This window comes from Neoarius graeffei, chromosome 24, assembly GCF_027579695.1.
Source record: "Neoarius graeffei isolate fNeoGra1 chromosome 24, fNeoGra1.pri, whole genome shotgun sequence".
Taxonomy (NCBI): Eukaryota; Metazoa; Chordata; class Actinopteri; order Siluriformes; family Ariidae; genus Neoarius; species Neoarius graeffei.
This window is the reverse complement of record NC_083592.1, coordinates 39,835,441-40,074,011: the sequence shown is the minus strand read 5'-3', so window position 1 is coordinate 40,074,011 and position 238,571 is coordinate 39,835,441. Positions and strand designations below refer to the sequence as shown.

Sequence of the window (238,571 nt, the reverse complement as noted above, 5' to 3'; positions counted from 1 at the left end):
ATTTTCAACAATAATTAACAAATCTAACAACAATGTTATTGATTATAAAGCCAAAGTTTATTATATATTTTTTCAAAATGCTATAAATCCATTCACGGGGCAGCACAGTGGTGTAGTGGTTAGCGCTGTTGCCTCACAGCAAGAAGGTCCTGGGTTCGAGCCCCGTGGCCGGCGAGGGTCTTTCTGTGCGGAGTTTGCATGTTCTCCCCGTGTCCGCGTGGGTTTCCCCCACAGTCCAAAGACATGCAGGTTAGGTTAACTGGTGACTCTAAGGCGGTGTTTACATTAGACCGTATCCGTCTCGTTTTCATCGCGGATGCACTGTCCGTGCACATTAAAACACCGGGAAACGACTCCACAGGCGGAACAACTTGAATCCGCCAGGGCCCACGTATTCAACCCAGTTCGTATCTGATCCGGTGCTGTGTAAACATTGAGGAATGAGGAAACGCAGTGCTGAGCTCTAGCTGACGTCGTCATTGGACAACGTCACTGTGACATCCACCTTCCTGATTCGCTGGCGTTGGGATCACACACACAGCAGCTCAGTCCCGAATCACTGCTCGTGCGCTTCACTCGCGTGCTCTGTGAGCTGCGCAGGGCCGGAGTGCGCACCCTCCAGAGGGCACTCGCTGTTCAGGGCGGAGTGATTTGGAGCGCAGGAGGAAGAGCTGAGCCGCACTGAGGTTTATTTACACATTTCAACTTATTTACCTCCTTCAGGCGCTTAAACTCAGCGAGAACATGAACATCACAGCCAGGTGTGTTTATCTGCTGGAGAAGGTGTTCGCTTGCCATCCTTCCACTTGCAAGTGCTGAGTGACTTGCGCATGCCCGATATGCACTGGGATCATGTGACGTGCCGTCTAATTAGTCATGTGATTAGCATATCCATGTATTGGCGTTGCTGTGTGCACGCGAATCGTGTATTGGCGTTGCTGTGTGCACGCGAATCGTTTTAAAAACGTTAATCTGATGATCCGCTGATACAGTCTAATGTAAACACCACCTAAATTGACCGTAGGTGTGAATGTGAGTGTGAATGGTTGTCTGTGTCTATGTGTCAGCCCTGTGATGACCTGGCGACTTGTCCAGGGTGTACCCCGCCTTTCGCCCGTAGTCAGCTGGGATAGGCTCCAGCTTGCCTGCGACCCTGTAGAACAGGATAAAGCGGCTAGAGCTCATGAGAGATGAGATGAGTTGATGTAATGAAATAGAGATAAATCCATTCATTTTTTCTGTCTTTAAAACGAGAACATGCTGTAGATATATAATATCAGGAACTTTGATCATACAATTTATAATAAAATCAAATAAATTATATAAACATTTAAATAACATTCATTCATTTATGTTTGTTCATGGTTATCTTTGTTTAAACGATGTCTTCTACCACCTGGTGTAGGTCTCACAGGTTCTTCAGAACCATCAAAAGTATTCACAACCACCATTTGCAAAAGTTATTTGTGCTCAAGAAGCTACACAAGCAAACAAAACTCCTCGCTTCAGGGCACCGCCATGTGGGATAGTATAGAACGCTGACCGAACTCTGATTGGTCTAGAGGAAATGTCGCACTCGGCCAAAAAACAGGTGTAGCACCTATCGCATTTTGGAGAGAAACTACAATTTGCAGCACATATAAACAAGGAGGGCGGCACGGTGGTGTAGTGGTTAGCGCTGTCACCTCACAGCAAGAAGGTCCGGGTTCGAGCCCCGTGGCCGGCGAGGGCCTTTCTGTGCAGAGTTTGCATGTTCTCCCCATGTCCGTGTGGGTTTCCTCCGGGTGCTCCGGTTTCCCCCACAGTCCAAAGACATGCAGGTTAGGTTAACTGGTGACTCTAAATTGACCGTAGGTGTGAATGTGAGCATGAATGGTTGTCTGTGTCTATGTGTCAGCCCTGTGATGACCTGGTGACTTGTCCAGGGTGTACCCCGCCTTTCGCCCGTAGTCAGCTGGGATAGGCTCCAGCTTGCCTGCAACCCTGTAGAACAGGATAAAGCGGCTAGAGATAATGAGATGAAATGAGATATAAACAAGGAAATCTAGCGATTTGGCATGAAACATTAATGGAGCAGTGAATAGGCTCAGTACACAGTAGAACAGCGCGACAAACTCATTTTTTTTATTTGCCGTTTATCGCGTTTTGGAAAAGAGCTCTTCATATAGTGTGTGTGTGTTATTTACCAGCTGGGAGGTCCGTATGGTGAAATACTGTGACCGAGGTCTTGAAAGTACTGAGCGAGGCCCTCTGGGCCAAGATCAGCATTCAAGGCCGAGGTCATGGTATTTCACCATACGGACCGACCTTAAGCTGGTAAATAATATATTTGTTTTTTCCTTTACCAAATTCTAACAGAAAACGAGAGCGCCCAAAAGGGAAAACCGAGCCGAGCCGCCATTTTGAATCCTCATTCACGGCTGTAATGCAAATGGCTTCTTCCTCGGTATACAAGTGCACTTCCATGGCAGGAAAAAAAACTACATTTTGCCGCCTATGTAGTCCCCTATTTATACAAAATTGAGTCATTCAGGATTCAGTCTTGTTTTTGCTCGGCGTTAGCAAGTTAGAGGTTTTTAGCTTTCTCCTGAAATGTTTTATTTTTTCTTCCTCAGGGGAGTAAAACTCACTCTCGCTGTGAAGACTGTTGTTATCACTATCCATGCTGTAAAATTAATGCTATTCTCCTGAGAAATGCTGGCAAAAATGTATAAGATTTTTGATAATCTTATAAATAAATCTTATAAAAAAAGATAAATGTTGACAAAAAATGCTACTATGTTTGTTGTTGTTGTGAACGAGCGAGTCGCCAGAGGTCCGTAACCGGGGTCCGCAACCGGGGTCCCGCTCGCCAGCCAGTCAGAGTGCAGGATTTGATGGAAACTGCATCGCGAAAAAAATAATGAATTTTATTCCTGAAGGAACAGTAACAAAAACACATCAGTCCTGAGCGTCTGTGCTGCTCTGCATTACACGGACTGTCTGACATCTCACTCTAATAGTGACTGGCATATTTCAAAACAGGCGGCACGGTGGTGTAGTGGTTAGCGCTGTCGCCTCACAGCAAGAAGGTCCGGGTTCGAGCCCCGGGGCCGGCGAGGGCCTTTCTGTGCGGAGTTTGCATGTTCTCCCCGTGTCCGCGTGGGTTTCCTCCGGGTGCTCCGGTTTCCCCCACAGTCCAAAGACATGCAGGTTAGGTTAACTGGTGACTCTAAATTGACCGTAGGTGTGAATGTGAGTGTGAATGGTTGTCTGTGTCTATGTGTCAGCCCTGTGATGACCTGGCGACTTGTCCAGGGTGTACCCCGCCTTTCGCCCGTAGTCAGCTGGGATAGGCTCCAGCTTGCCTGCGACCCTGTAGAACAGGATAAAGCGGCTAGAGATAATGAGATGAGATGAGATATTTCAAAACACACATTACAAATTAAACAAATCAAAACATTCAAATTACGGTCATGTAATCATGTAACGAACACCTTTTTATCTTCTTAACTTACGGTTCTTAAATCATCAGTATTTATTATTGCCTTTGTCCTACTCAATGTTCACCAAAAAACAAGAATAAACTTTAAAACTGAAACATGTCTGTGAAGATTCTCAGTCATCCAGGTCATAGTAAACTGTGGGTGGTAAAAGAGAGCAACTGGACTTGCTTGAAGATTCTTGAAGATGTTTCACCTCTCATCCGAAAGGCTTCTTCCATTCTGTCTGACTAATAGGGAGTATCAGGTATTTATCCTCTCATGGATGAAAAGCAATCCTAAGGTGTTGTTGAGTCATCCTGTTGGTGTGGGTCACTGGGGGCTGGGTGTGAACGGCCTCGGGAGTTGTTGGGGTGATCAATGGATTGTTGGTTCTCTCTGTCCTCCTGTGAGTCACTGAAAACAGCTGGGTTTTGGTGTGCATTCAGTTGTCTGGGAAGTGTGCCAAGGACTGCATTGTAGGTGGCTGATAAATGATGTCTTAGACCACCACCTCTGTTCAGTGATGGTCGTTCCAGGTTGACAAAAATGGCTTCTTTAACTCCTCGCTCATACCAACGATTCAAGAGCAGAAAAAATAACACAACGGACAAGGAAGATAATAGGAACAAACGCAAGAACATTGTCATTCCCTACATTTCTGGTCTATCTGAGAAACTCAGGAGGATCTTCTACAAACACAACATTCCAGTACATTTCAGACCCAGTAACACCCTCAAGCAGAAACTGGTCCACCCTAAGGACAGAATAGCCAGACACAAACAGGACAACATAGTGTATACAATTCAGTGCAGTGAGGAATGCATGGACTCCTATATTGGGGAAACAAAACAACCACTTCACAGGCGCATGGCTCAACACAGAAGAGCCAGTTCCTCAGGCCAGGACTCTGCTGTCTATCTTCATCTTCACAACAAAGGACACTCATTTCAGGATTGCAACGTACGCATTTTAGCCAGGGAGGATCGTTGGTATGAGTGAGGAGTTAAAGAAGCCATTTTTGTCAACCTGGAACGGCCATCACTGAACAGAGGTGGTGGTCTAAGACATCATTCATCAGCCACCTACAATGCAGTCCTTGGCACACTTCCCAGACAACTGAATGCACACCAAAACCCAGCTGTTTTCAGTGACTCACAGGAGGACAGAGAGAACCAACAATCCATTGATCACCCCAATGACTCTCTAGGCTGTTCACACCCAGCCCCCTGTGACCCACACCAACAGGATGACTCAACAACACCTTAGGATTGCTTTTCATCCATGAGAGGATAAATACCTGATACTCCCTATTAGTCAGATAGAACTGAAGAAGCCTTTCAGATGAGAGGTGAAACATCTTCAAGAATCTTCAAGCAAGTCCCGTTGCTCGCTTTTACCACCCACAGTCTCATCTCATCTCATTATCTCTAGCCGCTTTATCCTGTTCTACAGGGTCACTTGCAAGCTGGAGCCTATTCCAGCTGACTACGGGTGAAAGGTGGGGTACACCCTGGACAAGTCGCCAGGTCATCACAGGGCTGACACATAGACACAGACAACCATTCACATTCACACCTACGGTCAATTTAGAGTCAGCAGTTAACCTAACCTGCATGTCTTTGGACTGTGGGGGAAACCGGAGCACCCGGAGGAAACCCACGCGGACATGGGGAGAACATGCAAACTCCACACAGAAAGGCCCTCGCTGGCCACGGGGCTCGAACCCAGACCTTTTTGCTGTGAGGCGACAGCGCTAACCACTACACCAATTACTGTATTATTATTAATAATAATAATAATAATAATCCATCCATCCATTATCTGTAGCCGCTTATCCTGTTCTACAGGGTTGCAGGCAAGCTGGAGCCTATCCCAGCTGACTATGGGCGAGAGGCGAGGTACACCCTGGACAAGTCGCCAGGTTATCGCAGGGCTGACACATAGACGCAGACAACCATTCACATTCACACCTACAGTCAATTTAGAGTCACCAGTTAACCTAACCTGCATGTCTTTGGACTGCGGGGGAAACTGGAGCACCCGGGGGAAACTGGAGCACCCGGAGGAAACCCACGCGGACACGGGGAGAACATGCAAACTCCACACAGAAAGGCCCTCGCCAGCCACGGGGCTCAAACCCAGAACCTTCTTGCTGTGAGGCGACAGTACTAACCACTACACCACCGTGCCGCCTAATAATAATAATAAAAAGAAAAAACTCCTTATATTCTTTTAGCTAATTCAGAATCTTTCAGAAATTTGATAACATCATAACACATCTGACTTGATGCTCTCCCTAATAAACCAGGTAAAGTGAAATTGTGATGATTAACCATTCTGAGAGATTTATAAAGCTCATTTCCTTCATGTTCATATTTCTTACAGTGAAGCATTACATGCTCTACTGATTCCGGATGGCTACAGTATTCACAATTTCCGGCTGGGTGTTTGCCTCTTTTGTTAGAACTCTCTTGTCTAGAAGTTGAGCACTTCTTGTACCCAACTTTTGAACTTACTGTACATCGCTCTGGATAAGAGCGTCTGCTAAATGCCTATAATGTAATGTAACTACGACAATGATGATGATGACAACTACTACTACTACTACTTTATTATTATTATTATTATTATTATTATTATAACATCAGCAACAATAACAATTGATAAATAATAGGAGTAACAGAAAAAATTAATACACAGCAAAAATACAAAAAACAGGGCAGCACAGTAGTGAGCACTGTTGCCTCACAGCAAGAATGTCCTGGGGCTGACGAGGGCCTTTCTGTGTGGAGTTTGCATGTTCTCTCCGTGTCTGCATGGGTTTCCTCTGGGTGCTCCGGTTTCCCCAACAGTCCAAAGACATGCAGGTTAGGCTAATTGTTGGCTCCAAATTGACTGTAAGTGTGAATGTGAGTGTGAATGGTTGTTTGTCTCTATGTGTCAGCCCTGTGATGATTTGGCGACTTGTTCAGGGTGTACCCCACCTCTCGCCCATAGTCAGCTGGGATAGGCTCCAGCTTGGCCGTGACCCTGCACAGGATAAGTGGTTATGGATAATGGACGGAATACAAAAAACATCCAGTGAGCAGCAGTTGATGCGAGAGATCTCAGGAGAATGTCCAGACTTGTTCAAGCTAACAGGAATACTATGATAACTCAATAACCACTCTTTCCATCTGTCATGAGCAGAAAAGCATCTCAGAATGAACAACACAGAATCTTGAGGGAGATGGGCTACAAGAGTAGAAGACCACATCGGATTCAATAAACATCAACCAAGAACAGGAATAAGAGACTGCAGTACGTATAGGCTGACAGAAATTGGATAGTTGAAGATTGGAAAAAGGCTGGTTGATGTTTTTCCAATTAGTTTCATTAAACATGTGCCTCATATTGTATGGATTAGAGACCGTACCCTTAATGAAGAGACAGGAGGCAAAGTTGGAGGTGGCGAAGTTGAGGTTGTTAAGGTTTGCGATGGGAGTGACAAAGTTGGACAGGATAAGGAATGAGTACATCAGAGGGACAGACCATGTGGAGAGCTTGGGAATTAAGCTAAGAGAGATGAGACTGGGGTGGCACGGTGGTGTAGTGGTTAGTGCTGTCGCCTCACAGCAAGAAGATCCGGGTTCGAGCCCTGTGGCCGACGAGGGCCTTTCTGTGTGGAGTTTGCATGTTCTCCCCGTGTCCGCGTGGGTTTCCTCCAGGTGCTCCGGTTTCCCCCACAGTCCAAAGACATGCAGGTTAGGTTAACTGGTGACTCTAAATTGACCGTGAATGTGAGTGTGAATGGTTGTCTGTGTCTATGTGTCAGCCCTGTGATGACCTGGCGACTTGTCCAGGGTGTACCCCGCCTTTCACCCGTAGTCAGCTGGGATAGGCTCCAGCTTGCCTGCGACCCTGTAGAACAGGATAAAGCGGCTAGAGAGAATGAGATGAGATGAGCCTTAATAATCAGACATACCATCATTACTTTCATGAGCCAAACTTTTATTGTGGAGGGGGAAAAAAAAGCGAGAGAGATTCGGTCTGGATGTAATCGTTTCCCTTTTCATCTTTTGTTTTTGGTTTCAACTACATTTGTCGAAAAAGTTTCTCCATCTCGCTTTTCTGGTGTATTTAACACTTTGTTTAATTCTTCTTATTGTGTATTGACATCTTTTACACAAGTCGCATCTTTAATACGTCATTCAATCCGTCTTGATGGAAATAAGCGAGCGCGTGCTGAGATGCTGCAAATCACATTGCTGTATTCTCGCGAGACTACAGCACCGACGAGACTTTGAGTAGAGAGAAGTTTTGTTGCACAGTAGAGCGAACAGTCGGTCGGTCGGGTGTGTGTGTTTGTTTTTGGCACTCGGAATTTTATCTTTTACCGATCCGTTTGCGATTATCTCAACAGTTATAATAGCGTTTTAATAACTGGATATCTTCGGTGATAGATATGAGCTTTCTATTGTGAGTATAAAATGTTAAATTATGGATTTTATCCATGTATGTTATGATGATGGTTGCTGTGGCGCTAAGCTAGCTAGCAACATTAGTTTTAGGAAGCTTTGGAGATGCGAATGTGTTTAATTGAGCTACGTTAGGAGCTTTTACGGTACTAAATCACACAGTTACATAATATATGAACTAGTCGGTGATGTAAAAACAAAACAACAACGAATAATCCCTTGGTCAGTCAAGTTTGCTAAAGCTAGTCACCGGGCTAGTTTGGTTTTGCTATTTTCCCCCTCATGGTGAAGTCGTCATGGTAATTTGGTAATTTATCGTTTTATATAACGTTTAAAAAGTATAAAAACGTGTTAAAGATTGTAGGAGATATATATATACCGTCTAACGTTTTGTTCTGTGGTAATATTTCATAAAGGAATCAATTTTCTTTCCTTAACCAACAACAGTTTCATTTTGGCTCAATCCCAAATGCCTCTCTGCTCCCTACCCTGCACGTGCACTCCAAATACCGCCTCATATAGTGATTTCTACACCCTATGTAGTGCACTACATATCGAAACATAAAGGTATTTGAGATTCATATCCACTGTCTGGATTTGTTGTCCTTCTAGCTTGCTGTCTGGTTTAGTGGTAAAGGGAAGAAGTGTTTTATGTTGCTGTGACTGCAGTTCAAATAACAAACATGTCTACTGGTTATTTTCAGTTTCTGCTTTTCAGTAAAGCTAAAAGACTGCTGCATGAAACAGGGCTGGGGTTAGAAATGGAGAAAAAAATAGAGACGAGTCCATTGAAGGAGAGCAGAATTAAATCATGTGTTTTGTGTAATTGAATCTGCCAGTTAGAGGACAAACCAGGGGTCATGTTCTGTTTTTTTTAAATATGTATTTAGTGTTTATTGTAGTACCTGGTAATGTACTTAACATAAAGCAGTACCTAGAATAGATGTGAGTTCTGTTCTAAACATTTTCAGTTAAACCTAACCTAATATTTCTGGTAAAACTAGCTTTATAGTGTTGATTTTCAGACTGATTTTGTTGTCGTGGATAAAAATCGTCTGTCGTCAAAGAATCCTTCGGGCAGTCTTGGATTGCATAATGTGACCCGGCTGATTTAGTGCTGCGATGACCGAAGACAATCGACTACAAAATGCTGACCGTGTTGGTAAATTTTTGTAAAAATCTCAGGGATTTTATGACATGCTATGTTTGTTTGAAGAAAGCTGATTTTACAATGTATGACATTTTGGTCTGATTTTGCTGTCGCAGGCATGGTCTTTTACATCGTAAAGGATGGTGCTTGGTCACAATTTGAGGTTGATGGTCTTGGAACATATAATGCGACACGCTTAGTGGTTGCCAGTTTAGTGCCACTGCGACCAGAGACAGCAAAGGACAAAGTTCTGGCGGTGTCAAAATTTTGATTGAAATCTATGATGCTTGTCTAAAGTCAACCAATAGGAGGAGAACACAGGATTGCCAAAAAAACCTTATGGGACAGTTTTAAATACATTATTGGCAGTGGCAAAACAACCAAAACCTGGAGTTTAAAAGAAGAGCAGTGTGTCAAATTGTGGCAGCGAAGTCTTGGAAATGTCTCATCACAGTTTTATTATGACAGGACTAAGGATAGGAATTGTCTGATCTGTTGGAATCATATGGCTCCGAGTGTATTGATTAGTTTTATCGATGCCAGTGCTTTTCTAACAGTTGTGCATTGCAAAAACTCGTGCATCATGAAGCATCTACACTGCTGGAAACTTGCAACACAAAGCAAGAACAGGAGGACGTGGTCCGAGGGTTGGCTTCTCGTCATGCGTGAATCAGTGACTCGTACCCACCCAAGCTGGTATGAGAGTCAGTCCATGAAAACGTGCTTTAATCAACCCAGATCCGACCCGCAAACCGGCAACTTTAGCTTGTATAGCAATGGCATCCATATCATAGTCTAAGGAGATTATATTTTATTAACAAGCATAGTAATACCTTGCTTAATTGCAAGATATAGCCAAATGGATCTTAGCCTAGAGCCAGGCACTATTAGGCTACTAAATAAACAAGTGAAAAGCACCAAAATAGGTAAAGACATGAACTTTCTCTCTCTTGATGCATCTTTAACATCTTAATGGTGATATGTGACAAAATAGTAGCCTAGTGTTTGGCTGCACTGTGTAGAAGAAGAAGGGAGTTCAGGTCCACGGTTATTCGACACACAAGTTAAATACGGATGATGCTAAACTTTTCTCTGGTTAAGTCGCATATCGTCAGTGTTTGCATGACTGGCTGCTTCTTTATGACCAAAAAAAGTCAAAAGCTACAGCTACCACTCTGTATCTCATAGGTGAAGCCTGGTATCAACCCACACATCACTGTGTGTTTGAGAGGGAGAGAAAAAAAGGTGGTTTAATAATCGCACCTACCCTATTGCACCCAAATCGGCGAGCCTATAATGCAAAGTCTCTTTCAAAGTTATTTATAACTTTAGTCGAAACACTGCTTTGTCACTTTTTGCTCCGCCCCGCCTGAAACTGTGATATTTTTCTAGTAAGCTTAGATTGTTGCACCACAAAACTCTGAGGCTACAGCCAGCTGCTTGACGCACCCATCACCTCTCAGCCAGCAAAACCCTTTCATGCTTCTTTTAACAAGTTCAGATGTTGTTAGGTAGACATTCTACACTGTGTTAATAAAACAACTGTGTTGATGCTGAAAACCTGTGGACTCGCTTTTTTTTCATGCAGAAAATTGATCAGGAATTTGATAGGATTGGACTGATAAGCAAAATTAAAGTATTGATAACATCTGATCAGTTTGAATCCTTAGAAAGGACAAAAAGTGAGACAACATGGAAGTAAACAGGATGAAAATTTTATATTGGCTGGACAGAAAAAATGTTCGTTACACCAAGCTCACTTCTGTGATTGTTTCTCATCTCATCTCTAGCCGCTTTATCCTGTTCTACAGGGTCGCAGGCAAGCTGGAGCCTATCCCAGCTGACTACGGGCGAAAGGCGGGGTACACCCTGGACAAGTCGCCAGGTCATCACAGGGCTGACACATAGACACAGACAACCATTCACACTCACATTCACACCTACGGTCAATTTAGAGTCACCAGTTAACCTAACCTGCATGTCTTTGGACTGTGGGGGAAACCGGAGCACCCGGAGGAAACCCACGCGGACACGGGGAGAACATGCAAACTCCGCACAGAAAGGCCCTCGCTGGCCACAGGGCTCGAACCCGGACCTTCTTGCTGTGAGGCGACAGCGCTAACCACTACACCACCGTGCCACCTGTGATTGATTGTTTCTGTTTTGGCGATTTTCTGCACATGCTCAGATCACTCTGGTGGTTGATGTAAGCAGACTGTGGTGCTTTTCTGATGTGTGATCAACTTAAACAAGTGTAAAACCAGCATAACACACACTGTCATCGCGGATTCTTCAGACGTGAACATGTAAACCTTTTCTTCTAATATTATTAACTCGTACATTTATATGTAATACATTTAAATTAAAATGTCCAATTACGGTAGCTTTTTAGGACTAAGGACTAAAAGGTGCACATTTTGTAACGAGTTGTGACCGAGTGTGTGAGATATTACTTATATTATTGTTCTTGTTAAAGGTCAATCGTTTCTGCCGTCACTCTATATTAGACTTTTTTCCATCAGCCAGTTTTGGTTTCATGAAATGTATGGTTCCTCAAAATGTCCTCATACACTCGGTTACTCGGTTGAAGAAAGTGTCAGCATAAGCTTTATCCAGGCACGTGATGTTTGTTCTGTAGCATCGAACATTTAGCTCTTGACACACAGCAGTCATTTGACCTGAGGAAATGATGTTCGCATGAAGCTTTTAATTAAAGAACAGTGAAACACTGTCAGTTCAAATTCCCAGGGAACGACACTCGATCTGTTGTGTAGCAGCTAAACAACTTCATGCTATTATTATAATACCATCTCATCACTCTTCTCAAACAAACGTAACTGGATTTAAAGGGGACATGCTGTGGAAAATTCCGTTGTTTTTGAAATGACATATTGCTGTGACACTGGGATGTACAGGGCCCTTCAAAGTGGACTGCTAGCTTTTCAGTCTAACGGCCATAAAGAAAATAGGCAAAGAGAACAAGCCAGTTATAAAAGCGCATGCTTCTTACATAGAATCTTCTCTCGTTTTTAGGGATGTTCATAATTTACTGTTTAACCAATAAGAAGAGTTTTAACCGATTTAATACTAACAGTTAAACGGTTTAAAAAAAAAAAAAAAAAAAAAGCTAGTTTGCAGTGTGCTAAATGCAGAGAGCGAATCAGACATGTTTCCCAAGCCTGGCCACTCTAGCTAGCTGTTATCTTTGCATACCATGGACATGAGTGCTATCTGAGCGGGTATTGAGGTTTTTCACCTGACGTCACAGGGTCACGTGACGCCCCGGTGTCCGCCATTTTGAAGGTCAAGCTAGCTAATGTCAACAACATAGTAGCTAGTATGTTACTGTAGCAATGTTTACGTTCAGTCATTTGGATGACTGTTAAAACCTTTCAGTCTCAAGTTTTTCCTTTACTGTATTTACTAGTTTACTGTAATTATGATCCGGCAGCTATTTACACCGGATCCAGTGTAACTAGCTGCCGGAGCGCGCTCCGGCTTGCTCCCCCTCAAATTAAGCAGCACGCTCCGGCTTGCTCCCGGAGCACTCCGGGAGCAAGCCGGAGCGCGCTGCTTAATTTGAGGGGGAGCAAGCCGGAGTGCGCTCCGGAACCTCGGCCGGAGCACTCCGGGAGCAAGCCGGAGCGCGCTGCTTAATTTGAGGGGGAGCAAGCCGGAGTGCGCTCCGGAACCTCGGCCGGAGCACTCCGGGAGCAAGCCGGAGCGTGCTGCTTAATTTGAGGGGGAGCAAGCCGGAGCGCGCTCCGGCAGCTAGTTACACTGGATCCGGTGTAAATAGCTGCCGGATCATAATTACAGTAAACTAGTAAATACAGTAAAGGAAAAACTTGAGACTGAAAGGTTTTAACAGTCATCCAAATGACTGAACGTAAACATTGCTACAGTAACATACTAGCTAGTATGTTGTTGACATTAGCTAGTGCTAACAGCTAGCTGCTAGTACACTGCTACAACACAGACACCGACCCTAATAATACAGTTCTTGGTCATTGCCTGGTAACAGCAAATTTATAACGGGCCATGTCTCAACAGACTAAGAAGTTATTTCAATGACCTTTAATAAAATTTTGTTTATCCTGAGGACCGAAAGTAAATGAAAATGTGAACAAACCTTAGCTGTAATAAGATGGCGACCACCGGCTCCAGGGACGACCCGCTGATGTAGGCATGTTACCCAGCCTGACACAAAATATTTGTAGGCATCCAAACTCTTATACGCTTTCAGATCAATCCCTGTGTATGGCGATGGGTTTTTAACGACATAGGTATACAGATCATGTGGGCCGAAGTCAGGTAAAGACGAGGGCTTCGTGTACTTCCGTACGTCAGTGAACAATCCTGGTGGAAGCAGGTAAACGTCGTTCTCTAAGCCTGCTAACCTCAATTTTTGCAAATACCTCTCCCTCTGCTCGCCCTGTAAATGCCCTACGTCGCTGGATAGTGAAGGTGTTTTCTGCATCTCGCTCCTTTTTCTTTTATGTTTTTCGTTTGTCGCCTTCCTCGCATTCAAACTGATTCGAGCCGTGACGTCCAAAATGGCAGCCTCACATGACTTGGTCACGTGGGTGGAAAAACCTCAATTCTGCGCTGGGGGGGATCACAGTAATTATTCTATCCACATTCACTGGATATGAGCAATTGTGCGCTCTGATTGGCTACTCTACTACCAGTGTTGGGCAAGTTACTTCAAAACTGTTTTGCATTATTTATTACTTGTTACTGTAATTTTAAAGTAATTAGTTACATTACAATATTACTGTATCTAAAATGTAAGGCATTACACTACTATTGCATTACTTTTAAGTTACTCTCACCAAAATAACTGGAAGTATGGATTTGGCAATCTAAATGTAGCTCAAGACACTCAATAGCTCATCACGCATCCAGTGGAAGGTGATGTGGTATCTGACTGAGCTAGGCTTATGGATAAAAACAGTGGAATAGAGATCTTGCAGTCACGTGACTGGAAAGTACACAGCCACCATCTTGTCGGTAAAAAACACAGCTGAATACTACTGCACTCGTGTACAGAATGGATCAATTTCAACCGACGGACTACACGGCTCATTTTTCTAATGAACAGATAACTAGATGTGTCTAAAATAAACGATCTACAGATTAGTGACCCTTATGGCTTACCGGACGGAGTTTTCACGACCGTGTTGGTGGATATTGAACTGCCAGCGGAATACCCAGATGTGTATAATTACCTCGTTAACTTTCCCTCGCTGTTCAGTAGTGAAGCACTGCGTGCTTATAAATCTCTGGACAGTTATCTTTACAGAAATTCAGGATTTGTCAGCCGCGGCATCTTGTAAACAAGAAAATAATCCTCATTGGACGGGTAAGTCACTTAAGTATTGAGTATTACTGACCAGCCGATAATAGAATAAGGTAATTCCAGCTGTAATTCCAAATCGTCCGTCTTGTTTACCATGGATCTGGCGTTGGAAAGGTAAAGGCTTAGCAGTGGAGATTTGAGTGGCTGTTTTCTGAGCTTAGTCAACAGGCCGGCTCTGCAGCCTTGCTTTTACTTCCGCTCCCGACGCCGCCTCCTTCGCTTTGCTTCCGATAACAATCCACGGAGACCCCGCCGGTCTCGCTATCTTGTCCGGAATGTTGTGCATGCGATGGAAATTGCTACAAACCGTCATTTTCTGCTGGAAACCAATGTCCAGTAAGTCCATACGGTTGTAGTGGATATTGAAGTCCAGTACAGATGAACAACACGCAAAAATACACACAAAAAACATAAACGTGCACAGGTAGGGAGAGCTTGTAGCTGCAGCCGTTGTAGTAGAATTGTGTATATAGTAGGTTTTTCCAGAAGAAAAGGTAGAAGCAGAAGTAGAAGGCGGAAAATGGCGTTTGACCGACAAGATGGCGTCTGTCACAATCTGGATCGGCTGTGACGTCACATGCAAGTGCTCCATATAATAGCCACAGTGACGGCTCATGGCACAATACAAGGAACAATCATCGCAAGAACAGACAAAAGGTGAAAGTCTAGCAAATTGTGATAGAAATACTGTAACTTTAGGCCTATTCATATTAACATTAATTGAACTGTATTGTAATGTCTAAAGATATGACACGATACAAAATTAGCATTTCTATGCCTTTATTGTTTTCAAGTTTACAGCATTAAGCATAGTTTATGCTTCATAAAAAAAAAAAAGATTAGCCCTAAGGGATATGACTCCATTTCAGAAATTTAACAAAAATGAACATATTATGGCAAATCGTAGCCTACAATAAAACTGGCCTGGAAAAAACCCACAAGCCTTTTAAATCACAGCTAGACAGTGACTATTAGCTATATGAGGCTACCCAGTCACATTTCGAAAAACAGAATTAGAAATAAAATCAAAGTGCTTTTAATGATATTGAAGTGCTTAGGCATATTAGCCCTCGAAGGAAAGGCAGCTCAATCACTTTAGTCTGACTTCCGACCAGAAAAAAAACTCAGTCATACAGGACAAAAATGTAAACAAACTGCCAGCATATCTTCAACAACATACTCCGCCACAAGTCTCCTAACCTCTTGAGGCTGAAGGAGCATCTCAGAGCGGCAGAACGTTAATTTTGGCTGCTTTGTGATTTTTATCGCCACTCTCATCCTCCGCTTGCTTCCTTGCTAACTTCATGTTACTATGGCACCTCTGTAAGTGCTTAGTTAAATTACTGGTGCTATTTCGGGAAGTGGACAGTTCTTTAGGTTTAGCACACAAAGTGCATTTGACTACGATGTTCTTCACATCTTTATTTTTCACAGACTTAAAGTAATGGGCGTATGCCCATCTGGAGAATGTGCTATCCGACGTTAGATCAGCTGCAGGTTCACTCCTCTCTCTCTCTCTCTCTCTCTCTCTCTCTCTCCTGTCTAACTATCCTAAAGGAAAAGGAAGTGAAACATTTTGCGCAGACGTTTCACCTTTGCTGATCTCGCAGTGATTCTGGCGAATTTGTATGAAGGAAAAAACCTAGCCTGGGCTCGCCCATCCTAAGCGTGACGCAACATGAGGGCCTGTTGCGAACTTAGTCTGGCAAGGCAAGCTATCTACAGCTTTTCCAAGCTCCCGAAAAATCGGGAGCCAATCAACTTTGAGCATCTCCAACGGCCCTGGGTAGAGGCGTGTTCAAGGCACTGACGTAGTAGAACTGCGACCGGAAGCCATAGATTGTTTACAGAATCTATGCCGGAAGCGCTTCATTCACGAATGCTGTATTGAAAGCATTCAACGGGAAGTTCTCATTGAAAACAGAGCAAAGAGCAGCCCTGGAGGTATTTATTGAAAGGAAGGACGTTTTCGCCTTGCTCCCGACCGGCTTCGGTAAGAGTTTAATAATAGGATGTCTATGGTTTAATCTACCAGTTAGCCCCGTCGTGTGTCATACGTCAGAGGAAAGAGTGATGTGATTGGTTTAAGCTTTGTCACAGCCTTTTCTGGCTTCGACCAGTAGCAAACGGAGGCATTTCAGGGAGGCGGGTCAACCACACGCTTTGGGAAACGGTTGGGCTTAATAGCTTTGCCAGACCAAATGCTCGCAGAGCTTTGAAGTCGCGTTAGCCAGACTAGAAAAAAACCCACTTCATTCCAAGTTAAAAATGCATTGTAACGCGCGTTACTGACATTTGTACCGAGTAAAATATTACCAAATTTTTTTCTGTAATGCCTTACATTACCGTGTTACTGTAAAAAGCAATGCATTACAGTAATTCGTTACTTTTGTAACGCGTTACTCCCAACACTGTCTACTACCAGGCTATCAGCTCATAGACCGTGAGTAGAGAGAAACAAAATGACGCAGCGTGTTGCCGAACCAACCGAGGACAAAATAAAAACTCAAAAACAAACCCCCAAAAAAGCAACAAAATATGGAATAAAAGTATTTGATGGTGAGAACGTTTTTTTTTCCTTCATTTTTCAAGAATTATTATAGCATGTTTCACAAATTTCTACCTTTGTGTCGGTTTGTTTACATTCCAAGCAGAAATGATTTTGTCAGGCGTTTTGTATAAAGTTCTTATTTATTAAATTTGCAAGAAATAAAAGCGCTCAGTTTCTCAAAATCCAGTGATTGTTCAGGGGTCGAAATTAAGCATGTACTGACGAACATGGGCAAGTCATTCTCGTACTCGGGCAACAAGAAAATTATCACTAGTTGTCCGTTGGACAACTGTGTTTGAATGTCTATTTTACCAAGAAAAATTAAGTAGTTGATTCCTAACAGAAACAGAATGAAAACTTTATTTTTCCCGTCTTCTCTTTCGTTTGTCCTTGACTTTGGTTCATTGCGGTAGTTGACGCTTCCATTCGCGAGATGGCGCTACATGATATTATGATTATTCACACGAGGCGCCACGGTCGCGTAGGCTAGAACGAACGAAGCGTCTTTTTGGACTGATTTTTAATTCTGATTTGATCAGTTACACTTGACCATGATGACATGATGTTTTCTGACTGTTTAACATGTTTAATAGAAGATACTAGTAGTTATACCGAGTTGTTTTACTGTTCATCATGATGAAATAAACACCAAACACATGAGTGTTATAACTTTATTTCTATCAGTAATCAAACAATGGCAAAACAAGCTGAAATATTTTATTGCATACTCTATAATGTACATCCAGATTGCTTTTTATGCAAATTACTTACCCAGTCAACGTGCAAAAAAGCAGGGCAACTGATACATGCCTGCAGGCAAGTAAATTTTTGGGGTTGGTTGCCCTGAGGGCAAGTCCATTCAAAAGTTAATTTCGACCCCTGTTGTGGATGTATGACTTGATTTCGTGGAATAATTGTTAATTAGACTGTGCACAATCATGTCGACATGGTGCTATCTCTGAATAAAAATCAGTCAGCAAGTTGTCTGGGTTGAAATAGGCTATAGGGTGGGTGTGGTTTTTTTTTTTTTTTTTTTGTATGAATGAGAATTTTCCCTTTTGTTAAAACGTTTGTGTTTGATCGTTAATTAAATTGGATATACCCGTTAGTGGAGTTAGTTTTTGTTACAGCACTCTGTGCTTATGCATTAGAAAGTGTGCCCACTTGCTGTTCATTTTAATAGGCCTGGGTTTTACAATATTTTCTTATACGTAGAGCTGGGCGATAAATCGATTTTATCGATTAATTCGAATTTACAGTTAGGACGATTTTTTTTTTTTTTAAATGAAAATCAGTTTTCTCTCAGTTTTAACTTCTGCCACCAACGCTCCCCTCTGCGCATGTGCAGAACAGATCGGGCAGCAGGGACGGATCGGGCACTGACACTATAGCCCTCCTCCCGTGCACTTGCCATAGACACACACAAACAACATGGCAGCGATTGGGGAAAAGTCGCAACTTGTGCCCAAGAAAGGAGCAGCTTTCTCCGTGATCTGGGATTGGTTCGGTTTTGCGGCGTCGGACGCAGACCAAACAAGTCCTCGTTGTCGGGTGTGTTTGAAAACAGTTGCTTCCAAAGGAAGCAGCATGACAAATTTATTCCAACACCTTATGCTGTGTTCACACTTATACCGGTACGAAAGTAGTATAACTGTATCGATACAAAGTATACCGGTACAGTTTAGTGCATCTGTCCACACTAGCGAGAAATGTTTGCGGTTTTCTTTCACGGAAGTTGAAATGCGCGTGCGCAAAGTGTTTCCGTGGTTACCGAGTAATTTCCTTCCGAGAATATGGCGGATGAAACAACGTGTGTGTGCTTTTTGTCAATGTACAGTCTGTATTTCTGGTGGTCATTTATTCAGTCGAATCGTATAAAACATGCGAGGCAGTTGAGAAAGAAACAAAGAAAACGAATCTCCCTTTCTCCCCCCTCACTTTCTCCCTCTTCCCTTCTCTTCCCCTCCCTTTCTCCCTCTTTCCTTCTCTTCCCCTCCCTTTCTCTCCCTTTTCCCCTCTTTCTCCTTTCTTCCTCCCTCTTTCCCCCTCCCCCCTCCCTTTCTCCCCCCTTTCTTTGCTCCATGTAGTTCCACGGTCGTTTTGAGCCGTTTTGACGTTTTATTTACAGCTGGAAAGCACGGGCGTATTGTATTGTATGAATAACCCGGAAGACGTAGGAATGGTTCATTGCGCTTGCGCGTTATATTTGTATCGATACAGAGCCGCTTCATCTGTCCACACTACAGCGACGCGCTACAGTACCGATACTGTACCGGTACGAAACCCATACATTTGTGGGTTTCATACCGATACAGTTGTACTGGTATAGTTGCTAGTGTGGACAGGTGTTGCGGTACGAAAGTAGTTTCGTATCGGTACAAAATCCCTAGTGTGGACAGGGTACTAAACAGAAGCCTGCAGCGGAGCGGGAGAAGTGCTGCTCCCAGCGGAATGAAAACAGCCGCAGCACGAGCACGCCATCCAAAGTAAAGCAAGCAACCGTCCCGGACACATTTTCGAACTGTGTGCCTTATGATAAGAATGGGGCGCGGTGGAAGGCAATCACAGATGCTATCGCGATGTTCTCATCTACAAGCTTGTTTTTTGGCTTGTTTTTGGTTTCTGGTTGCACTTTAACCCCAAAGGGGGAAATTTAAGTGAAAACACAGTAAAGGTAAAACTTGTTTTGAACCATTTCTTTGTCATCTGTAGTTTGATTTTTAGTAAGGGGGAAAATCGATTAAAATCGAAAATCAGATTTTTTGTGAAAAAATCAAATTTTTTTTTAGGCCATGTCGCCCAGCTCTACTTATACGGGAGATGTAGGCTGCCAGTTAAGAGCACTTTGCGCTGGAGGATTAAATGTTTGTTTCATTTTGTTAATCTGTTTTGTTCATTGCAAAGTCTGGCAACGTCTTGCTAATTATTTACATAAGTTATAAAATGTTTGCGCTTGGGGGAAAAAAAAAGCATTTTTTTTTTTGTATTGCTGTCACAGTCACTTATCCATTCTAAATAGGCCTACAGTTTTTTATCGGCTAATGGTGAATCATCGATTAAGGAGTGTCGATGACAGACAATCCAAAATGGACATCCCTACTCCTTTTTATGCCTCCGCTACCGTAAGGTGCTGGAGGCATTATGTTTTCGGGTTGTCCGTGCATGCGTCCGTCCTGAAACCTTCCGTCTGTCCATCCCGAAATCTTGTGAACACGATATCTCAAAGGCTAATGAAAGGAATTTCACCAAACTTTCATCATTTGTGCGCTTTGGGACAAACATGAACTGATTAGATTTTGAGATCAAAAGGTCTAAGGTCAAGGTCACTGTGAGGTCAAATGTCTGTCCAAGAACCTTGTGAACACACTATCTCCAAGGCTAATACAAGTAATTTCACCAGGTCAAGATTACTGTGAGGTCAAATGTCCATCCCCAAATCACAACTTAATAAGGTGTGTAGTCTACCAGGCGGAGGCATCCCCATCGACACCCTTGGCGTCAAGTTCTGTCTAGTTTAATTTTTTTTTTTTTTATGGTACCACCGGTCATTAACACATGACTGCCCACAGCAATCTAAATCATCCACAAACAGCCATCTGCATAGTTATTCATCAGATGATACCTGGAAGGCATAAGTGTGCTTTTCCAGGATGCACAAAAGAAAACCAGAGTTTGCATATTCTTCCAAAGCATCCGCTGAACTCTCACTGGTTCTTGAAGATCTGATTGAGAGGTTGTAAATCTTGTGCCGGGCCGTACCCATATCTGCAGCAGGTCTCCAAGGTGAACAGCCTCTGTAGTCATGGTTGTGGTGCTGGTTCGGAGTCCATGCCTTTGTTTTCCTCTTCTGACTCGGGTTCATGCATGTAAGCCTGTAATCCTGTAACAGAAGCCATTACTTAGCTCTCACAGTGCAGATACAGTTCCATGCGTGTTTGTGGTAAGGGTGTGGCTGAGGCTCACAGAGTTCTCGTTTAAAGATATTAGCCAATCAGAGCGAAGCTAATTACAGATTTGAGCAAAAACAGCCTGTCTTATCCTGCAGGGTTTTCATACTGTGTTAAAACAGCATGAGAAAGGACCCAGGTGGTTTTTCAATTAAAAAAAAAACTTGCAGACTTTTGAAAAGTGTCTCATTTAAAATACTCGAAGGGTATGGCATGTCCTCTTTTAAAAAAAAAAAAAAAAATTGCAGACACCATGTTGAACAGTACAAGCTTTATTAAAGGACCCATGGCATGGTGGTTTGTTGGTGGTTTGTTGATGCTTTAAACGGGCTCGTGGAGGCTTCCGGATGTTATATCCGCAGCCTTTCTCGAAATGAACCCTCGGTACGTAGATATAGCCTCCTGGGAGAAAGCCCCATTTCAGCGCTTTTCCCAGTGCGTCGTTTTGCTAATGAGAAGCAGGAGGCGGGGAAGGGTAGACGGTGGGGGCGTGCCATGGGGGGAGGGGGAGGGGCTGCCGTCTGCCTCCCAAGCCGGCCGAGAGCGCTCCTCGTCGGGCACGGCCAGGCGGGCGAATGCCCTGGTCCGTCCGCCCTGTCTAAAAAATGGTACAACTCGAGCCCATGGTAAAACTGGGACTTTGTCATTTTTTCCCACCTGAGGCCCATGGTAAACTGAGCAGTGGGACTTTGTCATTTTTTTCTGCATGAGGCCCATGGTAAAACTGCACTTCCAGGAGGGGCTGCCGTCTGCCTCCCAAGCCGGCCGAGAGCGCTCCTCGTCGGGCACGGCCAGGCGGGCGAATGCCCTGGTCCGTCCGCCCTGTCTAAAAAAAAAAAAATGGTACAACTCGAGCCCATGTACCTGGCTAACTGCAGGAAGCGGTTAGCTGCACAGCTAATGTAGCCATTGCTAGGCTAACGCACCGATTTTAAAACACAGCACAGTTATACACTTACTTGTTCGGTGTTTGTTGCTGATGCGGCAGGGATGCTTGGCACAGACCCAGGCTTCAGTGACAGTTGATGTGCAAAACCTGCCCTACTGTCCCAAGTTGTGGAAACATTCATCAGGAAAATGCTTCCGACAAACATACACCGTCTTAGGTAGACTCGACGGCATATTATTGAAGTAAATAAAATTAAGCCACTGCGTCTTCAGGGGCTCTCCCGTCGGCAGTAAAAACAGACTCCTTTCTGTGTTGTCACATCCATGTACAGCACAATTTCCATGTTGTGTCTTCTATGGGCTCCTCACTACAAAATGTAGTCATGTGTTCTGCGCATGCGCAGTAGGCTTGGTAGGACAAACAGCAACTTCTGAGTTGGGCGGGCAATCCATACAGTGGGTGGGAATCCAGAGGGGGGGCGTGGGGATCATCTCCCTTGCTGACGTAGTAAAGGGAAGAGCTTATCAACGCGCCGTTTTGACGCGCCATTCTCAAATGTTGGGTATAGTTTGGTTTACACATTATGAAATTTCTAGCCACTGGGGTGACTTAAGAAGGTCAGAGGAACTCATTTTAATGTTAAAAAACCTCAGAAAGTGAAAATTTCATGCCATGGGACCTTGAAGTAGCATATAAATGTTATGTGCATTGTAGGACGCGGTGTTGTGTAGGTCCGTGGCTGTCAAATTGAGTTATTTTAGTTTTGAGATTTTATTATTTGGTCTGTAGAATTGAATGGATTTAATCTAAACCTCAATCACGCAAAAATAATTAGACAACTAAATAACGTAAATTTGAATAAAACGCTTTATGGCTCCAGGAAGTAGATTTGTTTCCAAGTATGTTGTGTACAGCAAAGTGCAGAAATGTAGCCAAACAACTCTGTATTAAAAAAGCAGAGAGTCTCGATCTCGCCACTCTGGGGAATTCCTCTCGCAATATGTAAAGTCTGTTCCAAAACTTAAGCTCAAATGAAGCTTTTTTTTTTTTTTTTTTTTAAATGTGACCCCATGGAGAGATCAAGTTCGGTTTCTTCCTGTAATCTCCCACCTTTTCTCACATTTCTCCGAGTGTTTCCTGGGAATCAAGGCGAATGTAAGTGATTTTAGCTTGTGGTTTCCTGGCATTAAATAATAAACAAACAGGTTCCTGCTCAGGTTTGGATCAGAAGCTGGTTAAAAACGCTGATGGCGAGGAAAAATGTGCTTGCTCTCATATGCATGCACGCACTCGTTCCTCATATTTTGTGGCACGCAGGTCTGCTGTATACCAAACCTGATGTAAGTCAGCTAAGGAAGATATGAATATTAATTGATTCGTGGGCAATCTCAATGTGCAAAATGTAGGCCATGAGTGATAGAGGCAGAGAAAGTCACGTTACAGCATGTTATTGACGATGCACAGACAGTGAGGTTAGTAAAACTAACATTTCCGGTTGAGAGTACGTGGTGTGTTCTGGCTGCTTTTTTTTTTTCTCTGTGTTTTGTATGGTTTGAATGTTTTGTCCACCGGTTGTGGCGTAGCTCCAGACCCAGTTTTCGGCATCGGTTTCCTCAGGCCTTAGTCTGCCATGGGTCATGCGTGTTCTGCTCGCTATGGACTGCAGTGAGCTCGTTGTTCTCTTTAACATCGGAGTTGCCCAGCGCTCTGTGTGGTGGTGCTTCTCTGCCCACTTTCTGGATCCATGGCGCGGTGTTCAGAGCACTGTTGCCTGTTGGCATCTGTTAAGGCGGTGTGAGATTTACCCTCGTGAACCTTTTGGTGGGATTGTGGGCAACCACGCCACTGGAGTTACATCCTGATCTCTTTTGGCGGACTGATTTTTGTAACTGTAAAGCGACTTTGGGTGTGAGAGGTGCTGTATAAGTTAAACTTTGTTATTCTTTTTTATTATTATTAAAAGGTGGGCGGCACGGTGGTGTAGTGGTTAGCGCTGTCGCCTCACAGCAAGAAGGTCCGGGTTCGAGCCCCGTGGCCGGCGAGGGCCTTTCTGTGCGGAGTTTGCATGTTGTCCGCGCGGGTTTCCTCCGGGTGCTCCGGTTTCCCCCACAGTCCAAAGACATGCAGTTTAGGTTAACTGGTGACTCTAAATTGACCGTAGGTGTGAATGTGAGTGTGAATGGTTGTCTGTGTCTATGGCTACGTTTACATTACGTCGAATCAGCGGATCATCAGATTAACGTTCTTAAAACGATTCGCGTTGACACTAAAACCGTTAGCCGTGCACACAGCAACACCAATACGCGGATACGCTCGGCTCCGCAGGCATCCTGCGCTCCAAATCACTCCGCCCTGAACAGCGAGTGCCCTCTGGAGGGTGCGCACTCCGGCCCTGCGCAGCTCACAGAGCGCGCGAGTGAAGTGAACAAGCCACGATTCGGGACTGAGCCGCTGTGTGTGAGATCCCAGCGCATATCACTTATTACTTGCAAGTGGAAGGATGGCAAGCCTAAAGACAATCATAACTACACAATGGGCAGTATTTGCATCAGTATTTGCAGTATTTTCATACTTTTATACTCTTTAATGAAAGGTGATACAAGGCGGAAGTCTGCGCCGTTTTTCAGCAGTCGCGTCACATGACCAACGCCAGCGAATCAGGAAGGTGGATGTCACAGTGACGTTGTCCAATGAGACGCCAGCTAGAGCTCAGCACAGCGTATTCGCGTATTCTCAATGTTTACACAGCACCGGAGCTGATACGATCTAGATTGAATACGTGGACGCTGGCGGATTCCCGTTTCCCCGCTTTTTCAGGGGGGTTAATGTAAACGGACAGTGCGTCCGCGAAGAAAACGAGACAGATACGGTCTAGTGTAAATGTAGCCTAAGTGTCAGCCCTGTGATGACCTGGCGACTTGTCCAGGGTGTACCCCGCCTTTCGCCCGTAGTCAGCTGGGATAGGCTCCAGCTCGCCTGCGACCCTGTAGAACAGGCTAGAGATGATGAGACGAGATTATTAAAAGGTACTTAGTGATAGAAAAATGCTTGAAAATAAGGAAAAACTCTAACAAGATAGCAAGCATGCACCTCTATAGTGCTGTGCGTTAGCTCGGCTTCATGTTAATGCCGATAGTTTAAGATGGGGAGAAGTATCCGGTGAAACATTGAGCCCTTGTTCTGTAGGTTTCATCGATTTTTAGCCTCAAACATTTTTTCATCACATCCAGCATGTTACTAGCCCACTTTTTTCCATTCTCCTTATTGCAGTGAAATGCAAGACTGCCCCCTCCCCATATTCCTCTGTGTTACCTGTAAACCCACCCCTTAGCGCACACATTCCCGTTGCATGCATGCATGCATGCGCACTGGCAGCTGCAGAAATGTAACCGAGGCCTGACTTGAAGCTTGTATAAAAATAACAGTGAGTCACTTGACTTCGCTCCTCCTCCGCTGAAAGATGTTCTCTTCAAAAGCCAGGCCCAGGGGAAGGAGCGAGGAACAGTGTCTTGTATCAACAGTGTTTGGGGCTGGACTGAATGGCAAATGGAAGTCACTACATTTACATTTAAATTTACATATACGGCCTTATCCAGAGCAACTTGCAGAAGTGCTTTCTAGTCTCTATTAGGGTGTACTCGCACTAGGCATTTTTGCCTTGTACCATGCCCGAGCATGTTTGACCCGCCTCTCCACTCAACCTCTGGCCTGCGCTGAACGTTTCTGGTCTGAGCACGCTTGTGCAGTCATGACACGACTTTTTGTGTTGAGGAAAAGTAGCATGATAACATGAAAATATGACTCTTTTTCACTAAAGCTTCTTTTGAGTCATTTTGGGCGTGGTGACACAAGGCCCTCTGACGCACCGGACGGATTTTCAGTCAATCCTGGTGCACACAAGATTTTTACAGAGGCAGCTGATACTGAAGAAGGAATGTGCAGGTTTACTCACAGATTCGTGAAGAAGGTGAAAACCAGACTCGGTATTGATCCAGATATATCTTGAATGAATTGAAAAGTGCACGTTAGAGTTCTGTGCTTGGGCACGGTTAGCGGTTCACACCAGAAGCGTAATGTGCGTGAGTGAAATGGACTCTTGAAGTGATCCAGAGCATGATGCGCAGTGATCAGACTCGTCAAAGGAACTGGACTTTGGGAGTCAAATGTACTCAGGCATAGTACGGATCACCTAGTTTGAGTGCACCCTTAAAAACACATCCTTGTAGTTGTTCACTGGGGCATCAAGCTAATTCGTTGTTAAAGGAGGTTAGTACAGGATGGAATGGAAACACAAGGCTCGTATGCCCAGCTTTCTGGATGATACGACTTCTGTCCTGTGTTTAGTTAGAGATCAGTGCACCTTATGGTCATGTACAGTTTATCCTCTTGCTTTGGTATTGTACACATCAGCTCATCTTCTACTTATTTACACTCATTAGAATCCTGTACATTGAGGATTGTGGATTATTATACATACAGGGCACTTTTTCGATTGAATAAAAACGTGTTCTATTCCCTTCTAGCAGGTTTCATTCATTTGGTTTGATAGCATGCAATATTGTTAGCATATTGCTTATGCCTTGGTCACAACCGGCCGTACGTGCTCCTACGGCCGGTCTACGCGCAAGAAACGCACAGAGGGCACGCGTGTGACGTGCTGATTTTCGAGCCGTAGACTGGCCGCAGACCGGCCGTATAGGTTCTTTGTCATGTCATGCAAACAAACTCTACGGGCGCTTACGTTTTTTTCAGGTTGCAAGACAAACTTACAGCCAACGTGCATCTTTCTCCACGAACAAAAAAAACGCAGCGATTTGGGGAACACCAAAAATCACACGGCCAAAAAATCGTACGTCCGGTTGTGACCTAGGCTTTATCCTACGTGTATTATCTCACTACCCGATGGAGGAAGAGCACTGAATATGGTTTACGATATTGCATGGTTGTCAACAGGCTTTTGTCTAAACCGGGGAACAGGGGCGCTGCACCCTCTTACTCTCAGCGTGCGCCCTCTTACCGAAATGCCGATTGAACCCCAAGTCACACTTAGGCTATGCACTTATATGCTACTGCACAACATGCAATCTTTCTCAAAACGATCTTTTCTCCGTGAAAACATCCCAGCAACACCACGTGACAATGTGTCTGATCATCAAATACGTTATAATTACTCCAAAAATATTCCAATCATAGTAGATACACCGCCAGACGGTGCAAAAACAATCCAAATTGGCGTTTTTTCCAGACTGAGGCGCCATGTTGTTTACTTGTCGCGGCTGCTTTTGCGAGATTTGACATGGGTTACATACAGGGTCAGCTGACCTTGTAGAGCGAGATTTCTCGAGACTGAATGACCTTTCACCCACCGGCGCGGGAGCTTTTGACAAGTAGTTTGCGAGTTGTTTTTGTTGACACTTGGGCATTTAAAGAAGTCATCCCGCGGCACGAAACGGAAGAAAGCCAAAGACTGTCCGGGGCAGAAGATTACTTTTCTTTTTCAATGTTGACAGTTTGTTACAATTCCCCTCTCAGATAGCCTCAGAATGTCCCATTGTAACCTCAATTTTTCAAAGGCTTCGCACGGCGGAGGGGGGGACGGACAACCGGGCCCCCCCGCTTCGCTCCCTCGCCATGGTGAGCTCCCTCATACTAAATTTTTCTAGAAAAACCCCTGGTCAAGATGATATGACACGTCGGAGACACAGCAAGCGACTGTGACAATTTGTAAACAAACATGTCCGTCAGGTTTGCGTCGCTAAATACGGAAGATTTTGAGAGAATTTTGAAAGAGAAAGACGCATTGAACACCTGAAAGGAATGTGTATGTGTAATAATAATATTGGCTGGATTTTTTTCATGGCATATCGGATATATTCCATTCAGCTAGCATGATATTGAACTCGTCTTCGACTCTTTCAGTATCATGCTCGTCGAATGGAATATATCTGATATACCACGACAAAAAGCCAGCCAATGTTATTTAAGTATTGCCTGTTGTCCTGTGGAACTGTACTTGGATGACGGTTTAAAAAAAAAAAACTTTGAAGTCCAGACATCGATATTTCAGGCTTGAAAGACAGACTTGTTTTGGCTCTCTTGTTGTTGGTGGTTCTTGATCTTTATATTTAACGAATCATTGCTCAAGCACATCCTTGCCTCACTTCCTTCCTGTTGTTTGGCTCTGCATATTTAGGCCTCTGTCAGAAATGAATTAAGAAGTTATTTCTGCTTGTCGTCTTCATGAAGATTTTTATTTATTATTTTAAGTTTAGGCTTTTGCCAACTTTGACAGGCAATGTAGGAAGTACAAATCCTGCTCGATGTGAAAGGTAGATAGATATTACTATCTCGCTCTTGACAGCTTTAGATGTTCTGCTGATGCAGAAGATAACGGCTTCAGGATATTTCACATGAAAGCCTAGTAAACTAGACCCACCCGCCTAGCGGCCAAAAATATTTTTTGCCTGCGAGTGGGTCTAGCCTTGCACCATATAAACAAAAACACCCCGGGCATCAAATCGTGCCCGCCAATCACAACGCAAGGTTTTTGTTTGGATTCTTTGGGCGGGCTTTTGCAGGAGTGACGACAAAGCTGTGCGACGCTGGAGAAAGCACAACAGGAAAGATGGCTATGGCTAGTGAACAGCGCGCGTTTGACTCCGCTTTGGAATCAGTTTTAGAAGAATTAGACTTGGAGTTTTCGTTGAAACATGAGCAGGAAGAGGCTCTCCGCTCATTCCTTTTCAAGAAGGACGTTTTCGCTGTTTTGCCGACCGGCTATGGCAAAAGTCTGATCTACCAGCTGGCTCCGCTCGTAGCCAAAAGGATGGGGCTAGTTTGTGCAGTACGAAGAATTAATAAACAGCTTTGAAACATTACTTTTTGATTGTTTCTTATTTTCCTGTTATTTTAAATTTAAGGGAAATTATTTCACCAAACACCACTAAATAAAAATAAAAACTCTCAAAAACAGTTTAAGCAAACCCTTGAAAAACACTTGAAAAAAATGTGTATGTTAAGTATGTGGTACAGACTCCAAACTTGTGGTCATTATCTCCAAACTTCTTAATATCTAGAACCTGTTTATTAATTAATACGCATTTTGAAAAATTATTTATTTCAAGGCCTCCCCCACTGCTTTCTGTCGCTCTGACTACGTCACAGTCACTGTTGCGCTGATTGGTCAGAGCGTTGGCCTATACGCACAGAGACAGTTTGAAAGACAGCGGGTTGTTCCACCCACACCCTTCGGAAATGTCTACGAGCGAGGCCAGACTAAATATTCACATTTAGTCTGGCTTGCCAGGCTAATGAAAACCCTCAACACATTTTGCTCTTCCGGAATTTTTTTTTTTTTTTTCTGCTTCAACATTGTGCAACGTTTGTTCGCTCGTCCTCGTTTGTAATAGTTTAAATCTTATTTCTTTATTAATTTTTTTTATTTATTTATTTAGCACTTGTAGTTTTGTCTTCTACCCTGAGGGAAGAGTGCTGTTTCTTAAGGCCAAATTTAAAGCTGAGCTTGGGGCAATAAGATTTTGTCTCCTCATATGAACACAGTGCTTTTGAAGAACACACGGAAGGTTCTCCCTATCCAAATTTCCCCCCACAATTGGATATTGTTTATTGGCCAAGATTGACTTGTAGCCGAGGTATAACCTATGCGTCGACCACAAATGTTCTTTTGAAGATATTTATTTATTTTTGTTTTTCTTCACAGCAGTAGTCGGTCATCGAAGACTTTCAAGCCAAAGAAGAACATTCCGGAGGGCTCGCACCAGTATGAGTTGCTGAAGCATGCTGAGGCGACGCTGGGCAGCGGCAACCTACGTGTGGCTGTCATGCTCCCAGAGGGAGAAGACCTCAACGAATGGGTGGCAGTAAACAGTAAGCACCATGTTTGTGCAGTAGATTTTCTCCAGTGCTCTGATATTTAATATAGATTTCCTGATGCAGAGGAAAAAATGAATGCTTTTGATTAGGGCTGTAACGATATGCGTATCGAAATCGCGATACGCAGAGCCACGATCCGTATCGCGATACAAGAAGGCAGAATTGCGGTACACCCTTTCAAACTTCTCCTCAGCCCAAAAACAGAGGTGCTTCCAAACTTCAATTTATGAATACTTTACTTTTTATTTAAATTAAATTTTAAACTTAAATAACTTTTTTTTTTATATCTATTAGTAAGTCGTTTTTTCGCCGACCTGCGACAATCTTCTGCGAGTCACGCAACGTCCACACTCGCCACTGGCAGAGCATTCATTTCTTTTAAGCGGTCGCCATTCTGGTTGCGACGCGGGGAGCGAATCTGTAAACAAGCAGCTCATTGGCTGGCTAGGTGTGCCACAAGCCAATCACAATCACTTGACCGGAAAGGCATGCAGTGTTGCCAGATTGGGCAGGTTTAGGTGCTTTTTGGCCGGTTTTGAACATATTTTGGGGTGGAAAACGTTAGCAATATCTGGCAACACTGAAGGCATGTCTGCTTGGGCGGAAGCCTTCTGCGGCAGTTACATTTTGACACGCGAGCAATGTTTCACCATAAAAATTCCGTAATTTCCATCTGTTTTCCGCGATCACAGAAAATCATTGGCCCTATGAGAGTGAGACAGTGAGAGAGCCCCCCCCCCCCCCCCCCAAAAAAAAAAATCTTAACGGATTTACACGATTTGGAAAAATGACTTTTTCAGAACCGAAAAAACAGAGCTTCCGGCTCAACAGTATTATTTTGTGAAATAAAACAATCTTTGGATATACATTTGTTCATTTTTGCATACATATTACTCATTCTCTGCAGTGGTCTGAATTATTTGTTATTAAATAGTTAATGTAAGTAAGTAAATGTTAATAAGTCAAATTTACTACTTTAAAAAAAAATTAAAAAAAAAATCGTGGGCGTATCGAATCGTGGGTCAAAAATCGCGATACGAATCAAATTGTGAGTTGGGTGTATCGTTACAGCCCTACTTTTGATATATGCTGTATTTGTATAGACAGCGGTGATGAATTCACCGTTCGGCTTCAAATCACAGGTTTATATCAATGCACTCGTTCTAAAGGCCTCTGCATGCTCTTGCGACAAGGCTTTCGCAGATAGCTTTTCGCAGACAGTTGTAATTTATCGTTGAGCGGGGAATAATAGGCGTGCGCGATGTTATTCACCGCCACAACGCAAGGGGGCGCGAAGTCGCGAAATCGCTAGTAGTTGGTGGGTGTGGTTAGTGGAGTGTTTATCCTCCGGTTACTTATAATGACTAGAACTGGAGTCGTATAGATGTACGTACTTCCTCACTTCCTCGATCAACCGCTCTTCGTGCTGCTCCATCTTCGCTCGTGTTTTTAAAAATGGCGGTCGTGAAAACAAACCAAACCGGGAAAGTAGGGAAGCAGAAGTGCGTGTACAGCGGATGTAGAGTGGACCAATCAGAGCCCTCTTGTCTGCAACGCTGTCTGCGAGGCTTCTGCGGTGGTCACAATTTTTGGGAGGTGCGTGCAGAGCGTCTGTGAAGGTGGGGGGGCTACGCAGACACTGTCTGCGACGCCATCTGCGAGGACTGGGTTGTCAGCATAAATTGGCCTTAACGCAGTCATTTTTGTAGTAACGGATCATTCATAGGGACTTGCATGATGGACACGTCACGTACTCTAAGCCTAAAGAAAGAAAATCTCGTCACTGGTGAAATTTGCTCTAAGGAGACATTAATTTAAGATTTATGTCAGGAGTTTTGAGTGTCAGCACTTGAACAGTTAGTAAGCTTTCCACAATGGGAGAGTCTTCAGGGCAGAGGATTTTGCTCATTGTGGTTTCCTAGTAACATGACAAGCTGCCAGTTTTTTTTGTTTTAAGGGAGGCTGGTGAGGGACCGACTGTTTATAGCTGTTAAACCATAAGTGATAATTGGGACCAGGTTGTTTTCTTGGCCATTCCACAACATTAAACATAACTATAAACTGTCGAAAGAATTAAAACGATAATAGTTGGCAAATTGCTGTTGTATAAGAGGAAAAAAAAAAACCCCTCCTGTCATGATCATATTTGCCAACTATTACATAATCATAGGAATATACTCAACTTTACGGTGGTTATATCTGCTTCATGTGTAACACCACCCCGGTGTTGATTAGTTTCTTATCACTGCATGTTCCACAGTGTTTTATTTCTTACATGAACACTATCTGCACTCCTTGTGTCTTCTCACTCCTGATTATTCTTGGCTCAAAAAGTATAAGTGGAGTAATTCATGAGCTTCACTGTAGTGGTGATTTGAAGACCGCTAACACAATTCTATAATAACTTGAAGCGGTAAGGTGGTGTAGTGGTTAGTACTGTGGCCTCACAGCAAGAAGTTTCCGGGTTTGAACCTCACGGCTGATGGCCTTTCTTGCCCCTTTTCCACCAAAGCAGTTCCAGGGCTGGTTCGGGGCCAGTGCTTAGTTTGGAACCGGGTTTTCTGTTTCCACTGACAAAGAACTGGCTCTGGGGCCAGAAAAAACGGTTCCAGGCTAGCACCAACTCTCTGCTGGGCCAGAGGAAAGAACCGCTTATGTCAGTGGTGGGGGCGGAGTTATTAAGACCAACAACAATAACAAGACCATGAAAGATCGCCATTTTTAAGCGGCGAGAAGCAGCAGCTGTACAAATGCGAAGTCATCCGTTATTATTGTTGTTGCTGCTGCTGCTTCTTCCATGTTGTTTTTGCTTCGATATTCGCGCCAAGGTTTAAAGGGGTACCAAATATAATATATACGGTTGCTGATGTGACAAAGTAACGTATTCTATCAAATTTATATACTAGAAAACAAAATATCTTGGTAATTGTAAATATAATAGTCGGTACGCTAAACGGCACAAGAGTCGCCATTTTTAAAAGACCGTGACGTCAGCGCTACCCACTGCACTAGGAGAGAAGCGTGTAATCATGGCGTCGGGCGCATCAAGCGAAAGCGACAGCTCTGTCGAATCATACGAAGAGATCCCGCAAGACACACTGCAAGCAGGCTATGGCTTAGAAGGGTACCAGTTTGAACCTAGGAGAGGTACTCTTGACTCCGGTGATGACGAAAGAAGAGAAGAAAGCTCGAACTCGCTTGGTGTTTTTCAGCGGAAACGAGTGAAAAGCCACGTCTGGAGGATCGTTATGCTTTCCATCGGTCCTGTTATTACACCCGAAAGCAACACACTGCGGCATTGTGTAGCCGATCACTTACAATTCATCCTACTTTCCGATTCACACGTGCTATTCCCAACCTCAATGAGCCAACACAACTGGGCACATACATACGTCATGAGTGTTACGCAGAGAAAATGAACGTGCATTCTGATTGGATAAAATTAATATCATGGCGGGCTGTTCAAACTGCGGAAATAGTTTGCTCGAGCTACTTTCAAAACACTATAACTTTCCGACCTTAGAACAAAAAACTTTTGTAAGTCTTGAATCAGGTTCGTTAATGTGTGTTTCATTGTTATATTTGCTCTATATATTGCCCTCTGTTCCCCTTTAAGCAAACGTAGCGACGTAATGACGTATACAGCGACGTAATGACGTGGCACCGCGAGCTATGGAAAAGCAAACTGGTTCTCAGCTGGCTCGCAAGTTGAACTAGTTGTGAACCAGCACTGGCCCGGAACCAGCCCTGGAACTGATTTGGTGGAAAAGGGGTATCTGTGTACAGTTTGTATTTTCTCTCTGTGGGTTTCCTCCACGTGCCTCCCAGAGTTTAAAGACATGAAGATTAGGTAAAAAAAAAAAATACCCAGCTGCTGGGGTTGCACTAGCCAATGCATACTTGGTGCTATTTCCAAGCCCGGATAAATTGGAGAGGGTTGTGTCAGGAACGGCAACCGGTGTAAAAGTTTAAAAAAAAAAAAAAATATGGATCATAAATTGGATGATCTGCTGGAGCATCCAAGATAGGGCTGTGCGATGTCCCCTTAATTGGCATCGACGATGTTTACAGTGCAAACATCGTGATGGACGATCATATCGTGGGCGGGGGGGGGGGGGGATTTTAATACCACATTATTAAATATATTATTATTATTATTATTATTATTATTATTAAAAGTATTAGATACTCATCCGAGGCTTTGGCACATAAAGAAAAAAAAGCGCTAGGTGATGTGGAATATTTGGCCTTGATAATGGATATGTGGTCCAGCTGCAACATGATGCCCTACATGTCAGCTACCGTACATTATGTGGACCGAGAGTGGGCAATGCAGTCCAAATGCCTGCAGACGAGTTTCATGCCAGAGACACATTCAGCGGACAATTTAGAAGACGCATTGCCCAAGACACTTGCCGAATGGAAAATAGAGGAGAAAAAGATCGCCTGTATAACAACGGGGCGAATATTGTCGCAGCCATCAGGCAATTGAAATGGCCGTGGTTAAGTTGTTTTGGGCACAATTTGAACCTGGCCATAACCAACTAGCTTGCGCAACAGAGGGCCAGTACAGACCGAGCGTTTGGAGTTTGCCGAGCAGTCAACACTGCGTTTGCGCACAGCTGGCTTCGGAGAAATGAGCTGCGCAAAGCGCAGGTGGAAATGAACCTCCCCGAGCACTCACTGATCACGGCAAGATATTAATCTGCTCTAACAATGAAAGACTAGTATTCAAACTATGAGAAGAAACTACACTTAAGCTATTACTCATTGTTTATTTACACCATATCAATTGAAGATGCGTTTCGGCCTTTAGTGCGCACTTGAACGCGCTAATTTTTCCAATTTATTAGTGTTTGAATTATTGCACCAGCTTTTAAAATCATGATTTAAAAAAAAAAAAATTATATTTTTATATATATATATATATATATATATATATATATATATATATATATATAATTATATAATTTTTACTGTCTTTACATTTATCAGAATCACCTTCATTCTTCCATTTGGTTTGACATTATGGCTTAGAGTGGACCATTTTGAGTCTGAAAGTAGGCCTATTTACCAGATTAAAGTTATTTGACTTCTGCCGAAGTCTGCGCTTCACTGCCGTTTGGGGTGCAATATTTCCCGACTGAAGTCGTTAATAGTGGCTGTTTGTTTGAGCAACATGACAAATTTTACATTAAAAGTATAGTGTAGGCTAAAAAATGAAGTCAAAATTTATTATTAGTAGCATACTGTATTTTTTGTAACCACATGTTATGTTCACTAGCACGTCCCTGCACCATAGCCTACGTGAACAAGCGGTAATAGGATATTACTTTATAATGATTCATATAATTATGTATTTATAATTGTGTTATATAATATATTTATATATTAAACAAAACTAACAAAAAACTAACTTTTTAGGTTAAATAGGCCCAGATGATACCGTATATGCATGATTATGACAGGAGGGGGCGTGGTATCACGATGGTGGCTCTCCATCGTGATGGATGACCACCATCGTCGATGGACGATGGCATCGTCTATCGGTACAGCCCTAATCCAAGAGAACAACAAAGCCATACAATACAAGTGCAGTACATGTTTGCCTTTTTGAACTAAACAGCTTAAGAAAAGCACTTTAGTAAAGTTGAAATCAGAGTAGCTGAAGCTCTGAGGTGATGAATGTAAAGATGCTGCCAAGTCTGAGTCACGAGAGAGCGGTATGTGGCTGTTGGACACTTCACTAATCGCCAGCTCGTGATGTGTCGCATAATGAACGCAAGCTTGGGCTTCAAGTGTGAGAAATTGTACAGGGCTTTCTTTCCTTTTTCCATGCTCTTGGTTTTCAGTAGTTAATGGTCCATTTCTTCCCCCCCCCCCCTTTTTTTTTATAAAATAAATTAAATGCTGCTTTCTTTCTATTCAGATGTCCACCACTGACCTGTTTTCTAGTACACTGCACACTTTGTATACCAATTAGACCCAAGGCATGCGCTCAGTGCTGTTGCCTCTTAGTGCAGGCTTTTAATAACAACAAAGGAATGGCTGTAAGTGATAGCCTCAGGGAAGGGTGGATTTGTGACAGCAGGCGCTTCCTTGAGATGAGCAAAGTGTTTTGGTTTCATCTAATTACAGAGGAACATGAAAGGATGGGCGTGTCCTCGACTCTCCAACTTGGCTAGAGAAAACGAGACACGCAGGTAGTCGTGTACTGTCCGTCTCGTTGCTGTAAGGGATCCATTTACTGCAATTCGGCGGTGAAATGTTTCCATAGACGCAATAACGTGTCCTTGAGGTGTCTTGAATTGTTGGGTTCAGAGTTAGCCCATGTTTATATTAGACCGTATCAGCGGATCATCAGATTAAAGTTTTTAAAACGATTAGCGTGCACACAGCAACACCAATACACGATTTGCGTGCACGCAGCAACACCAATACACGGATACGCTCGGCTCCGCAGGCATCCTGCGCTCCAAATCACTCCGCCCTGAACAGCGAGTGCCCTCTGGAGGGTGCGCACTCCGGCCCTGCGCAGCTCACAGAGCACGCGAGTGAAGTGCACGAGCCATGATTCGGGACTGAGCCGCTGTGTGTGAGATCCCAGCGCAGATCACTTACCACTTGCAAGTGGAAGGATGGCAAGCCTAAAGACAATCATAACTACACAATGGGCAGTATTTGCATCAGTATTTGCAGTATTTTCATACTTTTATACTCTTTAATGAAAGGTGATACAAGGCGGAAGTCCGCGCTGTTTTTCAGCAGTCGCGTCACATGACCAACGCCAGCGAATCAGGAAGGTGGATGTCACGGTGACGTTGTCCAATGACGACGCCAGCTAGAGCTCAGCACAGCGTATCCGCGTATTCTCAATGTTTACACAGCACCGGAGCTGACACGATCTGGATTGAATACGTGGACGCTGGCAGATTCCCGTTTCCAGGCGTTTTAATGTAAACGGACAGTGCATCCGCGAAGAAAACGAGACAGATACGGTCTAATGTAAACTTGGCCTTAGTCGGGTTGCATTTTTATTTTGCTTTTATGCCTAATTAGTCAGAGGGTGTTGATTGATTTTCTGTAATGGCAGCTCTGACAGGAGGGCTGGCTGTAACTTGAATGACAGGCTTGTGTTTTACGTACTTTATTCGAATGATATTGTTTCTATAGTACCAGCTTGTATGGTGGATGCTCCACATAATCCAAGACTAATAACGAACGAAAAATGTAGTACTTAAAAAAAAAAATCACACGATGTTATCATTGACTGTTTTTCCTCTGACAGCCCACGTTTTATTTCATACTTATTTTCTAAATGTTTCATGAACTCGTATCAGCTCAGGACTCATCATTATGTTTTTCTTTAGCTGTGGACTTCTTTAATCAGATCAACATGCTATATGGGACCATCACTGACTTCTGCACCGAAGAAAGCTGCTCTCTAATGTCTGCCGGGCCGAAGTAAGACCCAGGTTTTGCTTTGTATGCTTTAAAAATAATAAATGTGCTGATCATCTGCTTTCAACTTCTAGTTTTGATTAAAAAAAAAAAAAAAAAAAAGAGCCTCAGTAGTTTCTGTATTAGGGTGATTTACGTAATAAGGGGTTGCATTAAAAAAAAAAAAGGCAGTATTTTTAATGTGGTGTGATGTTTTACCTTCAGGTATGAATACCATTGGGCTGATGGGACCAACATTAAAAAGCCAATCAAATGCTCTGCTCCAAAGTACATTGATTACCTGATGACCTGGGTTCAGGATCAGCTTGATGATGAAACTCTTTTCCCTTCAAAAATAGGTGAGATTTTTTTCCCCCCTTTTAAAATGACTTACTACATGATGACAGGTGAGCCTGAATTGAATGTACTGTATTGTTTCATTGAACATGTTGTGATCTTAGCCCATGAAATAAGACTACTTTTTTTTTTTTCAATTAACATTTCACTGTAAGATAAGTGAAAGCTTTCTTCTACATTACATTAAAGGGAAAGGCAACTTTTGTACAAAATCCCCACAAATAGATAGATAAATATATATAAAGTAATCGATCATGGAATTTATAGAGAAAGAACAGACCGCATAACAGTATCTTTTAACTTTTAATAATATGGGCTTAAGAGGAGTCGAAGTTGGAGGAGGCAGCCTTTTTGAGATTGTGGGCAACTATAAACCAATCAGAATCATGCGCCTCCCTCTGATCTGTGACGTCACTGGGCCCATGAAAACAGTCAGTGCGTTTACATGCACATAGAGAGAATCGAATTTCTGCCGTTGCTCGACTGAAATCGAAGTTCAAAATGCCATGTATACACCTTAATTCGGCTGAAATTGAACCGAACTTGATTTCTCGGAATCGAGCTACACGACCTAGATTATGCGATTTCTGCCGAGCTACTTAGTGCATGTATACCCTATCGAGTTAGTAGTCGAGCTACTTACTGCCCCTTCCGGAAGTGATGAGTGACGAGACCACAAGCGGGAAACACAACAACCTCGGTCGGCATGACAACGAATCATGACAACGGCATGAATCTTTTTTCTTTTTGTGGCATTGTTTGCACTGTTAAAATTTAGCTCACTTACTGTATCACCAAATACAGCTGTTGCATAGCTGTGAATTGTGTACATAAACAAGTCATTGTGTGTGTGTGTGTCCAACATCTGAAGAATGTCAATGAAAACAAAACAATTGAACTTTGTGTGTTTATTAAGACATGAGTTAAATTGTAAGCAAAAAAAAATTTTTTGTAAGCAAAAAATGGACTTTAGAAAAATATACAATTGTGCAAAATAAGTTGTCTTACAAAACGGTGGTCTGCGCAGGACAGTTTGTAGCCATACAGTCTGTTAGAGCAAGCCTAACAGCTTGAGCACGGAACTGCCAGTGTTGCCAGATTTTAAGTGCATTTTGGCGGATTTGAACATGTTTTGGGCTGGAAAACGTCAGCAGTATCTGGCAACACTATAGCTCTTCATGACGACAACCGGAAGTGTACCAACACGATGGGGCATGTAGCGCCACCTGTGGCTCGGGTGCACAATGCACCTCACACAATAGCTGGATTTCACAGTTGCATGTAGGATTGGATTTCTCTGGCACCCCTGCTGGGACCCTTTGCTCGATTACCGACAGCAGCTCGATTTGGACGTGCATGTAAACGTACTGAGTGTTTACAAACAGATCACTGTAGGAGTCCCGGCGGGTGGCTTGTGTTCAATCTCTAAAATCTAAACTCTTTGCGCGTACTAGAAACATTTTTCGACTTTGGACAATACCACGTGAAAGAGAAGGATGCCACAGTGCTCAGCTTTTGATTGCCACGTTAATTCCGGGCGGAAAGAGGATGGAGTTTCTTTACGTGGTTTTCCACTCAAGCGACCGCCATTATTGAAGCAGTGGGTGCACAATCTCGGAAGGAAGAATTTCAAGCCAACATCTAGTTCTAGAGTGTGTTCTAAACACTTTTTCTCCCGAGTTGTTATGAACGTAATCTGTACGCGGAACATCTCGCCTCACTAGTTAGGACTTCTGCAAGGAAATTTAACCAGCCCCTTGTGAAATTACGGGATGACGCCGTGCCAACACTGTTCTCACACCGTCAGCCTGCGCCGAAGAAGGAGCGCCTTACAAGCGTTAATCGAGCTCGGAGACGCGAAATAGAGGAACAACAAAAGGTACGTTTGATGATTTAAATTTGATCACTAACTCGCGCTATCGCTGTCACTCGCCATCTTTTATGAAGGGCGGTCAGTGGTGGGCCGCGTGACGTCACGCAGTAGATCAATATGGCGGAACGCATCCAAGCTGAGCTCAGTACAAGCCCATATTATTAAAAGTTAAAAGATACTGTTATGCGGTCTGTTCTTTCTCTATAAATTCCATGATCGATTACTTTATCTATCTATTTGTGGTGATTTTGTACAAAAGTTGCCTTATCTTTTAATGGCATTTAGCAGACACTCTTACCCAGAGCAGGTGGGAGTTAGGTGCCTTGCTCAAGGGCAATTTGGCCATTCCTGCTGGTCCAGGGAATCAAACTGGCAACCTTTTGGTCCCAAAGCTGCTGCTCTAATCATTAGGCCATGGCTTCCCCTTCGTCTACTTCAGATGCTTTAATTAAGGTGTACACTGAAACTACTGAGTCAGTCACTTTCGTTGCAAAAAAGCAATTCATCAGAGATATTTCAGTAAGCTCTCTGGAGAAATGGGACACAGTGAGGGGTTGGACTTATTCCCGTAGCAGCCAATAACATTTAAGACTGCACAGAACAGGAAGTTTAACCTTTTGTCAAAGTGAATGAACACTCCCTGACTCCTTTTCTCAAACCCAAAGGGATGGTGAGGAAAGGAAATGAAGTGTGGCAGGAAGAGCAAACCAAAACACAGACATCTCATGTTTGTGTCTAGCTGCTAATGTAGATTGATAAACAACAGGATTTAGCTTTGATGGGTCGAGACATAAGCAATGTGGAGGGTTTTTAATTATATAAACGTTTCCTATCCTAGTGCTAGATCGTATGTCAGTATTATTCCATCCATATCCACCAGTATCTTTTGATTTCAGGCAATGTTTAAAGTGCATATCACGGGTAAATTCAGGAGCAAGATCAATGTAATTCTCCTATTTTATATTAAACTTTGGTCAAATATCTGTCACATTTTGCGCATTTTTTTTTTTTTTTTTTACCTTGCGCAATACCAGAAAAATTGATTTCAATGAAACATTGATTTTCATGACGTCGCGTGCGGGACGCCTCCCTCTGAATCCTACGTCAGCGCTGGTTTGTTTGAGAAAACGACCTGGTGGTTTTCTGCAAATTTCTTCAACATTATTATGTAATTATTAAAATGGTTAACAGATGTATCGTAGGAGGGTGCAGCAACACCAATCTTGATGGGATTAGTACTCATCGTTACCCACGTTGTGCTCAGGTGACAATTCCATATTTCAATGCAAAATCGCTCGCTGCTAAACGTGGTCTACACAGGCTGTGCACTGAAACCGTGCAAAGCTCGCGCAGCCTGCTGGTGCTTCTGCAGGTGACGTCACGAATCTGGCTCCAGACTCCCTTGGGATTTTTCCAGACGCGCTTAATTTTTTATTTTTTTCTGCTGTAGACAGATGGCCTTGTGCAAAATTACCCTTCTGGATGAGTGTGTAAAGGGACATACTTTCATTTAAAAAAAAAAGAATTTGGTCCAGGATATGCACTTTAAATATAGTTAAGCACATAGTTACTTCATCAGTTTTAGTGAAGGTTCTGGGTTCGAGCCCAGTGGCTGATGAGGGCCTTTCTGTGTGGAGTTTGCATGTTATCCCCGTGTCTGCTCCGGTTTCCCCCCACAGTTCAAAGACATGCGGTTAGGTTAACATGAGGCAGCCTTGAGCAAGGCACCTAACCCCAAGTGCTCCCCGGGCGCTGTAGCATGGCTGCCCACTGCTCTGAGTATGCGTGTGTGCTCATTGCTTGCTTGCGTGTGTGCACTGCTTCAGATGGGTTAAATGCAGAGGATGAATTTCACTGTGCTTGAGTGTGCATGTGATAAAGATGACGACTTCTGTGTGTGGAGAGAAGCTCCATACTTAAGAGAATATTACCATATGCATCAACCTGATTTTTGATGGCTTTGACTGTACGATGTCTGTATGAACCGTGTACATGTACCACCACAGGGAATCCGATCATAAGTGCAAGGCAACATATCTCAAACACTTGACCACCGGGCAACGTAATTTGTATCTTTATTGACCATAAGAGAAGATGGGTTTTTATCCAGCAGTGCTTTTTTTTTTCAAGTGTTGTATTTACGAACACATTTTATGGAAAATATATTCAATAGTTTTCATATAAAACTAGTTAAAGCAGTTTTTATTAGTCCACTAGCTTGTTGGACAGTTGACAATTGTAAGCAGACAACTGTTTGACATATCAAGTTTGAAATGGCAGATTACAGCTCGAACCCTCGGAGCTCATATGGTACATTCGGTCAAGTGGTTTGTTTTCTAGTAGGCCGCCCCCACCCCCTGAAGGGTTTTATCCTACTTTTTTCATAGCAGGCATCATATCTATTTGTATTTTATGCCTTTTTTTTTTTTTAAATATAACCTAAGTTATTTCTTAGGTGGGGTTTACATTAGACCGTATCAGTGGATCATCAGATTAACGTTTTTAAAAACGATTAGCGTGCACACAGCAATGCCAATACACGGATACGCTAATCACATGACTAATTCGGCACGTAAGTTGAAATGTGTCAGTGCGGCTCATCGCTTCCTCCTCAGCGGCTGCGCTCCAAGTCACTCCGCCCTGAACAGCGAGTGCCCTCTGGAGGGTGCGCACTCCGGCGCTGCGCAGCTCACAGAGCACGCGAGTGGAGTGCACGAGCAGTGATTCGGGACTGAGCCGCTGTGCGCAAGTCACTTACCACTTGCAAGTGGAAGGATGGCAAGCCTAAAGACAATCATAACTACACAATGGGCAGTATTTGCATCAGTATTTGCAGTATTTTCATACTTTTATACTCTTTAATGAAAGGTGATACAAGGCGGAAGTCCGTGCCGTTTTTCAGCAGTCGCGTCACATGACCAACGCCAGCGAATCAGGAAGGTGGATGTCACAGTGACGTTGTCCAATGACGACGCCAGCTAGAGCTCAGCACAGCGTATCCACGTATTCTCAATGTTTACACAGCACCGGACCAGACACGATCTGGATTGAATACGTGGACCCTGGCGGATTCCCGTTTCCAGGCGTTTTAATGTAAACGGGCAGTGCATCCGCGAAGAAAACGAGACAGATACGGTCTAATGTAAACTTGGCCTTACTCTCCATACTCGTAAACATAATTATTGTATAGTTCAATAGCAATTTTATGAGCACGTTTCCTTCATTTTAGATAATCTAAAACAGGGGTGCCAGGGTGAAATTGGTAAGGGGGCCAGATTTTTTTCAAGTGGGACCTTGGGGGCTGAATTACACTTTTGGCCTGAAAAGACCAGACACTAACTCAACAAAAGGACATTATTTTATATGATTTTTGAAGGCCTGTATGCCCAAAAGGAATTGTAAAGCTATAGCCTCAAAATGAGGCGCACAATAACATGGCAGACAAAAGCAATTTACCCTCTGAAAATGTAACAGTCTAAGCATGCAAGTAGCCTACATTTATTAAAAAAAAATGCTACAGAAATGGACTAAGACACAAATAACACAAGTGTAAACTGTAAATGACTTAGATCAGATTTATTGATCTTGCACATCAAAAACATGTCAATGCATAGGCCTAATTAGGCCAATTAAAACGATTGGCAACTAGGCCTAAACAAGTCAAAAGAAAGAAGTGCCAGGGTAAATAATTCCACCAATAGGTCAAGTGACTAAATATCCAGTAGCATTAGTTTAAAAGAGCCAAATATGACTGAACATACCAATAAAAACAAACTACAGATGGCACATTAACTTTGCTGGTCAAGTCCCACATATATTTCCACACACCCATCCTGTTTATTCCCCCTCAAGCACACAGCACAAGGTTACATGGGGGAGAAATACCAGCTACATTTTACATGTGGAAGCCAGAAGTCTTTTACTTTTTACCAGCTTGTCGACACTGGGGGACAGACTCTGGGCAGTTGCTATTTTCATGACATCGTTGAGATGTCCATGGGTCAGACGACTACGCAGTTTCGATTTATTAATATTCATTACTGAAAATGCCTGTTCACATAAATATGTTGTCCCGAACATACAGAGTATTTTACCGGCAAAAGCCGTGATAATTGGGTACTCTGGTGGCAATGACTGATAGAAAGATTGGATTCCAACAGATGCGTATTAATCCTTGACGAATGCACCCTCCGAAAATGGCTTGGACACTTTTTTGCGATCTCCCACGCGATGATGTAGCTCGCCTTCACTGCCCCTAACATGAAATAAAATGTACAACAAAGATATTGAGACACCCCTCTTTGAAAACAGCCGCATTTAACATTAAAGGAGAACTGAAGATGATGTATGATATTAAAACGAACCTTCATGTGTCTCTCGAGACTTTGAGAAAGCTGCTTGCTGTTTTTGAAGGTTTGAGGCAAGCTCATTTAGCTTTTCAGTCCTGCGTTGCCTGGTGAATTGGCTGTATTTGTCGGCGTGGGTCTCGTAATGTCTTTTGACATTTGTATTCCTTCGGTACAGCCACTTGTTGCGAACAAATCAGACAAACAGGTTTTCCCCCTACTTCCCAGAAAAAAATATTTCTCTCTCCATTTTTCCTGAAAGATGCGACCCTCAGAATCAACTTTTCTCTTTTTAGACTGTTGTTGCTTGTGAACGAGCAACAACTAGCCTACTCTACATTAAATCCGGGTCATTGCACCTGCGCGTGCTGCAGCAAGCAGAGAGCAGCTAAAAACGAACCGATGGATTACACGAAAATGGAATCAAATTGAAACATTAGATTTAAAATAATTACGAAAAAAAACCATAACATTCGATTTTTATTAATTTATTATTAAAAAAAAAAAAAGTCTCATGAACCACCGGGCCGGATGTGATGACCAATCGGGCCGTATCCGGCCCACGGGCCGTTACCATGGCACCCCAGATCTAAAACTAATGTGGCTCAATGTTGATTAGTTCTTATGTGCGATTAATATTTGATCGTAACTATAGAGTGCTCCGAGATGATGCTAAAAATAGTAACACTGCGGTCTGCACGGTTATCTTGGAAGTCACTCGCTCCAGAGCGCTCATAGAGTACACATCATAGAGTACACATTCACCGATTCGTTTCCACGTTAGAGGGCTTAGAAGCTTGGATTTTTTAAGAATTTAGACATCTGAAGTGATGGAGCACTACTGTGAAAGTTTGGATAAGCAGGCACGGGAGTGTTATGCTGAGAAAGTACGTTTCATTGGGAATGTAGATCCATACACTGTTAATGAGAAGGAATGGAAAGCTGACCCCAGCTTGTTGCCGCATGTGACATATACATCAATCTTGTGAACTATCTAGTGTTTCACCCAAGTCCATTTTGTGAACTAAAGCATGTGTACATAAACATTACTAGGCCTAGATCTTAAATGCCATTTGATGCAACAATGCACTGCAGTAGACATAAGCTACCTAATGTGACAAATATCCATTAATCATTGCTGAAAGTACATAGAAAAGATAATAGTTTGTATCACATTTATTTTAGTAACTATGAAATTCAAGACAATTTAACCTACCTGTCACAAAGTGATCAGAACAAATCCGGATACAGTCAAGTTGTCCTATATTTGATCGGTTAATGGCAGCCAGCCACTGTCGTCTCCTCTGCTCGCTTTTCTCCTGTGCTGCAATTCCCTGGTTAGTCACGACTTTAGGGAGTCTGTGGAAGCTTTTGCCACCCTTTTCCCCCCGGCTACTACAGCCAACAAATTCGGCGTTGTCACCCCTTTTTGCTTCGCTGAACAACAATGCATTGATACTGCGACCTTTGACTTCCAATATGGCCGCTGCTGGGTTCGCGCTGACCTCGAAGCACTCTATACAGTCATGATGTAAAATGAAAGTAATGGTTGACTGCAGTGCACCAGGCACACAGCAGAGTCGCACCATATGTATTTGTAACTGGGACGCGCATCTCATTGACTTGAAATGCACGACACTACACAATTTGATGGTTCATGTGCTATTATTATTATTATTATTATTATTATATTCAGCTTGATTTTGTGCCCTTGCAAATATTTTCCTCATACATTCATCAGGAACGCCACTTTTAGGCAGTGCCCCTCCCCCCAAATTATTTATTTTTAGTCTATGCCACAGCCCTGTAGAATACTCAATTGAGATCGTTAATGTTTAAGTTTTCTGAGTGGGAAGACGGCTTGATGGTTTTGGTCACATTTGTCTTTTCAAGAGACAGACAAAATGAGAGGCTGGTAAAGCAATGACTGTTTATAGCGGTTATAAGTAATAACAGGAACTAACTGGTTGCTTTCAAGTTTGAAACATGAGAGAGCAGACTTTGGCTGTAAGACAGGTCACTAATTTCCTGGTCATGAATGCGTGGCATCTTGAATGCAAGATCCGGTTTTAAGTGTAAAAAATTGAATGGGGTTTCATGCATGGTCCACAACATTGTAACTGAATCAAAAGTATAACGTCATATTTTAATACATGGAAAAAAATAGTCTTTGCAAATCGCTGTGGTATTAACGGAAGCCGCGAGAGGCCCTTCATATCTTTTTTTTTTTTTTTTTTTTTTTTTTTTTAATTCACCTTGTTATCCCGAGATAACGACATAATTAATTCAGGATGTCGAGAAAACAAAACAATTATTCTGTGATCTCGAAAAAAACCAATTATTTCACGATCTCGAGAAAACAGCTGAGATCTCTAGCAGAGCTGCGCCCCTCTGTGGGTCAGGCAACGAAGACTTAGAAATTGGCGGACATGTAACAGAGCAGAAATGGCTTTTTATGATGCCTTGAGAGAGAGGGGGGTCCCAGAGGAGAACATTATTAAGACTTAATGCAGTCTCTCCCTGATCAAAATATTGCCTTATTAGGTGATGGATTATTCCAGACATTCTAATGACCAAAGTTGCGTCTATACAGAATGAGAAATAGCCCCAAAGTCAGCATATCACAAGTCTCTTGGCGCACCTGAATGAACCATTTCTCAGCTGTCTACTCGAGATCATAAAATAATTTTGTTTTCTCGAGATCTTGAATTAGTTGTGTTGTTTTCTCGAGATCCTGAATTAATTATGTCGTTATCTCGGGATAACAAGGTGAATAAAAAAATAAAAAAAAGGATTATATGAAGGGCCTCTCTCGGCTTCCGTAGGTATTAAATGAATAAAACACACTGAATGGTCATTAATTATTTTACTATAACAGCTGCCTTTTTTTTTTTGAATATTAATGTAAAACCATCGGGTTTTTGCATTCGTATCCCAGGCGTCCCTTTCCCAAAGAACTTCATGTCCGTGGCAAAGACGATCCTGAAGCGGCTGTTCCGTGTCTACGCTCACATTTACCACCAGCACTTTGACTCAGTCATCCAACTGCAGGAAGAAGCCCATCTCAACACTTCCTTCAAACACTTCATCTTCTTCGTTCAGGTGTGTGAGGTTTTTTTTTTTATTTTCTTCCTCCTTCTATAAACCTCGATAAGTAAATAGTGAAAGCATGTTGCCATTTTTGTTTGGTTTCTGCTTCCACATGCTCGCCTCTTACTGTTTTGTTTTGTTTTATTTAATATGCTCTACAAGTGAACTGCTGTGACCTAAAATCATCGTTCGTCATGGATTGATTTAACAAAAGAAAACTAACATTTTTTTTTTCTCGGGTCTGTCATCTGTTTTGTTCTTTTCTAGGAGTTCAACTTGATTGACAGGAAAGAGCTGGCACCTCTTCAGGAACTGATCGAGAAGCTTACCTCTAAAGACAGATAGATAGACTGAGCGAATCGTTATTTTTACCCTTCTCCCCAATTACTGTGCACAACAGCCTGGTTTTGTTTCCTCTGTCGTTTTACAGGTTTTGTGGGACTGGCTCCTGGATTAGTCTTTTATTCTCCACAGTTTTAACTTGGCAGCGAATGCTTCTTGTGTTTCTAACGTCCGTCTGACCTTTTTCTCTAAAAAGTTGATCGTATCTACGTAAGTGCCTGGCGTATGTCCACCTGCAAACGGTAACTGTTCTGTGAAAAAGCACCAACACCTGTCTCTGTAGCACCAACTTTCCCCAAAAATCAGGTTTTAGGGTTTTCTTTGTCACTTACAGAATGAAGCATGTCGACACTTTGGGAAGAGAAAAGCCAGTAAATACAGTACACCTCATTTCTGTTGATATTGAAGCTGGAGATTTGTCGTCGTCTTCTTTTCTTGAGTAACATACGCTTTCTCCTGGTCACACTCTTTTTTGCACTGAGTCCGCAGTCACCTGACATGACTTTTTTTTTTGGTACCAATAGTTAAATGAATAGTAACATAGAGCTTTAATTTGATTTTAACCACAGGTTCTTATAAAGGTGGGTCTTTTGGTTCATAATGGGAAGGGAATAGGGTAACGATTACTATGCAATGTTCATGCTTTTCTTTCTTGCTTTCAAATTTTGTTCTTTCCATAGGCAAGGCTTGTAAACCCCAGAGTTAGTGCCAATATCCAACTCCCCACAGTCTCCTTGTGTAAGTAAAATAGAAGCAGCATAAAACCTGAGGGAATTATTTTTTTTTTTAAATAGTGTTTGTTTTCATCACTTTATTCCTGCAAGTTTGTCAGGTTCTTTGTCTATGTATCTACATAAATGTAAAACAGAGTAAAACGTAGATGAAGCTTATAAATGGAGTCTAAAGCTGTAATAAGACACAAATGACCGGGTTGTGGTATCTAATATGTAATCATAGGAATACATTTGATCTTCTATTAGTTGAGGTTTTGTTGTTTGCACTTTGAATTATGAGCATAAGAGGTTTTATTCCACTACAGCTGCCTTCTCTGAAATCAGATATTATTGAAATGTGCTACAAACATTTGCAAAATTTATTATAAAATATAATTTCCCGACCGCTAGATGATAAAACATTGCTTGGTTTTAAGTTGGATTCACCTCATTAACATTAACTGGATGGTGAAGAAGTAGATATAATTACTCGGCCTTTTCTCAAGCCCATGTTTCCAAATAACATTAGCATTTCCCTTCAGCCGTCATCGAATACACTGTATTGTTTTTGCTGAGAAACTTGTAAATAATGTACACACACAAGGTATGCGGTGAAATTCAGAAAATGTGTAACTTGCAACACTTTTGTGGTACAATATTGAATGCTGTTTATAGTGTAATAAAAATGTTTGACCAAGATTTTCCTGTCTAGTTTTATGTGTAACAGTCTGTTAATAAGGGAACACAAGAGCACATGCTGTAGTTAATAAAATTATATATATATAAAAGCATGCCTGTAGGGGGATTGATCATAAATGTGTGCGCGTGTGCATGGTGACCTGCAATGACCTGTGTTAACGCCTCACGTGGGTCGGCTCCAGATCTGCAACGCTGATCAGGTTAAAGCCGTTTATGAAGATGAATGAATTCAAATATCTCTGTCTACTTTTATCCTAAGTAACATGTTTTGACAGTTGAGATGCCACTAGTAACGAAGAAGAACGCCTTTGTTACTGCACAAATGTACAACGAAATTTAGTTCATCATAGGAGAGCAAAGCCGCTGCGTACGTGCTAACCACTTACACCACTGTGCTGAGATATAAAAAGGAATAAAACACTTGGTGTGCTGTGAGGAAGTTAATTTGTTTGCTTTCAACACAGCAATTTGCCAGTATTTTGTCACTTTTTTTTTTAAAAGTCAAAACATGCATTTAATACATTTTTTTAAAAAGCTCCATTTAATGTAGTGGAAAACCCACAGAGCAAGCTCACTCAGTTTATAAATGCAATAATTTAATTTATTTTTTTAAGTCCTTGGAGTCTTCTGTCCTTTATCTGAAAACCTAAAGGGAACTGCTTTAAATCTGTTATTAGTCCTTTTTTAATGTGATCAATCAATAAAGAATTTTACTATTAGCTATATGAATGGTTTGATTCTTAAGCATGAGTTCTTCTGTTAAAAAGAAAATCCAGACAGCAGAAAAATGTAACTGCTTGTTTTATAACACATGCTGCTCTCCCAAAATAAAGACCAAAAAAAAAAAAAGACCTGAGACTGACTTGTCCTACTGCTCCAATGACAGATAGAGCTGTATGCTGCCATCTACTGGCCATTACTCTAATGGCTTTTGACATATCAGTCTCTGAGCCTTTAAAGGGCATATCCTGGATCAATTTCGTTTTTTTTTTTTTTTTAATATGAAAGTATGTCCCTTTACACACTCATCCAGAAGGGTAATTTTGCACAAGGCCATCTGTCTACAGCAGAAAAAAATAAAGCGCGTCTGGAAAAATCGCAAGGGAGTCTGGAGTCAGATTCGTGACGTTATCTGCGGAAGCGCCAGCAGGCTGTGCGAGCTTCGCACGGTTTCAGTGCACAGCCTGTGTAGACCAAGCGCTCCTATTTCTCTCTCATTGTCCGGTCTTTTGGAAAACGATGAGTACTAATCCCATCAAGATTGGTGTTGCTACACCCTCCTACGATACATCTGTTAACCATTTTAATAATTACGCGAGAACGTTGAAGAAATTTGCAGAAAACCACCAGGTCGTTTTCTCATAAACAAGCCAGCGCTGACGTAGGATTCAGAGGGAGGCGTCCCGCACGCGACGTCACGAAAATCAATGTTTGCCGGGAAATCCAAATGGCAAGTTTTTTCAGAGGCGGACCAATTCGCCTCAAATGGCTTGATTTCAACTGAATTTTTCTGGTATTGCACAAGGTAAAAAAATTGCGCAAAATGTGACAGATATTTGACCAAAGTTTAATATAAAATAGAATTACATTGATCTTGCTCCTGAATTTATCCGAGATATGCCCTTTAACCATCTCTCACTGTTCTGCTATACACGATTGCGTGAGCTTCTGAGAGGACCCATCTTTAACTGATCTTGCAGCCTGCTGGCCACTAATCACAAAAATGGGCCAAAATATATAGAGGACCATTAACTGTGTATAAGTTTACATACACTGTCATGAATGGACAATGGCCAGAACTGCACGAAGGAGCTGCTCCTGCACCCAGCACCTCCACTGACAGTGGCAGGAGAAATGGCAAGAAACAGAAGACGGAGTTGGCAATATTGGGCTTTGTTTCTTCATATTGTTCTTTTTCTGTGGCAGAATGATTGTACAACATCCATCTTGAACAGAAAAAAATAATTTGGTTCGTATGTTTTAATTTATTTTGGGTTTTCTGAAATCAACACAGGGTCAAAAACGTACATATGGTCACTTAATTCAGTGATGCTGAAAGTTCTAAAATGTCTTAACTTGATGAGGCTTCTTAACTTCCTGTTAGAGATCATGACTGACTACAGCTGGTAGCTTCTCTGTGCCAATATAAAAAGGGTTTGTTTGACAGCACTCACTGGCTTGACCAACATACGGTATAATGAGACAGTCCAAGGAGCTCAGTGCAGATCTGAGGAAGAGTATCATAGATTTATATAATTCAGTAATGTCTCTTGGAGCCATTTCTGAACAAGTGCAAATTCCAAGATAATAAAAAAAATTGTACACAGTTACTGGGAAGTGTAGCCACTTTGCTAAGGCGCTTTACTGGAAGAAAATCCAAACTGTCATCCTTACCCGAGAGAGATTTGGTTCAGATGGTCAGGAACCCGCAAGGCACAGACCTGCCCTGAACTGGAAGCTGCTGGAACACTGTCTACAGCCGAGCAAGCTTTACATCACTATGGACTGAAATTTATATCCAAGAAAGAAGCCCCTTCTCCAAAATCGATACCACCAAGCTTGACTAAAGACCATAAAGAGAAAAGCATTCTGGAGGAAAATTTTATGGTCAGATGAGACAAAGATTGGGTTGTTTGGCCACAATAACCAGAGGTACAGAGGAACACTGTGCCAAATGTTAAGCATGGTGGCAGTAGCATCATGCTCTGGTGCTGTTTTGCGGCCAGTGGAACTGGTGCAATGCACAAAGTGGATGGAATAATGAAGAACCTCAGAATTCTTCAGCATAACCTCAAGCCATCAGCTCAACGGTTGAAACTTGGACAGTTTTGTGTTCCAACAGGACAACGATCCCAAACACACATCGAAGCTGGTTGTGGAATGGATAAAGCAAGCTAACGTTAAGCTTAACATACAGTTACACATTGCATTTTGCCTTTCAAACAGGAATTACGTAGGTCAACGACTCAGTACAGAGAAGTTGAGAATATTCTTTTGAGGGACACTTACATTTTGGATGCTGTTCTTTTTATAACTTAGATGATCGAACTAAGAAAAAAAGGTTAAAGTTGTTTTATCCCAATGGTAAACGTACATTGTTGCAAGGTTTCCACATATGCTTACGCAGTTATAAATATTATTGTAAGAGTTTTTCCTCTGTGTTTTTTTCTAAAACCTGCTTTTTTTAAAACTAATTGACCATACAAACAAAGCATAGCATAACAAAAAGACACAGCATTCCTTATCACTAGCTGTTGCTTTATACACTTTTCTCCTTTGGTGCATGGTGTCCACATATAATAAACTTTCAAATAAAACAGAATTTAGTTTTAAAAAACCAAAATTGATTTCAATTTTAGCACTACTTTTGATGAATAAAAACAATCAAAAATCTGTATAACTGGTCTCATAATTAATGCATGAAAGGGTCCTGACCTCAGCCCTATTAAAAATATATAGGCTGTGCGTAAAAATGAGGTCCATGCCAGGAAACGCACGAATTTAACTGAACTCGACCAATTCTGCCAAGAAGAGTGGTCAAAAATATCTAACCAGGTTTCTGCCAGAAGATTGTTGATGGCTATCAGACACATCTGGTTAAGGTGGAACTTGCTAAGAGACATTTAACCAAATATTAGGTTTGCTGTATGTATAATTTCGACCTTGTGTTGATTTCAGGAAACCCAAAATAAATAAAATCTTGTGCACCAAATTCCTGGGTGTTTTTTTTTTTTTCTATTAAAGATGCATATTGTACAATCATTTTACCACAGAAAAAGAAATCACTGAAAGCCCAATATTGCCATAACATTCATGTTCGTGTATGTAAACTTCTGACCACAACGAAACAGATATCCGAAGTTCAGCAGTTCAGCTTCTTGGCTGTAAGCAGTGAGTTCAGCCAGTTTGAAGTTGGATAAACGTCACTGCACAGTTTCACACGTTTCAAGGAAGACGGTGCTTTCAGTTCCTGGAAAATAGACAATAATTTGGTCCCAGTATAAAGCTCCTTATGTTCATTAACTTTCAGTTAGCGTTCGGTGAACGTTGTGATCTTTCACTGAATCTGAATTGATATGAATGTATTTTGTCAGGGAAATGTGTGCTTCGACATCCACTGATATAATTATTTTAATTATCTTTGATGTTGAAGGGCTTTCACATTCATGTACTACAACACAAACTCTTCTCCTCTGAGCAGCTACTAAGTTAAAATAATATATTGAAATGAGTTATGTTAAAATAAGTTACGAAGTCAAAATATCGAGATAATACCTTGAAATTACAACTTATTTAAAGGGGTACCAAATATAATATATACAGTTGCTGATGTGACAAAGTAACGTATTCTTAAGTATTCTATCAAATTTATATACTAGAAAACAACAAAATATCTTGGTAATTGTAAATATAATAGTCGGTACGCTAAACGGCACAAGAGTCGCCATTTTTAAAAGACCGTGACGTCAGCCCTACCCACTGCACTAGGAGAGAAGCGTGTAATCATGGCGTCGGGCGCATCAAGTGAAAGCGACAGCTCTGTCGAATCATACGAAGAGATCCCGCAAGACACACTGCAAGCAGGCTATGGCTTAGAAGGGTACCAGTTTGAACCTAGGAGAGGTACTCTCGACTCCGGTGATGACGAAAGAAGAGAAGAAAGCTCGAACTCGCTTGGTGTTTTTCAGCGGAAACGAGTGAAAAGACACGTCTGGAGGATCGTTATGCTTTCCATCGGTCCTGTTATTACACCCGAAAGCAACACACTGTGGCATTGTGTAACCGATCACTTACAATTCATCCTACTTTCCGATTCACACGTGCTATTCCCAACCTCAATGAGCCAACACAACTGGGCACATGCATACGTCATGAGTGTTACGCAGAGAAAATGAACGTGCATTCTGATTGGATAAAATTAATATCATGGCGGGCTGTTCAAACTGCGGAAATAGTTTGCTCGAGCTACTTTCAAAACACTATAACTTTCCAACCTTAGAACAAAAAACTTTTGTAAGTCTTGAATAAGGTTCGTTAATGTGTGTTTTATTGTTATATTTACTCTATATATTGCCCTCTGTTCCCCTTTAAAGTAACAAGGCATCTTTAAATAAGTTATTCAGTGAAAATGAGTTACTAAGTCAAAATAATGAGAGAATTTCTTGAAATAATAATAATTTAGGTCAAAGTAACAAATGAAGTAAAAAAAAAAAATAACCAGCTACCTCTAAGACAAAATGAGGTAATAAGTAAGTCAAAATAAATAATTACTAAATCAAAATAATTGTTAAGTTAAAATAAATTATTAAGTCAAAGTACAAGATACTTCCTACATAATAGGAAGACAATATCTTCAGGTAACTTTATCAGGCAGCACGGTGGTGTAGTGGTTAGCCCTGTCGCCTTACAGCAAGAAGGTTCAGGGTTTGAGCTCAGGTTAGACTAATTGGTGGCTCTAAATTGTCCATAGGCATGAGTGTGAATGGCTGAGAGGAGAAAACCTCTATAATAATCCAGTAGAAGGCCACAGGAAACCACGACTGTAATGTTCCCTAGAAACTTTGATGGCTGAAGCCGTCAGATCGGCCAAGTCACTGTAGTGATATGCCAGAATGGAACAAGTTATCAAGTCACAGTAATGAGTTATTAAATCAAAATACCAAGATAATATCTTGAAGTAATGAATTATGTTAAAAATAATGAGTGAATACGTCAGAAATAATGAAATATTATCTTGAAATTATGAGTTTTGACAAGATATTAATTCAGAATAATGAGGTAGATTTAAAAAATATATATATATTTTTCACACCGGGGCAGCACGGTGGTGTAGTGGTTAGCGCTGTCGCCTCACAGCAAGAAGGTCCGGGTTCGAGCCCCGTGGCCGGCGAGGGCCTTTCTGTGTGGAGTTTGCATGTTCTCCCCGTGTCCGCGTGGGTTTCCTCCGGGTGCTCCGGTTTCCCCCACAGTCCAAAGACATGCAGGTTAGGTTAACTGGTGACTCTAAATTGACCGTAGGTGTAATGTGAGTGTGAATGGTTGTCTGTGTCTATGTGTCAGCCCTGTGATGACCTGGCGACTTGTCCAGGGTGTACCCCACCTTTCGCCCGTAGTCAGCTGGGATAGGCTCCAGCTTGCCTGCGACCCTGTAGAACAGGATAAAGCAGCTAGAGATGATGAGATGAGATGAGATGAGATGAGATTTTTCACACCTTGTGGTTCCGAGGTTCTGTAAAACATGTACAAGTTGCTGGATTCTAGTACTGTGTTTCCACTTCATAGTTCAGGTGTAATTTGGCCACAGGAGGGCGATGGCTCACTGGATATAGCTGAAATCCATGAAATAGCCTGAATCTCGTGATGCACATCAGATTTAATGTCACTTCCTTGCCAGTTCTTCATGAAGTGGACAGTAAAGAGCAGTTAAGCCAGGACTAGTGGATTCTTGTCTAGTCTGAGTTTCATTCTGTTCCAGGTGGTGGAACAGTGTGATAAAATTTCAGTAATCTCTGCATCTTCGAAAATGATGATATCCATTGTACAGTATGTATCATCATCAAACAGATTGGATCGGTCATAGCCAAACTCCAGAACTATTTCCCCCCATCATGAAAATGAACAAAAATTACAAATCCTGAGTGATATTTTGAATGTAAATATATGGGGTCACTATCATTTTTATTTCAATACAACATCTTCCTCAAACAGCTTGTTGTTATGGAGTGACATACTGAATCATATACAGTCCCTTGTATTCATCCCCCTTGGTGTTTGTTCTGTTTTGTTGCATTCCAAGCTGGAATTTAAATGGATTTTTGAATGGTGAGCACCATTTGATTTAGACAACATGCAACTTTAAAGGTGTATTTTTTTTTGTGTGTGTGTGACACAAACAATAAGATGGAAAAACATAAATCTGGAGAGTGCATAAGTATCCCCCCCAAAAAGTCAATACTTTATAGAGCCACCTTTTGTTGCAATTACAGCTGCAAGTCTCTGGGGTATGTCTCTATTAGCTTAGCACATCTAGCCACTGGGATTTTTGCCCATTCCTCAAGGCAAAACTGCTCCAACTCCTTCAAGTTAGATGGGTTGTGTTGGTGTACAGCAATGCCACAGATTCTCAATTGGATTAAGGTCTGGACTTTGACTAGGCCATTCCAAGACATTGAAATGTTTCCCTTTAAACCACTCCAGTGTAGCTTTAGCAGTATGTTTAGGGTCATTGTCCTGCTAGACCGTGAACCTTCATCCCAGTCTCACCTCTGGCCGACTCAAACAGGCTTTCCTCCAGAATTGCCCTGTATTTAGTGCCATCCATCTTTCCTTCAGTCCTGACCAGCTTTCCTGTCCCTGCAGATGAAAAATATCCCCACAGCATGATGCTGCCACCACCATGCTTCACTGTAGGGATGGTGTTCTCTCTGTGTTAGGTTTGTGCCACACAAGGCATTTCCCATGATGGCTAAAAAGTTAAATTTTTGTCTCATTTGACCAGAGAATCTTCTTCCATGTGTTTGGGGAGTCTGCCACATGCTGTTGGGCAAACTCCAAACGTGATTTTTTAAGCAGTGATTTTTTTCTGGCCACTCTTCCATAAAGCCCCACTCTGTGGAGTGTACAGCTTAAAGTGGTCCTATGGACAGATACTCCCATCTCCGCTGTGGATCTTTGTAGCTCCTTCAGTGTTATCTTTGGTGTCTTTGATGCATCTCTGATTAATGCCGTCCTTGCCCGGTCTGTGAGTTTTGGTGGGCGGCCTTCTCTTGTCAGGTTTGTAGTGGTGCCATATTCTTTCCATTTTGCTATAATGGATTTAATGGCGCTCCCTGGGATATTCAAAGTTTGGGCTATTTTTTTATAATCCAACCCTGATCTATACTTCAACCCTGATCTATACTCCACAGCTTTGTCTCTGACCTGTCTGGAGTGCTCTTTGGTTTTCATGTTGCTTGCTTAGTAGTGTAGCAGAGTCAGGGTCCTTCCAGAACAGGTTGATTTATACAGACATCATGTGACAGATCATGTGACACTTTGATTGCACACAGGTGGATCTTAATCAACTAATTATGTGACTTATGAAGTGAATTGGTTGGACCAGCTCTTATTTACGTAGGGGTTTCATACGAAAGGGGGTGAATACTTATGCACACTCCAGATTTCTGTTTTTTTTTCATCTTAATTATTGTTTGTGTCACGATAAAAAAAAAAAACAACTTGCACCTTTAAAGTGGCAGGCATGTTGTGTAAATTAAATGGTGCTAACCCTCCAAAAATCCATTTTAATTCCAGCTTGTAATGCGACAAAACAGGACAAACACCAAGGGGGATGAATACTTTTGCAAGGCACTGTATGTTATAACCCTTGACATTAATATGAAATTAACTATTAGTTGTGTAACTGAGCCTTTTTGATTAATTGTCGGGCGGCACAGTGGTGTAGTGGTTAGCGCTGTCGCCTCACAGCAAGAAGGTCCGGGTTCGAGCCCCGTGGCCGGCGAGGGCCTTTCTGTGCGGAGTTTGCATGTTCTCCCCGTGTCCGCGTGGGTTTCCTCCGGGTGCTCCGGTTTCCCCCACAGTCCAAAGACATGCAGGTTAGGTTAACTGGTGACTCTAAATTGACCGTAGGTGTAAATGTGAGTGTGAATGGTTGTCTGTGTCTATCTGTCAGCCCTGTGATGACCTGGCAACTTGTCCAGGGTGTACCCCGCCTTTCACCCGTAGTCAGCTGGGATAGGCTCCAGCTTGCCTGTGACCCTGTAGAACAGGATAAAGCGGCTAGAGATGATGAGATGAGATTTATTTCCTCATTTGTCATTAATTCTAAGCTGATTATAGAAATCCCTTTGAATTCCCCCCTTGTGAAGGATATAACTGTTATCTTGCATTATATAACATATGGACACACTATTCCAGCACTGATGAAATTAATTATCACTAATATTCATCAGGGCAGCACGGTGGTGTAGTGGTTAGTGCTGTCGCCTCACAACAAGAAGGCTCTGGGTTCGAGCCCCGTGGCCGGCGAGGGTCTTTCTGTGTGGAGTTTGCATGTTCTCCCCGTGTCCGCGTGGGTTTCCTCCGGGTGCTCCGGTTTCCCCCACAGTCCAAAGACATGCAGGTTAGGTTAACTGGTGACTCTAAATTGACCGTAGGTGTGAATGTGAGTGTGAATGGTTGTCTGTGTCTATGTGTCAGCCCTGTGATGACCTGGCAACTTGTCCAGGGTGTACCCCGCCTTTCGCCCGTAGTCAGCTGGGATAGGCTCCAGCTTGCCTGCGACCCTGTAGAACAGGATAAAGCGGCTAGAGATGATGAGATGAGATTTATTTCCTCATTTGTCATTAATTCTAAGCTGATTATAGAAATCCCTTTGAATTCCCCCCTTCTGAAGGATATAACTGTTATCTTGCATTATATAACATATGGACACACTATTCCAGCACTGATGAAATTAATTATCACTAATATTCATCAGGGCAGCACAGTGGTGTAGTGGTTAGCGCTGTCGCCTCACAGCAAGAAGGTTCTGGGTTTGAGCCCCGTGGCCGACGGGGGCCTTTCTATGTGGAGTTTGCATGTTCTCCCCGTGTCTGCGTGGGTTTCCTCCGGGTGCTCCGGTTTCCCCCACAGTCCAAAGACATGCAGGTTAGGTTAACTGGTGACTCTAAATTGACCGTAGGTGTGAATGTGAGTGTGAATGGTTGTCTGTGTCTATGTGTCAGCCCTGTGATGACCTGGCGACTTGTCCAGGGTGTACCCCGCCTCTCACCCGTAGTTAGCTGGGATAGGCTCCAGCTTGTCTGCAACCCTGTAGAACAGGATAAAGCGGCTAGAGATAATGAGATGAGATGAGATAATATTCATCATAGACGTTGGAAATAGGGATGCAGGGGGTGTGAGGGTGTTTTTTTAAAATAAATAATTGGTTTATCTGACTTTTATTTCTGCCTTTCATATTTCCTTAAGAAGAAGCCTTTATTTTTGTCACAAGTACACTCAAGCACAACAAAATTCCTTCTCTGCGTTTAACTCGCATGCGCGCGCACACACACACACACACACACACACAGCCAGAGCAGTGGGCAGCTATGCTACAGTGCCTGGGGAGCAGTTGGAGGTTAGGTGCCTTCCTTAAGGGCACTTCAGCCATGATACAGAGGAAAGGGAAAGTGCTGTTCATTCACTCAACTTCCCTCATGTTTTTCCTGCTGGTTCCAGGAATCAAACCAGCAACCCTTTGGACCCAAGGCTGTTTTTCTAATCTTCAGGCCATGGCTTTTGATTTATTTTTTAAAGCAAATAAAGAATATACGCTTTGATAGCTTAGTGATTATCAGAAATGATAAGCCTCATGCAGACGTTACATATCGCACGTCAGAACTTGCAAGTGGGGTAAAATTATGTTAGCAGCTTGAACAGCAATGTCACAAATGTGTATCTTGGATTACTTTTCAAAACCTCCCTCTGAGCTAGACAGCAGGCTGTCCCACTCAGTAGGTAGTATTACTTCTCCTTCCCTGTCTCTGAAGGCAGGTGCACTTTCAGTCCACCAGAAAATTAATGTTTCCTTTCCAAAAGTTCATTCGTTCCTGCAAAGCCGCCTGGTTCCAAGAGTGGCTTTGCCTCGAATACACTGCAGACATTGACAGTATTGCGTGCAGTGTTAGCAGGTCAGTGTTGGAATATAACTACACCTAAAGTACACTGACTCCAAGACTACTTAAAGGCACATTCAAGGTACTTGCTGTACTTGACTTAAGTATTTCCATTTTATACAACTTTATACTTCTACGCCATTATATCACAGAAGCAAAAATTTTACTTTTTACTGTATATTTATTTGACAGCTTTAGTTACTAATTATTTTTCAGGAATAAATATATTTTCTTGGATTAGCTGGAAAATGCATTGTCAGGTTCTGGGTTTGAGCCCAGCGGTCGGTGGGGGGCTTTCTGTGTGGAGTTTTCATGTTCTCCCCATGTCTGTGTGGGTTTCCTCCGGGTGCTTCGGTTTCCCCTACAGTCCAAAGATATGCAGTTAGGTTAACATGGGGCAGCCTTGGGCTGAAGTGCCCTTGAACAAGATACCTAACCTCTAACTGCTCCCCGGGCGCTGTAGTATGGCTGCCCACTGCTCTGGGTGTGTGTGCATGTGTGTTCACTGCTTCAGATGGGTTAAATGCAGAAGATGAATTTCACTGTGCTTGAGTGTGCATGTGACAAATAAAGGCTTCTTCTAAAAATAGTCAAAATACAGAAAAACCTATGAATGAGTAGGGGTGTACAAACTTTTGTTGGCACTGTAGGCCTCTTTGATATGAACCAATTTTTATTGTCATAATACTAAAGATGCTTTGTCAGCATCTAAATCTTAATTTCTAGTTTTCCTAGTCGCTGAATGCTTCTCAAAACCTTGGGTCGGACTCATTAATAGCGTTGTCCACATACACACACGAAAGAAGTGCTTTCTCTGCTACTCAGTACAGTAACTCTATTAGGAAACCATTATGGCTGAGACTTTTAGCACAGCAAAGCCCAAGGTGGAGCCCAAGGGGGCAACATGAACCACGTAGCAAGCAGGGGGAGTGAGGCTCTCTGTGGAGTTGGAGGGGGGGTTCAACGTTGACTCTGAGGTCAGAGGGAGGAGTGATGCTCTTTGAGAAGCACAAGGGGGGAGTGATGTCGACTGCATATCCAGAGGGACCAACACCGCAAAGTGAGGAGAAGAATGTTCTCAGTGAAGCAAGGAGATGGAGTGATATCCAAGATGGAGCAAGGAGGCAGAACGGTATCCAAGGCGGATCAGGGAGGTGGAACAATGTCTAAAGCTGGGCCTTCTGGCGCAGTGACATCCAAAGCGACATCCTATCCTAAGGAGTAGGGAGAAGAACTGAAGCCCATAGCAAAGCCAAGTGCCAAAATGGCATCCTATGCTGGACATAGAGGCCATGTAGCCTGTGTGGCCACCTTGTCAACCCCCCTGTGTCAGCCTGGCACCGGAGGCTGCTTCACAAAACTTTCTTTGCTTGAGCACCAGCATGAACATTTCCAGTGCAGCATTGTTCAGCAGGTTCTCCCGGATCTGGCGATGTCAGGCCAGCATACAATGAACCTGCTGCATCCATCTCTGGATCTAGTGTTCTGTCAGTGAAGCAGGCATGGAAGTGGTGAATACAAATGCAGATTTTATTTGTGTTTAAAACAAAAGACGCATGGAACTAGGATATGAGAACATGGTAAACTATGATACTCAAGCATGGTAAACTATAGCATGCACAAAGGCACATAAAGTGACTTTCAATGAACGGTAGGCAAAGCAGTGCTAAACCAGACAGAACATAAATACCATAGCAAATCATGAAGCGCATGAAACTGATGTGACAGTCATGTGATCGAGTCCTGTGAAGTGCAGTGGCTGATGGGTAATGTAGTCCTGCGCTGTTTCAGCACTTACATGACATTGAGAAAGTAATCCACCTTGTTCATGTTTATTTGATAGTATGTAGTTACACCCCCACTCTTGTATTTCATGTGTATTAGAGATGTGTCAGTGAAGTTCAGTTAAATAAATTAGCACCTAGGGGATATTTCACCAAGTGTACCTGACATGACTGTGCAGTCTCGGCTAGAAAGAAATCAGCCTTGAAGTTTTCCATCCATCATCTGTAGCCGCTTATCCTGTCCTACAGGGTCGCAGGCAAGCTGGAGCCTGTCCCAGCTGACTACGGGCGAAAGGCGGGGTACACCCTGGACAAGTCACCAGCTCATCGCAGGGCTGACACATAGACACAGTCAACCATTCACGCTCACATTCACACCTACGGTCAATTTAGAGCCAATTAGCCTAACCTGCATGCCTTTGGACTGTGGGGGAAACTGGAGCATCCAGAGGAAACCCACATGGGGAGCATGCAAACTCCACACAGAAAGGCCCTCGCCGGCCGCTGGGCTCAAACCCAGGACCTTCTTGCTGTGAGGCGACAGCGCTAACCACTACACCACCGTGCCGCCCCGCCTTGAAGTTTTTAAATTTCTTAATAAGGGCCCAAGCACAGGAGGTGTGCGGCCTCCAGTGCCCACCAGAGGGCGCTGCACTGAGGTGCAAAGCCCTATTATTTGCCTAAGGATTCTTCTTCTTCGTCTTATTCTTTTTCTACAAGACTTACCCATTTTTGAAGTGGTTCCCATGGCCGAAAACTCATGAAATTTGGTACACACATCAGTCCTGGCCACCACCACTCAGAGATAGAGGCTTGGCCCCGGGTGTGTCTGGGGGACTCCATAGCGCCCCCACATATCATTGAGACTTTTGCCCGGTATATAGTTTCACCTATCCATGTCAAATTTGATAGGTGTGTAGGGTGTCCCAAGATGAACAAAATTGTAATGTACACTGTATTAGCTATGCTCAACAGGAAGTGAGTTATTTTTTGGTTTTGTGCATTTTGACACGTATTTCATTTTGACATTCTTCTCCTAGACAGTTTGTTGGAGTCATGCCAGATTTGGTATACTGGAGGTGCTCAGGCCCTTCATCACCGCTTGCGGCAATATTTATCTATTGTCTTTGGTTCTACAAAAGTTAAAAAAAAAATCAATTTTAAGCCATTTGTTGACAGCAAATTAGAAAATGTTGCTGCCAGAAAATGAGCCTTATTTCTTACGTATATTTTCTTATCTCCTTTATATTGTATCCCTTTTATATTGTATAGGTTGGTTTGGGCATTGTTTCCAGTCTGTTCTTTTACAGAATGTCGTGCTCTGCTCCTGTGCTTCAGCCTGAGCTGAGGAATGCGCCAGAGGCACATGGTATGTCAGAATGCTTTGAGGATGATGGGGAACTGTCTTAGGAGTCTTTCAGATGTCTTTGTTTCCAATATCATGTGTTATTAAAATGTAGCCCCGTAAGCCCACGGTGAGGTGACTGGAATGAGGCTGAGCAGACAGGTGGCTCTCCAAATGATTTCACACACATACAAAGGATGAATCGTCTTTCTTGTCATTTTATCTTTCGAGGCATGCTTTAACACCCTTACATGGCTAGAGGCTGTAAATTCCCAGAATTCATGTTACCTTAACACATCTTTCTGAACATGTGTTACTGATCACATCTTTTGGGTAATACTTTAACTCCATGTAGACAACCACTAAATCAAATTGCATCCCAAGGACAATATAAATTGTCATAAGCCCTATAGTGTGGGAGACGTGTGACCTCTTAGCTAATGGTTGATCGCTATTTTGTACATGTCAGGCTTTGTGAAATGTGTGTGTGAAAACTTTTAACCACAGGTTAACCTTGGAGAAATTAATGTCGGCATTTTGTAGCACCTGATCGTGAGACTTCACAGAAATTAGATTCATCTGTGCGTCATCAGTGGAATATTGACTATGTCACACGACATATGGCCTGTCAATTTGCCATGTCTGAAATTGACATGTGTGTTAAATCCCATATAAAGCACTTTGATTGCCACTCTGATGAATTATTCATAAAAAGTTTTAAGTCAAGTCAAGTTTATTTGTATAGTGCCTTTATCAATAGACATTTTCACAAAGCAGCTTTACAGAAAATTAAAGACTTTAAACATGAGCTAATTTTATCCCTAATTTATCCCCAGTGAGCAAGCCTATGGCAATGGTGGTGAGGAACAACTCCGTCAGATGACACGAGGAAGACACAGAGGAACCAGTCTCAAAAGGGAACCCATCCTCATTTGGGTGATAACAGATAGTGTGATTATAAATAATTTGGTTCTATAATAGGCGGCATGGTGGTGTAGTGGTTAGCACTGTCGCCTCACATCAAGAAGGTCCTGGGTTTGAGCCCAGCAGCCGGTGAGGGCCTTTTTGTGTAGAGTTTGCATGTTGTCCGCGTGGGTTTCCTCTGGTTTCCCCCACAGTCCAAAGACATGCAAGTTAGGCTAATTGGTGGGTCTAAATTGAGTGTGAATGGTTGTTTGTCTTTATGTGTCAGCCCTGCGATAACCTGGCGACTTGTCCAGGGTGTACCCCGCCTCTCGCCCATAGTCAGCTGGGATAGGCTCCAGCTTGCCTGCGACCCTGTAAAGGATAAGCGGCTACAGATGATGGATGGATGGTTCTATAATAGTGTCCTATATAATCACAAAGTACAACTCTGTAACCAGGAAAATCATTATAGTTTTAACATGAAGTCTGTTTTGTTGAAGTTATAAACTGTTCATTGATGGAAACTTGAGTGCAAAACTGTTCATGACAACTGCTTAGCATGTCAGCTGTAGTCCTCAGACATAAATGTATTACTGTAAGAGTCCAGAACCATCTTCCAAGCATGACTTTCGACTGTCCATATGGGGCCGTCGTGCACAGGAGCGATGTGATGAGACTCCAGCCAGATGTAGGGCATCAGGATGGATCAGGCAGGTCTGGAGAGCAGAAGCGGTCAGCACCACTGGTGTCTCAGGATCGACATGTAACTAAACAGAGAGGGACAGACAGAGGGAAGAGACAGGGGACGAGAGAGAGAGAGAACTGCTGAAAAAGTTAATGCTGGCTAAAACTGAAAGGTATCAACATTAACTTTTTCAGCATTTTTTGTTACATTAGCTCTTCTGTGGGATTGGACCATATGGGCTTGTTTTCATGCCCCATGTGAATCAATGAGCCTTTGACACCCATGACCCTGTTGCCGGTTCACTGGTTACCCCTCCTTGGACTACTTTTGGTAGATACTAACCACTGCATACTGGGAACACCCCACAAGATGTACCATTTTGGAGATGCTCTGACCCAGTCATCTATCCATCACAATTTGGCCCTTGTCAAAGTCGCTTAGATTCTTACACTTGCCCATTTTTCCTGTTTCCAGCACATCAACTTCAATAACTGACTGTTCTCTTGCTGCCTAATATATCCCACCCCTTAACAGGTGCCATTGTCATGAGATATCAATGCAATGCACTTCACCTGTCAGTAGTCATAATGTTATGGCTGATTGGTGTATTTTATATGTGAGTTTATGAAACAACAAAGAAAAATGAAAAAAAAAAGGATCAGTCTTAAAAGAATGTATTCCTGAATAACATCCACAAAATGAATAAAACTTCAATTTATTTCAGATAAATGTGCTTAGTCTTTTGGACATTATCCCCAGTTAAGGAAATATGGTCTCAGTGGAACATCATGCTAAATGATTTAAATTATAATCAGTGTATGGCATAAATTATTGTATTTTATTTCTTGCTCTTCTAGGAAGCTACTTTGCTTCTAAACATTATTATTTTTTCCAGGATATTGAGCAAGAGTTGTTACAGAAATACCATATGTTAAGACAGCGGGTTCACCTTACATTTACTTTCGCATAAATGTGATTTTTAACGTCCCCAAGCGTCCTAAACCGTCCATCTGGAAATCTCTCAAGCAGAGGCCATGCTTAAAGGAAAATGGAACATATATTGTTCAAGTATATCCTCTAGAATTCCTGTCTCAGAAATTTTCCATCTTCCATGGAAGTCATGCAGGCAACAGTGAGTTCAAAATAAACAGGTGGCTTAGTGATTAAGGTTCTGCACTAGTGACTGGATTCTTGTAAGTTTAGATTTCCGGACTGCCAGAAAGACACCAGGCTAAACAACTTGTTACCTGGCTTTTTGATGTCTAGACTAGGCTTATGATTTTGCTACTCTCAACCCTCTCTAAATGGCTATTCTGAAAGCAAAGCCCTCATTTGTGGGAATCTACATCAAACTGTTATGGGTTCCTCAAGAGGGACAACTCGAAAAAATTCTTCAGGGTGCCTGGTGGACCATGTTTTATAAGAATGTACTCTTTTTAAAATGTCATTGCTGACTGTATGGCAACTTTATGGTACATAGTTGGTGAAATGAACTTCACTAGTTGAGTCACTGGCTGTCTTCCAGAGGGGAACTGTCAGGGCCTTCTGGGCCCTTCAGAGAAGGCCCAAACATATCAGCATTTCAAATGTTATATTTAATTTCTTTTATTCTTTAATTGCGTTAATTGTTTCATAGTTTCATTGTAATTATTCTCTTCTGATTCTAATTCGGCCTCATTTTCTATCAAATTTGCTTCAGAAATGAAAGGGTTACTGTCCTGAAAACATTAAAATTGAGTTATCCAATGAAATTTTTTTGTTTGTTGTCTCTAGGCTAAGAAGAGTTTAGAGCTGCTCACTCATTGGTTTAGGACTTCATTGCTGGGACAGAAGGCCATGGCAGTGTATGTTTATGTAGGAAGTGACAGAGGAATTAACCAATCAGATTTTGATTTATAGTGGGAGGGACCAAAAATGTATCGCCCTCGGCTTTCTTGAAGGCCAATGCGAGCTTAACTGCGAGTCGGCACCATCGAAACAGCAGTGAAGTCACCTTCCAGCCGGTGTAGTGTTCATCAGTAGTGTTCACGAATGCTAATAAAGCAGTCAAGCCAATACTATCGAGAGCAAGCAGCACAGGCTAACGACTAAGAAACTAAGATTTCAGTCTCCAGACTCTTCTTCCACGCACGCTCACCATAGTATTTTTCACTCAGATTTAAGTATTCATTTCCCTGTGTAATTTACTTAGTTACTTTTAAATCAACATTGACAACTACACACAACGGAGCTACCTGGCAGGCTGCCGCTAATCCCTTGCAAAATCCTTTGCCCTGTTGCTTTTTTGGTGTGTCTGGTTAAGTTTTGGCTGAGCTGAAGTCCCAGCTCTAATAGTAATGGTTCGCCACTGCTAAAGGCCTACCTCTTTACCAAGAACTTGAATTTTTCCAGTGAACTAGCATGAGGATATATTTTTGACAGAAAACACAAACTTCAGTAAGTCTCTCTGAATAACGGTGTCTACTAAATGCTGTAAATGTAAGCGTAAACTACATTCTTAGAGAAATCCTAAATGACAGGAGCAAACTACACGAATTCAGCACGATTTTCACACAGTTTTGTCGTGGCTGACAAATTTCCAGCATCGGTCCCAAATATGAACGTCAGGAACGATGAACGGGCCTTATGGTACGACGTAATTCAGAACAGTGATGCGGTGTCTGTGATGCCCCACTACAATGTGATGCTCTGACGAAAAGTCTAGCTTGTCAGAATTTTTGTGGCTACTGCCTCATATAGAGGCCACTATGTTGTCATGCTGTAAGAATGTAAGAGCATAACAATCGCGCACTGCGCATGTGCATACACGTGTTCCGATTAAAATGACCGGTGAGTGTATACAATTCAGTTCACCATTCGAAATAAATGGACTAGACTAAAGAAATCACTTTCAGACATGTTTATGCTTATTACAGAGGGAAAGTGCGTTCTTGTTTTAAAATATACTCCAGGTTGTCCCCCTTTCCTCGCCTTCTTCGGCTAGTGGTCCCTTGTGTGATGGAGATGTGATGCACTTCTGAGTTGTTACAGGAAGTAACACCTTCCACTGAGACCACAGAGCTCTAGCACCGGGCCTTTTCCGGGAAATAAGAGTTTGGGTCATGGTGACAGCGTGTGTACAGTGGTGCTTGAAAGTTTGTGAACCCTTTAGAATTTTCTATATTTCTGCATAAATATGACCTAAAACATCATCAGATTTTCACACGAGTCCTAAAAGTAGATAAAGAGAACCCAGTTAAACAAATGAGACAAAAAATATTGTACTTGGTCATTTATTTATTGAAGAAAATGATCCAATATTGCATATCTGTGAGTGGCAAAAGTATGTGAACCTTTGCTTTCAGTATCTGGTGTGACCCCCTTGTGCAGCAATAACTGCAACTAAACGTTTGCGGTAACTGTTGATCAGTCCTGCACACCAGCTTGGAGGAATTTTAGCCCGTTCCTCCGTACAGAACAGCTTCAACTCTGGGATCTTGGTGGGTTTCCTCACATGAACTGCTTGCTTCAGGTCCTTCCACAACATTTCGAATGGATTAAGATCAGGGCTTTGACTTGGCCATTCCAAAACATTAACTTTATTCTTCTTTAACCATTCTTTGGTAGAACGACTTGTGTGCTTAGGGTTGTTGTCTTGCTGCATGAACCACCTTCTTTTGAGATTCAGTTCATGGACAGATGTCCTGACATTTTCCTTTAGAATTCGCTGGTATAATTCAGAAGTCATTGTTCCATCAATGATGGCAAGCCGTCCTGGACCAGATGCAGCAAAACAAGTCCAAACCATGATACTACCACCACCATGTTTCACAGATGGGATAAGGTTCTTATGCTGGAATGCAGTGTTTTCCTTTCTCCAAACATAACACTTCTCATTTAAACCAAATATTCTATTTTCGTCTCATCCATCCACAAAACATTTTTCCAATAGCCTTCTGGATTGTTCACGTGATCTTTAGCAAACTGCAGACGAGCAGCAATATTCTTTTTGGAGAGCAGTGGCTTTCTCCTTGCAACCCTGCCATGCACACCATTGTTGTTCAGTGTTCTCCTGATGGTGGACTCATGAACATTAACATTAGCCAATGTGAGAGAGGCCTTCAGTTGCTTAGAAGTTACCCTGGGGTCCTTTATGAACTTGGCGACTATTTGATGCCTTGCTCTTGGAGTGATCTTTGTTGGTCGACCACTCCTGGGGAGGGTAACAATGGTCTTGAATTTCCTCCATTTGTACACAATCTGTCTGACTGTGGATTGGTGGAGTCCAAACTCTTTAGAGATGGTTTTTTTCACCTTTTCCAGCCTGATGAGCATCAACAATGCTTTTTCTGAGGTCCTCAGAAATCTACTTTGTTCGTGCCATGATACACTTCCACAACCATGTGTTGTGAAGATCAGACTTTGATAGATCCCTGTTCTTTAAATAAAACAGGGTGCCCACTCACACCTGATTGTCATCCCGTTGATTGAAAACACCTGACTCTAATTTCGCCTTCAAATTAACTGCTAATCCTAGAGGTTCACATACTTTTGCCACTCACAGATATGTAATATTGGATCATTTTCCTCAATAAATAAGTGCCAAGTATAATATTTTTGTCTCATTTGTTTAACTGGGTTCTCTTTATCTACTTTTAGGACTTGTATGAAAATCTGTTGATGTTTTAGGTCATATTTATGCAGAAATATAGAAAATTCTAAAGGGTTCACAAACTTTCAAGCACCACTGTATGTCAACCTCGGTTCGGAGGTTTCAGGTTCGAAAACTGTAAGAGGTAAGAGTAGAATAATATAAAGTACAGACACTTGGTATATTTTACTTCTGTGATTTTTAAATTGTTCATTTTTGGATTACGCTTCATTTTTGTGGCTACTGCCTCATAGAATAAATATATATATGCTATATTTACTGTAGGGACATGGTATCAGAAAACAATTTAATTTATAAGCAGTAGCCACATGTACCCATAGGGTACCTATTTTTGTATCTTCTCGCCTAGTTTGAAAACTCCTACAACATGTTCCTTGATAGCCATGATTGACAATTTCTTGACCCTTCTTGCTAATGACACACAAGTAAGATGAATGATGATTGTTCAAGATCAAACTTTTGCAGCTTGTTTCCAGTCTCCTAACCAATACGCGCACAATCATTTGCGATCGGCAACCGAGACCCTTGGAATGCTTCAGAAAGCCTTCCAGAAATGAAACAATGAGCCGGGAAAAGTGTTTTGAGTGGCATTCATGCTTCAAGAAGGGCAGGATGTCACTAGAGGATCATGTTAAGCCCCCTAAATGCACAAATGCCACTCAAAACACCTCGCCCAGCTCACTGCTTCATTGCCATAGGCTTACTGAAGCATTTCCATGGTCTCTGTTGTTAATTCCTCGAGTTTGACACAGAATTTGATGTTTGCTCTCTGCCATTTTGGAGATGCTCTGACCCAGCTGTCTAGCCCAGATGTCGTCAGCTTTTTGGGGGCTAAGGCACATTAGAGGTCAAACCATAATGTCAAGGCTCACTAACTAAAAGTTGGTTAGTGATTATGAAGAATGTTCTGTCAGCTTAAGCTGTAAAAATAGAAGACTGTGATTATGTGACGTACCCAACCATGTTGATAGCTAGTGAACTAATGAACTAATCTTGTGAGCAGGCATGGAAGGAAAAGTCACGAGACTGAGATCTCATCTTCTCATGAAGGTGTTTTATTTTACGACATGACGCATGCCTATCATGAATACGAGCTGGACGTGATCAATTACTGCAGGAGTCTCAGCCATAGGGATGCATTGCTATTTAGTCCATAATACTCTATAAGCTTAAACATTGACAGTCCCATGGGCTTTTGTGCTTGCAACATGAAACGGACAACAATTAGCACGACCACCTTTTATATTTGTCCTGACAATAATAATCCTCCTCCCCAGACTTAAATTTATTTTCAAACTCAAACTGAGAATGGGACTAAAGACCATTTAGATAATTTTTTTTTAAAGTTGTAAATAAGTGACTATTTACAAATGTTTTAATTAAGAAGCAGCGTCATTGGTGTGTGTCTTGAACCTGTATAAATCGGTACACTGGCAGAGAACCACTGGTCTAGCCATCACAATATGATCCTTGTTAAAGTTGCTCGGATCCTCACACTTGCCCATTTTTCCTGCTTCCAACACATCAACTTCGAGAACTGACTGTACATTTGACCCCTAATATTATCCTACCCACTTGACAGGTGCTGTTGTAACCAAATAATCAACATTATTCAGTTTACGTCTCAGTTTTAATGTTATGGCCGATCGATATATTTGCTCATTGTCCCTCTTGTTATTTTTTCCCCTAATGTGTCTTTTCGTCATCTCCCAGTCGAGCAGACAAGGCTTTGAAACATATTAGCACTTTCAGTGCCTGACTGATTAGTGGCCTACATTTCCTCCGAGCTTGCTGAATCTCTTTGTTTCACACTGGCTTGTAAAGAACATGCACAGAATGTACTGTAATTATGAGCCACATTGAAATGATCTCATACTGTGTGTCAGCTATGGGACTGGTTTCACAGTGTCCAAGAAAATTAATTGGACACTAGTTCTCACAGTACAAATGAATACATCTCTATACTGTGGCTGGTATGAGATCAAAAGTAACAAGAAGACAGAGTCATCTATATCCCCTACCCTATATACCAACTATATACCAAGTTTCAAGATATTATTTGTTACATTTTTCAAGTTCTGCTGCAGGAAACCAACCCAACCCTCTTTACACTGACCTCAGCAGCCCATGGCATAAACCCACCAGACCTTTGATCCAGGTGAGCTAAAAATTAAAATTTCTCACATTTCTTAATATCAAAAGGCACATATACACTACTTAATCAACACATATACCAACTTTCAAGACCATACCACTCATAGTTTTCAAGTTCTGCTCCAGAAACAAAACCTACCCCTAAGACTAACCTGAGAGACTAAGTCTGAAATTGTTTCCATGGAAACATGAAAAATTAAAATTTCTCAAATTTCTTAATATGAAAAGGCACATCTATGTCACCTTGTTAACATGTCTACCAAGTTTCAAATCCGTATCATGAATAGTTTTGGATATATGCTCCGGAAACGAACATTGCTCTTAGAAACTACGCCAAAATCTATTTTTTATGTAAAAAATTGAAAAATACAAAGTTTCATGAAGAAACTTCTTCAGTAGTTTTAAAGATATGGCCCGGAAACAAAAACGTGACCGGACAGACGGACAGACAGCCGGACAGACGGAACCTGTTTCTAAATCCCCCGCCAAACTTCATTTGGGCGGAGGATAATAAGTATGCCATGCTTAGTTATACTATAAGCTTGACTAGATTTGACCAAGCTAACCATGGCCTTCCGAAGCATAATGTAATTCTTAATTCTGGTTGTGTTCAGATTGAAATGACCCATTTTCTATTCATTCATCGTCAGTAACTGCTTTATCCTGCACTGGCTATACAGTCTATCCCAGGAACACTGGGTAAGACGTGGAAATACAGCTTGGCTGGGATGCCAAGCTGTTGGCACCATGTGCGCGCACGCACACACCCTCAGGGACAATTTTAATAAGAAGCCATTCTGTCTTTTGGCATGTTTTCAGAGGTAATAGAAAGCCCAGCAGAGATTAGGCATGATTAAGCTTCGACATGTTGTATAAATCAGTTAATATGGTCAATATGTCAAATCTGCTTATGTACATTTAATAAGGACCTAAAAATAGTGCAGAATCTTGTATATCAAATATTCAAGTTATTAGACATTTATTTTGTTTTAAAAATTAAAAAATTCTAAAATTCTTCTTTTTATTTCCAATTTTAAATGTCCAATAAATAAATAAAATCCCAGATTTTCAATGTGGTCTGAGACCTTTTGATGCCATTGTATAAAACACAGTAAAAGTAGGTTAATGCAAATGAAATTAAATACAAATCATAATATGTATGTAATATATCCAGTACTAGGAAAGGACATAACAAGGCAGAACAAATCCCTGGATGCTATAGAGCTTAGTAAGACTCTAAAACCTGGGAAAAGTAAAATGTATTTATTTGGATTTAAATTTTATATTAAAATGTCTGGGAATGAGTTTATTTAAAAAAAAAAAAGCTGCTCCAAAATCTTGGGAAAAGTCAGATTGACATTGAATCTCATCCAAGACCTTAGAATGGTTAAAAGTAATTGGTTTAGGGTTCTAGAGGTGGAATGGGTCAGAGGAGGTCAGAGGTGTAACTTGGTGCTGTGCCATGTAGAGCTTTAATTGTGAAACAAGTAATACCCAACTATCCTTGTATGAGGGTCTTATAAGAATGCATTCACCAGCCACTTTATTAAGAACACCCATACCATACACCTGCTGTTTTATGCCGTTCTCTAATCAGCCGATCCCTTGACAGCAGCACAATGCATAAAATCATGCAGATACAAATCAAGAGCTTCAGTTAATGTTCACCTCAAACATCAGAATGGGAAAAATTGTGACCTCTGTGACTTTCACTGTGGCATGAGTGTTGGTTTGAGCCAGATGTACTGGTCTGAGTATTTCAGAAACTGCTGATCTCCTGGGGTTTTCACACACAACACAGAATGGTGCGAAAAACAAAAAACATAGAGTGAGCGACAGTTCTGTGGATGGAAACATCTTGTTGATAAGATAGGTCAGAGGAAAATGGCTAGATTGGTTTAAGCTGCCAGGAAGGCTATAGCAACTCATAGCAACTCTTTACAATCGTGATGAGCAGAAAAGCATCTCAGCATGCAACAGCAGAAACCACATTGGGTTCCACTCCTGCCAGCCAAGAACAGGAATCTTAGACTCAAGAACAAGTTCCTGTTAAAGTGCCATTCCACCATTGGATGTATTCTTTGGCATAAAATACAATATATTTTATGACAACATGACTAGACAGAGAAATCTTTTAGCTTCAAAATGATATATCAAACATAATTTTTTGACAACGACAAGTATATTAATTTTGCGACCAAAGTCACCTACCCTTTTAATTTCCGCGCGGTAGTGAAACGTGATGTCATCGGCAGGTTCCCCTTCTTGTGTACCACGTGTCGGTCTATTTTTAGACCAGGAAACCCCCAAAGTGAGAGAGTCATTTCTCCTCGTATATGGGGGCCAAAAAAATTGCGAAAAATTTTGAGTTAATCTTTCAGTTAGCTAGATTTATTGGTATTAGCTAGATTTATTGGTATTATTTTTATCGCGTTCTATCCGCCATTGCTGATAATATGTGCCACGTCACGTGGTACACAAGAAGGGGAACCTGCCGATGACATCACGCGCGGAAATTAAAAGGGTAGGTGACTTTGGTCGCAAAATTAATATAGATTCAAGATTCAATAGTTTATTGCCATGTCAACACAGTTGATAGGAATTTGTTTTGGCACATCCCCAACATCAAATACATATGAGGAAAAAAAAATACCTAAGGGCAGACAGCCATGGGTAAAACAGACAAAGACAGTGAACAGTAGTGGGGTACCCAGTAGTCATTGGACAGCAATAATGGCTAAAAATAAGTTGCATTTAAAGTTGCATGATATACTTGTCGTTGTCAAAAAATTATGTTTGATATATCATTTTGAAGCTAAAAGATTTCTCTATCTAGTGATACCATTTATATATGTTGTCAAAATATATTGTATTTTATGCCAAAGAATACATCCAATGGTGGACTGGCACTTTAAGGTGGCTGGTGAGTGTATATACTATATATAGAGTACTTGGGATAAAACATGATGTCCTTATATAAAATCTGTAGTGCCTGGCATTCCATTTAATGCAGTGTATGACAGTGCCCACATGCCCATACCAAAATCTAAGATGATGGCAAAAAATAGTATTGTGGAGAAAAACCAAAAAAACCTAAGTGTACTAAATGTTGAACAACCTGAAGCAAAATGCTAACATTACCATACTAAATAATTTAGTCAGGGAATATACATGAGCAAATGTAAATCCATTTCAAAGTTCTTATAGGTAAATTACAACCTCTCATGTCTCTTGTGCTTCAGTTAATACTATTGATCTCTGGTCTATGTGGCCACTTTCTACTCCTAATAGTGAAAGGGCCTTCTGTGCTATGTAGACCTTGAAAATGCAATTAGATATGGTTGGTGTGATATAAGAGCTACACCTCAAAGACCAGACCTCGAGAAGAGGGGTATAAAGTTAGGGGATTTCCATTAAGTGCAACAAGAGACTGTGCACTTAAAATAACAGCTGACTCCAACATGAAACTGAACTAAATTAGCCATGGATCAAAAGCACCATGTTAGATGGACAATGATTGAAAGCCTCAATCCCAAACCACAGGAACTGACTCCAAATGAAAAGCTCCAGCAAGCCTCTTGAGATTGCTGATAGGTGAAACTCAGGATAGATGTCCACTTGGGGGCATGAAAACTCTCACACCATCTATAGCTATAGCTTTCAGTTCCTTTTCTGTTTATAGTAATGCACAGGATTAATATATTTAAGATACTGCATGATAGTGTGTTATGTGTGTTGCATGAGAGAGGTTATTTCCTGCTACATTAACAAATTTCTGTGTTTCCCTAGTGATATGTTTCATATCCTTGAGATTTTTTTAATCAATATACTTTATATACTTTTTTTAAATTGAACTTTTACTTCATTTTATTATTTTATTTCTACTATTGTTTAATTCTTATTATTTTTCTTCCCCATTTATTTTATGTAATTTTATTTTCTATTGCTTACTGTTTTGCTTTTACTTCTGTAAAGCACATTGAACTGCCACTGTGTATGAAATGTGCTATATAAATAAACTTGCCTTGCCTTGCCTTTGCACAATTGCACAAGTACTGGAATTGCTTATACTCTACTCTGCATTTACTGTATTATGATACACTTGTGCGGGCGGCATGGTGGTGTAGTGGTTAGCACTGTCGCCTCACAGCAAGAAGGTCCGGGTTCGAGCCCCGTGGCCGGCGAGGGCCTTTCTGTGCGGAGTTTGCATGTTCTCCGCGTGTCCGCGTGGGTTTCCTCCGGGTGCTCTGGTTTCCCCCACAGTCCAAAGACATGCAGGTTAGGTTAACTGGCGACTCTAAATTGACCGTGAGTGTGAATGGTTGTCTGTGTCTATGTGTCAGCCCTGTGATGACCTGGCGACTTGTCCAGGGTGTACCGCACCTTTCGCCTGTAGTCAGCTGGGATAGGCTCCAGCTTGCCTGCGACCCTGTAGAACAGGATAAAACGGCTAGAGGTAATGAGATGAATGATACACTTGTCCTTTATTAAAAAGTTTTTTTCAAAGTTGTCACATTATGACAGTGACCTCACGTAGCTAGCATAAATAAATACATAACCCATTCTACTCTCTTATTTTTTGGACTGCCAGGGTGTTTATCCAGATACTGCATTCCATCAGAAAATAACAGATAGCATTTAATATATAGATTTAGGCACTGCCTAAAAGCAGAGCTCCCATCTGTTTCTGGGTTTTAGCGGAGCTCCTGTGCAGGCCTTTGGCCCGTGCAAGCGGAGCCCCATAGGCATAGATTGTGGATACATAAAGAAACCCATCGAGTTGTTTTCTGATGGTTTCGGTCCTGTGCATGCGTGCCTGCCACCACAGGAAACCCAACAACTAATGAAGTGAGTTTTGAAGTGTGAAGTAAATATAAAATCACTGCCCTGAAACCATCAGAAAACAACTCGATGGGTTACTCACTACTCAGATGTTGGGTTTCCTGTGGTGACAGGCACACACACAGGACCGAAACCATCAGAAAACAACTCAACGGGTTTCTTTATGTATCCACACTCTATGCCTATGGGTCTCTGCTCTCACGGGCCAAAGGCCCACACAAGAGCTCCATTATAAACAGTGCTGATACTGTCCTCTATTGAGGATGAGAATCATTCAACATGCTTATACTCTCCTCTGCTGAGGATGAGAATTGTTCAAAGTGCTTATACTACCTTCTGTTGAGGATGAGAATTACCTAAACATTGTTACTGCCCTCTACTGAGGATGAGAGTTGTTCAATTTTCTTAGCCTTCCCTCTGTTGAGGATGAGAATCACTCAAGTGCTATTACTGTCCCCTCTTGAGGATGAGAATTTCTCAAGCACTGACTGCAACCTTTTGAGGTTGGAAATAGTTAAAGTCCTGATACTGTCCTCTGTTGAGGATGAGAATGTTTCCAAGTGCTGACACTGCCCTCTATTGAGGATGAGAATCGCTCAAACACTGTAACTGTTCTCTACTGAGGATAAGAATCACTCAAGTCCTGACACTGCCCTCTGTTGAGGATGAGAATCCTTCAAATGCTCATACTGTCTTCTACTGAGGATGTGAATCACTCAAACTCACCAAAGATAACAAAGCATGCATCCATCCATCCATCCATCCATCCATCCATCCATCCATCCATCCATCCATCCATCCATCCATCCATCCATTATCTATAACTGCTTATCCTGTGCAGGGTTGCGGGCAAGCTGGAGCCTATCCCAGCTGACTATGGGCAAGAGGTGAGGTACACCCTGGACAAGTCACCAGGGGCCTCGTGTACAAAGCTTGCGTACGCACAAAAAAGCTACGTACGTCACTTTCTGCGCAAACATTCGTATGTACAAAGATTGACTTGGCGTGGAAAAGTGCGGAACTCTACGCAAACCTCATGGCTGGCGTACGCACATTTCTGGTGCATCTTGGTACTTGGCGACACTTAGAGGCAGAGCAACACAACTACATGTAGGCCTACTCGGTCAAGAGTCATGACATGGCGATAAGAGGCATCCAAAAATGCATCGGAACATCAGGATGCGTGAATTGAAATGTACAGTGGTGCTTGAAAGTTTGTGAACCCTTTAGAATTTTCTATATTTCTGCATAAATATGACATAAAACATCAGATTTTCACACAAGTCCTAAAAGTAGATAAAGAGAACCCAGTTAAACAAATGAGACAAAAATATTATACTTGTTCATTTATTTACTGAGGAAAATGATCCAATATTACATATCTGTGAGTGGCAAAAGTATGTGAACCTTTGCTTTCAGTATCTGATGTGATCCCCCTGTGCAGCAATAACTGCAACTAAACATTTCCGGTAACTGTTGATCGGTCCTGCACACTGGCTTGGAGGAATTTTAGCCCATTCCTCCGTACAAAACAGCTTCAACTCTGGGATGTTGGTGGGTTTCCTCACATGAACTGCTCGCTTCAGGTCCTTCCACAACATTTCGATTGGATTAAGGTCAGGACTTTGACTTGGCCATTCCAAAACATAAACTTTATTCTTCTTTAACCATTCTTTGGTAGAACAACTTCTGTGCTTAGGGTCGTTGTCTTGCTGCATGACCCACCTTCTCTTGAGATTCAGTTCATGGACAGATGTCCTGACATTTTCCTTTAGAATTCGCTGGTATCATTCAGAATTCATTGTTCCATCAATAATGGCAAGCCGTTCTGGCCCAGATGCAGCAAAACAGCCCAAACCATGACACTACCACCACCATGTTTCACAGATGGGATAAGGTTCTTATGCTGGAATGCAGTGTTTTCCTTCCTCCAAACATAATGCTTCTCATTTAAACCAAAATTTCCATGTTGGTCTCATCTGTCCACAAAACATCTTTCCAATAGCCTTCTGACTTGTCCACATGACCTTTAGCAAACTGCAGATGAGCAGCAATGTTCTTTTTGGAGAGCAGTGGCTTTCTCCTTGCAACCCTGCCATGCACACCATTGTTGTTCAGTGTTCTTCTGATGGTGGACTCATGAACATTAGCATTAGCCAATGGGAGAAAGGCCTTCAGTTGCTTAGAAGTTACCCTTGGGTCCTTTGTGACCTCACTGACTATTACATGCCTTGCTCTTGGAGTGATCTTTGCTGGTCGATCACTCCTGGGGAGGGTAACAATGGTCTTGAATTTCCTCCATTTGTACACAATCTGTCTGACTGTGGATTGGTGGAGTCCAAACTCTTTAGAGATGGTTTTGTAAGCTTTTCCAGCCTAATGAGCATCAACAATAATTTTTCTGAGGTCCTCAGAAATCTCCTTTGTTCGTGCCATGATACACTTCCACAAACATGTTTTGTGAAGATCAGACTTTGATAGATCCCTGTTCTTTAAATAAAACAGGGTGCCCACTCACACCTGATTGTCATCCCATTGATTGAAAACACCTGACTCTAATTTCACCTTCAAATTAACGGCTAATCCTAGAGGTTCACATACTTTTGCCACTCTCAGATATGTAATATTGGATCATTTTCCTCAATAAATAAATGAACAAGTATAATATTTTTGTCTCATTTGTTTAACTGGGTTCTCTTTATCTACTTTTAGGACTCGTGTGAAAATCTGATGATGTTTTAGGTCATATTTACGCAGAAATATAGAAAATTCTAAAGGGTTCACAAACTTTCAAGCACCACTGTATGTCAGTCATACAACATTGTCGAGACACATAATGCGAGACTGTTGGGTAAATGCCAACAGATCCATCAACCATCCCTTCCATATTGTAATTACGGGAAATGAGAAACCCCAGCAATATCATTTTGATATTATTCCCATTGACTATTGGTTAATTAATTAAATTAAAGAATGCACATGCAGGACCATGCATTGCAGCTAGCTTAATAGATCTTCCTTTGCCGCGAGGTGTCAGACTGAAATATTATTAGTTGATGTTGCGTGGGGTAGCCTTATCACATAATTACCAAGATCAATATATGAAACGATTTCCAAGTGCGTACAAATCAGACACAACCGCGGTGTGCGGTGTGTTACACAATGTGGCGCAGCGGCACGGTGTGCCAATAATGGAGCGAGACCTGCTGGAGGACCCAGACCCTGGGCCTCACAACGAGGTGCCACAGCGACATGGCATACAAACCCGGCAGCGCTTAATAGCCACAATGTGAAAAGGTAAGGACAGACGGGACACGGGACACCATTCATTTTTTAAGATATTCTTTTAATGTGTTATTCAGTTCCTTCAATTCCTCGTGGATTCCCTCGAGGTTGTCGTTAATCGCCTCTATCCCCTTTAAAATTTCCCCCTGCGACTCAAGGACCGCGCGCGTCAGCACCCGGCCTGTGGACCCGGCGACAGGGGCAGGCGGTGGAGAAGGGGGGCAGGTGACAGTGACGCTGGATCCGCTCGGCTGGGGGTCCTCTTCCTGCTCGGGTGGGATGGACTGGGGGCCTCCTGTTGTTCCCTGGCACCCTGCTAGAATACATTTGTCATTAAAATCCTATTGTGGAAAATATGTACACATGTTTTATTTCTGGTTACATGTGGCTAGGAATATTGGGCCTACTAAGAGAGGAAGACATTTCCTCAAATACAGGGTGTCCCCGAAAAAATGTACACATTAGAGCACTAAAGATGTTTTTTTGTTTTCAAAACCCATGTAACTCAAATAGACACTCATTGTGGCGCAGGCACTGCGGACGATGCGAATCATACCGTTATCTTGGTATAGGCTACATTCACATTCAGTGGCATACAATCAGTGACCGTTGCATGTCTCATAGCATACACTTTGAACATCACTTTAATTGGAGGTGACAGAACAATTAAGTGATGTATGTGAATTCTATTACACTGTGCTAAAGGCAGGGATTAACGCGAATAAATGTTAAATGTTAATTTGATTAACGCGAGATTTCTAACATTTAATTAACATTAACGCGTTAGTAAAAGTTGCCATGTCTTTTACCTAACGCGGGCCTTACTGCAGGTCTATTTATACTAATTAACATATTCAGTGTGGAATAATTGAGGGAGGAGACGGGGCGGGGAACGGGGCTCGTGCATGTGCGCCGAATTCCACGTTGATTGGGATGTACAACAGGAAACCTTCGTACGCACTGATTGATACATCCGGATTTTTTTGGTCGTACGCAAATTTCCTGATTTTGACGTGCGCACATATTTAGTGGGAAATCCACGCAGGTCTTTGTACATGAGGCCCCAGATAATCACAGGGCTGACACATAGAGACAAACAGCCATTCACACCTACGGTCAATTTAGAGCCACCAATTAGCCTAACCTGCATGTCTTTGAACTGTGGGGGAAACCAGAGCACCCGGAGGAAACCCACGCAGACACGGGGAGAACATGCAAACTCCACACAGAAAGGCCCTCATCGGCCACTGGGCTCGAACCCAGAACCTTCTTGCTGTGAGGCGACAGTGGTAACTACTACACCACCATGACATGGCACACAATGAAGCAATATTCAATCTGTAAAATCTGGCAATGGTAATCATACTGCTGCTTTGCAAATGTCCAAAAGTGACACCCATTTTAGTGTTGCCCAGGATTTAACCATATCATGCACTAAAGGCACCTGCATTTGTGTATTCTTGCACAAAACATTTCTATACCCAATGAGTTAAGCTGTCTTTAGATTGAGGAGAACATTTGTGGTGCACCCCAAAGTACACAAACAGCTGGTCACTTCAACATAGTGCCTGAGAGTCCAAGCTGGACCAAAATCTGGCTTGTGCACATTCTCCTCCTCCTCAAGAGTTGACAGACTGATACTTTTATGATGCAATATCAATACCTTTGGCAAAAGTGCTGAATTCAATTACAGCATAACATATACCCAATGTAGACACTGCATGTTAACTATTAACATATGCAGTTCACTGCGTCATTAGAATTGAATACAATAAGTGTCAAATGCACTACTTTCACAGTGCTTACTTATAACAAAATTCCATTCTGGAAAATTTGTGAATTTGATGATTGTCTTGAACTCTGCTAATTAAAGCTCAGCATTTTGACAGGCAACAACAAATGTGTAAGTGTGTGATGATTCAGCTCAGTGCAAAGTCCAGGCTAAACTGAACAATAGGCCACTGTTACTAATAGATATGCACTTTATTAATGTTTAACAGTGTAGGAAATCTTGCTTGGGAAAATTTTTTTTTAAGGCTTGAATAATGATTAAGAAAATCAATATTCTGGGACTTCAATGTTACACCAGAGTCATTCACACACACATTTAAATGAACTAATATCAAGCAATTTGAAATACCATTGTAAAAGTAATGCCAGAAAAAAAAAATCATACATGGAACTACTAGTTTAAAAACACCTGTTGTTAAATGTGCATTTATGTACTTAATATCCATGCTCTATAATAGCACCTCTCTATTATATAAAGGATTTGCAAATTCACTTCAAATCTCAAAATCATAGGATCTTTGAGTGAGCTGCAGAGCTTAATTAATCACAATGAGGTTTTATTGATCCCGAATTAAAGAGTAAATTAAATAAATAATGGCAGCATGGTGGTGTAGTGGTTAGCACTGTCGCCTCACAGTGAGAAGGTTCTGGGTTCAAGCCCAGCAGCTGACAGAGGCCTTTCTGTGCGGAGTTTGCATGTTCTCCCCGTGTCTGCGTGGGTTGCCTTCGGGTGCTCTGGTTTCCCCCACAGTCCAAAGACATGCAGGTTAGGTTAACTGGTGACTCTAAATTGACTGTAGGTGTGAATGTGAGTGTGAATGGTTGTTTGTCTCTATGGCCAAGTTTACATTAGACCGTATCTGTCTCGTTTTCTTCGCGGATGCACTGTCCGTTTACATTAACCCGCCTGGAAACGCCGGGAAACGGGAATCCGCCAGGGTCCACGTATTCAATCCAGATCGTGTCAGCTCTGGTGCTGTGTAAACATTCAGAATACGCGGATACGCTGTGCTGAGCTCTAGCTGGCGTCTCATTGGACAACGTCACTGTGACATCCGCCTTCCTGATTCGCTGGCGTTGGTCATGTGACGCGACTGCTGAAAAACGGCGCGGACTTCCGCCTTGTATCACCTTTCATTAAAGAGTATAAAAGTATGAAAATACTGATGCAAATACTGCCCATTGTGTAGTTATGATTGTCTTTAAGCTTGCCATCCTTCCACTTGCAAGTGGTAAGTGATATGCGCTGGGATCACACACACAGCGGCTCAGTCCCGAATCACAGCTTGTGCACTTCACTCGCGCGCTCTGTGAGCTGCGCAAGGCCGGAGTGCGCACCCTCCAGAGGGCACTCACTGTTCAGGGCGGAGTGATTTGGAGCGCAGGATGCCTGCAGAGCCGAGCGTATCCGTGTATTGGTGTTGCTGTGTGCATGCAAATCGTGTATTGGTGTTGCTGTGTGCACACTAATCGTTTTAAAAACGTTAATCTGATGATCCGCAAATACGGTCTAATGTAAACATGGGCTAAGTGTCAGCCCTACGATGATCTGCCGACTTATCCAGGGTGTACCTCGCCTCTCACCCATAGCCAGCTGGGATAGGCTCCAGCTTGCCTGCGACCCTACACAGGATAAGTGGCTACAGATAATGGATGGATGAAATAAATAACTAAAGTATGAATTAATTAATTAGAATGTGAAATAATTGGTTAAAGTGCCAATTAATTAAAATTTGAATTATGATCTGAAATAATTCAATGTATTTAATTATTTATTGTGTCATTTATTTATTTCATGATCGTTGTTTTATCACGTACCATGAAGTAATTAAACCTGTCAAAGTCGCCCATCAAAGTTGGCGGGTGAATTCTAGCAAGTATCTGATCTACTCAAATCGATTGCTTATGCCTGTAGAGGGAATGGATTACTATGGTAACTCAGTCGGAGTTTGTTTACACCAGAGATGTTATAAAGGGAGGAGAAAAACCACTTAAAAAATCCTGAATAGAAATCTGTGGGAAAAGTATGTAACATTGTAGTGGTTACTATTGGTGGGTGGAGCACAGAGGACGGCAGGACAGAGATCAGGTTCACAATAGCGTTTATTGCTCAACTTTTCAGTTTCGCACACACTCTCCCAGCCACACGCATACACACACACGCCAGTCATCGGGTGCGGGAGAGACTCCCCTCTGCTCTTGCTCTCCCTCCTCATATAGGGCGCGGTCACCGGGAAGACACACAACCACAGGATAATTGCTCTCAGGTGTAGTGATTCTTGCCACTTACCTTCCCTGACTCCGCCCTCCTGTCACAGACCGGCGCTTGACCACGCCCCCGCTGCCACATACCCCCACCGCCCGACTCAGGCCGGGCGGCCGTCCGGCCTGCAGCCGACTCCCCCCCCCCCCCCCCCCCCCCTTGACGGGAGAGGAAGTCCGCCACGACCATCTGCGCCCCCGGCCTGTGGACCACCTTGAAATTAAAGGGTTGGAGTGCCAGATACCAACGGGTGATCCGCACGTTGGCATCTTTCATGCGGTGGAGCCACTGGAGGGGCGCGTAGTCCGAACAGAGGGTGAAAGGGCGCCCCAGCAGGTAGTACCGGAGGGCGAGAACCGCCCACTTGATGGCCAAACACTCTTTCTCTATGGTGCTGTAGCGCCCCTCACGCACCGACAGCTTCCTGCTGATATACAGGACAGGGCGGTCCTCCCCCTCCACCTCCTGGGACAAAACCGCCCCCAGCCCTCTGTCCGACGCATCAGTCTGTAACATAAAGGGGAGAGAAAAGTCAGGGGAGTGTAGAAGTGGCCCCCCACACAGTGCAGCCTTTACCTCCGAGAAAGCCCGCTGGCACTGCTCCGTCCACTGGACCGGATCTGGTGCCCCCTTTTTAGTCAGATCAGTCAGCGGGGTGGTGACGTCCGAATAATTAGGTATAAACCTACGATAATAGCCAGCCAGCCCCAGGAACTGTCTCACCCCCTTTTTGGTCTTGGGCCTCGGGCAGGCCGCAATTGCTGCCGTCTTATTAATTTGGGGACGCACCTGCCCGTTGCCAAGTGGAAGCCCAGATACCGTACTTCCACCCGCCCAATCGCACACTTCTTTGGGTTGGCTGTGAGCCCCACTCGCCTCAGCGACCTAAGGACGGCCCGCAGATGTTCGAGGTGCTGCTGCCAGTCATTACTATAGATGATAATATCGTCTAAATACGCGGCTGCGTAAGTGGCGTGAGGGCGGAGGACTCTGTCCATCAGCCGCTGAAACATAGCGGGCGCCCCAAACAGCCCAAACGGAAGGGTGACGAATTGGTGTAAACCAAACGGTGTGGAAAAGGCCGTTTTTTCTCGGGATAGTGGAGTCAAGGGGATCTGCCAATATCCCTTCGTCAAATCCAGCGTCGAATAAAAGCGAGCAGTGCCGAGTCGATCGAGCAACTCATCAATACGAGGCATTGGGTACGCATCGAATTTAGACACCGCGTTGAATTTTCTATAGTCCACACAGAACCGGACCGACCCGTCGGCCTTGGGTACCAAGACCACCGGGCTGCTCCAGTCACTGTGGGACTCCTCGACGATGCCCATTTCGAGCATGGTCTGAAGTTCTTCCCAAACCACCTTTTTTTTGTGTTCGGGTAGCCTGTAAGGGCGGCTACGCACTACCACCCCCGGGGACGTCTCTATGTGGTGCTCTATGAGGTTAGTGCGACCGGGCAGGGGCGAGAACACATCCGAAAACTCGGTCTGCAACTGGGCGACCTCCGTGAGTTGGGTCGGGGAGAGGTGGTCTCCACAGGGGACTGGAGAGGTACATGATGCCAATGTCCCTTTTTGAACCTCCGGCCCCAGCTCCGCCTTCTCCGGAACCACCGACACCAACGCCATGGGGACCTCCTAATTCCAGAGTTTAAGCAGATTGAGGTGGTAAATCTGTAGCGCCCCACCCCTGTCCATTCGCCTCACCTCATAGTCGACGTCCCCGTCTCGCCGTGTGACCTCAAAGGGTCCTTGCCACTTAGCGATCAATTTGGAGCTCGACGTGGGCAACAGTATGAGTACCTTATCTCCTGGTGTGAACTCTCTAAGGCGCGTACCCTTGTTGTACAGGCGGGCTTGCCGTTCCTGGGCCTGCCGCAAATTCTCCTGAGTTAGGTGGGTGAGCGTGTGGAGTTTTGCGCGCAGGTCCATAACGTACTGAATTTCATTCTTACTTTGTGAAGGTCCCTCCTCCCAATTTTCCTGCAGCACGTCCAGGATGCCGCGCGGCTTACGCCCATATAATAATTCGAACGGGGAGAACCCCGTGGAGGCTTGGGGGACCTCTCGCACTGAGAACAGCAAGGGTTTGAGCCACTTATCCCAATTACGTGCGTCCTCACTTACGAATTTCTTAATGATATTTTTGAGGGTGCGGTTGAACCGTTCCACTAAACCGTCCGTTTGTGGGTGATAAACGCTGGTGCGGATCGGCTTAATCCCCAATAACCCATACAGTTCGCGTAGTGTTCGTGACATAAATGTAGTGCCTTGATCAGTCAGAATCTCTTTCGGGATTCCAACTCGGGAGATAACGCGGAAGAGTGCCTCTGCAATACTGCGTGCTGAGATATTGCGCAGAGGCACTGCTTCCGGGTATCGCGTTGCATAGTCCACCAGAACTAATATAAAGCGGTACCCTCGTGCTGACCGATCTAATGGCCCGACGAGATCCATCCCAATTCTCTCAAACGGGGTCTCAATTAACGGTAGAGGGCGCAAAGGCACTTTTGGAATGGCCGCTGGGTTTACTAACTGGCATTCGCGGCATGCCGTACACCACCTACGGACATCGCCGCAAATCCCCGGCCAATAGAATCGGGCCATTATTCGGGCTAGTGTTTTATCCTGCCCCAAGTGTCCAGCCATGGGATTAAAGTGAGCCGCCTGGAATACCAATTCCCGGCGGCTCTTCGGAATTAAAAGCTGCGTGACTCGCTCCTTAGTTTGAGTGTCCTGCGTCACTCGGTATAATCTATCCTTCATAATCGCGAAGTAGGGGAAGGACGGGGTGGCGTTCGGCTGGAGCGTTTGACCATCGATTACTCTCACTTGGTCAAACGCATGCCGCAGAGTCTCGTCTCGCGACTGCTCTAATGGGAAATCCGCGAGGGATTCCCCGAGAGAGAGGAGGAGCCGGTGGCTCCTCACTCTGATGCGGAGATGACGTAGACGGCTCTGTGACAGCTGCTCCCACCAAAGCGACACCGGGACCTCCCCCTGTCAAATGGCAGGACCCACTCTCTACTAGGTGTGTCATTAAACCCCGAAATCCCGGCCAATCAGTCCCCAAAATTAAAGAGTGGGTAAGGCGAGGATTAACCGCCGCCTTCACTATAAATTTTTCCCCTCTGAAAATAATGTGTACCGACACCAAAGGGTAGCGGTGAACATCCCCGTGCACACACAACACTTTCACCCCTTGTGCTCCCCCCAATGCCTCGTTTTGAACCAGGCTTTGGCGAATTGAGGTCTGATTACAACCAGAATCCACCAACGCCTGATATGTAGCCCCTTGGATACTCACCGGTATGCGATACGCTCCAACCCGATCGAGGGCGGCCTCTGGCGCGTCGGGGATCTGAACCACCGCGCCCACTTCCATTGCTGTGCACTGCTGTTGAAGGTGGCCCGGCTCCCCGCAGCGCCAGCAAACCGGCCCGGGATTTCCCTCTGCACCGGTGATCTGGGGCTCACTCACCTGAGGTGGGGGAGAGACAGACACAGAAGGGAGAAACGGGAGGGCACCGCGGGTGCGGCAGGCCGGCTGGGGTGGAGCCGGCCCCCGCCTCCGCGGTGGGGGAATGGGGCGAGGACAGGACACAGGAGGAGGGGGAGAGAGAGAGAGAGAAGAGGAGAGAGGAGATGCCATCTGCTGTCCTGCCGCCGGGACAGCCGCCAGATGATCCTCCGCCAGCTCGACTGCCTGATCCAGCGACGCCGGGCGGTGGCACTGGACCCACTCCGCGGTTCCTGCTGGTAAGCGGCCGATGAACTGTTCCAGTACCACCTGGTCGACGATTCCCTCGGCGTCACGATCGTTGGCCCTCAACCACCGCCAGCAGGCGTCCCGGAGCTGCTGGCCGAACGCGAACGGCCGGCCGACTTCCTCCAACTGCAGCGCGTGGAAGCGCTGGCGCTGTTGATCCGGTGTGTGCCCCACGCGCTGGAGGACGGCCCGGCGGAGGTCCGCGTAGGCCAGCCGGTGGTCGGCGGGGAGCTGTAACGCGGCCAGCTGTGCCTCTCCTGTTAGCAGGGGGAGAAGGCGCGCCGCGCGCTGCTCCATCGGCCACCCCGAGGCTTCGGCAACCTGTTCAAATAACGTGAGGAACGCCTCGGGGTCGTCCTGTGGGCCCATCTTGGTGACAGTGAGGGGAGACGGGCCCGCGGTAGGAGCGCTGGTGGACCCCGCCGACGCGAGGAGGTGCCGGAACGCCTGTCGATCTTCTTGTTGGGCCAACACCAGGGCCTCGAACCGCTCTTCTTGCTCCTTCGGAGGGTGAGTAGCACCTGGTGCTGGCTTTGCTGGGCCGTGGCGAGGGCGTGGACCAGTTCAGCAAACGGGGAGGACTCCATGGGGCTGTGGGGCTGCTGTGCTCTAGATCCCAGGTTTCGGCCCCACTGTAGCGGTTACTATTGGTGGGTGGAGCACAGAGAACGGCAGGACTGAGATCAGGTTCACAATAGCGTTTATTGCTCAACTTTTCAGTTTCGCACACACTCTCCCAGCCACACGCATACACACACACGCCAGTCATCGGGTGCGGGAGAGACTCCCCTCTGCTCTCGCTCTCCCTCCTCATATAGGGCGCGGTCACTGGGAAGACACACAAACACAGGTTAATTGCTCTCAGGTGTAGTGATTCTTGCCACTTACCTTCCCTGACTCCGCCCTCCTGTCACAGACCGATGCTTGACCACGTCCCCGCTGCCACAAACATCAAAGATGGCAGTTATATGCACACTTACTCCTCTGCCCAAAAAGCCAATTGTCTGCTTCATAATGGCTGAACTGGGAAACATATTAAGCCAACTGTGTTATCGCACTGATGCAAGTGCACAGTTGAGGTTCACCACAGTTTCAAATATTGTGGTGGCAGGTGCCCTGCAGACGGACTCAAGTAGGTCTAATGGTGGACGCATGGCACTTACATGACACCCCTACTACATGACACGCCCACTTTGGTTAGGGTTATGCATTAACATGTGTTCACTCAGGGGGTGTGTCTTGTACTGAAGTGGGTGTGTTATGTAGTAATATGGGTGTGTCTTGTGGTCTGTGAAACTGCAGATAGATCCTTCTCGATGGACTTTGAATAAGCATCTGATGGCACTCTGGACTGAGCCGTAAATGAAGCTGGTGTTGTGAAACCTTGTGCATGTGTAGTAGAAGTATAACCTGTGGGAGGAAAAAAGTAACAAAAAAACTTATTTTGGGCCAATAGTTTCATTCATGGAGTTTATTTCATTTTTAGAAATGGCTAATTATAGTCTCTCTAGCATTCAGCAGGAGTAACTGTTGTACTCGCTTTCAGAAATATGACTGATGTTCTGTCCACACATTTGTGTGTAGTTTGGACATTAGAACAGCTGGATTGATTTTTCATGATTTTCAGTGCAGTGTAACCAATCAGATTGTAGATCCTGCCCAAAAACTTTGATGGATGACTCTGACAGATTTAATTATTTCACGGCGCAATATGTACCAGTAAATTACATGTTAAATAATTTCAAGCCGTCAAGCATGTGTAAATATATTAATGATTCCAATTCATATTCATGAAGAAATTATGCAAATTGTAAGAAAATGTAAAAACAAAACCTCTGCAGACTGGAATGATATAGACATGTTAACAGTAAAGACAGTTATTGAGGGAATTGTGAAACCACTCACCCACATCTGCAATCTATCTTTTCAATCAGGTACATTTCCAGACAAAATCAAAATTGCAAAAGTAATACCATTGTTTAAAACCGGAGATAGACACCATTTCACAAACTCCAGGCCTGTTTCTTTACTCCCCCAATTCTCAAAAAAACTTGAAAAACTTTTTTCAAATAGACTGGACAAATTCATTGAAAAACACAACCTCCTTACAGACAGTCAATATGCATTCAGAACGGACAGATCAACATCGATGGCACTAATGGAACTAATAGAGGAAATCACAAACTGTATAGACAATAAAAAAATAGCAATTTGAGTATTTGTGGACCTAAAAAAAGCATTCGATACCATTGATCACAGTATATTATTAAGTAAACTAGAAAAGTGTGCTGTTAGGGGAGCGGGGTGGAGTTGGCTGTCGAGCTATCTAAGAAACAGGCAACAGTTTGTGCAGATAGGTGACCATAAATCTGATTTCATGAACATTACATGCGGGGTACCACAGGGGTCAATATTAGGTCCGAAATTATTCATATTATATATCAATGACATATGTAGAGTTTCGCAAGTACTGAAATTTGTTTTGTTTGCAGACAACACCAATATTTTTTGTTCTGATGAGAATTTGCAGCAGACTTTGGAGACAATCACAACTGAAATAAATAAACTAAAACTATGGTTTGACAAAAATAAATTATCATTAAATCTAAGCAAAACAAAGCTCATGTTGTTTGGGAGACACAAAATAGATTGTAATGTAGAATTGATAATAGACAATACTAAGACAGAAATGGGGCGGCATGGTGGTGTAGTGGTTAGCGCTGTCACCTCACAGCAAGAAGGTCCGGGTTCGAGCCCCGTGGCCGGCGAGGGCCTTTCTGTGTGGAGTTTGCATGTTCTCCCCATGTTCATGTGGGTTTCCTCTGGGTGCTCCGGTTTCCCCCACAGTCCAAAGACATGCAGGTTAGGTTAACTGGTGACTCTAAATTGACCGTAGGTGTGAATGGTTGTCTGTGTCTATGTGTCAGCCCTGTGATGACCTGGCGACTTGTCCAGGGTGTACCCCGCCTTTCGCCCGTAGTCAGCTGGGATAGGCTCCAGCTTGTCTGTGACCCTGTAGAACAGGATAAAGCGGCTAGAGATAATGAGATGAGATGAGATGAGATGAGACTGTGTTTACTTCATGGCCAGACAAAACGCTTTATAAAGAAAAGCCAAAGCAAGACATCCATCCATCTGTTTTCTAAGGCTACATCCACACGACAACGGCAACGAGATTTTTTTTTTTTTAAATATCGCGTCCACATGGGCAACGGATCAGTAAAATATCAGGTTCATATGGCAACGCAACGCTTGCTGAAAACGATGCAATACACATGCCACACCTCTACGTGCGCTGTAAGACGGTCCCATCGGAGACACCAGAACAATAGAAGAAGTAGACGCATGCGCATAAACCCCTTCTTCTGTACCATTAGCCACATAAAGTTTTGATTATTAATCAGTAGCGTAAAATGAAAGACGCGGAAAGAGGAATGAATGGGGGTAGATGGAAGCCGGTACGCCAACATTCTGATATCCTCCAGAATTCTTTAATGGTCCGGAATAAATTGATTGCTACAGGTTGATGGATTACTTTGTTCTTCTACGCCCTTTTTGAGGAATGTATTGTCGGACTTAAACCAACATCTGAAGAGGTGAGATCGCTCCTTTTTTTCCCTATTTTTGCTGGCAGGATTGTTTTTGTTTTTGGAAAGCGCACGGGCAGTGCGTGGTTTGGTACTGCTTCCGCAGTGTTTGGACTAAAGACTCTGCCCTAAGGGCTATTCTCTCTCTCTCTCTCTCTCTCTCTCTCTCTCTCACTTTGCACCATTACACAATAAATATTCACAGTGAAAATATTTTGTAAGCACGTTTCATGAACCAAGTTATAGGATTTGTTGACAACTCGCATCAAGTTCGTTACACTTCTACCCGGCGTGAAGCACTGACAGTCATGTGGTTGTGACGTCATCGTAAAGAAATCTGTTCTACTCATCCAGACGACTTCGCAACGGCGCTGTTGCCAGATTTTTTCACTCTGGAACCCGTTCTCAAAAGATTTCGGTTTGGGGCACCCAAAACGCCGGTGCTGTGTGGACGCCAGGCCGAAACGATAAACAATTTTATCAGATTCACCTGAATCCGTTGCCGTGTGGACAGGGCCTAAGCCGCTTATCCGTTGTGGGTTGTGGGTAAGCTGGAGCCAATCCCAGCTGACACTGGATGAAAGGTGGGATACACCCTGGACAGGTTGCCAAGCTATTGTGGGACTAACACAGAGAGACAGACAGCCATTCACATTCACAATGGACAATTTAGAACAAGCAAACTCCAGGCAGAAAGGCCTGAACCTGCTTGCTGTGAGGCAAAAGTACTGACCACTGCACCATCATGATGCCCCAAAACAAGACATACAGTATTATACATAATAATAATAATAATAATAATAATAATAATAATAGACTGACAATTGATTTAAGATTCTTGGGAAAACATAAGACATAAATAACTCTGGCCACTTGCCTGTTGAGTCATGAGATTATAACTCTAACGTAAGACAAATATTTATTCCAGTTTATTTTACTCTCTTCATATTCTCTCTCTCAGTCCAAGATGGATGACAGTCATAAAGATGAGCATGTCTGTTTTAACTTGTTAAACATTTGACACTTAAACAGCCTAATCTAAGCATTTTAATGAATCTAATAAACTCTTTGCACTAATAAACCTTTTGTTCCTGTCAAAGACTATACAAAAATTCCTTTTGTATACCTATATATACTAGTGCATCTCAAACAATTAGAATATCATGAAAAAGTTAATTTTTCCATAATTTAATTCAAAAAGGTCAACTTTCACATATTCTATATTCATTACATGTAAAGTGAAATATTTCAAGCCTTTTTTCTGTTTTAATGCTGATAATTATGGCTTATAGCTCATGAAAATCAGAAATCCAGTATCTGAAATTATTAGAATATTTCCTAAGATCAATCAAAAAAGGATTTACAATACAGAAATGTCCAACCTGCGATGATCTGGCGACTTGTTCAGGGTGTACCCTGCCTCTTGCCCATAGTCAGCTGGGATAGGCTCCAGCTTGCCTGTGACCCTGTAGAACAGGATAAGCGGCTACAGATAATAGATGGATGGATGGATGGATAGATGGAAATGTCCAACTTCTGAAAAGTATGTTCATTTAGACACTCAATACTTGATTGGGGCTCCTTTACCACAAATTACTGCATCAGTGTGGCATGGAGGCGTTCAGCATGGAGGCGTTCAGCCTGTGGCACGGCTGAGGTGTTCTTGAAGCCCAGTTTGCTTTGATAGTGGCCTTCAGCTCGTCTGTATTTTTGGGTCAGGTGTTTCTCATCATCCTCTTGACAATACCCCACAGATTCTCACAGATGGGGTTCAGGTCAGGTGAGTTGGGTGGCCAGTCAAGCATAGTAATATCATGATCAGCAAACCATTTGGTAGTAGTTTTGGCACTGTGGGCAGGTGCTAAGTTCTGATGGAAAAGGAAATCAGCATCTCCATAAAGCTTATCAGCAGATGGAACAATGAAGTGCTCTAAAATCTCCCGGTAGACTGCTGTGTTGACTTTTGACTTGATAAAACACAGTGGACCAACACCAGCAGATGACATGGCACCCTAAATCATCACAGACTGTGGAAACTTCACCCTGGACTTCAAACACCTTGGATTCTGTGCCTCTCCACTCTTCTTCCAGACTCTAGGACCTTGATTTCCAAACGAAATACAAAATTTCCTTTCATCTGAAAAGAGGATCTTGGACCACTGAACAACAGTCCAGTTCTTTCTCTCCTGAGCCCAGGTAAGACGCTTCTGACGTTATCTATGGGTCAGGAGTAGCTTGATATTAGGAATGCGACAGTTGTAGCCCCTTTCCTGAAAACATCTGTGAGTGATGACTCTTGATGCACTGACACCAGCCTCAGTCCACTCCTTGTGAAGCTCTCCCAAGTTCTTGAATTAACTTTTCTTGACAATCCTCTCAAGACTGTGATCATCCCTGATGCTTGTGCACCTTTTCCAGCCAGCCTTTTCAGCAATGACCTTCTGTGGCTTATCCTCCTTATGGAGGATGTTGATGGACAACTGTCAAGTCAGCAGTCTTCCCCGTGATTGTGGTTGCATGTACTGAACTAGACCGAGAGATAAACTACATTTATACTGTTTTACTCAAACTCGAAATGTAATACTTGAATATTTTTAGATAATTTTTAATTTTTTTGTACACAGGAAATTCCCCAGTGTTGAATTAACACCTTCAGAGTTAATTTGTGACCAATTGGACATATATAAACACTCTGGGTGTTAATTCAACACTGGGGATTTTTGTAGGCCATATTTCTTTCTCTCTTTTTGGCATGTCACTACAGTCACATGGCCACTCTGATGTCCATCAGAGTTTCTAGGGAATATTACAGTAGTGGTTTCCCACCTTCTACAGGATTATTATCAAGGTTTTCTCCTCTCAACTATTCACACCTATGGACAATTTATAGTAGCAGTGAACACACACATGCACATACAAGTGAGCAATGACCACACACACATACCCAGAGCAGTGGCATAGCTGCTACAGCGCCCGGGGAGCAGTTGGGGGTTAGGTTCCTTGCTCAAGGGCACTTCAGCCCAACCTTCAGGCCACGGTTGCCCCATGTTAACCTAACCGCATATCTTTGAACTGTGGGGGAAACCGGAGCAGACACGGGGAGAACTGCAAACTCCACACAGAAAGGCCCCCATCAGCTGCTGGGCTCGAACCCAGAACCTTCTTGCTTTAAGGCAACAGTGCTGACCACTACCCTACCATGCCGCCCAGGCCATCTCCTCTCCTCTCATCTCATTATCTCTAGCCGCTTTATCCTTCTACAGGGTCGCAGGCAAGCTGGAGCCTATCCCAGCTGACTACGGGCGAAAGGTGGGGTACACCCTGGACAAGTCGCCAGGTCACCACAGGGCTGACACATAGACACAGACAACCATTCACACACATTCACACCTACGGTCAATTTAGAGTCACCAGTTAACCTAACCTGCATGTCTTTGGACTGTGGGGGAAACTGGAGCACCCGGAGAAAACCCACACGGACACAGGGAGAACATGCAAACTCCACACAGAAAGGCCCTCACTGGCCACGGGGCTTGAACCCGGACCTTCTTGCTGTGAGGCGACAGCGCTAACCACTACACCACCGTGCCGCCCCCACCCAGGCCATAATTATTAAAATTAAAATAAAACATGGTTGAAACACTTTATTTTACATGTAATGAGTCTAGACTATATTAAAACATCACTTTCTTAAATAACTGATGGAAAAAATACTGAACTTTTTCACGATATTCTGTTTGAGATGCACTAGTGTTACATAGTGTGGTTCTCCAGCTGCACCTCAGAGGAGAGGAAAGATCTGCAACGAATCATCAGGACTGCATCTAAAATCATTAGTACCCCTCTCCAATCCCTGGAACAAATTTACTCTGCCAGGCTGAGAAACAGAGCCACAGAGATTAGGACTGACTGCACTCACCCCAGACAATGTCTTTAATATCTGCTTTAATATCAACAGATCTTTGATTAAGGTACATGAATCTTTTCATCATGGCACACCTTCAGCCTGTTCAGTGTGCTGAGTGCAGGATTTTTAGTCATTCTTCCTCCATCACTAGCAATAGCTTTATTTGTGATAAGTGCAGATTAGTTAGCTCTCTGACGGAGAAGATTACAGTGCTAGAAGCGCGTGTCCAGACTTTAGAGAAGGTCAGTGAGCATGAGAATAGTGTAGTTTCTGTAGAGGAAAGTCTGGATGCCCTAGGTGGAGTTAGTAATCCCCCAACTCTGGCATTAGAGCACTTACAGCAGGGCGAATGGGTGACGGCTCGGCGGCATAAGCGTAGAGCCAAAGCTACCGCTGAGGCTCGCCCACGGGAGCACCACTCCTCTCCGCATCACGTGTCGAACAGGTTTGCTCTCCTTAGTGATGCACCCGCTGAGAAACCTGAAAGAGCTGTGGTTATAGGGGACTCTATCATACGGCACGTGAAATTAGCTCAGCCTTTAGGGGCACCAGCAGCTTTAGTCAGGTGTATACCGGGAGCCAGGGCGCTGGCTGTTAGGCCGGGACAGTATCCATCCCACTCGGGAAGGTGCTGCTGTTATTTCCTGCAGCATAGGTCATAGTCTCAGAACAGGCCTAGTTAATTTCTGACAATCCAGAGCCAAGGCCAGGGAGCAGACAAACAGGCTAAACCGACTGTCTGCTAGCTGCACAGAGTCGTCACTCAGGGTCCACTACATCAAGACTGTGTCTGTTCCCCGAGCTCAACAAAAAGGTAGAAATATTCAGAGAGTTTGTTCCAGTAACCTAATCAATATAAAATTAGATCATACTGACTGTACATCTGCTGCCAGCACCTTTGATCTAAAGGTGGGGCTATTAAATATTAGATCTCTTACATCTAAAGCGCTAATGGTTAATGAACTCATTACTGATCAGGAGTTTAATGTACTTTGTTTAACTGAAACATGGATTAAGCCAAATGAATATATAGCATTAAATGAAGCGAGTCCTGGATACAGTTATATACACCAGCCTCGTCAAACTGGCAGAGGAGGAGGCGTCGCGGTTATTTATAATGATTATCTAGGTGTAACACAAAAACCTGGTTATAAATTTAATACATTTGAAGTCCTTCATACTCATATAATGTATGTAGCCTCGAAAAATAAGTCTACCCAGTTAATTCCATTGCTTATTATTTACAGGCCCCCGGGGCCATATTCTGAGTTTCTTTCTGAATTTGCAGATTTTATCTCAGATCTGGTTATTTCCTTAGACAAAGCTTTAGTTGTCAGAGATTTTAATATTCACTTCGATAACCCAGAAGGCCCTTTAAAAACCCCAGCTGAGGGGCCGAGAGGTTGCACGGGAGCGAGGCTGCGCGAGAGCGGGCCGAGAGGTTGCGCGGGAGCGAGGCTGCGCGAGAGCGGACCGAGAGGTTGCGCGGGAGTGAGGCTGCGCGAGAGCGGACCGAGAGGTTGCGCGGGAGTGAGGCTGCGCGGGAACAGGCCGAGAGGTAGCGCGGGAACGGGCCGCGTAACAACAACCAACGCAATGCCCCCGAAGAAAGCTCCTACGGTCGAGGAGATAGATGATATTAAAAAATCCCTCGACTTTCTGGGTGAAGAAATCTCTGCTGTCAGGATGCAGCAGAAGACCATCTTGGACCTGGTAGAAGAGGTCAAAGCTCTGAGGCTGCAGAACAAGGAGAAGGAAAAGAGGATCGCCATTCTCGAGAACCAAGTGGAGGAGCTGGAGCAGTACACCCGGATAAATGACATCATTGTGACCGGACTGCAAATTCAACCCCGCTCATATGCTGGAGCAGTGGCGAGAAGAGATGGAGAGGAACTGAATGAGGAGGATGCTAACTCTGTGGAGAAACAGGTGTTAGCATTCCTGCACTCCAAGGGGATTGAGGTAAAAAGCAATAACATCGAAGCATGTCACCCTCTCCCACGGAGAAGCAACACAGGCAAACCGGTGGTAATAATGCGATTTGCCAACAGAAAGCATAAGATGCAACTGTTAAAACAAGGGAAGAAACTGAAAGGCTCAGATGTGTTTTTAAATGAGCACTTAACAAAAAAAATGCAGATATTGCAAAAAAGGCGAGACTACTAAGGAAACAGGGGAAAATCCAGAACACTTGGACACAAAACTGCAAGATTTTCATCAAGCTGAAGGGATCTCCAGAAGAGGCCAAGATCTTGGTCATCCGAGATATTGGGGAACTGGACAAATTCTGAGGGAGCCAATCAAAGCAATTTACAATCATGACACAAGGATTGGACACTGGACACTGGACACAACAACTGGACACTTTCCATTATACTGAGCACAAAATACAAAATATGGAAAATAATATTGATCCGGAAAATAATCTTTTCAGCAATATCAATATCAGCTGCCGGTACTACACTGAATATCAATACAATGCAAAGATCAGAGACGGAAATAAGATATCAATTATTCATTTCAATACCAGAAGTCTGTATGCCAATTTCCATAAAATGAAGGAATATCTCAGTCAGTTCAATACTCCATTCAATATAATAGCCATATCAGAAACTTGGATCAACGATGAGATGGGAGTAGATTTTGAGTTGAACGGGTATGAATTAAATTATATCAATAGAAAGAACCGGCGGCACGGTGGTGTAGTGGTTAGCGCTGTCGCCTCACAGCAAGAAGGTCCTGGGTTCGAGCCCCGGGGCCGGCGAGGGCCTTTCTGTGCGGAGTTTGCATGTTCTCCCCGTGTCTGCGTGGGTTTCCTCCGGGTGCTCCGGTTTCCCCCACAGTCCAAAGACATGCAGGTTAGGTTAACTGGTGACTCTGAATTGACCGTAGGTGTGAATGTGAGTGTGAGTGGTTGTCTGTGTCTATGTGTCAGCCCTGTGATGACCTGGCGACTTGTCCAGGGTGTACCCCACCTTTCGCCTGTAGTCAGCTGGGATAGGCTCCAGCTTGCCTGCGACCCTGTAGAAGGATAAAGCGGCTAGAGATAATGTGATGTGATGTGAATAGAAAGAACAAAAGAGGAGGGGGAGTGGCAATATATGTTGATAATAGTTTGGAATATAAAATTAATAATAAAATGACGGTAGCTGTTGATGATTGGATGGAGTGTATTACAATAGAAATATGTTGTGAAAAAATGAAAAATATAATGGTGAGCTGTATGTACAGATCTCCTGGATCAAGCATAGAAGTTTTTATAGATTGGATGGAAAGTATGTTTATAAAATCAACTCAGAAGGTCATGTACATCTGTGGTGATTTTAACATTGACCTCTTTAATCATAAGAAACACAAAATGACAGAAGAGTTAATTAACTCAAGGTTCAGTATGGGACTGTATCCAACTATTACTAGACCAAGCAGGATCACTTCTCACAGCACCACTTTAATAGATAATATATTTACTAATATCCTGGAAAATAATATAGAGAGTGGACTACTATTAACAGACATCAGTGACCACCTACCTATTTTTAATGTATATTACTGTAATTATAGCAAGAAAAAGGATACTAAAAATTATAAATATATAAGAGTGAAAACTGAAGAAACCATGATTGCACTAAAAAATGATTTAATAATACAGGACTGGAATGTAGTTTATAAAGAAAAAGATGTTGATAAAGCATATGAGGAATTTTTAATAATATTCAATGAACTATAGAATAAAAATTGTCCTATAAAGAAATACAGTAATATACATAAATATACAAATAGTCTGTGGGTCACCAAGGGGCTACAAAATGCCTGCAAAAAGAAAAATATATTATACAGACAATTCTTAAAGCATCGAACTATAGAGGCAGAGGAAAAATATAAAAAATATAAAAATAAATTAACTAATATTATAAGGATATGTAAGAAAGACTATTATAATAAATTAGTGGAGAAAAATAAAAACAATATTAAAGGTATATGGACTGTACTAAATGGTATTGTGAGAAATGGATCCAAAACTACAAATTACCCGGAGTACTACACTGAAAATGATAAGACCATAAATAATATGGAGGATGTGGTGAATGGTTTTAATCAATTCTTTGTAAATGTGGGACCAGATTTAGCGGCAAAAATAAAGGAACCCGAGACAACACAATGTGGGGACATAGAAGATATGGGGGACAGAAATCCAAGTACAATTTTTCTAACTGCAACTGATGAGGAAGAAATTATCCAAATTGTAAGAAAATGTAAAAACAAAACTTCTGCAGACTGGAATGATATAGACATGTTAACAGTAAAGACAGTTATTGAGGGAATTGTGAAACCACTCACCCACATCTGCAATTTATCTTTTCAATCAGGTACATTTCCAGACAAAATGAAAATTGCAAAAGTGATACCATTGTTTAAAAATGGAGATAGACACCATTTCACAAACTACAGGCCTGTTTCTTTACTCCCCCAATTCTCCAAAATACTCGAAAAACTTTTTTCAGATAGATTGGACAAATTCATTGAAAAACACAACCTCCTTACGGACAGTCAATATGGATTCAGAACGGACAGATCAACATCGATGGCACTAATGGAACTAATAGAGGAAATCACAAAATGTATAGACAATAAAAAAATAGCAATTGGAGTATTTGTGGACCTAAAAAAAGCATTTGATACTATTGATCATAGTATATTATTAAGTAAACTAGAAAAGTGTGCTGTTAGGGGAGTGGGGTGGAGTTGGCTGTCGAGCTATCTAAGAAACAGGCAACAGTTTGTGCAGATAGGTGACCATAAATCTGATTTCATGAACACTACATGCGGGGTACCACAGGGGTCAATATTAGGTCTGAAATTATTCATAATATATATAAATTACATATGTACAATTTCGCAAGTACTGAAATTTGTTTTGTTTGCAGATGACACCAATATTTTTTGTTCCGGTGAGAATTTGCAGCAGACTTTAGAGATAATCACAACTGAAATAAATAAACTAAAACTATGGTTTGACAAAAATAAATTATCATTAAATCTAAGCAAAACAAAAATTATGTTGTTTGGGAGACACAAAATAGATTGTAATGTAGAATTGATAATAGACAATACTAAGATAGAAATGGTACAGGAAATTAAATTTCTTGGTGTGATTTTGGATCCTAAAGTCTGCTGGAAACCTCATGTAGGATATGTACGAGCAAAACTGGCAAAGTGCTCGGCAATTCTGTGGAAAACAAAATATATTCTTGATTGTAAATCTTTGCATACTCTATATTACTCATTATTTTTGCCATATCTGACTTATTGTGTCGAAGTCTGGGGAAACACCTACAAAACCACTCTGCAGCCGATATGTACAATACAGAAAAGAGCAATAAGGACAATAAACAAAACAGGATACAGAGAACATACAAACTCACTATTCATAAAATCACACATGTTGAAATTTATGGATCTGGTCAAATTCAGAACAGCACAAATAATGTACAAAGCAAGAAATAATCTATTGCCGAAAAATATACAAGGAATGTTTAGTGAGAGAGAGGGGGGGATATAATCTAAGGGGAGACCTAAATTTTAAAAAACCAAAGGTTCGAACAAATATGAAGAGTATGTGCGTATCGAGCTGTGGGGTGACTTTATGGAACAGACTGGAGACAGAAATAAAACAAAGTGCAAATATAAATCTGTTTAAAAAAAGGTACAAAAAATATTTTTAAATAAGTATATTGAAGAGGAAGTATGTTAATGGAGGATGATGAGGGATAAATCTATAAATAGAATAGGGTTGATTGTTATATTAGAACTAACTTAGTATATGGTATATATTTATTTATGGGATAGATATCTTCATATTTACAGGGATAGGTATGTAGTAGATATTTATTTTTGTAATTATATATTTATATAGATATTTATGAAGTGTATATATGGTATAAAGTATATATATATATTTTTTGTAATTATATATTTATATAGATATTTATGAAGTGTATATATGGAATGAAGTATATATTTAATTTTGTAACTAAATATTTATATAGATATTTATGAAGTGTATGTGTATGTATGTATATATGTGTGTAAATGTATATATGTATATATGTATATATATATATATATATATATATATATATATATATATATATATATATATATATGTATGTATATGTGTATGTATATATGTATATATGTATGTATGTATGTATATGTATATATGTGTGTGTATATATATAATATGTGTGTGTGTATGTATATGTGTGTATATATATATATATATATATATATATATATATATATATATATATATATATATATATATGGATATGGTATGTAGTATATATTTATTTTTGTAATTATATATTTATATGGATTATCATGAAGTGTATATATGGTATATATTTTTATAGGTGTATTAATGTAGTTTGGATTTCGGGGTAGTTAAAAAGGGGTGGGAAATAAAAAAAAAAGTATTGTACTTCTTCCCACTCCTTTTTTGAACAATGTGCGGTGTACTGTAATGTCTTAGCTTTTTATGTTATTTTATTTATTCTTTTTTTGTCACTTTTTTCATTTTCTTTCTTTTGTATGTACAAATAGTTACATACATTTTTATACATGTTCGAAATAAATAAATTCATTCATTCATTCATTCACTATGGGCAAGAGGCGAGGTACACCCTGGACAAGTCACCAGGTCATCGCAGGGCTAACACATAGACACAGACAACCATTCACACTCACGGTCAATTTAGAGCCACCAATTAGCCTAACCTGCATGCCTTTGGGGGAAACCGAAGCACCTGGAGGAAACCCACACAGACACGGGAAGAACATGCAAACTCCACACAGAAAGGCCCTCGCTGGCCGCTGGGATCAAACCCAGGACCTTCTTGCTGTGAGGCGACAGTGCAAACCACTACATCCCATTGAATAATTACATACTGCAATTTATACTGCTGCCAGTATGCTGCTTTTTAGATTAGATAAAACTTTATTGATCCCTTTGAGAGGGTTCCCTCAGGGAAATTAAAATTCCAGCAGCATCATTACAGATAAACAGAGAAAAGAAATAGAGAAAAACTTCTAGATAAATTAAAATAACTTAAGTATTTACATATACAAATATAAAAGAATAAGATATGGGGAAGAGAGGAAGGGGGAGGGGGGAAAGGGGGAGAAGTGGGGTTAGGGTAAGTGGGTGTATGTGGGGGGGAAGCAGGAAAGATATTGCACTTTATATTGCACATTATATCGCACATTGTCTGGTATTGCTTATTGTTAGGCTAGGCTAGGCTGCTGCTCCTTCCCGTCCTCTGTCCTCCTGTTACCCCTCCTCCCCCCCCAGAGAGGAATTGTACAGTCTGATGGCATGAAGGACAAAGGAGTTTTTGAATCTGTTCGTCCTGCACTTGGGAAGGAGCATTCTGTCACTGAACAGGCTCCTCTGATTGCTGATGACGGTGTGCAGAGGCTGACTGGCATCGTCCATGATGTTCAATAGTTTCTCCATAGACCTCTTCTCTGCCACCATCACCAGAGAGTCCAGCTTCATGCTGACCACAGAGCCGGCCCGCCTGATCAGTTTGTCCAGCCTGGATGTGTCCTTCTTGGATGTGCTGCCCCCCCAGCACACCACGGTGTAAAACAGGACACTGGCGACCACAGACTGATAGAACATCCACAGGAGTTTCCTGCAGATGTTAAAGGACCGCAGCCTCCTAAGGAAGTATAGCCTGCTCTGTCCCTTCCTGTATAAGTGATTGGTGTTGCAAGTCCAGTCCAGCTTGCTGTCCAGCCACAGCCTGAGGTACTTGTAGGAGTCCACAGCCTCCACCTCGACTCTCTCGATCAGAACTGGTTGTGACCTTGGTCTGGACCTCCCAAAATCAATGACCAGCTCCTTGGTCTTCGAGGTGTTGAGCTGCAGATGGTTCCTGTTGCACCACATAGCAAAGTCCCTCACCAGGCTCCTATACTCCTCCTCTCTGTCGTCACTGATACACCCAACGGTGGCTGTGTCATCGGCAAACCTCTGAATGTGACACAGCTCCGAGTTGTAGCAGAAGTCCGTGGTGTACAGGGTGAAGAGAAGAGGGGCCAGCACCGTGCCCTGGGGTGCTCCGGTGCTGCTAATTACAGTGTCAGACGTGATGTCCTTCAGCCTGACGTACTGCGGCCTATCAGTGAGGTAGCTGGAGATCCAGGTGACCAGGCAGGGGTCCACTCGCATCCTGTTCAGTTTGTCCTGAAGCAGTAGGGGCTGGATGGTGTTGAAGGCACTCAAGAAGTCCAAGAAGAGGATCCTCACTGTGCCATTTCCCTTATACAGATGCAAGTGGGCTCGGTGTAGCAGGTAGAGGATGGCGTCTTCCACACCAACACCTGCCCAGTATGCAAACTGCAGACAGTCCTGGGCATGTTGTACCTAAGGTCTGAGGAGGCTGAAGAAGAGCTGCTCCAACGTCTTCATCAGATGTGAAGTGAGCACCACCAGTCGGAAGTCGTTCAGCTCGCTGGGCCAATTCTTTTTGGGAACTGGAATGATACCGGTACATGATGTCTTCCAGAGGGTTGGCACTCTCCCCAGCTGCAGGCTGAGGTTGAAGATGCGTTGGAGTGGTTCACCATTGGAGTGATTTTAAAATGTTATGTATATTATTTATCTCATCTCATCTCATTATCTGTAGCCCCTTTATCCTTCTACAGGGTCGCAGGCAAGCTGGAGCCTATCCCAGCTGACTACGGGCGAAAGGCGGGGTACACCCTGGACAAGTCGCCAGGTCATCACAGGGCTGACACATAGACACAGACAACCATTCACACTCACATTCACATCTACGGTCAATTTAGAGTCACCAGTTAACCTAACCTGCATGTCTTTGGACTGTGGGGGAAGCCGGAGCACCCGGACGAAACCCACGCGGACACGGGGAGAACATGCAAACTCCACACAGAAAGGCCCTCATCGGCCACAGGGCTCGAACCCGGACCTTCTTGCTGTGAGGCAACAGCGCTAACCACTACACCACCGTGCCGCCCTATATTATTTATTTATTTATTTATTATATATGCTGCTGTGATCTGAGCCCTCAAATAGTGTTTCGTTGTATGGTAATGTGCAACGAGTGGTGTAGTGGTTAGCACGGTCGCCTCACAGCAAGAAGGTTCTGGGTTCGAACCCAGTGGCCGGCAAGGGCCTTTCTGTGTGGTGTCTGCATGTTCTTCCTGTGTCTGTGTGGGTTTCTTCCGGGTGCTCCGGTTTCCCCCACAATCCAAAGACATGCAGTTAGGTTAGGTTAATATGGGATGGCCTTGGGCTGAGGTGCCCTTGAGCGAGGCAACTGCTCCCTGGGCGCTGTTAGCATGGCTGCCCACTGCTCTGGGCATGCGTGTGTTCACTGCTTCAGATGGGTTAAATGCAGAGAGAAAATTTCACAAGTGTGTGATGAATAAAGTTGTGCTTTCTTTCTTTAAAGAATCTACGGTATCGATATTGCATTGAATTAAATATTGTCTCCGATAGGGGTCGCTGTGTCTCGTGCGTAAAAATGAACAGTGTCAATGAGTGCAGAATACAGGGCTAATATCCAACGCCAAGGCAGAGAAGGCTGTTTACATAGAAGTGAGCATAAGAAAAAAGAAGAAGAATATAACGGTCAGTGTGAGAGTGCTGTGTGGTTCCGAGTTCACTCTTCCTTCCTTCTTTCCTTCCTTAAAGAACACACACTGAGTCTGTTGTTCAGGATCATCACACCACAGGTGAGCTGTTTTTTTTTAATGACGTCTCACTTCTGGCGTGACGTTTTCGGCTGAATGACACTTCAAATATGAACCCGAGCTGCCGAGGCTTCACGCGCTTTAGCGGAACGGTGTGCGTTCGCATCCCCACATAAAGGTCTACGGAACAAAAGGGGAAAAACCCAAAAAACAAAACAAAAACGGAAGGTAAATTTTTTTTTATCTTAATATAGATATAAATGTATATTCTTCATCTTCTATTCCTCCCACTTTTCTTGTTCTCCTCTTTAGTTCCTGTGAACGTTTTCCTCACTAGAATATTATAGCCCTGATCTATTATAATAACCTCTGCATGCGTTTTCTTTCGTTTTCGAGTGATTTTAAAGCTCTTAAAGTTTAAAAGAAGTTTCACAAAAGTATCAAAAGTATTTTTTATTTTTTTTTGCTTGTCGTAGAACTGTCAGAAGAAGAACAGCTGGAGTGAATCCGACTTCTTGTCCCGTTTCAGAAATGAGCGGCGCAAAGAGCAAGTAAGTGAACGCTGCATTCATTTGTGCCGTGTTCAATAAGTTGTACACTCAGGTTACAGTAAAAGATCCAGGGTTGAATGAATACATTCAGTGTTTAATTATGTATATGGAGCCCAAATATACCACACACACACACACACACACACACACACACACACACACACACACACACACACACACACACACACACACAGAGAGAGAATTCATGAGATCAAAGTCCTTCAACAAGTGAACTTGCATGTATGCAGGTCATTTAGGTTGGGAAACAGTGGTGAATAAACACCTACTCTATTTGTCACTAAAAATACACCTAAACACTGTTTAAGCATTGTATAACAGTTCATTCAACTTGATTGTAGTGTTTCAGCACATCGGCTCTGGTGTAATACTGCAGGCCGTGTGGAAACACTATGATACAGAATGATATGCATGTTGCATAAGCATGTACTTTCTCACGATTTACATTTAAGATTTCTAAACATCAACCAAAAAAAGGGACACCAGGCGGAAGTTAAGCAATAATTTTTTCCTTTTCTTCCCTAAAAGTCAGCCCTCGACTCTGACCTTCAAATTGCTATTTAAAATCCTTATTCCTCAACTGTTGTAATTCTGATTTACGACATTAACCTCCTAAGGCCCAAGCTGTTTTTTTACATGCATTTTTTTATTTCTCTTTGCTATTTGGGCTTATTAGAACCTGATTGGAATAAAAACTAAGCATCATCTTTTGATAAGATGTACTTTTAGAGAAAAAGTATGTCCACATATGTGGATTCTTGTTCTGAATTTCCATAAAGTGCTGTCCACGCATGTGACCGCTAAGCCCTAGGAGGTTAAAATTAGTTCACTGACTCTTACCCAACACTGGTTTTAATTTCGCGTCCCCTAAAATAATCAAACCCTGAATAATTAATATGACAGATTTTAAGTGTGGCTTCTTTTTTTTCCTGTACCAACTTTCAAATTTGCATGAATACAAATCGTTACTCCTGAAATGAGCTGATTAAACTTTTTTTTTTTAAACTGATCTTTCAATGATGCAAACCCTAAAACTTAGTTTTACAGTTTTATAGTTCAGCTTTATTGATTTGGCAGGTTGATTTTTATCCAGATGTTGCTTACTATACCAGGAAAATAGAGCACAATCCAAGCTGTAAAAGGAGCCGACAGAGATACAGGTGTAGAACTAGAACAGAGACATGCATACATACAGTACATAAAGCCATAAATAAGCTGAGAGGTAGTACTTGTGTGTATTACAAACATACACACACTCACATACAGAGAGAAAGAGCCACATCTAGGTACAAGAGCTGGAGTGATGAGCTACAGTCAGAAGTGCAATAAATGTGACACTGTTTTTGTGCATTCAGATGTAATGTACATTTCTGTGGATTTCCGTGATCAGTGACATGCTCATTTTTGTTCCTGAGGTTCTCGGAGGCTTACTGGAATTGTACGGGTGCATTTCAGTACCGTGAGCACAAATATGAGGCTACATGTCATATTCTGCAGGATTATAGGAGGCATCAGCGTACATGTTGGAGCACATTTTGTTGGGGAACTTTGCTGCAGGCGGTTCTGCAGAATGCTTGTTTTTTCTGGGTTTGTTCCATAGGTGGCAATGGAGTTTTGGGGAAGGCAGAATACTAGTAGGCAGTATTTATAGCGTGGTGGAGGTCTAATAAATACATGTGAACCATCATACTAGTGCTTGTATGTTGTTGCTGTTATAGTAAATGGTGGTGCAGTGGTTAGCGCTGTCGCCTGACAACAAGAATGTTCTGGGTTCAAGCCCCAAGGCTGAATGGAGTTTGTGTGGAGTTTGCATGTTCTCTTCGTTCCTGTGTGGGTTTCCTCCCACGGTCTGAAGACATGCAGATTCGTTCAATTGGCTACTCTTAATTGCCCATAGGTGTGAATAGCTGTGATGGATTGGCAACCTGTCTAGGATAGATAGATAGATACTTTATTTATCCCAAAGGAAATTAAGGCATCCAGGAGCTTATATGACACACACACATATGCAAGAAGAAAATAATAATAATAATAATAATAAATTGCTAGGATGTTTAATAATACATTGAACATTGCTAGGACGTTTAAGAACATGTCATAAGCCATTCAACTCGGATAAATATGAATTCGCAATCACAAGCATAGTACATAGGGAGTCAAAGTTAATGGTTTGCATTATTTTGTTGTTATTGTTTATAAGCTTTTCTTTTTGAGATGCAATTTGGCCTTTTTTGAAGATTCATGGTAAATATAGTAGGTTAAGTTTTAGATTTTGACATTTTGGATTGCAAATTTGATATAGTCCAATAGGTTACGCTGGTTGCCCTATTGGAGAGTTTTTGTATGCATTCTGAAGTTGAATAAATGCCATAATAATAAGTAAAACCCTCACAGAAAACAATTGTGAGGTCATCAAAGATTCTAAGCGGTATGCATAGTGGAAGTGGTTCAGTAGGATGCTATGGTACGGTAGAATAGAATATAAACAACAATATAAATGTTCTATAGTTGTTCTATAGGTTCAGCAATAGAAATTAACTATACAAATCCATCCGTTGATCCATCGATCCATCCATTATCTGTAGCCACTTATCCTGTACAGGGTCGCAGGCAAGCTGGAGCCTATCCCAGCTGACTATGGGCGAGAGGCAGGGTACACCCTGGACAAGTTGCCAGGTCATCACAGGGCTGACACATAGCCCATGTTTACATTAGACCGTATCAGCGGATCATCAGATTAATGTTTTTAAAACGATTAGTGTGCACACAGCAACACCAATACACGATTTGCGTGCACACAACAACACCAATACACGGATACGCTCGGCTCCGCAGGCATCCTGCGCTCCAAATCACTCCGCCCTGAACAGCAAGTGCCCTCTGGAGGGTGCACACTCCAGCCTTGCGCAGCTCACAGAGCACACGAGTGAAGTGAACAAGCTGTGATTCGGGACTGAGCCGCTGTGTGTGTGATCCCAGCGCATATCACTTGCAAGTGGAAGGATGGCAAGCCTAAAGACAATCATAACTACACAATGGGCAGTATTTGCATCAGTATTTGCAGTATTTACATACTTTTATACTCTTTAATGAAAGGTGATACAAGGTGGAAGTCCGCGCCGTTTTTCAGCAGTCGCGTCACATGACCAACGCCAGCGAATCAGGAAGGTGGATGTCACAGTGACGTTGTCCAATGAGACGCCAGCTAGAGCTCAGCACAGCGTATCCGCGTATTCTCAATGTTTACACAGCACCGGAGCTGACACGATCTGGATTGAATACGTGGACGCTGGCGGATTCCCGTTTCCCGGCGTTTCCAGGCAGTTTAATGTAAACGGACAGTGCATCCGCGAAGAAAACAAGACAGATACGGTCTAATGTAAACGTAGCCATAGACACAGACAACCATTCACACTCACATTCACACCTACGGTCAATTTAGAGTCACCAGTTAACCTAACCTGCATGTCTTTGGACTGTGGGGGAAACCGGAGCACCCGGAGGAAACCCACGCGGACACGGGGAAAACATGCAAACTCCACACAGAAAGGCTCTCGTCGGCTGCTGGGCTCGAACCCAGAACCTTCTTGCTGTGAGGTGACAGTGCTAACCACTACACCACTATGCTGCCCCTATACAAATCCTTAAATATTAAATACCCATAAACAAATACTAGAATTAAAAAAAAAGGTTGTACATAGGGGCTAATGTAGCCAGTAAAAGAAAAAAAAGACAGTCTGCGTATAGGCTGGCATGCATGGTGTGGTGGGGACAGAGTGAGGCGGACTCATGCCCAAAAGTCAATTTCACCCTCCCCTTCTGTGTTGAGTTGAACAGCTGGATGGCCCTGGGGAACAAATAGACTGGTACCAAAATCCAGAATTGTGACACCCAAAGGCATTTTTGAGACAAAGTCGGCAAACCTTCTTATTTTGTCAATTTGGGTGTGCCGAATTCAAATCTGCAATATGCCGAGCTCTATCTGACCTCTGTTGACCTCTAGAGGTCATTGAACTTTGGGCCTGTAAACTGTTTGTTTTTTGTAAAGGCTTTACCCTGTTTAAAACAAAACAAAACAAAAAACAAACAACAAAGAAAAAAAACTCTCATATACACTAACCCTGATTAACCTGTATACCCTGTATGCCCCCACATTTTGTCTGCTGCTGAATCTGTCCTTTTTTCAGTAGCTTTGATAACCGCTAAATGTAATGCAATGTTATGTAAGGTGATCGCCTAGGCATTCTCATTGTGAAAAGTAAGTCACATGTACATGAACTGGCATTTAATGTTGTATTTGTTCCTTTCTATTTGTTTTTTGTCTGTTCATATTCTTTTTGGGGGAGTAAAGTCAGTTTAAAAATGCCGTTAAATGCATAGGCCTATAGGCCAGGTTTAATGACCTTGAGGTTATCAGAGGTCATATGTCGTTTTACAAATGAAAAATGGATTCAGCACCCAAACATTTAACAAACAAGGCCATTTGCTAACTTCATTAATCATTTTAGTACATTTCATTCCTTAGAAAGCTGAGAAACTGGGTTCAACTGAGACGTTTACAGGCCCAAAGTTCAATGACCTCTAGAGGTCAACAGAGGTCAGATAGAGCTCGGCATATTGCAGATTTGAATTCGGCACACCCAAATTGACAAAATAAGACTGTTTGCCGACTTTGTCTCAAAAATGCCTTTAACTCCTTAAATAAGCACTTTTTTGAATTTTGGTACCAGTCTAAAAGGACATCCTCAACCTGTCTGTTAAGCATGACAGCGACAGAAGTCTGCCACTAAACATGCTCCTCTGATGGGAGAATGTATTATACAGGGGGTGACGGATGTACCCCGCCTCTCATTCAGTGTCAGCTGGGATTGGCTCCAACTTCCCCAAAGACCTGCAATGGATAAGTGGTATAGAAAATGAATGAATGAATGAATAATAATACTTATATGTACAGGACACTTTTTCGATGGAATAAAACATGTATTTGATTCCCTTCTAGCTGGTTTCATTCATTTGGTTTGATAGCATGCAATATTGTTATCATATCACTTATCCTACATGTATTACGTCACTCTACCCAATGGAAGAAGAGCGTTGAATATGGTTTACGATATTGCATGGTTGTCAAGACAACATGACAGGACACGTCGGAGACACAGCGAGCGACTGTAACAATTTGTACACAAACATGGCCGCCAGGTTTGCGTCGTTAAATACGGAAAATTTTGAGAGAATTTTGAAAGAGAAAGACACACTGAAGACCCGAAAGGAATGTGTATGTATAACAATAATAATAATAATATTGGATGGCTTTTTTTTCGTTGTATATCAGATATATTCCATTCAGCTAGCATGATATTGAACGAGTCGAAGACAAGTTCACTCAACACCAGCCGATATTATTTAAATGTTACTATCCAATCAAACTGAGTTGGTCAGTGTTGTAAAAGTAGTGGCAATACCTAGAATACCTACCTACAATATTCTAGGAAAGCGTTATGTGTTGCGATACTGATATAGCTGAATCAGCATGGGTTCTAGTTAACATTTTAACCCAGCGTTCACTGACTACTTTGTTTCTGATGTTCTGGACACTTCTACCTGCATATTTTTCATCCCATAAATGCAAATATGTGCAATATTAACAAAAGCATAGCATTATATTTATGAAATTTTACCTATAACATACTTGCATTTGCAAATTCTCCGGAGAACTGAGTCGGTTTGTGGAAACAGCAATTTTAGATGCTTTGATGTTTATACATAAACAGATATCTCCATAGTAATAGTTTTTCTGTGCCATTTCGCTGACTCAGGAGAAGTGTGGTTGCATGTGGCTTTGATGTTAAGTCTCTCTCTCTCTTTCTCTCTCTTGTCCCCTTCTTTCTTTTCTTACATGCACAGTACTTACAGATGTGTGAAGGAAAGAATATAGGTCTGAACTGACATTCCTCACTCACATAACTACTTACATCTCAGCATGCATGTCAACCCCTTTGGGCGTCCACCTGTAGTATCAGAGGAAGAAATCCATAAAATCAACATAAAATCCTTATAGCCTTCGAATCGCACCAAACTTTATAAATAAATAAGTAAATATAACTTGCCTGAGAACTTCGTCTAGCATGTCGAAAATCGCCTCGTCCGTGCCGATATTGCACATGGGCATATCTATGATTCTTGACTTCGCCCCTCTGTTTTTGTCGAAGATCCGCACCAAAACGGCCAGTCGCTTGTCCGTCTTTTTGTCATTGGATTCGCGATCATCAAGGAAAATGGCGACGTCCGGCAGTGCTGGATGATCGGTAGTGTAGCTTCGGGGGCCGAGCTCTTTTTGATTATTTGCGTTGTTTTGGTGCGCCTACAGCTGATAGATTTCGCAATCGTACTGTCCGTGCAAATTCGCGGCAACAGTTCTGTCAGGTGGTCCGCAACGGCTAGCGGCAAATTGTGCTGAGCAATAAAATTACAGATCGTAACTTCTGCTCTTATTACACTTGTTGGTTGATCATCGGTCTTAGGCTTTGCAAACATCGTCATTTGCGGCTGATTCTGTTTCTGGTGCAAATTTTGCTGATGTAGTTTGGACCTCATGTGTTCCCTCACGTCGTAAACTCCAGACGCCGCAACTTTTATATCTCGCACACAAACTGTGCAGTGCGCGTACTCCTCATTTTTCGCCTGAACAACGACACCATTAAATGTCTCCTTCCATTCAGGAAGATACCGCCCGCCGTATCTCATTTTCTTTCTCGATGTTCCCATTCTTTCACTCAGCAGACGCTATTCAAAATCTCTCAGGTGTAAACAATGAGAAAATCGTTCGAACAATGACCGTTTGGCGCGTTTAAATGCAGATCGTGCGCATGACCGGAACGAGCGAAGTCTCGCAGTCGCGATACTGCACGAGGCTTGAGGAATAAACATCCGGTTTCACATAGTCTGGGTTATCTGCCCCTGCATACACGCTGTTCTTTGTCTATAAATCGAGCTTTTGTATGTTTTTGCGACGATCAGCTGATGATGTTCAAGTAAGATACACAAAATAAATTTAGGTCAGAAAATACTGAAAATCCATAAGACTTTGTTTATACGCCCATATGCCCTTGAAATGAGCTAAAATCCGTATAATTTCCGGACAATCCGTATAGGTTGACATGTATGTCTCAGCAATTTGGATGTAGTTATGGAATAATGCTCTTTAGGACGATCTATGAGTTTCAGGGGTTAAATGTTGTGTAACATTAAGGAAGTTAGTATGCAATTAGTATCTAAATTAATAATATGTAATGGAAATAATGCTTGGTTTAGAAGAGACATTGCTCTGGATCATACCGTTATGAGCTGTAAAATTCAGTATTACTGCAGCTGTAAGAATTGTTCTGACAGTTTTAGTAATTTATTTTTCTTATATTTCTTAAGACACTTCTTGGTTCTACACTAGTGAGTTAAAACCACAGGAATTCCAAAGACGTCCAGAGCACTTGGTCACTTTGGATATAAGCTTCAGCTGAATCTCAGTGATTAAATGATGACCTGATGATGTCGTTGATGGGGACACAAAGACAAATTTGTTTTGCTCTCTTTGGTGGTAAATACATTCTGAACTCAGCTTGGATGATTGCATGTGGATGAGATAAGAGATACTTGTCTCATGGGGACCAAGCGATGTGTGTCTCAGGGACCCAAGCACTGCTATCAGATCAACCAGATCCATCCTTCCTGGCTTTGCTGATTATTTTAATTTGTATGTACGCTGTTGCAAACATGCAATCACAGTTTATGTTGCCAGATAATCTGAAGGATTTTTTTTCAGCATGAGGTGTTTATGAAGAAGGAAAACACAGCAAACTTAGTTAAAATGTTAACTAGGACCCATGCTGATTCAGTCTAACACTATATAAGTATAACAACACATGATTGCTTTCCTAGAATATTGTAGGTAGGAATTCTAGGTATTGCCAGTACTTTTATACCACTGACCAACTCTGTTGTTTGATTGGATAATAAAATTAAAATTCTTACATCTCTTTCTTAGAAGTTTAATTTATATAGTGCTGTTCACAAACACATACACAAGGACGCTTGGGTTCTGCTACAAAGCAGAGTAGGGAGAAAAAAGTATCGTGACATAACCCTTTGTGATGACATTCAGTTTTATGATATCCAGTGATATCGAATGTATGCTTCAGTATTGATAGGCAGCATGTGTGAGCAGTATTAATGTTCCTAAGACAGCATGAAGACAGCTGTCATTTGATGTAGGACAATTTTTAAATCAGTATTGCATGTAAGCAAATGCTTGGAGAAGGCAGTCCAGTTATTTTAACACAAGAGGTTTAGCAAAGCTTGCGAAACCACCAACAATCCTGCTGCTGCAGCTGGAAAATAACAAAAAACCTTCTGGAAAAAGTTTAAACTCCTAGGACCTGTCACCGGGTCCAGAGTTACATTCCTCAGTCTTGTAACTACATCCTTTCTAGTAGTTTGACAGGAGTTACTGAATAATTCATTTTATGAACAAGTGTCCAAGTGTCACGTACACTAAAAAGTGCTCTAGACTTCTGGAATTCTTTCATATTAAGCCATTATGTTTTGAAGCTCAATATTTCAGATGTAATTTGGTTCAACTACTTTTTTGCTGTTTCTTTAATTCTCTTCTTTAGAGGTGGTTTAATTGCAAATTGTTGAAGATTTACTAGAAATGTAAATGTTATTTTATGGAGCTTGGCCAAACACGTGAGCATGGGGAATTTTGGTTGTATGATGATAATACACAGCAAAAATTTATAATACCATTAAACAAACCCAATCCCTCCCCTCCAAAAAAAAATCCAGTTCTCATATATTTCTATTCACATTCCCTGGATGTGAGCAATCGCGCGCTCTGATTGGCTACTCTACAACTAGGCTATCAGCTCATATACCGTAAGTAGAGAAAAGCAAAATGGTGGAGCATGTTGCTGAATCAACCGAGGATGAAATAAAAACTCTACTAGTAAACAAAACCCCAAATAATACAAAAACCCCCACAAAATATGGAATAAAAGTATTTGATGGTAAGAACGTATCTTTTTTTTTTTAATTTTTCAAGAATTATTATTATTATAGCACTTTTCACAAATTGCTCCTGTCATTTCGCTGATTTGTTTACATTCGAAGCGGGAATTTTTTTTCGGACGTTTTGTGTAAAGTTTTTATTTATCGAATTTGCAAAAAAATAAAAATACTCTGTTTCTCAAATTCTAGTGAATGTGGATAGAATGAAACAGTGATTCCACTCAATCTCGTCGTACATGGCTTATAGCCAATGTATAGACACACACACACACACACACACACACACACACACACACACACACGTGTGTGTTCATAAAAGTATATACACATAGGATGAACTCATTTGTTGCAAAAAATGTGATATTTTGTCAAAAGATTTGGATATGATAACATAGGAGCCAGAAATTTTAAATATATTGTGTATATAAAAGTTCACAGTTGCACTTCCTGCAATGGAATGTCACTGTATCATCTCATCTCATCTCATCTCATTATCTGTAGCCGCTTTATCCTGTTCTACAGGGTCGCAGGCAAGCTGGAGCCTATCCCAGCTGACTACGGGCGAAAGGCGGGGTACACCCTGGACAAGTCACCAGATCATCACAGGGCTGACACATAGACACAGACAACCATTCACACTCACATTCACACCTACGGTCAATTTAGAGTCACCAGCTAACCTAACCTGCATGTCTTTGGACTGTGGGGGAAACCGGAGCACCCGGAGGAAACCCACGCGGACAACATGCAAACCCCACACAGAAAGGCCCTCGCCGGCCACGGGGCTCGAACCTGGACCTTCTTGCTGTGAGGCGACAGCGCTAACCACTACACCACCATGCCGCCCGTCACTGTATCAATAAATAGAAATTGCATTGCAACACTTTTTATCTACTTCTCCAAAATGATCTATGAAAGTGATTGTAGCAGTTCGTAGGAGGGGGTGGAGCACAGAAAGACGGCAGGCCAGAATAAAGTTCCAAACTGTTTTATTTTGCTATTTTCGGATGCAACAATCTACTCTCCCGGCCATGCACACACACACACACACACACACACACACACACACACACACACACACACACACACACACACACACACGTCGTCTGGTTGGGGAGAGAGCTCACTTCCTCTGCTCTCTCTCCTTATATAGGGCGTGGTCGCTGGGAAGACACACAAACACAGGTTAATTGACATCAGGTGTAGTGATTCTGCCACTTACCTTCCCTGACTCCGCCCTCCGGTCACAGACCAATGCTTGACCACGCCCCTGCTGCCACAGTTAGTGCGTTTACATGCACATCCAAATCGAGCTACTGTCGGTAATCGAGCTAAGGGTCCCAGCAGGGGTGCCAGAGAAATCCAATCCTACATGCACACAAGGAAATCGAGCTATTGTGTGAGGTACATTGTGCACCCGAGCCACAGGTGGCACTACACGCCCCATCGTGTTGGTACACTTCCGGTTGTCATCATGAAGAAGAGCTATTCAAGAGTATAAACAAAGTTATCAGTTCTGTGTTCACAAGAAGAACGACGACAAGGACAGCAACATCAAGAGATGTTGTTCCTCCTGACCTCTTCTGCTGCTCGCTACTACTACTGTTGTCATGCCGACCGAGGCTGTTGTGTTTCCCACTTGTGGTCTCGTCACTCGTCACTTCCGGAAGGGGCAGTGCTGAAGTAAGTAGCTCGACTACGTAGCTCGATAGGATTTACATGCACTAAGTAGCTTGGCTACAATCGCATAATCTAGGTCACGTAGCTCGATTACGAGAAATCCAGTTCGGTTCGATTTCAGCCAAGCTAAGGTGTTTCCATGGCATTTAGAGCTTCGATTTCAGTCGAGCTATGGCAGAAATTCGATTTTCTCTATGTGCATGTAAACGCACTGACATTGAAACACATCTATTGATATGGATGTTATATAAGAGGGTTGCAAATCTCCGTTTAAATGTGCCAAACAACTGTGTTTTTGGTCTTTGGACTTATGTTACACTTAAAGTTTCACAATTTCATGTGTCATATCCTCCAAGGAAGCAATGAATCATTGGGCTATAGATCCTGTCTATACCTGCTTTTCAGTAATGCAAGGACATTTATATGCAGATTGAACAGTTAAGCTTAAATACGGATCTATAAATAGCCTCACAAGCACTTTTCAGATTCAGAAAGTGTTTTTTGACATGAACTATTCGAGGCCTTGAACCTGTCATTGAGTGAAAGTTTTTTGAGTGGGTTAAACGATCCAGGTGATCAGGTTCAGAGTTGTTTGGAGTTTACTGAACCTCATTACTGTTAGACTTCTTTCTCAGCTAACAGTAAAAATCCAGTTATGTCAATTCTTACAGAGAAATGTGAAAAGCATTTTAACGCATTTAAACCCTTGTGTAGACAATTTCCAGATGTGGGTGGAGCACAGAAGTACTGCAGGCGGTTGTTTGCGTCCGAGTTATTTTCTTTATTCTTGCTTTTCAGCACAAACACTCAAAACACACATTCATACACCCAGACTATTATCAAGTTCTCGGCCCCGATCTCCCCTCCTCTCTCTCCTTTTATAGGGCGCCATCACTGTAAGAGACACACAAACACACATTAATTGACAACAGGTGTAGCGGTATGACCACTCATGTTCCCTGACTCCGCCCTCCATTCACAGATCAACGCTTGACCACGCCCCCACTGCCACATACCGTCACCGCCCGACTCAGGCCAGGGAGTCATCCGGCCTGCAGTGGACTCCCCCCCCCATTGACAGGACAGGAAGTCCGCCACCACCATCTGCGCCCCTGGCCTGTGGACCACCTTGAATTTGAATGGCTGGAGGGTAAGACACCAACAGATGATCCGCGCGTTGGCATCCTTCATGTGGTGGAGCCACTGGAGGGGCGCGTGGTCCAAACAGAGGGTGAAAGGACATCCCAGTAGGTAGTATCGGAGGGCGAGGACTGCCCACTTGATGGCTAGGCACTCTTTCTCTATCGTGCTGTACCTGCCTTCCCTCATTGACAGCTTCCAGCTAATGTACAGCACAGGACGATCCTCCGCTTCCACCTTCTGGGACAGAATGGCACCCAGCCCTCTGTCTGTTGCGTCTGTCTGTAAAATAAAGGGGAGAGAAAAGTTGGGGGAGTGTAACAGTGGCTCCCCACACAGTGCAGCCTTTACCCTAGAGAAAGCCTGTTGGCATTGCTCCGTCCACTGTACCGGATCTGGTACTCCCTTTTTAGTGAGATCAGTCAGCGGGCTGGTGACGTCTGAATAATTAGGTATGAACCTACGATAGTAGCCAGCCAGCCCCAGGAACTGTCTCACCCCCTTTTTGGTCTTGGGCCTTGGGCAGGCTGCAATTGCTGCCGTCTTATTAATTTGGGGACGCACCTGCCCATGGCCTAAGTGGAAACCCAGATACCGTACTTCCACCTGCCCAATTGCACACTTCTTTCTGTTAGCTGTGAGACCCACATGCCTCAGCGACTTTAGGATGGCCCTAAGGTGTTCGGGGTGCCATGGCCAGTCATTGCTATAAATGATAATATCAAAATACGCAGCTGCGTAGGTGGTGTGGGGGCAGAGAACCCTGTCCATGAGCCACTGGAATGTTGCAGGAGCCCCAAATAATCCAAAAGGAAGTGTGACAAATTGCTGTAAGCCAAACGGTGTGGAAAAGGCCATTTTCTCTTGGGACAGAGGAGTCAAGAGGATCTGCCAATATCCCTTCATTAAATCCAGTGTCGAATAAAAACGAGCATTGCCTAATCGATCAAGCAGCTCGTCAATGTGAGGCATTGGATATGCGTCAAATTTAGACACCGCGTTGACTTTTCTATAGTCCACACAGAACCGGACCAACCCATCGGTCTTGGGGACCAGGACCACTGGGCTGCTTCAGTCACTGTGGGACTCCTCGATTATGCCCATTTCGAGCATGGCCTCGAGTTCATCCTGGACCATCTTTTTTTTGTGTTTGGGCAGGCGGTAAGGGTGGCTGCGCACTATCACCCCCGGGGGCATCTCAATGCGGTGTTCTGTGAGGTGGGTGCAGCCAGGCAGGGGTGAAAACATGTTGGAAAATTCTTTCTGCAACTGGCCTACCTCTGTGAGTTGGGCCGGGGAGAGGTGGTCTCCACAAAGGACCGGAGTGGTTGGCGATGTCAATTTTCTTTTTTGAACCTCCGGCCCCAGCTCTGCCTTCTCCGGGATTACTGACACCGACGCCATGGGGACCTCCTCATTCCAATGTTTTAATAGATTGAGGTGGTAAATTTTTAATGCCCCACCCCTGTCCGTTCGCCTCACCTCATAGTCGATGTCCCTGACTCGCCGTGTGACCTCGAAGGGCCCTTGCCACTTGGCGATCAATTTGGAGCTTGAAGTGGGCAATAATACGAGTACTTTGTCTCCCGGTGTGAACTCTCTAAGGTGTGTGCCCCTGTCGTACAGTCGGATTTTACGTTCTTGTGCCTGCCGCAAATTCTCCTGAGTTAAGTGTGTGAGTGTGTGGAGTTTGGCGCGCAGGTCGAGAACATATTGAATTTCGTTCTTACTAGATGAAGGTCCCTCCTCCCAATTTTCCCAAATTCTCCCAAAATGCCACGCGGCTTACGCCCATATAATAATTCAAATGGTGAAAAACCTGTGGAGGCTTGCGGGACCTCTCATACTGCAAATAACAGGGGCTCGAGCCACTTATCCCAATTACGTGCATCTTCGCTTACGAACTTCCGAATTATGTTTTTAAGAGTTTGATTAAAATGTTCCACTAAGCCATCAGTTTGTGGGTGATAGACGCTGGTGCAAATAGGCTTAATCCCCAGTAACCCATGCAGCTCGCACAGTGTGTATGACATAAATGTAGTGCTTTGGTCTGTCAGGATTTCTTTCGGAATCCCGACCCAGGAGATAAAGCAGAAGAGCGCTTCCGCAATACTGCGTGCTGAGATATTGCAGAGAGGCACTGCTTCCGGATATCGTATTGCATAGTCCACCAGAACTAAAATAAAGCAATATCCCCGTGCTGACCGATCTAATGGCCCCACAAGATCCATCCCAATTCTTTCAAAAGGGGTCTCGATTAAAGGGAGGGGGCGCAAAGTCTCTTTTGGAGTGGCCGCGGAATTTACTAATTGGCATTCACGGCACGCCACACACCACCGACGGACATCCCTGCGAGTCCCTGGCCAATAGAACCAGGCCATTATTCGGGCTAGTGCTTTATCCTGCCCTGTGTCCGGCCATGGGATTAAAGTGAGCCGCCTGGAATATGAGTTCCCGACAGCTCTTTGGGACTAACAACTGTGTTATCTTTTTGCCAGTTTGAGCGTCCTTTGTCACTCGGTATAACCTATCCTTAATAATAGAAAAGTAGGGGAAGGCCGGCATCGCATTTGGCTGGAGAATTTGACCATCGATTACTCTCACTTGGTCAAATGCATGCCGCAGAGACCCGTCTCGCGACTGCTATAACGGGAAATCCCCAAGGGAATCCCCGAGAGAGGGAGGAGGGGCGGGGTGCTCCTCACTCTGTGTATCGCCCTGACGCGGTGCTGACGTAGACGACTCTGTGACAGCTTCTCCCGCCAATGCTAGTCTGGGGTCTTCCCCAGATGGATTACTGCAGGACCCACTCCTCACTATGTGTGTCATTAACTCCTTAAAAACCGGCCAATCAGTCCCCAAAATCAGCGAGTGGGTGAGACGAGGGTTAACCACCACCTTTACACTATGCTTTTCACCCTGAAATATAATGTGGACAGACACTAAAGGGTAGTTGTGAACATCCCCGTGCACACACAACACCTTCACCATTCGTGCTTTCCCCAATGCCTCACCTTGCACCAGGCTTTGGTGGATTGAGGTCTGGTTACAGCCGGAATCCACCAAAGGCTGGTACATTCCCCTTGGACACTTACCGGTATACGATACGCTCTGGCTCAATCGAAGGCGGTTTCTGGCGTGTTGGGAACCCAGACCACCGCGCCCACCTCCATCGCAGAGCACTGATTTTGGAGATGTCCCAGCTCCCCGCAGCGCCAGCACACCAGCCCAGGCTCTCCCTCTGCACCGGTGTTATGGACATCACTCACCTGGGGGGGAGAAGACATAGACAAGGAAGGGGAAAACAGGAGGACACCACGGGTGCGCCGGGCCGGCTGGGTGGGAGCTGGCCCCCGCCTCCGCGGTGGGGGAATGGGGCAAGGACGGGAAGCAGAGGGAGAGAGAGAGGAAAGAGGAGAAGAGGAAACATGTCTTCCTGCCATCAGAACTGCCGCCACGTGGTCCTCTGCCAGCTCGATAGCTTGATCCAGTGACGCCGGGCAATGACACTGGACCCACTCTGCCGTTCCTTCCGGAAGCTACGCGATGAATTGCTCCAGTGTCACCAGGTCGATAACTCCCTTGGCATCGCGGTCGTCTGCCCTCAGCCACCGCCAGCAGGAGTCCCAGAGTTGTTGCCCGAACGCGAACGGCCAGCCGACCTCCTCCAAGCGCAGCGAGTGCAAGCACTGCCGCTGTTGCTCTGGGGAGCAGCCGACACACTGGAGGATGGCTCTTCGGAGGTCTGCGTACACTAGCTGGCTGTCGGCGGGGAGCTGCAGTGTGGCAAGCTGCGCCTCATCCATCAGCAGGGAGAGGAGGCGCACTGCGCACTGTTTGACCGGCCAACCCCACGCCTCGGCTGCTTGCTCAAAGAGCATGAGGAAGGCTTCTGGATCATCGTGCAGACCCATCTTCGTTAGGATGAGGTGGGGAGGGTCCGCTCCGGTGGCGGTCGTGGACCCTGCCGATGTGTGCAGGTGCCGGAACGCCTGGCGGTCTTCTTGCTGGGCCAGCACCAAGGCTTCGAACCGTTGTTCTTGCTCCTTTCAGAGGGTGATCAGTGCTTGATGCTGGTTCTGCTGTGCTGTGGCGAGGGCATGGATAAGGTCTTTGAACGGCGAGGACTCCATGGGGCTGTTCCCTTCTGCACTCCCGGGTTTCAGCACCACTGTAGACAATTTCCGGATGTGGGTGGAGCACAGAAGTACGGCAGGCGGTTGTTTGCTTCCGAGTTATTTTCTTTATTCTTGCTTTTCAGCACAAACACTCAAAACACACACTCATACACACAGACTATTATCACACACTCATACACACAGACTATTATCAAGTTCTCGGCCCCGATCTCCCCTCCTCTCTCTCCTTTTATAGGGCGTTAATTGACAACAGGTGTAGCGATCCGACCACTCACCTTCCCTGACGCCGCCCTCCATTCACAGATTGCCACTCGGCCACGCCCCCACTGCCACACCTTGTTTTTATTATTATTGTAATGTTTACCTTCATGTATATTAGTTTTCAAACTACAGTAAAAGTACAGTAATAGATAGGACATGTTACATGAGTGAGGAAATGCAGGTGTGTGAGTTTAAAGGGTTAAGAGGTGATCAAATACAGTAATGCTGAATGTTATAAATCTTTACACCACAACAGTGTTGAATTCTTGATTCAGAAGATGTGGATTAATTTTCTTTAACAGCATGATTCTGATAGTAGTTCCAGCTGAAACATAAATTACAGCTTTATATTAATGTTCCTGTATTAGTACATTCCTGTAGTACTTGCTATAGGAATATTTTATGAATATAAATTAATAAATGTCATTTCAAACAGTTAAAAAGTATGATGTGTTGTACATTAATAAATTCAAAATTGCAATTCCTTTTACTAACACAGACCACAGGTTTTTGTTTGACCTCCTTCGTTTTAATTGAACGAGATATTATTTAGTAAATTACATATATTACCTGTCTGCTAACCATATTATAAGAAACACTGAAACAGGAAATTACTTTACTTTAGCACTCTATATTATACCCCCAAAACAAGCTCACCTAATCCTCATAGAGCAGATGATTGCACGCTATCCATGTGCCAACCCACATATCTGTCGGCTCGGTGTGTGTTAGGATGCGTTTATGCTTATTAAGGTCAGAGGAAGTTTCCTTCTACGCAACACGTGAGTCTAAGCTTGCTTACGTGCTAAGTGTGTTTTCTGACTATGGCTCATCAAAGTCAATTAGCATCTAACAGTGACTCTCAGCCTGTCCCCCTCGAATGGATTACCCTCCCGTGACCTACTGTACCAGTACCTTCCCCCCTCCCGGCTCACTCCCCTTTACCTAGATCCAGGTCCAAAGTTAGAACTGCCAGCACTGTTAGTGAGAGCTGCTAACCTGGGAACATGGCTGGCCTTAGCAGTAACATGTTGCAGGTAAACCAGCCGAGGGGCTATGGCTCGATGATGTCCCTAGAAGAAAAATGCGAGCAATCTTTCTTCCTCTTCTACTATTACAGGATGGAGGACGAGGCCGTGTTGGACAGAGGGGCGTCCTTTCTCAAACATGTGTGCGATGAGGAGGAAGTCGAAGGTACGATATCTAACATAATTTTTTTAAACTACAGTACATCTTATCACCATATCATAAGTGTTTTTTTCCGCATTCATAAACATTATAATTGAGCACAGAATGCATACATGAAACATTTTGATACTTGATTATTATCAAGGCTTTTAGTTGGAGTAATGAAGATTAGTACAATCTGCTGTGTGTGTACATAGAGTACCAGTCAAAAATTTGGACACACCTTCTAATTCAATGTTTTTTTAATTTATTTTTATGAATTAAAAGACACTTCATGTCTTAAAGTAATGATGGATGCTATTTCTCTTTACTTAGTTGAGCGGTTCTTGATATAATGTGGAATAGGGCTATTTATTGTATTATTGTTATTTACTATTTACTGTTTGATCTCAAATGCATTAAGAAGGCAAGAAATTGCACTAATTAACTTTTGACGAGGCACCTGTTAATTGAAAAGCATTCCAGCTGACTCCCTCATGAAGCTGGTTAAGATAATGGCAGTAGTGTGCAAAGCGTCATCAAGGTAAACGCTGGCTACGTTGAAGAATCTAAAATATGAAACATTTTGTTTTTTTTAAACACACTTTTGTTTACCACATAATTCCATATATGTTCCGTATGCTATTTCATAGTTTTGATTTCTTCAGTATTGTTCTACAATGTAGAAAATAGTCACAATACAGAAAAACCAATGAACGAGTACGTGTCTAAACTTTTGACTGGTACTGTATATTCATGTTTTTTACTTCCAGAATGTTCAAATTCAGTACAAAAGGTGGCCATGTCCTTGCTCATTGGCCCACTCTTTAGTTTTAAACATACATTCAGCAAACAGGTACCACGTGATATTAGGTTTACTGCACTAAAGCTGGGCATACACTGTGCGATTTTTTCAATTGCGGTATTCAGCTGCTGCTCACACTGTACGAGTGAATCGCAGGGGTAAACAGCACGCAGCTTACGATTCCTGTTCTCACACTATACGATCCGATGCTCGGATGCGATGCTCGGATGCGATGCTCAGGATTTCAAACAGGTTTGATTTTCATCCGATCGATCGGGAGGAGGTCGTGAGGTGTTAATCGCTTGTTGTTACCCCATGTATACTGCACGATCCGAGACGCACGATTGAGCCAAAACTCGGCCCGATCTCCAAAATAGTTGCACAAGTGAAAATCGTGTCAAAATCGGGCCAAAAATCGCACAATGTATGCCCAGCTTAACTGTCTGTTGATGTAGTGTAGACATTTGGCTGGGATCCAGAATCGTCTTTTCTATAGCTCTATAATTAATGGGGCTGAAATAATAACAGTGAAATTAAAAAAAAAATCAGGAAGAATGAATGTTCTGGACTTCTCTTTTTTGTTGCAAGAGCGTAGTGTTACACCCAAAGTTTTGGAGGATTATCTGATTAGTAATATAGGAGGCAAGTTCTTTAATTTGCTCACTGAACAAGTGAAAATATTTACACTCAGAATTGCATTAAAATTCCTTTTTAAAATGTATTTGTGTAGATGTATGGCTTTTAATTCAGTTTATATTCCATTCAGACATCTTTCATATTCAGTAGTTTGGGGGTAAGACATATATTCCAGATGCTAGTGTTTGGTAAAACAGTAGCCACTGGTAATAATTTTAAGAGATAACAGTATATCGAAGTAAATTATATAAAAAGTAATACAGCAGTAAGGCTTGCCATGTGAACATCGCTGTTGCTACTGCTTCAGAAAGAGACAGGAGAGTTGCCACCACACACCATGTCTTTATTTCAAGCTAGCTGTTAGTTAGCTGGCTCATTAGCTGTTAGCAATTAGCATTCTAAGGAAATGTTGCTCACGGGCATATCTGCTGATGTTTACAGTGCATTATCAGCTATCGAGGCTACACCGCAGCAACACTCTTGAAATGCCAGTGAGTCTTGATAGTTAAACTAGATTTTAGAGTTGAGATGTAAAACTGAAAACACTTAGCTTAAGGTGGCCGTTAGGTCCTTAAGGATTATTATTATTATTATTATTATTATTATTATTATTATTTTTATTATTATACTGATGAATGATTAGTATGTAGTGTGATTAGTACTGCTGTGATTAGTATGTATTAGTATAGCCAAGCTTCTTCTCTTCACTTTACATACTTTTTTTTATGGCTGTGACTTTCCTTTCACCTCTGCCTGAACTCTCATGCAATCCCTCCCTGCTTCTTTTTGCCAGAGGATACGGAGTGTTCCCAGGTTTTAGAAATAAATCACTTTTGGTGGACATTTCCTATTCCACTTAGCTTGCAAATATACTCCAGTATGAGTTCATATTTTATATTTTTACAGTCATACTAAAGGAATGCATTACATTTAGTACAGTAAGCAGGAATTTGCAAAATGTTAATGAGACATTCTCATTCATAAGAATTTGCATTTACAACATGAGTAAAAATGTACAAATGGTAAGGGAGTTGATCAGTGCTCTGTGCTTTTCTTATGACTTCATAAATACACATTGTCTGTGTGGAGTTTCTGTGAATGTTTTTCCGGATCTCCGGTTGCCTCCCACTTCCCAAAAGTATGCTGGCATGTGGATCGATGAGGCTAAATTCCCCCTAGGTGTGAATGAGGGTGTGAATGTTTGTCCATGGTGACCGTCAGTGGACTGGTTTCCTATCTAGGGAGGATTTTTACTCCCAGTGTTCTCCAGGATTGGCTTCAGGCCATGTCCGTGAATAAAAGTAATGTATCATTTCTGAAGCCGAATTAAAATTGAGCTGAAGTTAATAACTTGGAATATTTATTAAACAAGATTAAAAAGCCTATTAAAAAAAGGCTACTCTATATGTGCCTTTTTGCTTTGGGGTAGTCATGGGATGTACAGTCCCAATCAAAAGTTTGGACACACCTACTCTACTCATTCATATGTTTTTCTGTATTTTGATTATTTCCTACATTGTAGAAAAATACTGAAGACATCAAAAAACAAAATATGTTTCATATTTTAGGTTCTTCAAAGTAGCCAGCGTTTACCTTGAGGACGCTTTGCACACTATTGGCGTATCTTAACCAGCTTCATCAGGTTGTCACCTGGAATGCTTTTCGATTAACATGTGCCTCGTCAAAAGTTAATTAGTTCAATTTCTTGCCTTCTTAATGCATTTGAGATCAAATAGTAAATAGTAAACAATAATAATAGAGTAAATAGCCCTATTCCACAACTATAGTAATCCATATTATGTCAAGAACTGCTCAGCTAAGTAAAGAGAAACGACATCCATCATTACTTTAAGACGTGAAGTGTCTTTTACTTCATAAAATTAAAGAAAGTACATTGAATTAGAAGGTGTGTCCAAACTTTTGACTGTTACTATAGCAAAAAATATATTATCATAATGTTTGAAAGTTGAAGATTGGAAAAAGACAAGGCAGTGTATCATGTAGCCACAGATTCCTGTGCCTGGCTGACAGGAGTGGAACCTGATGAGCTCTTCTGCTTTTGTGGCCCATCTGCTTCTTGGTTTGACGTCTTGTGCCTTCTGAGATGCTTTTCTGCTCACCACGGTTGTAAAGAGTGGTTATTTTCAATTCATTTCATTTCAGTTCAGTTTTATTTACATAGTGCTTTTAGCAGTTGTTACAAAGCAGCTTTATAGATAGGAAATTGGCCTTCCTGTCTCACTGTTTCTGCAATGCTGTGTGGGATGGTAAGCCTCTGGGCTCTGACACGGTCTCTCTTTATTGATACTCATCCTGTCCTAACAATGACAGGCAGTAATTCAGCTCTGACCTTCGGCATGACCTCTCCCTTAGCCTGCCATTCCTTAAACACTCATACGTACTGTACAAAAGCACTTTCAGTGTCTATAGATTGAGATTTGACAGGCCTTCCTGACAGGCGGTTCCATCTGCAGAACTGCTACTTAGTGGATGTTTTTATTACATACTGAGTGAATGAGCAGATCGACAGGTCTTCCAAATGCACTGGCCAGAGAGGGTATGTATCAGGATATTTAGTTTAGTTTGAATATTTTTTTAAAAGAAGGATTAAATAAGAATTAAGGTGAAAAAGTGAAATGATTGGTACAAGCAATGAATGAACGTTAACATCCAGTTAGCTATTGGTGGTGGTGGACGTTCTAGAAGTACTGACGGTTAGCCTGGGAAAGCCCATGCTGCTTTGCACAATCGTTCCGATCTGAAAAGACAGCATGGAAACTATGGTCTAAAGGCTCGCCTGAGTTAGGGAGCCAATCAGAGAGTGGGGAGGGGTGGAAAGGCGGTGACGCGTACTACTCAACAAACGGAAGCTTGTAGTTTATTTGGGACTGTTTACGGATCACATTTAACATGGCGGCGAGCGATACGAACCAAACTTTTGATCAAGCTTTGTCTTGCACAAACGGCAGTAATCGTTCAGTGCCATTGTTTTCCTATTTTTGTTTTGCCTTCTCTTTCCTTCTCTTCTTCGCCTCTTCGTCTTCTTCGTCGCTCTAACTACGTCACCGGGTACAACTGCCATGATTGGCCATGGGCTACGTATACGCCAAATGATAGACATTCGCAACGTCCAATAAACGGCCGTTGACGATCGTAAACCACACCTCCCCTACGAGAAATTCAATAGGCGGATTCCAGACCATATTTCACTTGTGATATGGTCTGGTGTTAACCAGACTAACTGACGGTACTATTAGAAAGGTGTATTGTGACATTATTGAAAATTGGCATTATATCATTATATTTCCCATTTCTACTTTTTTGTGATTATATTAGCATGCTGAAAAGTGTACTTCTGTGTTGCTCTTGTGGAACCCCATGTCCCAGCAGCTCTGTAATTTGGGGAAACAGGAGGTGCTGAGGTCTGGAAGCTCACAGCTTTGGCCAGACTCAAGCTATTAACTTTCTCTACTGGCAGTCTGTGTGCGTGTGTGCCACTTTATTTCACACCGCTTTCTATGGGCTTGCCCGAAAGGACAGGAAGTATAGTACAAAGCGGCCTTCCACCCTCCCTGTTTCTTCCGTTACCTTTTTCACATTCACTCCCTTTTCCTTATTTTACTCTCTCACCATCCATTTTCCCTCCCTTCCTATCTTTTACGCTTTTTTCTCTCACTGTCTTTCTTATTCAATGTCAGGCACCTTTCCATTTCTACTTTAATCATTTTGCAGATTGGTTATCAAGAAAATTCATAGAACTGTTTCATTTTTTACTAACTGTGGATGTTTTCCCATTGTGTTCAATTCCAGTTTCACTTAAGATCTGATTGTAAACTGAAAATGGTCAAATGCAACTTCAGGAAACAAAAATCCAGCAAAAACATTTGATATTCTAAAACATTAAACATCAATATGAATTCAGAGAGTACTCATCTTTTCATAACAATATTCTAATATTCTCATTGAGGCAAAAGCAATAAGTTATCAGAGCTCTATCTATCTATCTATCTATCTATCTATCTATCTATCTATCTATCTATCTATCTATCTATCTATCTATCTATCTATCTATCTATCTATCTATCTATCTATCTATCTATCTAAGTTTGCACATTATTTGCTGACCCACACTGTTTTGTCATCATGGTCAAGTCTTCTGCATTACTTTTTGTTTACATGAAAATTTATGTCTCAGCCCAGTTAATATTAGTTAGCTAATAAACACTTTATCAAACCTAGTTGAAAATCAGTGTTTCAGATATAATAATTTACCTATCATACGTTATGCAAGACATCCAATGCTTTGAGAAATGTAATAGCTTTGCAGAATTTTACAGGGGTTAATAGACTATGTAGAATGTCTTTAGTTTGACGTTTTTAAAATTGAGCTTTTTAAAATGTGAAGGTAAATGTCCTCCTAGCTCCTCAACATCATAGAAGGATTTTTAACATATTTGTAACAGTTTATTTTAAAACATGTTTGGCACCTAATATTTAATAGGTAAGTGCGTGGTAATAAAAAGACATTTATGGTACCTACGATGTATAATGGGCTACATATAGTCGTAACCAGTGGCAAACCGTTACTATTAGAGCTGGGACGTCAGCTCAGCCAAAACTTCGCCAGACACACCAAAAAAGCAACAGGGCAAAGGATTTTGCAAGGGATTAGCGGCAGACTGCCAGGTAGCTTCATTGTGTGTACAACCCCGATTCCAAAAAAGTTGGGACAAAGTACAAATTGTAAATAAAAATGGAATGCAATAATTTACAAATCTCAAAAACTGATATTGTATTCACAATAGAACATAGACAACATATCAAATGTCGAAAGTGAGACATTTTGAAATTTCGTGCCAAATATTGGCTCATTTGAAATTTCATGACAGCAACACATCCCAAAAAAGTTGGGACAGGGGCAATAAGAGGCTGGAAAAGTTAAAGGTACAAAAAAGGAACAGCTGGAGGACCAAATTGCAACTCATTAGGTCAATTGGCAATAGGTCATTAACATGACTGGGTATAAAAAGAGCATCTGGGAGTGGCAGCGGCTCTCAGAAGTAAAGATGGGAAGAGGATCACCAATCCCCCTAATTCTGCGCCGACAAATAGTGGAGCAATATCAGAAAGGAGTTCAACAGTGTAAAATTGCAAAGAGTTTGAACATATCATCATCTACAGTGCATAATATCATCAAAAGATTCAGAGAATCTGGAAGAATCTCTGTGAGTAAGGGTCAAGGCCGGAAAACCATACTGGGTGCCCGTGATCTTCAGGCCCTTAGACGGCACTGCATCACATACAGGCATGCTTCTGTATTGGAAATCACAAAATGGGCTCAGGAATATTTCCAGAGAACATTATCTGTGAACACAATTCACCGTGCCATCCGCCGTTGCCAGCTAAAACTCTATAGTTCAAAGAAGAAGCCGTATCTAAACATGATCCAGAAGCGCAGACGTCTTCTCTGGGCCAAGGCTCATTTAAAATGGACTGTGGCAAAGTGGAAAACTGTTCTGTGGTCAGACGAATCAAAATTTGAAGTTCTTTATGGAAATCAGGGACGCCGTGTCGTTCGGACTAAAGAGGAGAAGGACGACCCGAGTTGTTATCAGCGCTCAGTTCAGAAGCCTGCATCTCTGATGGTATGGGGTTGCATTAGTGCGTGTGGCATGGGCAGCTTACACATCTGGAAAGACACCATCAATGCTGAAAGGTATATCCAGGTTCTAGAGCAACATATGCTCCCATCCAGACGACGTCTCTTTCAGGGAAGACCTTGCATTTTCCAACATGACAATGCCAAACCACATACTGCATCAATTACAGCATCATGGCTGCGTAGAAGAAGGGTCCGGGTACTGAACTGGCCAGCCTGCAGTCCAGATCTTTCACCCATAGAAAACATTTGGCGCATCATAAAATGGAAGATAGGACAAAAAAGACCTAAGACAGTTGAGCAACTAGAATCCTACATTAGACAAGAATGGGTTAACATTCCTATCCCTAAACTTGAGCAACTTGTCTCCTCAGTCCCCAGACGTTTACAGACTGTTGTAAAGAGAAAAGGGGATGTCTCACAGTGGGAAACATGGCCTTGTCCCAACTTTTTTGAGATGTGTTGTTGTCATGAAATTTAAAATCACCTAATTTTTCTCTTTAAATGATACATTTTCTCAGTTTAAACATTTGATATGTCATCTATGTTCTATTCTGAATAAAATATGGAATTTTGAAACTTCCACATCATTGCATTCCGTTTTTATTTACAATTTGTACTTTGTCCCAACTTTTTTGGAATCAGGGTTGTAGTTGTTGATTTTGATTTTAAAAGTAACTAAGTCAGTTACATAGGGAAATGAATACCTAAGTGAAAAATACGGTGGCGAACGTGCATGGAAGAAGAGTCTGGAGACAGAAATCTTAGTTTCTTAGTCGTTAGCCTGTGCTGCTTGCTCTCGATAGCACTGGTTTGACCACTTTATTAGCATTCACTAACACTACTGATGAACACTACACCAGCTGGAAGGTGACTTCACTGCTGCGTTGATGGCTCTGACTCGCAGTTAAGCTTGTGTTGGCTTTCGAGAAGGCCGAGGGCGATACATTTTTGTTCCCTCACACTATAAATCAAAATCTAATTGGTTAATTCCTCTGTCACTTCCTACATAAATATACACTGCCATGGCCTTCTGTCCCAGCAATGAAGTCCTAACCAATGAGTGAGCAGCTCTAAACTCTTCTCAGCCTAGAGACAACAAACAAAAAAAATCTTATTGTTTAACTCTATTTTAATGTTTTCAGGACAGTGACCCTTTCATTTCTGAAGTAAATTTGAATCAGAATCAGAAACACTTTTATTGCCAGGTACGTGGACACACACGAGGAATTTGACTCTGGTTCACTTAGCTCTCATAGTACAAAACAGATAAAAAAGCGTATACACAAAACAAACAAACAAGCAAACAACAACAACAAAAATAGGTGCATAGTGCAAAGTAATCCAGGTAAGTATGGAATAGTTAAATATAAAGTATACAGTGTGCACAGAATGACGGTATAAGTGTTCAGATATTTTACAAGTGATATTACTGATTTATGAATCTGGATTTTAGCTGTTCATCACAGAAAGGATTTCCCTTTTGGTGCAATATGGTGCATAGTGCAAAGATGAATAGTAAATTTAAATAAGTATAAATATAATATAAGTAGGCCGGCGAGGGCCTTTCTGTGTGGAGTTTGCATGTTCTCCCCGTGTCCGCGTGGGTTTCCTCCAGGTGCTCCGGTTTCCCCCACAGTCCAAAGACATGCAGGTTAGGTTAACTGGTGACTCTAAATTGACCGTAGGTGTGAATGTGAGTGTGAATGGTTGTCTGTGTCTATGTGTCAGCCCTGTGATGACCTGGCGACTTGTCCAGGGTGTACCCTGCCTTTCGCCCGTAGTCAGCTGGGATAGGCTCCAGCTTGCCTGCGACCCTGTAGAAGGATAAAGCGGCTAGAGATAATGAGATGAGATGAGATAATATAAGTAACAGTGAGCACAGAATGACAGTATGAGTGTGCAGATATTTTGCAAGTGATATTACTGATATATGAATCTGGATTTTAGCTGTTCATCACAGAGACAGCCTGAGGGAAGAAACTGTTCTTGTGTCTGGTTGTTTTTGCATACAGTGATCTATATCGCCTCCCTGAGCGGAGAAGATTAAACAGATTGTGACCAGGGTGTGATAGGTCCACAGAGATGTTACCTGCCCGTTTCCTGACTCTGGACAAGTATAAGTCTTGGATGGAGGGCAGGTTGACACCAATAATTTTCTCTGCAGACCTTATTGTCCGTTGCAGTCTGTTCTTCTCCTGTTTGGTGACCGATCCAACCCAAACAGTGATGGAAGAGCAAAGAACAGACTGAATGATGGCAGAGTAGAATTGTGTCAGCAGCTCCTTAGGCAGGTTGAGCTTCCTGAGCTGGCGCAGAAAGTACAACCTCTGCTGAGCCTTTTTGATGATAGTGACTGTGTTTGTCTCCCACTTCAAGTCCTGAGAGATTGTGGAACCCAGAAACCTGAAGCTTTCAACAGCAGTCACAGTGTTGTTGGTGATGGGCAGCAGAGTGGGGGGGCTCCTCCTAAAGTCCACTGTCATCTCCACAGTTTTGAGCGTGTTCAGCTCCAGATTGTTCTGACCGCACCACCAGACCAGCCGTTCAACCTCCCGTCTGTATGCAGATTCGTCACCGTCCTGGATGAGGCCAATGACCGTTGTATCGTCTGCAAATTTCAGGAGTTTAACAGATGGGTCTCTTGAGGTACAGTCATTGGAATAAAGGGAGAAGAGCAGTGGGGAGAGCACACACCCTTGGGGGCGCCAGTGCTGGTAGTCCGAGTGCTGGATATGATGCTCCCCATCCTCACCTGCTGCTTCCTGTCAGTCAGGAAGTTTGTAATCCACTGACAGGTGGAGGAGGGCACAGTGAACTGGGTGAGCTTGGTGTGGAGGATGTCTGGAACAATGGTGTTGAATGCCGAACTGAAGTCCATGAACAGAATCCTGGCATATGTCCCTGCAGAGTCAAGGTGTTGCAGGATGTAGTGCAGTCCCATATTGATTGCATCATCCGCTGACCTGTTTGCCTGGTAGGCAAACTGCAGGGGGTCCAGTAGGGGGTCTGTGATGTCCTTCAGGTGTGACAACACCAGTCTCTCGAAGGACTTCATGACTACAGATGTGAGAGCTACAGGCCTGTAGTCATTCAGTCCTGTGATGGTGGTTTTCTTGGGAACCGGGATTATTGTGGAGCGTTTGAAGCATGAGGGGACTTCACACAGCTCCAGGGATCTATTGAAGATCTGGGTGAAGATGGGAGCCAGCTGATCAGCACAGACCTTCAGACAGGAGGGTGACACACCATCTGGGCCAGGTGCCTTCCTGATCTTCTGTCTGCAAAAAAGCTGACAAACATCCTCTTCACAGATCTTGAGTGCTGGTGTGGGGTCAGAGGTGAGAGGAGGCAGAATAGCAGGGGGTGTAAATGGGTCTTTAATGTCTGGGGGGGGGAGAGGTGTGAATTTGTCGAATCTGGAGTAGAACACATTCAACTCGTCAGCCAGTTGATGGTTCATTGCAATGTAGGGGGATGGTCTCCTGTAGTTAGTGATATTCTTCAGGCCTGTCCACACTGATGCCGGATCGTTGGCTGAAAGTCTGTTTTTGATCCTTTCAGCGTAGCTCCTCTTAGCTGATTTCACCTCTTTCGTCAGTGTGTTTCTGGCCTGTTTGTACAGGACTCTGTCCCCACTTCTGTAGGCCTCCTCCTTGGCCTGGCGAAGCTGTCTGAGTTTTGTGGTGAACCAGGGTTTGTTTTTATTGTATGTGCGGAAGATAGAATTTGATAGAAAATGAGGCCGAATTAGAATTAGAAGAGAATAATTATAATTAAATTATTAAAGAGTGAAAGAAATTAAATATAACATTTGAAATGCTGATATGTTTGGGCCTTCTCTGAAGGCCAAGAAGGACCTGACAGTTCCAATAGGTCAATATGTAACCCTTAGTAAGTTGTACTTGGTGAATATTTTGCAAGTTAAATGAGTAAATCATTCATAATTAAAGTAAAAAATGCCTGGCAAAATTCAGCATTTTGTATGAATAAGTAGCATGATGATGGTAAGTGGCATGTAAATGGACAATAGATGGATGTAATTGCAGGAAGAGAGTTTATTTATAAAAACATTCTGGCAAACAGATCCAAAATGTGAGACAAAGGCAGAGTAGAGAAGAAGGCAATGGTCAAGTGAGGCACAGACAGGATATCAGAAGTACAAACAAAATGTGGTCAGGAAAACAGAAACAGAGTTGAAAATCAGAGTAGCAATACAGAATATAAGGCTTGGTAATGTCAGACACAGGCTGCAGAGCATATACTTTGCAAAGTCTGTGTGTTACTACGAGTCCTAATAAGCATGTGCTGCGATTGCACTCTGATCAGGAACAGGTACATGGCAATTAGTTCTAATGAGCTTGAGCATGGCACTCCACGCAGATTGCAGTCTGAGGCGTGCGTGGACGTGACAGTAAGTAGTAGCAAACTCTTTTGGGAAATATAGTAGGTAGTGCAGCATAAGCGTAATAATGCTTGTAAATGTATACAATGATGTAATATGTACCTGTAAGTAAGTGGCTCTTGATTATGTCATGTTCGAACATAGTTCCTAGCTCCAGCAAGTGCTGCCTTCTACCTATTATTTAAAATTGGTTATACATTTTCTTATTACACCAAGTATTACTTGTAAGAATTACATATTTACTTAATAAGAGTATTACACTGTATCAGCAAGTACTTGCTGTATCAGCAAGTACAATTGTATGTATGTTGTACACATACATACAATTCACAATAGTTCACAATAATGTAGTTACTTGAATATTCAATATGCAGCGAATGTACTAGACATTATTCAAGCAATATCACATGAGACGGAGTGCTGTCGTTCCATTTATTTTTGCTCCTTTCATAGAAATAGATCACTTTATAGCTACAACCCCGATTCCAAAAAAGTTGGGACAAAGTACAAATTGTAAATAAAAACGGAATGCAATAATTTACAAATCTCAAAAACTGATATTATATTCACAATAGAACATAGACAACATATCAAATGTCAAAAGTGAGACATTTTGAAATTTCATGCCAAATATTGGCTCATTTGAAATTTTATGACAGCAACACATCTCAAAAAAGTTGGGACGGGGCAATAAGTGGCTGGAAAAGTTAAAGGTACAAAAAATGAACAGCTGGAGGACCAAATTGCAACTCATTAGGTCAATTGGCAATAGGTCATTAACATGACTGGGTATAAAAAGAGCATCTTAGAGTGGCAGCAGCTCTCAGAAGTAAAGATGGGAAGAGGATCACCAATCCCCCTAATTCTGCGCTGACAAATAGTGGAGCAATATCAGAAAGGAGCTCGACAGTGTAAAATTGCAAAGAGTTTGAACATATCATCATCTACAGTGCATAATATCATCAAAAGATTCAGAGAATCTGGAAGAATCTCTGTGTGTAAGGGTCAAGGCCGGAAAACCATACTGGGTGCCCGTGATCTTTGGACCCTTAGACAGCACTGCATCACATACAGGCATGCTTCTGTATTGGAAATCACAAAATGGGCTCAGGAATATTTCCAGAGAACATTATCTGTGAACACAATTCACCGTGCCATCTGCCGTTGCCAGCTAAAACTCTATAGTTCAAAGAAGAAGCCGTATCTAAACATGATCCAGAAGCGCAGACGTCTTCTCTGGGCCAAGGCTCATTTAAAATGGACTGTGGCAAAGTGGAAAACTGTTCTGTGGTCAGATGAATCAAAATTTGAAGTTCTTTATGGCAATCAGGGATGCCGTGTCATTGGGACTAAAGAGGAGAAGGACGACCCAAGTTGTTATCAGCGCTCAGTTCAGAAGCCTGCATCTCTGATGGTATGGGGTTGCATTAGTGTGTGTGGCATGGGCAGCTTACACATCTGTAAAGACACCATCAATGCTGAAAGGTATATCCGGGTTCTAGAGCAACATATGCTCCCATCCAGACGACGTCTCTTTCAGGGAAGACCTTGCATTTTCCAACATGACAATGCCAAACCACATACTGCATCAATTACAGCATCATGGCTGCATAGAAGAAGGGTCCGGGTACTGAACTGGCCAGCCTGCAGTCCAGATCTTTCACCCATAGAAAACCTTTGGCGCATCGTAAAACGGAAGATACGACAAAAAAGACCTAAGACAGTTGAGCAACTAGAATCCTACATTAGACAAGAATGGGTTAACATTCCTATCCCTAAACTTGAGCAACTCGTCTCCTCAGTCCCCAGACGTTTACAGACTGTTGTAAAGAGAAAAGGGGATGTCTCACAGTGGTAAACATGGCCTTGTCCCAACTTTTTTGAGATGTGTTGTTGTCATGAAATTTAAAATCACCTAATTTTTTTTACAATTTGTACTTTGTCCCAACTTTTTTGGAATCGGGGTTGTACATTCATTTTATAGCATGTCAGCTAGCTGGCTAGCTACCTTACATTCGTTTGTACATTCCTGTTAAAGGTGCGTCCAGTAAAACTCGCATCCCTCCTTTCTTTTCATCATAGTAACAGTGGGCGGTAAGGTCGCCTCGCAGCAGGAGGGTTCTAGGTTCGGGCCCAGTGGTTGGCAGGGGCCTTTCTGTGTGGAGTTTGCATGTTCTCCACGTGTCTGTGTGGGTTTCCTCCGGGTGCTCCGGTTTCCCCCACAGTCCAAAGACATGCAGTTAGGGTAATATGGGACAGCTTTGGGCTGAGGTGCCCTTGAGCGAGGTACCTAACTCCCAGGTGCTCCCCGGGCACTGTTAGCATGGCTGCCCACTGCTCTGGGTATGTGTGTGTGCTCATTGCTCACGTGTGTGTGCATGTGTGTGTTCACTGCTTCAGATGGGTTAAATGCAGAGAGGAAATTTCACAAGTGTGTGATGAATAAAGTTGTGCTTCCTTTCTTTTCAGTTTCGAACTAGGAAGCGGAGTTTTATGTGCAGGACACAGAGTGATACAAAGTGAAACGTCCCAGTGCCGTAACGTTAAATATCAGCGCTCTTGGAAAAATCTAATTAGTCAGCCTGTATAATAGTTAATAATACTAATAGTTAACTGTATAGATTAAAGTTTCCTACTTGTATGCTGGATTTTCATCAAAATGATCTGACAGCATTGACACAAGTTCATGAGCATTTTTCCATGCAGGTTATAAAAAATTCATAGTTAAGTGGCTTTCATATACTCTACAGTTCAGACATTTTATGCCTCAAAAGTCCAACATGGAAAATCAGTGAAGCAATAGAACCATGTTTTATTTGACTATAACTGCACTTTACATGACTTATCGTTTGTTATCATGTATTTTACTGTGATATTAAATATTGAGGTAAAAAACAAAAAGGTCATAGGCCAGCTCTGTTCAAAAATAGCATAAAATCATTGTACTTGGTGTATATTTTGCAAGTTGAATGTGTAAGTATATTGTAACCAATGTGAAATGTACGTGGCAAAATCCAGCACTTTGTGCTAATAAGTAACATAATAATCAAATCAAATCAAGTTTATTTGTACAGCGCTTTTAACAATAAACATTGTCGCAAAGCAGCTTTACAGAATTTGAACGACTTAAAACATGAGCTAATTTTATCCCTAATCTATCCCCAATGAGCAAGCCTGTGGCGATGGTGGCAAGGAAAAACTCCCTCAGACGACATGAGGAAGAAACCTCGAGAAGAACCAGACTCAAAAGGGAACCCATCCTCATTTGGGCAACAACAGACAGCCTGACTATAATATTAACAGTTTTAACAGGTATAACCCTCAACTGTCCTCATGGGGCTGTCCTTCACAGGAGTGGGGCGATAAAACTCCGACCAGACACAGGGCACCAGGATGGATCAAGCAGGTACGAGGGGCAGAAGAGGCCAGCATCTCAATCCCAGGATCAACATGTAACTCAGAGGGACAGATGGGGGGGGGGGGGGGGGGGGGGGGGGGGGGGGAAGAGAGAGAGAAAGAAAACATGTTGTTAGGTATGCCCTAAAAATGACAAGTATTAAATCTGTGTGGTAGGCTCGCAGAGACGAGAGTCTTTACATCAGGCATAACACACAATGGCATGTTAATATGGTAAAAAGTATATCATGACCTGCTCTGGCTGGATGCTTGATTGGGTGATGGGAGCACACTCCTCAGCAATGATGAGATGCAGATGGGACCCTTAGGCCTGGCCAAGACAATTCAGTTACATTTCACCAGGTCTGGGACATGCGACAGAATGTCTGATGGCCGATTCCCTGCAGGCTACAATAGCCAGTCGAGGTCCCCACCGTCTCCACCAAAAGATTTCCTGTTGACTCCATGTAACTCAGAGGGACAGATTTGGGGTGGGGGGGAGAGAAAGAAAACACAGGTGGTTAGGTATGCCCAATGTCACCTGAATAAGTAGGAACAGTATACATATTGCACCGAGTACAAGCAGGGACTCCGGCAACTAACTATGACAGCATAACTAAAAGGAGAGAGCCAGAAGGTAACACAGGCATGAGGGAGCCCCGGGACATAAAGCAGCCAGCCACTACACCGTCAACAAACTCGAGTGAGCAAGCGAGTGGGGACTGACAGCATCCATACATCCCACTTTACCAAAACACTCTATGTCTGAGGACCCTCCAGATCTACTCCTTTACCTCATAAACACCATTAACAAAAGGCTTGACTAAACAGATATGTTTTCAGCCTAGACTTAAATGCTGAGACTGTGTCTGATTCCCGAACATTACTTGGAAGGCTGTTCCATAACAGTGGGGCTTTGTAAGAAAAGGCTCTGCCCCCTGATGTAGCCTTCACTATACGAGGTACCAGCAGATAGCCTGCACCTTTTGATCTAAGTAGGCGTGGCGGGTCATAGAGGAGCAGAAGTTCACTCAGGTACTGTGGTGCGAGACCATTCAGTGCTTTAAAGGTCAATAGTAGTATTTTATAATCAATACGAAATTTGATTGGGAGCCAATGCAGTGTGGATAAGACAGGCGTGATGTGGTCATATTTTCTAGTTCTAGTAAGGACTCTTGCTGCGGCATTTTGAACTAACTGGAGCTTGTTTATGCACTTATTGGAACATGCAGACAGTAAGGCATTACAATAATCCAACCTGGAGGTAACGAAAGCATGGACTAGTTTTTCTGCATCATGCAATGACATTAAATTTCTTATCTTTGCAATATTTCTGAGATGAAAGAAAGCTATCCGGGTGATGTTATCAATGTGAGTTTCGAATGAAAGACTGGGGTCAATAATCACTCCGAGGTCTTTTACTGCTGCACGTGAAGAAACAGAAAGGCCATCCAGAGTTACTGTGTAATCAGAAAACTTACTTCTAGCTGTATGTGGTCCTAGCACAAGTACTTCAGTCTTGTCAGAGTTAAGCAGAAGGAAATTTATAAGCATCCAGTGTCTAATGTCCTTAACACATTCCTCAATTTTATTAAGCTGGTGTCTCTCATCAGGTTTTGCAGAGACATACAACTGTGTGTCATCAGCATAACAGTGGAAACTAATACAATGTTTACGAATAATATCGCCCAGAGGTAACATATATAGAGAAAAAAGCAGTGGACCCAAGACAGAACCTTGTGGAACACCAAACTTTACCTCGGTACGTCTAGAAATATCACCATTTATATCAACATACTGATAACGATCAGTTAGATAAGACCTGAGCCAGGAGAGGGCCGTTCCCTTAACTCCCACAACATTTTCTAGTCTATCCAGAAGAATGGAATGATCAGTGGTATCAAATGCTGCACTAAGGTCAAGCAACACAAGTAGCGAGACACAGCCCTGATCAGACGCCAACAGTAGGTCGTTTAGTGGTAAGTAGTACCAAGCTGCTGCAGTATATACATGCATCTGATTGAAAAGGGTAGATAAGTCCAAAACAAGTGTAATAATGCTTGTAAATGTATAAAATTGTGCGATATTCACCTGATGATGTCATGTTAAAATATGGTTCTTAGCAGCGTGTGTTGCCTTGTGTATGTTTTTTTGAAATTATTTATACATTTTCAACTTGCAAGAACTACATCGCGAATCAGTTCTGAGAAATAGTAATGATTGACACTAATGTTCCCTTAACTAGCATTATTATCTCATCCGGCCGATAGGCGATGAGCTTATGCCATCATGTGTTGTCCGTCTGTCATCGTCCACATTTCACGAAAATCACTTCTTCTCTCTCAATTCTTCACCGATTTTGATTCTTTTTGGCAGGAAGGTAGGTCTGCCTGGGCTGCATATGGCTTCTACCCAAATTTGCATAATTGCAATTAATAATGAAGATGTGGAGTAATTAATCCCTAACGAGCAGTTTCCACACAAATTGCTTCTTCTCCCTCAATTCTTCACCAATTTTGATTCTTTCTGGCATGAAGGTAGGGGTACCTAGAGTGCATATAACTTCTACCCAGATTTGCTTAATTACAATTATTAATGACCTTATGGACTAATTATGCCTTAATGAGCAGTTCAACAAAAATCGCTTCTTTTCGGTCAATTCCTCTCCATTTTGGATTCTTTCTGGGAAATAGGTCGGTATTCCTAGGGTGTATATAGCTTCTGTATATAGCTTGTATATAGTGTATATAGCTTGCAACATTTATTGCGCAAGGTGGCCCACTTTAGATCGTTCCTTCTGGACTAGACGGAGCCGGAGTGAGCTACAACATCATTGACGGTCTTGTTTAACGCTAACAAACCAGAATTAATGCAACGTAAGTATTGAAAAGGAATCAACACTAACAGTTATCGCTTTAGTTGAAAGTAATAAACCATACACTGAGCCTGCATTAATCGCTATATTATTCCATCCAAGATTAAAAAAAAAAAATTGGTCAGAAATTAACTAATGCCTTAATTACTGTATTACATACTATATTAAGTGTAATAATGGATGCTTATAGTTTAGCAGTGTGCAGTTGCAATATTAGCAATGTGTGTACGTTTGATAACTGTCACTTAAGTCTACCTTCGTGTATTATGTTGTGCTTACGTTTTATTGTTTATCATTATAACTTATTTACTTCCTAACTTTGTATTTTGCACTTTACCATGTTGCACAGGTAAACCATAGGTGTTTATTATTACGCTTTCCCCTCCCTCTGTATCATGGCTGAAATGCCCTTGAGCAAGGTACCGAACCCCCAACTATGTGTGTGTGTGTGTGTGTTCTCACTGCTCACTTGTGTGTGCATGTGTGTGTGTGTGTGTGTGTGTGTGTGTGTGTGTGTGTGTGTGTGTGTGTGTGTTCACTGCTTCAGATGGGTTAAATGCAGAGGAGGAATTTCACTGTGCTTGAGTGTACGTGTGATAAATAAAGGCTTCTTCTTCTTCTTCTTCTTCTTCCCTGGAATGAAAGTTGAACAATGAAAATGAGCCCTGATAAAGTTTCAGTCACAAGCTTTATTTCACTTATGACCTGATTTATTTAATGACATGAACACTGTTTACTGTAGTGTGTTGCACTACACATTACAGTACACATGGTTCACTGCAACTACAGTACCTCTATATAATTAGGATAGATATTTCTCCAAATGTCTAATTTTGTAAAAGCAGCACAAACAAAACATAGGTTCTGTAATTAAAGATAAAGCCTAGGTTGAACATGGCTTCGGGAATAATATTTGTTTATGCAGAGGCTAGCTGGTGTGATAAATAATCTTGCATTTATGATGACAAGAAACTTCCAGAAGGAATATGCTTGAATAATTAATAAAAAGTGCATTTTAGCTTTTCTAAGGTCAAATAGTCATCACATCATCTCGTTCTGACTCGCTTGCCAAAACCGAGTGGTGAGTGTGTCCGGAGTTTCCCTCTGTATGTCCTCAAAGGTTACAAGCAGGATGACTTAAAAGATGGAACGTGCCTCAATGAGAAGAACCTAAACACTGAAAGTTCACTGTTACCTGCTAAAGCCTGGTGTTCTCTCTGCAGTCAAAACATTTCCTTAGATGTTCGGGTGCAGACCCTTTTAGCAAGGAGCAGACCATTTTTTTCAGGATGTCTTCTTGAGTGATAAAGCCATTTCCTGTATACACTGTATGAAGGAAGTAGTTGGCATTTATTTACATCCTCACTTTGGTCAGAACACAAATGGCTCTCCCAGTGGACCATGAGGAAACAATTGACACCCAGCTGCTGACCTCAAGGTCTCGTACATCATTTCCTCCTTCAGAATTGGTTATTGTGGGGATAAACAAGTGTAAAAGGTTTTATATTATATTAAAGTTAGTTTTTTTCATGCTGAGAATATCTGGGGAGCACTGGCGAAGAAGTTAAACGCATCATATGATTCCAGAGCAGTTGAGAGAGTAAATGTTCTTGGACTCTATGGCATGGTGTCTTGTCTCAAATGGCGTGAAACTGTTTTCTCAAAGATACTGTAAGATTAAGATATAAACTGGGAGAGAGCAACATGTGCCATGTGATTCTTGTTCTGCTACTGTATTTAACATGTATTTTTGGTGCTCTCTTGCTTTTGGGAATGTTAGCTCAGATCTCTGTCTTATTTTCCTCTTCATCTCTGTCACAGGCCACCACACCATCTACATCGGCGTGCATGTACCTAAGAGCTACAGACGACGGAGACGCCATCGCCGGCGCACCACTCACAAGGAGAGGAAGGAAAAGGTGACGGAGCCCACAGAGGAGACGAGCAGCAGCATCCTCAAACCGATCAGTAAGGGTTGGCTACATTAACAACACTCGGTTCACTTCTCTCTCTCTCTCTCTCTCTCTCTCTCTCTCTCTCACACACACACACACACACACACACACACACACATATATATATATATATATATATATATATATATATATATATATATATATATATATATATGTATGTATGTATGTATGTATGTACCACAATAATAGTCACCATTATGTTATATCTCATAAAGGTCATTTTTGAGAGCAGACTTTTGGGATTTATCAATCCTGTTTTCCCCCATTTTCACTACAATTTCAATATCAGAGCTCTATGTACTGAACAATACTCAGTACTGATCTTATACTGATGTCCTGAGTAACTACATGTGCAAGTCTTTGTTTCCATGTTATGCTAAATTTTTAAATAACAAGTGTTGCCAGGCCAAATGAACCTCGCCTGGCAGCACTTATTTTATACCTGTATGTTGATAATGGTAATAGTTCTCAATCATCAGCTGTCAGGTTATAGTCCTATGAAAATCCATAGCCTTGAGTTTGACATTTCAAAGTCATTCAAGGTCAAAGGTCATGGTGCCAAATGAAAGCCCATATGGCACTTCCTATAAGTTGATAATGGTAAATATCTGTCTACCATCAACCGTTTTCTAGTTACAGCCCTCTGAAAATCCGTGCCCTTGAGTTCGACCTTTCAAGGTCACTCAAGGTCAGAGAACATGGTACCAAATGAAAGGCCATATGGGAGTTCCTATATGCTCATAATAGTAAACATCTGTCTGTCAGCAACCGTTTTTGAGTTATAATGAAAAATATGTTATTTTGACCGAAAGGTTGACCTTTCCGGTAACTTTGACCTTCACCTTGACCTGATTACCCCCAGAATTTAATCAGGGATTCTACGGACCATTGCCCACCTATCTTGAAAATTTGAAGTCAATCGGTGCAACCGTCTAGACGCTAGATTGTTAACAGTCAGACAGACACACAAACAAACAAAGAAACAAACCGCACTGATTACAATACCTCACCCCACTTACTCCGTTGCAGGCAAGGTAAACAGATTTTGGAGGGGGGAAAAAACCCTCAAAGGAACTAGACAATGTTTCCCAAGGGCAAAACTGTCACATATTCCTTTTATTACAAGGACTCACCATAAAGAGGTCCATGCCCATATGAGTGTACACACACACACACACACACACACACACACACACACACACACACACACACACACACACACACACCGACAAATCATCTTCAGATTGCTCAGTCAGCTCACACCAACAAACACACACACAGAGCAAGAGCTGTCAGCTCACATCAGCACTGAGTTCTCTTTCACTGAAGTGCTCTCTCTCTCTCTCCCACACACACACACACACACACACACACACACACACACACACACACACACACACACACACACATCCTCAACCTGCTCAGTAAGAACTGTCAGCTCAAATCAGCACCCACTTTTCTTTCACAGAAAACACACACGCTCATGGTGTGTGCACACACACACGTTTGTTTCACTATCTCTGTGAGGACCTTCCATTGACATAATTATTATTGCAGTTAATTTATGCTGTGCCTGCACCTCAACCTAACCTTAACCTTTACCTCAGTACTGAAAAGGAAACTTTGTGGTTGTTGTTGTTGTTGTTGTTGTTCTCTTCTTCTTCTTCTTCTTCTTCTTCTTCTTCTTCTTCTTCTTCTTCTTCTGCCTCTTCTTCTTCTTCTTCTTCTTCTTGTTTAAAAATAAACACAACAGCAATTTCCTTATGGGGACCATCCCCACAAGGTTGAAATTGTCAGATTTTACTATCCTTGTGGGAACATTCGGTCCCCAATAGTATATAAGACACACACACACACACACACACACACACACACACACACGCACACACGCACACAGAGCCATAGGACACTGCTGGCTGCTAGTCAGAGCCAATATCCAGCTTGTGTATGAGCGTGTTTGTAGAGACAGGAACGAAGGCCCCTATGTGTCAGTAATGGCTTATTCTAACTCAGCTCTAATTGCCTAGTGTGAGTTACAGAGAGGTCTGAATGTGTGTGTGTGTGTGGGGGGGGGGGGGGGGGAGTGGGGGGTATTAGGAGGCATTTCTGTCAGTTGGATGGCTAGCATTAACACATCGTAATGATGACTCCAGGGGATAAGGGATCAGGAAGGGATGAGGGGATGAGGGCAGGGATTGAACACGATCAAAATAGAAAGAGGAAGTTTCAGTCAAATATTTGAAGTCAGCAGTCCTTGAAAGAACTGCTGATTGAAATACTGCTCTGTTACACAAAGCCACACTCATCTATGTGAAATGTGCTGTTAGGGGCAGGCGATATAATAAAACTATCACATGACATTTCAAGAAGGCATTTCTACGATACACGATATGTAACATGATATAGAGTATGTAGGTTTTCTCACAAACTGCCAGCGTTACAGTCATGTCGCATTAAGCATGCATTAGTAGTGTTCAATGATTTATTTAACATCTACAAAAATATATTTTTAATTTTTTTAAAAATAGCAATTTTATTTAATAAAAAGCACAAACATATTCATGACTGAAAAGGTGAAAAAATCAGTAACAAAAATTGACATTTTAAATAATACAAAATGAACAGTCTAGTTAAAAAACATTTGAAAAATCACATCTTCATAATTTACATAATTTATAATGTAAAACTCACTCGCATGGACATGCATACCAGAGTCCTGGTGAACTCAGAAACATACACAGCATATAGAGTTGGACGATATGACGATATAATATCAATGTCATTAGATTAGATTAGATAGAACTTTATTGATCCCTTTTAATTTCCCTGAGGGGACCCTCCCAAAGGGATCAATAAAGTTCGATCTAATCTAATCTAATGACATTGATATTATATCGTCATATCGTCCAACTCTATATGCTGTGTACAACCCCGATTCCAAAAAAGTTGGGACAAAGTACAAATTGTAAATAAAAACGGAATGCAATAATTTACAAATCTCAAAAACTGATATTATATTCACAATAGAACATAGACAACATATCAAATGTCGAAAGTGAGACATTTTGAAATTTCATGCCAAATATTGGCTCATTTGAAATTTCATGACAGCAACACATCTCAAAAAAGTTGGGACGGGGCAATAAGAGGCTGGAAAAGTTAAAGGTACAAAGAAGGAACAGCTGGAGGACCAAATTGCAACTCATTAGGTCAATTGGCAATAGGTCATTAACATGACTGGGTATAAAAAGAGCATCTTGGAGTGGCAGCGGCTCTCAGAAGTAAAGATGGGAAGAGGATCACCAATCCCCCTAATTCTGCGCCGACAAATAGTGGAGCAATATCAGAAAGGAGTTCGACAGTGTAAAATTGCAAAGAGTTTGAACATATCATCATCTACAGTGCGTAATATCATCAAAAGATTCAGAGAATCTGGAAGAATCTCTGAATCTTTAAGGGTCAAGGCTGGAAAACCATACTGGGTGCCCGTGATCTTCGGGCCTTTAGACGGCACTGCATCACATACAGGCATGCTTCTGTATTGGAAATCACAAAATGGGCTCAGGAATATTTCCAGAGAACATTATCTGTGAACATAATTCACCGTGCCATCCGCCGTTGCCAGCTAAAACTCTATAGTTCAAAGAAGAAGCCGTATCTAAACATGATCCAGAAGCGCAGATGTCTTCTCTGGGCCAAGGCTCATTTAAAATGGACTGTGGCAAAGTGGAAAACTGTTCTGTGGTCAGACAAATCAAAATTTGAAGTTCTTTATGGAAATCAGGGACGCCGTGTCATTCGGACTAAAGAGGAGAAGGACGACCCAAGTTGTTATCAGCGCTCAGTTCAGAAGCCTGCATCTCTGATGGTATTGAGTTGCATTAGTGCGTGTGGCATGGGCAGCTTACACATCTGGAAAGACACCATCAATGCTGAAAGGTATATCCAGGTTCTAGAGCAACATATGCTCCCATCCAGACGACGTCTCTTTCAGGGAAGACCTTGCATTTTCCAACATGACAATGCCAAACCACATACTGCATCAATTACAGCATCATGGCTGCGTAGAAGAAGGGTCCGGGTACTGAACTAGCCAGCCTGCAGTCCAGATCTTTCACCCATAGAAAACATTTGGCGCATCATAAAACGGAAGATACGACAAAAAAGACCTAAGACAGTTGAGCAACTAGAATCCTACATTAGACAAGAATGGGTTAACATTCCTATCCCTAAACTTGAGCAACTTGTCTCCTCAGTCCCCAGACGTTTACAGACTGTTGTAAAGAGAAAAGGGGATGTCTCACAGTGGTAAACATGGCCTTGTCCCAACTTTTTTGAGATGTGTTGTTGTCATGAAATTTAAAATCACCTAATTTTTCTCTTTAAATGATACATTTTCTCAGTTTAAACATTTGATATGTCATCTATGTTCTATTCTGAATAAAATATGGAATTTTGAAACTTCCACGTCATTGCATTCTGTTTTTATTTACAATTTGTACTTTGTCCCAACTTTTTTGGAATTGGGGTTGTATGTTTCTGAGTTCACCAGGACTCTGGTCCATGCGAGTTAGTTTTACTAGGAAACTGATATTGTAAGAGAGAAGATCAGCAAACAACGGAGCAGTAACAATGCACTGGATTCTTGCCACTGACCCTCTGTGGTCTAAAGCCTCTGTGTACACAGTTGACCTTTTGTCTTTAGATGGATTGCTTCCTGATCATTATCTGTGGTCCGGATGCTTGTTTGCGGTTATCAATCATTCCCTATTAAAAGCTACGGCAAAAGAAGTAGTAAATCAGCCAAAAATGGAAATACAGTAGTTGTAGTTGATGCTTTTTAAAAACATTACATTCATTTAGCAGATGCTCATATCCAGAGCAACATACAAGACACCCAGAGCAGCCTGGGGAGGTTAGGTGCCTTGTTCAAGAACACTTCAACTATTCTTGCTGGTCCAGGGAATCAAACCAGCAACCTTTTGGTCCCCAAACTTCTTCTCTAACTGTTAGGCCATGGCTTCCCCAAGCCAAACACTGTAGGATACAGGAGAGTTTAAACGAAGTTTGTGTTTTAATTTGATAATTATATCAGAGGCCAAGATGTACTATAACATCTGGGTTTCTGTACGTGTTGCAAGTTAGAAATGCCCTCATTAGAATCAGAGACGATAAACATCTGCTCATTAAAACTGTTGATATATCATCATTTTTCGTTATTAAATTGCATTTGCTCTCATGAATAAATGTCAGTTTTGCTGTATTGTACTGAAGGTAACTGTATATTAGCACATAGCTCGCTGACTAGCGAGCTACTTAACTACTGTTACATTAGCTTGCGTTTGTCATACGTGAAGTTTCAACATCTGCATGGTTATCTCATCTCATCTCATTATCTCTAGCCGCTTTATCCTTCTACAGGGTCGCAGGCAAGCTGGAGCCTATCCCAGCTGACTACGGGCGAAAGGCGGGGTACACCCTGGACAAGTCGCCAGGTCATCACAGGGCTGACACATAGACACAGACAACCATTCACATTCACACCTACGGTCAATTTAGAATCACCAGTTAACCTAACCTGCATGTCTTTGGACTGTGGGGGAAACCAGAGCACCCGGAGGAAACCCACGCAGACACGGGGAGAACATGCAAACTCCACACAGAAAGGCCCTCGCCGGCCACGGGGCTCGAACCCGGACCTTCTTCCTGTGAGGCAACAGCGCTAACCACTACACCACCGTGCCGCCCTGCATGGTTATATCCTCAAAAATTTATTTCATAGCCTAACTAGTCAATATGCAGTCCTGTATATCATAACAATCAGTTGTGTTTGCTAGCTGAATAGCTTAGCATGTACACTCACCGGCCACTTTAATAGGAACTTGTTCTTGATTCTAAGATCCCTGTTCTTGGCTAGCAGGAGTGGAACCCAATGTGGTTTTATGCTGTTACATGCTGAGATGCTTTTCTGCTCACCATGGTTGTTATGAGTTACTATATCCTTCTTGGCAGCTCAAACCAATCTGGCCATTTTCTTCTGACCTCTCTTATCAACAAGGCGTTTTTTTCCACCCACAGAACTGTCGCTCACTCAATGTTTTTTGTTTGTCGCACCATTCTGGGTAAACTCTAGAGACTGTTGTGTGTGAAAACCCCAGGAGATCAGCAGTTTCTGAAATACTCAAACCAGACCATCTGGCTCAAACCAACACCCATGCTACAGTGAAAGAAAGTCACACTTTGAGATCACGATTTTTCTCATTCTGATGTTTGAAGTGAACATTAACTGAAGCTCTTGATTTTACGATTTTATGCATTGTGCTGCTGTCAAGCGACTGGCTGATTAGATAACTGCACAAAACAGCAGGCGGATGGGTGTACCTTATAAAGGCGGCCAGTGAGTATGTTTTGGAGTGAAAGTGTTTCCGGTTACTTGATAATAATTTGTATATATTACAAATTGAGAAAGCACCAAGAAATTCTTTCATGTTTAAGATATCGAATAGGAGTTCAACCTTTAAAAATGATATTTTTGAGTTTTGTTTTTGTAAGACTTTGGAGATAATGTCAGTAGATTTAGCTAGTGCAAAAATAAACTGAAAAGATTCGTAGATGGAAATGGTAATGTTTAGAATCGGTATTTGTGTGATGATGTTGATACTTGATAGTTGCTACTTTTATATGTACTGTAGCTTATCTGCTGTATTTTGAGTAATTTAAATCTTTTAGTTACAGTTTTTTTTTCTTACAGTAGGTCTATTAATCTATTCATTTGTAAGTGTATAAATTCTGCATACACAAAAATGAACCAAAGACAAGCTGCCCTTTGGGTGGTCCTGATTTCAATAAGAAACCATATAACAACACACTGTTGTTCTAAGGACATGGAGAAAACCTCTTACCTTCATTCCTTCCTTCCTTTCTACAAAAAAGGCTGCTGTTGTAACGGAGCCCCACTAGAGGATTTATATGTATCCTATAACATAAGCAGGTATCAATGAAAGTTGTTCATGGTGCTGAATAAACCTCTGGTCCGAGACCAGCACATTCCACTGAGCAGAACAGTGTCTTTGGATTTCAATAGATTTGAATAGGAGTCGTGCAGGAACCTTAAAAAAAAAAGCCTCTTTCTCGCTCCATCACAGAATATCAGAGGTGCTCCTGAGTGTTTTTATTGAAATAGTTTGTACTCTTCATGTACATGCCAAGATGTCTGAACTTTATAATAAACAATTCCTGTTCCAGGGAAAGAAGGTAACACGTCATTTTATGTAAAAAAAGGTGTATTTTTTTTTAGACAAATAACACATGGGGGAGCAGTTCTTTCCCAAATAAGCTCACTTTAATAATAATAATAGGGTGGCACGGTGGTGTAGTGGTTAGCGCTGTCGCCTCACAGCAAGAAGGTCCGGGTTTGAGCCCCGTGGCCGGCGAGGGCCTTTCTGTGCAGAGTTTGCATGTTCTCCCCGTATCTGCGTGGGTTTCCTCCGGGTGCTCCGGTTTCCCCCACAGTCCAAAGACATGCAGATTAAGTTAACTGGTGACTCTAAGGCCAAGTTTACATTAGACCATATCTGTCTCGTTTTCTTCGCGGATGCACTGTCCGTTTACATTAAAACGCCGGGAAACGGGAATCCGCCAGGGTCCACGTATTCAGTCTAGATCGTGTCTGGTCCGGTGCTGTGTAAACATTGAGAATACGCGGATACACTGTGCTGAGCTCTAGCTGGCGTCGTCATTGGACAACGTCACTGTGACATCCACCTTCCTGATTCGCTGGCGTTGGTCATGTGACGCGACTGCTGAAAAACGGCGTGGACTTCCGCCTTGTATCACCTTTCATTAAAGAGTATAAAAGTATGAAAATACTGCAAATACTGATGCAAATACTGCCCATTGTGTAGTTATGATTGTCTTTAGGCTTGCCATCCTTCCACTTGCAAGTGGTAAGTGATATGCGCTGGGATCACACACACAGCGGCTCAGTCCCGAATCACTGCTCGTGCGCTTCACTCGCGCGCTCTGTGAGCTGCGCAGGGCCGGAGTGCGCACCCTCCAGAGGGCACTCGCTGTTCAGGGCGGAGTGATTTGGAGCGCAGGATGCCTGCGGAGCCGAGCGTATCCGTGTATTGGTGTTGCTGTGTGCACACAAATCGTGTGTTGGTGTTGCTGTGTGCACACTAATCATTTTAAAAACGTTAATCTGATGATCCGCTGATACGGTCTAATGTAAACCCCACCTAAGGCTACATCCACACGACAACGGCAATGAGATGTTATTTAAAAAAATATTGTGTCCAAATGGGCAACGATCAATAAAATATCAGGTCCATATGGCAACGCAACGCTTGCTGAAAACGATGCAATACACATGCAACATCTCTAGGGGCGCTGTAAGACGGTCCCTTCGGAGACACCAGAACAATAGATGAAGTAAGGACGCATGCGCATAAACTATTATGCGCGAGACTTCATATTAGCCACAAAGTCAGGAAAATCTGTTCGTAAAATTACGTTATAATGACCAAATACAATGAAAAGTATTTTTCCAGTCTCACCTGTGAAAGGTAATCCCATGTGATCTCGTTTGGACGGTAAACCTGTTGGTACAGTTAAACGCAGCACATGAATGAGGCATCTTTATTCTCCGCTTTGACCTATCCAATATGGCGGCGAGGATGATGTATGATTCTACGCGGAAGGCAGCGTCTTTAATGGTCCGGAATAAATTGAATGCTACACGTTGATGGATTAATTTGTTGTTCTACGCCCTTTTTGAGGAATGTATTGTAGGACTTAAACCAACATCTGAAGAGGTGAGATCGCTCCTTTTTTTCCCTATTTTTGCTGGCGGGATTGACTCTGCCCTAAGGGCTATTTTCTCTCTCTCTCTCTCTCTCTCTCTCTCTCTCTCTCACTTTGCACCATTACACAATAAATATTCACAGTGAAAATATTTTGTAAGCGTGTTTCATGAACCAAGTTATAGGATTTGTTGACAACTCGCATCGAGTTCGTTACACTTCTACCCGGCGTGAAGCACTGACAGTCATGTGGTTGTAAACAAATCCGTTCTACTCATCCAGACGACTTCGCAACGGCAACGTTGCCAGATCTTTCCACTCTGGAACCCGTTCTCAAAAAGATTGCGTTTTGGGCACCCAAAACGCCGGTGCCGTGTGGACGCCAGGCCTAAACGATAAGCAATTGTATCGGAGTCACCTGAATCCATTGCTGTGTGGACAGGGCCTAAATTGACCGTAGGTGTGAGTGTGAATGGTTGTCTGTGTCTATGTGTCAGCCCTGTGATGACCTGGCGACTTGTCCAGGGTGTACCCCGCCTTTCGCCCGTAGTCAGCTGGGATAGGCTCCAGCTTGCCTGCGACCCTGTAGAACAGGATAAAGCGGCTAGAGATAATGAGATGAGATGAGATGAGAATAATAATAATAATAAGATCAACTGTGAGCTACTGTTCACTTACGCAGACCCCCGCTCTCGCTTATATCAGAATGCAAGCAATCGAAGGAATAGGACACTTATTATGAATCAAGCAGGTGTGATTCGTAGTTGCTGAGAAAAATGTTACAAAAATTTTGTAAATCCATGCTATATGTTTCGTAAATACGTTAAGCTGGTAAACAGGAAGTCGATGTGCAACAGACCTCAAAATGGTATACACAGTATAGAACCCCAAGCTGAAGCTTGATACCAAGTACCAAGTGGCTATGATTTGTGGTTGCTGAGAAAAAGGGTGTTTCGGCCAGACGGAGATACGGACGGATGGATGGACAGAGGTAAAAAAAACAGTATCCCCCCCTCCTTCGGAGCAGGGGTATTATAATAATAATAGATCTGTATTACATGAGATAAAATCACATATCCTATGTTACAATGTATAAAAGCCAAAGGACAAAAAGATTACAGAAGAATAGAATAATATAAAGCTAAAGGTTTCTAAATATAATGATATGTAATACTAAAATGTAATAATGCTACATGTGCTATAGATAGGCGGCACGGTGGTGTAGTGGTTAGCGCTGTCGCCTCACAGCAAGAAGGTCCTGGGTTCGAGCCCCAGGGCTGGCGAGGGCCTTTCTGTGTGGAGTTTGCATGTTCTCCCCGTGTCCGCGTGGGTTTCCTCCGGGTGCTCCGGTTTCCCCCACAGTCCAAAGACATGCAGGTTAGGTTAACTGGTGACTCTAAATTGACCGTAGGTGTGAGTGTGAATGGTTGTCTATGTGTCAGCCCTGTGATGACCTGGCGACTTGTCCAGGGTGTACCCCGCCTTTCGCCCGTAGTCAGCTGGGATAGGCTCCAGCTTGCCTGCGACCCTGTAGAAGGATAAAGCGGCTAGAGATAATGAGAATGGGATGAGATGATATAGATAATTGCAAATAATAATAATAATAATAATATGTTACATACAACTTCTAGTTAATTAAGCTGAATTGTATTTAACCTCCTAAGGCCCAAGCTGTTTTTTTACATGCATTTTTTATTTCTCTTTGCTATTTGGGCTTATTAGAACCTGATTAAAATAAAAACTAAGCATCATCTTTTGATAAGATGTACTTTTAGAGAAAGTACGTGGATTCTTGTTCCGAATTTCTAAAAAGTGCTGTCCACGCATGTGACCGCTAAGCCCTAGGAGGTTAAAGATTAGGTGGTTTACAAAAGAACACATAAAAGGCTGTGTGTTTATTTTAGGTTTCATGATTGACTTTCTGGGTGGCACGGTGGTGTAGTGGTTAGCGCTGTCGCCTCACAGCAAGAAGGTCCAAAGGTGAGGGCCTTTCTGTGCGGAGTTTGCATGTTCTCCCCGTGTCCGCGTGGGTTTCCTCCGGGTGCTCCGGTTTCCCCCACAGTCCAAAGACATGCAGGTTAGGTTAACTGGTGACTCTAAATTGACCGAAGATGTGAGTGTGAATGGTTGTCTGTGTCTATGTGTCAGCCCTGTGATGACCTGGCGACTTGCCCAGGGTGTACCTCGCCTCTCACCCGTAGTCAGCTGGGATAGGCTCCAGCTTGCCTGCGACCCTGTAGAAGGATAAAGCGGCTAGAGATAATGAGATGAGATTGACTTTCTTCTGAGTTGGTATCTGTTGTTTTTTACCTTAGGTATCATATTATGTCACAGTTTAATTCATATAAAGAAAAAAATGTATAAATGATTAAGCCTTCCGATTAAAGAGGCACATAATCATTTATGACTGTGACAATTATTACATATTTGCCAAATCACACTCATTTAAGTGGATTGTCTATCCACTATCCATTATCTGTAACCGCTTGTCCTGTGCAGGATCGCAGGCAAGTTGGATCCTATCCTAGCTGACTATGGGCGAGAGTGTACTTGGCAACTTGTACACGGTACACAGGGTGTATCTGGCAACTTGTACGCCCTGGACAAGTTGCCAAGTTATCACAGGGCTGACACATAGAGACACACAACCGTTCACACTCACATTCACACCTACGGTCAATTTAGAGCCACCAGTTAGCCTAACCTGCATGTCTTTGGGGGAAACTGGAGCACCCGGAGGAAACCCACAGAGACACAGGGAGAACATGCAAACTCCACACAGAAAGGCCTCTTGTTGGCTACGGGGCTTGAACCCAGAACTTTCTTGCTGTGAGGCAACAGTGCTAACCACTACACCATTGTGCCGCCCTGTGATTATCTAATGGAATCATAATTATTTCTAATAACATATTTTCCATATAAATATAGGTTAGTAAACCCTAAATACTGGTTGGTAAACACTAAATTTATTTCCATTTGCTTCTGTATAACGTTTTACATAATAGCTTTTGCCATGACATGTTGACTGACGGTATCTGATTACAAACTTTATTGATTAGACTTATGAAGACATAACTGAGACATTTTTCTTCTTTAATCACAGTAGTTTTCCAATCACAATTTTAACCTTTGCCAACTTTAATGGAGGAGGTTATGTTTTCGCCTCCATTTGTTTGTTTGTTACTTGCGAAAATCGGAGATTTTTGCAAGTATGTTGATCTGTCTGTTTGTTTGTTTGTTTTTTGGTGCTCTAGCATCGTCATTTCTTGAGCAATCTTCACCAAAATGCACAGGTCACACAAAGACATCATTAGTTTTTGGTGGGTCAAGGCCAAAGGTCAAGGTCACCAAGGTCAAATCTTGTAAAAACACCTAATTGGCCATAACGTCCGTTTCTTTGTGATTTTCGCAAGTATCATGCTCTGCACGACTTTTCATTTGTTTGTTTGTTTGTTCCCAATGTAAATTATAAAGTAATGGACGTATTTTTATGAAATTTTGAGGAAAGGCGAGGCATGGGCCAAGAAACAATTGATTAGATTTTGATGCAAATCCAGGTATGTACACTACCATTCAAAAGTTTGGGGTCACCCAGACAATTTTGTGTTTTCCATGAAAAGTCACACTTTTATTTCCCACCATAAGTTGTAAAATGAATAGAAAATATAGTCAAGACATTTTTCTGGCCATTTTGAGCATTTAATCGACCCCACAAATGTGATGCTCCAGAAACTCAATCTGCTCAAAGGAAGGTCAGTTTTATAGCTTCTCTAAAGAGCTAAACTGTTTTCAGCTGTGCTAACATGATTGTACAAGGGTTTTCTAATCATCCATTAGCCTTCTGAGGCAATGAGCAAACACATTGTACCATTAAAACACTGGAGTGATGGTTGCTGGAAATGGGCCTCTATACACCTATGGAGATATTGCACCAAAAACCAGACATTTGCAGCTAGAATAGTCATTTACCACATTAGCAATGTATAGAGTGGATTTCTGATTAGTTTAAAGTGATCTTCGTTGAAAAGAACAGTGCTTTTCTTTCAAAAATAAGGACATTTCAAAGTGACCCCAGACTTTTGAACGGTAGTGTATGTATAGAAACACAGTAAACACCTGGATATTGAAATATGTGGCTTGGCGGAGGTATGCACTCTACAGAGTGCCTTTCTAGTTAATTTAGTAATGAATGGCATGTCATGCTTTTTTCTCTTATGGTAGACCACAAGACAAGATGTTTCATGTTATCACCTACTGTACATTATAACAGCTGCAAATAGTTGTTCCTTCATCAGCCTCTCTTCTCTCTCTCTTTAAGTTAACTATGGCAAAAAATTTCAGCTTGTTGTGCTACAGAGGATCCTGAATTAGATCATGTTTCATCTCAATTCTAAAACTCACAAAATATCAGATCACTTATTTTTTTTTTTTACTTTATTGTAAACAGGCTTTGCTAAGCTGTATTGTGGCAACATATACTCATATAATTACATGTGAGTCAACTTTCATAATAACAAATGAAGTAACCACAAACTAGTAAAATGAGATTATTCAAGTTCATTGGCCATTGAAGTAAGTCAGCAGTCATGAACAGTGTATCAGGTTGCTGGGGTGAGGTTTGTGAGCCGTAGTAATAAGCGCTATATTCTTTGTAAAACATCGCAATGATATGTGTGGTGTGGTGTCATATTGTATTATAGTGCTGGTACATCTTCCATCCATCCATTATCTCTAGCCACTTTATCCTGTTCTACAGGGTCGCAGGCAAGCTGGAGCCTATCCCAGCTGACTACGGGCGAAAGGCGGGGTACACCCTGGACAAGTCGCCAGGTCATCACAGGGCTGACACATAGACACAGACAACCATTCACACTCATATTCACACCTACGGTCAATTTAGAGTCACCAGTTAACCTAACCTGCATGTCTTTGGACTGTGGGGGAAACCGGAGCACCTGGAGGAAACCCACGCGGACACGGGGAGAACATGCAAACTCCACACAGAAAGGCCCTCACCGGCCGCTGGGCTCGACCCCGGACCTTCTTGCTGTGAGGCGACAGTGCTAACCACTACACCACCGTGCCGCCCGCTGATACATCTTATTATTATTTTTCTTGTTATTATTATATTTTTTCATGGGTGGAATACAACAAACAAAGTACAGTATGAGGCTGTTATTGTAGACCGGTTATGCATAAATCATCTCTGTGAGTTAATATTAATATAACATTAATGAAGTTTGACACACAGTACCATGCAAAAGTCTTAGGCACCCGATTGTTTTTTTCATACAAACTTTGCTATGGGGGCGGCACGGTGGCTTAGTGGTTAGCACTGTCGCCTCACAGCACGAAGGTCCTGGGTTTGAGCCAGCGGCTGGCGAGGGCCTTTCTGTGCGGAGTTTGCATGTTCTCCCCGTGTCCGCGTGGGTTTCCTCCGGGTGCTCCGGTTTCCCCCACAGTCCAAAGACATGCAGGTTAGGTTAACTGGTGACTCTAAATTGACCGTAGGTGTGAATGTGAGTGTGAATGGTTGTCTGTGTCTATGTGTCAGCCCTGTGATGACCTGGCGACTTGTCCAGGGTGTACCCCGCCTTTCGCCCGTAGTCAGCTGGGATAGGCTCCAGCTTGCCTGCGACCCTGTAGAACAGGATAAGTGGCTACAGTTACTGGATGGATGGATGGGCTGCTGGGTTTTGGTGCAAAATGAAGAAGCGAGTGTGACAGTCAAAGTGTCCAGAAGAACTGTGGCTGGTTCTGTAAGATGCTCAGTAAAACCTACAGCTCATTTCCTTATAAATGTATTGTACCTGAGACTACTATTTTTTTTTTAAAGCAAAGGGTTGTCTCACACCAAATTTTGACTTTGTTTCATTTTTTATGGCTTACTGCTGTTTATAGTGTTTTTAAAAAAAATGTTGAAACATTTCATTTCATTTCGTTATTTTTAAGCCATTTTTGGTTGATAGCATTTCTTTACATGTGCCTAAGACTTTTACACAGAACTGTACAGTAGATGAGGTTCTGGTTTATATGTGAATAAAGATGAACCATTCAGTGTGATGCAGAATATACTAGTATGTGTTGAAATATATTTATCCAGTTTAACATTATAATGTTGTGTAATAAATATAGGCTTTACTCCAGCGTTGCTCAAGACACTCATGACGTAAAAGCAGCTGCAGAATGGACTGATAGCTGAGATTCCTCAGAGAGCTGATAATAGCATAAACAAATGGAAGCTATACTACTTTACTCCTTTTTTTCTGTTTTCACAGCTTCTCATCAATCATTTCATTCCACTTTGATGCACTGAATAATAATATATTAGTTAATAGCATAATAGCTGCTGGATCAAGTTGTCTTATCCAGTATGTGCTCAAGTTGTTTTTTGTGCCGTCAGCCTTGCTCATGTTCAAAGTGTGTCACTGGCATTTGGCCCGAGTTAATCCTCTTTAAAACAGTCCATCCTTCTCCTAACCACAGGTTGTAATTAGTTAATCTCACCTTCTTCCGCCTCCTACGCCTGCTCCTGAGGGTGCAGTGTTTGGATTGAAAGACAGAGTGCATCGTCAGTGCAAACCCACATACAGTTTATTTTAAAATATTCTCTTTAATGTAAAATGGTTCCGAACAGGAAGATTAGCCAGGTCAAGGGCCTCATTTAGTCAGAACCTGTGTGACATTTGATACTTTTAGAAGCAGTTATTAACTGTTACTATGGTGGTGTCTCATCTCATTATCTCTAGCCGCTTTATCCTGTTCTACAGGGTCGCAGGCAAGCTGGAGCCTATCCCAGCTGACTATGGGCGAAAGGCGGGGTACACCCTGGACAAGTCGCCAGGTCATCACAGGGCTGACACATACTGTAGACACAGACAACCATTCACACTCACATTCACACCTACGGTCAATTTAGAGTCACCAGTTAACCTAACCTGCATGTCTTTGGACTGTGTGGGAAACCGGAGCACCCGGAGGAAACCCACGTGGACACGGGGAGAACATGCAAACTCCACACAGAAAGGCCCTCGCCGGCCACGGGGCTCGAACCCAGGACCTTCTTGCTATGAGGCGACAGTGCTAACCACTACCGCTATGGTGGTGTCTGATAGCTAATTATATAACAGGGCAGTGCTATGACCCCGAAGTGTTTTATTCCTCTTATACCATAGCAGTTTGTTGACGCGAACATTAATAAATAAAAGTAAAGCATGGGACGCCGTGCTTTGTATCTGTTGCATATAGTTACATTTAATTTTGTAAATTTTAATGTTAATTTTACTGTTTAAAGTCTTTAATTTTCTCTAAAGCTACTTTGTGAAAATTTCCGTTGTTAAAAGCGCTATACAAGTAAACTTGACTTGACTTGATTTTGTGGAACGTCCATGAAACAAAATCATTCGGGTTATCATGTATGCCTATAGCAGCTATAAACAGTCACCCTCTTAGCAGACTTTCTTTTTCTCTCTTTAATAAAAATAAATAAATAAATAAATAAATAAATAAAACACGCAGTTTGTCATGTTACTGAGAAAACACAAAAGACCTCCTGAAGATTTTTCCCTCTTTTGCATTTCGTGATGTCCACAAAACTCGAATAAAGCTCAAGTGTGCAGACAGCACGAATTGAAGGCTGAGAGTAAAGCCTGAAAAAAGAGAAGTGGACGTTATTTTAATGCAAACTGAATGATGAGGGTAAATCTGAAAGCAGAATGATTTTGACTGACTTCTGTGGCAATAAAAATACAATGCCAAAACTTTAAAAATAAAAATTAATCACATTTCTAGTCCTATAAATTAATTTATTTTGTGAAAGGGGTTCTGAAGGAAGTGGCTAAAGTCACTGTTAATAAGAGGAATATATTTCTGAACAGCCAAAAGTAGAAGATTCTGACCTGGTAAGTATAGAACGACCAACCAACAGATTCTGGTCCATTTTAAGAGCAAGGCCTCACAATATCACACTAGCATTGGGGGATTTTATTGCACTATTTTATGCAGACTTTGAGTATTTACCATTGTTAGGAAGCAATAAGCAGTCGCTGGGTGGGCATGAGCTGAAAGAACAATCGCCAGTCTCAATGCAGTACCATTGTGCTGCAAACAAAAGACAAGAGGCACTGATCATAGGCATGTGACACCGCAAATGCGTTTTCTGTTCTTTCCTTTTTTTATCTTACACACAGGACTTGACAGATTTAAAAAAAAAAAAAAACAAGGAAGATTCATCTGTACGTATTATTTGTAAACCAGAAAGGCCAGGACAGGATTTGAGATGTAGTTGTCAGATAGTGATGACATTCCAGTACAATCTGATAAACTAAATAGAGTTGGATTATAGCTAAATTTCACTGATACACATTTATTTGTCTCATAAATGTTATTTCTGAAAATTTGATCAAATCGCTGCAGCTTTGTTGTCAGTAATAAACCCCCAAATTAGTACAAGTATTAAAACCATCTGGATATTTTTATACATTTAATTGATGTTTAACTTGTGAAAGAATTCCTTGGTACAAATTTGTTTTATGTGAACACAAACATGGGAAACAAAATGTCATAATTGTCATTGAGGTATTCTGCTAAATTATATCTCATCTCATTATCTGTAGCCGCTTTATCCTGTTCTATAGGGTCGCAGGCAAGCCGGAGCCTATCCCAGCTGACTACGGGCGAAAGGCGGGGTACACCCTGGACAAGTCACCAGGTTATCACAGGGCTGCTAAATTATATTTCCCAGTTATAATACAGAGGTAGCGCTTTGCTTGTTTCTCCCCCTGAACTTACTTCAGCTGATTTTATAAGCAAAGATCAACAGAATATCACATTTAGTAAAGATCAGTTTTACACCTTGAGGTTTGGTTCTTAGACTTTTTAAAATCACCTTTCTTATAGCTTCTTGTATGAAAAGCTTGAAATAATTTAACCTGTAGATCTCAGTGGCGGCACGGTGGTGTAGTGGTTAGCGCTGTCGCCTCACAGCAAGAAGGTTCGGGTTCGAGCCCTGTGGCCGGGGAAGGCCTTTCTGTGTGGAGTTTGCATGTTCTCCCCGTGTCCACGTGGGTTTCCTCCGGGTGCTCCGGTTTCCCCCACAGTCCAAAGACATGCAGGTTAGGTTAACTGGTGACTCTAAATTGACCGTAGGTGTGAATGAGTGTCTGTGTCTATGTGTCAGCCCTGTGATGACCTGGCGACTTGTCCAGGGTGTACCCTGCCTTTCGCCCGTAGTCAGCTGGGATAGGCTCCAGCTTGCCTGCGACCCTGTAGAACAGGATAAAGTGGCTAGAGATAATGAGATGAGGTCTCAGTGAAATCCATCCATCCATTATCCATAATCACTTATCCTGTACAGGGTCGCGGGCAAGCTGGAGCCTATCCCAGCTGACTATGGGCGAGAGACGGGGTACACCCTGGACAACTCACCAGGTAATCGCAGGGCTGACACATAGAGACAAACAACCATTCACACTCATGGTCAATTTAGAGCCACCAATTAACCTAACCTGCATGTCTTTGGACTGTGGGGGAAACCGGAGCACCCGGAGGAAACCCACAAAGACACGGGGAGAACATGCAAACTCCACACATAAAGGCCTTCATCAGCCACTGGGCTCGAACCCAGGACCTTCTTGCTGTGAGGCGACAGCGCTAACCACTACACCACCATGCCGCCCCTCAGTGAAATCTCAATTTAATAATAATAATATGTTTGTTTGTTGGTTGGTTAGTTTATTATTATTATTTTTTTACAATATTCAGTGCAGGCGGCACGGTGGTGTAGTGGTTAGCGCTGTTGCCTCACAGCAAGAAGGTCCGGGTTCGAGCCCCGTGGCCGGCGAGGGCCTTTCTGTGTGGAGTTTGCATGTTCTCCCCGTGTCCGCATGGGTTCCCTCCGGGTGCTCCGGTTTCCCCCACAGTCCAAAGACATGCAGGTTAGGTTAACTGGTGACTCTAAATTGACCGTAGGTGTGAGTGTGAATGGTTGTCTGTGTCTATGTGTCAGTCCTGTGATGACCTGGCGACTTGTCCAGGGTGTACCCCACCTTTCACCTGTAGTCAGCTGGCATAGGCTCCAGCTTGCCTGTGACCCTGTAGAACAGGATAAAGCGGCTAGAGATAATGAGATGAGAATGAGATACTCAGTGCTAAAATCTTCACAATGCATGCATGTTCGCCATCCCTGTTTTGTTGTTGTTGTCAATTCTACTCCTCCCAGGGAAAACAGTGAACGCGGACCACTGAATTGAATTGGAACTGAAATTCATGTCCTATCTGTGTCATGATATGGAGCTAATCACATGTTTCCAGGCAGATTGTGTTGCCAGGACAAGATACAATGCCAGTGTCCTTGTCCTATTTATTTCCAGCTAGGAGATGTACAGTGTTTTAGCAGACAGCTGGAACATGGCTTTCAACATGGAGATCATTTTAAAACACCTAGACTTCCTGTTATCTCTTATTTGCAATGCCCGCCTGTTTATTTACGTATGCAGGGTTTATCCAAGGTTAGACTCCACGTCAGGGTTATGAATATTGTGGAGTCGGGTTCAGTTCTGGACTATAAATTTATACAGCTTTTCTTCTGTATGGTGAATGCTGCACATAGTCTAAGACTAATAATAAGCAGATTAAAATGTGCTAGTATTTGTCAAAGAAAAAAAGTCTAACCATTGATACTGTATGGTGACATTTAGAGAATTGTTTGGTGATTGGTGCAGTTTTTTGGAAGGAGTATCCAGTGTGAGTGCATTGTAATAGAAGTTCCTTCATGTCTTTTGAGAAGGAAAAATCTTCTGGACTTTACATTTTCCAGTTTCTCAGTAACATGGCAAGCTGCATTTTTTTTTAGCTATGTTAAAGTGAGGGGGAAAAAGAGAGGCGGATGAGGGGATGGCTATATACAGCTGCTATAATGTAAGTGACAACAGGAAGCAACTTGTTTCATGAATGTTTCACAACATTAAATGTAACAAAAAAGATTTTTAAAAAATACAACATGACTTTTTTTCTCATCTCATCTCATTATCTCTAGCCGCTTTATCCTGTTCTACAGGGTCGCAGGCAAGCTGGAGCCTATCCCAGCTGACTATGGGCGAAAGGCGGGGTACACCCTGGACAAGTCGCCAGGTCATCACAGGGCTGACACATAGACACAGACAACCATTCACACTCACATTCACACCTACGGTCAATTTAGAGTCACCAGTTAACATAACCTGCATGTCTTTGGACTGTGGGGGAAACCGGAGCACCCGGAGGAAACCCACGCGGACACGGGGAGAACATGCAAACTCCGCACAGAAAGGCCCTCGCCAGCCACGGGGCTCGAACCCGGACCTTCTTGCTGTGAGGCGACAGCGCTAACCACTACACCACCGTGCCGCCCACATGACTTTTTTTAATCAATAGGAATTGTAATTGTTGCATAATTACATGGATTGAAGATGAGGATTAGTACACTATGTTCACACTAATCACATCATGACTCATATCAAACCCCTACTCTAACTTCCACTGAGTGGGATTTCTCAGATATAAACATGTTATATTCCTTGAAGAACATGTTTTCAGGATTTATTCGATGTAAACTATACAAAAGTTTCACTGTGAGCCATGTAAAACTATCTGACATGCACATGCCAATATTAGTGGCGAATATTAGCTTCCTGCCATCTTCACGAGTGTTGATGTTATATCTGGAGAATGCAGCCACATGTACTGTATAGTAGATTTTGTATGGGAGGTTTAGTGAGATTGAAACTCTCTAACTGGAGTGGGGGCAGCTCCACTAAGCTCTACTTTGGGCTGTGGGCATTCTCTCCCTCCCCTTCCTTTTCCCATGAGCCCCCGGTTTCATGGACAAAGTCCCCTTTGTGCAGGCCTGTGGCTCTTGGCGACTAAGCCTGCAGCATTGAAATGCATTTGAACGATGTGAATTTCATTCCCATCTCTTCCTTTTAGTGCTTCACTCTCACTGCACAGTTGCCCATATTGAACTACTCGCTCGTCTCTGTTTTGCGCCCTCCCTTCAACCCGTCTCTGTTGGAGCCTTGCTTAGCAACTGGGTGAGATGACTTCTTTCCAAGGCTCAGTGCAGGACATCCATAGTAATATAGTCTGTATGCAACTCAGGGAAACAGTGTTTGGGGACTTTGTGGAACAACTAAGCAACCTAAATGAGTCTTGTTGTAATAGACTCTACTTTTTACCTTTCAGATGCTGTGATCAGTAAATCAATGAGTCATTTTGCAAAAAAAACCAACAACCCAAAAACATCAGTTCCTAGCATTAGCACGAGCACATTCTTTTGAGTTCTTTTCAGTCCAGCTTCAGTTTTTGCACTGAAGTCCATGATGAGAAGATCGCATCACACTTCAAAACCATAGATGATCGAAAGCTGAGAAGCATGAATGTTTCAGCAGTAACCAGTCTACCAGCTGGACTGTTGTCGATGTGTAGTGAACGTCCAAATACAGCTACAAAAGACATTTGTCATCATATCTTGGAAGACTTTGTTATAATAATTTATTAATCTGTCTTATTTTCCAGTTCAAAGCTATTGTGTAATAATTTCTGTGCTGTTTTGACAGCATCCCAAATGAATTTGGTCTGTTTCAGCATCAGCATGTAACTATATGACTAACATTTTCATTTATCTTAACTGCAATGTCATGGTGTGTAACATGATGGAAGCTGATCACATCAGCAACAGGAGATAAAGGTGGTAAAGAGCTAGTGGTGTGACAGAATTGGATCGAATGGGAAGCTACCTATATTACATGCATTACTACATTATATACATCAGGGAAAAGTGTTCAGAAAATATTATTTATAATGCAATACTTCACTGGTGGGCTTTGACTGAAAACATCCAGGTATTTGTCCGATGCTCTTTAACTCTTTGGAACTCTGTTCTGTTTTAATATCCTATTACACAATCATCTTACACATATTACGACTATGATTGACAAGCATTTTATAGTCTTTCTAATTCTCAGTGCGACGAAGATCCTGAAGATTATTATTTACTTTTTCATACCCAAACAACAACCAGATCTTTCACTGACTTTGAGAAAACAAACACTGTCCTAGTTACCGGTAGGGGCATAAAGCAATAACACTATCTGTATCTGCATATACAACATACAGTGTGTGTGTATATATATATATATATATATATATATATATATATATATATATATATATATATATATATATAAACCAGAAGGGGGGATTTTTTTTTTTTAATCATGAAACGTCACAAAATTAAGGTAACAATAGGCTAACAGCTCAATAACATCCGATGATATCAAATGAATAACACTAAATGAAAACGAACACTAAACCAGAGATAGTAAATTCATCTTCCTATCTCTCTGACTAAATACACGAACACTAACACAACGAAGTTCGCATTGCTTGTCGCGTTGCTGTGATGTTTCTCTCCCTCCGGATTAAATGGACAGTGACTCGAAAATCACTAAAATACATGAATACTAAATGAACAGTTTGCTCTGATGGCGCAGTTCACATTGTGCGCAGCTTTCCGATTTAAACTGTTTTTTTCTCATCCTTATACTTCCTGTTTCATAGACTGTAACGGATTTGCTTATTTAGTCATTTTAATACAGAATTTACTTTGAAATTATAATCAGACACTCCAGCGTCCCCCCTAAAAAAAAAATCGGCCGTGAAAAATGCGGCATCCGCCAAAAGGCGCGCTGTTTGCATCCCTGCATAGAACGCAAAGATATTGTTATTATCTACAATGTATCTATTTGCTGGGGACGTTCATGAACATCAAAGCTGCCACTTCGGGTCATTTTGAAAGTGAGTGCAATGTAGACCATAGAAAACTGTGTCACAACATGCCTGTCATGTCAACTTTTTTTTTGGTTTGTTTGTTTTATTGACGGGGTTGTCCCCCCGAGGATTTTTTTTCAGCAGAGATAAAAACCAGAGGGGGGGATGATCCCCACCATCCCCCCCAGCAAATCGCACCCAGTATATACCTACTCATAGGTGTTTCTGTATTTTGACTATTTTCTACATTGTAGAACAATACTGAAGACACCAAAACTATGAAATAACACGCGGAACATATTTTGAATTATGTGGTAAATAAAAAAAGTGGGGCGGCACGGTGGTGTAGTGGTTAGCGCTGTCGCCTCACAGCAAGAAGGTCCTGGGTTCAAGCCCCGTGGCTGGCGAGGGCCTTTCTGTGCGGAGTTTGCATGTTCTCCCCGTGTCCGCGTGGGTTTCCTCCGGGTGCTCCGGTTTCCCCCACAGTCCAAAGACATGCAGGTTAGGTTAACTGGTGACTCTAAATTGACCGTAGGTGTGAATGTGAGTGTGAATGGTTGTCTGTGTCTATGTGTCAGCCCTGTGATGACCTGGCGACTTGTCCAGGGTGTACCCCGCCTTTCGCCCGTAGTCAGCTGGGATAGGCTCCAGCTTGCCTGCGACCCTGTAGAAGGATAAAGCGGCTACAGATAATGAGATGAGATGAGATAAAAAAAGTGTTAAAAAAACAAAACATTTCATATTTTATATTCTTCAAAGTAGCCAGCATTTACCTTGACGACCCTTTGCACACTATTGGCATTATCGTAACCATCTTCATGAGGTAGTCACCTGGAATGCTTTCCAGTTAAGACGTGTGCCTCGTCAAAAGTTAATTAGTGCAATTTCTTGCCTTCTTAATGCGTTTGAAATCAAATAGTAAATAGTAAATAATAAAAATACAATAAACAGCCCTATTCCACAACTGTAGTAATCCATATTATGTCAAGAATCACTCAGCTAAGTAAAGAGAAGCGACATCCATCATTACTTTAAGTCATGAAGTGACTTTTGAATAATAAAAATAAAGAAAAAACATTGAACTAGAAGGTGTCTTTTAACTTTTACCTCGTACTGTATTTAGTGCTCAAAATATCTGTCCAGCAGAGCAGGGAGACTTGGGACACATTTTCAGCTTCTGTAGACTGGGTGAAATTATTTACAGGTAGCATCACATCCATATGATATTGGAGAGGATTTACTGTACCCTCTTACCACAACATTAGTTTCTCAGCTTGTCACATACACTGGCCTTCAGGATTCACTTCTTCTGTCATTATTGTGTGCAGGGAGACATGAGACATTGAGGGGAGACATGGAACAAAAATAAAATACCTAGGCCTACATATATAATTTTTATTTGTGATCAAAACTTGTAACAAATGAACTGTATGAAAACACAGTGCTGGTACAGCGATAGAAAAATGTCAGTTTACCCAAAACCTGACTCGACAAAACAGTTCCCTTCTCAAGAAGGAATGAAATAAGCTTAATTCTCATATAGGGACACGCACACATTTTTAACAAACATTTTTAAACAATTTTATATTTACAAACCACAAGAAAAAACCTGTAACATGATGAACTGTCCCAACTCTCCCCATCTGGCCATTATGGAAAAAAAAATACTTTTTTCCCCCCTAGAATTTAAGTTTAGTAAATAATACTATATCTGTTAAGTCTAGACTACGTACTTTAATTCCTAACAAATCCCGAATTCACCAGCGTATATTACACCGTAGAATGGAGGTGGACTTTGAAGTAGGAAATACAAGTTTTGGTTGATTAAAATATTGAACTGCACAAACCTTACTGCAATGTCCAGCTTCATGGCTCCAAAGGAAGTCGGTTACTCTAAGGGGCAACATTTAACTTCTGATGTCATCTTCAACCTGATTGGTTGAAATTAATTTATGGGAATACAGACTGTCCCAAGTCTCCCCGCTCTCCCCGTCTGTATTTGAATGTAAAAGTGGGCTTTGTGTAAAAAGGAAGTTTTTTTTTTTTTTTGTCTCACAAGTGTCATATCTGACGATTTGTTGTGCCCGCATGAAAGTAAAAAGCTCTTGCTTGGATGACTTTTTGTTCTGTCCCATGTGGGTTCCTCTAATTTCAACTAGAGGCAAAAAAACCAAACAAACCCAGAAAGCAAAACAACTTATAATGCACCTCCTATGTATACCTGTATTTCTATCTGTTTAGAACACTATCTGTTCAATCTAAGTAATGCATTCATATTTGGTTACAGCAGTAGATCTTGTGTACGACCCAAAACATCCATAATCCTATAGTATGAGGAGTTTGAAGAGTGTTGCCAACCAGTGACTGAACAAAGCAGCTGCATTATGATTTATAGTAATTGATCTAATTTTGATTATTTTACCATCATTTTTGAAAGAAGCCTGTAGGATGCAGCTATATAACTGATATTTAGTTCCTAATTTTTAGTGCATTAACACGAAGACATCCATGTAGCTGGCTAAGAAGCTTAAGAAGAGGAAACTTGCTTGTTTTTCAGTCAGTGTTGGTTGTTCTAGCTGTGAAAAATCAACATAATGGTCATCACCTTTCCCATTCCCATTTCCTTCCCCTTGCTTCGTTCTTTCACATTATTGTATTTTTGACCTTTATTGTATTGAATGTTGCCATACATTTTTTGTGAGCACCGATGCCTGACTAATATGCAAATTAGAAGACAAAGGTGAAGGATAGCAAAGCCTTTTTGTCCAGAATGAACTATTTGGGAAACATTTCCTAATTGTTAATGAGGGGCTGAGGGAAGGGTGCCAGAACTTGTGGTCCAATGGGAATGGGGGGTACTGATGGAGCAGCAGAGGGATGGGCTATTGCAGTCAGGGAAAAGGGGACCACGATTTTTAACTACCAAGGTGTCATTGCACTCTAACAGAGGACAGAAGACAGCAAACAACTTGGAAAACTCTAATGAGGATCTAAAGCACTTAGCTCAGGGATCGGAGGATTGTTAGTTGAACCTCCATCCCTCTTTTACACAACCTCACCAAGTCAGATCCAGCTGTCACTTGGAGGAAAACTTTTTTCAGGGTTTTGAAATGGAGACATCTGAGAACGACCCGGAGAGCATGTCGGACAATAATAACGTGGAGAAAAGCGAGGTAGAGAAGGAACAGAAAATGGCAACTGACCAGAACGGTGGTGCAGAGCACGATATTTCTGAAGTGAAGAGTCCTCCTTTACCTGATGACACAGTACCTGTGGTTAAAGTCAGGCCCAGTGGTTTAGGGGATCAAGGTGACCTGCAGGTCCCTGGACATCCTCATCAACCTCTGATCAAAAGTATTTTCTCCCTCGCAGTTTCTCCAGCAGCTGAACGCGTTCGCTTCATCTTGGGTGAGGACGATGAAGGGCCAGCACCTCCGCAGCTTTTCACAGAGCTGGATGAACTCCTCTCTGAGGATGGCCAGGAGATGGAATGGAAGGAGACAGCCAGGTAAGAGTAGCTCAACTTCTGACTGGCTGTTTAATGAAAGAGATGAGAAATAATAAAATCTGTAAACACACAGTGTTAAAAGTCGAAACATTTCCCATAATGCTTTTTTCTTTTAGTACTATGATTTTGCATGGAAATATTTGTGAAAATGTCAAACTTTTAAGGTTTTTATTGAGCAAGAGAAGATTGACTCGAGTTGGCCATTAAAGCATTAAGGATTTAATTGGAGAAAGAAAAAAAATCTATAGACAGAAGGTTAATTAGTCATTAATTACTCATGAAACAACACAGTGTTAAAAGATGAAATATTTCCCTTCAGGTTTAAAGCAGTTTGTTAGTACTGTGAATTTTGTGTAGAAATATTTGTGAAAATTTTGAGGTTTTACACCGATATTTTTATCGAGCAAGCACAGGTTGACCTAAGTTGTTCGTTAAGACATTGAGAATTTGGTTAGAGAAAGAAAAGAATCGACAGACAGAAGATTAATTACTCATTAAAAATCACAATTTTATGAATGGACTGTGTACAGCAGCACATTTAAAGCTCTGATAAGCTCATGAATTAAACATCTTGAGTCTGTGGCACATCGCCAGCGACAGTTTGGTGCCAATATGCTAAGTTGTCGTGGCACGGTGGTGTAATGGTTAGCACTGTCGCCTCACAGCAAGAATGTCCTGGGTTCGAGCCCAGTGGCCGGCGAGGGTCTTTCTGTGTGGAGTTTGCATGTTCTCCCCGTGTCCGCGTGGGTTTCCTCCGGGTGCTCCGGTTTCCCCCACAGTCCAAAGACATGCAGGTTAGGCTACTTGGTGGCTCTAAATTGACCGTAGGTGTGAATGTGAGTGTGAATGGTTGTTTGTCTCTATGTGTCAGCCCTTCGATGACATGGCGACTTGTCCAGGGTGTACCCCGCCTCTCGCCCATAGTCAGTTGGGATAGGCTCCAGCTTGCCTGCGAACTTTTACAGGATAAGCGGCTACAGATGGATAGATGCTAAGTTGTACCACTCAGGCAGGCTGACCAACACATTATTGCTTTTTTGTTTAATAAAGAAGACAGGGTTATTTATTTATTTAATGGTGGTCGACTCCATCTTAAACTCATTAATCATTACACTTAGACAACAGGAACAGCAGTTCCCACATTATTTCTTCTTGACATAACAGAAAGTTCCATATACAGGTTGCCCGCCGTTATTGTTTTGAAAACAACATCGGTATGCTCGAGGAAATATACATATTTCCGATGCATAGTGTGTTAGACGTCACTATAAAACACTGATGCTCTGTTGTGTCACACATCACGCCTCTGGTTGTGGAACACTGTATATAAACAAACACTGGTGTGGGTTTATGCCGGTTTTATTTGGTTCAGTGTAAGCAATGAAAGCTGGAATACTGAGGGATCTTCTTTACACATTCTTTACATATTGTGAGGTACGGTATCTGTGTGAAAAAGGCTTGTTTTAGCTCTGAGATAAACCTGCCCAGGGTGTACCTCACCTCTGGCCTAAAGTCAGCTGGGATTGGCTTCAGCTTTCCCCTGCAACCCTGATGGATGGATGAATGCATGGGGAGTGTGTAATTAACGAGGATATAATAGGGCGAATCATGTGGCAGCAGCACAATGCATAATATCATGCGGATACATAACAAGAGCATTAGTTAACATTCACATCAAACATCAGAATCGGAGAAATGTGATCTGAGTGACTTTGTCTGTAGTGTGGTTGTTGGTGCTGGAAGGGCTGGTTTGAGTTTTCAGAAAACTCCTGGGATTTTCACATGCAACAGTCTATAAAGTTTACACATCGGGTGTGAAAACACACAAAAGAACACCCATTGATCAACATTACTGCAGGCAGAAACAGATCAGAGGAGAATAGTCAGGTTGGTTTGAGCTGCTAGGAAAGCTTCAGTAACTTAAATAACCACTCTTTACAATTGTGGTGAGCAGAAAAGCATCTCAAAGCACACAGCATGTTGAACCTAGTGCTGGATGGGTTACAATGGCAGAAGATCACACCTGTTTACGCTCCTGTCAGCCAAAAAACAGGAATATGAGACTATAGTTGGCACAAAGGTGAAGCCATGGCCAAAAGGTTCGAGAAGCTGCTGTGGGACCAAAAGGTCGCTGGTTTGAGTCCTTGGACCAGCAGGAATGGCTGAAGTGCCCTTGAGCAAGGAACCTAACCCCCACCTGCTCCCCAGGCTACTCTGGGTATGTTGTACGTCACACTGGATAAAAGCGTCTGCTAAATGCCTGTAATGTAATACAAAGTCACAGAAACTGAACAGGTCCTAAAAGTGCCGCCAGGTCTTTTTCTACTCTTCAGTTGTCCAGTTTCAGTGAGTCTGTATATACAATATAAAACACATTTTGAAATGCGCCTTTTACTGCCACGCATATGCAGAAGACATAAAATAAACACCGAGGATACAATTTGTAGAATAAAAAATGTACAGTACCTTAGGCTTTTGCACATTGTAAATTCTTACAGTCTTTAGGACTGTATGGTATTATGTCGGACACTATCTGAGTGCTTTCTGTTTGCTTTTGTAGGCAGTGCTTGCAGTTACATTTAAGCAAAATATTGTTTATGATGTAAGATTCAAGACATTCTAATTTTGTTTTGTATACTAGGTTACCAGGTTTATATGTAACAGGTATTTAGCTTGCACATAGCGTCTGTAATTTAGGATATCCACAAAGACCTGTGTAGAGCCACAAAACATGTAAAGTGTTACTTAGATCTTTCATTTCAAGTTTCGAAAGGTATAAAAATGGTTTCCATGGCAAGAGTCACCTGATGTGCTCTAGAACTTGTTGGTATATTTTTTAAAATACCTGTGTAATTATAAACTAGCAGATGGCTAGTTTAACAGTTAAACTTCAACAACTGTACGCAAAATCAATGTAGAATATTAAGAGTGAAAATGTAAATTACAAATTAGCTGAGGATAGTAGCCTTGAATTTGTTACCAATTCCACAACTGTAGCTTGAAGTCAGTCATCTTCAGTGCTTTGACATTACTGTTGTAAGCAATTCTGTTTCAACGCAGCATCAACTGTCAGATGTCAGATCATGTAAGATGTAGTTTTATTGAGGAGGTTGGCGGTCGAGGGGTTTAAATGGGAAAGTTGGGAGGCACAGTTCAGTGCTTGACTTTCATGTTCCTGCATTTTTTTCAGATGGATCAAGTTTGAAGAAAAGGTGGAAAAGGGTGGAGAGCGCTGGAGCAAACCTCATGTGGCGACACTTTCCTTGCACAGTCTGTTTGAGCTCAGAACTTGTATAGAGAAGGGCACCATCATGCTGGATCTGGAAGCTTCCACTCTGCCTCAAGTTGTGGGTGAGTAAAGCCTTTTTAGTGAATGCTTTTCGCAAAAATCTGAACATCTATAGGACACATCTAGTGGTTCTGTACAGAGCCACTGGAGAACTAAAACTGTATATGACAGCATCCTGGTTCTTGAAACCCCTTTCTTTTTTTCTCCCTAATCTATTCTTGGCCAGTTCCCACTATCCAGTTAGGTCTCCCCAATCACATGACAACTACCAACACAACATTAGTAACCCAATGTTGAGCAGAAGTCCTATGTTGGGCTGAAACCCCTGAGTGGAAAGGCCCCTCCTCCCGCTATGTTGGGCAGAATCCCCCAGTTGGATAAAGCCCCATGTTGGAAAAAAGCTCCCATTTGAACAAAGCCCCAGGTTGGGCAGAGCCTCTGATTGTGCAAAGCTCTATGTAGGGCAGAAACCCTTATTTAAGCAGAAGTCCAGTTTTGCTCAGAATCCCCTGCCTGGGCAAAGTCTTCATAAATCAAATTTATACAATTTCTCTCATATGTCCAACATCGCCCTGTGATGACCTGGCGACTTGTCCAGGGTGTACCCTGCCTTTCGCCCGTAGTCAACTGGGATAGGCTCCAGCTTGCCTGCGACCCTGTAGAACAGGATAAATCAGCTAGAGATAATGAGATGAGATGAGATGTCCAACATCCATTTGTTGGCAGTTTTTTTGTCTTTTGTTTTGAGTGAGATGCATAATTGTTACCATGTCAAAAGAAATGTGCTGTGGTATATTTATGTCCATTCTTCAAATAGTTATTTCCTGAAAAATTAAGTGATGGTAAATAATAAGAAACTTGTAACACTATGCTGTTATTCGATTATCAGTTACTTGATTAGTGAGAGGGATCTTTTAATTAAAATGGTTAATATCAGTCACGGCTCAATGGAGATAACAGTCTGAGTCCTTTAATTAATTTAGCAGTCGAGCCTTTGAATACAGATAAGCTGAGCTCAGTTGACTTTATAGACCTTCTTTTGGAGTAGAGCTGAATTGTAGTTTATCCATTAAGCTATGCACAATTCAGAAAAAAGCCCTGAGGGCTGTAGCCTTGTGCCCAGGCCTCCGACCCAATTTATAAAAATAGAACCACCAGATAATCTAATGCCCAAGCAAAAAATTCATCATGATTGTCTTTCTTGGTTTAAAGTAGAACGTGGTTAATTGTATTATTATTATTATTATTATTATTATTATTATTATTATTATTATTATTATTATTCACTCTCAGAAAATAAAGTACCTTATTGTACCTTTAGGGGTACAATGGCTTGTCACTGGGACAGGACCCTCTAAGGTACTTATTTGTACCCTTTATATACTGCTTAGGAACATGTACCTTTTTGGCCCTAAAAAGGTACACATAGTTACCTCGAGGTCCAGTAATGAGCTCTAAGGAGTACAATAGTGTAGATCATACCTTGGGGTACAGAAATGGACTCCTACTGTACCCCTATTTCTAACAGGCTGCTTCTTATTATTATTTCTTTAGTATGTTTAATTCTAATTTAATTTTATCCTTAGGAAAAATGTTATGTTATATTGTATTATATGAAAAAAGTAAAGGACAATATATGTAAGCATTCACAATCTCACAATGCTAGCATCATACTTACTTGTAAATCTTATAAATACTGCCTAATATAATAAAGGTGATTCCAGTCTAAGGCTACATCCACACGACAACGGCAACGAGATGTTATTTAAAAATATATCGCGTCCAAATGGGCAACAATCAGTAAAATATCAGGTCCATATGGCAACGCAACGCTTGCTGAAAACGATGCAATACACATGCCACACCTCTAGGGGCGCTGTAAGACGGTCCCTTCGGAGACACCAGAACAATAGAAGAAGTAAGGACGCATGCGCATAAACTATTATGCGTGAGACTTCATATTAGCCACAAAGTCAGGAAAATCTGTTTGTAAAATTACATTATAATGACCAAATACAATGAAAAGTATTTTTCCAGTCTCACCTGTGAAAGGTAATCCCATGTGATCTCGTTTGGACGGCAAACCTGTTGGTACAGTTAAACGCAGCTAATCTTTATTCTCCGCTTTGACCTCTCCAAAATGGCGGCGAGGATGACACATGATTCTACGCGGAAGGCGGCGTCTTTAATGGTCCGGAATAAATTGAATGCTACACGTTGATGGATTAATTTGTTGTTTCTCACCTGTGAAAGGTAATCCCATATGATCTCGTTTGGACGGTAAACCTGTTGGTACAGTTAAACGCAGCACATGAATCTTTATTCTCCGCTTTGACCTATCCAATATGGCGACGAGGATGACGTATGATTCTACGCGGAAGGCGGCGTCTTTAATGGTCCGGAATAAATTGAATGCTACACGTTGATGGATTAATTTCTTCTGCGCCCTTTTTGAGGAATGTATTGTAGGACTTAAACCCACATCTGAAGAGGTGAGATCGCTCCTTTTTTTTCCCCTATTTTTGCTGGCGGGAGTCTCTCTCTCTCTCACTTTGCACCATTACACAATAAATATTCACAGTGAAAATATTTTGTAAGCGCGTTTCATGAACCAAGTTATAGGATTTGTTGACAACTCGCATCGAATTCGTTACACTTCTACCCGGCGTGAAGCACTCACAGTCATGTGGTTGTGACGTCATCGTAAACAAATCCGTTCTACTCATCCAGACGACTTCACAACGGCAACGTTGCTAGATCTTTCCACTCTGGAACCCGTTCTCAAAAAGATTGCGTTTTGGGCACCCAAAACGCCGGTGCCGTGTGGACGCCAGGCCTAAACGATAAGCAATTGTATCGGAGTCACCTGAATCCATTGCCGTGTGGACAGGGCCTAAAGCTTGCCTGCAGTTGATTTCAGGTGTATAAGGCACCATACCGAAGTTGTGAAACACTACTCAGATTATCTCTCCATAACATCTCAATATAAATTCAAATAAACGAGGCAATCGATATTCTCTTTCTCTGTTTCTTTTCTTAGAGATGATTACAGACAATCAGATTGATACCGGTCTTTTGAAGGAAGACTTGAGGGATAAAGTCACTTACACCTTGCTGAGGAAGCATCGTCACCAAACCAAGAAATCCAACCTGCGCTCCCTGGCTGACATCGGCAAGACGGTCTCCAGTGCAAGTAGGATGTTTTCCAACACGGACAATGGTAATACAAGTGCCAGTTTGGTGCAGTTCTTTTTCTTTTTTTTTTTAAAGAAAAAAACTTAATTCAACCTTTCCTCGATATTTATACAATTTTTCTTTTCCTTTCTTACATTCATAAAATTATTTTTCCTCATAAATTACTATAAAACATAATTATGACTCATTAGACCGGATTTAATTAGTAGACTTGAATGGACAAATGTTACCTGTTTAAAACCACACAGTAAGCAGGCAGACATTATATGATGGCTAATACACAGAGCTGCTGTGTGAACTGCAGGCCACATTCAGTGTATTTAATAAAAAACACTGTAATTATTAAATCCTTTAGATAGCCTTATTATCCCAGTGTGCAGTGTTGATTAATTCATTAATCACCACACATGAAACAATCAGCTATGCCTTCATTTAATTAATCATGCTAATGTCATTTTAATACCAGTGTATATTATTTAAAAATAATTTAAGGCTTATTTAAACACTGTGTGCGTGAAGGAGGCTTAGTATTTCTAATGAGCTAATCTGAAACCTGCTCACCAAACTTTGTAAATTGCTCATCCTTACATTTATATTTTTGCTGAGTTGAATAATGTCCTTCGTACATTATAGGAACAACTCACTCTGTCCTTTTTTTAATAGTGTTTAAAGGGATACTCTAGTGTTTTCAACCTAATTTCAACCCACTGCCTCTGTACTACTGTATGGATGATTGCCGCAGGCAATAATTTCAATGTGTTTCACTATAATGAGGAAAGAAACAGTGAAACCTGTGTACTTGAAATTCACATATGATGGAAATCTAAGGGCAGTTGTTGCAATTTCAGTAAAGGTTTACATGAAACATGTTTAGACTTCATTCAAATATTTCTATATCTGTATAATTCATTTTTAACACATACGTTACATTACATTACTGGCATTTAGTAGATGCTCTTATCCAGAGCGATGGACGACATATCCAGAGCAGCCTGGGGAGCAGTTGGGGGTTAGGTGCCTTGCTCAAGGGCACTTAAGCCATTTTTGCTGGTTTAGGGAATCGACTCAGCAACCTTTTGGTCCCAAATCTGCTTCTCTAACCATCAGGCCATGACCCCCCCCCCCAGAGATTTGACTACTTTTTCAAAGAGAAGAAGCTCATCTCATCTCATTATCTCTAGCCGCTTTATCCTGCTCTACAGGGTCGCAGGCAAGCTGGAGCCTATCCCAGCTGACTACGGGCGAAAGGCGGGGTACACCCTGGACAAGTCGCCAGGTCATCACAGGGCTGACACATAGACACAGACAACCATTCACACTCACATTCACACCTACGGTCAATTTAGAGTCACCAGTTAACCTAACCTGCATGTCTTTGGACTGTGGGGGAAACCGGAGCACCCGGAGGAAACCCACGCGGACACAGGGAGAACATGCAAACTCCACACAGAAAGGCCCTCGCCGGCCACGGGGCTCGAACCCGGACCTTCTTGCTATGAGGCGACAGCGCTAACCACTACACCACCGTGCCGCCCAAGAGAAGAAGCTATGGTTATATTTTATGAACCAGATGTTGCTCCAGTATTGGAAGATTGGATAAACCTACACAAGAAGAACTTCAAGAAGGCATTCTCATTTCTCATCTCATTATCTCTAGCCGCTTTATCCTGTTCTACAGGGTCACAGGCAAGCTGGAGCCTATCCCAGCTGACTACTGGCGAAAGGCGGGGTACACCCTGGACAAGTCGCCAGGTCATCACAGGGCTGACACATAGACACAGACAACCATTCACACTCACATTCACACCTACGGTCAATTTAGAGTCACCAGTTAACCTAACCTGCATGTCTTTGGACTGTGGGGGAAACCGGAGCACCCGGAGAAAACCCACGCGGACACGGGGAGAACATGCAAACTCCACACAGAAAGGCCCTCGCCGGCCACGGGGCTCGAACCCGGACCTTCTCGCTGTGAGGCGACAGCGCTAACCACTACACCACCGTGCCGCCCATCATTCTCATTTGTATATATATTTTTTATCATATTTTCATCCTAAGACCTTCACTGTTAGAGTTTGACAACTGTATTTTTGAATTTGTGTTATATTGTTGCATATTTTCAATGTTTATTGATGGAATTGAACTGCCCCTAGTTATCCATTATAGGTGAGTAAACACTTTTTTTTTTAAATTAACAAAAGAAATCCATGCTGAAATTATTGTTCAGGGAAATGTTTTATACACTGCATACTACACACTACACATGTGGCTGATGGGTATAAGATTAAATAAATCTGGAGTATTCCTTTAATGATTTTTTCTCTCCATGTGTATAAATGTTTTATATGCTGCAGTCAATAAGAAGTTTTATCATGTTGTTGTCAGTGCAACTTGTTATAGATGGGTTAATCTCAGTCAGTTATTAGCTTTAGGTTAGTCACAATTATCATTGTCATTAAAGCAATGACCTGGGAAAAGTACTCGTTCCTGTGAAACATTTCCTTTCATGCTGCGTAAAACAAAACTTTATGATCTAATATATCAGTTAAATTATGACGCACCTATATATTGCTTTCCATTGATAATTCCTATTTCAGAAGGTCTCTCTCTCATAATAAAGCTTGACCTGCGATATTGCGTATGCAGTTGGGTGAAAAATTAAAGGGAAAAAAACTTACAGTGGCTTTGGTATGCTGTAGGGGCATTTTGCTGGCATGATTTGGGTCAACTTTTCCCTTTAAATGGAAGTGCAAGTGCAAATCCTTACAAAGTTCTTCTGACTGATCATGTTTAGCCAATAATAATGTGAGGGATCTCTTCCAGGATGACCTTGACTCCATTCACAGGGCACTGAATGGTTTGGTCAATATGGAAATGATGTAAATCATATCCTATGGCCTTCAACCAGATCTCAACCCAATTGGGTGATTTTGGAGTGACATGTTAACCGTGTCTACCAACATCATCAAAACACCTACTGAGGGAATAGATATAGCTTTAGGAAGAATTGCGTTCATTGCTCTAGTAGAGATGCAGAGACTTGTAGAATCTATACCAAGGAAAAAATGAAGCTGTTCTGTTGGCTTGTGGTGGCTCAGCACCATCCACAGACAGTTAATGTTGTTTTGTTTTCCTTTAATTTTTTACTCGCGTGTATATTATAGACTAAAAACATTTTGATCCAAACACTCTTCAACTTTCATGTGTAAATATTGAAAGCTCAAATGATGATTAACCCAGTAAACAAGTTACTCAGGCATCTCACAAACTGTATCTCTACTTTCTCACGTTCTTTCAACTTACTCTTAAACCACTGCATTGGCTTTTCGCAATGCCTTTCTTCACTTTGCTTCAATTCTTTCTCCCCGTTCCCTGCTGCTATACTGTAAGCTCATAGTTCATTTGAGAGCTCAGTGCCTTGTCTAACAGCTCACAAGTCTGAGGAAGATCTGAGAACCTTGGGAAATCTGAACACAGGATGGCTTAGTAAGTCTAGTGACTAATCTCGGATCCCCCCATTAGACCACGCTACATGTCAAGTAGAGTCCTTACATTTGCATGCTTGGTTTATTGTATTGTGGAGTGATACGAGTGTTTAATAACTCATCTGTTTGTCTCCTAAAGTTGGCCATCCTGATTTGTCTTTGTGCCATTTGCATCCAGCCAACCAACCCAGTTGTTCTTGTGGTGTTAAAGTACCTTGCCAAGTTGTCATAAAATCCAGCTTTGTTGTCTGTTGATATCATAATTATCTCCTTCAATAATCTGTTGTATAACAGGAGGTCATATTGCAGTTTGGTCTTTGATCTTCAGCCCAGTCATTCAGTAACAGAATTTTCCACTGCCTCGTGTTATAAGGAACATAGATTTCTATCAGTGTTTATCAGTAATACTGGATTAAGAAATTAAAGTACAAAGATCTGCCCTTGTTTGAAATAAATCCATTTTTTTCTCGCTATTTAAAAAAAAAATATATCTGTGAGGACAGGATTTGTTTTGCCTGCATCAAACTGACACCCATACCATTGTTGTGTTATTTATTTATCTATTTATTTATTTATTATTTGTCGCTGTTAACTGTGTAGATATTCCCACAGTGGTGTCAGGACTACTGTTTTTTTTTTCCCCCTGATTCTTTTGTTTCCTCAGCATAGCAGACTAGTCTCGGGTTCATATAGCTTAATGGTTAAACTACAGTAAAGTCCACCTCACCAGAAGTATTTCCATCCATCCATCCATTATCTGTAGCCGCTTATCCTGTTCTACAGGGTTGCAGGCAAGCTGGAGCCTATCCAAGCTGACTACGGGTGAAAGGCGGGGTACACCCTGGACAAGTCGCCAGATCATCACAGGGCTGACACATAGACACAGACAACCATTCACACTCACATTCACACCTACGGTCAATTTAGAGTCACCAGTTAACCTAACCTGCATGTCTTTGGACTGTGGGGGAAACTGGAGCACCCGGAGGAAACCCACGCGGACACGGGGAGAACATGCAAACTCCACACAGAAAGGCCCTCGCCGGCCGCGAACCCAGGACCTTCTTGCTGTGAGGCGACAGTGCTAACCACTACACCACTGTGCCGCCCCAGAAGTATTTCCATTGAATTAAATTTTACAATAACTTGAAATGGGGTGGCATGGTGGTGGAGTAGTTAGCACTGTCGCCTCACAGCAAGAAGGTTCTGGGTTCGAGCCCAGTGGCCGATGGGAGCCTTTCTGTGTAGAGTTTGTATGTTCTCCCTATGTCTGCGTGGGGGTGCTCCGGTTTCCCCCACAGTCTAAAGACATGCAGGTTAGGCTAACTGGAGGCTCTAAATTGACTGGAGCTGTGAATGGTTGTTTGCCTCTATGTGTCAGCCCTGCGATGATTTGGTGACTTGTCCAGGGTGTACCCCGCCTCTCACCCATAGTCAGCTGGGATAGGCTCCAGCTTGCCTGTGACCCTGCAGGACAGGATAAGCAGCTACAGATAATGGATGGATGGATGGAATAACCTGAAGTCCAGTGTATGGTGAGAAGCCTCATGTTTTGAGGAAATAGTGTGTCCTTTCTTACTAAGTAAAATCTTTATCTTTAAAAGAGGCTGTTTGGCCCTTTGGAGTTGCATGGTCCAGTTTATGAGGTGTTCCCTAGTTGATTTCATGTGGATGTCCATAACAGACATGGCATGCCTTCACTCTCCAGCTTGGGATTTGCTTTCTGGTCTTCTCTTCAGCTATGCATGCAGAGTGGAATGGGTCACTGTCTCTGTGCTGAACTTTCTTTCTCATTGATTTGCCACCAATTGTCACTGATTTGCGAGTTGAGATCACTGAGCTAACCATATCAGGGCTGATCATTTTTCTCAGGTAGTCCTGCCACTGCACATCGAAACCTGAAGTCAAGCAGCATGAATGATATATCTGATAAACCAGAAAAGGATCAGGTATGTTCATTTCCAAATATTCTCTTTCCCACATGTTTTCATGTTCAAATTAATATTTACAGCGAGCTTACAGATTAGCAGAGTTATGATGAATGATGTTTATTTTAGACAGTGTAACAGCTTTATGGAACACTTTAAGTCAACTTGTTGGTAATTAGCAAATCCAAAGTAAATCTTTCACATTGCAGTCCAGACTTGAGTTGTCCCATTTGTCCATCTTTCTTCACATAATGTGATTCCAACATAAACTGTCAACGAAAGGTTTTTGAACACCTAACCAAACTGACGTTTTCTCTCATGTTGACTAGAAACTGTAAAGCCGTCCTCCGTTCAGATACTCCTTTACCTCTGACTGTTACAAAACATTGATCCTGGAGACTCCTTCCATAACTGCTAAATAAACCTTACTGAAAACCGCACATCAACAATTACACGTTTTTAAATCTGTCTATGTGAAGGATATGTGTATACGTTGTCCCTTTAGAAAAAAATAATGTATTAGAACATGCGAGTTAATATAAAGTTGGAATGACTAACTGAGCTCAGAATCAATCATTCAACATCACTCTGGAATTTAAGAAACTTCAGGTGTTTAAAAACTTTATACTGACAGAATAATGTCACTTACTTGTAACGACGCATTTTTCATTGGCTGTCTAATTCCAGTTTAATGTAACCTATCAGTCAAACATTTGCATAACTCATTTTTAACATGTATAACCTGGCCTTCTGTTTGGCAATATATCTTCATCTCACTTATTAGCAGTATTTCGGAGAACATGGTGTACAGGTGTAAATGCAAGTGTAAATGTGGGAAAATACCATATATGGGGTGGGTCACCACAAAATGAGTCCCATTGGTCAAAAAATGAAAAGATGTTTTATTGGTTATTATATATTGACAGTTAATTACATTTAAAACAAGGGGTCATTTGTTAAATTTGGTGCAGCCAATCCGGAGAAAATGTTTAAGGCATTATTGTCTTAACAGAAAATCAAGTTTGGAGAAAATCAATTGTTTGATGTGTAGACTGAAATTAATACATAGCACACATTTATTTGGTCTACAAAGTCATATTCGTAGGTTGTTTTACAGTATAATATTTTGGTGATGGATACATTATAGAGTAAGGAATGTGTTTATGGCAAAATGAAGGGAAGTCATGGCCTAATGGTTAGAGAAGCAGCTTTGGGCCCAAAAGGTTGCTAGTTTGATTCCCTGGACCAGCAGGACTGGTTGAAGTGCCCTTGAGCAAGCCACCTAACCCCCAACTGCTCCAGCAAGAGTGGTGGTATACCTTATGTCTGATTAGCCAAAGAAAAACTGATGATGTGATTATCAGTTCAGGCGGTGTCCAGCCAAATCTAGTCTTATGGCAAAATTAGAAAAATGATACTGGGTCATTTTTTCATATACTCTCATTTCAAATCACTGTATCTGAGAATGAACCTTTGCAACACTGGACCCATTTTGTGGTGATGCCTCATATCATGTAAGGCTGCAAAATCCTTGATTAAAAAAAAAAATCTCAATTTTGAGATTAGAATTGAGATTATAATTTTCAGTCACAGTTCTTTGAGACATTTTGTAAGGAACAGTATGTATAGTAGATTTATGAAAATCGTTACATTTTCATTACCATGCTATTTACTGTAGCAGAAAAGGATAACCACATTTTCCTAGTGGACATTTGTGAATTATATCTACAACCCCGATTCCAAAAAAGTTGGGACAAAGTACAAATTGTAAATAAAAACGGAATGCAATGATGTGGAAGTTTCAAAATTCCATATTTTATTCAGAATAGAACATAGATGACATATCAAATGTTTAAACTGAGAAAATGTATCATTTAAAGAGAAAAATTAGGTGATTTTAAATTTCATGACAACAACACATCTCAAAAAAGTTGGGACAAGGCCATGTTTATCACTGTGAGACATCCCCTTTTCTCTTTACAACAGTCTGTAAACGTCTGGGGACTGAGGAGACAAGTTGCTCAAGTTTAGGGATAGGAATGTTAACCCATTCTTGTCTAATGTAGGATTCTAGTTGCTCAACTGTCTTAGGTCTTTTTTGTCGTATCTTCCGTTTTATGATGCGCCAAATGTTTTCTATGGGTGAAAGATCTGGACTGCAGGCTGGCCAGTTCAGTACCCGGACCCTTCTTCTACACAGCCATGATGCTGTAATTGATGCAGTATGTGGTTTGGCATTGTCATGTTGGAAAATGCAAGGTCTTCCCTGAAAGAGACGTCGTCTGGATGGGAGCATATGTTGCTCTAGAACCTGGATATACCTTTCAGCATTGATGGTGTCTTTCCAGATGTGTAAGCTGCCCATGCCACACGCACTAATGCAACCCCATACCATCAGAGATGCAGGCTTCTGAACTGAGCGCTGATAACAACTTGGGTCGTCTTTCTCCTCTTTAGTCCCAATGACACGGCGTCCCTGATTTCCATAAAGAACTTCAAATTTTGATTCGTCTGACCACAGAACAGTTTTCCACTTTGCCACAGTCCATTTTAAATGAGCCTTGGCCCAGAGAAGACATCTGCGCTTCTGGATCATGTTTAGATACGGCTTCTTCTTTGAACTATAGAGTTTTAGCTGGCAACGGCGGATGGCACGGTGAATTGTGTTCGCAGATAATGTTCTCTGGAAATATTCCTGAGCCCATTTTGTGATTTCCAATACAGAAGCATGCCTGTATGTGATGCAGTGCCGTCTAAGGGCCCGAAGATCATGGGCACCCAGTATGGTTTTCCAGCCTTGACCCTTACACACAGAGATTCTTCCAGATTCTCTGAATCTTTTGATGATATTATGCACTGTAGATGATGATATGTTCAAACTCTTTGCAATTTTACACTGTCGAACTCCTTTCTGATATTGCTCCACTATTTGTTGGCACAGAATTAGGGGGATCGGTGATCCTCTTCCCATCTTTACTTCTGAGAGCCGCTGCCACTCCAAGATGCTCTTTTTATACCCAGTCATGTTAATGACCTATTGCCAATTGACCTAATGAGTTGCAATTTGGTCCTCCAGCTGTTCCTTTTTTGTACCTTTAACTTTTCCAGCCTCTTATTGCCCTGTCCCAACTTTTTTGAGATGTGTTGCTGTCATGAAATTTCAAATGAGCCAATATTTGGCGTGAAATTTCAAAATGTCTCACTTTCGACATTTGATATGTTGTCTATGTTCTATTGTGAATACAATATCAGTTTTTGAGATTTGTAAATTATTGCATTCCGTTTTTATTTACAATTTGTACTTTGTCCCAACTTTTTTGGAATTGGGGTTGGAGACTGTGACAGTAAGTTGGCCTAGTGCTTAGTGTGCCCGCCTCCTGATCAGGAGATTGGAAGTTCTACTCGTGGTTGGATCATACCCAAGACCATCGTAAAAATGGTACCTACTGCCGTCTGGCAAGGCATGCTGCAATACAGATGCGAGTGTTGGAGTCAAACTCTCATGGTTACCAGAGGACTAACCCCCCCACTGTAACCTTAGCTGTATAGGTACGAGGCTGAGGGCTATGGAGATCAGCGCCGCCTAATCGCATGGTGCGAGAAGGACTTTAGATATCTAGTCTGCATTTTGAGTTACTGAATTACCAAATCACTGGCACATCTGTACGTACTTGTAAAACAACAACAACTGCTGTTTAGTCCATCCATCCATTTGGCATATCACTACAGTGACGTGACCGCTCTGACGGCTTCAGCCATCAAAGTTTCTAGGGAACGTTACAGTAGTGGTCCTGCTGTTTAGTATAAAACTTTAATCATATAAAGATGATGTGAGTGTAATATGGCTTGTGAATATTTAAAGGTACGGTAACCCTCGGGACTATGCACGAATAATATAAACATCTGGTTAAATAATTAGTCTGGGCAATGTTTTTGTTGTTCTGCTCATAGTGAGTCATAAGCCATTTGTTGGTGCGAATCTATCTTGATAAGCATGATATATATGCAGTGCACCATTGGCACTAACGAGTGAGACAGTAAGTGCAAGTCGTGCTTGCTCACCCATAATCATTTTATTCATTTTGTCACTCAGTTTATTAGTAACTGATCATTTATTATCAGTGTTGGGCACGTTACTTTCAAAAAGTAATTAGTTATAGTTACTAGTTACTTTTCCCAAAAAGTAACTGAGTTAGTAACGGAGTTACTTTGTCATAAAAGTAACTAATTACCAGAGAAAGTAATTATTCCGTTACATTTTGTTCCCCCCCCCCAAAAAAAAATCAAATTCAATTAGTGTAATCATAATAAAAGTGAATGTTAAATGTGTTTAATGACTGAAATGGACACTTAACAGAACCAGTTAGTAACATTATCTACACTATATTAATATTTTTGTGGGACAATGTGAGATAAGACATCTATCAAATGTAATATATTTTTGCAGTTATTAAAATTATGTTACTAATTACTGGCCACTGACGAGGACAAACGCTTTGTTCCTCGACATAATGTGCATTGCACGTAAACACGCTTGCCTTTTATTTCAAGTAATGGCTGTATTTCCAGTGTGAAAGCGCAGTGCTGGGCTGACCGCTCGCCATCGCTGGGTCTTCCGATTGAAAGCGTGCGCAGTAGTGCAGTAGGCGTGGCCTACCTACATATGTTGTCCAAATCTACTCTGATTGGCTTACTGTGCCGCTGTCTCGTGTCTCCCCGCCCCACACTAAAGCAGAGTAAAGAAAGGCTGAACGAGCAGCGTGCCAGATGAGAACAGCTTTAATAAAGTAACGCATAGTATTTTATTGTAAGTAACGGGAACGGCGTTATAACGATGTAAAAAGTAATTAGTTAGATTACTCGTTACTAAAAAAAGTAACGCCGTTAGTAACGCCGTTTATTCTAACGCCGTTATTCCCATCACTGTTTATTATACAGCGCATAATAATAACAACACATGCTTGTTTAGCCAGACTTCACACATATGTTCATTTTCATGACAGACAAGCAGTGGAAAAATTCCCTCATGGCTTAGCTTTCCAACATTGTTTCTATGATCGTTGTTCATTGAATAAGGAGAAATAGTGTCTATCTGTTTTATGCAATAGTTATCTAAGTGCAAATGTTGTAGAATCAACATTTTTCTTGATCCATTTGCATTGAGAAACAAGTCAAACTTGCTCTTTTAATAAGATTTGTGTCTTAACACCAAAGAAAATGTTTCATATCTTTACAAATCCTATTATGTCTAGGATTTGGTGAGTCAAAAATCATATATTCAGCCTTCTGGTGTTTCATTGCTTTGTTAGAGTGATGGTGATATGGTGCTTGCTCCCTAAAAACTCCATTAAAATGTGGAAGATTTCGAAAGCACCCTGATGTCACCATGATTGTGTCAGAAAAGTATTTCCTGCAGATGTGGCTGTGGCCTGTGTGTGTGAGATCTGCATGGATTTTTTTTTTCTTAGCTGCATACATACTTTAAGTCATGAATTTCATCTTATTGTCAGCCTGATTAGTGCTATTTCTAAATAAATACACATACTGTGAACAGTTCCAGAGTTTTATACCGTAAGTCTGTTATCTTGAAACGGTATCTGTAATTTAATGCCCTTTGGTTACATATCATGGGTTACAACCTGTTAAATGTTGAATGCACTCTATAATCCAGTATGTACTTTGGCTTTGGGAAATAAAGTGAACAGTAAATCTGACTGTGGTGTATAGTGTGTTATTCTACTGTTGCCACATTTCTGCCCCTTGGTACAGTAGTAGTTAGTAACTTTTTTACGTAGACAGAAAGTTGTTCTATGCTTTAGGGTGAAGTTTTTCTGCTCTAGTGTTCTCCTGTCATTGAGTAACACAACAGTAGACATAGCTAGCTAAATCTGACATTTCTGGTAGAGTATTAATGTAGTCGTTTTCTAGATTTATGTGTGTCTTGATGTTGAACGAAAGACAGATAGGAGTTTTATTACAATTGTGTTAATAGATTTTTATTGTTAGACAGTAATCAACTGTAGGGTTACATTCATATCAGCTTTTGAAGTTCGATGTAAACATAGAGAAAGTAGTAAAGAAAGGTTTAAAAGATTATGCCATTGCAACACTAAAATAACAGCTCACAAAAATGTTAAGAACAGTGATGACCTTGGAGCCAATAATTAAAGATAAGTTGTCTAACAGAACTTTGTGTTACGGGGTGGACAGGGTTGGAGTTGTGGGGTGCGTTTATATAGGCTGAATTATCTTCAGCTTGTAAATCTTCAGGTTTGGCCCCAGTTCAAAGGCTGTGTGTCAGCAACTGAAGTGAGCTTTGAAGTTGTATGGTACTTCAGTATATCAGCAGTAGTGGAAGCAATTACATTGTAAAAACGGCATCATTTTTGCTTCATTGTCGACGTTACCAATGGTTTTTATAGGAAGAAAGAAATGGTATGCAGGACTAAGAGAAGGCACTTGCTGAACAGCAGCCTCATTTGGACAAATGAGCACTTGTTGCCATTCCCTGGAATACATCTACCACCATTAATGTCTTGCTTTGGCATGTAGAACAACAGAGCACACTCTTTGTCCAAGACTTTGGGTAATCTTTTTTTTCTGCATTTGCTGGGTTTGTTAAATTTCCACCATGTCTGTCTGTACAGCTGAAGAACAAGTTTATGAAGAAGTTGCCCAGGGATGCCGAAGCCTCCAACGTGCTAGTCGGGGAAGTGGACTTCCTGGATGCACCCTTTGTGGCCTTCGTGAGGCTGCAGCAAGCTGTCATGCTTGGAGCACTAACAGAAGTGCCAGTTCCAACCAGGTATGACCTAAACCACACTTCACAAATCTGAGATAACCAGATATTTTGTAATCTAAAACCTTTGGCTGTTCATGGAAACAGACCCTGATTAAGCCCAAGTGTCAGGTCATGAAGAATTTGATTGGCTTCATAATGATTAGAGTTAGCAAAACTTTGCAGGTCACCATGAGCAGGTTTGGGCCTCCATGTTCTAAGTAAATACTTATCTATTTCTCTCGGAAAGTGTCAGATAGTTTTCACAGTATATGAGATGCACAGTATACCGTATTACAATAAGGTGAATTTTTCCATACAGGTTCCTTTTTATTCTTCTTGGCCCCAAAGGCAAAGCCAAGTCATACCATGAAATTGGTAGAGCCATTGCCACCCTTATGTCTGATGAGGTATGAGAAAAAAAACCATTTTCGGCTTATGCTCTAATAAGTCTTTTGCTTTATTTTGATATGAAGCCTTTAGATACTAACCAATATCTTCACTATGAAGGTTTTCCATGATATTGCGTACAAAGCCAGGGACAGACAGGATCTGCTTGCTGGCATCGACGAGTTCTTGGATGAGGTCATCGTCCTCCCTCCTGGTGAATGGGACCCTGCCATCAGGATAGAACCTCCAAAGTCCCTCCCATCTTCAGACAAAAGGTCCAGATTCGTTTAAGATTTGCATATCATCTGCATATTGTTTTACAGGCTATTATAAGTTCATTAGATTTCCTGCTACTTTTTCTTAATCACCAGAAAACTGAGTTGAACAAGAAGCTTATTTTTTATAGAATGGGGAGAGCAGGGAGACTTGGGACAAGTTTTCAGCTTTTATAGATTGTGTGAAATTCTTTGCAGGTAGCATCACATTCATATTGCATTAGAGAGGATTTACTGTACCCTCTTATCACAACATTAGTTTCCCAGCTTGTCACATACACTGGCCTCCAGACTTCACTTTTTCTGTCATTATTTTTTTTTGCGCAGACATGAGACATTGATGAGAGACATGGAACAAAAATAAAATGCCCAGGCCTACATGTTTAATTTTTATTTATTATCGAAACTTGTAACATATGAGCTGTATGAACACACAATACTGGTACAGCGAGAGAAAAATTTCAGTTTACCCAAAACCTGACTCGACAAAAACAGTTCCATTCTCAGGAAGGACTGAAAGAAGTGTAATCCTCATGCAGGTACACGCCCACATTTTTAACAAATTTTTTAAAACAATTTTATATTTGTAAACCACAAGAAAAAAACTGTAACATGATGAACTCTCCCAACTCTCCCTATCTGGCCATTATGAAAAAAAAAATCCTTTCCCCCCCTAGAATTTCTCATCTCATCTCATTATCTCTAGCCGCTTTATCCTTCTACAGGGTCGCAGGCAAGCTGGAGCCTATCCCAGCTGACTACGGGCGAAAGGCGGGGTACACCCTGGACAAGTCGCCAGGTCATCACAGGGCTGACACATAGACACAGACAACCATTCACACTCGCATTCACACCTACGGTCAATTTAGAGTCACCAGTTAACCTAACCTGCATGTCTTTGGACTGTGGGGGAAACCGGAGCACCCGGAGGAAACCCACGCGGACACGGGGAGAACATGCAAACTCCACACAGAAAGGCCCTCGCCGGCCCCGGGGCTCAAACCCAGGACCTTCTTGCTGTGAGGCGACAGCGCTAACCACTACACCACCGTGCCGCCCCCCTAGAATTTAAGTTTAGTAAATAATACTATATCTGGTAAGTCTAGACTACGTACTTTAATTCGTAACAAATCCCGAATTCACCAGCGTACATTACACCATAGAATGGAGGTGGAGGCGAAGTAGAAAATACAGGTTTTGGTTGACAAAAATATTGAACTGCACAGAGCTGACTACAGTGTCTATGGAATTAATTTTGTGCCAAAATGTTCATACAATACTTTTGAAATATCAAACAAAAACGACAAATCAAAATACAAAAAAAGAAAAAAAAGTCAAATTTTTTAGACTGGCAAACAAATTATTCGTGTAATCGTGCAAAATATCAGTCTATTACTCTTCAGAAACCTTTTATTTTTGTTCCGCGTCTTTCTCAGTTTTGTTTGACGTCATTTATTTTGGTTGCGATTCCAGCTTTCTCGTTTGCGCTCCCTGACTTTTTGCTTGCAGTTTTGGCACAAACTTCACGTGTGGGTGGGCTGTCCAGGAATGCATTCCCATTGGCTAACTTGTGTTTGACTGACGGCTATGCTCAGCCATTCCCTACTCGGATTCTGGCGGACTGTTTGACGAGTGACCGATCCATTGACGGTAAACAACAGAGGTGGAAAAACCCGGGTGCAGAAAGTAAAAACCCTGCCACGTTTTTGCTCCAGCCAATTCAATGAACCAGCTGATCCTAATTACCACATCCCCTAAGCCAGGTTGATGAGCTAATTGGTGAAATCACCTGTGTTGAGAGCACAGGCAGAAGGAAAACCTAAGCAGGACTTTTACTTTGTCAATCCAGTTTTTCCACCTCTGGTAAACAAGGATCGAGTGGACTTCAGTGGCGACTATGATATTGAATTTACACTTTGTTGAATTAATTCAATATCATAGTCGCCACTGAAGTCCACTTGATCCTTGTTTACCGTCATATAGCCAGTAGCATTCGGAACATGTTCAAAGAGGAACAGGAGCAGGACAGCAGTTAACTAAATGTCACATATGTGCAGGACAGGTGACTGCATGCTATTGCCTTGTGACCTGCTAGTAATTTATTTTAAAGAGTTTTGAGTAGTTTAGAGCTTATTAATATAAGACATTATAAACACAGATATTCGTTGTAGCTACGTTGACTATTTATGTATGGAAATGGGCTGATTGGCAAAAATATGACACGTACACAGTTACTAATCAAATAGATCACCTTGACTCAACACATTCATACCTTGGAAGCTAATATGACCTGCAGGATTTGTAGAAAATTAATTTTTTCTTTAGTATTGGCCTTGTCTTAAGGCACTTATTTGCCAAGTTCAATCAGAGAGAAATTTAAACTTTTGGTTTGTTTGCTGTTTTGTTTGTTTGGTTTCATACTGCAGGGTTGAAAATTGTTCTTATAAAACTTTCATTTATTGCTCAGAAATAAGATGATGGAAAAAGGTTAAAAAAATGTGCCAAAAGCATTTAAACAGTACAAAAATCAAAGACAGGGCCAGCACTAAATAAATGATTTTATTTAAAAAAATTAAATAAAAAAATCAAAGTCCTTCCCATGCCACGTGGCGCCGATCTCCGTAGCCGTCGGCCTCTCACATAGCTAGGTTTACAGTGGGGGGCTAGTCCTCTGGTAACCGCAAGAGTTTGACTCCCCACTTGCATCTGTATTGCAGCATGCCTTGCCAGATGGCAGTAGGTACCATTTTTATGATGGTCTTTGGTATGACCCGACCGTGAATGGAACTCATGATCAAGAAGCAGACACGCTAACCACGCTTACTAACTTGCAGTATTTAAACATAAAATAAATTCTATATATATAAATTACTCCTTTAAATGTGTTCTGTATTTCATTCAGCTTAATTTTTTATGTATCTATTTTCATGTCTCGTTCCAAATATCCAAAACACATGGCATTTCTTTAGAACTGCAGCTCTGTCCTTTCTATTCGTCTGTCAGATTAATGGAAGTGAAAGTACCCTTAAAACACTGGCTAAGTGCGGACACTGTTTACACTGACTGTCCTATTCAGCATCTCCTGTCTGCTTGCGTCTGTTTTCCAGAAAGAATATGTACGCCGGAGGGGACAACGCACAGATGAATGGAGACACGCCTCATGATGGGGGCCATGGTGGTGGAGGACATGCCATCGGTGAAGAACTGAAAAAGACAGGGCGGTGAGTTTTTAAGTGCCTCTAGTTTTTGAAATGTTCCTCTCTTCTCTATTATGTTCCCCTTAGGTCAGCAGTTCTAAAAATAGCACCTCAAAAGGAAACAACCATTATAACGTGTCTGTCTTTTGAGGTTAAGTAATCTGAAGAACAGGAAGACTCCAGGCTTATTTGTCAGACACATATTAAAAGAGCTGAGTTGAAATGGCTTCATCGATGCTGTCCAAAATATCACTTTAATTGAACATCGGAGTCTTAGTGTAATAAAATGGATTTTAAATGGAACGTCACCTCTGACATTCTCAAATCGTCCAAAATCAGAATTTGTCTGAAGACCTGGTTTAAGTGCTTTGTAATATTAAATAGATATTAGTATACATAGACTGTGTAGAATATGAAAGCATTGGTATACTCTTATAATATACATAATTCTATTCAGAACTTACATAATATTTATGCAGGGAAAGTTACTCGTATTTATAGGCTCGGCATTGGAATGGTTCAGGTCTCACCTGTCTCACCGGACATTCTGTGTCAGCCTTGGTGACTCTGTGTCCTCCACTGCTCCTCTCTCATGTGGGGTCCCACAGGGTTCAGTGCTGGGCCCTCTTCTATTTTCTTTGTACCTTCTTCCACTTGGTTCCATTCTCAGGAAGCATGGCATTCTTTTCCACTGTTATGCTGATGACACTCAGATTTATGTGCCCCTAAAAAAGGCTGATTCATACTCCCTTACGCCACTGTTAAATTGTTTAGAGGATGTCAAGGCTTGGATGTCTCTAAACTTTTTAAATTTTAATGAAAAAAAGACCCAGTCGATCTGGGTTCCTTGGCACAATATGCCAAACCTATAGTTAATGATTTGGGGGTAAAAGTGGACGGGGACCTTAAGTTTGATAACCAGATTAAAGCAGTGGTGAAAGGAAGCTATTTTCAGTTGCGGCAGTTGGCAAAAATAAAACCTTTTTTACCCAGACAGCACTTTAAAGCAGTAATTCATGCCTTTGTGACCACTCGGCTAGATTACTGCAATGCACTTTATATGGGGGTCAGTGGGTCCTCCATTGCACATCTTCAAATAGTACAAAATGCAGCCGCATGTCTTTTAACTGGCACAAGGAAATTTGAGCACATTTTACCGATTTTAGCTTTGCTCCACTGGCCACCCGTCCATTTTAGAATTCATTTTAAAATTCTTTTATTTGTTTTTAAATCTTTAAATGGTCTTGCTCCATCGTACCTCTCTGAGCTGCTATACCCCTATACACCCAGCCGAGCTCTCAGGTCAGCTGACCAGCTGCTCCTGAGAGTTCCCAAGACGAGGCTGAAGCTCAGAGGGGACCGGGCTTTTTCGGTTGCAGCTCCAAAATTATGGAATGCATTGCCGCTGCACATTAGACAGGCCTCCTCACTGTCTAATTTTAAAACTCTTCTTAAAACGCACCTCTTTTCTTTGGCTTTTAACACCATGTAGGTTGTTGATTTTATGTACACAGATATTTTATTTGGAGTGGACAGCCTATTTAATTATTTATTTTTATTTTATGTTCTCTGGTGTTATTTTATTGTACAGCACTTATTTTATTGTATAGTTTTATTGTGTTTATTTATTGTACAGCACTTTGGAAACCTTTGTGTTTATTTAAACTGTGCTTTATAAATAAAATTGGATTGGATTGGATTGGATTAGAGATTGGTTACGCAGTTGCTTACGTTCTTGGCTTATGTGGCATTTTACTTGCATGTTGTTCATGGCTATGAGGTTGCCAAATTTTTCAGGAGTAGGAAAAAAAACACTCCAAATAAACACTGGGTGTACTGAAGAAGTTCAGTACACAACAGTGTGTACTGAAGAATATGGCCTCCACCCTAATTATTCATTAACATTAGCACTTGATGTTTTTCTTTTGTGTGTGTGTGTGTGTTTTGCATGATACTACTAGATATTATTAGAATTACAGTTAAGATGCTCTGATTAAAAAAAAGAAAGTTTTTGTCGACAGTTAATAATCAATTAATAGTGCCTGTCAGATGTGCGAGGGAGGCGGATGTAAGTGCAGAAGTGTTTATTATAATACAGTGCGATCTATACAAAAAGTGCCTGAAACACACACAAAGCAAGCAGTCCAAATCAGCAGGCAAGGTCATAAACATGAAAACAGGCAAAGGGTTGATCGAGGCGCAAACAGGATGTCGTAGGCAAAACAAGGACGAGAACTAGAATCGGGAACAGAAGTCGAAAAACCAGGAAAACCACAAACACGGGAAACAAAGCTCAGTAATGCACATTGAACGTGGCGTACGGTAATACTTCGCATAGTCTTAGCATGAGCGCAATCCTTGAATAACCCAATACTTAGATCATTAATTGAGAACAGGTGTGCCTTGTTAACGGCGCGTGTGCTGGAGCTCCCTCGGCACGCGCGCAGCCCGAGGCGCGCCTTTTGGTGCACGCGCCACAGCGCGCAGGACTGACAGTGCCACATTTTTGCATTTAATATTAACCTTAAATGACATTCCATTGCATTGAGCATAAAAAAGTCTTTAGTTCAGACAGTCAGAGTCGTACAGAATAATAATAAGAACAACTTTATTTATCACACCTACACTTAAGCACAGTGAATTTCCTCTCTGCATTTAACCCATCTGAAGCAGTGAACGCACACATACCCAGAGCAGTGGGCAGCTATGCTCCAGCACCCAGGGAGCAGTTGGGGGTTAGGTGCCTTACTCAAGGGCACTTCAGCCCAAGGCTGCCCCATGTTAACCTAACTGCATGTCTTTGGACTGTGGGGGAAACCAGAGCACCCAGTGTAGGGTGGACTGTGGAGGAGAACATGCAAACTCCACACAGAATGGCCTCCATCAGGTGCTGGGCTTGAACCAAGAACCTTCTTGCTGTGAGGCAACAGTGCTAACCACTGCATCACCATGTTGCCCTAAAAAAAATAATAATAAGACACACCGCTTTTTCGACAAATTCCACCTTATGTAGATATGTCTTAAGATCTTAACACAGGGATGCAAACACAACCATGGTCAAAAAAGAGTGAGGTAGCGCAGCGACACGGACCCCCCCACCACCACCACCACACACACACACACACACAATATCACTCAGACAACAGTTTCAACAAAACAGAACATTTCTTAATTACTATTATTTATTAATTCAGTTCCCAATCCATCTTCAGTTCCCCACCCCAAAGTCAGTCCATCTTTATTCCTTTTTCTTCCTTTTCTTTGCCACTTCCTGAAGTTTGTGTAGTGCCTTGGATGTATGCACCACGAACTCATATAACACACACATGGGTTACACATTACCATTTGATCACTCGATGTTCTAAAATAGCAGCTAGTCGGGTGCTAACGGTTAGCATTTTAACTAAGCCAGACAGCCACAAGCTTTAATAAGACCAATTCTTGCACGTATAGAACAGTATTACGGCACTTAAATATTATCTAGGAACAAAAAACAATAGTCATTAACCCATGTAGACACTACGTTGAGAACATATACAGTCATCATGCAACTCCTCAAATAAAATTACGTTTTTCAGGCATTTTTTACTCCAAGGATAGGTCATGGCTAATATGGTTAGATGAAGGAGGCTAGGTTACGAGAGACAAAGTTAATATATATATATATATATATATATATATATATATATATATATATATATATATAAAAAATCTCCTTCTCACCCCCGGCGGGGGGTGGTATCCATGTCATCCTCAAGCTCGGGTATATATATGCACAATTATTTTAACACTTACGCTTTGATTGTAGATGAGTAAATGACTTCCACTTCAACGCTGATCGTTTACTCCCAGTCACCGAGGCTCCAAAGAAATACACACTAGTAGATGAAATTCAGCAAGTTGATAAATGAACACACCTATCTGAGGAAAAGCCCGGGAGTCACATTCCTTAGCAACCAGATTGCCCAGCCATCGGTTCCATCCACTGACAGTGTAGCAGCTAGCAGTTTGTAACGGAACGCTGTTGAATATTATAATAGCAGCCAGCTAGCCTGGGCCCGCCCATCCTAAGCTTGACGCAACACGAGGGCCTGTTCCGAGCTTAGTCTGGCCAGGCAGGCTATCTACAGCATTTCCAAGCTCGGAGAGCTTTGAAGTCGCGTTAGCCAGGCTAGCAGCCAGCAGCTACACTGTCAATCTTACTATCTCTGCTGTCAATGGTTCCATATATCCACCAGGGGGAACCAAACGTTGTATGGTCTGCACAGTACTCAGGTCTATCATTACTACCAGAGTGGATTACCGGAGAGCAAACCCCCCCCCCCCCCCCCCCCCAAAAAAAAAAAAAAAAAAAACCTCTTCGGATCTGCACGAATTACACTAGTCGCCCAAAATGCCGGGGAAAAAGCAGAATGCGCCGAAAAGCGTGCCGTTTGCACGCCTGATGTGTGCAATATTTGGTATTAACTCCTCACTAATCATTCAACTCAACTCTGAATAGATAGATAGATAGATAGATAGATAGATAGATAGATAGATAGATAGATAGATAGATAGATAGATAGATAGATTTATTTATTTGACTCCAAGCTGGGAAATTATGTTACAGCAGCAAGTTATCAGACATGCAAAAAAAAAAGAAAGAAAATACTCTGTACAACATAAAACAGAATGAAAATATATCCAAGAACAAGCCAACTATGCCATATAAAGATGTCTCATCTCTAGCCGCTTTATCCTGTTCTACAGGGTCGCAGGCAAGCTGGAGCCTTTCCCAGCTGACTACGGGCGAAAGGCGGGGTACACCCTGGACAAGTCGCCAGGTCATCACAGGGCTGACACATAGACACAGACAACCATTCACACCTACGGTCAATTTAGAGTCACCAGTTAACCTAACCTGCATGTCTTTGGACTGTGGGGGAAACCGGAGCACCCGGAGGAAACCCACACGGACACGGGGAGAACATGCAAACTCCACACAGAAAGGCCCTCGCCGGCCACGGGGCTCAAACCCGGACCTTCTTGCTGTGAGGCGACAGCGCTAACCACTACACCACCGTGCCACCCAAGATAGAAATGTAATGATAAAAAATATATATCTGTGTATGTGCTTTGTACAGGTGAATATGGCCCTGTGTTTAGATTTTGTTGATCACTGAGCTCTTGATTAGTAGTGTAACACTGCCACTTCCTCTATGAAAACACGATGCATTTTAGTATCTTTGTGCTGCAGATTTTTATGAGTCTTCTTAAAACTGTTGACTGTAGTATATAAGCCTGTGATATGAAATCTACCGGTAACTGTTTTGTATTTTTTTTTTTCCAGTTTTTGTGGCGGTCTTATACTTGACATTAAAAGGAAAGCCCCGTTCTTTGTCAGTGATTTCTATGATGCACTGCACATCCAGTCACTGTCTGCCATCCTGTTCATCTATTTGGGAACAGTTACCAATGCAATCACCTTCGGAGGTCTGCTGGGAGATGCCACGGAAAACATGCAGGTAAAACCCATGATACTACTTTTAGTATTTTGAACTACTTTTAATAATACTTCATTATTCTTACTATACAGACTATAGTGTCATCACTGAGTACAGATTTAAACACTATAATGTAATATGTATTATACAATTTCAAGCCTGATATGGATTCAGATTATGAGTAATAATTTATTACACATTCAATTTAACTTCATATACAACACTAGAGACCTGTGCAGGTCTGAGCTCAGCCTTTGTCTGATTGGGAGAGAGACGCTATGGTACAGAAATAGAAAAAATAGCCCGCTCAGAAATACGTTGACGCCAGGATTTGAACCTACGTTGCAAAATTTGCGCTTTTCCTGGATAGCACGCTAGACCACTCAGCCACAAACTGAGGTTATAGGGCATGATACTTACATAGTCAGGACGCAGTGGTGTCACACCGCGACTGTGGAATTGGTACCTGAGGCTGGCATGCCAATTACATTCTTAAACATGCTCGAACTCGGTTAAACATACACATACAGACAGGTGCAAAGGTACAAAGGCTGAGCCAATAAATGAGCCAGTATTTTTAAAACTAGAAATCACTATGATTTGCAAAGTGAAATGATCTATTGACTATAAGAGACCTCCACCAAGGACATTCCCTACTGATAAACGTAACATTGAAGCTTGCCTTCATCACTCTCTGGACCACACGTACCACACCCACCAGATAACACCACACATAACCACACGTGATGAACGCATGTCAGGATAGAAAGATCCTCACTAGTCACACTGTTGCCTTTTTTCTAATACTGACAAGCACACACACCTACAGACAACTGCATTCCTTAATGGGTCAGGGTGACCTGGTGTGCAAGGGAAATTAACCTAGCCTCTGCTGCTTGGCTTTGCATGTGTAACCCTCACCTCACTGGCTCTGTGCAGGGTGTGCTGGAGAGTTTTCTGGGTACAGCCGTGTCCGGAGCTGTCTTCTGCCTCTTAGCTGGACAGCCCCTCACCATCCTTAGCAGTACAGGGCCAGTACTCGTGTTTGAGAGACTCCTCTTCAACTTCAGCAGGTTTTTTTTTTTTTAATATCCTCTTTTATGTACACACAGCAGGACAATTATCCCAATAGGACATATGTATATACACTATACGTTACCAGTGCCTGCTCAGAGAAGCTTTTTTTTCATTTTAATTAAAATGACAATGATTAAAGAATTAACAGCATAAATAATGCATATAAAATATTGGAATTACCAAGAAAATAAACAAAAAACCCACCACCAATTCTATATTTTAAATTTGTAACAGTATTCTTGATAAAGCTTTGCCATCCAGGAAGCTTTTATTAAAGGAGAACTGAAGTCATTTTTAAACTTGCTTTATTTCTTAATTAACGCGTTATTCAATTACGTTTTCAGTTTTAGTAACCTTATATCGTGACTCATATTGGCAACTGATAGCAATTAAATATTATACTTATCAGCCTATTCGGTTTTTAGCCATATTGAACGTAGTTTGGTCCACGGCAGGCGTCACTTATCCGCGCGATCTTCACGAGACTTGTGCGAGACTTCGAAACGTGAAGTGTCAGCCAGGTGTCCTTGGCATCTTGTCATATTTATTCCACCAAATAAACTGTTTTCCAAACAAAATATTGCAGAAAAACAAGTTTAAATGACGATTACTGCCTACTTTCTTCAAACTTTCCTGATTGCTATCAAAACAAACAAAACTTCCAGCTTGATTACGTCAGCATTCGAAGGAGGGCGCGTGTGTTTTTTGACAATGTTGGCAGATGCTGGTCATTTTGATTTCCGCTGTATGTTTTACTTCCGTCCTACGATGTCTTGCACAGGTCTCAACGAATCTTGTTTATGGCTATTGCTTTGACATACGGACTGATATATCCATCCATCCATAGCCGCTTATCCTGTACAGGGTTGCAGGCAAGCTGGAGCCTATCCCAGCTAACTATGGGCGAGAGGCGGAGTACACCCTGGATAAGTCGCCAGGTCATTGCAGGGCTGACACACGGAGACAAACAACCATTCACACTCACGGTCAATTTAAGAAGAAGAAAAGAAGAAACCTTTGTCACATGCACACTTCAAGCACAGTGAAATTCATCCTCTGCATTTAACCCATCTGAAGCAGTGAACACATGCACTCAGAGCAGTGGGCATCCACACCAGAGCGCCCGGGGAGCAGTCAGGGGTTAGGTACCTTGCTCAAGGGCACCTCAGCCCAAGGCCACCCCATGTCAACCTACAGTTAGGTCCATAAATATTTGGACAGAGGCAACATTTTTCTAATTTTGGTTCTGTACATTCATCTCATCTCATTATCTCTAGCCACTTTATCCTTCTACAGGGTCGCAGGCAAGCTGGAGCCTATCCCAGCTGACTACGGGCGAAAGGCGGGGTACACCCTGGACAAGTCGCCAGGTCATCACAGGGCTGACACATAGACACAGACAACCATTCACACTCACATTCACACCTACGGTCAATTTAGAGTCACCAGTTAACCTAACCTGCATGTCTTTGGACTGTGGGGGAAACCGGAGCACCCGGAGGAAACCCACACGGACACAGGGAGAACATGCAAACTCCACACAGAAAGGCCCTCGCCAGCCCCAGGGCTCGAACCCAGGACCTTCTTGCTGTGAGGCGACAGCGCTAACCACTACACCACCGTGCCGCCCCGGTTCTGTACATTACCACAATGAATTGTGAACAAAACAATTCAGATGCAGTTGAAGTTCAGACTTTCAGCTTTAATTCAGTGGGTTGAACAAAATGATTGCATAAAAATGTGAGGAACTAAAGCATTTTTTAAACACAATCCCTTCATTTCAGGGGCTCAAAAGTAATTGGACAAATTAAATAATTGTAAACACGGGCGCAGATAGAGGGGGGGACAGGGGGGATTCATCCCACCCTGATTTAAATTCACCTCGTTCGGTCCCCCCCACTTATAGGGAGGAAAAAACGTCTATGCTGTCTTTCTTTGCATAAGGCAAACCTCACGGAAAAATCAAAAGACTAATTACCATTCAGTTTATTGAGGTGCACAGCAGTACATACATAGTTGCAACTGCGCAGACTGCACAGGTTGCGAGCTCAAGCTTGGTTGCTATGGTTACCCACAACAAGTTTGACAGGCATATCGGGGACAGCTCCTCCTAGTTCAGGACCCCAACACGGCATGATGAAGGGTGCCAAAAGGGAGAAAATGATTGCATCATTTAAAAAAAAAACAAAAAAAAAAACGAATGTAAGTAAACTGTGCCTTACTTTATCATATCACCTTGCAATTTTTCGATAGTCTGTTCAAAGTAATGTCGTAGTGAAAGTAAAATCGTACGGAGTAGAGATGCCTTTCTGGTAGCCTCCTTCTTTCGGTGGTAGCCTGTAGATACAGTGCTCAGAAGGCAGTTTTAATGTTTAATCTGGCGTTCCCTGCCATAATTTCAGCGAGCATATTGTTTCATAAGGAAACTTTGCGAAGAGTTGTTGACTGACTGCCGTTCACGCAACACACAGGCATAGTTAGAAAGTCAGGATGCACTGGTTTACACTTTACACACACACACGTAGCCCAGCCTCTCGCTATGTTTAACAGTTGGAACTTAGCGGTTTTAAAACTAGTTTTGCAATTTCTGTGCGTGATGATAATGTGTAAACTTTGGATTTCCATAGGCTATGTTAAAATGTTAGCATTGTCCTGGCCTGCAGGTAGTTCCTGGTGATGGCAGTGAGGGAGGTGAAATAACATGTATACACACTACCGTTCAAAAGTTTGGGGTCACCCAGACAATTTTGTGTTTTCCATGAAAAGTCACACTTTTATTTACCACCGTAAGTTGTAAAATGAATAGAAAATATAGTCAAGACATTTTTCTGGCCATTTTGAGCATTTAATCGACCCCACAAATGTGATGCTCCAGAAACTCAATCTGCTCAAAGGAAGGTCAGTTTTATAGCTTCTCTAAAGAGCTCAACTGTTTTCAGCTGTGCTAACATGATTGTACAAGGGTTTTCTAATCATCCATTAGCCTTCTGAGGCAATGAGCAAACACATTGTACCATTAGAACACTGGAGTGATAGTTGCTGGAAATGGGCCTCTATACTCCTATGGAGATATTGCACCAAAAACCAGACATTTGCAGCTAGAATAGTCATTTACCACATTAGCAATGTATAGAGTGGATTTCTGATTAGTTTAAAGTGATCTTCATTGAAAAGAACAGTGCTTTTCTTTCAAAAATAAGGAAATTTCAAAGTGACACCCCAAACTTTTGAACGATAGTGTGTGTATGTATATATATATATATATATATATATATATATATATATATATATATATATATATATACACGCACACATACATGTATACACAAAATGGAATCATTTGCTGACAGCTCAGTCCCCCCCAGTTCAAAAATCCTATCTGCGCCCCTGATTGTAAATAAAATGTTCATTTCTAATACTTGGTTGAAAACCCTTTGTTGGCAATGACTGCCTGAAGTCTTGAACTCATGGACATCACCAGACGCTGTGTTTCCTCCTTTTTAATGCTCTGCCAAGCCTTTACTGCAGCGGTTTTCAGTTGCTGTTTGTTTGTGGGCCTTTCTGTCTGAAGTTTAGTTTTTAGCAAGTGAAATGCATGCTCAATTGGGTTGAGATCAGGTGACTGACTTGGCCATTCAAGAATATTCCACTTCTTTGCTTTAATAAACTCCTGGGTTGCTTTGGCTTTATGTTTTGGGTCATTGTCCATCTGTATTATGAAACTCTGACCAGTCAGTTTGGCTGGATTTGAGCACACAGTATGTCTCTGAATACCTCAGAATTCATCCGGCTGCTTCTGTCCTGTGTCACATCATCAATAAACACTAGTGACCCAGTGCCACTGGCAGCCATGCATGCCCAAGCCATCACACTGCCTCCGCCGTGTTTTACAGATGATGTGGTATGCTTTGGATCATGAGCTGTACCACGCCTTCGCCATACTTTTTTCTTTCCATCATTCTGGTAGAGGTTGATCTTGGTTTCATCTGTCCAAAGAATATTCTTCCAGAACTGTGCTGGCTTTTTTAGATGTTTTTTAGCAAAGTCCAATCTAGCCTTTTTATTCTTGAAGCTTATAAGTGGCTTGCACCGTGCAGTGAACCCTCTGTATTTACTTTCATGCAGTCTTCTCTTTATGGTAGATTTGGATATTGATAGGCCTACCTCCTGGAGAGTGTTGTTCACTTGGTTGGCTGTTGTGAAGGGGTTTCTCTTCACCATGGAAATTATTCTGTGATCATCCACCACTGTTGTCTTCTGTGAGTGTCCAGGTCTTTTTGCATTGATGAGTTCACCAGTTCTTTCTTTCTTTCTTTCTTTCTTTCTTTCTTTCTTTCTTTCTTTCTCAGGATGTACCAAACTGTAGATTTTGCCACTCCTAATATTATAGCAATTTCTCGGATGTTTTTTTTCTGTTTTCGCAGCTTAAGGATGGCTTGTTTCATCTGCATGGAGAGCTCCTTTGACCACATGTTTTCTTCACAGCAAAATCTTCCAAATGCAAGCACCACACCTCAAATCAACTCCAGGCCTTTTATCTGCTTAATTGAGAATGACATAATGAAGGAATTTCCCACACCTGCCCATGAAATAGCCTTTGAGTCAATTGTCCAATTACTTTTGGTCCCTTTAAAAACAGGGTGGCACATGTTAAGGAGCTGAAACTCCTAAACCCTTCATACAATTTTAATGTGGATACCCTCAAATGAAAGCTGAAAGTATGTACTTTATGTCCATGTCCATTATATAACTATAACTTGAATATGTTTCAGTAAACAGGTAAAAAAACAAAATTTGTGTCAGTGTCCAAATATATATGGACCTAACTGTAAGTATTTGGATTGGACTGTGGGGGAAACCCACGCAGACACAGGGAGAACATGCAAACTCCACACAGAAAGGCCCTAGCCGGCCGCGAACCCAGAACCTTCTTGCTGTGAGGCAACCATGCTAACCACTACACCACGGACTGATATATTACATAGCATATTTCAAACACTCATAACTTGCTATAGCAGTGACAAATTAGCTATCAAAAATGCATTCTTATATTTAATAAAATGAGATAAATAGAATTTTAATAATAAAAATTTTGCCTTCAGTTCTCCTTTAAATTTCAAAATTATTGGCTGCTTCTGCAAATGGGAAAATACTTGTTTGAGGAAAGAGTTTAATTTTAAGTAAAAAAAAAATGTTAAAAAATGCTTCTTTTTCTTCTGGCTGCTCCTGTTAAGGGTTGCTACAGCAGATCATCATGATCCGCATATTTGATTTGGCATAGGTTTTTACACCGGATGCCCTTCCTGATGCAACCCTCCCCAATCTATCTGGGCTTGGACTCGCACTAAGTGTGCATTGGCTTTGTGCATATTTGGCTTGGCTGGGTATTTTACCTAATCTGCATGTCTTTGAACTGTAGGAGGAAACCGGAGCACTCAGAGGAAACCCACCCATTTGTGTTAAAAATGCATATTGTTTCAGAAATAAATTTACACATAAGTATTAAGTTCACTACTCAATCATAAGCCTTTTATATTGTGGTCTGATTTTCTAGCCACATTTTTCTTTCTGTGGTTGAAGATAAAATGGCATGCCCTACACTGTGTACAAGTAAAATATGCTTTCGGCTTAAATAAGTGAATAGAGAGTGATACGAGATTTGGTTAAACTGTTGTTCAGGAACAAATAAAAAAAAGTTCTATGTGAAGACAGATTGGTGATGGAGCCTGTTGAGTTGAAAGCCTAATGGCATTCAAAGCAAAGGTCTTGTTTACCTAACGTGACCAGACATCCCGGTTTGACCGGGACAGTCCTGATTTTGAGTTGCGTGTCCCCAGTCCCGACAAAGGTCCGTCGGGATGCTGAAATGTCCTGGTTTAAGGCCCGGTCCCACTGGCCGATGGACACAAAACGTATGCAGAAAGGACACAGCGGACGAGCAAAATTTCGGGGGTGGCTCTATCCGTTTTCATCTGCTCCAGAAATGGACAAAATTGGCGAAAATTTGCGAAAACAGAACGGAAAAGAACGGACGTGGGTAGTATATAGCGGGGATGTTAAACGCATGTTCATAGGAAGCCTAGCGGATGAAAGCGGATGGAAGTGGATGACAGCTCCGAAGGGGTTACCGGTGATAACTGAGAAGCGGACGCATAGCAGAAAGAGCGGATGCATAGCGGATGAAGGGGATGCATCACGTACGCCTAACGGAAACAAAGGGGATGTTGCGCGGATGTATATCGGATGCAGACCGTTCACTGCGCATGCGGGGGGTATGAATTGCGTCTGCTCCGCGGATATAAAGGGATGCAGCACGAACGCCATCAGCATAAAGCGGAAAGACGTGCTGGCGGCTACATCGATACATCTCTACTACATCTCGTTTTTGAAGAAGGCTACATTGATACATCTCTACTACATCTTGTATCAACACCATGGTGCGCCAGTCAGGCAAGAAAAGGAAGTTCGTGCCTACTCGTTCAAGCCCTGGCAAGGTGAAGAAGGTCAGAACCAGCACCCCACCCCCTGACACTGACTGTGATGATGAGACTGCTGCTAGGTGTCCTTCTGCATACTCTAGACATACTCCAGACATCCTAAATATACGAGATACATCCAAGATATAAACGCTTTGTCCGTTTTGAATACTTTATATACGAGATGCATACGCTTGCATCCTTTCTATTTCCGTGCTACTAACGATGAATAGACGTTTCATGTACCTTATCTTTCCTCCCTCTTTCCGTTTTCAGCTGCAGCGGATGTGAGTTGCGAGGATGCCCAGAGGATGCAGAGAGGATACAGCAGACGTTTAACGGATGATAACGGACATAGAACGTTTGTTGCTCGTATATGTCGCGGATTTACATCGTACACGGTGGAAAGTTCATCCGTTCTAAAAGTTTTGTGCAGCTCAAAACTTTTTGCGCGGATGAAATCACAGTGGACGGATGCTCGATGGATAGAGCGTATGAAGCACGTATGCAATGAGTACACAACGGATTCATAGCGTTTTCCAACGGATGGCAAAGATTTTTTTACGTTTTACATCCTCTTTGCATCCGTAAGTGCAGTGGGACCGGGCCTTTACACCAAACACTAACAAACTGTCCCGGTTACAGCGATCATACATAGCCAACGAGATGTCAATAAAGCTTCTAGCGATTCAGCATCAATGAGCATGTGTGCGCAGTCAACCTTACAATGTATCTATTTGTACAGTGTTGCAATATAGAGGCCGCTTTATAACGTTTTTTTGCGCTAACGGCTGTCAACTACTACGCGACAATGCCGCACGGATGAGCGCTGGGTGGAGATGTTCGCGCACTTCAAGAGTAGGGAGATTCCTTACAGCAATGTCAGCCAGCTTTGCCAGCTTGCCATGTGCCTACCTGCACCAATGCTCCAGTTGAGCGAATATTTTCACTCATGAGCAACACCTGGACTGATGAGAGGAATCGCATGACCGTGCCTACTCTCGAAGCCTTGCTCATTACCCGGGCCAATTTCGACGATACTTGCTTGCAGTTTCACAGCAGGCTCTCGGGCAATAAAGCGCTACTGGAGCAAATTCACTCATCATGTAAATATATGCAATAAAATGGCATCTTCTTTAGGGTGGGTGGGTTGTGTTTCTGAAACATTTTTTGTTGTCTTTCATCTGTTTCATCTGTCTTTAATCTGTATCACAGATTGTCTCGACTTCTTTGATGCTGTTGTCAGCTCAGGGTTCACGTTTTCAAAATAGTTAATAGCCTACACTGGTTAAGATTAAACAGAGGCATTTTGGGTAAAGGTTCGGAGGTGACAACGATTAGGCTCATGCGCTCATTGGTGTTACAATGCATAGCCTATTGTTTAAAAAAAAAGTTCATCGCATAAAATGTTGATGTTAATATGCAAGCAATGCATTTTCTTGGCGTTTTCACAAAGGTGAAATAAATCAGTTGAAATTTAGGCTATTGGCCTATTCCCTATCATCACATCTGTTGTCTGATTTTCTTACTTTAACTGAATTGTGATAGAAGTACATGTAGATAACAAGAAAATACTTGATTATTTTCTGAAATGTTGATAAAAGTGAGCTTCTACAAAATGATAAGAGCACCTGTCTGAGCCATGGTTTGAGCCGGCACATGTTTACATCAAAACGCGTGTGCGTGCACGACAGGGGTGATTTCTCAGAGACAACAAGGGAAGCCGAGCTTCCCCTAAAATTCTCTCCCCAAACTGCGGCGTCTACGACGTTGAATTCTCATTAAAACAATAACTTGCATAACATAATATATGCCCAAGATTGTATTTATGTTCATAACTATCCTGTAACTTATTTGAGTGATGTCTGATGAACTTGCAGTTCGCTACAAGAATCACCTTTGCTGCTAGGCTGTAACCTTTCTTATTTCAATGGGCTCTATGGACTGGCAGCAGTGTTGCCAGATTGGGCGGTTTTAAGTGTATTTTGGCGGGTTTTGAACATATTTTGGGATGGAAAACGTCAGCAGTATCTGGCAACACTGACTGGCAGCCAGGTATCCGTTGCAGTCTATGAGACGGCTCTGAACAGCCAATTTTGGCTAGTTGTTATTGGTTAAAATCAGCAAAATCGTCACTTCCAGGGAAGCCGGGCTTCTCTGGGACTAAACGAGACAGTGGGAGGGACAAGAAGCTGGGCTGATAAAGGATTTTTGGAGGTGGTGTTTGAAAGACATGAGGAGGGCGGTACTTTGGCGAGGAACACGGAAGCATGATCAGTCAGTCCCTAGCGGATGTCGAGAAAGTGTAGTCGTGTGCCAAAGTGCTGTCCGAATTTCTTTTCATATAAACGTTTCTTCTCATTGATGTCTCTGTACATTACTCTGTAAATAAATGTAAATATTACTCGTTGTGCTCCGTTAACTTTCATCCATTCTATCAGTTTGATCATTCGTGAATTCACTCGTTTATTTCATTTGTAGTTCAATCTGGTTGTAGGCTAGCTTGAGCCTTATTGGGATCTGCAGTGCTAGCTGCTAACAGAAATTGGTGAAGTCTCTGGAAAGCAGAACCAGCTGGTATGACAGGGTCACAGAGCATTTTCTGGAAAAGGAGTGGAGGGCAGAATTTGTGTATAAATAGTGTTCATGTTCATGAATCTGAAGTGTGTATATTGTTCAGTAATGTTAAGAGAATGGTGGGCTCTGTGTTATAGGTTATACCTGGGTATAATATTCAAGGTTCTGTGTGTTGCATAGCCTACCTGGTTATGAATTTCCAGACTGTGTTGCAGAAGATGTTCAAGGATGTGTTGCACAGCTGGGTGTTGTGTTAAAGACTCTGTGTTGCATATCAGGGTATGATGTTCAAGGCTCTTTGTTGAATAGCCAGTGATTTTTGGATGTTTGATATTTTTGATTAAGGATATGAGGCACTAGCCTGGCAAGCCAGACTATAACATGAAATGTACAAGCAAAAATACTTTCTGCCACTAGGTAGGGTTGTCTAGTTCACTATGCTAATGGGGCACACCTTTCTGTGCTTTGATATCCGGCCTACAGGTTTTACGATGAATGCGTAAAATGGGCTTCCCCTGTTTTAAAAACCAGCAGCTGCCACTGGTGCACGAGTATCATGGTCACGCGCAAAGTGTCCCGGTTTTAGACTCGGGAAATCTGGTCACCCTATGTTTACCTTAAGGCTAGAAAAACATGTATTTATATATCTGTTTGTAAAACATATGCATCGTGTAATGTCCTTGTGAAATCCCTGCAATTTTTGCAGTTAAATATTGAGCCTGTTTCAATTATTATTTTTTTGCTTAATTTTATACATTGACCTTCAGTGTATACATCTGTATCATTTTGACCTCTTCGTCACTGAGTGGATTTTAAAGTGGTTTCGTAGGCACAATGTGATGATGTCAGCTGGTTAAAAGTGATTAAAGGTGATTAAAGGGAATTTTGGAATATATGAGCATGCATTCCCTTTTACTTTTACTTATGGCAGTGTAATAAACATTGTATAAATAATGTGTTATCATAGTACCAACATAAACAATCCTGTTTACTGTAATAAAACAATGTCTGATGTTGCAGAGATAACGAGTTTGATTACCTGGAGTTTCGGTTATGGATTGGCCTGTGGTCAGCCTTCATGCTCCTCCTATTGGTGGCCACAGATGCCAGTTTCCTGGTGCAATACTTCACACGCTTCACAGAAGAGGGCTTTTCCTCACTCATCAGCTTCATCTTCATCTACGACGCCTTCAAGAAGATGCTGAAGCTTTCCCACCACTACCCTATCAATTCTGACTACAAAGTCGACCATGTCACGCAGTATGACTGCATGTGCATGGCACCCACTATAGGTAGGGAATAGTATTTCTACATCCCACATTAATGAAAATCTGGTGTTAGATATCTAAACCATATTAGGTCAATATGACATAACGTGTTGGGTAATGTAACGTTATCATGTTATGTCATTTCTATTGTCTTGTCATGCCATGTTACATTGTCGTCATGCCATCATGTCATGTTATGTCATTCCATATATTATTTATTCATATAACAGCAGCAGCAATATAAACAAGATAGACATGAAACAAATGCTAATTTTTGTGTGTTTGTACAAATATCAGACTGATCTAGGTGGTGAAAAGACTATTTCAGAGATAAACAAAATGACAATTTCAAGCACAAGGACATAAATGATGACACAAATATATGAGTACAAAAGGTGATCAATTCAAACTAAATGGAGGGAAAGTTCGCATTGCCCTAGGTACTGTATGAAGAGAAATATCTTTAGATGTTTGCAAAGACAATTGAGGCACTGGGCCATTCTGAGTGGAAGTCTTAAGACATTATGAAGGAAAAAAAATCTGCAAAATCTGGTGACTGCCAGGTTCAGCATTGTGGAGCTCTTAGGTAGTAGATATATCAGTTTTGAAAAGGTTGCGTTTCAGATGAGTCTTCTTCCAGGACTCCATTGTGGAAAGGCAAGCTATTATCTTGTGTGAGACTTGGGAAGTGGATGGAGGTACAGAGAAGTTCAATTGTGTGTCATCAGTGTAGCAGTGATCTTAGATCAGATCACTGAACTCCAGTAACTTAGTATACAGGGAGAACTTGAGCGGACCAATTACTGACCCCTGAGGGACTCCAGTAGTGATGTAATGAAACTGAACCTTTTAAAGCCACAAGAGCATTAGTGAAGTCAGGCAGTGATGTTGGGCAAGGAGGTCTGGTGTATAGTTGTGTTCAGTTCATTAGGACTCTGTCCAGGCCACTCAAGTTCTTCTACTGCAAACTTGGCAAAGGATGTCTTTATAAACCTAGCTTTTTGCCCCTTAGTTCCAGGAAAGGGAATTTGTAATGCTGCAGTATACAAAGACATCCTGTACCATTGTGTGCTTCTGACTTTGTGGCAACAGTTTGGGAAAGACCCACCTACTGGTGTGATTGGTGTGAAGTGTCCGGATACTTACTGTATGTGGTAGGATTAATCCACTAGGTACAGTATGATGAGAACTATGTAGCTCCCAAATTCACCATGAAAGGAAATGAGGATCTAGTGATTCACAGTGGCAAAGGCTGCTGACAAATCAAGGAATGTGAGGACAGAAGACATGGAGTTGTGTGTGTAAATGACTTTAAGGAAGGCTGCTTTTGTAGAATGTTGGACTTGTAATGATGGACATTCAGGAGATCAGTTAGTTGAAGGTACGATTAAAGGAGAACTGAAGTCATTTTTAAACTTGCTTTATTTCTTAATTAACGTGTTATTCAATTACGTTTTCGGTTTTTGTAACCTTATATCGTGACTCGTATTGGCAAGTAATTGCAATTAAATATTACACTTATCGGCCTATTCGGTTTTTAGCCATGTTGAATTTAGTTCGTTTGGTCCACGGCAGGCGTCGTTTATCCACGCGATCTTCACAAGACTTGTGCGAGACTTCGAAATGTGAAGTGTCAGCCAGGTGTCAGTGCCACCATTTTGAAAACTGTTTTCCAAATGAAATATTGCACAAAAACGAGTTTAAATGATGATTACTGCCTACTTTTTTCAAACTTTCCTGATTGCTATCAAAACAAACACAACTTCCGGCTTGATTACATCAGCATTCGAAGGAGGGAGTGCGCGTCTTTTGACAACGTTGGCAGATGTTGGTCACTTTGATTTCCTCTGTACATTTTACTTCCGTCCTGCGATGTCTCGTACAGGTCTCAACGAATCTCGTTTACGGCCATTGCTTTGACATATGGACTGATATATTACATAGCATATTTCAAACACTCATAACTTGCTATAGTAGTGACAAAATAGCTATCAAAAATGCATTCCGATATTTAATAAAATGCGATAAATAGAATTTTGATAATAAAAAATTTGCCTTCAGTTCTCCTTTAAGTGTCTGAGGACTGCAGTTCCCAGGGTCTTGGATGGAAATGGAAGGAAGGAAACAACTCTATTGGTAGCAACATTTAGCAAGTTGAGTGTGGGTTTCTTAAGCAGATGTATGACTTGAAGATGGAAGGAACAGACCACTTAATAGAGGTGTATAAATCATAGCAGTCACATTTGGAGATTTATGACAGAATGAACAACCCATGTATGAACTGTAGAGTGAAAACCTCAATTAGACGGTTAATATGCTCCATTAACACTGCATAGTACAGTAATTGCTCCCTGAAGCAAATCTGCTTTAGTATAAACTTTTTCGCCTTTTTTTTAACCCTCGGTCGCAAGTGGCCGATTGCTATAAGCGCTGGATATCCAAACAACAGAACATACAGTATATGTCTCACCTACACTTGTTATATAAGATTGCATTATGCATTTGTGCTTATGCTTTTAGAGAGATAGCACATCTTTTGCAATGTTCAGGATTGTGTAAATCGCTTGCATGGGTGATTCTGTTTCATGCCGCCTGCTGATTATTACGAATGACTCAAGGACTTTCCGATTCATTTCAACAATTTGAGCTTATCACTTATCCATATGGTGTATGAATGATTCATTCCAGCATTAATGTTTAATCAACCCTTTTGAATTGCTATTGCAAAGTGTGATAACTACAAAGGCTAATTTCTTATCAGGAAATAGGAATCCCCAAAGTAGCACCAGTTATTACATGCTGTTCTTTTTGGATGGCTGACAATTAGTAATTAGTTGTCTGGGGAAAAAACTTTTCAATAAGAAAAAATATTTTAAAAAAGTGACACTGAGGGTTTGGGTGGCATGGTGGTATAGTGGTTAGCACTGTTGCCTCAGAGCAAGAAGGTTCTGGGTTTGAGCCCAGCGGCCAACGGAGGCCTTTCTGTGTGGAGTTTGCATGTTCTCCCCGTGTCTGCGTAGGGGTGCTCCGGTTTCCCCCAAAGACGTGCAGGTTGGGCTAATTGGTGGCTCTAAATTGACCGTGAGTGTGAATTGTTGTTTTTCTCTATGTGTCAGCCCTGTGATGATTTGGCGACTTGTCCAGGGTGTACCTCGCCTCTCGCCCGTAGTCAGCTGGGATAGGCTCCAGCTTGCCTGCGACCCTGCACAGGATAAGCAGCCACAGATAATGGATGGATGGCACTGAGGGAGACTCTGTAGCATGACTAGCCATTGTAAGGTTACATAGAAAGCTTTAATCCTTCTTTTGTACAGTTGATATAGTAAAACCTGTACGTATTCACTGTACCAGAGCACAGCAGCATCATGGGCTGATTCACTGTATCATGAACAGTCATCTCTGCTTCATATGCAACAGCTGATGCATGTTTATTGTGATAGGCGGGCCATGCAGAACGTCGGTGACAGGGTTAATCTCCCCCTGCATGGGTGGGTCACCAGGGGTTAGCGTATTCATCCGCCACCTAATACCTTCCTCCAAGGGGTTCTATTCACCCTCCCCCTAACCACACTGTAAATACAATGGGAAGAACAACAACTCTGTGGAAATTAGCTTAGGCGGCTTTCCCAGCGTTCACCATGCGATGGCTCAGATGTGCTGTGTTGCTCATTAGCGATTGATCTATTGAGCTATGACAGTTATACCGACACTCATTGCATTTGTGCAAATGCCTTGCTAAATATTAAAATCTGTAATGTGTCATGGGTAAAGATTGACCTGCATTAATTTGACCAGAATAAATGGTCTCAATTACACCAATGCCATGTTTTGTTTTGTTTTTTTCTAAACGCCAACAGGATCTCACCAACAGGACTGATTTTGGTCAATCACAGGATATCTGGAACTCCTGTGAATGATAAAAATATTCCAAAAAACACAATTTACCTTTGTGATCTGTGTGTTGCAGACTTTTGCAAAACCAGCATTTCTAAGACCAATGCTGACAAACAATGTATTACGCATCATGACAATACCTGCAATCATCCATTTAAAACCTTCTAGTTTTGTATTAAATGTTCTTATGTATGGGTCTTATGTATTTTCTTCTTTCAGTAAACAACACAGACATGTTCACAGAGTCACTAGACGATACCTCTGTATGGTTCTACAATTACACCGATCTAGTAAGTTGCCAAATTTCAAAATATTGACTTCTTTCCTATGTGTGGAGTATTCCCAAGGAACTAACAGAATGCCGGCTTCGTTTTGATAGTGTGACTAATCTATACCTCTTTGAAGAACACTAATCCACAACCACAACCTTTTTATCCGACTGAAATCACACACCACTCTTGCAATATTGCCCCAGATTCAGTGAAATGTGACTCATTATCCTCCCCTCTTAGCCATCATTCACTACCACTGTCACATTATCTCTGAGCAATAATATTGAAAATGGTCACAATGGGTTCTTTGAGTTCGTGCACTCAGTCACAGGTCACTGAAACAAAGTGACCCAACACAGTTCCTTCCATCATTTTGAAATCTCATTGTTGAAATTGTTCATTGTTGACTAGGGCACAGATGTGTTCCTATGGCGCCATAAACACAGAACAAAGGCTTTTGCTCCTGCGGATTCTTGAGGTCGAAGCAAACAGCATCTAACTTAAAGTGTCTCTGTTCTTTCTAAAAGCCCTTAAATGCTACCTGGTCCTCTTTGACAAAGAAGGATTGCCTGAAGTATGGCGGAGAGCTGGTGGGAAAGGCCTGCGACTATGTGCCTGACATTACCCTCATGTCCTTCATCTTGTTTTTTGGCACCTACACCTGCTCTATGTGTCTGAAAAAGTTCAAGTTCAGTCCCTTTTTCCCCACTACGGTAAGCAATGATCTTTCTGCTTCTACTTCCTCAACTTATTGAACAACCAAGATGCTCTGTTTAATAATAAGATTATATTATATATTATATTATATTATATTAGATTAGATTATATTAGATTAGATTAGATTAGATTAGATTAGATTAGATTAGATTAGATTAGATAGAATTTTATTGATCCCTTTAGGAGGGTTCCCTCAGGGAAATTAAAATTCCAGCAGCATCATTACAGGATAAACAGAGAATAGAAAATAGAGAAAACTTCTAGATAAATTAAATTAAGTACAGTATTTACACATACAAATATAAAAAAGGGCGGCACAGTGGTGTAGTGGTTAGCGCTGTTGCCTCACAGCAAGAAGGTCCGGGTTTGAGCCCCGTGGCCGGCGAGGGCCTTTCTGTGCGGAGTTTGCATGTTCTCCCTGTGTCTGCGTGGGTTTCCTCCGGGTGCTCCGGTTTCCCCCACAGTCCAAAGACATGCAGGTTAGGTTAACTGGTGACTCTAAATTGACCGTAGGTGTGAATGTGAGTGTGAATGGTTGTCTGTGTCTATGTGTCAGCCCTGTGATGACCTGGCGACTTGTCCAGGGTGTACCCCGCCTTTCGCCCGTAGTCAGCTGGGATAGACTCCAGCTTGCCTGCGACCCTGTAGAACAGGATAAAGCGGCTAGAGATAATGAGATGAGATGAGATGAGATGAAATATAAAAAAGAATAAGATATGAGAAAAGAAAAAAGAAAAAAAAAGTCCAGCAGAAGTATTGCACATTATACTGCACATTTATATTGCTAATAATAATAATAATAATAATAATAATAATAATAATAATAATAATCTTTATTTCTTTAGCTAAAGACATATCTTAAGTTACAAACATTAAACAGCTAAAAACATTAAAATATAGACAAAATACTAAAAATATCCTGCTTACAATTTATACTTAAAAATGAGTCTATTTACATAATAATTCTTAAATCTATTGGAATTTATTTGAGGGTGATGGCTACTGCTTTTCCTTTGGTTATATGATGTTTCTGTCCTTTTTTGGTAAAATAGCGTATAACGGCTGGGATGGGTCTAAATTACATTTCTTAAAAATATTAACATCTGCTTTCTCAAAGAGATTACGAATATTTAGTTTATTTGAGTATTTGAGCTATATTTAAGATAATAAGATAAATGTTATTATTCCATTGGTGGGGAAATTTACATGTTTCAGCAGCTCACAGATAGAAAAGAGTCAGGAATAAAACAGTAACAAAAATGAGTGCAATTAATATATATATATATATATATATATATATATATATATATATATATATATATATATATATATATATAAGTTAAAACGCAGGCACAACAAAATAAGAATGGAACTTAAATAAGAGTAGTACTTCAACTGAAGTAGAAATATTGCATTAATAAAATACTGGCAACTGAAATAGAAATAGAAATATTGCACCAGGTCGTGAATATTATTGCACAGCATAACATAAATAATGAGGATGGAATATGTGTGTAAAGTAACCAAAAACTTACTAAAAAGACACAGGCTATGAACATAATTGTACACAACAGTTATGAGAGTGAAACTTAAATATGAAAATACTTGCAGATGAAAAGGATATTGTACCAAATAGTAATATTATTGCACAGCATAAGTAGAGAAATAAAGTGACCAAAAGTGACAAAAAGGTGGTAGTAATATTGAAAAACAGTGCTACATTACGCCAAGCTGTATTTCCTTTCATAACATCATTTCCCATTTAGCAATGAATGCACTGGTGACCCAGCGTACCGTATCTCTTGTGGCTTTATAGGAATATAATTGTACAATATACACTATTTATGAAAACAGACATATAGAATGCCTAAGGATCTTCCTAATGGTAGATGGCTACAAATACTCTAGGTTACTGAAGGTGACTCAAATGATCTTTTTGTTATATATTAAAAACACAGTCTTTTAACACTTATTTTTTTGTTATTACTATCAGCGTAAAATGATCTGAATAGATATTTAGTATGAACCTGTTTTGTTTTTAAATGATTCTGATTAACATTAGACAAATGTAGACAACCAGCTGTAAATTAATTTTTCGGAACAAGTTGGATCAGTATGACTTGAGCAAGGGTCAACTTCATAGTTGAAGTTGTTTTGATTCTTTTTTTCCCCAGGTAAGGAAACTCATCAGTGACTTCGCCATCATCTTGGCCATCCTGATTTTCTGCTGTGTCGATGCTTTTATAGGAGTCGACACACCAAAGCTAATTGTGCCAACCGAATTTAAGGTGAGACTTTTTCTCAGCTATATGGCAAAAATCTCTCTCTCTCTCTCTTTTGCTCTTTGGCCAACCTCATGTTTGAGGGTCGGCGATCCTGGGAGATGCACACACACTCCTCCAACCCTGCCTGTCCTATGCTAAGGCAGAGCACGTGGCACTGGTCAGGCCCATCCAGTCTTGAATGTCATCCATCCATCCATCTCCTCCTCGGCCGACCTCTTGATCTAGTCCCTTCCACTCGGCCCTCCAGGATAGTACATGTTAGACCTCCAGCTCTTGTTTGTGGCCAGACTAGCTTACATTTGGTGATAGCAGGCACTAGTTTCCTCTGGGTGTTTGGTTCCTGCAGAATGGACTCATTGGTTCTATGTTCTACTTAGCTAACCCGTAAAATCCTGCAGTGTCTGAACAACTCAAATGCCTTGATGCGCTTCATGTCATCTTTCCTGAAGGTCCAACTTTCAGCACCATAGGTTGTGATGGGCCAAACGAGTGTTTCAGGAAGTTTGACCATCAGGGATTTATTGAGGGCGCGGTCTTTCCAGAGTTTGGCTAAAGCTTTGATGGTTGTTCTAGCCATGCCAAGCCGATGATGGATTTTCTTGCTGCAGTTAGCATCCTGGTAGATATATGCCCTAAGGTATATCTTGAACGAGCTGATTTGCTCAAGTAGCATACCATTGCAGTCGAATATGGCAAAATGCATATTGTTTAATGTCTGCCTGTAATGAATTCTAACATTTTTGCTTAATGTCATAAAAACTACACCCTGCTAGCACCCTTGTACCACCCAACACCCACTGAAACTGATGGGATGTTATAGGAATACGTCAAAGGAAACAGCTAAAAGGAACAGCTTTATCTCTGAATCATTTAAAAGTCCCTGTCACTTGTTACTATAGATTTACACCACATATTAGAACAACACATTAAAATACTGTAAGCCTGTGATTTATTTCACTGCTGGCACTACCATCAAAGCTGCTGTTGAAGAAAAGTATTAGACACCTTCTGACCAATCAGAATCGAGCACTGAATGGCAATTTTACAATAATGGACAGTAATGATTTTTTTTTAAATCTAAAAATAATTGAAGAAAGATTTTTTTTTTACTTTTTAAAGTAACTTGAAATCATATAAACAGCAAGGAAACAAATCAGAGAATAATTTTACATGGAAAAATATTATAGTGACTAATCAGGAGGTGCTATGCTCTAAACCAGTCCTGTGGCAGGGCAAAAATAGCTAATGTTCTGAATATTCTGTTATTAAATATCCAATTACATTTATGTATGTAATTACATTACATACATCGTTACATTTCCTCGTAAGCTGTCTTCATTTTGTTTATCTTATGGAATTTAGAGCTGACTGATAGCTGCACGTGATTAATGCCTAAATAATGCTGGACAGATCTGCTTTTATAAGCTTTGATACTATGGTGGGCTGTTATTCACTGCTTTGGTTGAAAATAAATAAAATGCTATATAAAGCAGTGAGAATTTGTGCTCTCTGCAACCCTATACCTGAATGTGCAGCAGTTTGAAAGAAAGGAAAAAAAAAACTTTCCTATGTTGTAGTTGGGTCTGGGTAAGCTGTACAGTAAAAAAGGGTATTTGAAAATCTGTACCAGTTGATACATTTATACAACTGGATGGAATGTCAAACATTTCCTTGACTTTATTGTTGGATATGATTTCCTTTCTTATCCTCCCAACCCTTTTCTCATTCCTTAGCCAACAAGCCCTCATCGTGGCTGGTATGTTACACCGTTTGGAGGCAACCCCTGGTGGGTTTACCTGGCATCAGCCCTGCCCGCCCTGCTGGTTACCATTCTGCTATTCATGGACCAGCAGATCACAGCCGTCATCGTCAACCGGAAGGAGCATAAGCTGAAGGTACGCATGCTGAGAGATGGATTAGCACGCTCGCTTTGAGCACCCCAGGAATCCAGGAAAGACCTCCAGCACAGCTAGGATTGCACTCGATGCCAGTTCTTCTATATTTATCTCCTGTGAACATATTGGAGTTTGTAGTTGGGTATGGCTTTATTTTTAGGAAGTGAAGAAAATGAATAAAACTCCCTTTGAGCAAGGCAGGTAAGTCAGAGCTGATTGAGAGCATGGAAATTTGGGGCATTTATTTGTTGCGTTTCAATTTATAACAAAGGATCAGATTTTCCATTGTACGTTACTTCTGTATCTGACATGGCAGCCAAAAATTATAGTAATTTTCCTCCTTTTACAGTGGGTCTATGTATTTAACCATCCTTCACCTTTATTGCTCTCAGTATGAATAGATGTTGAAGAGCTCAACAAGGAAGCGATTGTGAAGTGGCTAAAACAATCCGTCCATTTACCTTTGAGTAGTGTAACATGATACTTCCTTGTGACTGTTCTCTGTGCAATACCAAAGCGAAACAAGCGATTTTATTACTGTTTTAAGAATGTGGAGGATGTGAATTAGGTTACCCAAGTGCATTTTTGAGTGTGGATTACCATAAAGGTCTTGAAGTAACTTTTATTGTAATGGAACCTGATATTGCATCAGTAACTCTTTTCACAAATGAACTCATAAGCTTTTGACTGAAAGTCTTTTAGTCTCTTTGACGGTACGCTGACCTGTGTCTGATTCTGCAGGACATTGTAGGTCTCACAGCATGGCTCTTTGTAACCTTGTTTCTGTTGTTTCTCTGTTGTAGAAAGGTGCAGGATACCATTTGGACCTGTTCTGGGTAGCTGTATTGATCGCACTGTGCTCCTTCATGGGTCTGCCTTGGTACGTAGCTGCTACCGTCATCTCCATTGCCCACATAGACAGCCTGAAGATGGAGACGGAGACCTCAGCCCCGGGGGAACAACCCAAATTTTTGGGGGTGAGGTAAGTGGGAGTGGAAGTTAGACTGTGGTAGTTCTATTTCAAATGCATTGTGGTGATGTTGATGCTTATATGTGGTTGAAAATTCAATTTAAGTTGACCACAGGATGTATTGGGGGGTGGCATGGTGGTGTAGTGGTTAGCACGGTTGCCTCATGGCGGGAAGGTTCCAGGTTCGAGCCCAGTGGCCGGCGAGGGCCTTTCTGTGTGGAGTTTGCATGTTCTCCCCGTGTCTGTGTGGGTTTCCTCCGGGTGCTCCGGTTTCCCCCACAATCCAAAGACATGCAGTTAGGTTAACGTGGGGCGGCCTTGGGCTGAGGTGCCCTTGAGCAAGGTACCTAACCCCTGACTGCTTCCCGGGCGCTCTGGTGTGGCTGCCCACTGCTCTGGGTGTGTGCGTGTGTTCACTGCTTCAGATGGGTTAAATGCAGAGGATGAATTTCACTGTGCTTGAAGTGTGCATGTGACGAATAAAGGTTTCTCCTTCTTTTTCTTCTTATTGTACAATCAGTGTCTGCTCTCTGTAACCAAACAAAGCTATGGTTGTTTACCATCAGTTTAATGTTAAAGTACATGCCGCGATAACAACAGGGTGAGTTTGTTTGCAGCTACACTCTGGAGTTAAGCTCAGTGGGACACTTGTTTTGAGAGACCTGCTTATTTGGTTAAACTTCAGGGAGGCTGTATTGATGCAGCTGTAAGCTGTACAAAGAAATAGTTTTATAGAAAATACAACCTAAGAAGCAAAAGTATCAGAAACACACTCTGAGAGCACAATATCCCCCGCTGGCAACTATGCCATAACTCTGGTAAAATGCGACGGAATTGAATGAAATTGGAATATGTGTATTACTGACATCTCACAAAGAATCTGGTCAAGTTTCGTGAAATTCCTCCAAAAATTGTGAGAGGAGTGGATTTCGGAAGGTGAGTACCCTTCCCGGGATGGACGGACATCGCCACGACATAATCCCCCTTCGGGCCTTTCGGCCAGCGGGGGATAATAAAAATTGAGAGGGAAGTTGATTTCAGAAAGCAAGCACACCTTGATGAAATTGCCAAAGTACAAGTTTGTTAATAATCAAGGGCATAACTCTGGTAAAATTTGCCCAAATGAAACAAAATTTCAACATGTTTATAACTGTCATATAACAAAGCCCTTTTGCCAAGTTTGGTGAAATTCCTCCATAAATTGTGAGAGGAGGTGATTTCAGAAAACTGTACACCCTCATGAAATTGTCAAAGTTATTTAATCAAGAATCAAAACTCTGGTAAAATTTTCACAAACAGAATTAAATTGCAATATGCGTATTGCCGTCATATAACAAGGCCTTTTACCAAGTTTGGTGAAATTCCTCCACAAATTGTGGGAGGAGTTGATTTCAGAAGGAAAACACACTCTCATGAAATTGTCAAAGTATAATTTTGTTAATCAAGGGCTGTAACTCTGGTTAAATGTGACCGAATTGAACGAAATTGCAATATGCCTATTACTGACATATAACAAAGAATCCTGCCAAATTTCGTGAAATTCCTCCAAAAATTGTGAGAAGAGTTGATTTCAGAAGGTGAGCACCCTTCCCGGGATGGACGGATGAATGGACGAACAGACGGACGGACATTGCCACGACATAATCCCCCTTGGGCTTTTGGCCAGTGGGGGATAAAAAGGACTGTTTTTGGACTTATTTACTTCTCATCTCATCTCATTATCTCTAGCCGCTTTATCCTGTTCTACAGGGTCGCAGGCAAGCTGGAGCCTATCCCAGCTGACTACAGGCGAAAGGCGGGGTACACCCTGGACAAGTCGCCAGGTCATCACAGGGCTGACACAGAGACACAGACAACCATTCACACTCACATTCACACCTACGGTCAATTTAGAGTCACCAGTTAACCTAACCTGCATGTCTTTGGACTGTGGGGGAAACCGGAGCACCCGGAGGAAACCCACGCGGACTCGGGGAGAACATGCAAACTCCGCACAGAAAGGCCCTCGCCAGCCACGGGGCTCGAACCCGGACCTTCTTGCTGTGAGGCGACAGCGCTAACCACTACACCACCGTGCCGCCGACTTATTTACTTATTTTATTTTATTTATTATTTATTATTATTTTATTTTATTATATTTTATGATATTTACTGGCAATGAAGTGTGTTTTTAAATTAGCAAGGGCACTAAATTGGGTTGTATGATTGTTTTGCAGGGAGCAGAGGGTAACTGGTGTTTTCGTGTTCCTTCTCACTGGACTCTCTGTCTTCATGTCTCCCATTCTGAAGGTAATCCAGTTTTTCTCACAGAAACTGGAAACAAATTTAGTTGCAATCTGCATCACAAATAGCAATATATATTGTACATGGTGAGCAATTAGAAAGTGAGTATGATTGCTTTCAATTCTTGTTTGGGCTTCAGAACATGGGATGTGAAATGGTTGAAGTGCACACTGGCTTAAATTTGAGAAATTCGTTTGAATCATATACAGTATAGCCATTTATAATCCATATTATTCTATCCACATTCACTGGATATGAGCAATCACATGCTCTGATTGGCTACTCTACTACAAGGATATCAGCTCATATACCATGAGTAGTGAAAAACAAAATTGCGGAGCGTGTTGCTGAACCAACCGAGGATGAAATAAAAAAAACTCTACTCGAAAACAAAACCCCCCAAAAATACAAAAAAGCAACAAAATATGGAATAAAATTATTTGATGGTAAGAACGTATCTTTTTTTATTTTTCAAGAATTATGATTGTAGCATTTTTCACAAATTGCTACTGTCATTTTGCCGGTTTGTTTACATTCTAAGCGGAAATGATTTTGTCGGACGTTTTGTATAATGTTTTTATTTATCGAATTTGCAAAAAATAAAAATGCTCTGTTTCTCAAAATCCAGTGAATGTGGATAGAATAAAACAGTTATTCCACTCAATCTCGCTATGCACCTTGTCGGCTATCAGCTCATGTACGACTTGATTTTGTGGAATAACTGTTAATTGTTGTCCCCCTAAATCAGAGGCTTGAACTAACTGGATAGGTGTCATTTCCTGGCCAGTTGTATGTGGTTCCAGCTCTGTGACTTGCATAAGGGAACTGGCAAAATATCTAGTGTTGATTTTAGAAGTAGCATTTGCCTACAGCGCCTACATACAGAGTCAGCATGAGAACCAAATACATGTAAGGCTACATTCACATTACTTTTGTTCTTTGAAAAGTTCAAGTTTCTTGCTCAGGTCAGATCTGTCTATCCTGATAATTCACATAAGCAACCGCACATTCGCTCTGCATGGGCATAGCAATTTCTTGGACAATTGTTTTGCTCCATTACTCTGTTTTAGTAGGTTCTTTTTCGTTCTCTTGAACTGATTCCCTGAATATCAAGTAAATCACCAATTTCCCCATCCATCCACCCAATATAGTCAAAGCTGTCAACACTGGATGATGACCATGACAGTCATACACAGTATACAATGCAGCATATGCACATGCACATTTTGAAAAAAAAACAACGCATGAATTACGATGAATTATGATCTGAGGATGATCTGAGGACCACATATGACCACTTACACGTATTTGGTTCTTACTCACATGAGTAAGATCAGATTTTTACATCCACACAGTCCTGAACAAATCGGATATGTGTCACATTAAGCAGGGATGAGAGTTTTCCACTTTTCGGCGGATTTCCGCTTTTTTTGAGTAAAAATTGACCTTTTCATATTATGCCAAATCCGTTGAGATTTTTTTTTTTCATTTATTGAGGGGGGTTGGGGTATGTTCCTTCGTGATACTCAAGCGTAATTCATTCCAACGACGATGTTACATGTTTACATTTTCGCCATCTTTAGTCTCGCTAAGTCTCGTGGTAGAATACGTGTTATCTACAATGTAATTGGCCAAAACATCGATGGCGAGAGCATGATAGCCAATCATAACAGTTCTTACAAAAGACAGGACTGACGAGCTTTTGTCTTTGGCCAAAAAGCTGAAGAAGAAGTCGAAATGATCAAATGAAAATGAGAAGTGACTGTGAACTATAAATAATTGTATAAAGTGTACATAGACATTATCCCATAAACTTAGCATTCGTTTGATTTAATACATTGAACATGTATATGATAGATAGTCAGTAAATCTGAATTAATGCTGACAGTTTTGAAAACTTAAATATTTCAAAAGACTTTTTGAAGAAATCATATGCAACTAATGAGGACATAGGCAGAAAAGGTCAGTCACCCTAAGAAATTTTATTTAATATATGAACATTTTGATAATTAATAGAACTTAAGTTTAATGTGAATTTAGTTTGTCATTTTTGTTGATCATGAATTATAACCATACCCTTGAATGTAGAATGTGATTTTATTTTTATTTCAAACAATACTCCTATCGATTTGAAACATATTTTCATGTAAATATATAAAAAAGACAACAGATATTTTTTATCTACTACAGCTCAGATTACAGGAAAAGTGGTTTGTAAGGCCTTATTTTTCAAAATTTTCCTGGGGGGGGGTAAGGCCTTTGGCGCCCTCACATACCTTTATCTTGTTTTCTGATTTTTTGATGACCACCCACTCTCATCCCTGCATTAAGACAGAAAATTGAACGTAGATTGGTGTCACTTCAGCCTGGTAAATTAAAGCAACTGTAAGGCATCAAATTACTGGAATGTCTGAGTTAAGTCTGTTACCTGGTACGAACTAAGTGAAAATGCATGTGACTTACTGAAGATGATACTGAAAAGCGAAGGCTAAGGCAGGAACCTGGAGTCTGGGGGAAGGGTTTTGAATTTTGGCTTACTCAGTACACATTTATATTTGCTCATTTGGTTGAAGTGATTTATAATTGAGCTAGAATACAGTTGAGTAGTTGAAGATTAGACATCATGCTGAAGGACCCAATAGGATCTGAACTCACAACCTTCCAGTCAGCAGCCAAAGGCTGTAACCACTGGGCCATCACTTCCTCTTTACAAATGGGTGTAAATAGGCAAAAAAAAATTACTCTGTCCCTTTCTACAGTTCATCCCCATGCCTGTTCTCTATGGAGTCTTCCTCTATATGGGTGTGGCCTCACTCAATGGAGTACAGGTGAGTCAGTTATGCATCCATCCCTCTTCCTGGGATCTCCCACTAGTCATATCTTAATTTTCCTAATAGTTGTCATGACAAATTTTCCATTAATGCTTTATTTTGTTGCTTATTCAGTTCATGGACCGCCTGAAGCTGCTTCTGATGCCTGCCAAGCACCAGCCAGACCTGATCTACCTACGGCATGTGCCACTGCGCAAAGTCCACCTCTTCACCTTCATCCAGATGCTGTGCCTGGCTTTGCTTTGGATCCTGAAGTCCACTGTAGCAGCTATCATCTTCCCTGTAATGGTGAGTTCGTGGTTCAGAGTTTTCACTGCATGGTTCAGAATGGCACGAAACTTTAGAGGTGATTTTCAATGCAAAATTTGACTGAGGATTGAGAGAAGGAATGGTTTCCAACAATAGTGTAGACTGAGGCTCGTTTGGGTTTGGGAATGTTACTGTTAGTATTTATTTCCATAAATGTCTTCCAAAAAGTTGCAAAGTGCAAGAGATAGATTTGCAAGAGCTAATTTATATGTAGCCTTAGAGGCATGCGCAAATGTGATAGTTATGCTCTGTTACAACCGTGTCTTTCCATCGCCATTCTTAATGGTTACTGAAAGAAAATCTAGTAGTGGTAAAGCAATGTAATTTGTGAATTTTCTCAAAGATTATAGCATCTAAACACTCTCATTAATTACTGTATAGTCCAGTGGCATTGACTTCCAATACCACTGAAAATGCTGACTTTGAATTGTATCACTAGACTCGTTGCAGTTTGCTTAACAGTCCCTGGTCAGTGTAGAAGATGCCATTGTTTTTCTCCTTCATTTTGCTTTGTATTCATCTTCATGAACTTGTCAATATAGCACTTCATTATATGAGTTATATATTTTCTAATTTGACAAGTTTAATTGACTTGCATATTAATTGCTTGGGAATAAGCTCACGACATTGCATGTGGATGCTTCCTTAGAGTCCTCAATTATGGACAATTTGACTTCCTTTTGACTACAATTTGACTTTGTATCATTGCTTCTGGGTACCTTCCTGTGCATGTGTGTGTACAATAGTGTTGTAGAAAGCTTTGTTGAATCTTGAGCATACATTTTTGAAAGCAGAACATTCTGTTCTACCTGAGTATACCTGTAAGATAAAGGCAGTTGTTGCAAGCAAGATAAACAAGATTAGTTCGATGTGTACTGGGTGTGGAAGCTGATTCTCTGGTGGAAACTGCACCTAAAATCACCACTGAGCACATTCAGGGCCTAGACACTACCTACATAACAATAATCTGTTTGGAATGGTTGCACTAAAGACACCCATTCCAGATGTCTCCTGACCAGATATAATTGGAACCGCAATTAAATTGAGACAAGAATTAAAAACATGTTTGACAAGAAAAGGGGACCACCAACAAGGAAAAGCATCTGATGCCAACTGTAAAATATGGTTGAGGATTATTGACACTTTGGGGCTGTTTCGCAGCTAGTGCTCCAGAGGATCATGAATTCTGCTAAATACCAGGATATTGTAGCTCAAAACCTTGTTGCCTCTGCCAGGAGGTGAAGACCTGGCCTTAGATCAATTTAACCAAGAACTGTGTCTGCATTTTAATTGATCTAAAGCCAATATTGCTATAAATTAATGTAAAAGTAGAGAAGGAGTACTTTACTGTGTGCACAGTGTGCATAGCCATGTCGATTTGATGCCACCCCATGAATGGGGAAGGAACTGGGAGTTGAGAAGACGAAACCGAGATGACAAGTTGGAGTTGAAAGTTGAGGGGGGCATACTCAGTAGTTTTTCCTGGTTGTAGGTGGGAAATAAAAGTTGCAACCTCACCTTAAACGCAACATAATAATAATAATAATAATAATAATAATAATGGGTGGTGAAGTGGTTAGCACTGTCGCCTCACAGCAAGAAGGTTCTGGGTTCGAGCCTAGTGGCTAAAGGGGGCCTTTCTGTGTGGAGTTTGCATGTTCTCCCTGTGTCTGCGAGGGTTTCCTCTGGGTGCTCCGGTTTCCCCCACAGTCCAAAGACATACAGGTTAGGGTAATTGGTGGCAAATTGACCGTAGGTGTGAATGTGAGTGTGAATGGTTGTTTGTCTCTGTGTGTCAGCGCTGTGATGATCTGGCGACTTGTCCAGGCTGTACCCCGCCTTTCGCCCGTAGTCAGCTGGGATAGGCTCCAGCTTACCTGCGACCCTGCACAGGATAAGCAGCTACGAATAATGGATGGATGGATGATAATGGATGGATAATAATACTCAATGCAGTGATGCTCTGCTAGTGTTTAGCAAAATAATGCACCATTTAAAATAATGTACTTTAACTCCTGGGTGTTCACGTCAGTGAGGACCTCACATGGACACTTAACACCAGCTGGTTAGGAAGGCTCAACAGTGGCTGTACTTTCTGAGGAGGCTGAGGAAGTTTGGTGTGTCACCCAAGATCCTCAGCAACTTCTACAGCTGCGTGATTGAGAGGATCCTGACCAACTGCATCACTGTGTGGTACGGCAACACTACAGCAATGGACCGCAAACGCCTGCAGAGGGTGGTGAAGACTGCTGAGAGGATCACCAAAACCCCACTGCCCTCTCTGCAGAGCATCTACCACCACAGAGTCCACAGGAGAGCTGCCTCAGTCCTCAAAGACCCCACCCACCCCCAGCACGGACTGTTCACACTCCTACCCTCAGGCCGGAGATACAGAAGTCTGAATTATAAGATTGTCAGACTAAAGAACTCTTTCTTTCCCACCGCCATCAGACTCCTGAACAGCTGACAGGAGTCTATAACCATGGATTACCTCCCTGTAAACCGTCCTTGATTGTTTACATCTGTTTATATTTGTTTGCACATTACTGCCATTTTGCTGCTGTTTCCTTGACTGTTTACATCTGATTACATTGTTTGCACATTCGCACATTACTGCCCTTCTGCTGCTACATCTGCACTGTAAACCCGAATAAGTTGAGTTTACTTAAAAAAATTGAGGAAAGTGGTTGCCTTAAAAAAAAAAAGTAATTATTAATGATTGAATTGAGTACCTTAAACTTACCAGAAGATTGTAGGTTTAAGGTACTCAATTCAATCATTAATAATTACTTATTTTTTTTAAGGCAACCACTTTCCTCAATTTTTTTAAGTAAACTCAACTTATTCGGGTTTACAGTGTGATCATTGCCTTATTTTTGTATTACACTATCTATTTTGCACAAGATTTAACCTTTATTTTGTACAAGGGCGCAGATGGCAGTGGGGACAGGGGGGACATGTCCCCCCCAGATTTATAGTGACCCCTATCTGTCTCCCCCCACCCACCGTCCCTACGTAAGGCGCCAAACATAGGTAGAAAAAGTGAGGATTAATGTTCCGTTAGTTAGGCTAACTTACATTGCAGCACAAAGTTGAAATGGCAGCAGCAGTAGCCTTGTCTGTGATCAATCCACATTACACCGATTCAAGAAGGGGAAAGGCTGGAGCAGATCCTTGCAGAGTTGGGAAAGCAAGGTGTTCAATTTTCCACGTAATTCTCGGTTAATAACACTGCACAGCTCATCCATTTGATAGCAACGGTGTTTCTGCTACGACTAATGGTGCGTTCAGTTGTACTCGTAAGTTGGAAGTTTGAAGTCGGAAAAGCATTGAAATCTAGCATCTACCAGCATAAACGTTGGGGTTTTCGTTTCATTTCATTAACTGTCCGTTTTTTTTCGAATTCCATGTTCCATGATGTCCCAGTTTTTAAACTGGGAAGCGGTGGAGAGATGTTTTTGGGACCTATTGAGTCTGCTTCTAGACGGTAAATTTGTTTGGCTGCAGAGGGACATTTTTTTTTCTATCAATTTTGTTTATTGGAAAAAATACTTTTTATTTTTATGAATCTGTTGTTCAAGTGTTTATACTTCTGTTTTCATACACATTTTATGTTTCTAATCATTTACATGAAGGCACGAGTGTGAATCATCTCATCTCATCTCATTATCTCAAGCCGCTTTATCCTTCTACAGGGTCGCAGGCAAGCTGGAGCCTATCCCAGCTGACTACGGGCGAAAGGCGGGGTACACCCTGGACAAGTCGCCAGGTCATCACAGGGCTGACACATAGACACAGACAACCATTCACACTCACATTCACACCTACGGTCAATTTAGAGTCACCAGTTAACCTAACCTGCATGTCTTTGGACTGTGGGGGAAACCGGAGCACCCGGAGGAAACCCACACGGACACGGGGAGAACATGCAAACTCCACACAGAAAGGCCCTCGCCGGCCCCGGGGCTCGAACCCAGGACCTTCTTGCTGTGAGGCCACTACACCACCGTGCCGCCCGAGTGTGAATCATTTCAATTTTATTTTGTTATTAATTTTTGGACATTTCCCTTTTTGTTAGAAGTTACAGTTAAAGTTTCTGTGATGAGATTCTTCATCCTGCTGAGATCAGCAAATGTTTAAATAAAACATGCAGAAGACATGAAGTTTTGGAGCGTGATTAACATACCAGACAAATAACAATTTGATCATGTATGGCTAGTGTTGACTAGCCTGGGAAATCCCATGCTGCTTTGCACAATCATTCCGATCTGAAAAGACAGCATGGAAACTATGGTCTAAAGGCTCGCCTGAGTTAGGGAGCCAATCAGAGAGTGGGGAGGGGTGGAAAGACGGTGACGCGTACTACTCGACAAACGGAAGCTTGTAGTTTATTTGGGACTGTTTACGGATCACATTTAACATGGCGGCGAGCGATACGAACCAAACTTTCGATCAAGCTTTAGACACTGTTCTGAATAGTTTAGAGCGAAAGTTTGTTTTAAAAAAAGAACAGCGTTTGGCGTTACAGTCTTTCTTCGCCTCTTCGTCTTCTTCGTCGCTCTAACTATGTCACCGGGTACAACTGCCATGATTGGCCATGGACTACGTATACGCCAAATGATAGACATTCGCAACGTCCAATAAACGGCCGTTGACAATCGTAAACCACACCTCCCCTACGAGAAATTCAATAGGCGGATTCCAGACCATATTTCACTTGTGATATGGTCTGGTGTTAACCAGACTAAGTGTTGACCAGGTAGGCCTTCGTCTACCAGTGTTCATTCAGTTAGAAAACTCACAATTCTAGTGTATATTGAAGCTTCAGTGTATATATATATATATGCATTTACACAAAATGGAATCATTTGCTGACAGCTCAGTCCCCCCAGTTCAAAAATCCTGTCTGCGCCCCTGATTTTGTACTACACAGGGTGTTTTTGTTTTTGTTGCTTTTGCTTTTCTTTGCTTTTATTTCTGCACTATATTGCCTTACTTTGTATTACTTCTTCCGCCTATTTATTTATTTGTATTTGGCATTCATGGTGGACAGCAAACTAAGAATTTCATTGTGCAAGTGGACATGTCCTTACTGTGCATATGACAATAAACACTTTGAATTTGAACTTTGAACTTTAAAAAACAGAAAATCATGCTTTAATGATATTTTAAGCCACTAATTCTCGAGGTGACTGTATGGATTGAAAGGAATGATGTGTGTCTGTGCACTGTGATTGGCCAGATCCTGGCTTTGGTGGCTGTGAGGAAGGCTATGGACTACGTCTTCTCTCAGCATGACCTCAGCTTCCTGGATGATGTTATACCAGAGAAGGACAAAAAGAAGAAGGAAGATGAGAAGAAAAAGAAGACAAGTGAAAGCATGGACAGTGACGTAGATGAGGTAATATTATTCCTCTTATTAGTGTTCTTTAATATTATTATCATCGTGTTGTTATGTATTGTTACATACTGTACATTGAAAGCATTGACATGTAGGCGGAGTCATTATTCACGGTTTAAATAGACTAGTGGCAGTTCAGGTTTCAGGGGTTTTACACATCCTGTATGTACTGTAAGTACACTGTATCACAGAGGCATTCTCTACGTCTCGTCAGTTGATTTATCTGTCTCTTCTGATTTAGTGACTTTCATCACAGCTTTGGAGAGAAGCACCAGAAATTATTTTTAGCCCGCACAACTCAGATGAATAGTCATTCTCAGCAATACATTTCTTCATACTTTGAAGTGTACTGTATATACAATACAATTCTATCCGTATTCACTGGATATGAGCAATCACACACTCTGATTGGTTACTCTATTACAAGGTTATCAGCTCATATACCGTGAATAGAGAAAAACAAAATGGCGGAGCATGTTGCTGAACCAACCGAGGACGAAATAAAAACTCTACTCAAAAACAAAACCCCAAAAAATGCAAAAAAGCAACAAAATATGGAATAAAAGCATTTGATGGTAAGAACGTATCTTTTTAAAAATGTTTCAATAATTATTATTATGGCGGTGGCACGGTGGTGTAGTGGTTAGTGCTGTCGCCTCACAGCAAGAAGGTCTGGGTTCGAGCCCCGTGGCCGGCGAGGGCCTTTCTGTGCGGAGTTTGCATGTTCTCCCCGTGTCTGCGTGGGTTTCCTCCGGGTGCTCCGGTTTCCCCCACAGTCCAAAGACATGCAGGTTAGGTTAACTGGTGACTCTAAATTGACCGTAGGTGTGAATGTGAGTGTGAATGGTTGTCTGTGTCTATGTGTCAGCCCTGTGATGACCTGGCGACTTGTCCAGGGTGTACCCCGCCTTTCGCCTGTAGTCAGCTGGGATAGGCTCCAGCTTGCCTGTGACCCTGTAGAACAGGATAAAGCGGCTAGAGATAATGAGATGAGAATGAGTATTATTATGGCATTTTTCACAAATTGCTACTGTCATTTCGCCGGTTTGTTTACATTCTAAGCAGAAATTATTTTGTCTGACGATTTGTATAAATATTTTATTTATCGAATTTGCAAAAAAAAAATCCAGTTAATGTGGATATAATAAAACAGTTATTCCACTCAATCTTGTCGTACATGGCTTATAGCCAACTCAGTGTTACATACCTCGTCGGCTTTCAGCTCATGTACGACTCGATTCTGTGGAATAACTCTTAACTATTCGTATTACTTTCAATTTGACCTTTAAACACCCAAACTTGTGTTCCTTCGTCTTGTAACTACATATTATTTGATTTTAGTTTCAGTGTAGTTACTGAATAAATCTGAAAAGCTGATTGGTCAGAAGCTGTTGATTAATTTTCTATAATAGGATCTCTGACCATAATGCCAGCTGCTAGCTAAATCACACGTTTATATTAATACACTCGTTCTAATAGAGTATGTTATTGTTTCTATAGTAACAGCTCATTCAGAGGGATTTGAATGGCGGATAGTCCACACAATCTAAGTCTAACAATAAACAGATTAAAAATGTGCTAATATTTCTCATCTCATCTCATCTCATTATCTCTAGCCGCTTTATCCTTCTACAGGGTCGCAGGCAAGCTGGAGCCTATCCCAGCTGACTACGGGCGAAAGGCGGGGTACACCCTGGACAAGTCGCCAGGTCATCACAGGGCTGACACATAGACACAGACAACCATTCACACCTACGGTCAATTTAGAGTCACCAGTTAACCTAACCTGCATGTCTTTGGACTGTGGGGGAAACCGGAGCACCCGGAGGAAACCCACGCAGACACGGGGAGAACATGCAAACTCCACACAGAAAGGCCCTCGCCGGCCCCGGGGCTCGAACCCAGGACCTTCTTGCTGTGAGGCAACAGCGCTAACCACTACACCACCGTGCCGCCCCGTGCTAATATTTATCAAAGAAAAAAAGTCTAGTCATTGATATGGTAAAGGTTTATGTAAGAAGATGTTTATGTACACTACCGTTCAAAAGTTTGGGGTCACCCAGACAATTTTGTGTTTTCCATGAAAAGTCACACTTTTATTTACCACCATAAGTTGTAAAATGAATAGAAAATATAGTCAAGACATTTTTTGGCCATTTTGAGCATTTAATCGACCCCACAAATGTGACGCTCCAGAAACTCAATCTGCTCAAAGGAAGGTCAGTTTTATAGCTTCTCTAAAGAGCTCAACTGTTTTCAGCTGTGCTAACATGATTGTACAAGGGTTTTCTAATCATCCATTAGCCTTCTGAGGCAATGAGCAAACACATTGTACCATTAGAACACTGGAGTGAGAGTTGCTGGAAATGGGCCTCTATACACCTATGGAGATATTGCACCAAACCCAGACATTTGCAGCTAGAATAGTCATTTACCACATTAGCAATGTATAGAGTGTATTTCTGATTAGTTTAAAGTGATCTTCATTGAAAAGAACAGTGCTTTTCTTTCAAAAATAAGGACATTTCAAAGTGACCCCAAACTTTTGAACGGTAGTGTAGTATTTATGGAAGGGGTCCTGAATGTTTGGAAAGTCCATAAGACCGAAGCCTTTGCGTTTTGCTTTTTGGACATTCCACAACATTCAATGTAATGTAATATAGGTGGATAAAGAGTATGTGCCATTCTTTAACAGATAAAAAATGTAATATTAAATAAAATTGCTGTGGTATAAATGGAATAAAACACTTTGGGATGTGTTTCACATATCACACGATCCCATTGTTGATTATTTTCCCATAACACCATGGGCCCATTGTGTTTTATTCCATACTTCACATGTTTTAAAGGCATCCCTGGTAAATTCCCTCCCCTAACTACTCAGTGAACCCCTTTTCCTTCCTGCAGTCTGATTACCCATTCAATGAGAATGTGCCCAGCATTAAAATCCCCATGGATATGATGGAGCAGGAGCCTTTTTTAGGGGATAAGTCCTCTGAGAGTGAGTAGAAGTAAGAGCTTCTCAGCTAATCGACAGCTTCTTTAACATTCAAAGGTTCCTTCTTGTGATTTCAGTGCATGCTGTTACTAACATCTTGTCTCTTATCAGCAATAATCATCATCATAATGTTTTCATTACAAGCTCAGTCGCAGATTTGCTTTGTTTTTATCTGCTTTCTCTCTTGAATTACTGGTTCTGTTCCAGTTGCATGCTTTTTCTTTTGAAAATTGAAATGTTTCTCATGTTTTGGGTGCGTGGCAACATGAGTAGGTTTGATTTTGCTGAACACTTTGGAGACTGAATGAATTAATCTTTTTTTCTTTGGATGGTGGTGGAATGTGGGTGAGAGATAATGGATGCAGAATTATGCTTAATTAAATGGCTCCAAGTTGATATGCATGTATGAACTACCGGAAAGATTTTACAGTTCTGTGCAAAAGTCTTAGGCACATGGAAAGAAATGCTGTCGACCAAAAATGGCTTAAAAATAATGAAATTAAATGTTTCAACATTAAAAAAAATACTATAAACAACAGTAAATAAAATAAATAATGGTCCCTGTCATTATTATGATGATGGGAGACCCTTGGATGCCCTCAGTCGTTGTCTTTCGGCTGCCTTCATCTGGAGGCGGGCCTCGCAGAGCTCCTTTCCTGATGAGAGAACGGCTCGCCAGGCACAGCGGTTCAGTGCAACCTGGTACCAGTCAGCATTTATGCCGAAGAGCTGCAGGTCCTCCTTGGCACAGTCTTTCCAATGCCTACGTGGACGACCCTTATCGTGTTCACCAAACAGCAGTTGCTTTGGTGTTCTAGAGTCATCCATTCGTGCCACATGGCCAAGCCAGCGTAGTCTGTTGTTTCGAAGCATGGTCTCAGTGGTAATAGAATCGGCGCAGTGGAGGACCTCAGCATTGGTCTTGCGCTGCCACCACTTGATATTCATTATCTGTCAGAGCGATCTCTGGTGGAAAACTTCCAGATGGCAGATGCGGTGGACTAAGGTCGGCCACGTTTCGGAACCATAGAGGAGAGATGGTAGGACTATCGACTATCAATGGTAGGACTATAAACAGCAGTAAGCCATAATAAATGAAACAAAGTCAATATTTGGTGTGAGACAACCCTTTGCTTTAAAAAAATAGTAGTCTCAGGTAAAATGAGTGCAGTTTTATAAGGAAATGTAAGGAGCTGTAGATTTTACTGAGCATCTTGCAGAACCAGCCACAGTTCTTCTGGACACTTTGACTGTCACACTTGCTTCTTAATTTTGCACCAAAACCCAGTAGCCTTCATTATATTTTCTTTTTTAATCTCTCTTATGTAATATGCTGCTCAGATGCAAACATAATTTTTTTTTGTAACATTTAATTTTTTGCTGGAAAACGAATATTTGGAACTCTAAAATGTTTTTGTCCTGACTCGATAATGTAGAAGTCAGAAAATAGAAATCTATAACAAAGTTTGTATGAAAAAAAAGGGTGCCTAAGACTTTTGCACAGTAATGTATATTTGATATTTGTTGCTTATACTGTATGTAACTAACCAGTGACACTTTGTGCATGCTTGACTTTAGCACGCGTGAATTTCCATTGTATCTAATCTGCTGAATAGGCATATAACAATATATCATGCCATAAATCGCGATACGAATTTATGATGATTTGAAGTGATGAAATAAAATATTAAATGCAATTATTATCAGTTTTCATAATCTCTTAGTTTTTCCTTGCTGTAATTATGCTGTTTACACAGCAGAGGGCGCAGTAAAGTAAAATAGCAGGAATGCATGTGACTTCACCAAAGGCGGAAGTAACGCAGCTCTAATGTCGCAAAAACACACAAAAAACAGATTTAGTATGAGAAAGAGCTGTTGTGTGATTGACTGTACACATAGATTTAACAAGAAATTAGAGCTCTCTTTTTACAGACTGCTGAAAGCTAAAGAAAAGAGAACAAATTGAGGTAGTACAAATGTTCATAAAAGTTTATAAAGAAAAGGCCTATGAGTTTTTAACTTTTTAATTTTTTAATAAAAGGAATATTTTAATTAATAGGCTATTATGTTTTACTCCAACCTTTACAAATATGGATAAATAATTATGATTGGTTATTAAGAAAATGAGATAAAAGTGTTTTTTTTTTAAATTTATTTAACAAAAGGAATATTTAATAGAAAGGTTTTAAAACTTTTCACTGCACAAAATTCTTGGACATACCCAAGCTGTCAACTCCTTCAGGAGCCTTCATCAGGGATGGGAATGAGGTCACTTCCCATCCCTGATGAAGGCTCCTGAAGGAGTTGCAAGCTTGGGTATGTCCAAGAATTTTGTGCAGTAAAAAGTTTTAAAACCTTCCTATGGAACTGGTCACTGTATAGATGAAAATCTTCAAAGGGATATTTAAGTTGATAAAGAATAGGAAAATAAATATTGCATAAAATGCTTTTTTTTTTCAAAAATATCATGAATCGAATCGTGACTTGGGTGAATCGTTACATGCCTACTGCTGATGTACAGTAATATGTACACTTGTATGCCATGTTCATGCTCTGCTGCATGTGTTTGGGAGTTTTTGTAACCACGCTCACTTTTTTTTTTCCCTACAGGAGAAAAGTCATTCCTTGACCGATACTCGTCGTGTTAATAGAAGGCGCTATTATGAGGACAGTCCAATATCAAGGTGAGTCGGAAGGTGTTTGCGGTCAGAGAAGAGTAGAACATCTGTGTCCATGTGTAGGGGAAGATCTGTTTGAATATTAATTTAAATTTGTGGTTGCGGGTCTAGGTGTGAGTGTCGGAGTGTGTGTGTGTGTGTGTGTGTGTGTGTGTGCTTATCACATGGTTCTAGCAGTAATGAGTCATGCATGACCAGTGGGCTTCCAGGTAGCCTGAGCCAGGCTGAATGAGGGAGGTTAGGAGGTGAGGAGCAAAGGACTGTGTGTAGGTGTGATGGATATGCCGAGAATAGTTCAAGGCTACGGGCGGCACGGTGGTGTGGTGGTTAGTGCTGTCGCCTCACAGCAAGAAGGTCCGGGTTCGAGCCCCATGGCCGACAAGGGCCTTTCTGTGTGGAGTTTGCATGTTCTCCCCGTGTCCACGTGGGTTTCCTCCGGGTGCTCCAGTTTCCCCCACAGTCCAAAGACATGCAGGTTAGGTTAACTGGTGACTCTAAATTGACCGTAGGTGTGAATGTGAGTGTGAATGGTTGTCTGTGTCTATGTGTCAGCCCTGTGATGACCTGGCGACTTGTCCAGGGTGTACCCCGCCTTTCGCCCGTAGTCAGCTGGGATAGGCTCCAGCGTGCCTGCGACCTTGTAGAAGGATAAAGCGGCTAGAGATAATGAGATGAGTTCAAGGCCACAGTTTAAGACAGTAGACTTATACATATATATAAAGTAAAGAGTAATGAGAGGCTATAAAGTGAGTTGCTTATTGATTTGGATGCCCTAATAAAATCATATGAATTTACTTTTTTTTTTCAGTCCAGAGAGAATACCACTAAATGTGCCTCAAATTCAAATAGACTACGGTTTAGACAATGAAGACAGTGACTACTTCTGGAGGAGTCAAGGGTCCGAGGCGTAATTATAGCTCCTCCTTCTGTCAGCCTATTTAGCCAATAATAACAAACCTAAAAAATGATGAATCGACTTGAATGGAAAGCCGTCTGATCAAGGGAATTTTTGAAAGGTATTTCCGTCTGCCTGACTGTCTGGATACATTCCACTCCAGAGCACAGCGTCTGGACTCTCGTCTTCATGGATGCCATTTTAAACCATCATCTTGTTTCACACAATAAAGTTCACTCACTGCTTACTTCTTAAGAACACTGGCTGACATAATAATTCATGCTACTATGCAATTCATATACAGTACAAGTCATTCTTGTGTTGATCAACTGAAAATGCTGTACATGGTTTATGACCACACGTGGAGAGAAAACACTCCTCCGGTTAATTATTTTTTTCTTTTCTTTTGTATAAGGAATTACCATTTTCCTGTAGCAGGAAAATTAATGTTTTGATTTATTTTTTATTTTGTAGCTCTACCTCTATAGACGGAAGGAATTGTGTAAGAAAAAAATACAGAAAAAAAAGCATTGCGGTGTTGATTTGTTTATTTTCTCAGCATGAGTTTTAATACTAATATCCTGCCTATTGTACCTTCTGAACACAACACTGAAGAAAATAATTACACTGTATTATTATAATGGAGAAGAATATTACCTGTGTGGTGTTTTAACCTTTAAACGTGTTGATTTCTTGTTATCTCTACGTATGATCTTCCTTTTAATACAGTATTATGGTATATTTTTATCCCTTTAAGCATGATTAAATAATTTCAAAGTACAGGTTTATGCAAAAAAAGATCAAAGCTAATCAATTAATAACCAAATATTAGTCGAAATTGCTTCCTTATTTATACATTGCACTATGGTTGTATTACTCTGCAACCACATCTGATTATTCAGCCGAATGACTTTCTAAAGTGACTTAATGAAGAATCACAATAATGCATGAAACAGTCAATGCAAACACTTTCTGTGAAGTTCATATTTATAATGAACTATAAACACATTTATATGATGTTGTAGTGCATTCATAAGGCATTATATGCAATGTTATAAATGCTTATAACAATGTGTTTCACTGTATCCCTATCTTTACTGATACTGAAACTTTGACTATTTAACAGTTTTTCCACGAAATCGAGTCGTACATGAGCTGATAGCCGACAATGCGTGTAGTGCCGAGCCATGTACGACGAGATTGAGTGGAATAACTGTTTTATTCTATCCACATTCACTGGATTTTGAGAAACAGAGCATTTTTATTTTTACTTTTTGCAAATTCGATAAATAAAAACTTTGTACAAAATGTCTGACAAAATAATTTCCGCTTAGAATGTAAACAAGCTGGCGAAAGGACAGGAGCAATTTGTGAAAAATGCGATAATAATAATTCTTGAAAAATAAAAAAAACCCTGATACATTCTAACCATTAAATATTTTATTGCATATTTTGTTGCTTTTTGGGGGGGGGGATTTTTTTGGGTTTTCTTCTTCTTCTTTAGGGTTTCTTTGGCAGTTGGGAAACCAACTTAAAGGTGCATTACTGCCACCGACTGGGCTGGAGCATAGAACAGGAGATACTGGGGGGGGGGGGGGGAGCTGTATTCTTTTAGCTGTTTCTGTTTCTTTTAAATACTTGATAACAATTTTGGGGGTTTTGTTTTCGAGTAGAGTTTTTATTTCGTCCTCGGTTGGTTTAGCAACACGTTCCACCATTTTGTTTTTCCTTACTCACGGTAGCCAATCAGAGTGCGAGATTGCTCATATCCAGTGAATGTGGATAGGATAAAAGCAAGTATCGATACCGATTTGATTTTTTTTCTTTCAAAAAATACGAAGCTTTAAGCTGATTTTTTTAAAAAATTGATGCTTTAAAAAAGTACCGGAAAAAAGCACATAATAAAACTTTCACGCAACAATGGCACATTGTAAATAGAGTAAATTAGAAAGTAGCAATATACGGTAATAATAATCGGTCCAAACAAAAATGCAGTCAAGTCTCTTTGTAAACACATATAAACGTTTCCAGTTGCAATAAACAAAAACAAACAAACAAAAACTTTTCCAGTTCCAATCATTTCCATTTGTTTATTTGATATTAATGCATTATAGGCATTGCTATAAACAATAATCTCATTTCATAAACAATTATAACAATGGGCGGCACGGTGGTGTAGTGGTTAGCGCTGTCGCCTCACAGCAAGAAGGTCCGGGTTCAAGCCCCGTGGCTGGCGAGGGCCTTTCTGTGCGGAGTTTGCATGTTCTCCCCATGTCCGCGTGGGTTTCCTCCGGGTGCTCCGGTTTCCCCCACAGTCCAAAGACATGCAGGTTAGGTTAACTGGTGACTCTAAATTGACTGTAGGTGTGAATGTGAGTGTGAATAGTTGTCTGTGTCTATGTATCAGCCCTGTGATGACCTGGCGACTTGTCCAGGGTGTACCCCACCTTTCGCCCGTAGTCAGCTGGGATAGGCTCCAGCTTGCCTGCGACCCTGTAGAACAGGATAAAGCGGCTACGGATAATAAGATGATGAGATGAGATGAATTATAACAATATGCATATTGCTTATGGATGCATTATAGCATGTTGTGAATATATTCATACACCATTATATATATGACCTTTACAGAAAGGCTTACCTTCTCTGAAACCTGTATTCATAAAGCATTATGTCAGTCCTTAGATGTAATTATTTGCCTCTGTAAGCTTTTATTTATTTATTTATTTTTAACCTAACATACCCTGTCATGTAGCTTACAATAAATCAATTCTCTTCGTAACCCACACTGTAAAAAATGTAACTTGCAAAATTGTTGAGTGAAAAAAGGATTCTAAGTTGAATGAACAAATTTCCCTTCTAATTGTTCAAGTAACTAAAAAAAAAAATAGTTGAGATGCCTTTCCTTTGCCACAAGTTCATAGGAATTGGAAAATTAAGTTAAGTGAACTTATATATTCAAGTGCTGATTGACGCCCCTTAACCAATGCCACTGACTGCGCATGCGCACTTCACAAGTTCGAAAGTTTCAACGGTCAGGTGGAGTGAGAAGTCCGTGGAAACTGACACGAGACGTTGTATAGGAGTCTAGACTAAGCTTTCCTCAACAGAGGCCAGGGAATTCCCTCCTTGTATGTCGGTATTTGTTTCTGTTTGTGTAATAATAGGCAAAGTGAAGTAGAACTTAAGTGTTGAGAGGTTTGTGGTAACTAAAAAATGTAATGCACACTAAATCATTGTAAAAAAAAAAAATAGTCAAGCCAACTTAAAAATGTAACGCAACCTGCTGCCAAAGGATTTTGAGTAAATTCAACTTAGAACCATGATGTGCCAACTTGCTCTTCTAAGTTAATTGGCATTATTATTTCAATTTATTTCAACTAAACAATTTGTTGGACTGAACTTCTAAAGGGGGCGGCACGGTGGTGTAGTGGTTAGCGCCGTCGCCTCACAGCAAGAAGGTCCGGGTTTGAGCCCCGTGGCCGGCGAGGGCCTTTCTGTGTGGAGTTTGCATGTTCTCCCCGTGGGTTTCCTCCGGGTGCTCCGGTTTCCCCCACAGTCCAAAGACATGCAGGTTAGGTTAACTGGTGACTCTAAATTGACCGTAGGTGTGAGTGTGAGTGTGAATGGTTGTCTGTGTCTATGTGTCAGCCCTGTGATGACCTGGCGACTTGTCCAGGGTGTACCCCGCCTTTCGCCCGTAGTCAGCTGGGATAGGCTCCAGCTTGCCTGCGACCCTGTAGAACAGGATAAAGCGGCTAGAGATAATGAGATGAGATGAGAACTTCTAAAGGCAAGTCAACTCAACATAAAATACTCTTCTATGTGAACTTAAAAGAGCAATTTGGGGTGTTGTGGCTCAGGTGGATAAGGTGCCATACCATAAATCCAAGGACCCGGGTTTGATTCTGACC

At 41.8% G+C, this 238,571-nt stretch overlaps 2 protein-coding genes across 7 annotated transcripts; both read left to right on the top strand.

Moving 5' to 3' along the window:
• The first annotated feature begins 7,756 nt into the window (after positions 1-7,756).
• mob1ba (MOB kinase activator 1Ba) lies at positions 7,757-48,573 on the top strand. Of its 2 annotated transcripts, none has more exons than XM_060907228.1 (6): positions 7,757-7,922; positions 29,544-29,707; positions 37,084-37,177; positions 37,379-37,512; positions 46,668-46,831; positions 47,087-48,573. In XM_060907228.1, exons 1-6 carry the CDS (start codon positions 7,909-7,911, stop codon positions 47,162-47,164), a joined length of 648 nt encoding a protein of 215 aa, XP_060763211.1. In that variant the 5' UTR covers positions 7,757-7,908; the 3' UTR covers positions 47,165-48,573. The 2 variants fall into 2 exon arrangements, with proteins under 2 accessions (XP_060763211.1, XP_060763210.1); XM_060907227.1 differs by having other exon boundaries at positions 7,758-7,922; positions 29,541-29,707.
• A 55,290-nt stretch (positions 48,574-103,863) lies between these two features.
• slc4a4a (solute carrier family 4 member 4a) lies at positions 103,864-236,140 on the top strand. 5 transcript variants are annotated; one of them, XM_060907225.1, is made up of 27 exons: positions 103,864-104,153; positions 104,402-104,476; positions 121,895-121,968; positions 141,539-141,685; positions 167,676-167,811; positions 171,002-171,162; positions 174,141-174,293; positions 179,653-179,729; positions 186,356-186,513; positions 186,809-186,896; positions 186,997-187,151; positions 190,259-190,372; positions 195,678-195,852; positions 196,771-196,904; positions 206,982-207,253; positions 211,343-211,413; positions 211,923-212,108; positions 214,287-214,400; positions 216,131-216,292; positions 217,096-217,274; positions 219,479-219,551; positions 222,305-222,373; positions 222,491-222,664; positions 227,928-228,086; positions 230,994-231,087; positions 233,695-233,768; positions 234,571-236,138. In XM_060907225.1, exons 2-26 carry the CDS (start codon positions 104,457-104,459, stop codon positions 233,730-233,732), a joined length of 3,183 nt encoding a protein of 1,060 aa, XP_060763208.1. In that variant the 5' UTR covers positions 103,864-104,153; positions 104,402-104,456; the 3' UTR covers positions 233,733-233,768; positions 234,571-236,138. The 5 variants fall into 5 exon arrangements, with proteins under 5 accessions (XP_060763208.1, XP_060763206.1, XP_060763204.1 ...); XM_060907223.1 differs by having other exon boundaries at positions 174,141-174,320; XM_060907221.1 differs by lacking the exons at positions 103,864-104,153; positions 104,402-104,476; positions 234,571-236,138 and having other exon boundaries at positions 121,876-121,968; positions 174,141-174,320; positions 230,994-231,097; positions 233,695-233,751.
• Positions 236,141-238,571: the final 2,431 nt, after the last annotated feature.

Bases quoted from the DNA above. Each gene is read 5' to 3' on its own strand.
- mob1ba (XM_060907227.1), top strand. The intron at 29,708-37,083 runs GTAAGCACCATG...GTTTTTCTTTAG, and splicing joins CGAATGGGTGGCAGTAAACA to CTGTGGACTTCTTTAATCAG. The intron at 37,513-46,667 runs GTGAGATTTTTT...TTCGTATCCCAG, and splicing joins TCTTTTCCCTTCAAAAATAG to GCGTCCCTTTCCCAAAGAAC.
- slc4a4a (XM_060907222.1), top strand. From the start codon at position 167,414: ATGGAGACATCTGAGAACGACCCGGAGAGCATGTCGGACAATAATAAC. The intron at 186,514-186,808 runs GTATGACCTAAA...TTTTCCATACAG, and splicing joins GAAGTGCCAGTTCCAACCAG to GTTCCTTTTTATTCTTCTTG. The intron at 217,275-219,478 runs GTAAGTGGGAGT...ATTGTTTTGCAG, and splicing joins CCCAAATTTTTGGGGGTGAG to GGAGCAGAGGGTAACTGGTG.